The sequence below is a fragment of the Phaenicophaeus curvirostris genome, chromosome 6 (genome assembly GCF_032191515.1).
Source record: "Phaenicophaeus curvirostris isolate KB17595 chromosome 6, BPBGC_Pcur_1.0, whole genome shotgun sequence".
Classification (NCBI taxonomy): Eukaryota; Metazoa; Chordata; class Aves; order Cuculiformes; family Cuculidae; genus Phaenicophaeus; species Phaenicophaeus curvirostris.
In genome coordinates, this window is record NC_091397.1 from 18,092,338 (window position 1) to 18,304,704 (window position 212,367).

General features: G+C 40.0%; 2 protein-coding genes across 3 annotated transcripts; both read right to left on the reverse strand.

Moving 5' to 3' along the window:
* Positions 1-2,345: 2,345 nt before the first annotated feature.
* Positions 2,346-40,611, reverse strand: GAD2 (glutamate decarboxylase 2). 2 transcript variants are annotated; one of them, XM_069859480.1, is made up of 16 exons: positions 40,455-40,611; positions 40,252-40,311; positions 40,013-40,162; positions 38,764-38,997; positions 33,867-33,957; positions 32,930-33,042; positions 28,890-29,005; positions 18,981-19,060; positions 15,617-15,671; positions 14,217-14,333; positions 13,163-13,227; positions 9,230-9,308; positions 7,523-7,672; positions 5,094-5,201; positions 3,327-3,416; positions 2,346-2,656 (listed from the first exon to the last, which is right to left on the reverse strand). In XM_069859480.1, exons 1-16 carry the CDS (start codon positions 40,528-40,530, stop codon positions 2,483-2,485), a joined length of 1,758 nt encoding a protein of 585 aa, XP_069715581.1. In that variant the 5' UTR covers positions 40,531-40,611; the 3' UTR covers positions 2,346-2,482. The 2 variants fall into 2 exon arrangements, with proteins under 2 accessions (XP_069715581.1, XP_069715582.1); XM_069859481.1 differs by lacking the exons at positions 40,013-40,162; positions 40,252-40,311; positions 40,455-40,611 and adding an exon at positions 39,661-39,722.
* Positions 40,612-42,407: 1,796 nt separating this feature from the next.
* MYO3A (myosin IIIA) lies at positions 42,408-162,834 on the reverse strand. Its single transcript, XM_069859509.1, has 36 exons — positions 162,541-162,834; positions 147,520-147,702; positions 143,861-143,995; positions 124,712-124,816; positions 123,843-123,942; positions 109,286-109,362; positions 107,860-108,005; positions 106,113-106,178; positions 105,545-105,700; positions 94,547-94,646; positions 92,169-92,285; positions 90,941-91,045; positions 90,772-90,855; positions 89,841-90,043; positions 87,410-87,508; positions 87,202-87,316; positions 83,769-83,895; positions 82,568-82,778; positions 80,177-80,324; positions 76,454-76,607; positions 75,234-75,322; positions 73,395-73,524; positions 72,067-72,146; positions 71,890-71,931; positions 71,359-71,436; positions 69,114-69,319; positions 67,970-68,081; positions 66,286-66,448; positions 65,549-65,635; positions 62,415-62,538; positions 60,326-61,301; positions 59,657-59,795; positions 49,327-49,436; positions 46,748-46,788; positions 44,881-45,021; positions 42,408-43,078 (listed from the first exon to the last, which is right to left on the reverse strand). Exons 2-36 carry the CDS (start codon positions 147,685-147,687, stop codon positions 42,964-42,966), a joined length of 5,049 nt encoding a protein of 1,682 aa, XP_069715610.1. The 5' UTR covers positions 147,688-147,702; positions 162,541-162,834; the 3' UTR covers positions 42,408-42,963.
* Positions 162,835-212,367: the final 49,533 nt, after the last annotated feature.

A 212,367-nucleotide genomic window follows, 5' to 3' on the forward strand; every position in this document is an offset into this window, starting at 1 on the left:
GAGACACAGAAAGTTACAATTAAACATTCTCTTTATTGGGGCTTTGCTCTGAAATGGCACAAGTGATAAATGCTCAGAGTGCCCACTGGTGCTGCTAATGAAAAGACCCAGGTTCACATTTTACACTTTTATTTGGATTTAGATCAACACCACAGGTAAGATACTTTGGTCAAACACAAGAACAGGTTGCTATGCCGCTCTTTCCTGGCTGCAATAAGTATAGTAATGTGGAAAAAAATGCAGGTTCTCCTGGAACACTGGATGTAAATCTTGGATTGGCACATACAGCTAATAAATACATTGTTTGCACTTAGCACTTTAAAACGGAATTGCACATGCAAGATGTAACCAGGCTACTGATCACCTTCAGCATTGTCCCTGTACTATTTTTACTTTTTAAGCTCTTTGCTTGCCTTTTCCCAGCAAGAAAAAAGAGGATAATTCACTGCTCTACTCAATATTTCAGTGATATGTCTGCTGCTTTTGTCACATTTAGCAAAGATCATATTGAAGTCCTTCCTGATAGAATTGATATCTCCTCTGCAGCTTGACTTGCAACACCATATGCATCGCAGGTAGCAATGGAAACCACCAAAGTGAGGTGAGAGGTCTGCCCAAAAGCTGGCAAGGAGAGGTTAATACCAAGCAAAGATATAGTAGAGGGACTGGCGTGAATGCAGTTCTTACAATATCAAGAGTCGGTACCACTACCACACAAATAAAGACATCTCAATAATATATTGTACAAGCTTATACAGCAACACATGTTGATTTGCAACACTGTACAGTTTAAATCTAAAGTGCACAGCCTCAATCTGAGGTGACAAAACAGTACTATCAATATAATAAAGGCAACACAATTACAGACACAATTTATTTCCTCTTACTTCATGTCCTCATGATAACACATTAAATCAATACCCCATTTATCTGTTTTAGATTAAATTAAAACCACATTGCACTTCTATACTCTTCAAGTACTTTAGAGACAGCAAAATAATATTGCTTTACAAAGAAAAGTTGGCCGTTCAGGCAAAGTTAAAACCAAAACTTTAGCAGGGTTATAAGTAGACAGGCCCGAGCTGCAGAACTCTTACGAACACTTGCAGATATTGAGGGGAAAGAGGCTAAAATTCAGTTTCCATGCCAGAGTCACCTCTAATGTTAAGGAATGATGCACCACATGAATTCTGCAAGAGCTGTGCCCATGGTTTCTAAAAAGGCTCTGAGGCTCCATGTGGGCTGTTTTAGGTAGATCTAGTCTGCAATTTCGAAAGCCACTGCAGACAAGGATGGAGTCCAGCACCGGGAGAAACCTTTGACAACGCTGCTTGTTACTTAGACCCCATCTCTGCCACTCAGATTACAGTCACATTTAATTTAGGCCTCGTCTTGCAGACCTGTTCATCTGTAAGAAGTCTTTACCCTCCTAATGTAGCTGTGAGGTTTCATGCTTTTTCTTTAGAAAGAATTTCAGTCGCTTTTAATCTCAATGTAGTTTTGGATTGCTCATAGCAGAAATGCTTATGAACTAAGAATTTATTCAGACATGGGACTTGTGTTTTGTTTTGATAGACTTTTTTACCACAGAACACAGAAACCATCCAAATACAACCTTATTTCAGTCTTGGTTAGCACTGTATATTGTGCGTCCGCTTAGTTAGGCCAAGTGGGAAACATAATTAGGAATAACAGCATCCTATTGTTGTACTGTAACTGATCTTATTAAGTAGTTTTAAGAGCTGCAGTACTCTTGAGATTTTTCAGTTATCATCCCTGGAGACATACAATCCATGTGACATGGAGAAATGAGGTATTGCTACCTCTTAATAATGTAGTATGTGGGCTCATATTTTAAAATAAGCAGTAGTAAATACTCGAGGCACCTCCATCAAAAGAAAAAGAATCCTAGCTAATTTTAAGCTTCTGTCCTTGCAGTTTTATAACCCATATAAAATAAAAATATATAGTTTACAAAATAGGATTTCTTTTATATATATTTTTTTCCTTTTCTAAAACTATACCTATTTAAATACATTTCAAATGCTATAGGTAACTTAGAAATTCTGTTCTAATACTATGAAAAAGGCAAAATACTTCCACCTTCAAACATACAGCTTGTATACTGTGCTTTTCACCACCCCCTCCCAAATCCCCCAATTTGGTTTTGATATAATTCTGGGCAAATTTAGCATCATTCAGTCTGATTGCCTTTAATTTAAAGTAACTGCTGTGTTAAAGCTGGGGATAAAATTTTAGGTATCTTCTGTTCTTCCTTATTTATTTTTGTGCAGCTAATTATTAAGGAGGTATTCTAAAACTCAGGAAAGGACTTTAAAGGAGCCATTTTCAACTTTACCCTACTCCAAAGCCACAATATAGAAATAGATTTACTTTGGAACATACTACAAATACATTCGCACAGTTTGTGACAACTTAATTGTCTACTTAGAGGTCCAGGAACAGACTTCACACCAGATTATTATAAATCTTGTCCAAGGCGCTCTATTTCATCAATCAGGAAATCAATGTCTTGGTGAGTTGCTGCAGGATTTGAGATGACCATCCGGAAGAAGTTCACTTTGTCTCCTAGGGGCTGGTAGCTCACCATGGTTGTTCCATATTCCATCATTCTGGCTTTTATTACTGGTGCCACCTGCAATGTAACAAAAAGCAGGGAATGACAATGATGATCATTACAATAATTATTTTCATTATTAGCATCATCCTTATTGTTATAATAACAGAACACAAAGTAAGTTTTCTTTTTTTTTTAAAAGAAGGCAGAGCGACAAGAAGCAGTTAAAATGAAATTACGTCCAATATTGACAGAAAAGTTAACTTCATTAAGGAATAAATGGCTCATTGAAAAGTCACTGTTTATTCTGTTTCATTGTCATGCTCTTAAAATCACTGGTGAATCTTCCCCTCCTTCTTTCTCAATATTGTTGACAGACACGCGGTAGCTACTTCTTGTAGCACTCAGAACATATTGTAACTATTACTTTCCATCTTCATTTTGTATATTGGAGTGCCATGGTTTTGTCAAGCTGTTGTACTTGCTGGGTTTAGCTACTGCATTTCATAGTAACTTTGGTAAACACATACAAGAGTTCAAATGAATACTCTAGAGACCAGTCAAACCAGAGAATACCAAGCCTGGAGACCAGAGTAAGGGGGTGCCATCGTCACCTGCAGTAAAATGATCGTGGAAGTATAATTTGCTGGAATATTGTGAGGTGATCTTGCCCTGTGCCACTGTGATGAATGCCTGCCTGCAAGAATTTCACAGTTCACTACATGATGTCCTGGAGGATGATGCTTACCTTCATAAGGCGGCTCATTCTTTCTTCATTGTCTTCCATGCTCCGCAAGCTGGGAGGTATATACCAGAAGCAGACGTTTGTGTGCTGAGGCTGAATACAGAATAATAATGGCTTACAAAGTAAGAAGTGCTCATATCTCAGTTGCAATTAAGTTCATGCCTTTCCCACCTCTCATACATCATACTGTGACAGCAGTCAATGGTTCTCATTATTTTAGGCAATTTATTCCCACAGTGCCAGATGCAGAAACATTATTCAGCTGTGCAAAGATATTTATCCCCTACTGAGAGGCATCTCGAGTTTGTAGGTGCTGTTCCCTCCAGAGGCTGAAGGGATTGAGTGTCTAAGGTAAGAGACTACTACAGATAATTTAAAGGTGAGGATTGTGCCATTTACTTTCACTACATGACCGAACAATAAAAAAACTGGTTCTGTAAACAAGTGTCACAGGTGGTACATAAAACAATGTCTGATTTTCTTACATTTAGTAATATTTATTACTTCTCAGCTTGATTCAGCTAGCTGCTGTATTAATAAGCATGTATCACCGCGTCTTACCTAGTTTAACTTACATGAGAGCACAGAGTAGAAAGGCATAAAGTAAGAAGCAGTTTTCATTTAGTGTATTTTTGCAACTGGGATCCCAACAGCTTAATGCTCCTCTTTCCTCAATGTGAAATGTGTGAGTTACAGCAACTCCTACTGCTTCTGGTTCCTTTACTCATCATCAGACCAAATGGACCAAATTCAGTGATGATGTGTGTGGTGCAGGAAATAAATCACACAGTGGCATGTGGGTATGAGTCTGTGAACTCTGTTTGAAGAAATATGGTGACATTTATCCTTGTGCTGCAGAGCGTTTAGGCACATTCTAAGTGCTCACTAGGCAGGGAGGAATATTCTGAGAGGAAACCTTCCACGGCATGTATGGAGAGCAAAACCCAGGACAAATAGAGGAAAAAAGCTAAACGTGATCTTTTTTTTTTTCTCTTTTACATCAGTTAACTTTGCAACAGAGGTCACTACCACACCCGTCCCCAGCCATCACAGCTGGAGAGGGTTGCCCACAAAGAGCCAGTCAAACATGGGACAGTCTGGTGCTGTCCAGAGGTACAGCCACACAACCCAGGCTGTGCTCCCTTTCCCTGGGTGCTGTGCTCCAGCTGAGCACCTGGCATCCAGGGGTCCCATCTCAGCTGGACTCATTCGATGGAAACAACATGCCTAGAGATATCTGCACCCCACACAGTGGGGTCACCTTTGCCAAATGAGCTCCCAAGCAATACCAGCCCCTGCCCTGCTGTACTGCACCTCATTGCAGCAGGGACTGCAGTGCCAAAGGCCTCCCGGAGTCACCTCAGATCCCCTTGACTGCCTGCCCGAGGATGCTGGTAAAAGTGCTTTGCACAATTGTCCTTTCACAGTTGTGTGGGGCACTGTAGCGCCTCACTTGTAACAGGCCCTGAAATTAGGAAACTGCAATTTTTTTTTATTACTTAAAAGCTGTTTCTTATCACGTGTATGCTGTGTTAGCCTGAGATGCCAGTATTTCATTTCAGTGAAGAGAAACTGTGCAAACTGTAATCTTATGCAGAGCTGCCTCATCTCCTTTGTCCCTGGATCCCATGAGGAAGAAAGATACTGGCACAACAACAGGTTTTGTTACCATGGACGCTGCTCTCTGTCACATTCTATTTGGTAGCATCCCAACAGGTGACTAAGACAAGTGCTGTTGACCAGCTGGGAAAAAGAAGTTGCACTACATACCTTTCCATCAAACACCATTTCATACCCTTCTCTGTTCTTTATTTTATTGTATAGGTATTCTGCAAGTTCCAAGCACTTATCAATTTGTGCTTCAAATCCTGTGGTTCCCTTTAGAGACAGAGGAAGAGAAAAGTTATGTAACTATCTGTTCTGTGAACCAAAACAGCGGAAGGACCATGCATCACTTGCCAAAGCACCAGCACAAGTCACCTCTCAGAAGTCTCTGTGGGACACAATAAGTATCTGATTCTACAAGACAAAGGACACTTCAGTAAGCAGTGCCCATTTGTCTCTAGCTCTTGCCACTAATGCCCTAATAACCACCTCTGCAAAACAGACACTGGTTACTATCTCAGTTCTCAGCAAAATATTGCTAACAACTACGATAAAGGGTGCCCTCGTTGGCAGATTTTGCAGAGAGAAGGAGCACAGTTTTGGACAGTCTAGGCTGGCATAGAGGAGGGTGTCCAGAAGGTTCTGAGTTCCAGACGTGGGGAGTCTCCTGTTATTTTCAGATAGGGGTTTTTAACCTTCCAGAGGTGATGTGCTGAAGGCTTTTCCAAGAATAATTTTTCTTTTTCAGTTAAACACAGAATGGGCAAATGTGCTTTTAGAACCCAGCCTGATGCCTTTGCAAACACATGTTTTGTTTAGATACTGTACTGTGTCTGTTTTTTTCTCTTCTTTACAACTGACACCATATAAACTCAAAAGCTCTGTTTTTAAGAGTTGCAGCAAATCTTGTTTCTTCTTCTCTGGCAGAAGTCATAATCCTCTCTCTGTGACATCATAATTGTTCCTGCAATCACCAGCTGTGATGCCACAAACAAAGGATCCAGCTTTATGAGGCAGGAAGCAGAATAAACAGCTGGCATAGATAAACTGTTTAAGAAATGCACATCCTACTTTGTAATGTTAACATTACAAGTGGGGTGTGAGAAGAGAAAAAGTAGAACAAGGCATGCAGAAAAAAATGGGGTTTAGAAGAAGAAACGTCTCTGAGTAATGGATGCATGTCCCTGTTAAATCTGCTCTGTCAGTGCAGAACTGACTTAAAAGCTGCTGTCATTATTCTGTGTAGAGAGATTTCAAAATAAGGTAGAACTATCAGAACTTCGAGTTAGAGAGACATGTGGCTAAAACTGCCAGCCGCTCTGGAGACTCCACTTAGCTCAGCAGCTACTGGGACCAGAGAAATTTGTATCCTCCTTTACAGACTCCCGCACCTCCAGCTACAGTTGACCATAGAATCATAGAATAACCAGGTTGGAAGAGACCCACAGGATCATTGAGTCCAACCATTCCTATCAAACACTAAACCATGCCCTTTAGCACCTCGTCCACCCAGCCCTTAAACACCTCCAGGAAAGGTGCCAGTGCCCAATGACCCTTTCTGTGAAGAATTTTTTTCCTAATGTCCAGCCTAAATCTCCCCTGGCGGAGCTTGAGGCCATTCCCTCTCATCTTGTCCCCTGTCACTTGGGAGAAGAGGCCAGCACCCTCCTCTCTACAACCTCCTTTCAGGTAGTTATAGAGAGCAATGAGGTCTCCCCTCAGCCTCCTCTTCTCCAGGCTAAACAACCCCAGCTCTCTCAGCTGTTCCTCATAAGGCCTGTTCTCCAGCCCCCTCACCAGCTTTGTTGCTCTTCTCTGGACTCGCTCCAGAGCCTCAACATCCTTCTTGTGGTGAGGGGCCCAGAACTGAACACAGGATTCAAGGAGCAGTCTCACCAGTGATGAGTACAGAGGGAGAATAACCTCCCTGGACCTGCTGGCCATGCCATTTCTGATATCTGTCTCAGAATTGTTTTCAGAGTTTTAATGAAGCACACAAGGATCTCTAAGGCTTTCTGGAAATGAAAACACTGATGTCATCTCCACTGAACACACCTGAGGCAAACTGACATAATTGATTGGATAAATATACGGGAGAACTTCTTAGCAACATTGTACAAATGCAGACGAATTAATCATTAGAGCTGGTGTTTTCAGATTTCCAAAGGAATACATTTTCAGGAGTTTTCCTCTACTCCTTCAAAAGATGACTTCATATCTACTGCAAGCAATGAAACTAGGTATCCCAGTCTTGATCTGACATGTTTAATTTCTGAATTTAATTAAAACATTTCCAGAAATCTTTGTAACTACATTCTTAAGTATATGATTTATGCTATTAGACTGCTACAGTTACACAAAACAAATGCTATGCAAAGCCATGGAGTTCAAGTTCCAAAATCATATGTGCTGCTCTGAAGCTAAATTGTTAAAAGTATATAAAAAAAAAAGAAAATAATAATAATGTTCTTTCTTTCATCTTATATATGGGCAATTCAGGTCAGATATTCTCTAAAATGATGATTATGGAAAAAAACCCCTGTATCTGGTGTCTGTTATTTTAATGCAAATATATATACTGCAGGCAGTCCTACCTTTGCCCTCCACATCAGCCACAGCTTGAAGACATCAACATGCCGTCCACATTGCAAAGCCTTATCTCCTGTGTCATAAGACAGGTCGTAGTGCTTGTCTTGTTGAAAGAGGTAGGAAGCATGCATTTGATTGCAACTCTGCATCAATCCCTTACAGAAACAAAGACACAAAAAAAGTGACATTGGCACAGATGTGACCACTGTTTTGAGGGCTGCTTTGGGTGAAAAATTACAAGTGTCCTAATTCAGTGGAATACGTGTCCAAGTGCAAAAGGAAGATGAAAGAAAGGACAAAACCAGACTTAGTTGCTCAGTGGACTGTTTTTCATATTCTGTTCAGTGCCCAGGACACCTTGGTACCTGAACCAACAACGTGTAGTCTACCCCAGAGCCAAGGCATTTTTTAAAAAAGAGGGACATTGTGCTTCTTAGCATCATTATGCATAAGTTCATTTTTGGATCTTGCTTTTTATTCCTTATTCTGGTTCCTTTTCCTATGCTCCTTGAAAGGCTTTTTTTCTGGTTGAGTCAGACCAAGCCAATTTGATGTAAGTAAGATCACATCACTTTTCTAATTGTTTTGGCCTCTAAAATTCTGATTCTCATTGTGTTCTTTCTTTGTAGGCACAGTTCTCTCCTGCAAAGCTCTCAGCTGCAGACTGGAGGATTAATGGTATAGAAAACTTTGAACAGGCAGAAAAGCATATGGTTTTAAACAGCTAGCTAGGGGTATTTCTGAGTTGCAAGATAATCATTTTGAGAGGTAGCTCTGTGGGAGGATCAGAAGCCAACAAGGCGAAGAAACCTGGCTCATGAAAGCATGAGGTTTTCTTTTTAGTTTTCTAAGAGAAATGCAGAGAGTCATATTCTGACTCTAGTTATGTCCTCAACCAAGTTCAAGTTTAACCTTAGGGCTGTTGCCTAACACTGCAATTTCCAGACCAAGAAGAACCAAAACTTGGCTGTTTATCATCAAGTCTAATCTTTATCTATAACTCAAAACTGAAATAGCAAAACAAGAGGGAATAAAATTGGTTTGCTGTTAATCTGAGCCATCTGTTCTCACTAGAGGTCAAGGATGGTACTGACTTAAACCAAGGAGGATTTGTCTTAGGAAACTGACCCAAAGGGCAAATAAAAGCCAGCTTCTCTTCTCCTAAGTGCAATCACTTTGTGTGCAATCTGCTGTACAACTGTTAGCAAAACAGCAATCAACTTTTTGATAGCTGATCTAGTAAGTGGCAGTTGTATAGCAGCTGTCCCAGTAACTGATGGTTATATGCACGTTACAGGCTTGAAGAGTAATTCAAACTCTAGTACTAAATGAAATGCCTTTTTATCGTAAGCGACTTCCCTTTTTATTTTTATGTGCCCTGGAGTGGATATATGGATCAGAGCTGGGATGAAATCTCCATCATAAAAGTCGAAAAAGTGCAATGATATCTACATTCTGGACAAAATGTCATGCTGCATGTATACCATACCACCCATCCTAAGAGGACACTGCCATTAATTGGATCTATCACTTCTGCTGGACAACTGCTTTAATTCCTTTTGCAGTCACAGTCTGATCATATAATCAGAGGTCTACTTCTCAGTTACTTTTACACATCAACACATTAGCGAATATTAGCTATGGCAGTCAGTAAAGGAAAAAACCAGGATTTTCAGAAGCAGAATGTCAGAAGTGAGTACACTGGGACATACCTCTTCTCTTACTAGCAGGGCTGAACACTGCAGTGGGACGCCCATCATCTTGTGAGGGTTCCAGGTCACTGAATTTGCCCTAGGACAGCAAACCACATGAAACTCAGACACTGTACTATGGAGACACTTAGTAATAATAATAATAATGAACATGTAGTAATGGGCACATTTTTCTTCTTCTGAGCAAGCAAAGCTAAAAACAATCATGACAGATATTATGAAAGTGATGCCTTCATAATGGACCTAATCCACTCTAGTTGGGTTTTGGATGACAATTCTGGCAACTTACCGCAGGACAATTCCCTACCCACTAAACTTAATCACTATTCAATTTTCTAGGGAGTCATCTATACTTCATAAACATAGGGCAAACTTCATAAAACACCCACCTGACCGATGAACTTCCTAAAGTCACCAGCTGACTGAAGATACAGACAGGAAGCTGGAAAGCTACCATATTCCCTCCCATTGATTCCAATGAGATTCTAAATGTCCAAGTGACTTAGCAAACCTGGCCCAAAGTAATTTTTCTCATTGCTCTGTTGATGATAAATTTGATAACTCCTTAAATTTTAGCTTGGCTTTGATAACTCACACAACTAAAGGACTGGGTCCAAAATTATGATAGGAACAAACACAGAACTGTCCGTCTGTCCGTAAAAGTCTGATCCTGCCTCCATTCAAGACACGTGCACTGCCAAAATGATATCAGCACAGATCTTGTGAACTAACAGGGTCCTGTTACAATACAGCTTAGAGAAGAGACATTTGAGACTGTGGAGAGGACTGAATGGAAGATTGTCCATTTATTTATTATTTTAATCTTGTGTTATGCTTGACTGGCTATTTGTTAATTACTATCATTACATGTACTGATTAGCTGCTAGATGTATACATTTGTGTCTTATTTGGCAGGCTGCCAAGGATGCATAGTGCACAGGATTTCACACAGGGCAGTGATTTGAGTTCTGATGGTATAGATCAATCAAATGGGGTATGTAAAAGCTTAAAGGACCCAGGACACACTTGTAGGCAAGATCTATGGGAACAGAGTTGGGCATGTTGGAATCTGGCAATATTTTCCTTTGCAGGATTGGAGACAGCATTGTGGCTTTAAGCATTCCCTTATCAAATTGCTGCCAAATTGAAGCAAAGCAAATTCATCTCACAGAATCACTAGATTGGAAAAGACCCACTGAAATTGCTTTTACTCCTTCAAATCAAGCAACTCCAAAACTTACATGGACACTGGGCACCACTTCTGTGCTTTCTTCTTTGCTATCTAAATGGGACTACGCAAGTGTCTGATGCAAAATCTGCAGGGAACAGTCTTCCACAGGCAACATCTGGCCACTTGGCTTGGGTTTTTGAGTATTTGGCAGCTTTTAATGAGCTCAGAGTCAGTCATCTGATTGCAACACCAAAGCTAATTATTCTGAACACGCATTCAGGTCTATGATTTTCCTTTGATATCACACATTTAAATTTTTATCTATGCCTATGCAGAATCAGGCAGAAATTCTTTAAAAGACTTCCAGATAATAATAGTGGTACAGATTTTCTCAAGCAAAAGTTTTATTTCCTAACCACATCCAGATGTTAATTATCTGCCCAAACCATTTAATTTAGTCTAAGGTTATTTATTTCCCTAATTGCATCCTGATTGCCTACAGCAAAAATTAATTATGTAAAATAAAAATCCACCATTTTTCATTTATTATCAGTTATTCTGGGCTTCATTCATCAGTACGCGCTTGAAGAAATTGCTAACTAAGATAAAAAGTGACAGAAAAATCTATATAGATCCACGTATTTTTTTTAAGGTATCTCGCATTCTCTTCAATAATGAAGCACCAAGCACCTAAGAGATTTTTTGGCTGTGGGTCACAGACAGAAAAAAAAACAAGAGGAGAAGTTTTCCTTTAGAGTTTTCAAACAGATTACATGAGATACTCAGGACTGGCAGAATTTGGTCCTCAGCCATCATCAAAAACAGACCGAGGTGCATCCACTGACCAGATACAGACCTGGGAAGCATGCCCAGACCGTTTATGGGAGCACTCTTTCAGCTGCAAGCATGCTTTTCTCACATAGCTGCCAACTCCCTGCTCAAGCATCTGGGAGAGGACACCAGACTGGAGCTACTGATGGGGGCCAGACCGATCTGCTCCAGACACCAGGCAATGTGCTCCCTTCAGGGTGCCCTGGAGCAGCTTGAAATCTGCTGTGTGTGGATGGTCTTGCAACTCCTCCTGCCTTTGACAGGATAATTTTTGCTGGATTGTCTGTTACCAGAAAGATGAGAGTACTCAGAGCACACATTGCTCCATTTAATGCTCCCTCCTTGTCCCTTTCTCTTCTATAAAACATGAGCAAAAACTTCTGTTCTATCCAGACCTGTAATGACTGGCTTGTACTCTAGTATCTAAAGTGAAAACCGGAATGTTCATGCAAGTTGGGTCTACCAAGTCTCCTCTAAAAGTACAAATATTTGAAATTTGGACAAGCTGGAATGAGTCGCTGTGTCCATCAGGAAGAGGAATTGCATTGGAAATGACAAATTTCATTAATTCATTGCCAAACATATGGAGACATTGCTTATCAAAGCACTAGATAAAATCCACTGGGGATCTGGTCCTAAAGCATATTATTTGGAAAATTCTCCAGTATAGATTCAACATGAACTTCTCATTCCAGTAGAATTTGGACAGCAATCTGGGAGACAGACTCATTTTTTTATACTCTGTCCTCACAAACTGGGTGGATTTTTCTAACTTGCTGGATATTTGGATGTATATCCTTTTAAATGCACAATATTTAAGTTTGGAGTGCTGGAGGCAGTCTTTAACCAAATTGAATTCATAGAACCATTGGCTGCTTTCCAAATTTTGCATGTGAAATATATGAGAAAGGAACCAAATCATCTAGGCACCCTCCTTATCTTCACGAACAGGATGAGGAAGTTGTTTGTAATTTTAATTGGCAGGGAACAGCAATTCAATTTAGAAACAAAAAAGGTGAATTGAAGTAATAATTTACTCCCCAACAGCATAAGCTTCAGAAAATACACATATGTCAGAGTGACTCCATCTAGCCCAGTATACTGTCTCTAGCAAGTGGCCCAAATACACGTCTGGGAAGAATACAAAACAGGGTAAGCATACACAACCTTCCCCCAAATATTTTCTAAGCCTCTAATAATTTGTGGCTCACAGAAGTCCCAAATTGATTTTGTCTTCCTTTGAATATACGCAAATCTTAACATCCTACGGCAAGAAGTTCCACAGCTTAACTGAAAGTTTCTGAATAAGCAGCTGTTTGAAAGTTTAAGTTCAGTCTTTCCAGACTCTGAACTGGACTGGCAGCACTTACATTTATTTGTGTGTATGTGCAATGTTCATGAGCTCATGAGCTCACGACTGCTACCGTGCCTATCCAGGCACAGATTTAGGAAGAAGATGTCATTCACACAGCCTGGAGGTGGATGTTCTCTTCAGAAGTGACAGAGCAGTGGTCAGTGACTGCCAGGACACCTATCCAAACTGCAAATGCATCCACCTTTTATACTCAGGCTTCAGCATGCAAGACCTCCAAGATTCATTTCTTAGATGAATGCAATTGCTAATTCATGTTGGGCACTGAATCAGTGGATGCTGCAGAAACCATGCTGGAGCTGCACATGTGTGCTGGAAGGAATGAAAATGCAAACAAGAAATATCTGCTGTTTGTACTACGAAACGAAGTGCCACATCAGTGTAGTGCTGAGCAAAGACACACAGCAATGGTACTTCAACTGGAAGAACACTTTGCATAATTTCTCTGTGCAGTATCCTGGAGATAATATGTATTTTTATTTATAAACATTGCTATGGTAATCATGTGTTAAAATCTATTTAATAAACTTTATGCTTAATTAACATTAATAAATCATACCTTTCAACACCGTTTAACTTCCATTTGTGTTTTCTTGACATCAGGAGCCCGCCACCCCACGCTCCCTGGAAGGCAAGACAAATTATCTTAATGAGAAGAGAACTCTGCATTTCTCTGTGATGACATCTATGTGTTCACACCAGTCTGGGACTCCTTCTTTCTACTTGCTGATGTGGCATGTTCCAAAATGACCAGGCAGATGTAGCCTGAGGCATTAGTTGAACTAACAGTTTTCTTCCAGAAGCTTGAAAGCAGTGGTTTATAGCTTGTAATCTGAGCGTCAACCCTTACTGTCAGCTAACCCCTCCCTTGCTAACACCCCCTGACAGTGACACATTGGGCTGCCCCACACTGTAATTAATGACTTTGCAGCGCTGCTACTGCATAAGCTGCCTTTTGTCTTTTAGTAACTAAGTGATGATAATAAACCAGTATTTTAAGGTACATACAAACTCTTCCTCTGAATTAGACTGATTTTGGCTGACACAGTAATCCAAAAGCAAAATACCCAGCCCTGTGGAAATATAACTATCAAGCCTTTTTGGAGAAAGGATTTGCAAAAATTACACAAAACCCATTCTAGGGCTGAAAGATGATACTTCAGAAAGATTTATTGGCAAGAGCCCAGACAAAGTTAAGTAGCCAATCTGATAAATTTCTCTAGCATTTACATTAATCCATTCAGCAAATTGCAGTACTTTATTCCAGACAAATCTAGCTTTTTTCTTATGCATTTATTTTGCAGCGGATGCAAAAGCTCAGACAGTGCTCAGGATTGTTCTTATGTATTTCTTGCATCACAGCATTTCAAGATAAAACTGAAAGTCAAAAGCACTCAAACTAGGTCACCTTAAGTGTTCCAGCTGCTAAAAGTACCACATAGTCACAGCTTCTAAAATGTCCCCCTGACCTGAGTCTTTCAGAGGAGTGGCGTGTTAGACTTAATTACAGGAAACAAATACAACAGGTTTTGTACAAGATGACACTGTCCAATATGAGTAAATTAATGCTAATACGCCTTGTAATCCAGCTCCCCATCTAAGATGATACTCACATCCACGTGCATCCAAATTTTGTATTTCTTGCAGATGTCTGCAATAGCTATGAGAGGATCAAACGCCCCGTACACTGTTGTCCCAGCCGTGGCACTCACCAGAAAAGGAACAAATCCCTGCAAGAAAGCACAGAGAAAATATTTGGCAAGGTGAAAGTGCTGCAGTCTCCTCAGACTGAAGCAGCCTCGACTCCTCTTGTGCTGCTTCCACAATAAGCTCACAAGTGTCTCCTAGATAACATCCCTGCCACATTACACTGGTTTTCTTAATTTAAATGCTGGTGATATTATAGTTTTTACCTTAAGGTGGCAGCAAACTTCCAAACCAGCATCCTCCATTTATTAGGATAGATGAAAAAGGTAAGGACTCAGAGCTCTAATTCTACCCCATGTCACCCGCCTGAAAGGAAAAGGTCTGCTCCACATGATGTTGCATAAAACAAACCTCACCCAGGTACCACTGTGCATGAAGTGCATGTGGGGCTCACCTCCAGTCACATTCCTTGTGCAGAGTAGGGAGACAGTAATCTCCATGGAGGCCAGGGACCACCTCTTGGAGTCCCTCTCCCAAATGCTGTGCCTTGCAAAGAAGCACTCACTGTCTGCCACGTGCCATAATTTACACCACCATTTCTTAAAATTAATTTTTAGTTCTCTTGATTTAATGAGCAGTACTGCTCAGAGCAACAAAGGTAAAGAGTGGCTATGTGTTTTGCAGAACTGGGGCACAAGCAATCAAAAATATCTAAACTTCCCTATGCAAAGTGAAATCCATGGTCAGCAGGTTTGGGTGGTACTCTGTTGCCATGCTGCCTTTTATTTTCACCTACTATATTGCTTTTCTTAGACAAAGTAAGCTTTTCATGAAGATTTGTGTTATTAATGACTTTGAATGCTGTGTTTCTTATGATTATTTACACATATGTTGTTGAAGGCACCAAACTAAGTTGATTGTATACTTTAATCTGATGTTTTAAATGTAATGAACATGTACAAAAGCAGTGCATTTTTAGAGACATGGGGAATTTTAGCTTCTCTTTTGTTGTTTTGATGACTAGGAGGAACACTTTCAGCATGTTAAAATATATACAAATTACCCAAATTATTACTCTGTTTTGCCAATATCCAGTGAGGAACTGCATCATAGGCTGGTAATATCAAAAAAGACGATGTTATGCAGAAGAACAGATTTAAAAAGCCAAATAGCTCATGGAGATTATAAACTAACTGTAAACATATCTTCTCAGCAACTCTTGTCTCAGTAATTGCCAGCCTACATTTCTGAGAAGTAAATCAGAAATTAACAGGCAAGTCTATGTTGTTTTATCAAGGAAAGCAGAACTAGCTGTATAATTCTTGGGTTTTTTATGTTTTGGAAGCAGCAATGCTAGTAAACTCACTTTTTGTTTGGCTTCAAGAATTCTTCTTTCAAGGTCTGACGGGATCATTTTCCCTCTGGAGCAAAAGAGAGTTTTATTAGAAATTTGATCATGAAATCAGCTCTTGCTGTTACTTCCTTACTTAATAGGAAACCCAAATAAGGAACAAAATGACTTTTTCCCCCCAAGCCTTACACAGCACTTAAGAGCACAGAAAGATTCTGAACGCCAGTCTGAGTTCTTACCTTAATTATTTTGTCAGTCAATTTGCATCAATATGGTGATGGTAACTGACAGCAGTTATCTCATGGTCACTCTCATTAAAGACTGATGCTGCTGCATGGAGCCTCCTGGTCCTTTTTGACATTACAGCCTGGAAATATCTTCCAGGGACAGGCTCAGCCCAGAGTCCCAAGAAGCTCACTGGATGCTAAATCCCAGGGTTCCCTTTCAGCAGGCACAAAAAATTCTGGTTGAGCTGCATGTCCTTGAACAGTGCAACTCAGTTCTGATGTAAGCAGACATTTCCATGTTTCTATTCAAGTGATGAAGTCATTTCAGGGTGACTATTCCTCATTTTGGTGCTTTATTTGTTTGCATTTGCTTGGAGCAGGACATGAGAAGAAGCTACCAGTCTGGACTATTTAAAAGCGTTTTCAGCACATTTGTATTGACTGTATACTGTGTTTGCAACACATTTAATATGAACCACTCACATGAGATTCAGACTCAGCCATATGAAGCTTGAAGGCTAATCTATGAAATTCTGTAAATGAAATAAATGCAAGGCAAAGCAGTGCTGATCCTGAATAGCGAGGTTAAGTTTTTTCTTTGCTTTACACAAGCAAGATTAGCTAGAAAGCTACTAGCACAAGAAAGAGAGTATGCGCAACAGCAGTAAAAACATAATGACTCCCCACATTACAGGAACAAATTCATCACTAGATTTTAGTGTTGTCCATTTAGATTTTTATGTGTATGTACTTTGAAGGACTTTTCCAGTTTTACATATAGTTGGACACATTTCTTCTACCACTAAAACCCTGTTTTCTGTTGCTATTAAAAAAACCCCAAACCTGCAACCCTTTACTGAAGCATAAAATAGCAGTTTTATGAAAACAAATAAAACCATGAGTTAAGACCCTGAAGTGTTTTCATGACACTAGGATGGATGTGAATTAAAAAAAATATTTCTTGTAATAAAATACTCTTAGTCTTTATAAGTTTTCATTGTTAGACAGTTCACAATATGTCAGTAATTATTTCAGTAGAATTATGTTTGCATTGCTGAGGTTCTCACAAAAATTGGCCTAAAAATTAGCCCCGATTTTTCTCATAGAAGTTCAAAGTGTGAAGTGAAAGTTCAAAGTATTCAAAGTGACTATTCAAGCGATTGTGCATTTCCCCAGTTACGTGACATGTTCAGGGAAAAGCAGTAGCTGTCTCATATTCAAAAACTGTTTCTGGGATCATTAGAAGAATAAAGAAAAAAAAAATACCAGTGGAAGGCAATGCTCCTCCTCCTAACACAGATATTGATCTAAGCTACTGAAAAGGTGCACACATACACACAGAGTTAGGCAGAACCCTTCATTACCGTATTTTTTTAACATGACAACGATTACCCAGCCTTTGGTCATGCTGAATACACCAAGCTTTACCAAGGAACAATCAGCAGGAAAAAGGACACTGATGACAGACTAAGTGTCAGTGTCAAAGTCTTCTTGTATCGCCCACATCTGTACATAATTTTCACTTGCTGCACAGTACGCAGTACTGTTTTGACCCCAAGATGTCTGCATGGTAGTAAAAGAGGCAACAGAAATATATGGTTGTCCAGTCTGGGGTAAGAGCAAGAACATGATTTTCTGCATGTTCTCCTGGTTTGAAATTTACTATATGTTTACATAGTCGCATGATACAGCAAATCAAGGAACACTTGGTGGGTGTGGGTCAGGATGGGGAACAGCCACCAAAAAGTGTCCCTGGTCATGCTGGAAACATCAAAAAGATCTTGTGGTGCTCCTTCACCCTCCCACAGGTCCACATCTCCACAGAGGATCCTCTCCACTGCACAATCCCACATCCTGTGCAAACAGCCTGCTTTGTCCTGCTGGCATCTGTTGGGATTTGGTAAGCACACAGTAATCCTCCTGTATACCTCAGGGTGGGCAGGGCAAGCATTGTGGTCCTCACAGAAAACCATTGCACTGAATTTGCACAAGAAGAAAAGAAGACATGAACGCATTGATCCATGCCTGTGTTCAGTGAATACAAACAACTGGAGTTTTATTTTGATGTGCTGGTTGTGTTGATATTGTCATTAATTCCTCTTCAAGGTGTGCTCAGTCTTTTGTTAACAAGCACATAAGTCAATATGCAGGCACTATGATTAGCACTGTAAATTGCCTAGTTGATACCCTTCTTTTAGTGTAGAAGCAGAGTATTTTGATAGCAGTGAAAATTTCTATTTATGCTAGAGCCATAGATAATTCCGTATCTTATAACAATGATATTTGGGACTCACACTAAGAGCATGTTCTATTGAAAAGCTTCTCAGCAGAATTGGTAAGGACCATTCTGTTAATTTTTGTCCCATAGAAAGCACATCTTCCCTAAAACTGAAAATCTTCATCAGATCATTTTGATTTTGTTAATATTCCTTTGCTTTCTCAAATGAGTTTTCACAGAGGAGCAAAACCTTTAGTTGGATGAGTTAAATAATAAATTATCATCTACCACTGGGTTTGTACTGCTGATGGGACCTGTAGGTGCTTGCTGTGCTGCTCCTTTCCATGGGCCATGCTTCTCCTTGGCCTACACTGCCCACTATGCTGCCACGACCCTCGTCTCCACATCTCATCACAAGGGCGTCCCCAACAAGGGCATTGGGGGAAATGCAGTCCAGCTGAGAAGGACGGTGGGAGCATGAAGTAGTAGAAGTACATTAGCAAATGCGTATCAATATTTTTACTGCTTTAAAAGGCCCACTAACGTTAATTTTAATGGATCAAAATGTGAGTGTCTAAATGCTCCATTTTGACCAAAACAAGCTGCTTCTTCATTTCATGGCATAATGTGCAAAGAATGACTGTTGGTTGTACTTCTTGCTTCACTTCAGGATGACAAAAAAAAGAAATACCAAAAATCCCTGAGGAAGGGAAGTTTTAAGGTTTGTTTTGAGCTTCAAAAACCAACTCATAATGAAGCTACTGGCAGAGCCAGTTCTTCAAGCAGGATAAATGAGTGTAAGATTGCTAAAGATGACAGCACTATAAAGAATCATACCAACTGTTAACTGCATCCTATGTACTCTCTCTAAGCTGGGCACCTCAAGATCTTCCATGTATTGATAAAAAGAGCTCTATTTGTTGTCTTTACTTACCTTTCATCACATCTAATCAGAATCACGCTATCTGTACCAATACCCAAGGCCGCAGCTCCTTTCTTCACAGAAAAGTGACTCTGAGGAAATATATTTATTGTGATTTATTATTATTTATTTATATTCTTATTTTTTAATCCAATTTAACACAAAACACTCTTGCAAACCTTATAGCAAATAGTCCCACATAAGCAGTGATTCTATTCATGAACTTTCTGGAAATCGACCACTGTAATTTAAGGCTTCATACCCAATGAGTACAGTCAATTAGAGAAGCAGCAATCACTCTAATCTGAATTTACTCCTCTAAATGCACTCCTGTACACAACTATGGCTGACGATGGACCCAGATTCTATCCTTTATGCATACTTGCAGCTTCTACTGTTTGTACTGATTCCGCTACAAACTTGATTCACTGAATCAAAAAATTCTCCCCTAGAGAATTCATTTAGTGCATAGCATCCAGACTGATGTACTTCTGCTACACCACTTCTGGCCAAATAATATACTGAGAGAAATTTAGATAGGAAGCCTAATTCTGATCTCATGCCAGTGGAAGCTAGTAATAACTCCCACTAATAAACAGAGCTACTACAGTTTAAAATCCAAACTGGTCTATTAGTAGGACTATTAGCTAACCTGTACGTATAGAATAAAAAGGGGAAATTGCATATTGGAGAGAAAGTTAGCCTAATTTTCTCTGGCTTATATGACTTAACACCTGAACCAGTGTTGGTTTATAATTCCGATTTTAAACCCTAGTGATTATGATAATGAAATAGCATAATACAGTTTTGTATCAAATTATGACACAAAAAATGTGATGTTCATTCACTCAAACATAGTTTTAAAAATCTTGTCCAAAGTAATTTTAACATCAGGTAATTAAACTTCAAAAAATGGAAATTCTTTGCATATAATACAGCACCACTAGCTCAGTATGTAATACGATAGAAGAGATCAAAGAGATAGATTAAAAGCAACAGGGTTTTTTAGGTGTCTGAGATGTTAAAGAAGAAAGGAAGATATACAATCTGCTGGAGTAGAGAAGCAGACCACAAAGCAGCACAGTAATGACTATCGCTTTGTCAAGTGAGTATTTGGCTTCAATGGTAATGAGAGTACTAGAGAGTTATAAGCTAAGAGATGGACGTGATGGTTACACACATTTGCTCCACTGAGAGGCTGTAAAGTCAGTGGGATTTCATTTCATGCTTAAGGGCCTCCTGCATAATAAATGCTTTAAGAAAGGAAAATCAACTTATGAAACAGAGAGGAAGAAGAGCAGAACTGCAACCTGTACTTTCAATTTAGTAAGTAAAAAATCCTCCAGTGTTTAGAAAATCATTCATGGGCTAATTATTGTTAACACTCCTGACTATTGTGGTTAAGGCTGCTTATGAGTTCCCACTCCAAACTCCTTTTTTCATATGTTTGTATCCCACTATTTTGGCTGAAATGTGTCAAGTTTTCATGATGTCCATTTTTTATAATGTTCAGGCATTTTGAATAAGTTCAGATTATTCTTGAGCCATGATTCACTGATGATACATGGACAATTTGAAAATACCGTTCAAGAGAAAGATATTTTTCATAGTGTATTATATATTCTTTTTTTAAAGCAGAGGGTTAGTTTAGCTTTCTCCCACGGGCATGGCTGCAGTATACAAACTGAACAGCCATTGACCACCCTGTCTAGACCTAAAATCAGTTTCTAAGGCCCTAGCAAAATCAACCATACTAGCCCCTGAATGTAGGACTGGATGATGATTGAATGAAATGCATACCCATGTGCTTAGATGAGCAACGATGGATTTGTGCCTGTGCTTCAGCGTTTAGCTGAATTAAACCAGGTTCGTGTTGGCTAGCCAAATCAGGCTTAAGACATCATGCAGGTTCCCTCTGCACTCTGGGAAAGACAGGCATCCTCTCCAGGGAAGGATTAATCCATAGAATCACAGAAAGGTTTTAGTTGGAAGGGACTTTTAAAGGTCATGCAGTCCAACCACCCTGCAGTGAGCAGGGACATCTTCAACTTTATCAGGCTGCTCATGGCTCCGTCCAATCTGACCTCGAATGTTTCCAGGCATGGAGCATCTATCCCTAGTCTGGGCAACCTGTTCCTCATCATAACAAAAATTTCTTCCTCTATTTAGTCTAAATGTACCCTCTTTTCATTTAAAACCACTACCCCATGTCCTGTTGCAACAGGCCCTGCTAAAAAGTCTGTCCTCATCTTTGTTCTTAGACCCTTTTAAGTACTAGAAGGCTGCTATAAGGTCTCCACGGAGCCATCTCTTCTCCACACTTAACAAGCCCTGCTCCCTCAGCCTTTCCTCATAGGAGAGCTGTTCTATCCCTCTAATCATTTTTGTGGCCTTCCTCTGGGTCCTATCCAACAGGTCCATGCCTATCCTGTGCTCAGGGCTCCAGAGCCAGACGCAGTACTCCAGGTGGGGTCTCACAAGAATGGAGCTGAGGGGCAGAATCACCTCCCTCGACCTGCTGCTGTTTTGGAATGGCTGCTGAATGACATCAGGTGAGGAGGTTCCTACCCCTTCCATATGGACCAAGCCCTGCAACATCGGCTGTCGGTGAGAATGGAAAGTGTATAGCACCTGCAGGCACTGGTGGTTTAGAAACTGGGAGAGAGTTGATTTTAACACACTGTGATTGTCTAGCTGCTTAAAATCACTTGTTAGTGACATGCTCAGATTAGATAAGGGGTTTGCCCTGCTGTGTTTCTAGCTGGAGCCCCAAAAGGCTAGGGACACAATTTACACATCGAACATCGTGGGCCTGCTGAGCATCACACTGATAATTTCCATGGCATATTCTTCATTTCATGAAACTGAGTTTTTGAACAAACACACTTCCGTGAGCTTTACCAGCTTCATTAAAATCAGTGGACTTTTCCCACATACATACACACTGCAGATTGAGGCTTGAACTGGGACCCAACAAACCTCTACACGTGGAAGATACAGAAGTCTCTTTGCAGACCTGTAGGTCTCCCTGAGCCTCGTAGTGCAGCAATGCAAGTTCATGAGAGCAGGGAGGAGGAGAGGTCATGAGGAGGCTACTGGCATTGGGAGGCTTATAAAAAAGTTTAGGAAGGTATCTTTGGACTTCGCAAAAATAGAAACATACCTAGCATATTGCCAGCCTCATGTCAGTTCATTGATATGCTATGTGAAGCTAGAATTGCATTTATATACTTTAAAAAAATATCTGGTTTTTATTCATGTATTACACAGACTGACGCGCACATACCAGGTAGTATAATATATAAATACAGGTAGAGATGTAGAGATGTAGAGGGAAGAGTCACAGATACATTTCACTTGGTTTTGAGTCAAATTATTCCATACCAGTTAAAATAGTTTTACTACTGTAATTACTGTAATTTGTTTTTCTACTAGAAAACAGAACTATTCAAAATGCCTTAAACAACAAAATATGGATTTGAACGGTTTACTGTGAGGAAGAAAATTAAGAGCGTGTGCTCAAGAACATCCACTCATTGATAAGTCTCATGGCACTGCTAAAACAACATTGGGGAAAAAATGAATATAGTGCTGATAACTTGGCTGCCTGAAGGCTTGTTACAGACTGAAGGGAATTCAGCAGTCAGGAACCAAAAAAGGTTTAGGGATAAATTGGGAAGAAATACAGAAGTCTGTGCACAGAAGGGCAAATGCAATTGCAATTTCTAAACAAACTCAGAATCTGAAATTGCTCAATCTGTGTATATACCATTACATTTTCTGTATCTCAAGGCAACGTCAGAGGAATTACTCCAGCTGCCTGAGAGGCTCTAAAAGAGCCAAGGTGAAAATGAGAATGGAAAAAAATACAGTTTTAAGAGAAAAGAAAAGAAAATTTCCCTAATGATGATGACTATTAAACTTGGCTTTAATATTCTTGGGACGGTGCTGAAAATTTGGTTGCCTGTGTAATATAAAGGTAAACATAGAGAATTATAAAGGTCAAAGAGAAGGAAAGGCTTGCTGCACTGCAAAAGGGTGCATGGAAGACTACAAATACACCACAATAGAGAGGAATCTCTATTTGCCACTGAAAGGAAATATGGTTAAAATTAAATGGTGAAAGAGAAGATATAGAGTATTAGTCAGTATTAGTGACAAAAGCACATTATTAGTCAGAAGAAAAAAAAAAGATGATCTTGAGGCAGTGGAATCTTCCCTTTGTCTAAAATTTCAAATACTGTTATAAATAAGTCTGTTTGCCTGATAGCCATTTTTTCTTAGTTAGCTTTAGAAAGTAAAAACACCTTTATATTTATCACAGGTGCAATAATAAATAGGGCTTTTGGAAAAAGGAAGAATTAGAATAATTAAAAATGTTATGATACTGAAAAGTATAGCACTGTTTTCTTAAATGAACAGTGCTTCAATGCATGGATAGTTCTATTTTTACAGCTTGCTGAATTAATTGCTTGTAATCTGGCGTGGCTGAAGCTGTCAGGAAGAACCATTCTAATACTGTGAGGCCCAGAGGCCATGGCTGGTTTTTCATGTAACAGTTTTTCCCTGCTCACACCGATCCAGAGTGGCACAAGCTTTGTCGAGGGAGATTGTCAGCAGCAAGCTGCCAAACGCTGAGCTAGCTGAGCCATCCAGCAGCTGAAAACTCTCTGAGGTCTACGGGTTTGGTCACTGTCACCCCAATGTTCTGCAGACCTGGACCTCCAGCCTCACCCCTTCAGCCACACACCAGCAAAGTTGGTTCACTTGCTTTCCTCTCCATCTCCCTTGGGCTTTAAACAACATGGGAATCCTAAATGTGTAGGCTAAGCCACCTCTCTTAATCACGTGAAATGCATATCTGGTCTAGGATTGCTATCTGGGCTCCCTCGATAGCGGGGAAGGAAAGGTACCTTCAGAAAGGCACCTTAACCCCAAGGCTTTGCACCCATTTTAGACTAGGATGTGTTGTCTTCTGTAGATGTCGCTCTCCTTTTATTAGCTATAACAAGTGCATAGACTAACTCAGATTACATGTTTACACTTCAGGTGATTAAAGTTAAGTGATCTGAATCCTATCATTAACATCTCACCGTAAACTATGGCTTCTCCTTCAATTATCTACAAAAAGAGTATACTGCGTCCCACCACATTTTTGAATACACTGTAATGCCATACATGTTTGCTACTGCTTCCTTTAGCTATTGTTATTCAGTTTTAAAAGTTATTTATTAACATCAGGGGAGAAATAAATATATTAATGTTTCTGCATGACACGCTAGTATCCCCATCTTTTGCATTTTTTAAATATATAGCTTCCTTCCCCTTTTCTAATCCACACAATTTGGGGTTTTCAGCAGTTTTACAGCATTATCTGTGGGTAAGAAATGTTGCACTGATTTCAGGAGGATCCTGTGGCAATGTAAAAGTCACGAGATATAATGAAGGATTAGACCTAAAGGATTAATGTCTCCTTTGGGACAGGCAGCCTTACAGCACTGCTTTTCTGGCAAAAGGTTTTGTTTTGATTTGAATGGAGTTACTTGAATTAAATTCCTCCTCAAGCAAGACCAACTTTTCTAGTTACTATGTATCTAGTAGTGCAAAGAAAGAATGTGTGAATCTGTGATTTTTAGTTTCCTTAGCTGGAAACGAAAACACTCTCTACTTACTCTGTGTGCTCAGAAGTGTAACTTATGGCTTCATAATTTAGGCCACCAAACGGAAAGCCTGGTCTCCAGGCTTTTCAAATCTTTCCCTGAAAGTTCCACCACTCAGGGCACTCCTTGGACACCTTCTTGCAGATGCCAGTCCTGGAAACTGCCTGCTAAGCAGCCTGGCTAGGGAGCAATCCTATGGGCCAAGAAGTGGTGGGACTGGAGATCAGCTTTTTGTTCTGCACAGAAACCAAACTAAAATCTTCCATAGGCTGTGTGAAATGGAGGCCTGTCAAGCTGTCTGCTTTGAGTCAGAAGTAACTTTTTTATTTCTTTATGTCTCAGAGCCAAGAACTGCCGTTTTAGACTTCAGAAACTGTTCAGACAAAAACTTTGCCAAAGCCACCCCTCCCACAGCTAATGGTGTAGTTTCCTGTATTCCCCTGCAAGTAACAGGGCTAGTGCACGAGGAGAAATCAGAGTGCAAGAAGCTGAAGCAGTGATTTATTGCAAACTGCCTCCCCTGATCTAACTGATGTGTGGATGCTGTGCATCAAATGGCTGTGAGAGTGCTCCTCTACCACCACAGAGAAGCCACCTCTCACAGATACTCCCAGTGCTCCTCCAGAGAACAAGGCTCCTCTGACTATGTCTGGCTGTCTATAGTGCTGGCACCTTATAACTGAGCTGCCAACAGATCCTCCCTTCACAGTCAGTGGCTGCCAGAACCCTACTCCCCACAAAGCCTCAGGCAGGAGCTGTTTCACCCCAAGAGCAGTGCAGATGCAGGGATGCCGCAGGCAGAGACACCCTCTCTGTCCTCCGCTGGCTCTATAACTGTGTGAACTGCCAGTTCTCACTCTGTAGTTTCTCTTCTGAAACTAACAACAGGAGTTACATTGCTATATCCCTAGTGAGCATCTGACAAGGCGTTCGTCCCTGCACTGGCTGCTAGAGGGGGTGGGAAATGAGGAAAGCTGATTTGGACTACACGAGTACAGTCTTGCTGGGTTGGAGAACAGCAGAAATGAAGAAATCTGTATGTTTTTCCAACTATGCACAGCTTTTTTTCATTCCCTGAACTGTGGATTAAGTCTGTATAGCCCCCAATTAAACGCCAAGTCCATGTAAAATCTACGAGTCTCTTCAGCTGTACAATGTCTGTACTTATCGCCCGCTAGAGGTGATCCCTGCTCAGTGCTATTCCCAGCGACTGCTGGATGCTGTGAAAGAGAGTGCTGGCCAAGTCAAAATTACAACAGGGACTGGGTTAAAATTCAGTAGGACTTGCCTTATAGACAAATGGATCAATGAAAACACCCCGAGGAGGGAGCTTTGTCTTTCAGCCACTTTCTCCACACTGAAAAAGGGATGTGCTCAGCTGAAGACTCACAGCAGCCTAAACCTGATGCACTGGGACATCGGAGGAGGCCTTCACTTTAGATTTTTCACTGCGTTTGAAACAATAAACTAAAATAAGTTTTTATAACTGGCATCCATCACTTTTACCCTCTGAGGCAAGGTCTCCTGCATCATATGCAGTCCAGAACAGCTTCCCTGAAGGACATCATTCTGTTCCTGCACCAGTGTGGATGAAGGAACCACTGATGATGCACCAGTGAACACAGTGGATTGAATTAAGTCCTGAGCAAACGCATCTCAGTGAAATTATACCTGAGCCAAGACAAACCTGAGCAGTTATAGTGTACTTCACCATCAATGGTGAAACATAAACAATTGGAAGCAGAATGAGAGATAAGTCACAGTACTACTGAACAGCTCAGGGAAGATCTGCTTTCTGGGAACATGCATGGTTGGAAGACACATGACCTATTTTAGGCATCTAATGTAGGTTGTGTACGTCAAGATGATCTCTGTGTTAAGTTTAATGCACAGAAGTAGGTGAACCCTTCCCAAAAGTGATTTGGAACATCTAAATTAAGGAATGTTCAGGTTCCTAATTTGGATGCTCCGAGTTTGCCTCCAGAGGTGCCTCCCTTCACTGATTGTGCAGAGAGTGAGGCTCCTAATTGAAGAACATGAAGCACTCCTCAATTAGGAAGTGAATTACTTAGGAGCTGTGATTCACTCCTCCTTTCCCTTCTCTCCTACTGGTAACTAAACGTATCATGGCATCAGACTGAGTCCAGATTCTGATTACAATAATAATTGGTGGCAATTGTGGAGTAACTGTATTCATTTAAAGTAATGGAAGCTCTAGGTCAGTAGAAATGTAAATAGCCTGGTCTGTAATGCTGAAACTCTTGTCTGAGAACTGCTGATATTGGTATCTTTGACTGAAAATTTTGAGACAAAAACCTCCAAGTTATAAACACATACAACAAGTTTAAGATTTATTTACCATCACGCCACTGAGTGCAGAGTATGGGGAAATAAAAGTATCTCATTAATGGACTCTCCACAGCTGTTATCTTACCAGAACATCCAACTGTAGCACAGAGAAACTAGAATCACTAGGGACACTAAAAGTAAATATAAGATCAGCACTACCTACCAAATGAGACAGATGACATTCTTGTATCTTAGTGTATATTCAGGTTCTGCATGACGTTTTCGATCTAAAAAGGCATTTTACTTCTAGGCCTCTGCAATTCCTGCAACAGCTTCTGCTTTTTTGAGGGTATAACCCTGCTCCCATATCCTCTGGGCAATTAAGCATTAATGGGTCCTACCTTCACATAGTGTAGCATCATTCCTTAACTACCATAAAAGATGTGCTATTACACAATTTTCAAAAAACTTGGATTGAGTAAAAGACAAAACTGCAGTTTCAAGATATTTTAAAAATATGTAATGAATTTCAGATTTTGTTCTATGGTTTTGCTAGTATATTTGATTTTGGAATGTTCCCTTTGCTAAGGGAACCGCTTCTTCCCTGGCATGAAAACACAATTATTAAGGCTCACTTCACTGTTTTGAGATCGATAATACAATTTGGTTCATTCTCTAACATTCCTTTGCTATGAATACAATGAAATTCTCTAATGATTAATAGGATTTTTTATTTTAAATAATCATGCTTAACCTTATTTGCAAGACGTATTAGGTCTCTAACTTCCACATGAATAATGCATTTCTAGCTGTACAGCCAACTTTGGAGAGTTGCTACTCATTCGTTGATTATCTTTTTCTCTGAGTGGTTTGGTGCCAATTACTTTGCAATGCAGAGACCACAGCCGTGCATCACATCTCATCCTGTTGCCATAAACGGCATCCTAGGAGGGATTTCCTCAAAGCCAATTCTTATCAGTTTTTAGGACAATTTGCTCTCCACACTTACACAGAATGCAAAAATGTTCTCTGGCAAGTCAAAAAAGGTAGCCAGGAAGACGTTGTCACCTAACATGGGTGGCATCTTGCTGAGCCCTGGCCATGAAAGAGTAATTTCTGACCAAACTCAAATAGCTGAAGAGAAATTTAGAAGGGGACCATGAAACCTGAAGAGAATTCACAATCCCTCCTGACTATAACCCTTTCTTTTCCTCTTCTTCCTGTACATGCATTCCTCTCTATAAGGTGCAAAGAGGTTCAAACGACCATAAACCCAAAACAGCCCCCACATTACAGGCAGAAATGTAACTTCTGCACAGTTGTTCAAAGAGCAAAACACTGTACCTCTCCCATGAGGACCTCTCTGACTTCTCCCACGCCCCCCTCCCCTCCCGTCTTGCACTGTCAGATCCTGCCAGGGCCTGTGATGAACGCTGGTGTGCTGAAGCACTTACTCACAGACAGAAACCCACAGCAAAGCCCAGTTATCCCCTGTACCACTGCTCTCCTGTACGCACACAGAGGTGTCTTCACCTATGTTATCACTAAATAACAGCAGAAGTCATTTCAGCTAGAACCATTTTGATTCACAGAGATTTTCCGTACCCTCAGAGTGACCTAAACAAAAGACACTCCTAGCAGAGAGTGCAGAAGCCAGATGCTAAGCTCCCACTATTTGATGTAGTCCTTGCCATTAACATCAACATTTATACACACACAAGTGAGAGAAAAAAAATAGCAGTGACATGTAGATTCTGCTCTCCCTTGTTTTCAGCCACATAAAAAGCTGTTTCATAGCACAGCTTGTCTTTGTACGTATCAAAAAGCCAGTCTCGTCCCAGTTTTTTTTTATTCCCAGTGAAGAAATAACACAAATGAAGACAGTTAGCTACAAATTCCCATTCACTTTTTTTTTTCGTCATGCAACCATAGAAGCAAAAGTTAACAGATAGGAAAAACCAGAAACACATACATGTTCTGATGTGAAGGCAACCAGTCTGGGAATAGCTGCCATTCCTTTTTCTTTAACTTCTGGGAACATCTTGAAACGTGCAATCAACATAGCATACATGTTAGATATGGCACCACCTGGAGTCCACAGTAATATACTGTTACTTTTTCTATGCATTGTAATATTATTGCAGAACAAATGACAAGTCTTGCTACATTTTTTCTTACAGTTTTTCTAACTCTCCTGTTAATGTTTCTGACTAAGGGCAAACTCTTTTCCCTGATGCTCCTCATGACTGGGTTGTGTAATAACAGAATCTACTACACCTAACTAATAATTTATGCCAAAAGTACTGCTGAAAAACAGATAGGGGTTGCCTTTCATCCTCATTTTTGTTGCATTTTCTCCTTTAGTCCCCCATATTATCTTTCCATTCACCATCAACACATAATCCCCTCTCTGTTTCACCTGCCAAGCCAAAGCCACCACAAGGCAACTTCCTAAGTGGCTTCCAAGTGCAATCTAAACTGTGCTCTCCCCTCCCAAATTAGGGTGACGTTTCATACTCCAGCTCTGAGGAAACCCACATAGCATGTCCCAACAACCTCCTGAATAACTGCAGTGAGGGGAGGGAAGAGAAAGGAAAATGATCATACTAACAAATATTTTTCTTTTTATTTGTCCTCTAATGGGAGCAAGGGGAAAAGGTCAGATGTCCTTAACACTACCCTTAAAACCACTGGCATTCATTGACTTCAAATACCCATTTCAAGATGGGTATTTTATCCACTTCAAGATGAGTATAAAACAACAGTTCTGCAATGTGCAATTCCAATATTTCAATTATCAATGCATAAATTAAAAACAAGCACTTTGTTTTTCTCTGCTGAGATTTTTACCAAATGAGCCTCTGCATCTACAGTTGAACATTTGGTTATACATTAATGCTGCATGAGCACTATGGGAATATAATGCAGAACCTGAGGCAGTCTGAGTACTTTTACATATGTATGCACATAAACACACAGAGACACGTATACAAAAAATCCATCACTTTTATCCTGTATATATACTCTCTCTATATATATACAGATTGAGTGTAAGTTGATTTTTTATGCACATGTATTTATATGAAGCAACGGTCTATATTAATAATGGTTTTAGGCTTTAAAACAAACAGATCAGAGTGCAGCTGAGGTGGAGTTCAGCTAATCCACCTTTAATCCACCTGAAGAGCACAAGACAGATACTTCCAGAAGATGGTTCAGCTTATCCTATGGCAGCTGCTTGTGGTTGGTGGGATGATCTACCCTGCAAGCACATCTACCCCTCTCCCTTGAATATATGGGAGCTGCTGTGACTAGTCCAGGGTAGATACCCAGTGCTTCGACAGCCCAAGTCAGACAAAATAAAACCTACCCTTTAAGGAGATCAAGGTATCTCTGCTGAATGCAGCAACATTACATCATGTTACACCAGCACGGCATCTGTGCTGGTAAATTTAATATAGTTTTGATTTTTGTAAGACTTTTATTTATCCTATGGGAGATGCATATACTGTTCCACAGCACGCAGAAACTGTGCCCTTCATTTATACTCAGTGTCCTAGCTTTGCTCTTCCAGGGAAACTGCTCCTGCTCTGGGCTTTCTCTGACCTCACTGGTTCTCCTGTGAATCCAAGGGAAACTAACGCAGAGGGATGGCATTACTGACAAGGGGCTCAGTGCATATGAGGCTTTTTCTTCCTCTTTCAACTATCTTAAGAGGTATGAACATATTTTTACACCTCTTTTCATAAATGAAAAAACAAGAAATGTAGAGATTAAGAGGAAATGCTTGGGTACCTGTTCCTAAAAAATGTAGATGTCATGTAATGGCTGCTGCTGCTGATTTTGGTGACTGAACTAAGATGGTCAAGTTAAAGAAATTTAGCTTATCTTGTACAAAGCCATTGGCTCAGTGTCAAAGAATCAAGACCGAAACGTTAAGTTTCTTCAATATCAAGCTTTCTTATTAGTATTTATTACGTAGATGCTTAACCCTAATCTTATTAATAAGTCTGCATTCTACCTTTAATTTTGCAGCTGTGTTTATATCCACAGTTAACTGCATGTAACAACACACACCTATGAAATTTGGATAACCTAATCAGGCCTCTACGCTTTGCATATATCGATCCTGTATATTTCATTTCAGTGAATGCAGAGAGCAAGATTTTTTTTTTTCACAACAGTAAGGTCTTCAGCTGAAACCAGGATGGTTTGAAATGAGAAGACAGCACAGAGACTATTTTGATTACTGCTTAAAAGAGCAGAACCCTCATAATGTGTATGGCTGCCTTAAGAGACTGAATTAGAAAGATGCAGTCTGCACAAACCAGAAATTGCAAAGACAGAAAGGATGAGAGGAGGCAGAACTGAAAATGGCCAGCACAGGTAACGTGTATCAAAGAGCCCCGCCTCATGCAGGTTTCAGCTAGATGGAGTGAGCTCCAGCATCTGACACACTAGCAACACCCTGGTCAGGCAGCGAACTCTCACTGACATGGGAGGGAGGGCAATTCCTCCTGAGGCATTCATCTTTCCTGGCTCATACTACCTCAACCACAGTTTGCCACTCTCAGGCAGATCTGGTGCATGCACTGAACCTTTCACCCTACCTGCTGCCCACGTCCAGACTCTGCTCACCAGATCTGGCGGAGCAGCATTGCTATTGCTCTTCTCGTCCCTCTCAGGCCCTGGGCTATTGCAGCTCAAGCCTTCAAGGTGAGGAATTGATGACCAAGTCGTACTGAGTCAGGCCAGGGACTGGATAGCAACCAGTCACTGTCCAGTTTGCAAATCTTCCGCTTCGGTCCTGGGCTCGTGAGATACATTTAGAAGCTGCTACGTGTGACAGAGGTCATGATCTCTAAGCACTGAAGTAAAAGTTGTCTGAGCTTTTGCTCTCAGTGCTTTTAAATAAGAACTCAACAAGAAGTCACGTAAGTTCTTCTCATCTTTTTCTCCACCTCTGTGGGAAGGCCCAGGACAAGACTCCAGCACCACTTCCCCCATGTGCTTTCAGATGTGAGAAGATGAGTCTTGTTTCCATCACTGCACAGCATGAACTTTGCCATTCATGCCCTCCGAGAGCTCAACATCCTAGGCTGTTATCACTGAGGGTTTTCCTTCGTTCAATGGTCCAAAAACTCTTTCCCTCCCCACTAGGTCAATGAACTTTCTTTCCAGAAGGGCTTCCTCCCACCAGCTATCAGTCTATTCTCTTTTGACAGGCCAAAATGCTATGTTCAAAGTAAATTCTTGATCTTTTTGCAATCTGGAGAGATAGATATGCCAAAGTTTCTAGCAATGAAATTCCAGAGTAAGATAGAAGGTGACACAGAACATAAACCAAAAAACTAAGTGGAATGATTAAAAAAAAAAAAAGAAGTCTTAACAACGTGGTGTTTGTCAGAGTCAATGATTTCTCTACAGTTAATCACACTCATTTTTTGCATTATTGACTTGCCCTGAAGGGAGCAGGTTTCTGAGCCTTTAAGCACTCAGATTAACCAGCCACCCAAGTACCCTCCCTGAGCTCAACAGGCCAGCTCGCACAAGGAAAGCTAACTGCATATCGTCATGTTGGCAGGATCATACAGGCTCCCCTGAAATTACTTAAACCCATGCTACATCTTTCCCCTTTTGCTCCAATTTTCCCTGCAGTGATGGAGAGCATTGCTGCATTTCTTCCCTCCATTATTAATACAATAGGCTTTCTATTTAATGTAATCCATAAAAAGTGAGAGCAAAGCAAAACTACAAGGCTCAGTCTCTTCTGATTACGTTTCCCATGTGCCATTACAGCTGCTCATAACGCAGTGCAATTTACACAAACAGACCCTCATAATTATATCCCCAAAATTCATAAATTTGCAATACTTTATCTCAAAGAGGCCACTGGTGGTTATTAGCAAGCATCCTCTTGAACATGCATATTTAATTATGTTTACTCTTTAACTACAGGGGATGTCATACAGTGTAGTCTGAAAAATAAAGAAAGCTTGAAATATCATGTACCAGGTGAAAATATGCCATCGCCACAGCCCCCTGGCCAGCCAACCATCTCTCTCATTTTCCTTAGTGTGACATATTCCAAAAGTACAAACACTGGAGCAATTTCATAGGTGAACCTGAAACGTAGTAATGTCCATATTTAATGCTTTCATCTACAACACTAACACATCTTTTTCCAATATTACATTACGTTATACCACAATATACTCTCTGTCTTGCACTGGGTAGAGTTCTGTTCTACAAAACTTCCGATAATCTTCCCTCTGATTTGATGTCAAATGTCTAGAAAGAGAAATACTGAGAGCACTTGATACTATTCCCACCAATTTTAGTGAAATAAATCTTGCCCACTTTTTCTAGGCACAAGGCTTTGCCCTGTATTCAAGAGCTCCTGGACAGAGCCAGACCTTTGTCTTGCAAAAACCTGTGTGCACGTCTATGAACACGTTAGTTGTCTCATTCTAGATGAGAAGAAACTGGACAAGCTAAGCAAGTGCACAAAAATGCTTCCTAGTCCCAAAGTAAAAAAACCCCACACTTCAAATTCTGCACCTCTTATGGAAAGCAATGGCTCTAACTGCTCTGAGTATGGATTGTACATAACCCCTCTAAATGAATGTAACTGTTCACTTAGCACACCTTTCATTTTACACATTTATGCATGCAAAATGCTAAAATATTTTTTCTGTACATTTTTTGGAGGGGTAGCAAAACCAACATTAGATTAGTATAATGAAATTTTATAAAACAGTCTACAGGACAATGTTGAAAGTCTCTGTGTAAATAGCTGTAGCAACCATTTAAAAAGCAGACAATGCTTTTTTCCAAGAACCTTAATACAGAAGTACTCTTTCTTTCATTCAGCTACAGCAGCTAATATCTTAGAGTATAACTGTAAAATCCTATTAAATATTGTTACAGGAAAAAACCTGCTACTTACATATTAGTATTTGCTGCTGATGTCAGCCAGTCTGCTGCCAATCCAACCATGTCCAATCCAGTTGAAAGTTGATTAAAATATCTAGGGTGCCCTGCATAAGATGGAAAACACATTATCAAAAGGCTGATGATTCTGAATGAAGCTATTCGGTGCTGAACTGTATATTTACCTCCCTATTCCTATAGAGAAGGAAGTGCTTTCAAGGTATGAAACAAAGCAAACGGCAATAAATATATGTCCTGGAAAAGACAAGATTTCTCTTCTGTCTCATTCCAAATTCAGTAAAATCTGAGTAATTACACTGAACACAGAATAATGAATTCCAACATTCCCTATTATTCTCTCTATTATTACGCCTTGAAAATCAGCACATCACTACTTTACAAAAATAGCTGTTTGCTCCCGTTAGGGTGTCACATGTTGTTACTGGATGTGTTTTTGCCTGGCTAGGTTTGAAAGGCACACACAAGACACCATCTGAAGAGCTCGCCGGTACACAGAACATCAGTGATGAATGGCTAATGATTATAATAGACAGGGTGAAATGAGAAAATGGAACATTTTGGTGACTGCTCTGCACATGACTCAAAGGCTGATGATTGTATGAAGATGGCAGGGAAGGCGGCGGTCCTTGTCATTTCTTCCCTGTCAGAGTGCCATTACAAATAGCCTGATGGGTCACAATCGTGATTTTTAAACAAATCCCATGAAAACCAGGACTGCTGCCCCAGCAGAACTATGCATAAGAATATACTCAGTGAGCTGAGAGTCCATTTACCTGGTTAAACCAATTGGCTCCTGATTTTCTCTAAAATCCCGTTAGAGATTTTTCTTAAAAACGTGCCTAGAGCCATTAAAACCAGGAACCATCAAAACTCAGTTTTTACTAGTTGCTCCCTGTTCCCCGCGAGCCCCTGTTAAGTGGCATAATTACCGATACAAATTACAGATGGTTTACAATTACTTAAATGCTGTCGACTCAAAGGACAGCAGTCTCTGCTTGGAAAACACCTGTCCTGACCCACAGATGACGTACTGTTATTGCCATCATAGGAAACAAAGGATAGAGCAAGATGATGGAAGAAATGCAGACCCAGCACCAAGAGAAAGCTTATCTTCTGTCTCCAGAGGTCTCTTATCAGGCAGGGACACACTGCTGGCAGAACAGCACAGGGAACTGCTCCCTAGCTCCCATCTTGCACACACAAAGGCAGAGTAATCAGGCTGTGCAGGCAGACCACGGAGTGTGCGCGTGTGTGTGTCCCCCAAAGCAGGGGATAAGGGGCTGGGGGACACACACATGCAAAATCCAGCTCCCTGCACCCTTAACCTGAGGTGAGCGCCTTGCCACGGCCATCCAGCCTGATCACATGTTGCGACCTCCTCATGAGCTAGGAACCACCACTTTCCCCTGGTCTGCACACTGCCCAAGGCAGGTGGCAAAGCCCCTCTGGCACTGGAGCCACTGCTGAGATCCAGCAGGATCAACAGGATCCGGCCCCAGCTCCACACACTCCAAAGCAGGGTAGGTGGGCCTGGAGCATGCATCCTACCACCACTGCCGAAGCCATGGGGATCCCGTGCAAGAAGTTCTGCCTGCACCTCCCCTGACAATAGGTTTTATGGAGAGATTTCAGTATTTATAGTCTGGGTTCAATCCCACAGCCAGGCTCTGAGTGGGCTCCCAAATTCAGCCAGAAAGCAACAGAAAATTAGGAGCTGAAAGCATCTGGTAAATCTGGGCCACAGGAAGGCTTAAAGAGACCAGATAAATTCCAAGCTGAAAAGCTGGGGAATAGCAGAATACGTATTTGCAGCTGCAGTGTCTCGACGGTTCTCCGTCAGCCCCGTACCCAGCCTCAGGCAACAGCCCTGTTGTCACTGCTTGTTTCTTCAAGGAAACCTCACTGCAGCCTCTTGCTTCGGGAACCACTGTAGGACGGGGCTGGCTGCATGCAGGGGTCATGGCAGCTGTAGAGCCGAGAAGCGAGGTGAGAAAACAATGTTGTGCTTCTACAGGGATCTTAATACAGGGAAAGCAGGGGCTGCTGCTGCTGGCACAGCTGCTGGCAGGGCACCAGAGCACCTGTAACATGGCCTCTTCTACTCAGTGCCCTTCCCTACTGCAACGTGGCTTCAACACACGACTGCGATGGTGACAAATGTAAAGCCCCAGTCTCACCTCAGCCTCAGCTGCAAGGGTTTATCTATGTAAGTGAGCTCTCCCTCACCTAGATGACCATAGAAAACTGTGGTTTTGCTTTAAAACACAGGCTCCACCAGCCACTTAAGAGTTTGCAAGAGATGCTCAAAAATCACTACCCAGGGAGCGTCTGCCTGAAACACACATCCTTTGTCATGGTTGTCACCGAAAAAAGAGGTGACTGGAGAGGAGACTGACAGGGTGCAAAGAAAGGGGAAATAGGAAAATAGATTTCTGCTTTCTGGTTGGTTTAGCAATATACAACATATTTATGCACATTCCAGAGTCAATCAGGAGATGATGGGCAAGAGCCAGGGCTGAGACACTAGGACAGTCGGGGACAGGCTTTCCCTGCTGAGGACATGCCTCCACCCCACACCTCCTCATGAACACACTTCTGCTTGCACTTGGTTTCAGACACAGATATGCCCTAGCATAAACATGCAGCCTTTGCAGCCTCGACAGGGAAGCGAAGACAAGGGCTGGGCAAAGCTGGACAACACAGGTGAAGGTACAGTCAGCACTATGTCTAGCCTTTCTCACAGCCTCAGTGCATGTATGGCCTGCTATCGTCACTGGGGCCTGCCAAGAGCGAGGCTGGACCAGTGCCACCTCCTCGCACCCTTCCTGGGGTTTGCAAGCCATATTTTTTTTCCCCCACCTCACTTCTCACATTTCAATTTTCCCTGTGAGAATTTCACATCTAGCTTTCCTTACATTTGCAAATGCTGCCTTTGATATTCCCAGAGATGAAATTCTCACTGTGGTGGATGCTTGGGGCTGGTAAGAGGGCAGAAAGCAGTATGTGTCTCTGCCCAGCACCCCAGAGAGCTGCAGCACATGGACAGCAGCTGGGAGCATCCCACACCCACCCCTCAGCCATAAAATCAGACATTCAGCTCCTCGAATCCCAATCCGGAATCGGTGCTGGGACTCGGGGATCCAGCTGTGAGGCTAATCTAAGCAATACAATTTATTTTCCAATCTGCCTCTTCGGCCCCTGCAGCCAAACTCAGCCCAGCCCCCCCCGCTCCCCCAGCCATGGAAGGTCCATGTCTGAAGGGCTCCTGAAGCAGGAGCAGAGGCAGACTCCCCCCACCAGAAACCTCACCCCAACATCCTTTCTCTGGGGGTAATTCAAACTTTTTTCTCTGAAATACATACCAAAGGGCTCCTGGTGTAAATCCCACCCGTTTCGTGAGCCCTTCAGGCTGGGGAGGCCTCCTGGGATGCTGAGGAGCAGAGGCAGCCAAGCAAGGCGTCTCTGTAAACCCCCAGCCCTGTGGGTGAACCACACCACGCCACCACATCTCACACAACCCCCCAGCATCAGTCCTTGTATCATTAAAACACGATTTTCATGGAAACAAGTAAGAAATGCCAAGAAGGGAAAGCTTGACATATTTATGGAGATGAAGACAAATGGCAGAATTGTTTTAAAAGGTCTTTTTTGGATGCACAAAATGAAATAGGTCTATTATGTGAAACAAGCTATAAGGAAAAAAACATCAACAATTAAGAAGCCCTATTTTTTGATTTCCTAGATTCGCAGACCCTGTGTTTCACAGCATTCTGTGAAAATCTGTTCCCTATGCCCTTCCCAGACACATCCATGAATCACTGGGCTGATGGACTTTGCTCCTGTAGACATTGTTTATCTGACTATCTATTCCAATATTTTACAGACGTTTTGACAGCACCCGACTCGTGCACTAAAACCATCCAGCCGGCCATTTCCACCTCTAAACGAGGACTATGCAGCTCCCCCACAATCTTTACCGAGATCAGTCCGTTCTGTTCCCAAAAGGAGACAAACCCCGTTTTGTTTCCACCTCTAGCCACGAGCCTTTGTCTTCTTCAGTAATTGCTACGCATTTATTTTTAAGCAATTTCTCAGTAATTTCTCAGTAATTTAGATTTCCACTAATAGCTCCCCGCACTCCACATTATTTCTCAAGCCCAGCCTAACTGCAGCTCCAGTTTTTGTCGGCTCTGCCGTCGATTTAAGGTGCAACCCCCGCCCCCCCCCCAACAAGCTCCCGGGGGGGGGGGGGCGCTGAACAACGGGGTCGTCCCTGTCACCTTGTCCCTATCACCTCATCCCTGCCCCTGCTTGCGACAAACAGCAACGACAAAAGGCTATTAAAACAACTCGGGCTTTGTTTTCACTGCTTGAGCCTGAAGTCGGAAAAAAACAACACAATACTCCCATGGGCAGTTCTGCCAAATTCTGCTGTTTTACGTCCTGCAAGCGAGGGAGGAGGCACGGCAAATAGCAGCTCAGAGTCCAACGTACAGGGCGTTTATTACGATTTTGGGTGTTAAACGGGCTGGTCCCCTCTGCCCCTCTGCGGAGCCGCCCCCCAGGCTGCCCCCCGCGCCCCGAGCGGGGAAGGGAGAGGTGAAAGTCGCGAAGGTGATGAGAAGGCTTTTTAGCGGCACGCTCGGCAACGCCGCCGCAGAGAAGCGCCACTTTTACATGGGAAAGGGCGTGCGATGCTGCTCTGCCAGCGGAGACGCGGCTGCCGGAGTATTTTATCATTTAGAAAAACGGTTCACGTCTCGGCTAGAAATTGCTTGGAACTGACAAAGCACAGCCACTGCTTCAAGCTTTAACGTTTCAAGATAAAACGAAATGACACCTTTAATCAATGGATGAGCCCATACACGGTAGAAAATGAGCATTACTATTACCTGTTTTAATTGCATACTTCAGAGTCGTTCTGCAGTTCAATAAAATTTCTTCCAAGGTCTGTGGCTGCTCTGCCAGTTCCCAGTTATATTCCTGGAGCAACTCATTTGGGTAATGGAAATCAATAACTTTTGTAGATCTATCAAAACTTTTCACCACATACTGAAGTAAAATGTCCACAACGTCTTGTAGGAAAGACATGGTTGTTATTTCCCCGTTGCATGCCGGCAGAAGATCTAGGAATGGAGAAATGAAAAGTTAACTTCGTTTTATGACCTTATACGCAGATTTTGGACAAGGCCTTCTCCCATCTACGTTCAGAAAATCTTTTCATTGTGATCAGTAAGCATAGATTTTGTTTTCATTTAATACACAAAATGGTAAGACTGTATTTTATGGAATGTTGTGTGCTACAGTGACGCTTTTATTTCCCATCTAAACCAGCAAATTTTGCCCACGGTGTATTTCAGATCAATGGTTAAGACAATAAAGGAGAGCAGGGAAACAAGAAAAAATGGTAAACGAATCTCATGAAAGATGAGGAACTAAATGCTACAAGAATCACCCTAAACCTCCCATTTGCCTTGGAATTAGATACCTCCATTGTGACTATAAAATGCAAGTAACTTGTTGATGATTTTATGCCTTTTTCCGCGCGGCGCTGCGCGGTCTCTGAGCGCACACACCGACGTCTTTTGTTTAAACCGGAGCGCGACGGCTCGGGCAGAGCCGAGCTGCAGGAACCCCCTACTCCGGGGTGAGCCGGGAGCGTTCAGACGGGGAGCGGGGGGCTCAGCGCCGCTCGCCCCGCTCCGCCGGGGGCGTTTCTGGGCAGCGCGTTCCTGTTTAGCAGCCGAGCGGCTGCCTCCAAGGTCAGAAAAGATGAGGCGCGTAAATACCTTGAATTAAAAGAAACCAGTAAGCGAGCGGTCTTTCTCCCTCCTCCCCTCCAGCCTTCATCGCATCGAACATTACATCGCAGGGGCTTCGACGAGAAGGTGGCTGCCGTCAGTATTTCTTAGAAAAAGCAACCTGCAGGCTTCAGCACGCCGGCATTTTATCGCTTTTTCCACCGCCGCGGTCTTGTTTTCGTTTGGGGTTTGGGGTTTTACCCGTCGGGGCTGGGAAGAGGGCGGGGGGGCCGGGCTGGGGGCGCGGGGCCCCGCGGAGCCCCCGCACCCGTTCCCGACCGACCCCCCGGGTGTTTTTTCTCTGGTTTTAGGGACGCGGCGCGGCCCGGGAGCGCGTTACCTGTTGAGTGCAGGAAGGCGTAGTTCACCTCCGCTTTCTGGCATCCGCAAGGCTTCTTGTCGCAGGTGCAGGCCGACCGCGGCTCCGCCGCCCCCGGGGCCGCCCTGGCGCCGGGGTCCACGGGCTTCTCGGCGTCTCCGTAGAGCAGGGCTTGAAGGGACACACCGGCCTCAGCATCGCGGCCCCGAACCCGTCCCGCCGCCCCCCCGCCCCGGGGCAGCGGCCGCCCCTGCCCTTACCGCACAGTTTGTTTCCGATCCCTCCCGTGAACTTCTGGGCGACCTGGCACCAGGCTCTGGCTGCGAAGACAAAACGGAGCGGAGGGTCCGTGGGGACGGGCAAGCGCCTCGTCCGACCGCCGGCGCCGCTCCCCGGGAAGCCCCCGCCCGGCCGGAGCCGCCGTCGGTCCCGCCGCCCAGGGGGCTCGGCGCCGCTTCCCTACCTGTGCCGGGGCTCTCGGCGGCCGCCGAGCCCTCCTCGGCCCCGAAGGGCCAGAAGCCGGAGCCGGGGCTGGCCATGGCGGGGCGGGCGCGGAGCGAAGACCTGCAGCCCGGGCGACCGGAGCGAGTGTGCGGGAGTGCGGGACTCTGCAAGTGCGCGTCTGCGCCAGGCGGCGAGGGGGCGGGGGCGCCCGGGGCACGCGTGGGTGGGAGCCGCTCCCGTGGGCGCCCCCGGGGGCGCGGCAGACGAGCCCGGCCGGGGCGGGGCGGGGATCCCGCACCCCGCGCAGAAGGGGCGGTGGGTGTCAGGGAAGACGCGAGACGGAGCGGGTGCCGCGGGGGGGAAAGGCGGGAGAGGAGCCCCGCGCCTCCTCCGCCCCGCGGACGGCAGCCGAGCTCTCTCGCAGCCCCGCGGGGAGCGCCGGGACACCGGCCCCTGGGTCTGGGCGGGGGCTTGGGGGAAGCGTCCCCAGCCCGGCGGGACACACAGCACCGAGAACCCCCCCGCCTGTCGCCCCCAGCCCCGAGGCGGCCCCGCGCCTGGGAAGGGACCAGCCGTCCCGAGCCCCCGCCGCCCCGCGGCCGCCAGCGGGGGCCCCGTCGGACCGGGCCTCTACGGATTCGGCGCGGGGGCCGGAGCGGGGGCGGCGCCCGCTCCTCCTCGCCGGCCCCGGGCTGGGCAGGGGGGTCCCGGCCCTCCCCGCCCCGGCAGCCCCCCTGGCAGCCCCGGGACGGGGAGCCGCGGTCCCAGCCCCGCGGGAGGCTGCGGGTCCCGGAGGCGAAACTGGGAGTAGAGGAAGAAAACCACCTCTCCTTTTCCCTTCCCGTCGTGGCTTTAGAAGGCAACCAAACCCTCCCTTTCCACCCAGTGGGTTCCCCGGTCACCGACACCGCCGTCCCCCACCCCGACATCTCAGAGTAACATCCCGATGGTTTTCAACGCTGCCGTGGTGGCGAGGAAAAGGAAACCAGCCCAGGCACCTCCGAAATAACACATCTCTACCCGTTTCCCGATCGCATCGGCTTTTAAAGAAACGCCGGCGATACCTCGGGCTCCGCACAGCGAGAGGCTGCGGGCGCTGCCCACCCCGCCGCCTCCAGCCCCGGCGCTTCCCTCCCCAGCGCTCTCGGTTCACACACGGGCAACCGCATCGCTGCCTTGCGGGGTCTTTATTTGCTTTGCCATTTTCATAACATGCGAGAAAGCAACTTCAAAACAGATTTCAAAATTTACACAGTTCATCGCAAATTTTGCATCGCAGCAAATTTTAAACTGGCGCGCAGCCTCGTAACTAGTTACAGATCAGGGAGCGATGGTTCCCTGTCTCTGGGGAAAGGGCAAGTGTGCGGGAGAGGGGGGAAACAGACAGAAACCCAGGTCCTGTGGCTCATTGCTGCCACCAATCGTGGTATCTAGGGGAGGGAGCAGGATCAGGCCTTCATACTGGCATCAGGAAATCTGCCTTCCTCTTGCTTTGCAGCTGGGAACACGCAATTACGAATCCTGAAAGGAAGCGCAGCAATTATCTGTGGGGTTTCTGTGAAATAAGGTCTTTTCAACAAGGAATCGGAGGAAAATTTGAACGTGGTAGCTATTGCTTTTATTTCCACTTAATTTCTAGTGGAACTGATTAAGAATGATGATTACCTTTAGTCACCCATCAGCCAGAGAGCCTATTTCTATTCCTTTCTTGGCACCCCAGAAATTAAGATTCTTAAAAATCTAATGCAAAGGAGAACCAAGCAAACACAATTTAAAAATTCATCACTTAGTCACAAAGCTCAGAGGCAGAGGAGGGGGCTGGATACACTTGCCATAAACAGACATCTCCAACACAAAGACTATACACACAGTATTGACCTTTAAAACTGGCTACTAGCTTTACAGTAAAGTCAGTCATGAAATACATTGCCATAGCAGGCTATCTAATTAATCATTCACGTTTGTTTAACTGTTAGTTAGAGAGACACTTGCCACAAACAGTTCATCCCAGAACTTAGGCATTGTAAACCCAAAATAAGCAGAAATTCCCCAATGGTGTTCTGGTATTTTTTTTTCCTGCAGAACAATTAATTAAAAATAATAACTAAGGTTTTCTGAAGGCGCCTGTGGGAATTTGAAAGCTTAACTAGGGAACTATAAACTAAATGATCTATTTTAATTGGATGAGACTGATAAAATGCAAAATAGCAAGAACTATGCATTGAGGAAAGTGAACTAGATTTAAGCTCCTTAATGTCTAATAATTTTAAGATGTAGCAGTGGTATTCAAAAAACCCCTGATTTTTATATTAGTTTTTTAAAAGTACATGATATGTGACTGACAGTGTCCCTTTGAACGGTGTTGGGCTATAAACCACAGTAATTCATATTCACATGAACACACACGTCGTAAACTTGAAACATTGGAGATTTAAAAAAAAACCAAAAAGGAAGCACATGGTATAAAATGATAAAAAAAGATTATGCTAATAAAAGCCAAATGGCAGCAGGAACAGCAGCAGCAGCAGCTAGAACTGCTGGATAAGGCGCCGTCGCTGTGAGGTCTTCCGCAGCAGTCGTCTGTAGTCATAGGGATTATCTTCGGTTTTACTCTCTTCCAGGGGGCTTTCTGCAAGCCTCGACCTAGGGATTAAGCAGAAGTGTTTTAGAAATTAAAGCAAAAACATTTGCTTTGGCAAACACTCTTAATCGACTGCTTAACCTACACCCTTGAGGGAAGAAATAAAAGGAGAAAGAAAAAAAATCAACTGACTTTGCTAGGCCTCTTCCTGTGCCACATAAAGCAGGCACCTCGGAACAAACACATTATATACTAAAAGCAGATGAACACAGAAGAACAACATGTTCTTCTACAAAGAGGACATAATAAGAGGACATATAAATGCAGAGAACATAGGAGTGCTTTGCAGTAGCATTTGCCTGATGGTTATTGAACCAGATTTTCAGTTGGCCTAAATTTGTTTGCTCTGTTTTTAACCAGCCTGTGGAGCTCACTCTAAATGTCCATCTCATTTTATTTTTTTCAGACGGCAAGATATATTTTAGAAGTGACCTTTGACACCTGGCACCAGGTGTTACCTGGAGCAAGATTACAAATAAAACTCAAAATATAAAACTATTTAAATAGTATATTACTCTCAAACAATTACAAACATTTTTCTGCACTCAGGGTGTACCCCACCACTGGTCCAACACCTGTGCTGAAGGTAAACTGCCATGTAAAAAGTACTTAGTGCTTCATTCAGTAGATTTAAATGACTGTGTAGTCTTTAGATCCAGGTGACCCCATGATGAAGTGCAAAAATGTTTATTAATTGCATTCATCTGCCCTCAGAGGTAATAACATAAATTTATAAGTTAGATGGATATTTTTTCACTGTGGCTAACTAGGATGCAACCACAGCAGCACACCAAAAAAAGGTAAGAAATGCCTTTTAGTAAGCTCAGTGGCAAAATTCTCATTCATCTAAACCAGACCTCAGGGTGACAGATTTGGTGTAATTAATTACCCTAGAGATGCAACATTTTCCAAGGGATGTAAACTATATGGTAATTCCCTGAAATGATAATTTTCAATTTCATGCCTTCACAACACCTTTCTAAAACTATTTTAGATCTTACCTGAAAATTCCGCCCCCCCCAAAAAAAAAAACCCCATAAGGATCACAAAATGTTTTCTCTATTAGAATGGATACATTTTGAAATTCAGTGATCATCCTAGACCTAGTGTTTCCACTAAGCCTTTGACCTATCTATTTTCCAAGTTTTCTTACATGGATGAAAACACAAGAAGATACAAATGCACAAAGACACTTAAGTAAATATTTACACCTGCTATGTGTGTGGGTTCGTTGGCAAGAGTGAGAGTATCAGCTTCCTTAGCCCAGCAGAGGTCACCCTCTGTGAAGTCTATGTAGGAACCCCCTTCAGGACTTTTCTCCTGGCTGTCCACCATGGTGGAGTCCACCACAGGCTATAAACACACATGGTGACACAGGACAGCAGGAAAAGTGGGTAGTCAAGCTGGTGTCTCATCTGCAGAAAGCAGGATGAAAATTCTGTGCACATCCACCCTACTTAAAGGCAAACTGAGTCAGAAATACAATTTTAGGTTCTGCTTTAGTGTAATTTGATTTCAGATCAGAGATTTACAGCAGATGTCTGTCCATCTCATCTGGCACTTGGGAAGCCAAAAACTAGCAGGCAGGCTGAACACCCGTCATACTAACATTTGTCCCTGCTGCATAAAGATGGGAAATTCTCAGCTATACGTTAATTTGGTACAAGTTAATTTGGCAAGATTTCATGAATAACAAATCAGATTTATGTCTAAATTGAAAGCATATCTCTCTTTTGTGAATCTTTTAAATATCTCAACAAGGATATGCAACATTCTTTTCATATTATTATTTTGTATGAATTACCGCTCAGTAGCTCTTAAAATTGAAGTCCTGCGCTCAGCTGGGTGTCTCTTCTTTCTGGTGGTAGAACTGCTGTCCTTTGTGGTGGAATCAGTAGATGAAATTTCTTGGTAGTAGATATCTAGATCTAGCACTTTGCTCAGACTGTCAATAAATAAGTACAATTAGTTTACAAAATATCATTATTAAGTGGTGTTCATGAGCTGAGGACCTAAGGAAAAATATATATAAGCACAAGATGTCAGTCTCTGAAATGTGACTTCTGTACAGTTCAGATATTGAGAATTTTGAAATGCTTTTAGATGTTCATAAAATAGACATATATGACTGAAATTGTTTGGGTTTGTCATTATACTCAATGGAGAGATATTTTTATGGTATAATACATCTGACCTATTTTAGATATCTCTTTGAGGAAAAGATGAATAATTTTCTGAAAAGTGAGTGTTTTCTTTTCTCCCGAGTACAAGAAAAGAGTCTAAAGCAACTAGTCCAAAATACTGGTGTCAATAATGCAATAATCTGTTATTTTGTTAAATGAATGGTATCCAGAGTACAGAAAAAAAAATGTACAGAAAAATATACGTACAGGAAAAAAACAAACCCAAAATTCCAGTTTGGAATGGTTGATGAAAAAAGAATATCCTAAAAGCAACCTGAAAAAAAAAGCCCTTTCAGAATTCAAATCTCACATTGGTAGAAACCAGAAATAATTAATTGATTTCAGTTGCTATGTTCTGCTAACACAGAGTCAGTACATGCATGAAAGAAGATGCAGCCATGGAACTGGTTAACTAGATGTAAGATGAGTGAAACCTAACTGAGACCAAATAAGAGAAAACACTAGATTGGGATTTTTTTTTAAATTTTTTTCCTGGATAAGCAGGATACAACAATAGGTGTGAATTTTTTTTCAAGACCTAAATGACTTCAGAAGAAGAGCTGTATCAAAACAGACACAAGGGACATGGGCATTAAGTGAATCCTTCAAGCAGTGGCATAATCAAGTGCAATTTAAACTGCATCTGAATGAAGCTAGATGCTGTAAGCACATATTTTGTGCATATAATGTCATGTAACTTCCTCTAAGATAGATGTTTTAGATGTACAGTTTGTATTCTGCAACCTCAGCCAAGGAGAGTGCTGAACACCCATCCGTACTGCATCTATGACCAGGCTACCAGCCCATATGCTGTAGTGCCAGTGTCACTGGGGTGCAGCAAAAAAGCTTAAATATAGAAACACAGATAAAATAAAGCTATGATGTATATTAGGAGCTGTGAAACAGGTCTACAGCACACGTAAGGATCTAAGATACAGGAAGGCACAATTTATCTATTGCTTCCTTTATTTCTGCAGAGATCCATCAAAATAGGTTAGTTACACCACGAAGAAAAGACTTCTGGTTGAAATTTCAGTAGCTGCTCTTCTTTACCTATTAGTAATAATTTTTGGTTTAATTCTTATGATCTATTTCCAAACAGTCATATTTTTTTAGGAGAGAATTTTAGCAGTCTTTGCATTTTTGCTAACAAAAAAGAACTAGTTGTTCATTGGCTTTAACTGGAATTTTAAGCACCTTCAATTATTTTCTGTGTCAGAACTATCTTTGATGTGGACCTTATCTTAACTTATTATTGTGCTCCTGTTGCCATGGTAAAGGGCCATGCTGTAGTAAAGCTGAATGACTGAATTCTATAATGGATTTTTGTCATTGAAAACTGCATATTTTAACTTTGTATATGACGTCCTCCATGTGAATCTCCAAATTACCATGCTTTTCTAATGCTTTATTCTCCTGGTTGAAGTACAGCTAGGAACTATTTCTAGAGCACTAAAATGACAATAGTGAAATAATGAAAATAATTACCTTTCTTTTCTTGGTTTCCGTTTTTCGTCTTGTATTGATTTCTAAGAAAATACAAAATAAGTTAAAAAATAATAAAAGGAAAGCTTATGCAAAGGTACAATCCACCAGTACATTATGTAGGAGAGTGTTGTATATTTTTCATTAAAGAAAATACAGAGAATCTAATTTGCTGAGCAACTGCCCTCATAAAATATGATTTTGGAATTTTTGAAACTGAGAAACATTGTTACTTCCAAGTTTCAGTTGCCTTACTGTGAAAAAAACCCAAAACTAAAGCAATCACAGTCGGACAAAAAAAGGAGATGTAAAACTTTCAGAAATCTATAGTTGTTTTAATGAAGTTGACAACACTGTCACTGAGGCATATTTGTAATGCCATGAGAATTTCCATGAATACAGGCATGACAGTGGGAGCAGGCATAATCCTCTTCCCATTACTGTCAACACAGTCTTGCCACAGGTTTTAGTAAAATAAAGCAGACATTTAAAAAGCAGTATACCAGATGGCAAAAGCACCTTTAGGATACAAAACATGCAGAAATGCAGAGGGGAGATATTTATAGTGAATGTGAATAATTTCTTACCTCTAACAGATTTCTGTCCCTACAGCCAAAGCAATGCTATGTTGCAGCATCTAAAGCATTACACTTAATATATCTAAAGCAGTATTTTTAAGTGCAGATGGTCTTAATTTTGGTCTTCATTGTGTTTCTTGCAAACAAGTGAAGAATTATTAGAATTAGTGAACTGTACCACTGCACAGTCATTGAGAACCAGAAATCCTGACGGACAGACACTTTTTATGCAGGTGAATGCACAAGACAATTTCAAAATGATAGGCTGATCTAAAGAAATAAACTCCAGAATAAACTTTCAGCACCTTGTATGAATGATGGGCTATTTATGATTCTATTATTTATATTTGTGTACCACTTTAGCTCATTTGATATGCAAGAAGATGAGTGAGCATGGGAGGTGTCTAAATAATATGTGTAACATACTGTGAGAAAAATATCTGGTTTTGCAGAAGACAGAGGAAGTATTTAAAAACATGCACTTAAATCATGTGCCTTCACTTTCAGGTGATATGAGCTTGATAATCATCTGCAAATACCTGCAGGTCACAGAGATTTTTAATAAGGTAGAAGATTCATGATAGCTGGAAAAGCTGGCTACCCTCAAGTTAGAGCTCAATGACTTGCCCAAGGTCTAAGAATGCAAGAATTAGCAGGTCTCCTTTCTAAGCTTTGGTGTATAGATATTTATATCGAACCTTTCCCTCACCAATGTTAGGAAGAAAGGCTTCTTTTTCATGGCCTTTTGAAAAATACAATTAATTGAAGGTAATATTGATTAATACCTTGAACAACTGCTGCTAAAGATTTATTTTAAAATTTCCCAATATTACTGCAGTTTTTGTTTGCACTGATGCGATGGCTGTTTTCTGATACAAAGCTGGTCCTGTAACAAATTAGCTTTCAGAAAATACTATATTCCTGACTGTCTCATCTCGGCTTTCTAAATATGCGTTTACTTCAGAATTACACTTCACTTCAGAAATTTCCTAATACAGAATTCAGTGTCATGCTTTTCATTTCAGTCCTTCACCAATTCCCACCAGTCTTGCTTTCACAAAACAAATCTTATACTTACATGCCAATTTATTTTTAAGAATATAATTTATTTTCAGAATATCACTGTTCTAAAGCTATGCTACTTCAAAGCCCCCATAATAAAACATAGCCCTATTTGTCTTTTTTGGTATGCCAGACACAACTCTCCCTTAAGGCCCTGGTGACACCTTCTGCTGAAAGGAGAAGCAATTGCTACGGTTAGTTTATTAGCTGGGCTCTCACCGGCTGTTAAAATAGGTCCCTAAGATACAGGCACCTTGAGCAAATGAGTTTAATTGCTTTTTTTGTTGGAACTGCTTTCTGAGCTTTTTTTACATTTTTTCTCTTTCTGCCTGCTTACTTTCTTGCCTGTTTTCCTATATTTAAGGGCACTGAAGTCAAGAGTGGAAAGCAGCCCTTGGTATCTGACTTGGACCAAAGCTTATATATAGAGACACTCAAATCCATTAGTCTCCTGAGCTGTTGGTAGTTGCCAATTCCTTCATAATCACAATCTGACACATTTGTAAAGGAAGTTACAGTGTGCATACTAATACAGTCTATTTTAATATTTGCTCTCTCTGCAAGATCAAGCACTAATTTATACACTCAAAATAGCTCTCCAAATGAACATTTTTCTCTCTTGTGACTGACAAAGAAACTACAGAGTCCTGGCACTTAATTTAGGTATCGAAAGTGCAAATTCTGCTTATGAATGTACTGAAGGTAGGTGTGTTTAAGTACCAAACTAAAAATTGGCCTGACCTAGGGACCCAATCAGGGTAACTCTGAACCTTAATAATTTCAAATCTAGTTTGAAATAGAAAGTTTGTGGCCTGCCTCCTTTCAGCAGGGCACAGCTTTTATATTTTATGAGAAAGGAATACAGGGAATCGAGCAATCAGAAAGAAAATTTAGGTGGCAATTATCCTGCAGACTTAGCCCAGAAAAGCTTGATAAACTCACATGTATTAGAGTATAGTAGCTGGAGTCTTCTGGATTATTTAATGTCTTAGGCTTCCGTGGCCTCCTTGGGGGTCTCTGCATTGGCCGAGAGTCTTCGACTTTGGCTGCAACTGTAAAAAAGCAAAAGATAGCAATGTTTATTTCTTCACAGAAAAGTAAGTTTTAACAAAAAGAGGAGAGAATTTCACCAAAAGGAGCAAAAAAAAAAAAAAAAAATCCACATAGCCACTCTCACTGCTTGCAGTAACTCAAGAAAGCAACTGTTTGGGACACTTCCATGACTGGACTGGAAAGGAGAATGGTTTTATCCATTTGAGTCCTGACACATGCCGTGTATTGAACGTCAGGCTGGAACAGCCCAGCAGTCTGCCTGGCACAGGCTTCTCTTTCTGAAAAGGGCTGATGCTCTACATTCAGAAAAAGACTCTGAAGGCTGATAGCCATGGAAGGTTACCATCTTGTAACACGGACTTGGGTGGTAGTGATGTTATTTTTTCCGACTTAAGTCAATCATTAAGGTGCCAAATGAGGGAACTGGCATTAGACCTCTGATTCAGAGGTTAGTCCTCCACATTATCACAGTGTAGATTTCCCCCAAGGTCTCCCACTGAGGCTGTTGTGTTTCAAGCCAAATCACATACCACTGGGCAACAGAGTGTGACCATGTCCATTGCATTCAATGTAATCTAGTTTAGTGCACTCTTGATCTATTTCTACAAAAGCTTCTGCAAACATGCAAACAAATAGTTTTCATTCTAACAGAAACAAGATAAAAATTTTAACACTAAATGGAACTATCCTCTGGCAGTCTTCAAACTTAGACACTGACTTGCAGGTACATTGGCTGGTGCACAGGGAATCATACAAATGTATTGGATATTTGCTTTTAAAAATCTATATGCAACTCTAACAGTGCTAAGATGCAGAGCTGCTAAGGGTTCTCAGGCTCATAGGTTCTGAGACTACAGAACTGACGCTAGGGGCTGAGGAACCACAAATGTACAGCATGGTGAGCATGATCACTTTACATTCACCTTCAGCTACAGGTAAAGTTAATAGGGGGCTATGGCAATTCCATCATGATGAAGGAGCAGGGTGTTACAGGGCAGCAGAACACCTATGATGGAGATGGGTCATAGGGGGACACTGAGAGGACAATGAATGAAGCCACAGCATAAAGTCTAGACACAGTGAACTGTATGTCCAGGTATATTGCATTATCCAGTGAGGTTTTAAATTATCCTTGTCCCATCACAGAAGTATCCAGAGCACAGCCCATGAAAAAAAAAACATCTCCTTACTCATTAATGAATACAGTGTGAGGGTGGAATGAGGATCTACTCCCAATGAATTACTGAAATGTGTTCTGCTGATCTAGTCATCTTTCATGTGAAGTGAGTTTAACTCCATAAGCCCAATGTGCTAAATACATTTGATTGAGTCTTAGAAGGAAGAATGTATTTTGTTCTCTAATGACCATCAGAAACCCTTTAACATGATAAAACCATACATTTTTAATTAAGGAGGTGGTGCAATCATTTAAAATGAGAAACGATCAGTAATACATCAGTGTTGACTCCTGCAAAATTAGCTGTGTAAGTTTTTTGTTATGTGTGATAAATAAAGGCTTGTAAAGGTCATAGATATACAGAGAGGGCAGAATGAATAATGTTGATTTAAATTGTAGTTGCATAATGATTATGCTTATTGTTTTAGTTTCTTGTCTGAAATGCAAACTAGTTCTCATATCACGAATGAGCAAATATCTTTTAACATTTTGCACTTAAGAGAACAATGGTGTTTTTCTAAGTCACAGTACAGATAATTCATGTTAAACAATGAAATTTATATGAAATAAATTAATTTCACTAACCTGTGTTAAATATAAATTACATTCTTTGATTTGAATAGGTATAGGAGGCCTGACTGTGCTCTTACATGGGCTGTTGTTACCCTGCTGAATTTCAAAAGGGCCACCTGGAGTTATCTGACTTTCCATTTGTGACAGAGTAGAGGTATATCTTCCCTATCTTATTTTCAAGTGCAATAGGAGCCTAAACTGGAAGAAATAAGTTTAAAAACCACTTAAAATTCAGTGTAGTTGAATAGAAATGCCTAACCCCTCATCTGTAGGACATATAAAAAAATTGTGTCAAAGGTCATGACTATATGAAAATCTGGAAAAAGAAAATGAAACCACATTTGGAGCTTTAGGAAAATCTCAAGGAAAACACCTAAACATTTTTTTATTGTCCCCTAAGAATTCATCACTATGTATGCTGTTATGTTATTTAATTAATCATTGCCAAACACATAAAGCATTATTGTTTTCTAGATTACAATTATTGCAACTGAAATGACTTCTATACTACCTGCATATGTATTCTGCAAAGAAGACTCCTCTTGCATTCAAAAAACATTACTGCGATAATAAGGTACAAAACAGCTTTTCATCTTGGCTCCTTCATTTTACCTATGTATGAGCTATGAAAAAAAGCTGAGTGGACAGAAATACCATGTTGGGGTAGGCAGCTGTTCCTTTTTAGAATTACACAGAGGGCTAAAAACGCAGTTCTGAGCTTTGGCTCCAAATTACACAGTAAGTAAAAAATAGTTGGATATTCTTTAGCTTTCTTTGTTTCATTAGATAGTGAACCTGTGATTTCCTTCCACACCTTAGATTTGTGTGTTCATTGCTACTGAAATAAAGCTGATGTGGTAGCTGCTTGCATTGGATAACTCACTGCACAAAGTAAAATTTGCTTTTTCATTAGTTTCTGATAATTCCAGAAATTATTTATGTACTAGAGTTAAAGGTGGAAGGCAAATTATATACCAAAGGCTGATAAATAGTGAATTTGATGTGCTTGATTTCCACATGGCCTATGCCTTTTTGCAATAGGCAATGAAGCAGAAAGAAAGAGTAAAATAATTCACTTATTAATAGGCCAATTACGTTGCTTCTAGAGTCCATTACAAAGAAAAGGGTTTTATTGACGCTCAGTCTCTCCATAGTAAAATATCTTAGAGCCTATTTCCCCTTAAGACTTCAGGTATCTATCAAGATCTGGCTGTGTGCTTTTCATGTAAAAGGAAAACATGCTTTCTATCTAACAAACATTTAAATAGATACAACATTGATATGAAAACCATTCACAACATTAGCTGTCAAAGCACTTTGGAAATGGCAGGTTGGCACTATTATCCCTATCCAATAACAGGGTAAATGAGATGTACAAAGCAAGACACGCTGGGACTGGCTTAAGGTTATGTCCCATTCAGTCATTCTCACAGCTAAGGAGATGGACTGAAGGACTGTGTTCTGACTCATGGCTCTGCAGCCAGCCCATGCCCTACGGTTACATCTGCCTGCACAGGTGTTGTCAGTGTTGTGACCATTCCCGCGCCTTAGAAGCAATGCGTAAGAGAAACTGGAAACAAAGACATCTGATGGCACACAAACATTCCTTTTTAAAGGTTTTACCTAAAGGAAGATGAGTTGAATAAGTTAAAAGGGAGAAGGATTTTCCTTGAACTGCTTAAGTGCATGCAGTCAATACTCAATTATTAAAAAGGCTTTGCTTTTGTGACCTGGATGTTTTGCTTTTGAACCTTAACAGCGAACGACAGCCATGATGCAACCTATGCCCAGGTTGTTGTATCTCTCTTCTGCCCAAACCTGAAACATACATTTGATCAAGTGATGATGGAAAGTTTAATAAATATTAAGGACACTCTCCATGAAAATGAATTAATTAGAGTTAGGAGTCAGCAAAGGTGTGCAAACAGTGTGGCTGCCAGGTAACAGTAAAGAAAGTTTAGAAAATTTGTGGAAAATTCCTTATTCTGATCAGTATGTCATCTAGCTTGTTTAACACTACCTCAAAGGTTTCTATTTAAGTTGCACATATATTCTTTAGCTCTACGGTGTTCACTTACAAGGTATTACTACTTAGTCCTCACTGAAAGCTCCAGATATACTGAAAAAATAAGAAAAGGGACAATGAAATTTTGGATGAGCTCATTTAATGTATGTGGACCATGAACACCACCACAAACTACAGAACTTGTGGATAGCCGTATGTGCTTGAAACATTAAAGTATAAGCAAGAAATCCTTGAATAAACATGAGTCAGTATCAACAGCCCTTTAGGTTGAACTGTGTCTGCACATCGTGACATACAGTGATAAGCTTGGGAGACAACAATCTTGAGGAATCAATATCCATGGATGCTAATGTAAATCAACGTATGACTTACAACAGATCTTATACTGAAGACTGGAGAAATAGTGTGGTTACAGCTATGATAAGCGTCTAAGTGATGAAAGGTCTCTATTTATTAGGCCACCCAGAGAAACAGATAAACCCGTCTTCAGGTCATTTAAGTGAAATGTTACATGTTTGACTCAGTGCTGTTCCACATCTTAGTGGGACAGAAAGTATAAAGAAAGGCTCAAAGTAAAGCCGGAAGAAAAACAAGAGTAAGAGCAGTAATTGTACAGGGTTTGTAAAGGGGCTTGGAAGCAATCAGAAAAATGCATGTAGACAGGCACTGCTCTTTAATATTCTGGTTAGTAATTTTTAGGCGTTGTTTATTCATGGGACATCTCCCACAGTCAGATTTGGAAATTACAGTTGATGGGTGCCAATGCTGAGCAGTCTGGAGCAAACAAAGGGATTATTCTGGCACAGACCTATAACTAGGAACTGCAAGAGACTGAGAACTTTCCGATTGCATTCAGCAAGAGTTGAGTGTGTTCGATCTTTTGTGCCTAAGTCCTGCTAGCCCCACTAAGGGAAGTGGTTTCATTCTCTAGCTGACACCAATACTCCCATTTTGAAGAGTCTGGTGACCAGGGACTATTGCTATTTAGGAGAGGTTGTTTGGGCAAAATAGCTGCACTGCACTTCTGTGACCTCCCAACTCTTATGCTCTGCATGGATCTGACAAGATCCCAGCACAGATCTTCTGTGTCTTGGCTACACAGTGTCCAAAGGGCCGCTCCAGTAGCTGAGAACAACCAAACAGAAGTATTTCACTACCTGATTTCCTCCGGTCTCATGCCTCTGTGCTCCCTGACTGGCCACTCACTCACAAAGAAGAAACACCACCCAGTGAATACTGCTCTGCACAGCCCATGCTACATGGACTCCCTTTTCCTTGCAAAAGCTGCCCACAAAACCCATTCAAATAGTGCTGCAGCAGTCTACAGCAGGAGGAATCCTGGATGAAAACCCTGCCCATCTCAGTGTTTGTGTAGCTGAAAAATCCTCAGCTGCACTGGAGATCCTTGTATCATGTGAATTTCATTCTAAATATAGAAAATTATCTTTCTGAGATTTTGTACTTGAACTGTCATTTAGTACTTACAAGGATGGGCACCATTATTCATCTGGAGAAAAAGAGAAAAAAAAAAAATTTGCTTCCATAATGATCAAATTCCCCTCACTTCAGGCTTTGACCTCAAAAAACTTGACAGTGGCTATTTGTCCACCTCTTTTGACACCACCATAGCCCAAGGCTCACCAGCAGTCCAAAGGTCCAGTCCTGGGATGCAGCCATCATGTTTAGCCGAATGCATTTAGCAAACAAACATGACCTACTCAGAAATTCAAGCCACAGGGAATATTGTTTATTCCTGGAACCTTGTTCAGTTTGCTTTATGCATCTTTATAATTACAAATAAATTAATTTAAGAACAACTTAAGCTTGTGGATTTAAGATGCATTTAACCTTTTTGCCCTTATGTTCTTTAAACTGCAGGCTTTGCATTTTTATTAAAATAAATGGTTTTGAAAATTTCAACATTTATCACAGTATGTCATCCAGCTGCCTCACAGTTCCTCCTCTTCTGTGGGTAGCAATGCAAGAAAATACCCTTTTCTTTTATTTTTAGCCAGTAAATTCTCAAACTGAACGACAGCCACCTACCCACAGATGAAGTTGGATAAGGATTCCTATCTTGCATAGAGCTATACAACAGAATTCATGTTATAGCTGTAAAATGATATATAAAACTAATGAAGCTGAGGAAGAAGTGTTAATAAATGTAAATGATCAGAGTAATTACAAACAGGTAAATACTACATGATTTAAAGAACAGCTATAGCTCAACAATCATTACTTTCATAAGGGTAGGACAGCAAAGGTAGCCCCAGAGGGAAACCTGCAGTAAAAGCATATCCTGTAAATGTGTGTGAATAAATTTTACTGTAACACACATAATGCAGGGAAGAAGACAGGAAGGCTCCTGCCTGTTTAATTGACAGTGGATCACTCACCATGTCTACCTGCTTCACTTTAGCATGACAGTCTGCAGTACATTACCTCAAGTCTGGTCTTCGTTTTATGTAGTTATATTGCTATATTGCACACAGGAAGAAAGTATGATACCCAGAATGCTGATAAGTCCTGTCTTGTAGACAGTATAACCCAAATGAACTGAACACAGGCCTCTTTTTACTTAAATATTCTCTACTACTAGTTAGATCAAGCTTGCTATGATAAATATTTACTTAAGTTAAGAAGACATAGCTTTGTGATCGAGCTCTGTATGCTTAGGCTCCAACTGGCTCACAGGCAAGCTTGGGAACTACAGCATCATTTTCTCTTCCTTCAGTACCTTGTGCACTGGTCATGGCTAGAAAGGAAACAGTTTTCCTGTCATGTGAATTATATTTGAATATAGAATATAAAAATAAGGTTTGCATTCTACATCAAGAAAGGTCTTTCAGTGGACTGCTTAGCAGTTATAAATATGACTGTGTGGATGTGAGAAATCAGGGCTTGTGTCCCTGCTGCCATCACTCCATACCCTAGGTGAGCAGTTCAGCCTGGTGCCCACTGTCAAACTGTGTTACAGATAGTGAAACTTCACATAATGGCCAAGAAGGGTGGCAGAATGCAGTGTTTGACTAGAGTGAAGTTGGCCTTCCTTCTTGCTTTTTGAAAGTTCAATGTCTGGCCAAAGTCACCTTTGTTAATTTATCACAAATAGCTACACAAGTTGTGTGAGGCACTTGGGTCAATAACAAAACACAGGAAACACGAGCTATGGCTGCCCAGACCAGACCAACTAGGCAAGAAAGGCCAAGGAGCCTGACCCAGCTTGAAGTGTAATATTGCCTGTTGTGTCAAGAAAGAGTTGGCTACAGAACAACTGCAAATGTTGAGTTCCAATGAGAACTGGATGAGGACTGTTTTTGGGGTGGTTTGACTCACTGGAGTAGAGCATTCAAGTGAGTGACTTGCTGGGCAGCAGTAAACAGGCTGGAAAGGCTAGTTTGGTTTGAGACAGGAAGGGCCAACTCATGCTTTACAGCGTTTAAGAGCTGGAAGGACTAGCACCCACTGTTCTATTTTAAATGCATTCACTTCTGAAAAAAGTAACTTCTTCTGAGCTCCATACTCACCTTGCCTGCATGCCAATTTACATCAATTCAATCAAAACCAAAGCATGTGTCCACTATATTTATTTTAGAAAACTCCAAAATTTTGCATAAGCCATCTTGAAATAAGCACGCTTTGACTACAAAGTATTTTTTAATGTATATAAAAATGAGCATTCAGGACTCCCTTTTTGACGCTTCCTACTATTTGAAAGTTATGTTGTTATTGCCGACTGGCAGTAACTGCCAGTTGAAAGGGCAGTTAGTCAAAATAGCAAACATTCATTTTTTGCGTCCATAAAAGGAAAGAAAGGGGATTTGTAAGTCATCAGAATTTCTGTAAAGATTTTGCCTGAGGCATAAAAGAGCTACGTGCTGTCATGTCACATATACAGACATTTGTTGGGAGAAAACATAAAGAAAATAAATCCTTCTTTTGTTAAGACCACACAACATTAGCATGTAAAAAAATCTTATTTTCATCTGCTTATTAAAATGAGGTCAAAGACTTGGTCTCTTGTGCAACTGAATAACAGTTTCAGTGTTGTCTTAAAAAGCATTTTGACATGGTTCAAAGAAATGTATGACATTTTTCATGTTTTTGTTCAAAAGGATACAAGAGAGCACTTTCACACACTTTACCATTGGAAAAACACTGTATTATGACATGACAGAGGTTTAAAGCAGTGGGACATTTTCAGAGATAAAGGGAAGTGGCTGTCTGGTCACCACTTTAAGTAGGGTCGAGTGCACAGATGACAAACTCTGGTGTCCTTTTGTCTGCTACAGAGCTACTTAAATTTAGAGCAATGACAACTGTATTCTTTACTCTATTTTGCACATGGCATGAACATACTGATATATTTTCACCTGTTTCATTTGTGTAAGTCCTATTATTTATAAAACAGGGGTTTGTGTATTCCCCTTCCCTTTATCTACTTCTCTGGCTTCTGCAGGAAAATACCTAAGAACCAAGGGTTATTTTCCAAAGCATGAATTTTTAATTCCTCATGTTTACATTGTAAAAAACGAGCAATACTTACTAGAAAACTCAGAACAAACCTGTTAATGACAACTACAAGCATTGCTCTGTCTTTAATGAAAGATTATGGCACTTAGTTTTCCATTCGACATCTGTCTTCTCTTGCAGTCTTTGGTACTGGGAAGAGGTTGAACTACATAGATTATCTACTAGCAGACAGTTTACAGTTAGAGGTTTAGATTTTGTAAACATCAAGCCTTCATTTTAGCACTCTGCCCACTTGAAAGGACTACAAAATAGGGGTGAAGTACTCTTAGGATCTCTTTAACATAGCCATGGGAACAGAAGGAAGTCTCAGCATACATGACAAGTGAATACAAAATGTTACAGTGAAAACAGTACAATTAGCTCTGGGCAGTCCTGGATCTGATCAAATCTGTGCAGGGATGAGCAGAGGTCTTCCACAGAGGCAGTGCAGTGGCATGGACTGGCACAAGCACCCCTGTCGAAATGGAGACCTACCCAGTCATCTGCCACATTTGCCCTCATCTTCCTCCTCATCCATGGCCCAAGAGACAGACCAAGGAAATCCCCTGTTCTGCCTATTCCAATCAAAGAGTCCTGAGCAGCTCAGTTGGCTTTCTGTAGATCTCTCCTTAGGGCACAGATCTTATTGATGTGCATGCTCTGAATCGCATGTCTTCCACTTTATTCTCCTAGTACTCCTTCCCGCTGCCACCTAACCTGCCCCAAGCGTGCTTGCATTTTGAGAACCCCTGCTACCTCTGTTTACTGGAATATAAATAACATCAGAGCGTATTTTCACAGCTAATGTCCTCTTCAGTGTATGAGTTAAACAGATGCCAATTATTAATAAAACTTTACTCGTAATTTTAGGACATATCCACCACCGTGGGTGGGAGTTGTTTTGATAGCCTCAGTTGCATTCATAGATAGCTAAAACTTTACTCAGCATAAATGTAACAAACTTTGCTAAACTGTTTGACATAGTACCTAAAAAAATATTTTGTCTTTAAAACATAGTTTCATATAGCACAGACACCAATAGCACAGACAGTTGAGCGACATACGAGTAAAAAAGAACCAACGTGGAATTTTTACCAAATAAAAGTATTTCTAGAAATACTATGTCTAGGTCTCACAATGATTCATTCACCAGCCTTAAGTGGCACTGAGACAAAATACTAGAAAAACAGCAAATACACAAATCATAGAATCATAGAATCACTAGGTTGGAAAGGACCCACTGGATCATCGAGTCCAACCATTCCCATCAATCACTAAACCATGCCTCTGAGCACCTCATCCATCCGTCTTTTAAACACCTCCAGGGATGGTGACTCAACCACCTCCCTGGGCAGCCTGTTCCAGTGTCCGATGACCCTTTCTGTGAAATATTTTTTCCTGATGTCAAGTCTGAACCTCCCCTGGAGTGCTTGAGGCCATTGCCCCTTGTCCTGTCCCCTGTCACTTGGGAGAAGGGGCCAGATCCCTCCTCTCCACAACCTCCTTTCAGGTAGTTATAGAGAGCAATAAGGTCTCCCCTCAGCCTTCTCTTCCCAAGGCTAAACAACCCCAGCTCTCTCAGCCACTCCTCATAAGGCCTGTTCTCCAGCCCCTTCACCAGCTTCGTTACTCTTCTCTGGACTCGCTTCAGAGCCTCAACATCCTTCTTGTGGTGAGAGGCCCAGAACTGAACACAGTATTTGAGGTGCGGTCTCACCAGCGCATCCCAAACAAGTTGGATATTTCATTGGAACCTACGCTCCAGATGTACTAATATGGGGTTCAGTACAAAAATGAAAAGCTTGAATTACATGAGAAGTCAGAGTTAACTCATCCACTAGTTCTCTGGCCTTTAAAAACATGACTAGGAGCTGCTTCTTGACAGTCCTGTGTGCAAATGAAAATTCTGCTGACAGTAAGGTCAACATTACCTGACTGACAAACATGAGAAGGAAGTCGACCATTAGCTTGCTTGTCTTTGGACAGTATCACAGGTCTCAGCTGGTGTGACAAAATCATTTCATTCAATTTTTGCTGCAACGCTAAGTAGTCTTCAGATAATTTTGATATCTGAAAAATATAATATAAGATTTTACTTATATAAATAAGCATCTATGTTCCAATGTAATGAAAGGTAAAATAGTGCACTAGAAAAAGAACTTAAAAGGTATTGCTCCACCTATTGCACTGTAGGCACCTACTACACTTCCATCTCTATCCCCCTAAAAAAAAAAAAAGACACATATGAAACTCCATACTGCAGACCAGTCCTGCAGCTACTTCATGTTGCTTCACAACTATAAGTAGGTTACCTTGCTGTTTTTCAAACAAAAGTAAAGCTTCTGCATTTAACCTAAACCTAAAGGTTAAAAAATACGATAGCATTTTGCCAGTGCTCTAAATTTGTATTTCCCTTCTTTCTTAAAAGGTATTTTGTCTTGCAGCTCAAAATATGAATATTTATAGAACACTCATTGCAAAATCTCAGTCTCAGTTTATAGAGTAAAACTCTGGTGCCACTGAGGCCAGTAAAATAACTTTGATATTCTGACAGTGCTCAGAGTATTACGCTTAACATACGTATCATATAAGCTTCTTACCTGCCGTGAAAAGGCTGCCAAATCACAAGCATCTTTCTCTGAGTCTCCCTTCAGTGTCTTAGGGTCTTCAGCCTCCACACTGGTGCCTCCCCTATCTTTTGTTGCTTGGGGATCATTATTTTGGAGGTGTACTGTTTCTGCTGGCTCCTTTATAGCTTTCTCTTGACTTTTGCAGGGCAGTTTCCCTTCTTTTCTGAGTTGTCCTCTCCTTCTGTAAACCCGGTAACTGCTCTGAATAACCACTGCTGCCTTCTCTTTGTCTTCTGAACCTCGTTTTTCTGCCTCAACTCGCTTCCATGAGCCTTTTAGTGACTCTCTTCTTCTAATTCCTTTACATCCTGTAGGCATCACCACTTCGTGTTTCACGTGGTTTCTTTCCACACCCTTGTCAGACCTGGGCTGGACCGCAGCAGATTCTTGATTTTGCCCTTCTGCACTGAGCATGTCTTGATTGTCTTGCTTTTGCTGGGGATCAGGATCAGCTGTGATTGTGACAGACTTCCTGGACAGCTCTTCCAAAGGGGCCTGTTCTTCACCTTTACCAACACATTTGGCTGCAGGGTTCTGCTTCACAGAAGCTTCCTCTCCTTCGGTAGGTGTTTTCTGTTGCTCCTGTACATTCCCAGTGTCCCTGTACCTACAGCACTCGCTGCCAGTAACAGTATTGGCTTCATCTTGAGTTTCTTCATTTGCTACTTCTTCCAGCGTATCACTTTGAGCTGGCTGTAGTTGTGCTTCAAGGAATTCCACGGCAGATAATTCTTCCTCTGCCATTTTTCTGTCCTGTTCCTTTATTTTTTTACGGACTCTGTAGCCTCTGTAATGGCTCTGAACAATGACAGCTGCTTCTTCTTTTGTTTTAGGAAGGGCACTCTTCACACCAGCTGGACTTTCATCATTATCTTGAAGTTCTTCATCCTTCTCCTTTTCATTAACAGATGCTGCATTTTCAGCATGTTTCTTTCTAAGTGATTCCCTGAATGCAACAGTTTTGGGCAAAAATTATAGCTAAAGGAGATGAAGGATAGTGACAACTTTACAACTACCTTTGGTAGTGTTTGTGTACTAAAAGGCAATTTGATACATTGCTACATGGGAAAGATTTAGTGCATACAGATGGAATTAAAGATGGCAAACCAATCTCTCTCTTTCTGATGATTGTTATTTCTTGAAGTGGAAAGGGACATCCCTGTTAAACTCTTCACAGAAAATTACTAGGGGGGCAATATACGCTTCACGAGAGCTGATAAAACAGTAAAGAATTAACTTAAATGTTAGAAAAAAATAAGGCAGAAACTTTTTAGCACCTCAAATATGTTTAAATACACAAAACCCTAACTATATCCATGAAAGAAACTGCCTCGAGTCACATTAGGAATGAAAGAAGAATGATCCTGGGAATAGATCCAGGTCAAATTTAAAAGACCACGTCCCCAAACTGTCTTTGCTACCATAAATAAAACCTCAGTGTCAGATGATATCTGACAACCTGTTTCTTCCCTCAAAAGACTCTTGGCTTCTTCACACCTGTTTTTCACCTCTCTGGACTAGCCTCCACCTATTTTAATGCTATAATGGAAGAAACAATGGCGATGAGGATAGTGCTAGGAGCTTCATTTCAGAGACTGGGACTATAACCACATTGCAGAATTATCCAGAATGTGATTCACCTCACCTAACATTTAGCTGTTCGATCTGAGCAAGATGTCCATCTTCTTGCTCTCTTCAACTATGTTTATCTCAAACAGTGACTTAAGAGAAGAACAGTTCCTTGCAGATGCCTATTTCTTGAGCAATTTTTATGACAAGCTAGTTCCAAAACGAGACTAATCTACAGATTACATTAACATTACAGGTGAACACAATATTTTTGATCTTTCCCATAAATATATCTTTATTCCCTCAGCTTAAAAACATAAGAAAATTTTCAACTGATGTTAAAAACCTCCACTTAAATGTACATTACCTCTGCATACATATCTAGAATAATCCTGATTTGCTCCACTTTTAGGTTATATTGCTGTTCTTCATCAGTACAGCTACTGAAAAGGGACGCATTTGAGTGACACGAGACAGAAAATAATACTACCTCCTCCTTTTGAAGATCTTCCTCTCCTTATATCCCCTGTAGTGAGACTGAATTGATATTGCTGCTTTGTTTCTCATCTCAGCTAGTTCTTTTCTCTTCTTCCTGAGTAAGTATCCTCTGGCAACTGATATAAATTGTAATATAAAACAACCTTAGTCAACAAGCAATGGGTGTCCCATACATTTCAGAGTCAAATGATAACAACATTAAACAAAATCAATAAAGAAATACAGACGGGGGTGGCTATGATGATTACATTTCCTCTGAAATTACTCTGTCCCACAAAACTTTTCTGAGATTTCAGAAAGCTACGTCCATTCTACATGAGGATATAAACAAGCTCTTTCTTCGCATTTTATAGGACTAAAGAAAATACAGGAAGATGCAGAAAGGAGCAGAAGCATAATGCTATAGAAGAGTCTGCCTAGTTTCGTATACCTGCTTGGCCTGATTCAGGCAATTGATTTGACTCAGTCTTTCATTTCCCTGGGAAACGCTTGATTATCAGGCTATAGAGATTACCAGGCTGTCTTGTGGCACAGGCTTGGAATTAGCTGAACTAGATTAGAGAGAAACGGAAAATTTTATAGCTCAGCAGCTACAGAAGACTTAGCTCATGCTCTTCTTGGAAACACTCATTCAAAATGAAAAAGCTAAGCATGAAAAATGTGTTAAGCTCCACAGTAACCAGGTGCGCTGTGGCAAGGGTACTCACTACTTGTGATTTGTGGGAGGCACCGGTTCAGGTTTCTGCTCTGAACCAGGATGAGTAAGGACTCAAATAGGGTTCTTCCATGAGACATGTAGGTGCTGACTAGTCACTAGGGGCTTCATGCTTGTGCTGGCACATAGTTATGTAGTGTCATCTTGAAGTGCTCCAGGATAGCCAAGGCATCTACAGGGAACTGGCAGAAAGTACAAGACAAAGCAGGACTTTCTGCAGAAAAAAAATACAGCTGGAGGCCAGGCAAGATAACCTATAGCATCTGAAATGATACTAGATACCAATATGGGGGCAAATAAGCTGAGCATTTGGAGGCTTTGAATAAAATGAATTGAACTCTAGGCTCTGCTAACTCTAAGATGAGTTTAGACACTCAGGTCACTTTTAGACATCTACACTGAAGTTTCTTAACCAGAAACCGAATCACACTTAGAATGTTGCTTCACAGATTCCCAAAATTGCAAATAATTTCCTAATGAGAACCAGCACAGACTCCAGAGTGCTATGATTTGGAGAAGTCTGGAGTTCCAGCAATTCTGCACAATTCTGCTAATCCCCGGCAAAATAAAAAGAATGTTTTGTCAAAATACTTCTGTGAACTCTAATTCCAAATGCCATGTGAAGACTATGGAAACAGAGGATTCAGGTGATTCAAATACCCTGAGGAGATGGCAGACATGGGAGCTCTTACTCCAACTCTGCTGTGAGTATTCTGCATCACAGGAATTGGTCAAGCATGTTTAGGAATTGGAAGGGAGCATAAACAGTCTATTCTATCACAGTCATATAACTCGGTGCAACGTTTCATTTGCTTTAGCATTGCTTACTCACAACTTAGACCAACTTGGGCTTGACTAGATCAGTGGTTCAGTGTAAGAAACACTGCATAAAGGAACATAAATTACATCTTAATAATTGGATGTAGGGTAAAGGAACCCAAATACTTATTGGAAGTGGCATAACTGGTTTCTATACTGCAGTCTGATAGGGTCTCAGAAAAGTGCAAATTGTAGAGCACTTGGAATAATTCTAGAGCTTCTTGGACTTCTGAGCCAATCCTTATTCCATTTTCATACAAAAACATCTCATCAGGAGTTATTTTGTAACAAATCCAGTTGTGCTGTCAATGGACATGCCAATATAAGCTAAGTCTGTTCTTTTTAGCCTTATTATGGTTCGCCTTTGAAGTTTCCTGAGAACATTGAGAATGTTGTTATGAGACAGAGCTGTCTAAGCTTTGTTTTCAAACTGGAACAGGAGTTTTGTATTCATTTAGAGATAAATGGGGGTTAAAAATCCGAGAGAGCTAAGTAGAAAAGGACTTCCATTTTGTTCTGGTTACTCATGCACTAAAAAATGTTGAAATGAAACCGCACACAGGACAAAGAAGGTGAACAAGAAGAGACTGGGGAGTTCAACAAACAGAGCAAAGTGGTAAATTCATACTTTTGTATTTATTAAATATCCTAATAAATTATAACTTTCAGAGGTGTAATTATTTTAAATATATAACTGGATTTTATTTTGTTTTACATTGTTTTCTACACTGATGATGTTCTACCAGCTGCAGTGAAATGCTCTTTAGTACATGCTAATGTTGATTCAGTGCAATTAACAGATGCATCCCACCATGATTAAAACTGTGTCAGCACTAGTGTCAGTATATACTCATGAAGGCACATCTAAGGTAGTTTGAATCTAGATAGCCTGCCTAACGGCAGCACTAGCTTTTATTTGGAGTTGCCACCTTTGAAATTACTGAAAGTGCTCTGCAGGTTTGTGCCAACTGTTTTCAGACCTGTGCCTCTCTAGTTTTACTGATGCTGATTTCAGAGCTGCCTTGACTACATCTGGCCTAGGGGCATCTGTGCAAGGACAGGAGAGATAGAAATATAGAGAGGAAAAAAGGATGTCACATAGCATACATCTGGGCCTAAGGTGATAACTGCTGCAGAAGAGAAGGAATATTTTGCTAGGTTGGATTGAATGACAACAAAAAATAATCAGACATGAGTGGAACTACAGGTTGTAGTCCTCTCAAATGTAACTATTGCTGATACGTAACAAAGCCTATTCCTTACAGAACAGAACAGGACACACACATACACACACACGTTATAGGCAGACAGTGTCACATGGGGCATCAACAATACCAGCTGTTATAGTTAAACATATCGGACTAGGAGTGAAAAGCCTTGCATTTACCCCACCCATGTCACAGCTATGGAAAATGCCTCTAAGAAACAGACCTGTTTCAACCACTGTATAGAAATATACAATAGATAAATTATACCTCAGAATGTGTAAATGAGCATAGTCAATCAGTGTAGCTACGTAATAGCAGAGTATTTGGCTAAACATATTGTGTATGGGTAGCATATTAAAAGCCATGAAAGCAAACAATTCTTACTTGCTTGAAGTCTAGTGATATATTCTTCCACTTTTCTATTGCGTTTTGCAGTTGCATATTCTTTACGAGCAACAAAACCTCTGTAAGCTGAAAAAGTTGTCAAAAATTAAATAATCCATTTGGTACACAAAATGCTGTAAGAATACAAAAAGTCTGGAAGGAATTACAGACCTCCATTAAAATATTCATAAATATTTTTCAGGCTTTATCTTTCAAAAAAATGGCAAATAAGCACAAACAGTAAATCTACATAACAACTATGGTTTCCAGTGAGTAAAGTTATTATGAATGCAATGAATAAAAACCACAAGAGAAACAGAATGTAAAATAAGATGTTTGAATGTATGAAAAAATTCAGTTAAAGTCTCCATCAACAGTGCAATTGACCTTATTATCTAGGATGTTTAATACATTTTATTTTCATTATTATTTTATACAACCTTGCCAGAGCATGCCAGAATATTCTTAATAACAGTACCGTCTATGCAACCGCATCCTTCCATTGTTACAATTGTCTTTTAAATTTAACATTGATAAACATAACTTCAGTAAAAAGGTTGTCTTAACTTGGTTAAAAGAAAATTTTCTTCATAAGAACAGATGTCACCAAATATAAGATATTTGTCAAATATAACAGCAGGAAAACAGCAAAATCCACATCCAGCATGCAGATCTATATATCAACTGTACACACGCACTAGCCTTAAGCAAAATGGTAAATGTTTCAAAGCTATTACCTGACTGTATTTTAATAGCACTTTGTTCCCTTTGTTCCTTTATCTTTTTGTATCTCCTTGAAACCAGCCACCCTCTGACACAAGACTGAATCAAAATAATCATGTCAACCGTCTCCTTCCGCATTAAATTTAGCTGCTCCACGTGATAATATTTGAGAAATACCTTAAAAAGAGTAAGCAAAGAAGCAAAAGTTTTAGTTACCCTCCCAGGCTCTGCATTCACTCAGTCCATTTAATATCAACAGGAGTTACAGGTTGGTTTCAAATGATGAACAGACTCTTTAGTTGTAGCACCTAAAGGATCATTCTTGTTAAAAATAGCATTTTGATTGCTTGGGATATTAGTTCACTTTTCTCCCCCCTCCAGCATCTTTTGTTAGTCCCCCCTTATTCATACTTTCATGGGAAGATCTTTTAAAGTCCCAGTATAAAACTTAAGTCTGTAACTATAAATTTGCTTTCAAAACTATGAGGCTAACAGTTCTGCTAACCTCACAAGTCTGATGTATGTTCCATAAACATGATCCAAAACTGGAACCTTCAGCCTCTCTACTTCCCAATTTTAAATGTAAGGCATTGTTTATTTACACAATGGCTTTTATCAAACATGAAGTTCATATAGTCCCTGAAAAACTAGTCCAGCACAGGGGGTACAAACACATTCCTGGTGTATGTTAGGATAAAATTAAATGTGTAGAAAGAGCTTGTGTAATTAAGACAATAATTATGCTTATTTAGCACAATTCCCCCAGTCTTTGATCACTCACTGGTACATATATGGGTTAATCCTAATTAAAGGAAACATAAGCTATAGATCTCACATCTCAAGATACGCTTCCTTTGGCTGCATGTTGTTCATCAACCTCACTAAGACAGCAGAGAGAAATAAAGTTTGAGGAGAAGGTAACTGCATGGCTTCTGTCCCACCTGTCCAAGGAGATGTCTCAGAAGAACAGTTGTTTCTTCTACACTGAGGTGATTTCAAATAGTTTAGGATTCACCTCTCTCTATCCATATCCTTTCCTGGGCACTTCTGTTACCACTAGCAAATAGGGAGATTTAGTGGAACACTTGTCTGATGCTTCTTTTCTCTGTCAGACCGCCTGAGATCTGCCAGTTGGGGGTGGATGGGTGGATGTCCCTCTCTGGCACACTGGGAAGACTAGTGAGCTAGAACCGAAAGCAAGTATATGAACAGACAAGTGTTTCTCTCATAATAAAGTCTTCCCTTCATATCACATATATATGGGATCATCCTGCTATCTCTTCCCCCAGTGCGCAGCAAAGCCTGCCACAGAGCCCTCTGGCTGGAAAGCCAAAACCTTTTCCTGTCCTTTTGTGACTCTGATTGCCTCAGGGAAAAAGTATAACTTGTTTTCCTCAAGAAAACTTGTATTAAGCTCACTGGGATCCTTACTACCACATTTTTTGAATGAAAATGTAAGCAGTGTCATTGCCACATCCTGCCCTGCACTGTGGCCTCACTAAAACTGACCAGAATTTTAACACGTTACAGGCTCGGGATTTCAGCCAGGTATCATGGAACAGTACCCAGCAGAGGGTAGGTTTTTTTAACCAGTAGAGACCAAGAGCTACTCCAACAAAACACGCGAGAAATCAAATTGCTTAAGAAGTTAAAAATAACATGCTACAGTAGTGCAGACACAATATATTAAAAAATTACTTTAGTTTTTCCAAGAACCCAGTTGTCAAGGCGGGCTTTTTCCAAGATGGCAGCACAGGTTTCTGGGCTGACTGGAGGATCATCATTTGTTTTGTAACAGATGAGGTAATACCTAAAGACAAATGTATGATTCTTTATTCCATTAATGGTGAGCAATAGATGCAAAAGCGTTTAAACCATTAATTAAAATAAAACAAACAGTTGCGTGAAAGAAAACATAGAACTGGAAAAAACAAAACAGCATATGAAGGAAAGTACTGTGATTTATATGCAGTACTGAGAAACTCAATCAAAAGTGTATGAGTGACATATTGCACACCCTGGAGGGCTGTTCAATTCTGTAACACCACCAGAAGGCTTTTATAAAGTGTGCAATCCAAGCAGAGTTGTGCACCAGTTCTTTGCTGCCCTGTCTCTGCATTCTGTGATTTCAGTGGTAAAATAAAGATATTTTTACAGCTTTTCTGCCTAAATTAGCTTATTTTGTACCCAAAAATACCATGAAAATTCTCTGTCTTATCTTATGCACTAGACCATCTACCTGTGAGATAATTAACATGACTTGAGATGCATCCCAGCTCTTGGTGTCATATGCAAACTTACTGAGGGAGTATTGATCCCCCAATACAGATCATTGATAAAAATATTACACAGAACCAGCCCCAACACTGAGCCCTAGGGAACACTGCCGGTGGCCAGCTGCCAACTGGATTTAACTCCATTCACCATAACTCCTAGCGCATGGCCATTCAGACAGTTTTTTACCCTGTGAAAAGTATACCTGTCCAAGCCATGAGCAGCCAGATTTTCCAGGAGAATGCTGTGGGAAAAGGTGTCAAAGTCTTTACTAAAGTCTAGGTAGTCTTTGATGAAAACTTGCAGATTATAAGCAAGACAATTTTACCCAAATGCGCAGGGAGCCTGAAATAATCATCCTGAGGTGCATCATCCTCCTCTAGCAATCCAAAATGGGTGACTAATCTTCTTCCTGAACTACTCTTTGTTATCCAGTTTGTAATCATCTTTGTCACAGGAAATGCCTTTGTATTTTTCTTTAAAGACCATACCAAAGACATTGCTGATGCCTAGCAAACACTAGAAAGCAAAGGCAGGACAGAAAAAGGCTTCTTCAAATCAATGTTACCTTTTTATGAAGTTAGCAAACAGTATACGGTGTGAATAACCTTGTCTTCGAATTCTTGCTGTCTCGAGAATTCCTGTGTAACGCAGTTGAACTAACACTTTTTCTTTATCGAACTTGTTTGCCTGTCGGTCATTGTTTGGCTTGATGCACCTGACAAAATGAGGCTGGCCAACGACCATTTTGGACAACAAATCCATCAGAGAATACTGCAAGAAAGTAACAAGATATCTGCCACTGGGATATTTATAAAACTTTTATATAGGTCCAAGTGTAGCTGAAATTTTATTTCATAGGATCAGAATCACGCATGAACCTATTTACATAGCTGGTACTTTAAAGGTAGATGAAGTAAATGACCCAACAGCAATTCTAACTTTGATAAGATCTCTAATTTACTAGCACATACTACCTGAGAGAAACACTGGTTCCAAATGGATGTACCATTTCCACCCAGAAGATTCTCACAAACTGCCATTAATGTTTAACATATAATAGAAATTCCCCTTACACTTCCTTGCTTCTCTTGGAACCCTGTTAGGTAATTACAGCCCACTTTTTCCTCTTGTCACTTGTGTGAAGGTCCTTATTTACCCAGAGTAAATCACCCACCTACACACGGGAAGCGAAAGACCAGCAAACCAGTAAACATTGTCATCCCTTACTTAGACTAGAGGAAACTGAGCCCAGTCCAGAAGAGGACCTGCTTAAACAGGTCCTGGTCATGTCCTGTTCATTGTAAACGCTGATGGTGATACTACAGCTGCTCTACCAGGAGGAAACTTCTGAGGAGGGCAAGACTAGAAGTACACAAAATCACAATTCTAAAATTACACTTCTCCCATCTCACTAGGATATCAGGCTAGCAGATGGGAGGCAGTTTGTTGCTCGCCATGCCAACTGAGGTGAATCTGTCTGCAAATGGTTGCTTGTTGTTAGTTGGTGTTTTGTAAAATTGCTTGATGGGAGGATCTTATTAAAACACAAGTGAAGAGGCTTATTTCTCAGGATTCAACCTGACTCAACAGAACAAGGCAGCCAGGAAGTAATGCAGTTCAGCAGTAGGCTGGATACACGAAACTAGTGTAGGGTGTCAAGAGACATGTGTTTCCTATTAAAATGTGCAATTCCATTCTGGACTGACGCTGCACCATGCAGCAAAGTGCTTAATTAGCTTCATCACCAGTGTGCCAATTGAACACAAACAAGTAGGACACACTAATGAATAATTTTTTTTTCACTCAGTCTGAGATGGCAGATGCTTTTCTAAATCACCCACAGATTTCCGCATATGAGTAAACCAGTGGCACTGAAACTGAATTTTCATTTAAGAGCATTAGCCAGCATGTTCTGAGCAGAGATTTCCACTATAGAAAAAGTGTAAATATAATTAAGTCATTTGCCGCCTCTGTTGCTAGATGTGCTGGTAAGGCACTGAATCACAGATACTAGGTTTGAATGAGATTCAATAAATTTTTCCATACAGAGTTTTAAAACACCATCCAACTTCGAACTTCCTTGGTATCTAGGCTGATATTATTCTCCACAGTCCAGAAAGCTGTGCAATTGTATCTACTAAAGAGAGATCTTGCTCCTTACTGTTCTCTGTCATAGATGTAAATGAACTCTTATAGGTCATGAACGTCACCTCAGCCATCTTTATGTTTTTGCTGGGAGATATTACTAAATAAGAGTTGGAAACTCAGAGCTGAGCCCAAGTGAACTTACTCTGTGCACCACTTTGGAGGAAAGAATGATCTTCACAGCTATTTTCTGTTGCAGGACAAGCAGCACAGCCAGTGCCTGGGAAGGTCAAGAGCACTGCTGAAGGAGTCACAAGGATTGGCTCATGACAGCCTCTGAGCAGTGATCATCAAGATCTTTCTCTGGAGCTCCTGCTCCGAATTAACTTTGCCCTCCTGCTTCTTAAACTCTTACAGAAATGCTATAGCACTAATGTCCAACCACCCTTCATCCCTCGGTGGAAGAACAAGCAAGTGAAAGATTAATACTGATCATCATACATCATCATGACAGAAATGTGGCTTTGTAATCAAGTACAATTAAAGACGAAACATCATAATCTCCTCTAGATATTTGTACTGCACAGACTGCTGCACCCTATAGGCAGCTCACAAACTGTAAATGAATCACTATTGACTCTAAGTTGACAGGCGCATTTCAAAATGTGAAAGAATAAACATTCATTCTACTTTAGAACAAGTTATTAAAAGATCTGATATCTTACTCTAAAATAAGAAGCTACTGTCTGTGTTTTCATGCTGGTTGTCTCTCTTGGATGATGCCCGGTATCTCCTGCTTCATTCTATAAAGATGAAGGAAGAAAATGACATTTTTTATCTCTGTTGAGCCTGCAGTGCCCTTTCCAATGCTGAAACAAAGACCTCTCAGAGAACATTATTAACTTCTTTTTAAAAAAAGGGTTCTAAACAGAAAAAGTTATAGTATGACCACTAGCACAAATCAGTTGCACCAGTACAATACATTACTTTGCTACACAATACACAAACATTCACATACAGAGGACACAATTCAATAACGAAGCATCTAAATAACTGCCACAAATAACCTAACAATGTCTGAGGTCCTGTCTGTTATTTCACTATCACTGTTATTTTGGTAGTTCTCTAAGGAACTTGACTACACACCAATATTTTAATTTCTCCTTTTATTACAATACAGCTAGGAAATAATATATTTTTTACCCTGAAGTTGTTATAAACTATAGCCAGAAAGAAGGGAAATGTTAGGTTTTTACCTCACGGAAGGAATATGAATTGCACAACACAAAGATATCCAGCTAAACAGAAAAGAAAATAGGAGAGGGAAAAAAACCAAGGAAGGGGTTACTTGCTTACTTTTAGTACCAATAACAGTATTGCCTTTCTAGTTTAAATTTGGACTCAATACAAAATCACGAAATCAGTTTTCTTACCTTTGTATGACTGATGGATTTCTGGGGGGTCCACATTTGGTAACTGATTGTAGTTTTACTTTTAGTGTGTGCCAAGTTACCTGTGGGAAGATGAAAGAAAGCAACCCACCAAAATGTTTACATCTCATCTAAGCTAAAAACTATGCTGAACCACCATTATCCATGCTCCCCATAAAATCATATAGTTGACTGTTTCAGAGTATGTCCTCATTTCCCTTTTCACCCTTGGGATGGAACAAGCTCTGAAGAAGGTACAGGAAGATGGAACATGGGTTGAATTTTCCTCCTTCAGCGTTTGTCACCTACTAGAGCAAAAAAAATAAACAAACAGACTGCTGAAGCAGGTAAGAAAGATACATCTTAAAGCATTCATGTGATTTTACCTATTATTGTACTGTTCCAGTTGTAAGGTTACATATACATTAGTTAATAAAAAAAGTGCTAGCACTCTTCTCTGTCCCAAAGGGCAAGTGACATAGCATGACTCAAGTCTTTACAGCTAAGCTGTATGCTTCACTACTTTTTTAACCTCCTGGTAAAAATAAGGTTGTATCTTTCCACAGACCTTGTTGGAAACCATTGTTGGCCTGTGTCTTCTTTTGAGGTATGCTTGGTATTTCTAGGAGACTGCTACCTCACAAGGAACAAAACTCTCTCAGGGAGACATGCTAGGAATTTTTCAGAACGGGCAATCCTATGGGAGTGTTTCAGTTGCTGTTCACTGTTCACTGGCCCTGTTTGGTTTACTAGCATAGACATAGTCTTGAGACTCTAACCTTGGAATTCTTGATCAAGTAATACCTTTATTAGGATGACCCGAAGGACTTGGTGCATTGGAGTGGTTTACAGGGACACTTGTCTTCTAAAGAGATAATGAAAATTCTGCTGAGCTTTTCATCATGTCACTCTATGTTGATAAACCCCAACCACTGCTGCACACTGTGGAGCTCCAACTTTGGCTCTCTACTACTTTAGAGAAAAAATTTACTGAGGCAATACAGGCAATTCATACATGCCCTGCCCAGAAAAGGCCAGTGACTTACCTGATCCTTTCTGTTCAGTCATCAACTCAAGGGATGCACTCCACTCCCTGTCTTGCTCCCCTACCCTGAAGAGAGGACCCTGAAAGAAGCCTCTACCACTTCCTTGGCACTTGACCAGACCAATCCCTCCCCTGCAGCTTGAGATGGCTGGGGCTCCATTCTGTATAGATTCTAGGGTTGGAAAGTTAAGCCACAAAGTGTATAATGTAATATGGTCATATGAAACCTACCAGGGGTCATCATGAAGGCTAAAGAAGAATAAGAAGATTACCACAACAGCAATACCTGTTTTTGTAAGAGGATGGGTTACCAGCTGCCGAGTCAGATTGTTTTCAGATGATCGCAGTAGCAGCACAATATCAGCCGGCAGAGTATCTCTATTTTTGGCTAGGAATCCGCTTGCATTATATAGAACCTGTTTAAAAAGTGCATTTATGCATCTTCTGGGCTTTTGAAAAGTAATTGTAAATTTAAGCTCTCTGGTATGTGGCTTTTAATACATCAAGATACACATACAATTTTTCAGCTCACTCTTGCTTATAATTTTTCTTTTGATGACTGAAAGTTTTAACTTCTCAATACTGAGAACCACTGTGGTGCAGGTCGCTAAAAGCAAACCCATCATTCCAAAGTAGCTTGAGACATTTATTTTCTCTAATGCAGACATGTCAATATTAGTTTTAACCAGTGTGAATTTATCACCAGGACAAGTGCATTGTAGTCCTCTTTTACACCAGTACATGTGTAAATGCACAAATAACAATGCACTTGATTTCAACCATATCACTATATGATTGCACAATCTTTCTGTCCCATTCATATTATGCTGCCTGGGACTCAGGACTTACCACTGTTCCTAGAGATCTCTGTATTAATTGAAGAGGAAGTTTGCAAAATCACAAACTGCATAATGGCAATTGAAATCTCTAAAAATTCCAGGAATGGTGTACCTATATCAAAGTTTATCTCCAGGGCTCTGTCTCAATGTTGCTCTAAAGGATACAAAACAAAATCTGGCCTGTGAAGAAGGACAGAAGACACTGGCATATTTAATTTAGAAAAATGCCTTACAAAACTACCCACTAAGAGTCTTAAATTAAAAAAAAAAAAAATGTTTGTAAAGGAAGAGGAAATAAAATTGTTCCCCTATTCCTCTGCAAACAGGATTAGGAGTACTGAACTTACATCACAGTAATGGAGATGTAAGTTAGACAGTAGGAGAAACTTCCCAGCTTGTTGCTTGTTGCACACTGGAAAGGGCTGATGGGGCACTGCAAGAACCCTCATCTTCAGTGGCTCACATCATTAATGGTAAAAGGAGAGGCTGGCTCTCTGTTCCTTAACAGTGAGATGTGCTATGCTGATGAAGTGTAACTCAGCTAGAGATAAGAGTCAGAGGAGTTACTGCAGGTCTTTTGTAACTGGCTGTCTTATATAAGGACAAATTCTTTTCTGCCAGCTGATGGTCACTGTTGCCTCTTTCCATGCCAGCTGCTCCAGCACTGCACAGACCCAACATAGTTTTCTGTGTGAGACAAGCAATGTCCACTCCATACCCTTTAAATGAGCTCAAAAGGAGGTGGGAGCTGCTGCTTGCACAAGGCATGGTTCAGGTGACCAGTGGCACCTTGCTGCACTGCGTCAACTCCTCCTGAGTTTGAAAGGCATGTGCAGCGAGTCACTTTACACAGGAGGGGAAGATGCTGCTCATCAAATGAAGGGGACAGCAGGGCCTGCACTATTTATCTGGCTGATGACAAAGTACAGAATTAAGTAAGGCTGACGGAGTGTAGGAGGCACTAGAAAGAATGGAAATGGATCCTGCTTTGAAGCAGTAGGTACTGGATTTACTTGTGCATTACATAATGCTTATGGTTTGGTTCTTCTACAATGCAGTCAGTTCATTTACCTGGTGACATTTAAGAAAAATACACTCTTGCTATTGGGGTTTTTTTTTATGAGGGAAAATAACTTTTAAATTTACTTTTGATTTGTAAGGCACTGCTAACATTTCCATGTCAGGCCTGAAGAAATGAAGGCTGAGAACCAATCCATCTGACCTCTTTTATTTCTTTCCGGCCCTACCATTCCACAATCCCCAACCAATATAATTAGGTCTCTTACCTTTCCTGCATAATGATAAATCCCAAAGGTTAGATCTACTCTTTTGGGTCTCCAAAAATATTTAGACTTCAAGTTATCTTCAAATTTTTCTGAAAGGAAGCACATAGCTTATCTTACTGGAGTTACTGTACAATAATTGTCTTCTGAAGCTGTATCCCTCCCAGGATATTGCCTGACTTCTCAGACAATGCAGAGCCACAAAATGGACTCTGGTGTTTTTAAGGACAAATATACCATAATGGTCTTGTAACAAAAGGCACTGGATAGAGAATATGGATGCTCTAGGATCAGTTACTTTGTACAGTTTTTTTCTGTGTGATCTCAGAAAATTGCTTGCCTTTCTAAATTTCTGATCTTCACACATGAAACAATGCAATAGTCTTCCTAAGGATTCCTTAAGGAATTATGAGGAAACATTAACCAATTGATTGAGGGCTTCTGTACTGTAGACTTAAAAACTATGAGGACAGAAAGACGACAAGCTCATAGAATTGCTTTAGCATGGGCGTTGTTACTGGATGTTACTAGGTTTTGTGATTGGGTGTTGGTTAAAACTCATATTCAAAAATCAGTAAAACGAAGATTTATCTGCACAGAAACCCCACTGCAATAACTAAATCAGCAGTCACTGTAACTACTCAGCAGCATTGAAATATTTCGGATCTGAATTACAACATTTTTTAGGTGTTTTAATCTCTGGACAGAAACACCCAGGAAACATAATTTGCTGAAAGATATTGAGGCAAGTTTGCAGCCATTACCCTTAAAAAGTACTAAAATTCTTGTTCAGATACAGCTCATCAAAAGTCTCAGATCTGAACATAATTCCACTTTGAAAACAGTGCTCTTGGCATATGAATGTACTGTTTAAACTCAGTTTGTTCTTTAACTTTCAAGCCCTGCTGCTGATAATTCCTGAAGGCAAAAGAATGGTTGGACTCGATGATCCGGTGGGTCTCTTCCAACCTGGTTATTCTATGATTCTATGATTCTATGAATTCAAAACCTGGATCAACAGCTTAGGTTCATTTGCAGTCTTAGTGTTTTTCTATCAACTTCAGAGACATATCCGTCCCTGCATTCATGCCTCCTTCAGACATACAGTGACCCTGGAACATGGGCTTGCTAGAAACATAGCATATAGCCTAAACTGGACATGCCAAACAGAACTCTAACGAAGGAGACATCCAGCAAAACTATGAAATAAACCATATACTTGCCTACAAGTGTCTGATCTGTTGCTTGTGGGAATCGACTTTCCTCATCCAGCAGCGACAATAAACCCATTGGTTTCTGCAGGAACATATCTAAGAGGGGCCTGTTGTCATCATATTCTATAACTCTTGCATCAACACCTTCATACAGGTATTCATTCTGCAACAAGCAACAGAAGGTGTGTTTTGTCAATGTATACAGAAGTGTTTCAGAAAATAATTCATAAACTCTCAATTGCAGCAAATTAAAACTCCACTGAAAAAGTATGCCCCAAGGGTAAAGAAATCAAGGTTTTGCAGGACCAGATGTCAGCTGGGATATATCACACCATCAGGCTATAGATTTTAAATTGCCTTTGGCTATGTAAGTGCTTCCTTTAGCATATTTGGTAAAATAAGATGCTTTCCAGGAATATGCAAGAATTGAAGAAATGGAGTTGAAGAAGATAACATATAGTGCTTGCAGATGGAGATCTCAGTACCTATTAACTTCCCTGATCTGCGATGTAAAAATATTTCTTAATAATTCAGATCTACATTTATATTCCCAATTCATTGCTCAAATCTATGTGATGTACAGTGGCCAAGATTTACAAAAGTGAGTAGAGATTACAGAGACCTCACTTGTTTGATCCCCCTCCTCAAACATCTGGAAAAGTTCTTATGTGGAGAAATATGGTGTACACACTTTCCAGTAATTGAAGGAAGGTGTTTCTAAAAATTAAATAATTGTCTCAGGTTGGCCTCTAACATTTTCACTTCTTTTAGGGAACTAGGGAATGGTATTCAGCAAGATTAAAAAAAACCAACCAAACAAACAATAGAAAAGCTGGTGGATTTTTTGTTTTCTCCTACAAATTGCAAATATATTTGGATTCCTATCATAATGAGAAAACTCTGAAAATAAATGTGTTCACAGTGTGTTCTGATGGCTTTATTTTGAAAATAACTTAAATTATAGCTGAAGAACATAAGAATTACTTTCTTCAATGCTTCCGCAAGGCAGAGAAAATCCTTAAATTGCCCAAGAGAAAGATGCTCTCGAGATTTCCCCCCCTCCATTATTTTCACCTGCTTTATGTAATGCAATAGCAGGTATCCACTGAACAGTTCAGTCCTGTGCAGGCTGCTCCCCATGCTATGAAACACATACTTAAGCCTTTTGATCTACTTTAAAGTCATCCCTGTTACAAAGGATATGATTTTATAGAAGTGTTGTATTAACGTATGGCATCAACATCACACTTCTGCTACCCTGAATTCATTGTGACAAGAGTGCCATAAACATGAACGATGGCTAATATTAATGAGTTCAAAGACCTCTAACCCTGAAAGACTTCTCCTTATGTGTCACTCACTTGAGTCTGAATGATAGCCAGGAGTGAGAGAAAAATGCAATACATCGAGTACTTTGAAAAGCAGTTAACTGCCATTTACCACAGAAAAGCAAACGTTATTTGACTTCATCTCTAAGCCAGAGAGAAAGAGCAAAATGAATAAAATCAATAACACTTCCTCAAAATACAAGCCCTTATAAATAAATCTTCTGATCCTTTTGAAAGAGAACACAGAATATAAACCTAAACCCTTCCACTGTCCAGCCTGATTCAATTTCCCTGGACACTCTTCACTCTAAGGATAGATTATGGCTCAGTTTATATGCCCATACAAGGGTGTAAGCATTACGAATCTCTCCTACAGCCCCATGAAGGCTCCTCATCTCAGACGTTTAACATTAACTTCACTCACATCTCCCCTCGAGCAGTGGACAGATGGAGTCTTACATTTTATTTTAATCAATAACCTGAGTAGCAACGCAAGACAGGAGAGTAATAAATGTATCACTGATATAGGCAAGAAGCTAATTATATACCTGTAGGAACTAGTGGCAGGAAAGGAATGAGTCCGTATTATCTCCCAAAGATAACACCAGTGTACTGGCAGCTTAACCGAGGGCTGCAGCTGTACTGAGACACAGATGTTACCTTCACGAAACTAGCTCTCACTGCTTAGGAGTACACTTACCAAGGGGGAAAACGAAGAGATTGCTTGGATGAATCTATCAGAGAAGAGTGTTTCATTGACACTCAGACATCTTCAAACAAGCTCTCTCAGACAACCCGTCTAATGATTAACTTTTTCCAACTTCAAATGCTTGCAAGAGAGGCTGCATTAGAGAGCTGATACAAGAATTCTCAAAACTGAAAGGAGGTCTATAATAGCTGCACTACTACATCAAAACCAGCAACAGCTGCTCCCTTCCCTGCCCAGCCAGTGTGCAGGGCTTGACCTCCCAGCCTGGAGCCTGTGTGGCCATTCGGTCCTTTGTGTCTGCACCTCAACAACTGAATGTGTGTCAGTGCAGACGGTTTCAGTAACGCTGATGCCTGCCCAGTATGATATGGAAGGAGTTCACTTCATCACTTCCCTTGGGCTTCTGGAGGTTGGCTGATGACCAAGTCTTCCAGGCACCAGTGTGACAGATGGCTCCGAAATAAGATAACCATATCACATTTCCTTATGCAATGCTTGGTCTTCAACCATATTATTAGGAAACAAATAGCAAGAATAAACGCCTTAACGATGTACATCATAAAACCGTAATGAAATAGATCTTATTTGAATTAATAAGCTGAATCAGCTACAGGATTCTGTAATCCTCCATGATGTTTCATGACAAGAAAGCTCCTAAAAATAGCAGCTGCTCATTGAAATTCTACATCATAATCCACCAGAAATATTCCTATGGATGGGATGTCAAAAGGAATGACTGATTTACACCAATACTTGGGCTCCTAACTTATCTCAGTATTGCATGGTATCTTTTCTGTGATCAGGTAATATTAGCTATGATAATATTAGCTACTAGGTAATATTAGGTTACGCAACCTGGTTTCACTTAATAAATTAGGAAATTGTCTTCACGTATAATCAAAAAAAAAAAAAAGGCATTTTGCTGAGAACATGGTCTGATGACGCTTTGGTTTAAATGGTGTCATGGTTTAGCTAAATTTCAGCAGCTAAAAACCAGGCAGAAAAAAAAGGAGAGGAAAACGAGAGGGAAATGCACTACAAATGCTGCAGAGCAGACACGAGGGAACAACATTGAATAATGAATAAAAGATAGTTAATTTAATTCTCATGATAATATTTACAAATCTGAGATGATATTTTTTGAGGTTTTTCGCTGCTTCTTCTACTTCAGAAACTTTTATAATTAAAATTCTGTTACTTTTTGGTTTTACATCAAATTATTCAGATAAAATCCATCAGCATTTAGCTTAAATGATCTGGTTCCTGAATAAGAACAAAATAATTTCAAGATTTTCAATTTTTAATAATTGAATTTCAGTGTTCATTAAGCTTATTATTAGTAAGCTATTATGAACACTGCACTTTAAAAATTATGCTACCACTCATTTATTTTTTTACTGTAAAATTGTACCTTACATCACCCGTTATTCCTCAAGAAAACAACATTCTATTTGCATCAAACTGATTATCACTGTGTTATGTTGCTTAGATACTGTAAATTTCAAGCTTAATGCATTTTATGTAGGCATTTTACTTGCAAATAGCAAGCACTACTTCACATAATACATACTCAGAAAACATTTGTTATAAACTGCAATTTACAACTTATTAACGAGAAAGAAAAATGTAGTTTATTGAAACAAGGTTTTATACTTCTAGCAACATGAAAGTTTTATGAAAATATTCCACACATACCTGTTCCCAGGCAAAGACATGTTGATTGAAGTAGAACTGAATTTGTTCATTGGCAATGTTGATACAGAGTTGTTCAAAAGAATTTTTTTTGAAATTTTCAAAGCCAAAAATATCAAGAATTCCAATGTTCAAACCATCATCATTTCCACTGCAAAGATTAAATAAACTTTCTATTGTTGTATCTTTATTTTAGTGACTAGGTTCATTAGTATTTCACAGAAGGAAATAATGGGCCAAATCCATGTGCCAGTTAAACTGGATAATTTTTTGCCAAACTAAACATGTCCTAAATTAACAAAAACTTTGTGTTTGAAATACAATAAACGTGCATCAATTCAAAGATGACTGCACTTGCAGATACACTGAATCACATAATTACCAAATCAATTGATAAGCACATACAGGATTTACAATTTTATTTTTAATGTAGTATTTGTTAGGTTTCATTCTGTCATTAAAATCTAAGTATTGTACAGAAACAACATGCAATTCTTTTTCTTTTTCGTGTAGAAAAACAGGCTTTACTTGCTAGTATCTTGAAATTAAAGATTGCTGTCATTTATTTCTTTATATCATTTATTCACAACAATTAAAACGTCTTATTTTAACATGAAAGTCACAAGAATCAATAACCAGAACTTTTATGCATCTAAATGTACTGGAATGTGACATTAATTTAAATTACCGATTAAGTTCCAGAGAAGTAGTACTAGTAAAAACTTCAGTCTGAAATTTTAGCTAAGGCATTCTGAGACGTATGTGGTCATTTCTGCAATTGGGAAAACCCCCTAATATTTGTATTTTTTCGCTGAAACAAAAAATTAAAAGGATACAGTTTTATATCAAACTGAAGTTGACATCAGTGTCCTTTCTTAGCTAAATTAAAAAAAAAAATTGCATTCTACCTATAAAACCCCTTTAAGGTGCTATCTGTAACTTATTTTATTTTATTTTACTTTATTTTATTTTCTAAAACATTTAGGAAATCAGATATGAAGGACCAGCCTCAAGATACTCAAGAACAGCACTTGAACCTCTTTGTTAGGTCCATCTCAAAAACATAAGTGTTTCATTGTGGAGGGATCAAAGGTGCTTGCTGATTTTCACCTGAAACTGGTAACTATTTTATCGGTCCAGAAATCATATTTTGGGTGAATAGACTGCTGAAATTTGTCTTGTTCCATTCCTTCTCAGAGCTAATTACATAAAAGTAGCAAATAAAAATTATTTTACTACCACAAAACCAATGTGGACCTTGGGTTTTTTTTGTCTAGTGAACATTTAAGTTTGAACTTTCTCCCTTTTCACCAGCACAATAAGTATTCAATTTGAAAAGGGGTCTGTAACAGGCACCTGAGAGAGGCACACATACTAGTGTGCTGCCCCATCTATCAGGAATTTATCCTCTCATTTACTGATTAAAGTTCTCTTTATTGCTGCTATGCTGTAACCAAATATTTGAAAGCTTAGACAGATTTTAGGATTACAACTTTGGCTTTCCTCTGATGTTTAAAAAAAAAAAATCCAGAAAAATCAAATTTGCAAATCTGGGATTTGCTACCCCAACTGTCTCTTAAGATAAACAATTTTCGTTTGAAATATAATAAATGATGGGTAGATGAAGTGCTCAGGGATAGGATTTAGTATTGGACAGCTATGATTGGGCTTGATGATCTCAAAGTTCTTTTCCAACCTAATGTTTCTATGATTCTATGACTGTATTTGCAGTCAGATAGCACCCAAAGCATTAGCACCCAAAGCTATTTAGTATTGATATTCACATTCAGGTAGTTATAAGTTTGCCCTTTTTCACTGCTACTACGAGCCATAGAGTCTTCTCATCTATGGTATCTACAATGCAAGCCACATAATTTCTTCTTTGATTACTTTGCAAAATATGTTACATCTCATTCTCACTTATCTATCTTGTTTCTGTATTTAAAATGTCACCTTGCAAGGGTAGGGTGGGCGTTAATTTCAGTAAATGTGTTTGGAAACTACTTTCACACATGTATAAAATCACACTCATAACAACAGCAACAGAAGCAACAGCAACATCTGCAAGTAAGAGCAGATTTTTATCTATGAAATCAACAGATGAATGTCAAAAGTTGACCTTGAAAAGGTATTCCTTTATAGTAGTTAGTATGTAATTTACAAAGGGTTAAATGAGCTAAGGTTAAACAGGAAAGCACCCGACACCTGTGCTATCCAGACATACTGTATTTTCACCACATGCTATGAATAGGATAAAGCCTTCTGTTTTGAACATGGTGGTGTCATAAACAAAAAGGTAGTAGAGAAAAAGCAGACGACAACACTAAATGCTCTAGTGTAGTTGATAGTATTCCCACAGAAAATCTCTCTTTGTTCTGGAAAAGCTTCTTTTACCTTAACTGTTGGTCAGGTTTTAGTAATGTGTTGATGCGATTCACTATCCAGCTAAAGAGGCGCCCATACAGAGCTTTGGCCATGGCATCTCTGACATCAGTGGCTTTTTCCACAGTGTTGGGACGAATAATTGTTTCTCCTCGAGTCACTACACAGTGAGAGGTGAGGGCCTCTTGCAGTTCATCTGCCTGAATACACAGCAAGGATGCACCTAGGAAGGAAGGTAACAGAGCTCAGAGGTAGATTATGGAAGGAAAAATACATATTTTTGCAATCAAAGCTGCAAGTGTGGCCTATAATGAATAAAGGCCAAATCAAAGTCTTGAACTATGACTAATGAGGGTGTTCATGTCAAAAAACTGTCAGTATCTAATTTAGTCACCAGCCTTCCACTGCAGTCAATGACTAAGTGATTCAAAGCAGAGGCCTTTAGGTTCTGAATTGCTTTATCAAGGAGGCTATTTCTCCAAACAGTCTATGGGAAAATGCTAGGGAATCTAGGTGACTATGTCAGGAGTATGTAAGTTGTGAGGTGTGAATATTCCTCTCAGTTATAATCCATCCATATAAGTCACTGCTGTCCTCCATTAGCTCCAAAAAGATGGTATTTCCTTCCCAATCCCATAATATTACAGGAAAATCCCATAATATTACAGGAAAACCTGTAAGAAGATGGCATGAAGATGTCATTATCTCACCACCCATAATTACAGAGAAAGACTAGCAACTTTCTTGAGAATCTTTGCCCCTTTCCCTTCTCTGCCTCCTGGCAGCCGAAAACGTAAAGTATCCCTTCCAAAGAATTAGTGAGCCATATTTCAGCAGGCACATGCGAGGAACAAGTTGTGAGTATCTGAGAAAGAAACTGGGGGAAAAAACCCTATTTGAAGTGTTAATGAGGTTCTCCATCAACTGTTCAAATAACACTGGAAAAATTCTGAAAATTTTCTTTTCAGGCATCTGCAGTATTAGTCATGTTTCCTGAATGCCAGTGAATGGGTTAGTCAAATAAGGTGCCTATCATGGAAAATTTTTCTTTTTGCATTTGAATTCAAGTGGGCATGGAATTAATCTATCTTCAGCATTTAATAATTCTTGCAAGATTTCCATCTGAATACAGTTTTCATTGATAACTCCCTTGCAATAAAATAAATTTGCTATCAAAACACTAAAGGAAAACAAATCAAGAAAAAACACTCACAGTTTTCAAGGGCTACTGGATTGGAAATGTTGCTCTTGTCAATCATATGTTCAGATACCACTGCAGAAAATTCTATGTTACCCACATTTAAAATGGCAGCCAGGACACTATACACACTTCCAAGTTCCTGAAAAGTATATTAAAAGAGACAAAATACTTAATAGCCAGATAGATTTGTCACTTTGGTTTGTGCAATGGGCATGCACATGTGTTGCTCTTAAGCCTGGAACAATCACTGTCTCTCTCGTTTGCCACATGCCCATGACTTTTAGGAATACTTTTCTTGGCACAGTATTTCAAGTGTTGGACATTTAAAGAGGGCAAGACAAACTATAGCTTAGTCTCTCATCTACACTCGTCTACAGGACAGGATTGATATGGAGTAGGGGCATCACAAAACAGTGGTGACCGTAATCCTCTTACGCAGAAAGAATACAGAGGTTACTTTATACTCAGGTTTCACTGTGTCTGCAGGCATAACTGTGTCTGAAAATGTAATACCTAGATCAACAAAAATATAAGAAAAAATCTACATCTATGTTTCTAGGAACGTGGAAACAAAGGTACTCTGAATAATAAGTCTGCAACATCTCCTAAGAACATCATCAGAAAAAGTCACACTGGGAAAAGAATTAAACCTGAAATTTCTGATTTGGCAAAGCACTTTACCCTTCAAAATGTCACTTAGAAACTGTGCACTCACCAAAGAACTTTGGTATGGATTTTACTTAAACATATTTAAATTTCAGATTATTTAGTAGGTTCTGAAGAAGGATTCTGCCTTGAAAAAGGGCTAACATATCTTGAAATAGTAAGTGACTTTAAGTACTTATATATCACAAAATATTTTTTCAGTTAATGAAATAATGCAGGTTTGACCTAGATTTGAACTGTGAATCTTCTTCTGAACTGTGAATGTTTGTCAGTATGCTCAATGATGTCTGAATATTTTGCACTCAGAAATACTGAGATGTTCCTATAAAGCAAGTTTTAAGCTAAGAATCTATGATACAATATATTGAGGCAAGCAATAATAGTATTTTATGTTTTATAAGAAAGGGTTTTGTAAATTTGATTGGTATTTTCTAACAACAGACTTTTCATAATTGCACAGCATTTTGTCTCTACTATTCAAAAGTTTGCTGGTACCATGTGAGGCATCATTTACTCAGATAAAGTCCTTAATTACTCTAGAATATCTGATCTTGTTTTCAACACTTTCAGAAGTTAACTTAGCAGTTAATAAATTAATTATTCTAGTGACAGCAAGACAAACTAGGTAAATTCAATCTAAAAATTATGCTCAGGATAATTGGTGCACAGTTTACCCAGGTTTTAAGCAATCACTTTCATTCTAAGCTTAAGGACACAGACGAAATGCAATGAAATGGATAGCTTCCTTTCTGCTACTATGCTGTACAGGACGTATAGGTGCTGACTTTTTTGTGCCCTTTCCCAGCATGTTTGAAATCTGGCTTGATCTGTTTCATACAGCACGGTTACTGTTCACCTCAGGCAGTTCTTTCCTATTCATTTTGCTGTGCAGTCTGAAATGAGACAGTGTGATTTTAAGACAGGGAGTACTGACAGTAATTACTATTAAAGCCTGCCAGTCAGTTACAAACAAATTTAAAAGAAATAAAGCCTTCTTTAGGTCTCAGTTTTAATTGGAGTGGAGAGGATATTATGTACAAAGTATTCTGCTAACAAAACATGGAACATGCTTATATAGAATCTCCTCTGTGCACTGGGATGAGTGTCAAAGCTTAAGGCTGCATTACTAAAATGTGAGCTTGGGAAAGGAACTCATTGTCTTAACATTGTCTTTTTCTCTCTGAAAATAAATTGTCTTTGCATGTGTATCTTACATCAGAACCTAAGTGAGGGAAGACTTCTCTATTCCTTCACTCGTGCAAACACGGCCTCAGACAGGGTAATTCATCCTGTGGAGAATGTAAGACAGGCCAATGTGCATGGGGCTCACATGTAACCACAGTTAGATTGCCTATGGTACTGAATTTCCCTCTGAAACTGTGGGGGTTCTACAGGTAGAAAATTCTTTATAGATTCAGCTCACAGTGGCTTGCTGAGTTAATCAAGTGAAGATCCATGCTAAAACTGCACAATGCAGCCAGTGACCTAGTTCTAACTGGATCTTCAATATATAAGGAAGGTCTTCTCTTTTGGATAATCAGGATTATTGTTTCCATCCATCAAAGTGAACAAAAGAACTGGGAACAAAAACAGACTTGCTGTTTTTCATGGTATAAATCAGGACTTATCAAGGTCTCTGGTGCAGTGACGAAACTGCTATCAGTGCTGAACAGTGCACGGCCTTCCATGCTGCTTCTGGAAAGGTGGAAGTACGTGTCTGAAAAGATGTGTAACATTACGGGTGTGATAATACTAACTGCAGTTGTGAATAAGCACGTAGAGGAGAAAGAGGCTGTGAACTCTACTGCTCCTGTGGCTAAATGCAAAATGACTATGGTGGAACAGAATAGGTGAATAAATCCGTTCTGCTAGCTATTCAAATATTTACAGGGAAGTCAGAAATATTCAACTGAAGTGAGTAGATTCCCACAAAAAGCCCCTTATATCATGCAGTTTTGTCAAAGAAATTAAAACATACACCCATTCTGCAGCATTAGTGCTATATTTCACAGATACTGTATGGATCATGCTCCAACTATGATTTGTGATAAAGTCAGTGGTAAAATACAGCTGTGATGTACCATTTCTAAGAAGAAAAAACTTGGATGCAGGACAAAGTTTCCTTCCCTTGCATCCTAATTTATAAATCCAAAGGATTGGGTTTTTTATTGTAATTATGCTATAATAACCAAAGAAAGCCTGAGGAGAGGGGTTTAATGGCCAGCAGAGCAATAATAAGAGATCATAAAGAAAGAATGGGTTCAGTTAATGTTCAGTGATGAGATTCACTCTAAAGGAATGTAAAAACTTCATTCAACTTTGCCCCTGGAGTTGTCAAAATGTATTGACTTCATCTAAACTCAGATCAACTCAATGAATTTTTAGAACTCTCAGCATGGACTTGATCTTGGAAGAAATGAGGCTTGTATTCACAGGCCTAAAATTATAGGCTAATAAATAGTTACAGCATCATTTTCTATGCATTTAATTTGCAAAAAACATTTTTTCCCAATTACTCAGCTGTGCAATGTTCACTGATTTCAAAGCCTTGTCGACTAATACCATGTTATTAGTTTATCAATGCCTTGAAACCTTAAAAATTTAAATGTAGTAATATAACAGTAACTTTACCATGCAATATCCTAAACCATAAAGACACTACTGCTGAAGGAAGAAAATAACAAAGGAAATTATTTGAATGCTTTATGTAAGTTTTTTTCTGATAAAGGTACCCATTAAAGTTCACCAAAAAAAACCCCAAATGGTTATCAGCACTCACCTCCAGTGTAAAACCTATGACTTTGAAGCACTGTTCAATTAATTCAAACTGAGACTTATAAAAGCTATTGTTCATGAAATCTTGCACTATTCTGAAATGATCATTTTGCAGATATCTGGAAGAGTTGATGGATATGGAGTTAGAATGTAAATAAGGTGAGAATTCAACAATCTTAGTAATCAATTTATGTAAAAATAAACTGCATTACCTGGGAGGTCTGTATTCTGGCAGTTTATAATGTGCCAGTTTTTTCTTTTCTGCCAGACCAGCATAAATATAATAAAAAATATGGAAATTTTTCTCCCCTCTGAAACAATAGAACAACAAACTGATTTAGTAATGTTACACAAACGGATGACATACGTGCTATTATTAAATGTTATTTTAATAACAGACAAGGCTCATGCAATTTGACAGAGGACTCTGAAAGAAGCTTTATTATACGAGCTTTTGTGAAGTGAACACCCTTTCTGTACCACTGTGTGTTTGTTCTGAAGCTGTCAGAGTGGCTGCGTCGTGCTACAAGCACCTAAATGCTTTGCTTTTGATGCAGTTGGTCGATGCTGTCTGAGATCTTGCACTTTGCTCACCCACCAGCATTAAACAGGCTGCTTAACATCCAGATTCTAAAAAAATCTTCTGACCATGGGAGAGCTGTACAATCCTGATTCACTTAATCCAGTATGTTTTCTGTGTCCTCTAGTCCACAACCAAGAAAGCGCATAAGCAGACATTCAGCAAAGGGTCTTATGACTTGAAATGCTTTGCCTAGAAGTTATGTGCTCACACCCAGGACAGAAGGTTTATTTATACATCCAAGCATCCTGTGCACCTCATGAGGAAGAACTGGACACTTAGGTGGAAATTTCCAACCACCACTGGACCCTGAGGTGGCCATGTCAATCACTGTGAAATGACAAAAATGGAATTGTGTTTGAATCCCTGGTTTCTGCATGAGCTGAGGTATATGTCTCAGGAGCACCATTTCAGCCTTCTGTGAAATGGGATCAGAGCCCAGTGCACTCCTCTCTGCATAGGGGTGCCTAAATCAGAGTTCAGTGCCATCTTAATTTGTGCATTTTACTGTGGACAGTCAGTAGTAGAAAACAAGATCATTTCAAGGAGCAGGAGCAGATCCTTATATCTTCCTCCTCAGTGTCTTAACCACTAGGCTGTATAGCCATGCTTCATATGCCTGCTGAAACCTCTCCATGTCCTGATGGTTTGTGTATTCCCTTGAAAGATAAGGAAACCTGTAGGTTCAGTATCTTTTGGCTTGAAGTTGGTCCAGAACTTGAGTATCCCATTCTCTGGATAGTCAGTCACTGGTTTTCTTCAAAAAGTCATTCCTTGCTCTGTGTGTGTGTTTGGGAGTCATGTTCTACCAGAAGAGCAGAATAGACTGTCCTTGTAATGCAGGTACCTGATTGCCAGTTTTCTGACTTGGTATGGCTGCATGGACCAGCCACAAAAAGATCTCAGTGAAGAGGAGGACACACTTGATACAAGGAGCTTCAGCCACCCTTGGCCTTAAAATTAAACCTCTAGTGGCTCTCACACTAAACAGTTTGGTGGCATTTTCTTGCGAATGCAGACACCTAAATGCTTACCTAAATAGCATTTGAGGCGCGTAAATAGTTTGCTGACTTCCTGTCTCAGCATATGGCTAAATAGAAATACAAACTGACAGCCGCAGAACAAACTCATGAAAAGTTATGAGAAAAAAATTGGAATTTTAAGGAAAAACCTGATTTTCCTCTGGAAAAGCAGTTTCCATGCTTATGTTCAACTGGGGAAATAACCAACATTTCATAGAAATGCCTCTAACTTTAACTGCTTATTGAAACATTCCAAGGAATACTTAGATGTTCTTCATGTCACAAATTTACAGCAGGCAACAAGGTCTGCAGAACAACAAAAAGCGCAAAAATAAGTAAGATATCAACAAGGGGAAAAATTCAAGTCAGTGACAACATTCCTTGTCTCAAACTCTGTTTTCCTGTTGTCATTATGGTAGAAATAGAGTTGCCAAAATATTTTTAATCTGGATGTGCTATATAGTAGGATAGAAGGTACTTGTCAATAATATTAACTAATTGGAATGTAATTTAATTTTTCTGACATTTAATATTATGAGATACATATATGACAGAGATGGATCTATTCTGCATTTGGTTCATAATGCTTTATAACCAAATCCAACTAGATGCACCAGAATGGAAAACGAGTGCTTTGAAAACAAACAAAGCAGAAATACTAGAGGAAATGTAGAGGAATTAAATCCAAGCAATATACTTAAGACATAACTTCCACTTCAAACTTCCACAAAGGAATTTATAACTGAACTATTAGAGAGTTTTAAATTTTCTATACATTCTGATATACTTTATGTCTCACATGTGCATTTTAATGAGATTTGTTTAAATTACCCAGGAAGCAATGGAAAAAAAAAATCAAGAGTAGTTTTCAGCTAGCTCACGGATTTATAAGCTATTCATATGTAATTTATAAGAAAAAAATCCTAGTATCTTATTTACCTTAATGTTTTGATCCAAATTATTTTGCTGCGTTGTAGGCTTTCTCTGTACCCACAAATTATTTTTTTTGTACATTTTGTCAAATGTATTTTTTATACTTACACTGCCTGATGGACAACTCTGGATTTTTCAAGGAGATACTCTGAAATCTGAGCTCCTACTACAGTGCCACCACAAGTGAATTTCATTTCCAAATATTTTCCAAATCTGCTTGAGTTATCATTGATGATAGTTCCTGCATTCCCAAAGGCTTCTACAAGATTATTCACCTGGAGGATCTTCTCCTGTAAAGTCCTGTTATTAGCCTGGATATGAAAAAGATATTTCTTAAAATTATCAGTTATCTTTCAAATACATTCATTCTTCAGTGTTTATTTCCTCTTCTAGTTGTTATGGTGAAGGGTGACATTATCAGGGCAGACATTCCCATGTGAATCATGGGGAAAGAAAGGCATGTATATATCATGAAAACTGTCAGAATATAGCAATCTGCAGAACTAATGGCTGGCTGGAAGAGATAACACACATAATAATAACAGCACCACTAGAACTAATCAATTTCTGTGGTCCGCCACTCTTGAGATGGCTAGCCTGCTTTTTGGATCCTTATTAGCATCTGCTTAGTGCTGTGCTGCACCACACCAGTAAATCAGTTTGCTTGTATCTCACCTGGGACATACAAAAATGGCATTTATTTAGAGGATTATGATGGCCACTTCCAGAATGACCATGTCCCCCTGACAGCAATCTAGTTATAGAAGGAAGAGAAAAGCTAGAAGACTATTCCATGTTTGTGTGATTTGAAGACACTCAGTTAAACAAGGGGTAGAGTCACAGCCCTCACTGCAGTGGGTACTTCCTTGCAGAATATCCAAAATATTGTCAAGTTACCCCAGTTAATGGGGGAGGAAAAGGTACACAGATAATCATAAAGTTCCAGTCTGGCCTTAGAGACCCTACGGTCCTGCCCATAAATTCAGTCAACTAGGCCTAAGGCGGTGAAGTCTTACTGTGGCAACCCTTTGAAACATACCTTGCCCAGGACAGTGAGCTGCTGAACCAGAAGATGAGCACTTTGTGTCTTGCCAGCTCCACTTTCTCCAGAAATAACAATGCACTGCAGAGAACAAAGCACATGACTCTGAGCTCATTACACATGTCCCAGCCTAGCAAAGGATATAATTAAGACATCTCATCTTTACCTGATCTGAGTTGTATGTCACCATGGACTGGTAACCTATGTCAGCAACAGCAAAAATATGAGGAGGGTTGGCAGTCCGTTTGGCTCCAATATACAGTTTAGAATGCTAAGTGTAAGAAAAATGAAAACATTACCAACTTCTTGGACTATCAGAGTTTAGTTTTATTTTCAGACTAGTGTACAGCATGCTGAGGTTACCGGCAGTGATGTTTTCTGAGTAAACTGTTGCTGTACTCACTATACTGCAAATCTGCTTGTTCTTAGTACAATAAATACTGCTAAAAAAGCTGAAGGACAGTTTTGTGTGATGTCACCCCTGGTTATGCTACGAAACTCCAATTATTATAAGAAAATTTAATGTTGCCAGACATACAGGACTGAACTATAATTTCATTTTGTTTGCATTTCACAGCCTCTTAGGATTCCTGCATGATATTCACGTAAAAAACTATGACCTCACTATGCCTGCAGTAACTGATAATAGCAAATTATTGTATGACCAGACATTCATACCTGTACCCTTTTGTTTAACAGGAAGGCAAACTCACAACTGTTAAAATTTTACTCAGTTGCTTTGTGAACTGTCTAATCAATTAAATAGCTACGACTTCCTCAGCTCTCTTGAGAGGAACTTCCCCCAGCTCCTACCACCATTTGCCTCAGTAATGAAGCTCTCCATGGGAAGTGAATGAGAAGGAATGCTCACAAAGCTGCAAAGAGGGCTAAGATTCACCTGAATAAATGCATTTACCTCTACAGATACTACTTCTGAACTAGCTGTGATGGACATACAGTTTCTTTACACTGACTGGTGTTTTAGCCAATAAATTTCATGAGGTTTAGTGCAATTTATCTCATCCTTGTATGACTGTTGAAAGCTGCTAGAATAATGACCTCAAAAATCCTATTTTCATCCATTGATTAAAAGGAGCAACTTGCTCATACATAGCTATCTGCACTTTAAACATGATATAGACATGATCTACACCGTAGACATAAAGATATCAGAGATTAAATTTTTTGAAGTTCCTCATTTCTGTGCTGAAATTCAGTACAAGATAAGGGTTCTTGTCAACATGCACTTGAAGGGACAATTGTATTGGTAATTGGTTTTTCACAGTGAGCTGAAGTAAATGTCAAAAATGGTCTTACTTTATTCCTGACATGAATATTCATATTTTAATGGAAATCAGTGCTAGCTGAAAAAGATCAAGCCTAGATTTTCACACCTGTGAAGAATAAATGTCTAAGTTCCGAAATGGATTGACAGCGATGAGAATGTCCCCAACATATGTGTAAATCTGATCCTTGGCATAACTCTTCTGCAACTGCTCTGTTACTGTATTCTGATGGAGAGAAAAAGAAACACTGAATCACAGAGGGGAAAAAGAATATTGGGAAAATGTATAAAATATTTATACATTTACCATGAGTGAGGAGGAGAGAGAGGGAAAGGTATTAATGTTTAGGAATACAACTGATCTTGAGTAAAAGTAAGTAATACTTTCAAACACACTAGCATTCATAATTTCCTTTGTCCAAACTCACTTTGAACAACTTATACTTGCAGGTCCCTAAGTGGCTGTAGGAAAATGAGTTAATAAGTACTACTGTAATGCAATTAACCAAAAGTTTCCATGAGACAGTCCTATCTTAATTTGTAACACTACACCTTCATGTGACTCATCAAGGAAGAGACATATGCTTGAATTCATAACTGCCATTACAGCTGCTCTAACATTATTCTGCACACAGATGTTCATCTGGTTGAATCCAACTGATAAACAATCAGGCATCTATCTATGTTAACAACCAGTTTCTGCTGTGATTGTTCTTTGCTGCTGCAGAGCCAGTTCTCCCTGAACCAAGAATAAAGAAGGGCTCCTATTGGTATACCCAATTTCTTGGCATCATTTCCCTCTTTTCTTCTGCATACTTTGCTCGGTGTGTAAAGTGCCTGGTTACATTTCCAATCAAAAGAGCACATATTTCTGGATGAAGAAATTCAAACCAGCCTTGAGACTATTCTGAGGTACATGTGAAAATATTTAGGCCCTACTCTCACCGGAACAGAATGACTAGCAGCAGAGAACTACATAGGAATTGCTTTCCTTCCACATCCATCTGTTCACAGTGTTGTACTCCGTATTCAGCTGAAGAGGTTACACTTCCTTCACAAGAAAACATAAGGAGAAACCTTTTGTTTTCCATTGCCTTAATAAACTCTTTCCCTCTGGTTTTGAATGCTACCTTACTTTTGGCCACAACCAGATTCACATTAATAGCATTTTTAGAGGAAGTTCTGCCCTTTTTGAAATTATTTATTGCGCTGGTAAAAGGTCTCCTGTTCTGCTCTTCCGATGGGACTAAAATGGAAGAAAAAAAATTGAATGGAAGAAGGCAGTTCCGAGAAGCTGCCATGCATATTTGGAAGAGGTTTAAAACTGGATTTGATTTAGTAAAATATAACATAGTTAAATGATGCCTTTGGGTGGAGGCATCCTAAGGACTTTCCTGAGAATGCTCCACCTCTGAGAGAAGGGGTACATTTCTGGCTCATCTGTTTTTTTGTGTGTCTTCTGTTTAGCTCAGGTTGTTTAGGTTGTTTATATGCCTCATGGTAAAAGACAAAAACCAGTCTTGCTAGCACATGTCTATTCCCAATATTTAAAAATCATTTAAATCTGTGCTTTGGGTGGTAGACGAAGTTTGGATTAGCTCAAGTAGCATTAACTAAACATTAAGCTACCATAACCAACCTTTTGGATGAAGGAAGATGTTCTGTGGGCTGTTCGCATTATTTAGTTTACCAGCTAAAAAGCCACACTTAGTATTCTGGACCAGCAAAGACATACTACATCAAAAAAATTTGCAGATAAGAGGAAGCGAATTATAGTCTATCCACAGTCTGAAGGAGGGAGAATGACTGTTTGTTTATAATCACTGATGGCCTCCAAGACCTGCAGATAATGTGCTGTGGCCCAATTCTTCTTTTTGGTTTGGAAGCTTAAAACATAAACACAACAGACTTCCCCTCTATCTTATGCATGCTGCCCTGCTTCTACCAGACTAATTTTTAAACTCTCACAAACCAGTGAGATTTGTATCAGTAATTTTGTCAAAAGTTGACCAGAAGGCATGGACAGGTGAGACCCTCAGCTGACGTGCACTGATCTCAATGCATTTCCACACCAAAGTATGTCCATGAGAACTTGGCCTAAGAGAGAATGGTAAGCTGGTTTGAAACAACACTAGATTTCGAAGTAACAGGGGAGAAGGTGCTTATGACTGATTTCAGGTTAACACATCATTACAAATTAGGTATTTAGCTGTAATAAAATCCAGCAATATAAATCTGGTTAAGCAAATGATGCTATAATACTGCTCATTCTAAGACTGTCACTGCAGAGGAGGGTGTTTTAGCTTTGAGTTGGAACCATTCCTGACACAGCGTATCTCATCTAAAATATTTGTGATAAACTGGTAAAATGCTATTCTACATTTAAAGAATTGAAATGTGATAATATAGTTGAACTTGACAATCAACAGCACACTTTTGTGTGATGATAACCCCTCCTCAGGAAAACATGAAAAAGGAGGTTCTTACCTCATCCAGTACCTCCAAGGTTGCTAAATCATCTACTTCTTCCTGGTTTGAAACTAATGACTTACTGTAGTTCCCTTTCTTTGTATGAATACGTTCAAATCTAGAAAAGAAAGACATGCAATTTCCTGATATAAGGAAACAGAGAGCAGATCTTACATCTGTAACCATCTTAAAGGAAATTCATTCCAACCTTCCAGCTTTCCATTGCTCTGAATTCAAACACACACGTTTGAATAACAGGACAGGATATAACTTTTTAGTGCAGCAAACCTGTACTTGACAATTCAAAATCTATGGTTCAATCCCACAACTGATACCATAAAGAACTTTTGCACCACACAGATCCCTGCTTGATCACTCCCCTACATCAGCTGCAAGACTGGAGCCATGCAGTAAAGGGGAAAAAAAGGACATATTTATATAGTCTGTAACAGTCCAACTCCAGCACCTTCCTACAAAAAGAAAAATGACCCAGATAAAAATTATGGTTAAGACAAAACCAGGAGTGTATGATGACATAGCATGGTAAGGATGATGCAGACAAAGCATTTGGGATGGAAACATTTCTAGATTAGTAATGACAATGCTGCAAAGCATAGCTGGAATGCCACACTGTAGAACAAAGTGCTACAGAACCACTGGGGTATGTGAAATCCATCCTGACCAAGAAGAATTTTCTTGGACTGTACAGGAAAAAATAGTACAAAATAAGGAAACAAAATTTCAATTCTTTTTCTTATCAGAGTTAAGTTTGTCTTAAAGTGAAATTTCTTTTCTCTTCTAATCAAACCAAAGCAAATGTTATGCAGTCATATAGAAATTAGCAAGAAAATTCAAGACACTCAGACCATTCTCTGTCCAAGAGTAAAGGCATTGCTGAACAAAGCAAAAGCAGCAGAAAATGCAAGGTTTACAATTCACATTATTATACTTGCTTTATGAGATAAGGGGAAACCAGGAAAAGGGAAATTGGATAAGTAACAGCAGAGTTCACCAACTAAATCAAGTTCAGATGTGCAATACGACACAGGCATAGAAAGACTACCAAATAAATCTGATCTCCTGATATGACCTTATTCCCCTTCACATACCACAGGTATGAAGGAACCTCTCAAACACATGGAACATATACCTCAGAAAACTGAGAGAGTAGGGAAACTGTATTGTGTGAAACACACTTGCTTTTTACCTTGATTCCAGATAAGACCAGGGAAATCTTTTAATTTTGACATTTGGATATGTGGCATGGGTAAAAGCAGACTGGTGTCTACCCAGGCAAGAACTGTAATATATAGAGGACAGGAAAAAGAGGGCAGCAACATTAGTATGAATGAACATTGCACAGATAAGGCAAGCTAAGAGAGTTCTGAACTCCCACAGCAAGACTTATTGCAGAGTTTAGGCTGTACCCGTTCCACACAAATCTCCTACTTCATGAGTGCTACTTTAGATCACACAGGCAGTGCAATGATATGGGATGCAGGTGCAGAAAGCCAAACAGCCACTCATTTGCCATCAGTTAATGATTGCCAGGACTGAAAAGGGGCTGGAAGAAATGGGCAAATGATGGCCTCCCAAATTGTGAATGCAATCAAGATCTGAATCATCGAAGTGCAGGCATGAGAGCACTTCGTATAGTGCTTCTTTCAATTTCTTGTCTCTAGCTATTGTTCCCTGAAGGTGACAGAATGGCCTGTCCTTACCCAGGTGCCAATAATGGAGCAGTTTCTTCCTCCCTTAGGCAGGTGCCAGCTGCCACTGGCATCTTTCCCTTGTCCAGAGGGCAAAGGGAGGTGTTTGACGACACCCATAGCTCACTAATTCTGAAACCTTAATATCAAGACACAAACATGTAAGATTTCATTGCAAGAGTCAGCATAGTTTCATGGTCTCTGTGTCGATATCACAGCCTAGTTCCCAGTGTGGAGGCTAAGCGACTAGGAAGCACAATGAGCAATTTGAATCAACAGAATCTACATTGACCTGATGGAAGTGAAGGACGAAGTCTTGCCAGTTTTACCTCCAGACATTTTTCAGAGTATTCTCAAACTACTGTTAGGACCCTGGAGCTGCACAGGAAAGCACAGGAAAGTTTTCTTTCTTTCAATATTTACTACAGACCAAAAAAGACCTCTGTAGACACAGTTGAAAGGATGATGGTGAGGCTGAATTACACGGAGGAGAAAAGCAATGGGAAGACTACCCAGTGTAGTACAAGAGCCCTATTAATGCCATGCAAGACAGAACATACAACACGTGGGCCTATTTCAACATGAGCAGTGCGAACAGACAAAAAGAGATGCAGGAGGAGAGCATGTTTGCGTGTGGGGAACAAAGGTCCCTTTTGCTGCAATAAATCTATAATTGGACTGTAATGTGTCTAAATATGTTGAAGCACAAAATACTCAGGAACACTGGCAGGCAGTATCAAAAGGGATGGGTCTGCTGTAAAGCAATCACATCTCTCCTAGGTCTGATCTCTTCTTCCCTTTCCTTTGAAACCCCTTTATACTACAAGAGCTGTCCTGGTAGTACTGCCCTTTCAACAATGCTGTGAGACAGTTTTTGGTTGTGTATACCCCCAGGTTGTAATAAAAAGGATGCAATATTAAGATTACAGCCTTGAGTCGTCTGCTGCTGCTTGATTTGCATTTACCAGCTAAAGGATATTAACGCGTTCAAAGCCAGAGATGCAGGCAAAACCCTACCCCTTCAATAGAAATCTGTCCCGTCTATAACCCATGTTCCTATTTATACTCCTTTTTAACAGTTTCAGTTGAAAATACAAATTTGGACAGGTTAAACAATTTCTCCTTTGTTCCTGCATGAAGGTCATTTTGTGTCCAGAGGACGCATCTAACATCAACAGGGCTTTCAGAAAGACCTATCAATAGACACAAAAGGACAAGATACAGAAATTGCAGAACTATGTCAAGCTTTGCTGTTCTATTTTTTCCATTGCTGAAGGACAACCCAAAACAAGACATTTGTCAAGTTATGCTTTCCATTTCTAGTGGGATAGTTACACACTAAATAAATTTTTTTTTTTTTTTTACTGTTAGTGCATATCAGTGAGAGAGTGATATTTCCTAAGATTTGTTTCAATTACCATTTTTCATTTAAGGCAAGAAATTAACAAGTGCCTTGCAGTAATAGAGGGGAATGCTCCAGCCATGGAGACTTCTCTATTTTTTTTTCTTTTAAGGAAATGATTTCTATTTATGCCACAGAAGTTTAATGACATAAGATTGATTCTCCTGTAATCCTCTTCAGCTGACTTTATGAGAACACTAGTGCTTATTAAACCACATTACGTTCTCCATTCAGAAGAGCACAGCAGAGTGGCAGATCTGCAGAACACAATATTTTTCTGCTTTGCTGTCAAAGGCCACAGACCCCTCAAGGGCAGTTATACTGCTTCACTTGCTCAAACTCCAGCCACTTAAAAAACCCACATCAGTGCTGTTGACATCAATGCTGAAATTTCATTATCATCATGCACATAGACATTGTGAACTGAAATAACCATGTTTCTCTGTTCTGTTCAGAAATTATTGGTTGGAGGCATTTGATCTCACAGCCATGCTCAACAAGCAATTCAAGCAGCTAAGGGCCAGAAACATCAACCCAGTATGGATAAGAAAATGAGTCAAGGCAGCATTGTTTCTGTACATTTTCCATTACACACTAACCCCCCCCAACCCCACCCCCGCTTACCTTTCAAGATTCAGTTAAATCAAAATGAGACAACTGCAGCTTTTTCTTTTTTCAAATTGTCAAAATGTATTTAAAAGATTTCTGATAGTTCCAAAAATACCATGAAAAGGGAAGTGTGACTCATGATGCCGTGTTGAACTCTGCCTAAACTGGTTGGAGAATCATCCACAGACTAAGAAGTGACAGGAAAAGGGCTGGCCTTAGCCTGAGTGTAAAAAAGAGGTGTAAGGTGAAGGTGGGAACAGCTGTACACCTCGCAGCAGTTACAAATTGCATTACAAGTGACAAATGGAAAAGAAGCAACACAGAGTAAACTGTGCAGAACCTGTCATTGCTGGTGATCCTATTTCTTTGGAGGCTGCACAGAACATTAATAATTCACACTTAAAAGAATTATTTTTCTTCAGCACATGTATCTCGAGAAATACGCTTAAATAAAACTATAGCCTTGCATCTACGCAAACTCTGTACCTGAATTTAGAAAAGTGTATTCTTTGCTGTGTCTCCAGACTCCAGCTGTGTCTGCACAATGCTATGCTGACAAACCTCTACTAAACCTCTGCTATGCTGTGCTCCCTCTACGTTAAAATGATTGTACAGCACCTGCTGCAGTCTCAGAGCGCTGCTCAAGCTTAAGCAATGTTGCTGACAGCACAGTGCTGCCCAGAAGAGCTATGGGGCTTTTGGTTCAGAGGTGCCCCGTGCCCACTCAGTTTAGTTACGTCCCAGTCTGCATAATCTGTTTGCCAAAGTCTGACTGGTTTACCATGCCCTGCAGAAATGCAAATTATTAGACATTTCTGCAGTCAAGAAGTGACTGCACCCTGACAAATTTCAGGGAAAAATACGTGTTCTTAAGTGAACAAACACGACATCTCTAAAAGAACTCTTTGGCATTAGTTCTTTATTGCCCTCACGAATCAGGCCCATGCTCTACAGCCAGAACAATACTGAGAAAACAAAGGGGAAGCTCCAAAAGTGAGCAATACCTTGTTAGGTAACCCACCTCCAGGAGAAAAGAACTGCTGAGCAAGCAGACTGACATAATAGTAAAATAGCACTTGCAGAGCATTAATCTCAGGGAGTCCTAAATGCAGGAGGAACTCCTCTCTCCTGTTTTGCCTCAGGAGGTAAACTGTTTTCCATTCAGGCATTGCTGCTGCCCATTGTATTGTTTGGAAGGACACTGCAGCCACATCCTTACTCTGAGCATTAGCTACAAGCACATGAGACTGTAGATCTGTTTATTATAATACCTGTATTGCCAGAAACTATTGCTTCTACATGCAGAGAGCAGTTTGCAGCATAGCCATCCTACACAAGAGCGTCCTCAATATAAGAATATACACTCCTTGTTGGTACAACAAAGTCCACACTGAGCTACAGGAGAGGAAGAAGTAGCCTGAAGTGCTTAAAGATTAGTCTGGAATTCCAAAGCCTCACGATTAAGCCCCTGATCTGACACAGATTTCGTCTGGAGACCCTGACCAAGGCAGTACTGAATGCTGTCTGAGCTATCTTATGTTGCTTTTCATATTTCCTTTGTCAAGCTAGTGTGATGAACTACTCTCCACTATATCCTGTACTGCAGAGCTGAGCTTGAAGGATTGCTATCAGCTGCTTTCAACTGGCAGGATGAGTCAGAGGGAGAAAGAGAGAATACCCAGAAAATAAGTGACACAATTCTGGGCAAACACGGTAAAGTAATGGAAGAAAACTATACAGTATTCCCTGCTTGTAATGCTGATGAATAAATTAACAACCACCTTTGTGCATGTTGTACATGAACTTCCATGAACCTACCTCCCCAAAGTTCCCAAATAGTTAAATAGAGCAACCATTTAGCACACTGTCACTGGATCTCAGTGTTATCCCTACACGGCCAATACAGAAGGACAAACTCAGATAATTTACCCACCCAAAAGCCCTTGCTCTGAATCACTTTGCAGCAGAATGGGACTCCTTCCCACAATTATTTAGAGGGCGTATGAAGGAGAGGCTTTTAACCTGGGGAACAGAGTCAGTTGCTGAAATCTAGGTGCAATAAATATCCCTCTCATATGTAGCTCACTCTAGAATGAGTCATAATTCTCAGGAAATACATGTTGTCCTAATCATTGCCTATTTCTGAAGAGATTATTGTAAAAGCAGGCAAGATTAAGACAGTCAAACAATTCAAGATAAAAGTATTAGAAGCCTGACTGTCAGGTGTAGATGCGACAGTTCTGAAGGCCATTTCAAAGACAGCTATTTCTGTTGCAAAGTAAAACTACAATGCAGTTTTCCTCCCTCATTGGGCCTAGCAAAAAGTGCATTTTTTAGAACAGTTTTTGGATATATACTGCAGCACTCATTTCTAATAATTATTTTCACCACTAATTATAAATTTTAACAGCTATAACGAGACTGATGAGAATGTAATTATTGTGATTGAGTGACTGGCTAACAACCAGGGGAAACTTAAGCAGTGCCCAGAGGTGAATGATCAGCTTCAAATAAGGTAATTGTTACTTCATTAGAGGACTTGTCTCATTTTCATTAAAGATTGTGCAACACAACAAAGAATTGAAATGCTGCATTTAAAGAGCGAAGTGGTCCTAAGGACTGGAGTAACAGATACAGGATGAAGTTTATTGTATAAAACCTTGAGCCCATACTACTAGGATGTAACAGAATGATTACTGCTAGTTCTAAGTTCATCAGTTTGAAAGTACTGAAGGAAAAGAAGTATCAAGATAATTATGAGTAATAAAACTCTCTGAAAAGAGGCACATACCACCTTAAGAAGTCATACAATGAAAGTCTTTTCTTGCTGCAGCCATGATAAAGGCAACTCCTGCAGAAGCCCAAGATCCTTGCCCTGAAAGTGACCCTGGAATCACCAGGAATACACAGTTCAGCAAGAATCCAAATGATAAACAACAAAGCCACAAATTAAATATACTTAGTATGCAACCTGGCCTGCTTTACCTCTTCCTTAACATAAATTTATCTGCCACAGCTTAGTTTGCCGTTCCAAAAAGCAGATTTTAGAGACTTTGCAGTCAAGATGCCATGGGAAAATATTAATCCATCAAGGGACATTTTCACATGCTCTTCCCATCTTCATTTCTCCAATGTGAGATCTGAACTAGGAAAGTTTAAGTTGCAAACTGGATTTTTTAGCACACCAAAGTGATGAGACTAAAGAAAGATGTATTGCAGTTGCTCAAAGCCAAAGAGTGGAATCTAATGAAGCTCAAGGCTAGGATTCATGATTTCTAAAGCCTTGAATAAGACAAGACATGCTTGTAAGCTTGAGTAAGCTTGAGTACGACGAGACTCCCCTCAGAGGCTACTGCAAAACAAGTACAATCTTTCAGCATCTTCATTAAGTCTGGAGCAGATCTATGGCATATTGCTCTTTAAAGCTCTGCCAGCATGAGCTGAGATTTCTCTGTTTACTTGGGAGGTTGGTGGACTCTGTTTCTTTTGCTAGTTGTTTGGAAAGGATGCAGCACAATGACCTAAAGCAAGGTTCTTCTTCACTAGAATAGCAATAATGAGAAGGTTCAGAGCTCAGTGCAATGCTCTAATGACTCAGTGACTCATAAGTCAAATGTTAGAAAATACCTCTGGAGCGATGGTGCTAATGAGAGTGACTGTATGGTGGCTCCACTCTGTGACCAGAAATCACATAACCTTCCAGAGCAGACATGGTACACAAATATTAGATCTGAGAACCTGGCCTTCTGCAAATACCTGTGAGAATGTGACATGAGAGAACATGACCTCTTCTTTCTTAACATTATCAACTGTACACTTGGCAAACAAGATGACAAGATCACAACTAGAACAAGATGACTCCCACTGCAGAAGGCTGCCAGAGCCAAATTACAACTCACCACAGTGGACAAAGAGGGGGATTTGATATGGAGTTAACACAAGAACAATGCACACAGGAAGACCCAGTGGCCAGATCTCAGCTATTAACTTTCAGACATTTTACTTTTTTCTTTTGAAATACAAAGTATTTATTTATAACTTGAAGCGGAATGGAAACATATACTGAGAAAATAACTGGATTCCTTACTTTCAGCTTTAAGTCATTACCAAATTTCTTCAGTCCATATGACATGCTCATTTATGCAACACGACACAGGCAGCATGATTCCTTTTCTCAGTGGAAGGAATGGTTCTTTAGTCCCTTAAACTACCTGCATCCCAGTGTCAGCAAACAGGGAAACTATGCCTTCAAATTATGGACATGAGAATATGAGAATATGAGCTGCAGATAAGGAGGGAGCTTTACAAGGAAAGTTACCAGCAGTTGGTGAGAATTCAGGAATTCCACAGCAGAGCCCTAACACACCGACGTAAAAACAGTCCCAGAACAGGATAATCAAGAAAAGAAATCCAGGAGATTTTAAGATGATACTCCTCCAGATGACTTGGCACTACACAGCCTATGCCTTGACTCTGTAGCAGATTTACATGGTACTTCCATACAGAATTCCTCATCTAAAAAAGGGCCGCAGGGAGGACCCAGGAAACTACAGGCCTGTCAGTCTGACCTCAGTGCCAGGGAAAGTCATGGAGCAGGTGATCTTGAGTGCTATCAAGAAGCACATGCAAGAGAACCGGGTGATCAGGCCCAGTCAACATGGGTTCACAAAAGGCAGGTCTTGCCAGACTAACCTGATCGCCTTCTATGACAAAGTGACTCGGCTGCTGGATGAGGGAAAGGCTGTGGATGTGGTCTTCCTGGACTTCAGCAAAGCCTTTGACACAGTTTCTCACAGCATTCTGCTTCGGAAACTGTCAGCCTCTGGTCTGGACAGGCGCACACTCTCCTGGGTGGAAAACTGGTTGGATGGCCGGGCCCAGAGAGTGGTGGTAAATGGTGTGAAATCCAGCTGGAGGCCAGTGACAAGTGGGGTTCCCCAGGGCTCAGTGCTGGGTCCAGCCCTGTTCAATGTCTTTATCAATGACCTGGATGAAGGCATCGAGTGCACCCTGAGCAAGTTTGCGGACGACACTAAGCTGGGTGGAAGTGTCGATCTGCTGGAGGGTCGGGAGGCTCTGCAAAGGGATCTGAACAGACTGGACCGCTGGGCAGAGTCCAATGGCATGAGGTTTAACAAGGCCAAATGCCGGGTCCTGCACTTGGGGCACAACAACCCTATGCAGTGCTACAGACTAGGAGAAGCCTGTCTAGAAAGCTGCCTGGAGGAGAGGGACCTGGGGGTGTTGGTTGACAACCGACTGAACATGAGCCAGCAGTGTGCCCAGGTGGCCAAGAAGGCCAATGGCATCTTGGCTTGTATCAGAAACGGCGTGACCAGCAGGTCCAGGGAGGTTATCCTCCCTCTGTACTCGACACTGGTGAGACCGCTCCTCGAATACTGTGTTCAGTTCTGGGCCCCTCACCATAAGAAGGATGTTGAGGCTCTGGAACGAGTCCAGAGAAGAGCAACAAAGCTGGTGAGGGGGCTGGAGAACAGGCCTTATGCGGAACGGCTGAGAGAGCTGGGGTTGTTTAGCCTGGAGAAGAGGAGGCTGAGGGGAGACCTCATTGCTCTCTACAACTACCTGAAAGGAGGTTGTAGAGAGGAGGGTGCTGGCCTCTTCTCCCAAGTGACAGGGGACAGGACAAGAGGGAATGGCCTCAAGCTCCGCCAGGGGAGGTTTAGGCTAGACGTTAGGAAAAAATTCTTTACAGAAAGGGTCATTGGGCACTGGAACAGGCTGCCCAGGGAGGTGGTTGAGTCACCTTCCCTGGAGGTGTTTAAGGCACGGGTGGATGAGGTGCTGAGGGATATGGTTTAGTGTTTGATGGGAACGGTTGGACTCGATGATCCGGTGGGTCTCTTCCAACCTGGTTATTCTGTGATTCTGTGATTCTATGATTCTGTAATTCTGTTGACACCATTTGTTTTGTGCAGATTGAAGGTCAGAAGATACATATCATTAATATTTACAGACTTTAAAAAAACAACTATGAGTACTGAATTCAAAGATCTTTGTATAATCTGTTCATCATTCAACAGAAGAAAAAACAAAGGCTATTCTGTAGTAATGTCCTTTACAGGTCTGGAATTCTATTTTCTTCTGAAGTTAATGATGTACATACTTTACTACGATTTCAGCTACTGGAAAATAATGTCTGCCTTTCTTGCTTGTACGCAGATAGCAATAGATATTAATATGGGTATTCTTACTGTTTCTAGGAGGCGGCTAATCTTTTTATGCATTCACTTCTGTGAAACACAATCTTCCAGCAAATATAGTCAATAAATGTGTTAAAGCTGAAGTGATTATATTTACAGTGTCTGTAAAATGTGTTTTTTACTTGCAGTCTTTCATATGAGTTTAACTGATCACAGGTAGGAAAAAACTTGGTTACATCAATTCAAATGAGATTTAAACTAGTATCAACCTACTTGTTAGTATTTTTGACTGACAAACTGAAATATGGACACTACACACCAAATTACTAGATTAACCATGCCATTTAAATGACACCCTTAGTTAAATAAGTAATTTTTTTGGCATAGATTCAGATAATAAGTTATTATTTTAAGAGACAAAATACCATGTTCCTTTGGGAAAATTTATGTAGAAATTATACTTGATCAACTGTAAAAGCATAGGTAACTTCATCACATAGTAATACATTCCTTTAAGCTACTGTTCATATGAATAGTGATCAGTTAATAAAACACGGTCTAAACAGAATGGAAAGAGTGCCAAAGATAATCCTGTTCTTGTGCCATATGACTGCTCTGTGCACATGCAAATAGGGCCACTTTCTTTGTGTCTGTATTGTAGAGGAAAAGAGAGTTCATGTGATTTCCTTTATGTTTGTACTTTACAGGAAAAAATGAAAGGATTTTGAAAAACATAATAAGACTTACTAGAGAACAAGCACAAATTCTATAAAATGGGTTAAAATCCTCGTGATACTCAATTTACTCAGAAAATGAATTTTCAAAAGTTATTTAGGCTTTGAAAGTACTAGTGTCACAAGTGTTAGCAGAATTTATAGTAATATAATTTAGTGGTTTGGACTTATTTTATACATAGAAAGGGGAGAACTTCTAAAGAATGTTTCACCCCACAAATGAATCATGACGCTTCTCTCTTTCCACTGGCTCTATAGGAAACCCCAAATATTAAGCTTTCTGGTTTTTTGACCAGCTAGAGTTATGAGAGGTGAACCTTTCTCTTAGTGCTAGCCATTATGAAACAGTGAAGGTATCAAAAAATGTCCCAACTGATCTACTTTTTAGGTACTTTTACCTTGCTTTTTCAGTGATTCCCATTTGTTGGTGAACATCAATAAATTCCATGAGTTGCCTTTGTAGCACGTTTTCTTTTCCTTCAATTTGCTTAATAAAATCATGCTGCAAAAGACTAGATACCGTTGGGCGCTTCTCATAATCTTTGGTCAAGCACCTGTGCAGGCAGAAAAAGCATATGATCATTGAGGAATAGCTGTTAAGTTTTGAAATGCTTGTCTGTAGTTCATTCATACCTCCATAATAAATATATACATACATCTTAATCACAAAAGCTCTGCACTGAGAAATGTTAAGATTTCACAGAACTGATGAGTCCAAGAAGTTAAATTACTGCATTTAAAAATGAAATATTCTTTCAACTAAGAAAAACATACACATCAAGTGTGTTAAAATGTTATTATTTCATGTTTTAAATCTGGAGTGTCACTTGGAAGTCAAACTGGATTTACAAACTAGGTTTTTAAGGAAAAGTAGTGACAGATTTCCACAGAGAATACAAAGATATTTTACACATGACATTTACCCATGTTCCAAATTCAGCTACAGTGGTCTCAGTTGTTACTCACTTGTTAATGAAGTCATTGAATTCAGGTGACCACAGTTCAGGCTGCTGCAGTGTTGGAGGAGGATTCCTGCAAAAGTCAGTGTGATGATAAGTTAATAAACTACACACTTGACAAAAACAATGTGTGAAGGCAGGCTGAGTAATGAGCTTTAGAAGGCCACTGAAAAAAAATATTGATTTCCACAGGTAAAAGGAGCCTGGATAGATGATAAAATGCCTCACTGCTTATCCTGCTTTACATAACTAACAAGGAGAAATAGCATGGAGATGATCTGCCAAGAGTAGCTAAGACTTGCTATATTTTTTTCAATCAAATCAATAAACGGAAATGAAACTAACAACCCATTAATCACTATTCACTTGTAATGGCAAGTTTCTCCTTTCAGGCCCGAGACAATATACTTTCTTAAGAGAATTTTTTAGAAGAAATTCAATTTTAGGTTTTGCCAGAACAACTGAATTAATGAACTTGATGAACAAAGTGTCAGAAGGAACTAGCTCTTTTTTAACTGTTTCTCATTCATCAGAAGATAATCACAAGTCAAGTGAAGGACTAAATACAGACCTATTGTAAATAAATACTACTATTTTCTTTTCTGTTGTTAAAGCTGTTCATTCTAGGTGTTAATTTGGTTCAAATTATTTTAACAGTTTTCTTCCATTCAAACAAAAGTGCTATTTCACTGACTGTGGTCATGGATGACCTACTGATGAGGTTATTTTTCTGTCTATTTTCAATCAAACATCATCACTGCTTTTCTTTAAGTGCTGGTTAAGGTTTATTCTTTTGCTTTAAAGTTTTACTTAATGGAATGAAAGGGTATTGACCTTATATTTGTCCAAAGCAGAAAGGTGTCCAGTAATCGTAAGGATATAAGCCATACGTTTTTTTGAAGGCCTAGTGAAATGGCCACAGCACTTCGTAACTGCTGCTCCCACGGCAAGTAAAGGTGAGAAGAGCACTCGTGCTCTGCTTCAGTGCCAAGTCAGCCAAGTTTTCTAAAATTTGAAGGTAATTTACAGTAATTTGGGCGACTTGATTGAAAAGGACATGAAGCACTCATATATTCTATGTGATCTCAACTATTGTGGTACTACTCCAGCTGTTAAGAGTGATATCCACAAACTGCTCTATGATCATTCCCTACAGTCTTTGAGACTGATGTTCTCTGAAACACTCTAAGTGGCACTTTGGTACTTTTATCTCCAACTTCAAAGAAAACACAAAAGAAGTTGCTATTTGTGCTGCCTCAGGACATCGACACTGGAACTGCCAGGAGCAGCACAAAGGTAATGAAAAGCAGCAGCCTAAATGTATATGAGTGGTGGAACAATATTTTTCTTCAAAGAACATGAGACAACTCTTTAGGGTAGGTATGATGCCTGTTTGCCACAGTGGCATACTCAGACTCCGTATTTCTATCATAAGTCATTCTTTGTAACAGAATATATGGGAGTCAGCTTAGTTCTGCACTCATGGATATTGGGCAGCAGTCCACCCAGGAGAACTTATAGCTTTTTCTCAAATGTAGCCACAGTCAGCTCTGAACTTCTCAATGTGTGCACATGGTTGAAGCAGTGCCTGCAGAAAACAGAGCTGGACAGTGCCTTTCTAACAGCCCCTTAGTATAAATAATATGAAGAAACTCCACATACTTATAAAGTTGAAGCTGTATACTTGAAGAAAGTAACAGTGAAGGGAAAAGTTCAGTCTAACTCAGCAACAAAGAAACATATCAAGATACTACCTTGGTATTTTGAAGAGTGCCCTCATAGGGTGCAAATCAGCAAGGGGTGGATCTCCATCTCCCAGCTCTATTGCAGTAATACCCAGTGACCATGCATCACATCTGGCATCATAGGAGCTATCTAGCTGCTGCTCACAGGCAATCACCTGTTGGAGTAAGAGACTGGGATAGTTACTGGATGGTCAAATGTCTAGACTTAAGAGGATAGTGACAGTTAGGGGAATCTCTCATGGGATGTAGACACTGGCTTGCACACATTTAGCAAGATAAAGCATCCTGTAACTGAAAAAAAATTATGCTTAAACTAGAGAAAGCAGGTGTCCGCGAACACCAGGTACTCTGCCCACATGTTCCCTGATGTGACAAAAGGGTGCAAATCCTTGGCTTTTTCAGGTGAAGGTGGTAACCTGCATTCCATGGCTGAGGAAAGTAGCAGGAAAATCAGCAACTCTAAATATCTTTTCTGTAGATTATTCCTGCAAAATAACTGGAGCTGTACTGCTCTCTCTAAGTGAAACAAACAGAAAAGCAAGATGTTTAATTCACTGTCCTCTACTGGTTCCTTATCAACCAAATCAACCAATTTCAGTATCAAGGTATTTTCTCAACAATGTGTTTGCCACCGGAATACAGTAAATGCATTTAATTTCATAAATGTTTCAGCTCATCCACAATGCCAGATGAATCTACAATTTTTCATCCCATTAGCTACAGGTCTAACGCAACATGTCTTCTGCTAGTTACATGGCTAGACCAATGCATATGAACAGAGAATGTTTATAACATACATGTGTATAAACAGAGTAGTTTAATGTCCTATAAATAGATGTATATGCATGTTTTTGTGTGCACGCAGATAGTGTGAGTACACAGACTTAATTACAACAAAATATTTTTCCTGCACCAGCTTATAGTGTAGCTTTATACACTGCAATTTCACTCTGAAAAATCTTGAAAGATACATAGTATATTTCATTTATTCATAATAACCTCTTCCATTTCTTGTTGTCTGCTAGGGCTATATAGTATTAAAAATTTCCCAGGCATAGAAATCAAAAAATAAAAGTTATAATGGATCACAATACCACCCTGGGCTCCTTCCATGGGTGGGGAGATTTACCTATAGTTTCAGAGCTTGGAAGGCTGGAAAGGATGAATGGTAGTACTCTCTCCTCTTTAGCATTTTAATAAGAAACTCAACATCTTGCTCTCTAGCTCAAACCTTGTAATTTCAAAAACAAACCCTAATTTAACATAATCTTTGCAAACATGTAAGAAAAAAGGTTTTAAACACTTTTTTAAAGCACACTGCCATTTCATTTAGTGAAAAGTCCAGTGGTCAGGAAGAAAGAAAAAGAAAAAGCAGTAAAGCAGAACACAGCAGCTTGAATACCACTAACAAAATGTTTTGAAAGACAAATCTAACCTCTGGAGCCATCCAGAATGGGGTGCCCACGGAGGTGTTTCGACGGAGACGAGTGCTGGTCAGCTGAGCAGACACACCTGGAAGAATGAAGGGAAGCTATAATCAGAGCAACTGCTATTTCCATCCAAGACAGTCATTCTGAATGGTGCCATCTCTGTCTTGCCATGCTATGACTTCCTCTGCAGGTGAACCTCACATACATCTTTCCAGTTCTCTGGAAAGTGAGGCCCAGTCTTCAAAGATACTCAGCACTTCAGCTGAGGTTCTCTGCATCCTTCGTTTCCAGTGTCTTCAGCAGGACCAGGATTTAGTTCAAAATGAGCGTTTCATTAGTAATCTGACTCCATATATTTTGACTAGCTACCTACAATTTTTCTATATCCTGCCTTAGGAGAGCAGTAAAGCACTTCAGGGGGAGAAGAAAAAAAAAAAGTACTGTACTTTCCACGAATTCTTTTTTTCTTTTAATGCTCACTGCTGACACTAGATCTCTGTTTCAATATTTATCTCTTGCAGGTTGAATACTATAGAAGATACCTAACCTCGTCTCTTAGCTGTTCTACCATAAAAACAAAACAACAGAATAGTGAAACCTCAAAAATTCTTACAAAACCAGAAGTCTCTCCATGCTCAAAGCACATTCTCAAAGCAACATCAAATGCCTGCAAATCAGCTTTGTAACAGGAGTTGTAGTTTAAGGAATTAACTATTTCAGGCCAAGAGCTGGAAAGCGAACTGTGAAGTCTAAAGATTCCTTATGGTTTTAAATTAAGAGACACCGAAATATTAGGAATTTGAGTGCGCTGCAGCGTACCTCTAGCCACTCTGCCACCAATTTCCTGCCTTTCAAGAGTGTATCGATTGGGAATATCTCCAGTGTGTGCAAAGGGGAAGAGTACAACACATGGAGAAAAAAAGCCAGTATGTCCTCAACTATTATGGATATATGACTCATAATCAACTGTGAGGTCCACATGCGGAGAAAAACAGCCTTTCTGCTAGCAAGTCCTGAACTATTATGGATTTATGAATCTTGGCAAACTGAGAGGTCCACAAGAGGCATATTCTGAAGTGCAGATATCACAGACGGCAAGAAAGGTGCTGTGCTCTACTCCTGTTCCAACCCTAGTGTATGAGTGACACTGAAGCTCATTTATTTTGCCTTCATACACACGTCTGCTTTCTCTTTAAAAAAGTAAAAAGCCTCAGTTTCACTCTCTGAGTGTCATTTCATTATTCTGAAATATACGAAGCTGCAGTGAGCACCACTGACAAGTTTCAACTCTACCGTTTTGTTTGAACACAATTAACCTTACAATCTCCCTAAAAACCTCGCAGATGGTTCATAACAGGAACAATTCACATTAACTGCCCAGTGGAAACATTAACTACAGCTTTGCACAGATTGAATTTGATAATTTTGGTTTTGTCAGTAGAGGTAAAGAAACCATACATGGCTCAATCTGTTGGTTTTTTTTTTACTCTACAGCTGATTCAACTCTAATTCACAAAACATCTTCATTTGTCCATCACAGAAATGTATATAACTTCTGAAAATCAGCAGCAAGAAAGATCCTGCCTGTTTCTTTGAGACAAGCACAACCACTGCTTTTGTAGCTGCCCTCTTCTAGTCTACTCCAGGCTTGAGAAAGCTGAATCTCTTTCTCTCTCTGTGCCTGTAGAAAGTTCAGTGCACAGCGTTTGCATCATGGAACTAGGACAATGTGAGTCTTAGCACAAAGTCCATCAATCCTGCTTCAGCTCAGCTAAGCAGAGGCTTTGTTTTTGCCACTTCGAAGAGTTGTCTGAGGTCCAGCTTCCGGCTCATGGAGTCTGTGGCTGTTCTGAGCCCTTAGCAAAACACGTCACTCAGAAAGCAAGGAGTAAGCACATGTGACCACAGGTCTGTCACTGTTGCAGCGGTATTAACGGACATCATAATGTGATCCTTTCTATGTGTTGTCAGAGTCCCCTGTGCTATGCTCTTTTTTGCAGTCTTGGATGAGGAAACAGGATACAGATTTGCAGGGCAAAGAAAGGCACTAACTAAATTTTTATGATTTCAATGTTAGATTTTATAAATAATCATAACTTTCTGTAGAGATAAGGAACAAAATATAAAAGGAACATTAATGTACACAATCTGCTCTGTCTATGAACTCTTGGTTTTTTTCTCCTTGAACTGTAATTATTAAATAAACTGCAGGATGCAAAACTCCTCACTCTTTTTTTACTTAAGTAAAAAGCTGATTTAATTTGAATTGCTCACTACTGCTTCCTTTAGGCTCTTGGGGGTTTTGTGTGCTTTTTGTTTGTTTGTTTTTTCATCCCTTTGCTCTTAGCAGTAAAGTGGCATTTCAGATTATGGACTGTAGGTCTTATGACAAATGATATTTCCTTGGGCTTTTTCTGTGTGTAGAGGAAAGATGATGTAATTCCACACTTAGTAACATTTCTTCTAGCATTTCAGTAACCAGTCAAGCATACAGCTGGCCAGATTTTTTTAACTTGTATATTTTCTAACAAAAACATCTTGATCCTTCCCCTTCACTTTTACTACTGTGTTGTTGAAAGATGAGTCAAATATTCTCCCAAGGAATCTAAAAACAAGTCATAAAACGGTGTTTTATTACATCCAAACTGTAAATCTTACAAAAGCAAAGAGCTTAATCATAAGTGCATTAATAATACCAATGCACACCGTACCCAAAGGAAAATGTTGTGCATATAGTTGGAAAATAGTTTTCTTTTTTTTTCAGGTATTAGTTTACTATTAAATCTTACAATGTGAGTATTATTCAAGCTTTTCATTGCAAAAATGGGCATATTGGAATAACATTGAAAGTAAAGCCACCTACTTTTGACCTCAGCACTCAATAAAAACAAAATAGTGCAAAAATAAGCTCCCTGTTATTAGGAAAGATTTGTCTCACAGTAGCACTCAATCTGAGCAGACACTGCTCTGTTCTAAATTGGGAAGCTGTACAACATCATTTCATGATTCTGTCCTGTGACAGAACTATGCACATTCTACTGGTTGATGCTAATGGGGGAATGGTGAGTCCTAGCAAATTCTACTACATTCACATTTGCCGCATAGCAAGGAGACTATTCCCATCATGCTAGCCACTGTATTCATATATAAAAACACAGACCCTACCCACACTGTTAACCTTGCAGATCTAAACAGGATTAAATGCTTTGAATTATTTCCCAACATTTCTTTAATCTCCTAGAGAAACAGATGTGAAACAGTATTCCCTTTAGTCCCAGTGGCAGATACGTTTTGGCATTCCTGTTCCATGCTGTTTGCTGCAGAAAGAGGTCTCTCCTTCCTTGCCTCTCTATCCGATGGTGTCAAGGTAGTCCCTCATAAATCACTCAATTCCACTTTTTTACTAGATCTGGAGACAACAGATCCTAACAGTTTGAGGTTTTCCTTTAGCACCCTAAGTTTCATTTTTTGAGAAGAGGCCACCGTTCTTATCAAGATACAGACAGGGAAGTAGCTGTGTCCTATGCAACAATGGTGGGGTCATAACTCAACTTCTCTGTAATTGCTGTTATCTTTGACATGTCTCATTTTATTTGTTTCCTTCCTTCAGGTTTGTCATGGATTTGCCCCATCTGGCCAAATTTTGGCAGCTAAAACTAAGCACTTGAGCTTCCAACATCCCTTCCCCCCACAGCCCGCAGGGAAAGGGGAGAGGGAAATGAGAGGAAAAAGAACTTACAGGTTGGAAATCAAAACTACATCTTTAATGAAAGGATAACAGTAATAATAATAAAGAAAATAATTAGAAAATAATGAAATACATACAAATATATGAGATCATGCCCCTGCCCCACTGCTTGATGACTATACATCACCACAAATGCTGCAGAGCAGACATGAGGGAATGGGTCCATAGCTAGGGGGAACTGGACTTAGATACTGGATTCAGGAATGCATGCATCTGGGATCAGAAGCAATCAGGCAGATGAGGTCCTCACTGGATGTCGGCCATCGCAGAAGAGAGTGAGACCCTCATGATTTCTCAATTTACACTGAGTATGACATAATATGGGATGGAATACTCTGTTGGTCAGTTTAGGGTCACCTGCCCTATTCACCCCGTCTCACAGGTGTACCTCATTTTTCACCAACTTGAGGATGGCCTTGGTTACATATAAGCATTGGTCTTTTTGCTTACCAATGCCCTGCAGTATCACTTTAGAGAAGAACAGTGTCTCAAAAACATGCAGTTAGTTTTCAGAGAATGAAGTTACTTACAGCAACTGAGTTAGTGACAGAACTGACTCTAATATACCTCAAACTAAAACAAAGTTGAATTTGTGTCATGGTACATATCCAGAGAGGATAATTTCAGACAGATGAGCTGAAGTGCATACAAAATGCTAAAAAAATATTTTACAAAATTACTTCATACTCCATAATGACAAAAGACAACAGGGAAAGAGCAAGATTAAAACAAAACAATTCTGATAGTCCAAACGGCAAACATCATAATACACCAGGTTTGTAACCACATGCAACTGTATTGCAAGCACGGATGTATCCCCACTGAGGCAGTAAAGAGAGATCAGAGAGCTTCTCCCAAGTTTAATTTCACAGCATGAATACAAAGCATAATGATACTTAACAGAATATGTTACTAATAGGCCATAAGGACACAAGTGATTGGTTTGATTACTTCACATGAAATGCTTCAGAACCTCTTTGAAACAATGCAAATACTCAGAATTCTTCACAAACTATCAAGTGAACTCAAAAGCAGATTTTTAAACGAAAAGAGCAGAGGCAATATTGTTTCCTTGGGTGAGCTGTTGACAGAAAAGCATGCTTGACAACTTCTGCTCAGTGATAAACACTCAAATTAAATCTAGAACTAAAATTGGGTTCTGACCAAGAAGATGGAAATAAAGAAGTGCAAATCAAAAATGAAACAAGGAGCCAAACCCCTCAAATTTTCAGCAGCATTTTATATTGAAAGGCATCACATTATGTTACGATGAATCATGACTTCCTTTTCATAAACTCATGCTGCCTATTCCCAATCACCTTTTTGTCCTTCATATGTTTGAAAATTATTTCCAGGATTATTTGCTCCATCATCTTCCCAGGGTGGGACTGAGCAGGCTGTAGATCTCTGAATCCTTCTTGCCCTTCTGGAACACAGGAGTGCTATTAGCTTTCTTCCTGGAACCTCCCCAAGTCTCCAAGACCTTTCAAAAATTATCAACAGTGGCCTTGCAATTACATTGGCCAGCGCCCTCATCACTCTAGGGTGCAGCCCATCAGGCCTCATGGACTTGGGTATGTCCAATTGATTTAAATGCTCCCTAATCTGATCCTCCTCTGCCAAGGGTAAGTTTTCCTTACTCCAGACTTTCCCGCTGGTCTCACGGATCTGAGATTCCTGAAGGCCAGTTCTACAGGTAAAGACTGTGGCAAAGACATTGAGTGCCTCAGCCTTTTCCACATTCTTTGCTGCCACGTTCCCTGTCATTATTTTAATGTATATAGTGTTTTAATGATGGAAACTAGAGTTTTCCAAACACTCAGGAAAACACACATTGTGGATGCAAATTTTCAGCTGAAATAGGGCATATCCAACAGATAACCCAATAGCTCTTCATAGTTCCTGAAAGATCAAAAGCTTAGTATCTGAGAACACTATGTGTTTAAAATGCCTGGGAGATGAAAAATCCACAATATTTACTACAAAATCAAAATCTTAAGTCAGATAGAGAATCATTACAAGCTACATACTGATAATAAAATAGCAAACAGTGACTTAAAAAAAATCAGAACTTTCACTACATGCACAAAATAGATAATATTTTTTAAGCTAAAGTTTTTAATACAGCTTCTTTTATGAATAAATCCAAGAACTTCTGTATTACAGGAGATTGGGCAGGATAGTGTGCCAGTGTAGTCTAGCTTCCCTTGGTTTGTGACTCTGACTGCACCGTTTCTCCATGGCCCCCAGTAAAGCAGGCAACAACAGGCTGCCCTCCACTGCTCCCGACAGTTCAGTGCGGCATGAGGCCACTGATTCTACTCAAATCTCATGCTTCAGGGCTTCAGCTGCTTTCCTGGAAGGGATGCACAGGAACATTCGTTTTTCTGATGCACAATTGGCCAGATGTATTTAGATAGGAGAGCTAGTCTCCTCTGGAGCCTCAGGGATTTGTGTAGCGATACACAATCTGGTGCAGTATGCTGGTGGTGAAAGTCTTCCCTCTTAGATGCTTCTTTACTCACATATTAGATTTCCAACTGACTACCACGTTTGAGATCCAAAAAGGATTTTTTTCCCTGTATGACTGGGAAATACCTGGAGATTTTTCTCCTTGTCACATCACATGGTTTTCCTGTTAAGATTATCTGAGTTAGAGGCAACATTCATGCTGATTCTATAGAATATTTAAAATACCTAAGGACTGGAATACTTCAGTACAAATAAGTTATTGGGTTAAATTTTCAGGTAAAAATGAATGGGGTTTAGTTTAGACAGGTGAGACCAGAGGGTTTCTAATAACCTCAAGAGATGACTGTTTTGTGACCCATGAGAAAACCATGAAAAGCAGGCTGACCAGAAAGGGCTTTTTTATTGCTTTGTGTGTCTCTGGCATACGACACAAATTTTTTGTGTCAAGCTTCTTTAATGTTTAAGCCATCAGTGACATCTTTATGTGAATTAGTAGAACTAAATACTTAAAAGACCAAGTGAACAGCTTATCCTGGATACAGCATTTGGCCACATGATTGTTTTTTGTTGTTACTGGACAGCACAAAGGATTTCATTCACATGTGGCCCATAAAATAAGTTTTTAAGGACTAAGACTGCAACAAAGAACGTAACATTCAACAATGAAAATGCTCCACAGCTCAAGTCAATGCAATCCATCTTATCCTTACTAACCCTTATTTGAAAAATTTGGAATTATTACTTTGATTGGGTTCAAGGCAGTTTGACAAGCTGCTCATGAAGAAAGCTTTCTTCAAAGTCTTTTACTTTTATTGCCTTCTGCCATAGTTCTCTAGTAAATGCTTTTTAGAAGCAACATGTGAATGTCATGCTATACGGTATGCAGAAATGACAACACAATAAAAGTCTGAGTTTGATCTGAACCAGTGAAGCAGACAGCTTTATTATGGATGTATGGTAGAATGACTAAGGCAAATACAAGTCTTGCTATGATTCATTGCTTAAAGTAAGCTAAGGGCAGAAAGAATTATTTTATTTTTGAATAATTTCAAATTAAATTATTTTAATTAATTGTTTCATTTTTGCAGAACGAATAAGACAGCATTTATAGCTAATGTAGGGCAAGAAGAAAGAGACGCAATAGGATACTCTGACTACTCCAGAATAAGTAATCTACTAAAGCTTGGAAAACTACTCAAGGTCATGCTTAGCCCCTCCTCAATGTCAGCAGGACATGCAAGGCAGGGAACCATGATATATATTGAAAGGGACAGAGATTAAAGTGTCCTTTCCCAAAATGCTCAGACTTGGATCACTCACAACTGACTTCCCAACTCATGCACTGAGCACAAGGTGGCTCTAAACTCACAGTCCATTGCAGCCCAACCTATATTGTGTGCATTTTCAGCACAGTGCTGTGAGCCTTCTCTCCCTCTGCAGTGCCATGTGTCACACAAGGCTTGCTAGACTAGTCTGTGATCAGCCAACAAACTGCGCCTATCAAGGCTGTTCATGGTAGGGAGAAGCTACAGCACTGCGTCACAGCAAAGGAACATGAGAGTTGGTGAGGTGTCACAACGGAAGGATGAAGCTCTATGTTGTGGTTCCCTCCCCTATCTCTGACTCAAGATTTCAGATGCTTTTTCTACAAGACCAGCAGAAAGCTCCTTTATGCATCAGAAAACCAGGCAAGGTGAACAATTAAGCAGATGGAACTAGTAAGATGGAGTCTTACCATAGGCTCATTAATTACTTTGAGATTGTCCCTATTATTTTGGACATGCTGTAAAGTGTAACTGATTTTACTACTCTTGTTCTGTCATTACAGAAGCTGCTGGCTCATCTACTCTTCAGAACCTCAACTGGTTAAGTATACTCACAGAACTTTAAATATTTTGGCTTGTATTTCTTTATCGGAAGAGGCACAGACATCATGCAAGAAAGCACAACAAAAACACCTATGCATTCTAACTTAGACTGATCACTTGTTACTGATCATTAGTAGTGGTAAAACATTACTAACAGTCCATAATTTATAAGGAAGAACTAGCACACCGCTACTGCGTCACAATAGAGAACACTGGCAGAATTATTACACAATCTTTCTAGGGAAACATCCCAAGAAATTTATTTCATGAACTCAACTGAATGATGAAATTAACTCAATACTTTCATGCAGTATCGCTTAAATGAAATTATGTATGCATTTTAAAGTAAAAGTAGAGTTAAGAAAAAAATACACTACCAAAACTAGTGGCTTACAATTGGCTTGTTTCATCAAACTGCAATTCTGAATAATACAAAGGCCATCCAGAAATGCCAGCATTAAGATATTCTTGCCTTTTAACTTTGGATGACTTCAAATAGCTTTAAAAGGAAAAAGATCATTCTCTGTAATAAAATAACAACCCTGTTACATTCCAAATGCAAAAGCTGACCTCTGTCTACCTGCAGTTTTTAAACTACATGGAAAAAATAGTTCAAGTATTAAACAAAGTAATGTCAGTTTTCAGTATGTCTAAATAAAGCAATACAGTACTCCCTCCCCCAGTCTGCTTTTTCCCTAGTAAGGTTAAATCTCTAGTTGAGTCAAGCCTGGTCCAGCACAGAACATTTCTCATTAGACTGTTTGAGAACTTATGACAAAGAGCAAGTCCCCTTCTGTGAGTAGGATACATGATAAAACTGCGCTAGTTACATGCAAACTAAGACATCTAAAACTGCAGTTGTAATGCCAGGACAACATTCAGCCACAACGGTTAAATCCAACACTTCCAACATTTGAAACAAAAACAGGAAAATGCAAACTAAGTATGTTTGAAGTACAGAAATCACCTTACCTTCACTATATATTCCATTAATGTTACAATACGTTTTAATTATGCTATCTCTTTACCCACGGTACTAGAGGAACCCTTGAAGTCACTATTCTATTAACTGCATGCAAAATAGCTTGTAATTTTCCACCATCTGCTAGCAGTAGTGAGATTGCATTACCTTCTTTCCACGTCTTCCACTGGAACCTATTTTTTACCCATAAAAAAACCTTAGATCTTTCCTATGTATTGTTTGTCCAGAGACTCTAACGATGGAGTTTTAGATGCCATTAATGAAATGTCTAAGAAGAAACTGAAAATGGGCAGTGTCAATTCCTTCCAGTAACCTCATTCCCACAGTGACAGTACTAGGCAAAGTGGGGGATGGAGAGGGGGAAAATCATGGGATCACTTGGAGTTAGAAATAGGCTTGAATTCCAAAGATTTAATGAGTCCTACATTTTATTTTCATTATGGGAATGTGAATATTTCTAATATCCACCTATACGTCTGACTCCTGTTTTCTTCCCCAATAACCTTTCATGGTAACAATGTTAACAGTCTAATTACATTTGGTATGAAAGTATTTTTTCATTTGATGCACAGAAGAACAAGGCTTTCAGCAAGGAACAGTGCTCCTGGAAAACTATGCAATTTCTTAAGTGGCAGAATACAATTTTTACTTACATTTTTTCTGGACATTTCCAAGGCAACAGCTGCCCAATCTGAGATATTTCTAGTCTGTGACAGCAGGCTTCTGCAGTCCCAGAGAACTATGGGCTACCTGCACTCTTGTTCAATACTATCAGCCTACAAGGTCACACTAAAAAACACAGCTGAAGAGGAATTTTCCATCAACATTACACTCTCCACATTTTACCTAAAATAATCACCTGCCACATGACTATATATGTTTCAAAAGTTTTAGTCTGAAAATGGTTCTTTCTTCCATGACACTCCACAACCCAGCAACCTCTCTAGTTTGTTGATAGGGAGTTGTGTCCTCTGGGATCCTCTTCCTTCAATACCACGTAAGCATGAAAAGTTCTGGCTTTCAAGCACCCAGACTCACCAAAATAGCAAGGGATTTCAGAATCACATAAAACCTTTCAAAATGAAGCGTCACTTGGACTTTTTCAGACCAAAGTTAAAATAATAACAATAATATATAGCTAAGTTTCTTTTCTCCCGTTTTGGAACAGCACATATTTGACATCTCACCATTTCCAAACAGAAATTACATCTTAGACTAATATTATTTAATACATAAAAGGCCCTATGCAGCATCCCAATTTGAAGAACAGAAATCTAAACGAGAAGGACTATTCAAAGAAGTATTTGTCAGCATAAGCAGATGTTATACACTTAAGCTCCTTATGAAATCAGTTATATGTTGTAAGATGCATATGAATATATGAATTTTTATTACGGATGAGGTGTGCTATGTGAGCAAGTGACTTCAGGCCAGTTTTTTAACTGACGAAACAAGGTCAGACACTGAAAGATACTTATGCAGTAAAATTTGCAGATGTATTTCTTACAAGACTTTCAAAATATATCTAACATTAAGTTAATCTGCATTTACATGCTAGAAGTTTTTTAAAATTTTATTAGGTGCTTTTCTGCATCTTTAGTGGCTAAAATTTCTTTCAAAATCTGGCTCTTTAACTTCAATCCACTGCATAGAATCAGAAATCTAAGAAACAGATATAAAATATCTCCTTCCCAAAGCACTAGTAAGCAACTATGAATATAATTAAGGATATTTGTAAAGGAAATTTGGTTCACACCCCGCTTACCTCCAACTCTTTTTATATAATATACCACATAGCTGTCACCCTTTAAAGTGTTGCAGGGCATTTACCTCAATGTAAATGCATATTTTTCTATGAAATTTCTGTCCTATGCTGAAAACATTGCAGTTACACTTGAAAATAGTTCAGCTATTTATTATTTGCATTGATGCAGCAGAGCTCCTTGCTTAGAGCGTAATTGCTACGGTTCTCAGGCGTAACATCCCTCCCCAAAGGTCTTCCACCAGAACAGTTTAACTGCTAATTCCCACAAATGTTGAGGTAGCGAAACTGCCTTTAGTCAATATTCTTCACTACAAGGAAAATATGGACTTTGTAATGTATCTAGAAGTTTAATGAACTCAGGGACTCCATCTGACATCATGGGATGTGCACAAAGTAGATCCCCTTGGCACTCCTCATTATCTGTAGTAAAAAAAGAACAATTTTGTTTATCTCTGTTGATCTAAATTATCATCTTGGATGACTGCAAGGAGAGAATGCTTCCCTGGGGACAGTATTTCAAACTTCTCATGGCTTAAACAGTTTAAACTAAAGCTTCTATCTGGCAGGTCCTTGATAAGCGATTGAGTTCCGGAAGCATTGGTGTGGAGATGCTATAACCTCATTTACTTCACCTGATCATTAATCTATCAACTGGGATTGGGACTACTTAGACATGAGAATATTATTGGGGTGATTAAGAAATATTAAAGCACAATTTTTAGGGAAAGCAAAAATTTCAGTCTTCAAAGCAGTCTTGGTGAGACACTGTCATGGTAGTCTTACAGTCTTTCTCATCTCTTTAACTATCAATACCTCTATGAATGGCAAAAAGTTCTAATTGCTAGCATGGATTTTGGGAGGGCTTTTCCAAAGACTTCTTGTCACCTCAAGCAACTTAGTCTCTGGTCCCCCCCTGTTAATTGGGAATTACAGTAATTTACTACCTATGAAAGCATTGTGAAGGTCATCCATTACAGAGCATGCAGCGTTCAGAAAGCATAGTCACAGCATATATAAGAGCCAATGACACAACAACCATGAGGCAATGTGTACAAATTGTGTCACAAATGAAGCTTCTGGAAAATCACTACTGTTGTCCAAGAAAGGGCTTACCGTGGTGGTACACTACACACCAAGTTCAGCGTACAAAAAGAACAAAGGAAAGAAAAATCCTTCTCAAAGGTAATTTATTTCACTGAGGGTAAACTGTTCTTTCACCTATGACTCTCATAAACTTCCTGAATACACTTTTATTTCAAAAAAAAAAAAGACACAAGTTCAAGTTATGTGACCACACAACACATCTAGACTGAGAATCCATCCTTTTCTAGTATTGTGTTCTACAGGGCACTTCACAGCTCCATCTTTCAGACACAGGTTTTATGCACCTGTTAAAATGAAAACCACCATACAGAGTATCAGGGAAGGAGAGCAAAGTGTTCTTCAAGAACATGTCACCACCAAACAGCATGCAAGAAAATGGTACAGACAGCATTATCTTGGGAAGCACTTCCTTCCTTTGTCAAATGTGTTCAGTGGGAGAAGGAGCCCTTGATCCACTGTTTCTGCTCCCCTCTCCACAACAGAAAAGCTGTGTGCATTCTAGAAAGGGCTGTGTGACTCTTTGGGTTGGTTTTGTTTGTTTGTCTGGTTTGTTTGGTTCAATCTAAATGAGAAATCTTGCTTCCACTGAATATATACTGGAAAAAAGGAGACTTTGCCTGTGTGTCTATGTGATTCCGTGGCTTGCAGATTCACATCTTATATAGTAAAAAGATGGCTATGAGTTTCAGTCCCTGATCCAATAAATGTTTCTGTTCAACAGTCTGTAGCACCGTCAACATGAGAGATTTTGATCAACTCACATTCCTGGCTAAAACATACTCCTGGAATCTGATTAACGTATGTTTAAATCCTCTTAAGTAGAAGACACAAACCTCCCAAAGCCCAGCTGAATACCTTAAACATCAGCCTGAAAGGTGAATGGTATGTCTTCCAGGATGATTTTGTGAAGACTGTAAAAATTTTTCCCATTTGAAACTACTCATTATTGGCTTCAGATTGGTTTGAGGCAGGAGGAGAAGGAAAAAAAAAAAAAAAACACCAAGAGAAAATTTCTATATATTCCCAAGTTAAGGCGCAGTTCTTATAATCCTTTGAGAGGAAGGACTGTAGATATTCTAAGCCCCTCTTCAAACCACATAAACATCTGTGTATGTACGTTTGTTTCTTGCACACGTTCTCATCTGTGCTTTGGCATCACAATTTTTCCCACAAGATTTTATGATTATTTTTCAATTACAGCCATAGCAGTACACTGCAGTAACTGGGGAATAAAGAATTCAGGTCCTTATGCCTACAGTTTGTATGTTTTGACATCTGCATAAGTGAACCAATTTTCAGAAGCATCAATCCTCCACAGCTCTAATTGCCTTCAGCACCTTAAAAAAATTAGTATCTGTAACACATTAAATATTCTGTAGGCAAAAATATTGATTTTGCCTCACATTAAACTTCCAGACTATTAGAAAGTACTAGTAATTTAGGAAGTCTGAAGACTTTTCAACTAAAGATTTTATCTGAGGAATAAAATATTCAATAAAAACACATGAATTTTCAGAAGAATTAGTAACCCTAATAGTTGTGGGGTTTTCATGTGTGAAGCAATGAGAGTTGCATAAATACAATCTACTGTCAGGAAGACACTACACTAATGGGATTTAAAATCCCACGATTTGTTTAAACAATTGTTATGTATCAATTGAATAAATCTCATCAACAAAATAGGAAGGTAAAGGAAAAATTATGATTTTCTATCTGCAGAATGGAATAATGATATTTAAAATCGGCTGCTATGTTGTAAGTAGTGACTTATAACTTGAAATTAAAGATTGGGAGACAGTATACTGCCAGATAACATTAGTTCATTATAACAATCATTGCAAATTTTCATACCCACCTTAAATAAAACAACTGTCAATATGCTTTTAAGGCAAATCACTGTGGGATGGCTGATAAATAACAGGTTGAATGTACTTACCTGTGTTTCTGCTTTTGCCTTCTGGTGGTAAAACCAGTGACTACATTCAACAGTCACTTTAAGCCTAACAGGCTTGAACAGACCGTTTTCATTAAATGAAATCTAAGACTTGCCAGAAAGTGGGGATTACCTCTGTAACATGTCCGCTCTACTGCCTTCAGGTAGTATTTATTGTTTTGCTTCAAATCAAATGATTGTATATACATGACTGAGGTGGAGCTCTCCCATTCTCAACAATATCTAGTAACTTCTAAGTCCTCTCATATAAAACATCAAGCTTTTGCTGATAAGCTCATAATTGCACTGAACCAGCGCGTGGTCTTGGAGGAACTAAATACCAACCTTATGCTAAACCTATTAACTTGCTTTGCCACTTCACTTACTGCATCTGCCCCAAAGCATTTGGCACTTATACCATATTATAACTTCTACTTGTTAGCCATACTATCTAAAGAGCAGTAGCAAAAATGGATGGAAAACTCATAGGTGTAAAAAACACCCGGGTCTGAATATTTTACTTCTATAAAGCTAAAATGTAACTTTGCTTATCCAAGAGATTTTTCTAATGAAAAATTCAAAATCTTAATAAGTTAATGAAATTAATATTTTCTGACTTACTTCCTCTAAATGATTTTCCATGCATCAGATGTACAACACAAATTATATATGTCAGTAAATAGAACATACCAAAATCCACAAGCTTGACTCCTCCTTCAGTGGTCAAAAGGATATTGTTTCCCTTAATATCACGATGGATAGTTTTGTTTTCATGCAAATGCTGAAGTCCCTAGAAGGTGACATGTAAATATGAATTTTTGACTAACGGTTCTGTTCTCTGTATTACTTTTGCAGAAACAAAAAGGTAGCAGAAAGTATGAAAAAACTTAAAACAGATTATTTTTTTTTAATCCAAAACAACACAGATGTCAGTCTTACTGGAAAAACTCACTTGTCACACCAGAAGGAATAGATATTTTTTAATTTTCCCACTTCATGTCAAAAAGATAAAAGCAGAAAAAAGCACTATTAATTTACATTATATAATACATCTTTAGAGTATAAACTCAAAGAAAACTGCAAAGGCATAAATTCCATGATAGAAAGTAAAATTTGAGTTGAAACAAAATTAAGAACAAAACCACTTGATACTTATCAGCAAAAGAAAATTTTCTTTTAGCAGTGTTTTAATGCACTAGATATGTAGATCATTTTGCTACAAAAATATCTTGGATCCAGAAAAGAATTTGAACGGTATTTTGGGTATATTTCTGCCATTTCTCAAAAGAAAAGTTATTTTGATGCAAAACTGTACTTACTAAGGAAAGGAATCAATGGTCAGAAATCAATTTTCATTCTCTTAATAATGAAACAAACAGATGAATTTTCTTCATCTTGCTTGTTCAAAATGAACTGTCTGAATTAGCCATTACCTTTATTTCATTAAACACCTCTATAATATAAGATAGTATGTTGTATTAGTGGGGATATGATCTTCATTTGTTTAAAGAAAAAATTATGAGCTGAATATTGATTATTTCACTGAAAGCTTAACTTACCATCAGAGCTTCATGCAAAATGTAAGCAATTATAAGTTCATTCATCCTTTCTCCTCTCTTCAGGAATCCTTTCACAAGATCAGTCACAGATCCACCATTACACAGCTGCAAAATATCAGGGGGATATAAAAAGGAATTAAGAAGTGCTGGAGCAGCCACCCAGTTTTAGTTTTCCGCAGTTTACATATTTGTAGCTAAATAAGCTTCTATTAAACCGGCAAACCACAAATTTGTCCTTATGTCTACCATTTATACCAAACAACACAACACCTTTGCCCATTTTTTCATTACTTTCTGCATTTAATTCTTCTTGCCTAACCACATGTACAGCAGTCTATCTCTTTGTTTTCCTGTATACACAACTGCTTTTCACTAAAACAGAGGTAGCTTACAGCGCAATAAATTTGCTGTGAAGGCATGTTCTGCAGGGCATGCTAATTGCTTCTTATATTCATCATGTGGAAGTCACCAGCAATGCAGATTATTACAGCATCAATTCTCAGGTACAAAAGCTACATACAACATAAATTGGATTTAAGGCATCAGAAGACAGGCAGCAGAGAAATTCCCCGAACAACAAAATCTTCCAAGAAGAAAACTGCTCTCTTTGCCGTCCCCACTGAAACAAGGTGGAACACAAGTGTAAGAATAATTACAGGCCTTAGATTCTTGTTTGAGACACAGACCCACAATCTACTCTGGACAATCCTTTCTCCAGTCATACTCCACCAAACCCCTGTCCTGTCTCTGTGGGAAACAGAGGTTTTGGCTTTGCTCCCTGAAAAGACTAGTCAGCACAAATTAACAGATTTTAAGTTTAGACCTGCCATGTTTCATATATTCATTTTTATTACTTACTATTTTGCCACAGGAAGAAGCAACAATGCAACTTTAGCGACTCACTGTAGCAGTTACAGACCCCCAAAGGTGAAATTAGCACTTGAGCCCTTAAACCATCCATAATGTACCTAACAATACTCATTGATTGAAGAGCCATTGCCTCTCTCAAGGAGCAGCTGCTTCCAATAAAACAGTGAAACCAATTGTAAGTTTTATACTGCATCATCCAGTAGTTTTTCATATGAAAATAACCAATTTAAGACATTTTACCAATGTAGCACATAGCAGTAATTCCTTTTGACTACAGATTTTTGAAGTCTATTCAAATCAAAGACATAATTTATCAATAAAAACTTTCAACTGCAGAACTCCAGACATCAGATACTTTTGTACATGATTTTTTTAATCTGTTCTTCTATAACTTTACATTTTTTCTGTGCTGCAGTTACAAAAAGACTTGCACTTTACAGTATAAAACATTTGATAGCCCTTTGTACCCAAACATAACAATACTTTTCTGACTACCTTTGGAACCCCTGGGTTGCACTGAAGGTGCACTGTATGAATGCCTACACAAATACAATTTGATACGTAAGTTTTGTTGCAAGATGAGTCCCCCATCAGGTCAATGAAGGCTTTGGTCTGAGCTCTATGGCAACAATCTTGGAACTCGCTTAATCTCACCCTTACTTCAGCGCGACAATATGCATGTTTACAGAGGGAAGAACTCGCATGCTTAAACGATGAGATTAAGTGCTTTGCTGGATCAGGGTCAGAGTCCCTAGCAGGATTTTATTTACTGTCTTTAGCCATGCTGGCCTGCCTTCCCCATCAACTTTTTCTAGTTACTTGGTTGTTTGTTTCTTTTATAATAACATTATCTTTCCAGGGTCTCTATTGTTTTAACTTTGCCAAATCACCATCATGTTTCATCAGACCAAATGGATTATAACAATTTTGGTTAATTTACTGTAGTTGCATTTCAGGACACTGAAACTGTCTGACATGTGATAAACCATTTGTGAATTAGATTACAAATATTATTTTCTTCAAATTATTTTTCTTCATTATCTAGTATTAAAATTTTGCTTCTTATAGAAGGATCTTCTTCTGGTTTTGTTACAAAGTTGGATGTCTGTTAGTCTTTCTGTTTAATGGAAAGAAAACTAACCCAGAAAGGAACATGTTCTTTTTGTAGCTGGGAGAAGTAATAAACTATACACCTCAGAAATCACCACCTTCAATGTTTAGGCATTAGAGCCAAGACTGAATTTATTTGCCTGATTCGGCAATGTTAATTTTTACTTTCTTAAACATACTGCTTTAACAAATTTTTCTATCCCTCTCATAAGATATAAATCACTATTACAAGATAAATATCAGTATTATAAGATAAAACTTATCTAAAATATCAGCAAATGTAAGACTCTAAAACTGGTTTAGACCAAACCAAAACTGAATCTGGGTGTATATATAATAAAAGGTCAGCTGAGCAGGTCTTTTCTTGAAGAAAAAATAAGAAGTCACCCACACCAACACAGAAATCCCCTCCTGACTCTCAGGGTAGGGCAGCTGCTTTTGCAGGTATTAGCTGAGAGTCTCATAGACAAAGGTCTTGCATGCACAGGTCAACTCTTCTTTTGCTACTTCTATTTCAGTGAGTTGTACTTTTATTTACATCAGACAATTTGTGTTTTTCTGAGACCACCAGCATAAGTGGAAGAGGAGAAAAAAGGCTAGGTATTAGGATGCAAGCAGCTATAAGGAGTAAAAGGGATTACTGGAATACAACTACAATTAGAAAAGGAGATTATGGCAGGCACTGTGTACGGGCAGGGGGAAGGAAGGATGACGACAATGATGACACAGGTTGGTATTAACCTTGTTCTATTTTTCTACAGGCCAAACAAGTTCTCATGGGTAAAACGTTGCATCCAATCTCATTTCATACTTCTACTCTGTATTTTTTGCTGGTGAAGTTGCCACAAGTCCCTGTAACCATGCACATAACTAAAGTTCAAATGGTGATTCTTTCCCACAACTCAGGCCATCAAATTGCATGTGTGTTCAATGCATGTTTATTATAAATACATCAATAAGTCCCTCTCATAATGTGTCAGACTCTTACATCTCAAAAGGAGAAGCTAGCGAACACAACACTACTCCTGCTTGATGGAATGGACCATGCTTACTTGGCAGTCTGAGTAGACAGGGAGCTGAATTATGCTTGGGAATGTTGACTAGGTTCTAGTACATGACATAAAAACTTGAAGGGTAAAAACCCCATAACAATAAATACACCCCCACCCCCCCTTCCCATAAATTATACAGTCCTTCAATAAGAGATTATGAGATAAACATTATTTAACACTTCTGCTGGACTGGAAGTTTCCTGGTGTGTTGTTAAATATTGCAGTCTGTAAGTATGATCTCTGCTGTTTCTTAGTAGCATGCTGTCCACATTAAAACCTGTGCAGCCTTTTACCAAAGTTGTTGTGTTTGAGTTCAGCTAACCACAGTGCTTGAATGACAATAAAACCTGACGGCAACAGAGAGAATTTAAAAAAAAAGATATTTCTAGTGTCCAGTGAAGCATTTAGAGAAGTGAGATGCTGGTAGCTATTATTTCATTACAGGCATTGTGAAACCACATGGTCAAACAGTTAATTATTCTGTGTTGTGACTCCATATCAGTTGCCAAAATCTCCTCAGAATACCTTGATGAGGGGCACTATAAGCAGAAAAGAAAACGTGCATAGAGAGCTCAGGAAACAGACATACAGTAGAAGCTACTTGTCTATCTGAGCTGTGCCACAGGGCTTTGTCTTACCTAAAGGTCAAACTAACTCACCAAACACAAATGTCCTGTCAGGAGGTCAGGAGGCATAGGCTCTTTGGGAAGAGAGAGTAATAATTCTAATTCTCTCTTCTACATTCTCAAAACCATACATATGCACTCATTCTTTCTTGCACACAGACACATTTCTTGTGGTTCATATCAGTTTTGTAATACTTACCTTAATCAACCAGTAATCCCACGAGGAAAATTTGGTATAGGAGAAGTGGGGGTGGCATCTGTAAACTCAGGTTTGGCAGCACAGATAGTAGGAAAATGTAAACTGAAAGGATTTTCTCAGTTTGGTTGTCAGATACCACCTACTCTGGTATGTGAAATGCATGCAAAAGCAAATCTCTTCAGTCTGAAATGTTTTTTAAGAAGTCTCCAAAGGCTTTATTTTCCCAAGAAAGGACAGAAGTCCTCTTTTAAGCTTCGAATAAACTTAATTTGAAGAGAGAGGCTCTTATAAGCGTCCAGCCTATGAGACACGGTAAGGGAAGACTTTAATGATCCTCCCACGAGGATGTTATTTAGAAATGCCATCTTGGTAACTTTGTACATGATCATTTTTCAAATGCAAGTAACTAAAAAGTGGTAAACAGAACCCTTTGGGCTATCTCAAATGGGGTGGAAAAGACAGACAGATGCTTCCCAGATGCACAGAGGATGAGAGGCAAGAATTCCCAGCTGCAAGATAGTAGATTCCTACTGGATATAAATGAAAAATTTTCCCACCAAGAGTAGTTAAGCACTGGGGCAGATTACTTAGCAAATCTGTATCATCTCTGTCCATGGACTGTAGCTCTGATGGCCATACATAGCTGTATCAGAAGAGGTGCTTATAACTCTTGTAGAGTGGTAGCAAAGGGCTCCTCCCTTGTGATTTTCTGGCACGCAAAAGGCAAAGACTTATACAGTAATGGCATACAGTCCCCCACCCATCCATCTACCACAATCCTGTGCTACTGTAATTGAGCTATTAGTATGCAAACTTACCTTCAGCAATAGATTTATAAAATAGCATGATCCTAACACATGAAATGTCAGTTAAAATTGCCATCACAGCACAGTCATGCAGGTGTTCTCTGCAGGCTTTACTCACTCTTCATCTGACCCACCTGATACACTTCCATTCGCTCAGCTCTTCTCAGTTATGATGCCCATTGAATAAGGATTCAGTATCAGCTTCACTTTTAAGAAAACTATCAGTTGCAATTTTATTAGGGCTATTACAGCCTTTAATCAACCAACTGCTCCTGATTTATGCATCAGATGGCATTTGCTAAGCTGTCAGGTGATATTTGCTTGCATTGTGCAGTTGTCAAGGTGCTTTCATCTTATTTCAGTAGCTTAGACACAAATAGCAGGGCAACTACAATTACTACCTTTCCTGTCCTTACAGGCTGCACAGATGCAAATGACTGGGTAGCATATCACATAGACACAACTCTTGACATGCATGAACGAGAGTTATCAAAAAGTTGCATAGTCCAGACTTGCTTTAATGTTATCACATAAAAGAATGCTAAAAGCATCTCAAGCACTAATCTATTTTTTTTCTGGTTTTAGAACATATCAATACCTTCACTGTTCCACTGAGCATGCAGTACAGCAGCAATGCCAGCCTCTGAGCTGACTGTACCTTCCTGTAATATCAACTGTTGTAAGAACAAAAGATTCCCATTTGTTGCTCTTTGGTTGTCATAAAACTACAGAAACATAGCAGTAAAAGGGACCTCAACAAATAATTTAGTCCACTGCATTTGCACTGTGCAGAGATCTGGTACTTTCAGTTTGTCCTTGACAGATATTCGTCTAAAATAAAAATTGCTCCTAAAAATTCCCCCTGAGGGAGACTCCAGTCTTTCTAAACAGCCTGCTTCTCTGTTTCAGGAGCCTAATAGAGCAGTTTTCCTACTATCCAACCTGAATCTTATTGGCTTCCAATAAAATTGCTTTCTTTCCTTCCAGTAGTCTTTGAAAATATATGATCATTATTTTCTATTTAACATCATCTCTGTCTGCCTACTGTCATAATACATCATTTTTCTCTCTTCTACACTGTACAAAGTCAGTTGCTGTAACCTTTTGAAATCATCCATGTTTTCTAAATTTAGACTGCCTTCCATTTGCCACTGATGTTCATGACACATTTTGCCCCAAACTGAATACAGAATTCCACTTGGAAGTCTTGTCTTAGCTGGGGAAATATGAACAGAAGAGAATAATATTCACTTTTCAGACAATCCTTTTCTTCAGTCCCATTGCCTAGTCAGCTATTTCTTCTTCCTAAGGACAGTAGTTCTTTGCATGTGCCTAGTGAATTCTTTTCCTGTGATTCAAAAAAATCCCTCCAGTATTCAGCACTGTGGATCCAGTGCCATTCTCCAACATGCCAGTAATTAAACTAGGCATCCACTCCAGACTTTTTATGTGGACTTACTTTCATCACCTAAGTTATTAATGAACAGAAAGAGACCAAAAGCAGATGCCCACTTGAGGTTCTTCCAGCTCCAAAGTGAATCGATGATCACTATTCTTTGAGTCCAGCTTTATGAAAATGAGGTAATCTGCTTTGTGATGTGAAATGTCTGCATTTCTACACTTTTCTCACAAAAGCATCATATGGAACCATAATGATATCTGTACTAAAGACACAATCACATCTATTGCTTTCCCCTTCCTAGAACAGTTATCCTGTTAAAATAAGATATTTTTATTAATAAGACATGTTCTTGCACAATCAAAGTTGACCACTTTCATCACATTCCTGGGTTCTGAGTACTTCTAAACTGGTTTGTATTAATTTGTTCTAGAATCATTGCGGGTATCAAAATTAAACAGACTGGTCTGTATTTCACTAGGTCATTATTTTTTCTCAGTTTGTAAAGACATATATTCAACATTCTTCTACCTAATTTATCTCTCTTCTTAGTAATGTAATCCTGTCTTCACTGCTCTACAACAGGATTTCTGAGCTTATCCTTAAAAGCCTGTGTTTTTGTTCCTGCTCTTTGAAGGCATTCTGAAACATTAGAAGCAAACACTGATGCATTGTTACTCCTCTCTTACTGTGATTTATCTTTTCCCTGCACCAGTTGATTTGCTATTGTGTGTTTAATGTCTTTCAATAATTGCCAGCTATCCTGCTTTCCTTAATTTTTACACTATTTTTCCTAAGCGCAGTTATCTACCTGTTCCCCAAGCTGAGCGAAACATAGTCTCCTAAGGCTCCTTACCCTGCTGCTCCACTGTCCTCCCTTTCCTCAGGAAAGTGAACACAAATATTTTGGGGCCTTTTTCGCTCAAATTTTGTTACATCTTCAACTTTTCAAAACCAATCTTCTCTATTAGAACCAACCCGATAGAGCCATTTCCAGAGCCCCTTCCTTTGCCTTCTGTCTCCAAGACAGAACTTGATGGGCTGTCTCATAGTCCTGCCTGCAGTGTGCCATGTCTTCAAAACTATTTCTGTCGAAGAGCACATTCCACTGACAGCACCTAGAGCTGACCTCAAATACTTCAAGGTCCTTGTGAAGACCTAAAGGGAATTAAATAAGTTTCTTCAATGCGCCAAGTGGTTCTGTATTGTGTAGTTTTAATTTCCTCAAATGGAAGAAAGTTGTACATGGTGATTCCTATTTTTCCTAACAACTGTACAAGAAAACCCATAACCAAGAGAAACCATAACAAAGCTCTACACTTTTAGGTAAAGTTGATTGCTTCCAATTTAGCATGAATGAATCTATCACTGAAACAGATATCTTTCCTGAGTTATTTAGCTTCAGTGATCACAAAGCATGTGATACTTATAATTTTGTGCTCTGACATCATCTAGCACCTCCAGGGCTGTGTTAGTCACAGCCTCGTGGGTGTCTGTTTGTTGCTTCTGATTTCTTCACATTCAGTTTGGCTGTTAACTACTTATTTGCTTTGTCATGTACATGCACTGACAACATGTCCAGCCAGAGGTAAAATTTGCCCATCCATTTTATGTGATGCTGGCCTTCCCAGGCTCTTATCTTTCTCAATCAGGACACAGATACCTCTACCTCAGATTGTGTCCAAAATGGAAAAGGCCACATCCATGCCAATGTAACATTTTTCTAAATTTCTTATTTCAAACTCAGCGTAATTGAATGAGGCGACCAGGCTTTACGTACACAAGAAGACAAGAAGTAATCCCCTCAAAGGAGGGATTTTTTTCTGTTCTAAAACATCTTTACTATCATTTTGTCTCTAACAGAATGAAAAAAGCAAGTAGGTGACAGTCCTGTACAAAGGTTTACTGGGCACAGCCCAGCTGAATTCCCCTGCTAGTTCTTCCTGACGCAAACGTCATAAGGCATCATCCCAGAATTCACTTTCTTTATGTTATGATGTAATACATTTACATCCCCCTGAAGTTGCTAATGAATAAATTAATGCATCACTTGACCACATCTCCTCTGCAAAAGAGTATATGGATGAAGTGGTATCAAGCTATGATTTGGAATACTGCTGAACAAAGCAACAGAGATCTAAATCACTGGATAATATACTTACAACAGGAATTCTGAAGGAGCTTCAATTATAGCTTCATAGCCTGGCAACAGCATAACACAGCTGTAATTTTTTAAAAGTCAAAAAAACCAGAAGGATCATTTTGCAAAATCAGAGCTAAACTAACTACAAAACCAAAAGGCACTGGTCAGTAAAGAGCTCAGGACTTCCTGAGCAAACGATCAAGACAGAACATTTTGATATAGAAAACTTAGTGCAATTCATCATTTTATTATACACAAGGAACAGTGTTAAAAATAATACTTAGAGTGCAACGCCATTCACTTATAGAGGGAGAAAAAGTGGGGCCTAAGCTTGAGATCAGTAATGTTAACAGAAGAATTTCTACTGAATTCTGCAAACTTAGCTGAAGTTCTGGAAAACACACAAAATCTTGTAAGCAAATAGGGCAGCCTGCAGTAACAGTAAACACTCCACAGCTTTTATTGCCTACTCAGAACTACGTTGCTTTTGTTCATCCTTCACCAAATGGAAAATGTTTCAAAGCATCTTCCTCTTTTGTAGCATCATTTCTATACAATACAGGATTCAGACAGTAGTTCCAAGTAATACCATGTCCACAATACACATAATTCATTTTATGCCTGTGTTCCTACACGAAGACAATAATTAAGTATAATTCACTGTAATCTAAATGACTACAATAGAAATCTTCCCTATTGAGTTTGAAAGTATGGCTAAAGAAGCAAAGATCCAAACAACGGGACTTTTCTAAAGGCTCCTTTTACAAGATGAGCAAAGCTGGAACAGACTGAGCTACAAGGCAATTCCTCTCCTTTCAGAAGTGTGCAGGATATGTCAGCTTAAGTGCTCTAGGAGTTGCCTGTTTCTCTCTGGTGACTACAAAAGAAGTTATGGCCAGTCGGTAACTGTCATGGAATGTTAAAGCAACAAGAACATCCTGAAGGACATACCAAGACATTCTTGTAGACAATTCTGTAAGAACCGAAAGGACGCTAAACTCAAAATACCCTTTCTACAACTTTTTTTTTCTTCTTTAAATAAACTACTGGAATAATTAACTCAGAGAGACCAGATCAGACAGAACTGAAATCAAAGTGTTCTGTAAACCAGTTTCTCCCTGCCCATTGTGTCTGTCACAAGGCAGTTCCTTGCTTCTAGAATCTCGTTTCAGCAATGTCAGCAGCTTTCTGAACTGCAACAAACACTGATATCCTTTCTGGAGCCCAGGAAACTTTTCTTTTTGTCAAAATTGACACCTGGTTGTCTGCTTTCTGCATGTTCCAGCTCCTTGATATAGTACTCTTCTCTCATAGCCAGCAGCCTTCACAGCCCTCTCTGTCCCATAAAGAGCAAGGACAAGGAGACTTCTCTCCCTACAGACAAGTCCATTTGTTCCAGTCACTCCCTTTATAAAGGAACCCAACATATAAATTGAAAACAAACACAGCAAAACAATATTGTCTATCCCACATGAATCACAGAATTTAACCCTCAGGTGTCTACAGCAAAAGGAGACAAGCTTTAGTTCAAACATGCTTACAATGACTGATGCCATCCCCCAATAAAACTAAAGGAGGCCTGGTAATGTGAGAGTTAAACACAAGCTATACAAATATGGGGTTTGGTTTTTGTTGTGTTTTTTTTTTCTTTTTTAATAATGTCACAGCTTTAGTAAAGATGTGATCAAATCCAAAAATGTACAGAAAGCAAAGTCATGTTAAATATTAGAATGCAAGAAGCATAGTATTAATATGCTATTTAATTACACGGTGGAATGGCAAAACTCTGGGTTTGGGTTTTTTTCTGGGCTTTTGCTTTACTCCATGGTGGCAAAAATTGTTAGAGGTTATTCAGAACAAGCTTTTTGTATGTGCAGTATTCTCCAGCAAGGTGGGCCATAACATATGCTCACCAGCCGTTTAAAAGATGTGGACTGTGCAATGTAAGAATGTAATATGAAATACTCAGAGAAGATATGCAGAGAAATCACAAGTAATAACTAAAACTTCTAAGCATCAAATGATAGCTGTAGCCATACATCTTTGATCTTGAAAAATAGGACATAATTCAAGAGAGAAAAATTGCTATAATTGGGAATCGAAGAGGGGCACATAAGAAATGGAGAAATTGAGGCTGATTCAGACATTTAATGGATCGAATTATTCAGTGTTTATCTGAATGGAGCAATTACAACCAAAGACATTACTGAAAAATGACCCATGCTGAGAAATATGGAAAAGCAATTGTCAGTTGTTTCATTTTTCTTATATATATGTCATCTGGAAACATCTGATACTATTTAGACAAATTACAGTCCGTCTGACCCGTTCCCCCCACCCCTCCCCCCAAAAAACCCCAAAATTCAAATGAACTAGCTATTTTCCACTATGCTAACATCCTGAAATTCAAATAGAGTTCAACAATTGAAGTCCCAAAAGCTTTAATGACACAAAATTGCCTTCTAGACATTATATACAGTAATCTAAGTTACTCCCACTGTGAAACATCCCAAAAGGAGATCGCATGATCAACATCTCCTCAGGCTCTGAGCCTTTCTGCAGGCTGTGGCCTTCGTAGTAAGGAGGGGGTTGATTACTTCTCCCAAGTGACAGGCGATAGGATGAAGGGAAATGGCCTCAAGTTGCACCGGGGGGGTTCAGATTAGACATTGGGAAGAATTTCTTCACCAAAAGGGTTATCAAGCACTGGAACAGGCTGCCCAAGGCAGTGGTTGAGTCACTATCCCTGGAGGTACCTAAAAGATGGGTAGATGAAGTGCTCAGGGACATGGTTTAGTAGTGGATGGGTACAGCTGGACTCGATGAACTCAAAGGTCTTTTCCAACCAAATGATTCTATGATTCTATGATTTTTTCAGCCAAATGTCTTTCTGCATCAATAGCAAGCATTAGCTGCTTTGCAACACTGACAACAGCTCCTTTCCCCCTCTTCCAAACACAGAGAAGTGCCATGAAGAGTGACAACGTCATTAGTCGAAGAAGGAAAGAGATTAAACTAATGGAGAGAAAAATGCTTTACTGTCGGCCATCAGGACTCTTACAAGGTGCTGGAAAGCTCAGCAAAAGACAAGGACAGGACCACCCACCTTGCTCTGAGGTTTCCTTTTCCATGCCTGACCTGCTTTGGCACAAACAGCACTTGGAAACAATAGCCTATGCATGGATGCAGAAGAACAGGAAGGAAGGTTAACAGATTTTTTAAAATGTTATTTACCTAGTACACAGAACTTATCAGTCTCCCTACAGAGCTCATAAAATCAAAACCAATGAGACAGAAGTAAACATATTGTCACTGACTGCAAAACTTGAGATGAGCATAAGAGCATAAGGTTTTTTTGTGGGGAGGGGCCATTTGAGTTGGTTGGTTTTGGGTTTTTTTACAATTTCTTGTCTCTCTTCATGTTTTACATCACCTGGTACCCAGTTCTCAAATAGCTGCAGCCCACCCATGTTAAGGTACACAACTGCAGCAGAACTATTTGGATTATGTTATCTCTGCCTTTGTGTGTGTGTAGGCAGGAAAGGGACCTGAATATCATAGAATCATAGAATAACCAGGTTGGAAGAGACCCACTGGATCATGGAGTCCAACCTTTCCTATCAAACACTAAACCATGCCCCTTAGCACCTCAACCATGCCCGTTAGCACCTCAACATAACGCATTGTTCTGGTTGTCCTGATCCTAGAAATTCATATTATGCTTCTGGCTATTTTAGACTCAATTTTTAAAAAATACCAGTACCTACATCTTACTTTGGACAGTGCTTGTTCCTCTTTTCTAGCCAAGCAGACTGCAACCTCAAATTAGCTGCCCTCATGAAAAAAAAAAATCTACCTTCCCCAAAACAACTGGACCTGCTGAAACTGATAGTTCTTGTAGATGCATAGCTATACTTCACAGCACATTATATTTCTCCTATTTAAAAAAAACCATATTTCTCCTATTTAAAAAAAAACAAAACAAAAAAAAAACAAAAAAGGACTCACTTCAGTGAGTTTCACCATATACAAGAATTACATGTGATATCAAAAAGGCAACATGATCAGAAACTCTTCCATGTATAGCCAGCCAGTGAGGGATCCAAAACTATTAGCCACACAAGATTTGGGCACTAATTACACTCATTTATCTCTATCTGACACATATGTAAATTGTGCTATCACTGTTCATTTATACATCTGTGAGGAAAATTTATACCTATTTCATGAATTCTAAGGCTCTCTTTGTGACCATGGCTATCATCTGCAAACATCTGTAAGCATCTGATTTGCTAAACTTCTGTCTTCAAACAACAGATACAACAGTGCAACAGCACAGCAGACTCACTCCAGACCAGATGCAGCAGTACTGATATATTGCTCAGCATTCTTCATTTTACCCAGCAGTTACTGCAACAATTTCTTCTCTCGGCCTATCCCTAACCAGCCACATCTGACTATGCCATTCATCTCCTAAGCCCTCATGCTGGTTGCCCCTTCTCAATCACATCAAACTGTCAGGATCTGTAGCAGTTGTAATAACTTTGTTTAGGTAGTAACAGATCTACTCCCATCCTTGATCAACTCACAGTGCTGCCATCTGTCACTACGTAACTGTATGCATGACATGTTTTCCTTTCTGCTTTGAAGGAGCAGCCAAAACAAACAGAAAACCACTACTCTCTTTCAAATCCTCCTTAATAACTCTCCTGTGCTGCAATGCTGACAAATGCTTGCAGCTGCTCAAGCTTACAATTGCTTGAGATCACAACTGACTTCTATCATCCTCTTGGTTCTCCATTTCCAAATTCATTTGTTCTATTTAGCTTAAAGCTTTGATGCAAGCTCATTTTTAGGGTTGGAAAATAGAGAGTAATTGATGTGCTACACATTGGGTTGGGCTCTCAGTCTCTGGACAAATTCAAGAATGGTTATTTTTCTAAAGGATCTGCACAAAATCAGAAAGGACTTGTACCAGGGGACCTCAGCTTGTTATATACTCAGTAAGTGGCTGACTAGATAACTACTAATGATCTTATAATTGGTAACCAAGTAGGGACAACACTGGTTTGCTACTTCATGCTTATCACGCAGCAACAGTCTGTCAGACAGGTTCTTTCACAGTTCTTAACCATTACAAGTATTTTGGTTAGATGTGCAAGCTTTCCCAGGCCAGGCAAGCCACTAAAACAATCTAGTCATGATCAACTGCCATTATTACAGTACAGCAGGTTGGCAGCTTGGTATATTGGCACTTTATTCTTTTTTCCATACAGGACTACAGTGTCCTCACTCAGATTAAACAGAACCCACACCATGGCTCTGTACTTTGCCTATGCTTGCAAAAAGAGGGCCAGGTAAACTGAAGCACTACAGTTTCCCTGTGCTCTAGTTTAATTCAAATTCTTGAGTGCTTTAATTTACTGGGTTTAACAGCTTTCTTCTTTCTGAAAAAAATCAACACAAGTAGAAGTGTCCCAAGGATTTAAAAAGATAATTTAGATATTGTACACGTAATTTTTTTCCTCTTGATGTTAACTTTAAAAGATCAATCTTTAGTAACAAATAAGAATCACTTCAGGCAAATTTTAAATTAGGAAACATAGCTGCCAACCGGACCACAATAATCCCTCATGATAATCTTTCTATAAGACTTTTGCATTACCAGTGTCTGGTTATAAGGTTTAATTAACAACAAGAAACATTCTGAAGATTGAACTCAAAGTATAACACTTTGCCTGCAACAATGTAGAACAATACAAGTTACCAATTTATTTAATGCATTTCTTTTCCCACCTTATAAGGCTGAGGGAATGGAAAAGGCTAACACACCACTTCTCTAGAGAAGGAGGTTCCAAGCACAAGCTATTCTACCCCTTCCCATAATTTCTCTGATGAAAATTACACTTGAAAAAGAAAATGGTCTACATGAGAGTGAAGGTGAATCAGGTTCATCTCAGTCTGGACTGTGCATTACCAGCACCTGTAAAAACTGCACTAGCTACTCAAACATTGTTTGTAAATGCAGCACCTGGTCAGAAAACAGAGCTTGCCGTCCACTGGAAATTGTAACACATTCCTTTTTTTTTTTCAAATTAACAGGAATCTTAATTTCTTAGCACACATTGGAAAATATTTTAATTTGGAAATGTTTTCATAGTGTTGAAAATATATTCTAGTGCATGGAATATTATATGTAGCAATAAGCATATAATAAGTACACAAAAATTAAAATTGCCTCTCTAAGAGGAGACTATATAGCTTGACAGTAACACCATCAGGTTTACTGTTTCCATAAACAAAATAAATAAAATAGTCTGAGACATCCTTAATACAACAACCACGGCTGCTGGAGAGCGTTGAAGAATACTAATTGCTTTAGTCTGAAATATAATCAGTCCAACCTCCACAGTCAATTGCTTAGCATTAGGCCGTAAACATGAACTATAGATGAAGCCTCTCAAAACTACAAAGGAGGACACAGCAGGACTTGCTTAGCTTATTAGCTGAATCTGTGAAGTTTTATGTTATAAGATGTGAACTTTATACCTATATGATGAACTTATGCTGCGCTTTTACTGAGTTACACAAAAGAAGCCCCAGAGATGGTTCAAAATAGAAGATAAAGAAGCTACAATCAGCTGCAGACCTTGAAGATAAGAAAAGAGACAGCCTGCCTAGAAACAAGGACAGAACTCAACAAAGAATGAAAAGACTCCAGCCCCTAAAACACTACCGCATCGTGGGTAGGAATTTGGATTGGAAGAGTATAATTGCCCATAGATTTCTTTGCTTGGAGTGCCTCTTCAGAGGCACACAGCTCAAGCCATCATCTGATGCTGCACCAACAATAAATTGGCCTGAAGTATTTAGTGTCCGAGACATTGCCTCAGGAACAGCAGGGTCAAGCCAACTGGAGAAAACGACAGAGTGTGAGTGGATAAGATAATCAGAAGGGGCACCTAGCTAGAGTCATCTGCTGTGTATGGACCTTGGTCCTAGCACCTGAAGTCTCAGTTGGAGTGACTGCAACTCTCAGTGTGTGTATGCTCTGGAGAGATTTTTTTTCCTGTAACAAGAACATGAGGGAAATGGACTGCAAAAACCAGATGGACTCTTCCTAAATAGCATCTGCTAGCACCACCACAGGAGACAGAATGCTGTGCTACATGGACCACTTGTCTACCTCAGCAAGGCACTGTAAATGTTCTTTAAATGTTCATATACGCATTAGGAGAACCAAAACACCTGAAAAGAATGCTTTTACAGTTTTCTTGGTACTCAGCATAAAGGGATTTATTTCTCTAACTTGCTGGTGTTTCCCTGAGCCTCTCCGGAAATGGACACACACCCCTCCAGAAATTAAGAGGTATCTACAAAATGCTTTGATATTTCAAAACTGTATTTTTATGTATGTAGTTGCTCCATCCAAACTTTTTTTCCCTATCATGAAAACAAAATGTTTAATTTACTGTAAAAATATTGGAAGTTTCTTCTATTTCCCACGCGTAAGAATATATTAAGAATGGTAAAATAAATTAGCTTACTTAAGTGACTCTCAAACCCAAACCCATCTAAAATAAGACAAGTATAACCATGTGTCTTTTGAAAATGGACTGATGCTTCATAAAATTCTACTTGATCTGTGTAGGAAATGAACCATTGAGATATGGTGCATTCTTTGCCTCTGGCTTACAGTAACAAGTAAAATCTGGGTAAGACTTTCCATTTACCTTCCAGTGGTATTTTCAGCCTTCACTCAGTCTTGACTAGGTTGTTCTCTGCACCAGATCTCAGACAAGAGCTGTGCCACTTGTTCTCCCCACCTGCCCTTGACCTACATGCTCATCTGTAGGGCCTGATACATTTTTCCTCCCTGATCCACCTTCCATCAGCTGATTTCCAAATAACTTGGATCTATTCCCCTCTGAAATAACATTCAGAGCAGAAAGAAATGGGCTATAGCAAACTCTGACTTAGCAGTGTCATCATGCTGATGTGCTGACATGAAACTGTTAAGCTGATTCATTCCAAGTATAATACTCAAGTGGATTCTTTTTAACACAGGGTCAATTAAGCCAATTTCTTCTGCCTGCACCTCTGGACACATCTGACAAGACTTAATACAGCTGGCAAGAATCCTCTCTCCATCAACATTCTTTATTATAAACTTGATTAGAACAGCATCCACACAGGGGCAGATCTTCATCTTATCCAAATGCAGCCAACAGAAAGAAGTGTGTTTCTGAACTGAGAGTCAAGAGTACTGCTATTCCATACAGATGTATTCTTCTTTCACATTAATTCCTATAAGTGCTTTCCTTAAAAACGCTGAACTGCAAAAGTTAGGTTACTTTATTACCAAAACCTACTAGCAATTCTAAAAGCTCTCGTACTATTAGTTTTCCTGTAGTTTTTAGTTATTTGTTAAAACCCATATTCTGTACTAGTCTCAGACTTAGTTCATTATGTGCTAAGATGAAGACAGTAGAGTAACTTTATGCTTCTCCTATAAATACTGTGCTAGTGTCATATGCAGAAGCGTGTTATGCAGAAAGGTTGTTTATTTTTCCAAGTAGTCCTTATGCACATTTCTTTAACTGATTAAATATATACTGAGAGGTTAAATCAAAGTACAAGATTGTCTACAATCAGTACTTTATTGCAGAAAAAATGTATTTATTTATTTTAACAGAGAAAAAAATTGAATGGGCAACAGCTCCTGCTCTCTCAGAAGCAAATCTCCAGCTCACAACAGTGCAACTTCAAAATGCTTTACAAGATAGGCTAGGTAATGTGCACATTAGCACAGAAACAAAGAAATACGACAAAGAAAAAAGAAATCCAAATGTTCAGGAGGAATTTCCCTACAAATTAGAAAGATTTTTTATGAAGGCACATGCTATTAGGTAACTAATACGTAGGGAGATTTTGAAAAAATGTCACGTTTGCCCAAAATTATTCTGTACCAGATAATTTCCATCATTCTGAAGCAACTGGTTTGGGCTTCTGTAGACACAGGAACTATCAGGTGACACACACAATAGGCTAGCTCCAAATTCCATTCGGTTGTGATAGATATTTCCTGATAGTCATCTGGTTTAATGATTTCCAGTCAGAGGACAATACCTTTAAGGTGGATTGTGAACATGCAGTGCCTCACTTGCCATATACCTTAGAGTGAACAGCAAATAAAATGCCAGTTCTAGTTAAAAATGGAATGTTCAACTATCTTATCCAAGAATTTGAGAGTACAAATCACATAAGAACAGATTTGTTTTGGAAAGTGGAGATGGAAGGTGGAACGGAATATTTCACATCAAGACTGCATTATCTCATCATAAACCCACCTAAGTCTTTTCCAGTCTTCAGAGTGGGTGATAACTTATGAGGCCTGACAATTTTATGACAATTCAAGTAAAGAATTCAGAATTGAGATGATGGAGATACCTTCATTCTTATATACTGTAGGACACCTAAATTGTTTCCATGAAAAACAAATAGCCCTGTAAAGCTGCATGCACACTGAAGGGAAGGTAACACTTCAACAGAAGAATCTGTTTCACAACAGTCTTCTTTCACAGATCCTTTCAATAAAAGGATAGTTTCACCAAAGTCACCTCTGGAACTAATTTTTCTGTTTCTGCATACCTGTGCATACACACTCCAACTCCAATCCACTGCGTTCATGGATCTACATGTGCAGTGACAGAAAGCATCCAGGACTATTCCACACACTCCATAGTAATAGTTGCACATGTACAGCTTGACATGCAAAAAGTAAATAAAAAACATTCTCCAGATGTAGGTTTGTGGTTTTCACATTAAGAAGATAAATCCATGTGAAACATAAAAGTTAAAATATAAACAATCGACTGTTTCCTCACAGTCTGTTCCATCCTGGCTCGTTGTCATCCATCCTTTACAGGCCAGCAGTTTCACAGATGGGAGTTTTAAATGCCCAGCAGACACAATAGAAGCTAGATTTTCAAAGATGCTCACTGCACAAAGAGCTGACATCTTTTGATGTCAGTCTAACCTAATCATTTATTATGATTTCCAATGTAAACTATTATTGAAAACATCTTCCCAATGCGAGTCAGAAGAATTTGGAAAAGCTTTTAGAACTTAAAGCATTTTTTAGAGCCCATTTCCAGGATTAAATACGACTGTATCATTGAGATATTTGGCATGAGATTTGTATTCACTTATCTGACTAATAATAAAATATAACCGATTCTTCAATCTCAGCCTTATCAAACAGGGATCCAACATTGGCAAGAGACCTGATTGCTATCAGAGGCACACTATTCCTGCCAGAGACATTCTTCTTCATTTTCCTCTGGGGAGAAGAGGAAGTTTTTGCAGAACAGGCTACAGTGAATCTATGAGAATAGTGACAATCAAGCTCTTGGCTCCTAGATTAGTCAAAACTAAAGACTGAAACACACAAATTACAGACCTTACCTTGCTCTGACTCCATTTAGGGAAATCCCGCTTATTTGGGCAGTAGCCTGTTTTTATTTACTTGCACAAAAAAAGCAATTAAATTTATTAATTCCTATAATTTATTTTTTAAAAAATTCTCACAGCGTTTTCTTTAACTGCTATGCCATATCTTAGTCATATTTAAGGAAAGGCTACCCATGATTCCCATGACAAGCCTTCCACCAAAGAAAGATTTTAGGCAGCAAATCCTTTAAGTCTTATCAGAATTCACATCCTAATTCTGAAAGGCATAGCACTATCAGTATAATATCAAAATAAGAATGGTGAACTCAGAGCAGACCACTAATGCTGAATGCTGAAAAGACTACACAACAGCATTTAACACTTCACATACAACTACTGTAACATCAAATGACTTGCATCTAACTCACTGAGTTTAAATTCAACTTAGGAGTCCCAACTGAAAGAAAAGTCTTATTTTTCCAAATTATTTACCTCAAGTACTAGCCAAAGCTGGTCTCCATTCTTCACATCTTTCTTATAGTACATGCCGTAGAATTTGACTACATTGGGATGATCGGAGAGAGCTTTCAAAATGTTGTACTCAGCTTCAATTTCTTCATCAATATCCTAGTGTCACAAATGAGAAATACACAGCAGTTAAGAAATAGAAAACCCACCACAGCATTTTCTATCTATTCAAATGCAGTTCGCAATAATGCAAAGAAAAAAAACCAAAGAGAACAGGAATGTACCACTTGCAGGGCTACAAAGCTTGGTTCTGTTTACTCAATGTAAAACAATCATCTGGTTTTTTACTTGGTTTTTATCAATTTCAACCAATGAACACCCAGATATGACAAAGCAGCCCTCAGAAGAATGGAGAAGGAGCATTTGAAGGTAAAGCCAGTGCAATCCACAAGTGGGTAGGTATGCTGAATTCTTGTGCTGCGAAGGTATTGGGAAGTCTCATGATACTTCTCTAGCCTCAAGAGCTAGAGATGGTGTATCTGGAATTACCTCTCTACCCCAAGAAATGGTAGGCACTGGATGACTCACGTAACCCCTCCAACCGATGGGCTGCTATTACTCATTGAGGGACACTATCAGACTGTGTTTCAGTTACATTGAGAAAATATTCAATCCACCCTGGCCACAGGTAAAGTCAGAATAGTTACAGTCATTTTCCCACATTCTTTAGATTTAAAAAAAATTAATATTCTTGCTATACATTTTGAAGACAATTTGCTATTTACAAACCAAATTATTTGAAAAATCAGTTCTAGAGGAAGGCTACCTATGAATTCAACTATCCATATGAACAGATTTCATATCAATGAAAAGCACCCACCCAGTGCTGAAAACCTGTCTCACCACTACCAAACAGAAGTGACCATGGCAGAGAAAATGGATGCTTTGTATTCCCAGTGAAGGGAAAGGAAAGAATGTAAGACAAGAAATGATGGAGAGAGACAATGCATCCAGCAAAAACAAAAGGACATATTATAAAGCAGAACAAAAACACAAAACCCAAAAAAACCAGAGTTGAAAGCCAAAAAATACAGACAAAACACACAATAGCCATGGTTGCCCTAGGGAAACTGGAAGAGAATTAGCCCAATGTCCTACTGTGATTTAATAGAGGTTTCTGCCTCCTGAGGGACACTCAGATTTGATGAGATTTTTACTATTATAAGGAGAAATGAAAAGAGAATTAAATGACTAGAATATTCATTCTGTGCATATTAAAAAGAAAAAAAATTCTTCCTATGCATTTTATGAAGGAAGAAAACTTAAAATATTTGGTTAAATTTAACATATATACCTAGATAAGAGTAACTCTTTTAGAAACAGTAGAAGGAATATTTTTATGTAAACTTAGACATAGGATAATTTGGTTAAGAGCCCTAAAATACAATGGTATTTACTTATTGTCCTGAGGACAAGACTAAAAGCTTTGCCAGTTCCATCTTCATATATTGTCATTTCAACACCATCATCTCCTGTTTCAGTTTCAAAAAGCTGAGCTGTTAATTCAACACAAAGAATCTGAGATCTCTAAAGGTTTAAACACAAAATGCTTATTTTAGTTTCACGTTACCCATGATAACATAGTTTCCCAGTTTAATTTGGAAACATCATTTAAACGAAGTGATATAAAACCATACGACTACTGCTTGTTTTTCTAGTCCACCTCTTGACTGCCACAATTCTGAAAACATCTTTAAACAAAAAAATATTGTAAAATTTAAAGAAAATACAGAAAATATCTTTTTCTTCATTCCAATGGCTCCCTCTGCAGCCATTAATAATACTTTCAGTTTAACCAAAAAAGAAATAGTTTATTATTTTTACCCTGTTTCTAATAAAGGACTGCCATTCTAACACTAACGTAGAGGTACAGCAGCTACTCCAGACAAACTGCAAACAGGAGGGGGAAAAGAAAAGTATTTTTAGAATAAAAAGGAGAATATATTCAGTTAAAAGATTCAAATCTTGAAGTGTGATGTTACCTCTGTTACTGTCTTCCATTTTGCCATTAAGATAAGGAATCTGTTTCCATCAGTTATAGCTTTTCCCCTCTTCAATTTCTTACGCTGCATCTTTTTACACTGTGTTTTTTTCTGCCTTCTTTACATTCTACTCCCTTATCTCCTACTTAATTTATTTCTCTTTCCTCTAGCATCAGCTTTACTACTTCTCTCTTCCGGTCACCGTCACTTATCCTTTTCCTACAACTTCCAAAGCAAACACAACATTGAAAGCTTCCCTGATGCCTTCAGTAATCCCTGCCATAGACAGTTGCCACTTAAGAATCATTACTGAACACCAGTGAAACAGGTGAAAGCAGAAGCTTTTCCTGATATGCAGAAATTCAGGTGAACACCCACTGCAATAAAGTCCTACCTATTCACCATAAGCACAAGAATCTTGTTTACAGAAAGCAACAGAGTTAGAATTAGAGTTTCCAACGCATTTGAATTCATCAAGATCCTAATCGCTTGGCTGCGAATCAGGTTTATTTGGGAAGAGGTATGTGATATTGAATTGAGATGAGCCTCCTTTTGTTGCTTTGAAAGCAGATCAACAAGAAACACAGCAGACATAATGCAAGACGCTCTGTTTTCACAAGCACATTTCATAGGCTTATGGGCCATGCGACTACAACCTGACACAGTGATATGCTGAGGTAGACAAAGCTCTGTGTGGCCATGCAGTTCCAGACCTGAAGCATTTCACACAACTTGGTGTGCTCTTCCCTTCCCACCCAGAGGTCATGCAATGGAACCACATGCCTCACAACCCTGTACTGGAACGGCAAAAGATGAGCTCAAAGGGGCCACATGAAACAGGAACAGCTCTTTGTTCATATTTGCAGGTTACTGTCCTCAGGAAAAATCCCAAGTCACATGCAGCACCGCTGAAGTCAATGGGGTCTGTCTTTACAAACCAGACTTACATTTTTCCTCATTCTTTAAGCATTCATCAGCCACTCAATAAATGTCAGTTATTGAGAATAAAAATACACTCTACAACACAGTAACTCCACCTCTCAGTCACCTGGTGCTTTGTGTGGAGGCACTAATGCCTTTGAATTTTCCATTTGAAAAGATGGATCCCTCTGTGATATCTATGTACTTCGGCATGTTCTGAAAATGCAGAACCAATAATAACAACAAAAATAGGCTATGATATTTTATTTTTAAAGTATCAGTCGTAGTGTGTAACTCAGCTAAAAGCATGTGCTTAAAATAGATGCTTGAAAAAACACTTGGAAGTATGTAACTTGCTTACTGGCCAGCATGTAAAAAAACCCCAAAATGGAACAACAGTAAAAATAGAAGCAACTAGGACTCCTGGCACTGAAAAAGAACATTATCAGATCTGCTTGTGAAAGTAAGAGACAAACAAGGGAGAATCAAAAGTAAAACTAACAAAGTTTAGGTATATTTCTGACTTCTACCATGTGCAACCATTTCCAAGATCACTTATGATACAAAAAAATGCACTGACAGCTAGCCCGATACTCAGCAGTTTAAAGCAGTTCATTTCACTATCACTTCTAACACAAATAATCTACCAAGTTTAAAAGAAAAAAAGACTACATAACTCACATTTAAACAAACACAAACCAAGTAATTTAAACAGCTTACGTGAACAGGATCCAAAATTTTGACTGCTGCTTTGCTGCCATTTTTCTTATTTAACACCTTGAAAACTTTTCCATATGTTCCTTTGCCAATAGTCTCAATTATTTCCCAGGTATCTGAAGGATCAGGAAAGCTATCAAATATTATTGTTTTCCCAGTCAATGGAAGCATCTCAAATGATGGCTCCTAGGAAAAAGATATTTCAATACTCACTCAACAAATGGTTAACAGCAATTGGCTTTCTACAAATGCAAAGAGAAATACACATTCCAGTCTCAAACACCAGAAATATTTTTGCGTGTAGTGTGCACATATTAAAAGCATAATGAGCAAGAAATGCTGCCCTTGATACAGGTATGTGTATTCAACACAATATCAAATGAAGGGAAACTCAAATAATAATTTGAACTAATTTCAGGCTTGAGTGAAGTCAGTAGAAGCTTTCCCAAACACTTCTATAAAACTGTAATGTCTCTCTGGGATTTTTTAAGGGGCAGGAGAATGAGAATCAAGTTAAGAAAATATAAAAGAAATTGAAGCCACTACCAAGAATCAGGCAAGAAGGAAAAAAAAACCAAAACAAACCCAAAATCTACAAAACAAAACATACTAAGTAGTAACCTTAAATTCATTCAAACTTTTACAGCAAATGGTCAGTTTTATAACCCTGCTCTTACCAGCTGAATTTTTATATAGATCTCATAAGGGCAAGCAGACCAAAGCCGCAGATCTTTTCACAATATTATGGCCTTCCAACAGCAACGCATTCACAGTCATGGAAAATGTGTTTACTGATGTACATTCATTAACAACTGTTTTACATTGGGTAAAGGAAACACCTTTTGCAATGACGGAATTGTATCCATCAATGACAGGGTTTCACCTATACCCTGGCCAATGACGGATATAATTCACTTATATATGACTTTATAGTCACTAACTATCCAGCAGCTACAGTGAAAAAAAACAAGGCACAGATACCTGCATACAGCAAAAAACAGAAATCCCACCTTTACCCATTGGTAAGAACAGCCAAAAATTCAGTAAAAATGTGTTAAAAATTACATTCTCATATTCTTAATTTTAGAGCCAAGACTGAAAAAGAGAAGGGGCAGGGAAAAGGACAGACTCAAGCCCTTACTAAGTAAGTAGGCAATAAGTAAGTGAGCCAGCTACTGAGTGCTTAGTTCTTCCTGAGCACAATACGCAGTAAACGAGCCAGGTCTGGGCCCTTTTTTTAATTTTTTACATAAAGATTTATAAACAGGCTACAATGTAATTATTCTTGGATTGGTTTTATGTCAACAGAACAAAACTACATACATCAAATATTTTATATGATATTACTCCAGTGACAGAAATTGCACCATGATACCATATGACTGGTTTTGATAATGAAGAGAATGGCTTCAATTTCAGTTTCATCCCTGGCTTCCAGTATACTAGCCATGCTTTCTTTATTCATCTGCACATTCATATAACCATGTATACTGCACTACACACACAGTGTTTATATCCGCCATATGTACAGTATGTATACCAACCAGAAGCAACCAAAATGGACTGCTATTCAAATATAAGTTGTACCAACTCTTTTAATTATCTGATACGCATACTGGCATGTCACACATATTCAGACTAATTTTCTACTGGATAACACAAACTTGCCTGGGGAACAAAAAGCTCAGGATTCTTCCCATCATTATGTTCTTGGCTTATTAACTCACTGATGAGTGAGAAGATTGGGTTTTCCCCTCTCTCTTCCACACCACACCTTTTTTAAAATATATAGATGACTGTTACCAACTTCTCTACCTGCTCATGCAGCCAAGGGTTGAAATATCCTCTTAACACGAGGAATCCAGCAGCAGTCTGTTGCGTACTGAGGACTGCAACCAGTACTGGCCTAGCACCTTCATTTCAAGGGCTCTGGGACTCAATTTTACCTGCTATGATTAAATCTCCCTTAACACAAATACAGCTTATAATCAAAGTAAAGATAGATCAAGATCTGGAGACATGTAGCTGTAATATGAAAATCCTCAAATTTTCATTCTAGATTCAAAATTTGCTTTTCCTTCTGTGCAGCCCTCCCCCGGCACAATTTTATAGGCACAATTCAGCCAGTACATTGACTGCAGTCTCTTCCTAAGGCATTACCTCATGCCTTAGTAATTATCCATGCCTTGAGAGCTTCACCACTTCCAGACAAAGCCATCTCTTCCCCAGAAAATGAACATATAAGTTACAAGATTTTTTTTGGAACTTCCTTTTTCTTTTGCCTACAAAATAGCACTCAAATGCAGTTCTTTTCAGTTTTGGGGGTTTTGGTGTTTGTTTGGGTTTTTTTAATGATTTCATATGTACATACAAATGCTTTGTAATTAGCTCATAATTGGAACTACACAAAATAACAACCAAACTGGGGGTGATAAAAGGATTAGGATTCATAATCCCAAACACTTGTTTTGAGGGATTCAATGATGATGTAATTCTATTTCTCTATCTGACCTTCGGTCTTTAGAAATTAGATCAACTATTTGTTTAAAGTTCTACTGGATACTGAACCCATAACTAGCCAATTTGGGGGAGAAAAGAAAAAAAAGAAAGAGCTATCAACGGGCACCTTCCTTAGAAATGAGATGACGAAATCATACTGTAGCCTGCCTACATATAAATTATTTTCTAAAGAATATGTGGTTTTCCATCAAAATCTAGGGCCTGCTATGACCCACATTACAAAAATACACAGTAAGAGCCTCTGACGCAGGCAGCTTACAGGAGGAGCTATGCAGAAGTTGAAGACGACTAATTTCCTCCCCTTCAAAAATAAGTACTTAAAAGGCAAGAATGCAAAGACCAGCCTCACATATTTAGCCTATGCCAAAGCCAAGCAGGAACTCTGATACCTTGAATCTCCAAATATACCCTTAAGCAAAGGCCCACCTCTCTGTGCAGAGATCTTACAACAAGTAGAACATTCTAAGAAAAAATACGATAGTGAAAACTGCAGCTTCAGACAGCTTCCCAGGTTTCATTGAGTTCCTATACATTAACAGAATGCAGCTGGAATTAATTGACTCCCAGTATCAATTGCTTATTTGTCTGCAGAGACTGGAACAAGGAGAAGTGTTAAAAGGCTGCAGAAACATGATCCTGCAGGTGCTATTTGGCTACCAGAGGAGAGTGCTGGAGACATACGCTTGTATTTCCTCTGCAAATCACACCAGTTGCACACCATCTTGTCTTAAGAAAAGTCACCACATACTTAGCAATAATATATTCAATAGCTGTCATACTTAGTTCAATAATTTGAGTGCTGTTCCAGGAAGAATTATTCACCCTAATGCTTTGTCTTTTGATTTACAGCCTCAAAATCATAACTTGAATAAGTTATATTGCACTTCATATTTCCTCACTTCCACTATGTTTAAGAATCAGCCCCTACAGATAAATTGTTTAGCTTCCACTTCTATTATTAAAAATATATTAAATAGAATGATTTCAAGTGTTCTGCTCTGGGTGATGAATAATATTTTATTGCATCTCAGAGAAGCTGAGAAAGCTGATAATGATTTAACCTCATATTTCAGCAATAAATTGGACTGTCTCTGGAATATGTCTGGATGCCCAAACGGGGTAATTTATCATAACTCTTACCATTAAATATTTGCTTTAAAAAACACAACTTACAACTTGATCCAAACTTCTGAGCTAGGAATGTACCCTTGGACCTCTATAAAAACCCTTTAAAGTACTTCTGGTGTGCTCAGCATGACAGGTCACTCAACTTCTCAAAAGATTTTGGCTAACCTGTCTCTGCTAAGGCCTGATGTATGCCGGCAGCAGTCAGGTCAAAGAAGAGCACCATGGAGGCAGGACAGGTAGCCAGAAAGATCCAAAGGGCCATTACATTCCACTATCATCAGCAAAACACCATCTCTTGCAGCCAGTATATTTTGTCCAGCAGTCTCCTCAGAATCTGCTAACCTTTCCAGGCCAAACCTCCAGGCTTGAAGGTATCAAACATCAGCTTACCCAAAAAGCTTTTGAAGCAGATCCAACAGGAGCTGGCCTGCTGAAGCTTTCCTGCTTCCCAGTGTGATAGAGGGGATGCTTGCACCATTACTGAGGAGGAAGGATGGAAGGACTCTCACCCCAGGATAGGTAACTAAGTCTTTTTTTTTTTTTTTTCTGATATGAATGGTGAATATGTGTATTCGATAGACTAGTCAGGGCAAAAGGGGATTGATCCCCTGTTTGTTTGTTGTATTTCTTAATTAGGTCATGAAATAAAGTTTATATCACAGAGTATATTGTCCTGTAAATTTGAGAGATCCAAAGGGACTGTGATATGTACAGTGATTAAATCTGGGTTATTCAGGGCAGGAAAAAATAGTTTTGGAGTTACAAGATAACAAAGCAATGTGGTTGTGTTTCTTGGATTGCATTCTTTTAACTTCAAGAGTGGAATCTGGCTGTCAGTGATGTGGCTCTCACAGTTAGGAGAATAAATTGAGTGAAAATTCTTCCGAGCCAGCCCTATATGACCTTTCACTTCCTAGGTCACATCAAATATACCCACTCTACATGCAGGAGAACTCAGGTTATACATTAAAGATATCCAGAGATGACCTGTTAAGCGTTAATGCTGTCAGATCATTGCATTCTCCATAATTTTCATTATCTAGCTAGTTTGCAAAGGGAAGGGGTAGCCTTATGAAGAACACGGTGTTACTCCTGTGGACTATCTGATTGCTGCAAAGGCAATTCAATGAAGCCCATTTATCACACCCAAAACTTAATACACATACGAATTGCACTGTCAAGGGCTTTATATTCAAGGCTACAGAGCATCACAGACTCACTCAAGCAAGGACAGCTTTTGCTTCTGTGGGCTAGGTTACAAGCACAATGGAGCCCGTATTTCACATAGAAAATTACATGTTAATCAAATATTTTTACTAGTGTTTCATATCACCTAAGTTTGCAAATTCTTTCTAAATCTTCCCCTCCCTCCCCCCTGCAGCAGTTTCTGAATGGAATTCCACCTCATTTGAATTCTAGAATCATAGAATCACCAGATTGGAAAAGACCCACCGGATCATCGAGTCCAACCATTCCCATCAATCACTAAACCATGTCCCTCAGCACCTCGTCTACTCGTCCCTTAACCTCCTCCAGGGAAGGTGACTCAACCACCTCCCTGGGCAGCCTGTACCAGTGCCCAGTGACCCTTTCCGTGAAATATTTTTTCCTGATGTCCAGTCTGAACCTTTCCTGGCAGAGCTTGAGGCCATTCCCTCTTGTCCTGTCCCCTCTCACTTGGGAGAAGAGGCCAGCTCCCTGCTCTCCACAATGTCTTTTCAGGTAGTTGTAGAGAGCAATGAGGTCTCCCCTCAGCCTCCTCTTCTCAAGGCTAAACAACTCCAGCTCTCTCAGCCGCTCCTCATAATACTTGTTCTCCAGCTTGGATGAAAGCATAACCATTTCCTCCATAAGGAGATGATAAAACAGGCACCTTGCCTCATGTCATCCATCCTTCTCCATAAAGGAGGTAAGTCTACACGATTAGCAAAGCAGATACCTACTCACGTATTACTAAAATGAATCCAGCCTTTAGGTTCCCATCAGCATCTTGTCTCATGGCTAATACCATCTTCTGGTCTTGAAAATTAGAACTAGAACCTCTTTGATTCAGTTTGAAACACACCTACTGAGGTCTTCTTTGATCTCTCTTGATTTACTTGTCCACATCAGTCCCCTCTTCCCATTGCAAATACTACCTATGTTTAACCAGAATCACAAAATGTTTGGGTTTGGAAGAGATCTTGGGAGATCATCTAGTGCAAACCCCCTGCTAATGCAGTTTCACCACAGCAGGTTCCACAGGAATGCATCCAGGCAGGTTTTTAATATCTCTGGAGAAGGAGCCTCCACAACCTCCCTGGGCAGCCTCTTCCTGTGCTCTGTCACCCTTAAAATAAAGTTTTCCCTCATGTTCAGGTGGAACTGCCCATGTTCCAGTTTGTGCCTGTTGCCCCTTGTGTTGTAGCTGGGCACCACTGAGAAGTGTCTGGCTTCATCCTCCTGACACCCACCCTTCAGATATTTATAAGCATTGATAAGATCCCCTCTCAGTCTTCTCTTCTCCAGGCAAAACAGACCCAGGTCTTTGTAAGAGAGATGCTCCAGTCCCCTAATCATCTTTGTGAAGAACTCCTGCATATGTCCTATCCTGTAATTTGCCACACACGTTCACCTGTAACATGGCAGGCGGATGTCAAGAGCCAGCAACACTAGCTTACGTTGCCTATTGGTTACCTCTGTGGAGACGACACTTGCATTCCTTCAAATACTGAAACTTAAAGCTCTTGTCTAATGGATGCAAGAAAAATAATCACCTTTAAAAAAAAGAGGGAAAGAAATAAAAAGACACTACAGGCAATGTTCATGTAGAGGCTGCTGAGGCTTGCTATATCCAAGAAAAAAACCCTTCTCATCTCATCTTTTCACCACCTGATGCCTTTATCCAATATCTAATTTATACTGATCACAAGGCACAGTGGGCCTTGAAATACTTAATGCAATAGCACAATAAAATCCCACAATACATTTCCTGTATTTCATGAGTTTATGCCACACTGACAAGTACTTAACAAGAAAATTAAAGGCTGCTGCATGGAGTTCTTAAGACAAGCCAGGAGTACAAGGCTACGATACACCATTCATCATACTAAAATCTAGCACCTTCTGGACAAATGCCCAAATAATTTGATTGTTCAACCATGAACACGGATTGCAACTCAAATCCTGAGCTAGTATAAATGTAGCTGCAATGAGCCATCTATGCAGCATACCATCTCATCCATCGCTCAAAGAATAAGTTTTGCCCTGGAAATTCCAATATTACCTCCACTTAATTCTGGGAGGTATCTGGCCTCTGATTTTGGTGATGATACAACCTACATCTGAATGGGAACTACAGTCAAATCTAAGCTCAGCAAATTATATAGCATGGCAATTAGAAAAAATCAAGCATTTAGAAGGTAACTTTTTTTTTGACTCTCATTGTCAAAAGCTGAATCCACTTAAAATTATAATTTCACTCAGAACCAACAAAAACTAATTTTGTATATCACATAATTGTTATACTATCCATATGTCTATCTGAATTATCTTCTCTGATTGTACATCAGTTTGTCAACTAGCTTCCACCCTATACAACCCAAAACTTTTTCCCAAAACTGAACAATTGTCTTTCCCATCTGCAAGAAACTTGTCAGAGGAAAAAAAAAGCTCTTCAGCCCCAGCTATGGTAGATGAAGAATAAAACTCAACAACCTTCTCTAACAGTGAGTTTACTTCTTTCACTGTGCTGTGCTGTGCTTGCACTAGCAAGGCACAACAGCTGGGATTCACCTAACTTGATATGTGTAGAGTACACCTGTTGAAACCAAAGCTAGATATTATAATCCCATTTTAGTCTGTCAAAGCGATAAAAAAATTGATTTACCTGACCTGGTTAGCATCTACCTTTGCATAACAGGACTTGTTCTCCAGGCACTTTGGCTAGCTAAGTTTCCATTGACAACAACAGAAACCTAGTTATACAGCTTCAGATGAAGATATGTTTAGGTGAAACAAATCCTATCTTACTTAGCTGCTGGAAACAAAGAATTACAGCTTGACAACTGAAAAAATGAGTATCAGTTCATGCTACAGTCAGAGGAACTGGACTCACAGAATCATAGAATCATTGAATAACCAGGTTGGAAGAGAACCACAGGATCATCGAGTCCAACCATACCCATCAATTACTAAACCATATCCCTCAGCACCTCATCCACCCATGCCTTAAACACCTCCAGGAAAGGTGAATCAACCACCTCCCTGGGTAGCCTGTTCCAGCGCCCAATGACCCTTTCTGTGAAAAATTTTTTCCTGATGTCCAGTCTGAACCTCCCCTGGTGGAGCTTGAGGCCATTCCCTCTTGTCCTGTCCCCTGGAACTTGGGAGAAGAGGCCAGCACCCTCCTCTCTACAACCTCCTTTCAGGTAGTTGTAGAGAGCAATAAGGTCTCCCCTCAGCCTCCTCTTCTCCAGGCTAAACAACCCCAGCTCTTTCAGCCATTCCTCATAAGGCCTGTTCTCCAGCCCCCTCACCAGCTTTGTTGCTCTTCTCTGGACTCGCTCCAGAGCCTCAACATCCTTCTTGTGGTGAGGGGCCCAGAACTGAACACAGGATTCGAGGAGCGGTCTCACCAGTGCCGAGTACAGAGGGAGAATAACCTCCCTGGACCTGCTGGTCACGCCGTTTCTGATACAAGCCAAGATGCCATTGGCCTTCTTGGCCACCTGGGCACACTGCTGGCTCATGTTCAGTCGCTGTCAACCAACACCCCCAGGTCCCTCTCCTCCAGGCAGCTTTCTAGACAGACTTCTCCTAGTCTGTAGCACTGCATAGGGTTGTTGGAAGACAACCACATCTCATCATTTGAAAGTTGGTAGGCAACTTGGACACTGATGATGCACAGAGAAGGCAAGAACCATGCAATGACACTGCCAAGCAAACTTTGACTCCCACAACCAAACCCTACACTAATGTAAAAGCAGAAATAGTTACTTCAAAGCATTCAGAGGCAAGGAGGGGTGATAAACTTAACTTAATCTCAGACAATGTACTTCCTGGGTGCAATTTAAAATAGGTAGGCTAATTTTAGAGTTTCTCAAGGAAAAGAAGTGATTAATATTTGACAGCATTTATTAGTGTTCACTCTCTGAAGAGTTGGGTAAGTGCTTCTTCTGTTTCTAAAAACACTTCCACTTTGCTGACTGTTATTCAGCAACAACTTTCACAACAAAACAAGACAGGTTTCAGAGAAACTTGATGCGCCTGGACTCCTTGACCTTTGTAAAACTTCTATACTCAGTAGAGAAACAAGTACTGTCTGGTATCACTACCTGATCTCCTTCTATTGATAAATGCATATTGGGTGTCCACAGTGACATTTCATCTGCTGATTATTATTCAGCTGATCTTGACATTTCGACTTGCTGCAGGCTGAACTGGCCAGCCCTGCGCACGGGAGCCTCTACCTCTTCACTCTCTAAATGTTCTCAGAGGGCACTGCTGGAAGAGATCTACATCAGTATCAGGCTCCACTTTGGGTTTCTTCCATTCTCTCCCCATGCCCTGCAACAGTGAAAGTCCTACTGTATGCTGAGGTTTACAGTTTTCAGGAAACTCCATCGGAGGAGAGTTTTTTTTAAGCAACAGGTTAAAGAATTAGCAAGGGCTGTTAAGCATTCAATCTAACCTCACGTGGGAGCTGCCCACTGAATGACAGTCCTTCAGACCTCAAACATATCAGTACAGAATCCCCAATATTTTTTAAGTAAACCTTTAATTACAGGAAGAGCGAAAAGAACATGGATACAAAATGCTGCATTTAATTACTGTAGTCAATTCTAAAAGCTCTGATACTTTGAAAACAAATGAGAGCTAAAGATTTTTGCAGAAACTGTCATCAACCAGAAAATATTTATGCAGGGGCATTAAAATAATAATAACAAGATTAATAACAGAAAGGGGAATGGTGTCATTATCAAATTGTATTTGGACCTTGTGGCACCAGAAGCAATGAACTGACATTAGCAATCCATGATCTGAATCATATCCAGCTCATTTTGTGGCTCCCAGAAGAGACATATTGCAAGTGATGAGAATAATTTTTCAATGACTACACACTAGATCAATATATTAGCAAAGAACTTAGCTTGCAAAGCTAAAGCATCACTTAATTTCCGTATTTTAAACCAGTAAAACTTTATAAGGTCACAAAATTAACGTGGTGCAATCTCAGTCCCTGTTTCTCAGGACTTCTAAGAGCAGTGAAGTGGCAACTCAAAACTAGCTCAGCAGCTTTGGCAAGCCCTAAAGTTAAGGCGATACAGTCACAGAATAGTTTGGGTTAGAAGGGACCTTAACGACCATCCAGCTCTAAGCCCCAGGTCACCAACAGGAATACCTTCCAACAGGTCCCGTTGCTCAAAGCCTCTTGAACACCTCCACGGATAGAGTATCCAAGACTTTTCTGGGCAACCTGTTCCACTGCCTCGCCACCCTCAGTAAAAAATTTCTTCCCAATATCTTACCAAAATCTCCCCTCTTTCCACTCCAAATCGTTATTCCTTGTCCTATCAATGCACCCCCTGATAAAGAGTCTCTCCCCAGCTTTCCTGTAGGCTCCCTTTAAGTACTAGAAGGCTTTTGGTAGCAAGATAAGGGAAGGTATTAGAGGCAAGAAGCAAATCCGGCGGCTCTTAACATCAGTGGGAAGCGGCTGCGGGGAATCGGGGGGGCGCGGACACCGCGGGCACACGCAGTGAGAGCCTCTGCCCCGGGCAGCTTGCAGGAGGAGACGTGAAGTCGAAGAAAAGAAGACCGCTTTCCTGCTCTTCCAAGAGGAGAACTTCGAACGCAAGCATCCAGCATCCAGCCCGTGCCAGAGCCGAGCCCGGGGGACTCGGAGCTCCCGCCGCTCCCGGCAGCTACACGCGGCCCTGTCCCAGGAGCCCATCCACGGAAAAAAAGCACCTCGGTGGAAACAACCACGCCCGATTCACGCCGAACGCCGGAGCCCGCACCCCCCGGAGCCCCTCGGCCGGGCCGCCCCCCCGCCCCCCCGCCGGGCTTTACCCGCAGCGCCCCCGCCGTTCCCGCAGCGCCTCCGCTCGCCCTCCGCGCGGCCCGGGCCGAGGAGCGCTCGGCCCCGCTAATCCCCCGCAAAGCCGCCGCCGCTCGGCCCGCCCCGGGCGGCCTCCGCAGCTCCACAGAACGGGGCGCAGCGGGGTGGGCGCCGGGGTCTTCTGCCGGGTAGCGGGCGACAGGGCGAGGGGAAACGGCCTCAAGTTGCACCGGGGAAGGTTTCGACGGGATATTGGGAAAAATTTCTTTATTGAAAGAGTGGAGAAACGTTGGAACAGGCTGCTCGAGGAAGTGGTGGAGTTGCCATCCCTGGAGGTGTTAAAAAAACCGAGTCAGTGTGACATGGTTTGCTGGGCAAGGTGGTGGTGGGTTGGGTGATCTTAGAGGTCATAGAATCACCAGGTTGGAAAGGACCCACTGGATCATCGAGTCCAACCATTCCTATCAAACATTAAACCATGCCCCTTAGCACCTCGTCCACCCATGCCTTAAATACCTCCAGGGAAGGTGACTCAACCGCCTCCCTGGGAGGCCTGTGCCAGTGCCCAATGACCCTTTCTGTGAAAAATTTTTTCCAGATGTCCAGCCTGAACCTCCCCTGGCAGAGCTTGAGGCCATTCCGCCTTGCCCTGTCCCCTGTCACTTGGGAGAAGAGGCCAGCACCCTCCTCTCTACAACCTCCTTTCAGGTAGTTGTAGAGAGCAATGAGGTCTCCCCTCAGCCTCCTCTTCTCCAGGCTAAACAACCCCAGCTCCCTCAGCTGCTCCTCATACGGCCTGTTCTCCAGCCCCCTCACCAGTAAGGTCTTTTCCAACCTTAACGATTCTATGATTCTCCAGGCCTGGATCCACCCAACAAGGGATTACGCTGCACTCCTCAGCCACCAAGCAGCCAGGGTGATAAACAGGCATTTGATATAGGGGAGAAGTTAGAAAGAATGTAGAGAAGGGCTTAGCTCACTAGAATTTGCAGTGTTTGCTAGTAAAGACCTTGAAGACCCTGGGTGTTGATACACTGACATTCACTGATAAGAGAAAGCTGGAATGTAAGCAACAGCAGAAAGCTGGCTGCATCCTGCTCTGTGGTTCTGGAGCTCAACCAGTACGAGACTGCGCCTGCACACAGATTTAGTTCAGGGACGATTCATGAGGAAGGTGAAGGCTCCTTCATCCCTGAGATCCTTGGCCACAACCACCAGAAGGCACTGCACAAGCACAAGACTGGAAAGATCCTTCTAGAACTGATTAGAATACAAAGCGAGGAAGGTCATGAATATGTAGAAGATGTTTATGAATAGGCATGTCTTTACACTATAACTATCTGCTTGTTAGACCATACGGTGTGCAAGTTAGGAGGATTACCCCCTTGCACCCACCAGTGAATAAACACATACTTACTTTATAACCCTTAACTGAGTTAGAGTTTGATTCCGCAAAACAACGAGGGCTGTGGACTTCATATGGAGAACTACAAATCACAGCCCCGGGGCTGCTGATGCCTACACTGCCCTGCAGAAACTTAACAGACTTACCTGATCCACTAGAAGTAATTGGGATCTGCGCGTTATTACCCACTGCAGAGCGGTCACTACACAGCAGCAGCACAACATCAGTGTAATACATGACAGCGATGTTAAGTTGCAAGACAAAGTACTCAAAAGCTGGGAAATGGATGAATTTTATCAGTAGAGCTCCAATGAGATATATGAACCAGTCTGTAATTATGCTTCTTAGGTTTTCTTTGGAGGACCTCTGCCACATCCACTGCAAAGAAGCAGCCAAACTTAATCAGCACCAGGGAATGTGTGCTGACTGAGAGAAGGCTTCTGCTGTCATGTTGAGTTTGCCTCCTTCCATTTTTCTAGTAACATTTGAACCTGGTTTTTGTTTTCAGACAGGTCGGATAGTAGGGAAGTTGTTTCAGAGCCATCTATGTTCTTTCATAAAAGCAGAGCAGAGACCAAGTAGAGACCAGGCCTTTCCATGTGAATATATCCACGGTGGGAAAGATTGATTAACCCATCCCAGACATCAAAGAAATTACATAGACATGAAGCCTTATAAAATTCCACACTGTGGGAAAATCATCAGTGGAAACTGCTGTGTTCTTAAACCCCAGGGCTAAACAGATTTGTAAGGACAACAGGCATCCTTAATTCCCTTTATCAAAGCACTACTTTACTATATAAAAATCGTTAAGATTTTTAGGCTCTGTGCAGAATTATGCACAAAGGAATTTATGAGGGAACATTTAAGGTTCCATATAGCCTTTATTAACCGCTTTCATTGCTGGCTGCTCTGTCCTTATATACGCTTTCCTCCCTCCTTGTTGAGACCCTATAAAAATACAAAAGGAGCTTCTGAGTTTTATAATCCCATTTTACAAATTAGGGTTGGAAGTGCTGGCAGAACAGGGCCTCAGTTGCAAAAACATCCATATCTTTTAGGTTTGAATCAGCATACAAACATCATTTCTAATAGCTTCCCCCTCCTTGAGCAAAAATCTCATTGATTTTAGTTGTGCTTATGAGTACCTGGGACCCACTGCCGTAAGCCTGTGTGTCTGGCAAGTCATGTGCAAAAGTGTAACAGTCTAATCCTCCAATCATGCAGAAGCTTGACCAGAGTGCACCATGAAAAAAAGGTTAAAAACCTCTCAATGGAGACCCAGGTTCAAAAAGGAGATGGTGCACATTCAGACTTCTCCTCCCAGAGCCAGCGTGCATCCGAGGTCTGGAGCAAGTTGCTGAGAAGTACTTAGGAGCCAGAAAAGAGAATAACTTCAGTAATCAGTTCATATGTCCCCTTCCACTCCTAGCACTGCTATCTGAAAATAAAACCACTGCTACCCAACTTGCCTGCTTCTCAATATCTATTGTTCCAAAGTCATTGTCCCTTACCTGTGAAGACCTGAGATTCCCCTTGAGCACTCCCTCTTCTGTCAAAGGGGCCTCAAAGGCAAAAATCCATGATGGGACTGAGCATTGTACACATTTTAATCTTCTGCAATAGTTAGTCATTCAGATGAACTGGTCCATGAAATTCCCCAAAACTAGTATCTGTTTCATTTAGATGATCCTGAATGATGTGTAAGCAATGATAGCCCATTGCTGCAGGAAGAATCCTAGTTTAAACCAGGGAAAAATCACAACCAACCTCTGAAGCCTCTAAAAGTAAGTGCTGTTGAAAGGAACAGGGAGCTTCATCCCTTACTGAATGACAATTTATGTGTCAAATAGACACTGTGCTGGAAAACTGAGGCATGAGGGGATGAAATGACATGCAGTGTTATGCAGGCTAGCCTTTATGTTCTTTCTCCATCTCAACATACCTTGGCTTTTGCCTCTCTTTTCCCCAAACATTTATGGCTTTGCTTTTCTCTAGGAAGCCTTCCAATGAGATTTCAAAGTTCCTGAGTGAATGTGGGTATATGCTCCCTCTCCCACAAAATAAATTTAAAGTAATTAAAGATAAGTAATACATATCCAACTATTGTCAACACATAATAAAAGATAAATTAGGTGTGATCATGTCCAGCTGTACCTTGTAAGAGGTTAAGCTGTGTTTAATGCCATGAGACAGCATCTGTACGACGATATATTTTTAACAGATTGTGATTAGATTGGTTTCAGGCCCTCTCCTTGACTTTCAATATAGATTTAAACTTCATTAGGTATTATGAGTGTTAAGTCTGAAAACTATTTCTACCTTACTATGTGAGAAACGTGAAAGCAGTATGAACAGGCATCTTTTCAGAGCATCTTCTACATTAGGTCACACTGTATGATTTCTTATAGAATAAGTCATCTTATTCATTGTAATAGAATGGAACAGAAGCATATATAAGTAGAATGGACTTCTGTTAATTCAGAACTGATAAACTCAAGACTTCTATGTTCCTAGAAGTTTCTAATGACAAAAAGAAAAAAGACGCACTTGTGATTAAGGCAACAAGTTAAGAGTATAATTCATCTGACAAAATATTTCCTGTATTGAGAAAGTCCTTGCTACATTCAAATAAAATCAGGATCCTACTGTGCTGGGCACTGTGAACCCCCTGTAAGAGGAGGTCCTCCTGCTGTTGGGCAGAGCTCAGCCCATGGGCTACCTCTTTTCATCTATTTTCTTCTATTTATAATTGGGCTCTTAATACTATTCTACCCATGAGGAGATGTTTTGATAGCTAATTATGTACATATGCAAATAATAAGTGATACACAGAAAGATCAGCAGATACATAAATGATAACATAAGAGAACAAACAAGTATTTTTAAATAGAAGAAAGACTACCGTGATAAGAATTAAAGGACTTACCTCTCTGGAGAACTGCTTTTTAACCTCTCTAGCTGCTCAACTGAGCACAGCCTGGAGCAAATATGAGGAACTCCTCCCCTTCTGGTGTTTATTACAGAGAAACAATACTTCCTGTGACACCTGAGTAAATATCCTCTAGGAAAACCACTACATAATTTGTCTACAGCTAGCTTGTTATTCCTTTGATCATAAATACTATCCACCATAATGAATTACTAAGCATGCCCAAAAACATGAGCTGGTTACTGAATCCATAGATTTTTCTGAAGCAACCCTGAGCTTTACAAGATATTTTGTTGAGGTAATCAAAAGAGCTCTGTAACTCCTTTTGAAGGTCTTACATGCGTGATCCTTGTAATCACATTTAAGGGGCTGGTTATCTCAGGAGATTGTTAATAGGATACAAAACCTTTCACATCCAACCCAGATCAGCACAGATGAAAAGTTGTGACAGCTTTAACAGCTCTTTTATGTCCGTTGACCTAACACAATGCCTGTAGGAGAAATGTTTGTATGGCCTTGAATGTACAGAACTTCATTTCCAGGCTTTTTAAACTGTATGTATAATACAGAACATTTGGCAAACAGGCAAATAATTAAAAAGCACAGAGATAATTAATGCATCCAATTAAAACTGCAGTCAGAAGAATTTTGAAAATTCCTGCTTCAAGAATATCTCCACAATCTCAACAAACCCATAAACACAGGTGAGGGTTATAGTAATCAAAAACCAGGAATTGCTGGAAAGTAGAAGTGATTTGGAAAACTGACAGTTCTTCACTATATCATTTCCCTGTATCAGCTCCTGTCATTAGACCCAGGAGCTGCGCATCTACCACAGAAGTATTGCCTTTGAGTGATGATAGGCTAAATCACACTGGTTTCATATCCAGTAAGGGAAAGAACAATACAAGCAAACATATGCAAGGCATTATGTTGAAATTCCACAGCTGTTTCTACTTGACAGGGTTTGAGGCATCAAAGTTTTAGGCTCTTGCAGGTATTGTTTTCCATCTAAGAAAGTTTTAAATCCAATCCAGTTGGAACTCATGTCCCAAACTCAATTTTAAAAAACAAACAAACAAACAAAAAACCTCTTACTTTTTTAATAAAATACGAGAAAAAGAGGTATTGGAAAATTTGGAATATAAAACCTTCCACAGTTCTTATTAAAAATCACAGGAGGGAAGATCAGGGACCAAATGACAACTGCAGAGAAGATTTGTGCTACAAAATGGCGTCTAGTTTCAGCAGTTACTTAAAGAGTACACTTATCTCTTCCTTGGAACACACTGATGACCAAAATAACTTTAAAGGATTTTGCTTACGTGCAGTGATGTGAACTACTAAGAAGGGGTGGGACATCTGGGGATTGCTGCTTTCTGCGTGGCTGGGTATAACATGAAGTGCCAATGTTGAAAACATGCAGGTAAAGATTTGGGGTTGTAGTTCTCCATTTCCAAGTGTGCACAACAGATCCCTCAGAGTCATGATGTTGGCTTGAAAATTATGTGTTAAAAAAACTGAACTAAACAATAAACACCAGTCATGTTGTCATATTGGTTGTGTGGGTCATGTTGCTAATACAGCAATTCCCCTACTAGCTGCTTAGAGATTTCAAGTTCAGCGCTCTATTTTTTTTTAAAAATATTTTTGAATCAGTTGTACAGAGGGTCTCATTTATATCCTGGAGCAGCAATGCCTATGTTGTACACAATCCAAGTGAAGAAAAATATATAATATGTAAACTATGTTGTTCTTTAGAGCTGTTTCTCCATAACCCCTGAAGGTTTAGGTAATATGTAGTCTAGCAGTAAGTAAAATACCCATTAAACAAATACCACCATTAACATCGCTAGACATAAATGTACTTTGTTATATAAATAAAACTGTGAACTAATGAAGTATAAGCATCAAGATATTGATAATTCAAGTAGTTATATTGATGTTTGGTACGTACATCTAATTATCATCTGTGCTGTTCAGGCGTGTACTTACAGGAGAGTTGAAAAGACCTTTAATTAAAAAAAATACCCAGTAAAGTATTTCTATAAGATTATTTATACTTTTTTTTTTCTACCCTGAATTAAAATAATACCTAAAAACCAGAAGTTGTTCAGTATAGAAGCTTCTACATAATATATACCTGTACAACATCCAGTCTCCGAGTTCATTGTGCTCCAAGTGCTGCCATTTAACCATGTTTATTAATGTGGCAAATAGAGGGCTTTTTAGATCAGGTGATAAAAGAAGGCTCAGTGTTGAGCAAGTATGTCTTTTCTTCTTCCTCTAAAGGGGTCATAGTGCACAAATGGAAGTGTCAGCCAGGAATAATAGATGGCATTGTGTATGAGTGAAAAGGAGAGGGAAGAAGTTTTGTTTAGTAGCCAGAGCACATAACATTTCTGTACTGAAAGTGGCATCTGGGATCTGCCTGATCAGTTGGTCTCCAAATCACTTGCTAACATTTTCAGTCATCTTTGGCTAGTGACAAAAAATTCTCCACATTCACAGTTCCCACAAACACCCATCACAATTATACAAAGTTGAATTTCGGGCACTAAAAACATTACGGTTTACCTAAGACCAACTTCTCTCAAGACTGAATCAATTCCAGTATCCCTGGCAAGAGTCACAGGGTACCAGCTCCTTAGTCTGTGGATTAATTGGATGTTGAAGTTACCATTTGGAAAAATTAAGGTTCTAATCTTTGTGATGTGTAAGGAACTGTAAAATTTAATGTAAATATTCAGGAACAAGATGGAAAAGAACAATTAACCTAAGAAGTGTTATTAGTTTTATTTTACTATGCCTTCTTTTTTAATACTTTATTTTTTAAAGTTGTTACCATAGTTTTGATATGACTTCTAAAGTTTGCAAATTTGAGGCTGGAAGTACTCAAATTACTATTCTTGGACAATTTCAAGTGTGGCATATCACATAATATGGAGAATAACTCAGGCGTTCTTTGTTCTGCTCATCTTTTTTTCCTATTTTACACTGTTTCAGACATACCAGGAGCTTGCTGTCAGGCTAAATCTTCCTCCTCTTAAAGCCAGAGGTAGCAAGCACGTTGCTGGACTTCACACACTTCACAAATCCACACTTCACTAATCCCAAACAGTTGCAAAATAACAAACAAATAGAGTTTATTTATAAACCCTAGAAGATTATCTTTTTCTTTCAGGCACAATAAAAAAGAGACAGGTTATTAGTATTACACTAACCCCAAATTAAGAATGACAACATAATCTGAGAATAACTTGAGAAGTTGAAGGTTTTCTCCATAATTCTGCTGGTACTATTATGAATTCCTCAGCCTCCTAATCCAGAGGCACTCCACAAATGAGTCTGATAAACAGTTTCCTATTTGTGAGCCTGTCATTAATCTCTGAGGATGTTCCAAAGATAGCCCTCAGAGGATTTGGATTTGTCATCTTCTTTTTCTTTTAATCCAGTTAGGGAGTATAGCAAACAGTGACACAAACAGGATTTATGTTTTGAAGGGTCCCATGCTTGGTTATGTGAGCAGCACACAGGCACGCTTGGCCCTATTTTCCTGCCCTGCACTTTGATGTCTTCCCAACTACTCCTCCTCCTCTTTGCTGTTTGATTGTAAACATGTTTGAAAAAAAACCAAAACTTATTTATTTCTGAAAAACTGCAGATTTAAAAAAAACCCAAGAAGGAAGGAAGGAACGAATGAATGAACAAACGAACCCAACATGATTCAATATGATCTATAAGTCACAACAACATGGCAATGTAAGTTGTCTAGAGTAAAGAAAATTATTGAATAAACTCTGATGGTTTCAGTAAACAAGGTTTAAATTAAATCAAAAAGCTAACTTTCAAAATCCCAAAGCTAGCAGTCAAAGAAGCTTATTTTCTCCATGACGTTGTTTAGATAGCAAAGAAGACTGTGCTGTGTGTGTTTATTAAATAATATACCTCTGCAAAGCTGAGGTAAGCTTATCTGGCTGTTCTTTAAAACATTTAAGTTGCAATTAGTGTAATGGTCTGGAAGGTACTGTGGCTAGCTGCTCTTCAGTGCCAGAATTAGATCTTTAGTTTGCCTCTTAAAATTGCTTTTTAGAAAGGATTGACAAGCAAAACTGCAGAGGAGTCATAATGGATCTAACTATGTAGAAGTTTCCAGTCCTGGAGATGAAAATGGTCTTTATGAAGGTGCTCTAAGGTACAGGTTGAGTGGCATAAACTTTGCTTCTCAAACTCAGCAGCCTTCGCATCTGCTAATGCTGAACCATCTCAGAGGAATAGATCATACAAAGTAAAACTGCAGTCCACCTTAAATTATGAGCATCATATAGGTGACAAGTTTTCCCTTACAGGGTCCTGTGCAAATTGGACTTTGACTTAGTTTTCACATCAGAGCACAGCATCTCAAGGGATAAGAGAAAGGAGGTGACAGTGTGTTGAAGTAGAAGTAGGGCTGTTTCACCCACTGCTGTCAAGCTACACACTGAGAGTTGATTTTCCCAAGATGTGATCTGGCCTCACTCCTGGGCAATCTTAAGCACAGTCTGTCTAATGACTGTTCTTACTTGGCAATCATAATAAAGTTCTCTTCATCTAAGCTGTATGTACCAAATATAATCATACATAACATTTTTTACCTCCCTTACCTGTCCTTAAACAATTGTGAGCCTGCAAACACACTGTTTGGAAAGACCAGAGGGATTCTCATTTCAGATGTCAAGCCAGTCCCAAATTGAGAATTATGATGAAGTAATTTATATGGGGTTGGCTTATCCCACCCTTGCCTGCTGCAGTGCTTCCTGTACCTTTCTTTGTTAGAGCTGAAATTGCTCACTGCTGGAGACCCAACGCTGGACTGGGATAGCCCACAGGTTTGAGTCACAGCTGTGGAAATCTGGTGTTCCCATGGCAGCCACTTAGCCTCAGGATTACGGTGTTTTCCTACATTGTTATTGTTGCCTGCCATGATCACCTGTGGAGAACATCCTCAGCGCAAACCAAGACTGTGTCCTTTTGCCCTTTTTGCTAAAACAGACTAGTTAATCACTGCTTTCAGACACAGTCGAAGCAACAATGCAATTTTTGATTGTTTTCGAAGCCACATGGAAGTCAGGGCTGCTGCTGCTATCCTGTGAGCACTGCCATCCTCATTAGACTGTCTAGTTCAGAAAAGGTTGTTTTTTCCTGCAGATGGCTTTGTGTCCTGAGGTTCTAGCTTTGATTGTGGCAACTGTCTTACTTAGCAAGCACCACAGGACATAGTGGGAAAGAGAAATGAGAACAGCGGGGGAGGCTGGCACTCACTGAAGAGGCACAGCAAAGAGCAGGCCCACCTACTGCCTCCCCTGCTTGCATCTGACAACTGAGCTCAGATTTCTATCTTCAGTTCTGCTTGAATCCAGAGAAAGGAATTGTGCGTAGCAAGCAGAAAATTGCCTACAAACTTTCCATAAATACATACAAATTATTTTTTTTACTGGAGGGACTGCAGTTTAGGAAAGAGTCAACATCTTATCCCTGTATCTTGCTGTGCAATGCAAACCTCCTGACTGCTCCATTTGTGAATGCTCAGAGGACAGTGAGTGTGACTCAAGAAGGAACTTCCAAAGCCATTATGTGAAAGCTTTTTCATCCGGCTTTAATGTTCAGAGCACTAATGCATGCAAGTAACAAACAGTTAATTACTGTATTTATATGAGGCAGTTCGATGTGGCACTATTTTCTAGTTGATGAGCAGATGTGGGTTTCTGATTACCAGATTAACCTATTAAGATTTACATTGCTAACTCTGATCTCATTCAAGGTAACAGTAAAACTTGGAATGGGCTGAGCACTCACACTTGGCAAGCGATATTTTTAAATGAAATTTGGTTACTTCCCTTTCTACCTGTGTAGATACATGACAACAATAAGCAGCAATACTTTACATTTTTAATGTAATGCCACTTTTAATTCCTAGGATTCCTGAATGTGCCACAGTCTACATGCACATCACCAGCCCATTGACAACCATATTGCAGTAAGCAGTGGAAATCTCCATGCTCATAGGCAGCAGGCAAGATTTCAGTTTTGGAATCTGATACGGGAGACTTGCTGCATAGAAAGCAACAGGGCACTTCACATAGCTGTCTCAGAAGGAGCAAGGCACAGGATATGATGTATTTTGCACCTGTTATGCAACAGAGAACATTTTGCCAATTAATTCAGGTAGTGTTAGAGAGAAGAGATAACATGTCTTGGATTTCCTGCTCTTAATTTATTGAACAGCTGGGCCCTTGGGACTAATAAGAACTATTTCATCAGCCTGCAGGAGGTCTACAGTTTCTGATATAATAGAAAAATACCATCTTTCAGAATGGTAAAGTATCATTAACTGATGCAGACCTTGCATAAAGAGCATCTCTGATGGACTATCGAATAGATGTTCCACCTTACCTTTAAACTGGACTCCCTGATGGGCAAAGTGATAAACAGCAAGGTACATGGGGTGAGTATTTACACATTTCTTAGCCCTCTGTTTCTATACAGTGACCGGGCATGAGAAAAAAAGGTAGGAAAAAACCCTTCCATCACTTTCTCCTGGCACATAGATGGCAGGAGACTTTCAGTTCCTAGGCACGTCTTGCATGGGTCTCAGGACCTACGTGGCAACCTCAAGTGACTTAGTCCCTACTGAGGGAATATGAATGTGGAGGAATTAATGTGTTTATTTAGGAAATAACTGAGGAAATAACTCATAGAAGACTAACTCAGTTGTTAGTTTCTTTCTCTCTGCAGCTTCATTAATACAAATTGGAAGAACAGGTAATACAATAGAAAGTCTTTGGGCTTGACAGCAAATTCCCAGAATCTTCTCACTTTCAAACTAATAAATAAATCAAATGTTCTTTATTCATGAAGATGGCAGTACCATCTTACAATGCTTGCTCTGATGCCAGATGCAGTTTAACTAAGACAGAGGGTCTTATTTTTTTTTCACTTAGAGGAAGATGACTTATTGAGGTACCAGCTAGTCTAAAAGTTATAACATCTTTTCTGCAAAAGGGCATTTCAAAATTAATCAATGCTAAGTTAATACTCTTCAAAGTACTGTTTCTGTAATTAGTTCTAGTTTATACCATATTTATTGAGCCTGTCAGCTGCAAAGCCTGTACCTAAGCTCAGGTGATTATATCTTTCCTGATTTGTAGTCTTCTTGTACGGGTATGTTAAAATGGATTTATCAAGGAACCAGTGGAGTTATGATCAGTTACAACAATAAACCACTGTCCTGCCTCTTCTTAGTAGATACATTATTTCTTTTCCTCTCTTTTCAAAATAGGCAGCTTTGTCTTCACAAGTTTAGGGACACATCCCGAGTCTGTAAATATTTTTTCACAATGTGCTGAACTTCCATCTGAGTTTTATCATGACATTCACAACCTAAAGCTTCAAATCAAACTGCAGAATGGTTATCTGTTTTCTAATTGAAGTAGTTGTGCTTTTTTCTACAGACTGGAGGTTTTATCCTCTGAAACGAGAGATGTGTAATTCATACTGCAGAACAATAAGAACTAAGCAACACCTGTTTACTTTGCTAAGTGGAGGATCATAGAATCATAGAATAACCAGGTTGGAAGAGACACGCTGAATCATCGAGTCCAACCATTCCTATCAACCACTAAACCATGCCCCTTAGCACCTCATCAGGTAGTTGTAGAGAGCAATGAGGTCTCCCCTCAGCCTCCTCTTCTCCAGGCTAAACAACCCCAGCTCTTTCAGCCATTTCTCATAAGGCCTGTTCTCCAGCCCCTTCACCAGCTTCGTTGCTCTTCTCTGGACTCGCTCCAGAGCCTCAACATCCTTCTTGTGGTGAGGGGCCCAGAACTGAACACAGGATTCGAGGAGCGGTCTCACCAGTGCCGAGTACAGAGGGAGAATAACCTCCCTGGACCTGCTGGTCACGCTGTTTCTGATCCAAGCCAAGATGCCATTGGCCTTCTTGGCCACCTGGGCACGCTGCTGGCTCATCTTCAGTCGGCTGTCAACCAACACCCCCAGGTCCCTCTCCTCCAGGCAGCTTTCTAGACAGACTTCTCCTAGTCTGTAGCACTGCATAGGGTTGTTGTGCCCCAAGTGCAGGACCCGGCACTTGGCCTTGTTAAACCTCATGCCATTGGACTCAGCCCAGAGGTCCAGCCTGTTCAGATCCCTTTGCAGAGGCTCCCTACCCTCCAGCAGATCGACACTTCCACCTAGCTTAGTGTCCTCTGCAAACTTGCTAAGGGAATGTGGCAGTCTTTAAAAACATTTGATGCTGAAGCACCCAGTGGTGAAGCCTTCCAACACAGACTGAAGTGCTTACAGTCAAAGACGCATTCACAAATTATGTGCAACCTCCCACCTTCAAATATCTTCTGGGAAGTCAACACAATTCACGTGGCTTTCAAGCAAACCTCCCTAGCAGTAGCTTTCTTAAGATTCTGGCTGCAGCTCCTTGAAACATGAACTCCAGCTTGTGTTAGTCTTCCCTGAGTCTCCTTCATGTTTGTCATCCATGGTCAAAGTCTCAGGTTTGTTGCAATCTAGGTTGGTTGCTTTGGATTTCCTTGCCAGTACCTCATAGACTGCTAGAAGGATCACGGCCCGTGCTTTTGTTCTCTTCTCATGTATGTAATGGAGCATTTTTATTTACTATTATATGTCTAGTTACTATTTACTAATTCTCTGTATTTACTATTTTTCCTATCTATTTTTTCCTATCTATTTATACTATTTTTACTATCTCTGAGTTGAGGTTCTTTTTTTTGCTTTAGCACCAGTAGAATGAAGACAAAAATGTGGAAGACAAAGATCAAGGCTCATTATTTTAGGAAGCCCTCCTCAATGCCAAGATTGCTTCATTCTCAGTTCTTCAAGAGAGTGACTTGAATTTTATTCATTTTACACAGGTCTGCAGACGATGTAAAGCTGCCTCTGGTGCAGAATTAGGCCTGCATCACTATTGAATGACCTGGCTCAGAGCTGTCAAGAGATTTTTGCAAGTAGCTCCTATTAATGCTAATCGGAATGTGACAAATTAATCTCTCACGTACAGATGAGAGAACAAATCCATTCAGTTGCAGAATAAAAATACTGCCAGTTTTTGAGGAACTTCAGAAATCTAAACCATATAAGAACAACAGCAGTCACCAACAGAACACTTTTATTTTGTTTGTACCGTGCAGTCTAAAATCAGTACAGATACAAAGATAATGCAGTGCGCTTTCCTTTCTTCCACCCCTGCTGGGACTTTTGTATCTTTGTTGTATTATATTGGTAAATTGCAACAACATTATTCCATCTTCTAAGAAGATCTGGAAGAGAGTAACCTAAATATTTAGCCTGAAATCCACACTGAGTAGATCTGAAAAGAAGACAATATTAAGCAAAAACCCCAACCAAACAAAAAAAAAATCAAGGAATATGCTGCAAGGATAGAAGAGATTCTGAGTCATGGAATCTTAAAAGTTTCTTATCTGCCCTTAAGAGGCAAAAGGTTTATTGATCTGTTTTGCCACTTGTATATTCATGAGTAAATTACCAGATTACGAGAATATGTCTGGTGCGTGATGTGAGCCAACACAAACCTGTCTGAGATGCAGCATGTGCAGTGATGCTGGATGGCTTCAGGAAGGTCATCCTCTCTTGGATGTTTCTGCGCACTGAAGGGGAGCAGGATGCCCTGCCAGGAGTGTCGCAGGCAATGCCTTCCTGTTTACAGATGGGATGGGGGGTTGAACAGACTCTCAGAGGCGCTAGACTTGCTGAAGGCACTGCAAGGACCAGCTGCTGTTCAGGTTTCTCCCTACCAGTGCAGTGGGAGAGCTTTTAAGACATCTCAGAGGCAGCCCTGCTGCCTAGAGAGCAGGAATTGGGAATGCCCCCTAAGGGCCCTGTTTGGGTTACTCTGACAGGACAGCCTCCCTGAAGCCAGAGGTGGCCTCCCAGTGGACAGGCAACATGGCCTGATTGACAGACTGGCAACACTTCTTTGAAATGGGGAGTTAACCAACTGCACTGATTTTGCTGCATACATTTAAATGTCAAAAATAGTGTTGATGCAGCAGCATTTGCTAAATATATGAATGACTTAGTGCTTTAGCCTAATTCAAAGCCAAACAAAAAGACACTACAAAAGACAGAAAGACACCAGCTAGGAAAAACCCTCCTGTGGTGCACTGAAATAAAAGTCATTCCTGTGGATATCACTGGGTGCCTTGGTGGTCTGCTTTGATGCTGATGTGCTGTTGAGTCATGAAGTACATCTAAACAGTTCTGTGCTGCTGTCTGAACTGAGAATGATGCAAGGTGAAGATAAAAGAGGCTCCTCCATGTTTGAGGACCTACCTCACACAGCATGTGGATGCCTTGGAAGTGTTTCAAAATGCTGAGGGTACCAGAGAGGAAAGTTAAGGCATTTCTTGAGGACATGAAAGCAGAGATGATGCAGAAAGGAAGAGCTGACCAACTGCACTTGAAGAAGCTCTTTAGTCACTAGAATAAGCTAGCAATCATCTATCTCTTGTCACTGCCACATCTGCATGAAATTTATTTCTTCTTAAATGTTTTAACAAGCAAATCCCCAAAAGTCTGGTCTGGCCTTATAGAAGGAACTGGAAACACTTTTGAACTCTTTACAATAAAATAGTTTCAAAATGACAGTTCATCTGTCAGCTTACCTACATCCAGGTTAATTGCTGTAGTTTTCAAATCTGTAAAATATGTTTTTCTTGTGATTTATACTGAAATTTTTGTCTGGCTCCAGTTTGACTCCTCCAGTTTGTCTTCAGACTGGCAATTCAAGCAGCATCTACCATGCAGTTCTTTTGCGAGACCCTAATCTTTCTCTTTCTGGGAAGGTAAAATCTCAGGACTCTGAGACTTTTATGGTTTATTGTAATCCCACTGCACTTGCCCATTCTAGAGACAAGAGCAGGGCATCTTCTGGGACTAAATTCATAGACTTCATGGTTTGAAAGTTCCAAAATGTCCTAATGGTACCCATGAACTACCATCTGTCTTTCTGGAGCTGATGTGATGTTCCACAGTGATTTTTTTCACTAAAAGCATGACAGGTCATGCACATGGATTCAACACTATGTCTATGGGTTAGCTGCATTAGTCTGATTTGCCTTACTAACTTTTCTTATAAAAGTCTTATTTAATTTCTTGTGTAGAAGATATACAGGCACTTGCAGCTAGCTACAGGCTGTTCCTAGGTGCTTCATCTGTGGCTTTGGATTTCCTTGCCAACACCTCACAGACTACTAGCAGGATCCAGGCCCATGCTTTTGGAAGAAGGAAGGAGACTGCTGCTAGGTACTTCATCTATCACTCAAACTTGAAGTCCAGTAATTTATTTTCTTCCCCTTTAATCTATGTCTCATAGAATAAAGTCTAGAATTTAAGAACAACCTTGGTAAGAAATTTCAGTTTCTCACTGCTGCCTCAGAGCTGCACTCTGACGGTATGAGCTGCTAAAATAATTTCTTTCAAGCTGCAGAAACTGGAAAATGACTTTGTAATTACCTCACATCTATTTTATCACATTAGCCTTGAGCATAAACTTGCATGTGAGACCAACCTACGATTTATACTGCTGCCCCAGTTTTGGCACTCTGTCTTGAGTATGAAGTGAGCCAAGGAAGTCAAGAAACAGCAAAGCATGGGAGGAAACTCTTGGTTGAAGTTCAGGCCCTATCATGACAGGCATCATGGGCATAACAACCTTCAAAAATGTCCTGTGGAAAGCTCTATTCAACACTCGACTAAAAAGAAATAGCAACTTACCACTTAAGAATAGCAAAAGGAAATGAATGGAAATGGTGATATTCTAGGTGAAAAATGTTGTATTTGGAAGTCACAGAATCACCAGGTTGGAAAAGACCCACAGGATCATCGAGTCCAACCATTCCCATCAATCACTAAACCATACCCCTCAGCACCTCATCCACCCATCTCTGAAGTACCTCCAGGGAAAGTGACTCAACCACCTCCCTGGGCAGCCTGTTCCAGTGCCCAATGACCCTTTCCATGAAAAAGTTTTTTCTGATGTCAAGCCTGAACCTCCCCTAGTAGAGCTTGAGGCCATTCCCTCTTATCCTGTCCCCTGTCACTTGGGAGAAGAGGCCAGCTCCTTCCACTCCACAACCTCCTTTCAGGTAGTTGTAGAGAGCAATAAGGTCTCCCCTCAGCCTCCTCTTCTCAAGGCTAAACAACCCCAAGGCAGTGCAGCATTGCAGCCAATGGGCCTGGCCCAGGGGATGAATATGGAACATTCATGGTGTATCTGTCACCAAATAAAAAACATAACTACTTGAGATGGAGATTTCATGAATGAAATCCAGAGGAAATACAGAAGGCAAAGTGTATAAGAATTGTCCGAGCATACCTACATTTCTGTTTGAATTACCAGAAACTTCTCTTGACTAGAGACTAACTAATTACACAGGTCTAGATAGTTGCACACCACAGAAGAGCAGTGCTGCGATGGAGCTTGAAATGCAGTGTCCTTACTCAGCATGCCTTTCCAGATCAATGAAACACGCATAATGGCAGTGGGTCCTCATTAATACAGTTTCCTTTGCTACATCAGCTGAAGATATGTATCTACGCCTACCCATGTGCAGTCGAACAGGACTGAAGAAGGTCAAGACCAAAGCAGTAAAGTGTATTTGACAACCAGGGCAGACCGATAGGAGAGATCCATATATGGAGAGATCCATATATGGAGAGATCCATATATTGAGCAATGTCAGAAGTACATAAGACAATTTTTAATGGAAATCATCACAGACAAAGTTCCAAACTGCCACATGATTTTTGGGTAAGAGACAATGGGCCCTGAGGTAATTAAAAAGAGCCATGATATGTCAGCAACTGAGACAGCAAAGACTGCTATGAGACCGCCAAACTGACATCCCACTGCAAATAGGGAAGAAAATTGGGCTGTGGAGACAAAACGGAGAGCTGCACCAAGGCTACAAACAGGAGAGACTGCTGGACCTTCAGGAGAAACAGAAAACAGCTGCTCATTCCTAACTGGCAGTGCTTGTACCCTAACAAGAACAGTGCAGACTCACCCAGCTAGTCTACAGCTGTGAAATAGCCACTGGAGTAACAGTCTTTGTGTGGCAGCACAAGCTCTTTGGTCTTCCTGGGTTTTGAATAAAAGTAAGCATTTAAATTTGAACTTGAGGCCAGGTGTTAGTACCTAATGTGCTCAGTGTCCCTACCCTTAATATGCAAAGTGTCACCTCTTTACTTTGTGCTGTTGGATTCTGGGATGATTGAATTTACTGATTTTCAGGCAATTTACTTTTATCAAATTTTAAAACTTTTAATGAGCTGTGTTAATGAGTCACAAGTCAATGAGTGGCCAGGCTACTAATGAACATGCAATAAAAATACATAACAGTCTCTCACCTATTAAGAAAGTCAACTATCTATGGTCTCCATTCACATCCCTCCAGCTACTTAGCTAGCAAACAATATTTGGGGGGTTCAGCAGCACTTGTGTGCAAATTGTGCTTTCTCTGCAGGAAGCATTCCAAATTTATTTATTTTAGCATCCGAAGTCTAGCAATACAGGGTTTTTCTTAGCCAAACTTCACCTTTCAATTCACATGTGTGTACACATAATGCAGGTGCTAGAAAGAGGTTTATAACTCTGGATGGCATGAACCAAAGTTGTAGCTTCTATTCAGGAAAAATCATACTGGTGGACCATAAGTAGAAATAGTCCAGAGCAACAGAGTATCACAGAGTGCTTTGTGCAAGCCAATGCCCTCTGGGATACCAAAGGACAGAAAAGCCAAATATGACCACTGCTAACATGTCTTTATATCCATGAGGAACCACAACAGTTATTATCTCATTCTTTTCTTGCCGAATCATCTTTTTTTCTGCCTACATTAAATATTCACTGAGCTAATCTAAGCCTTCTCTAGATGTCTCTCTAGCTTAAAAGAAAGGGGTTTTCTATATTAGTTCTGGCTGCATTTTTATGAACCAAGATAAATGTGAGTTGTTAATACACTCATAAAGCACTTATTCTGGTTTCCAAGCTTGAAGAATCAAACTGAGTAAGAAGTCTGCATGCAGTACACACAGCATCTGTACCACTGCATCCTAATTCCTCCACTCTGGGATTAAATTCCCAATGAACCTTGTCCTGCAAGTCTTGCAGAAAGTAATTCATGAAGAAAGGCTGTGTGAAAGAGTATCTTAATTTGGCATAAGGATGACAGATCACGTTTTTTCTTTTAGCAAACAGCTACACCATTGTTTCAGTCCTCTTAAACCCCATCCTTGGAAACAAAACTCTACAGCTCTAAGTGACTTTGTTAGTTCATCAAAACTTCTTTTTAACTACTGCTTATAAATAAAATGATAATTCTCTCATGAGTAAGACATGCAGTTTTTCAAATTATATCTGCATATATAGATGTTTTCTGATTTGTACGCAGGTTGGCCTTCAAAATCAAAACAGTCACTACATTGGTTTGGACATTTTTTGGCTACTCTGTATTTCTCTATTTCATATCTGGGACAGTGTACACACTTGTTCAGGAATTAATTTCTCCCTTTTAAGTCTCAACTTGAAATTCCAATCAGTAATAAAATAAAGCAGAACTACAAACACTCTGATCAACTGTATCAGGTTACCCACTGCACAAACATTTGATGAGAGTATCCCAAGGGACTTAAATATGAAGCTCTATGCAGTAAATCGCTCCTGTAAACTGCTCTGCATTAGGGACAGGTTACAACTAACACCTGGCAAATTATGCAAAACAGACTGAGAAACTACAATGATCATATCGTTTTTCTGGGTTTTCCTGTCTCCTCCAGGTATATAGAGAGGGTCCAGATACCCCTCACTGTTTTATAGAACTAAAGGGCAGTAACGTAAAGTTCCTAAACCATTCTGAGGTGCCACATTAGGCAGACAGGGAAGGAAGAATGCGATCTGCTGCCTCTCTGTGTGATCCAGATGTCCTTCATTCAGTCAATAACCTAGCCTGCCCATATTTACGTTAGAACTGTTACAGTCACAGCCTATGCAGGCAGGTCTGGAGATCCAGCATGCACAGCACAGCTGATGCCACAGCTTGTAAATAATACTATTTTTTAGAAAGTCTCTGAAGGAGCCTTTCTTTATGTACACTTTAGCAAAAAGTGGCTATGAACATGTAGGTTTTATGGCCACTAGGGGCTAGTTACGTCCCGCAATGTTCACCCAGAGTGAAAGGAAAGAAGGGAGTTTAAGTATCCAGGACAGAAATTATCAGCCTAAATACCTGAGCCATTAAACTGAACTCATCAAACATCACTTAGCTTAATTCCCCACCTAGGAGGAAGATCTCTTAACCCCAGACGTGTGGGCAGCAGTAAGCACAGAAGCGCTAGGTCTGACACACAGCATCTCACTATCCTTCTAACACCCTTTCAGTGGTCTCCCGTTGTGCAAATGCCACACAAACCCTTTAGTGTCTGAATCCTACTTTTCTCAATAGTCAACTTACTTGAAGGGCTTGTGCATTCTCCCCAGCCTTTAAGTCCCTGTGCCCTGCCTTTCAGATTCTTCATCCCCTAAGCTGGCTGCATGGCTCCAAGGAATGGCACTGTCTCCTCTTGCCCAGGCAGTTTCCTTGGACCAGGAGGGGTTCCATCAGGAAGAGGCTGAAGGGCATCTTTCCACCGTGCTGCCCTGCCTCCTACACCCTTTTGCAGGCGTATACTAATACACAATAACCAAGGAAGCATTTTACATGGTCGTGTCACCCATTCTCCTATTTAAGCTGCAGTTTCTAGATGGAGGTCCACCCTGGCTGGTGTGAGGTGCACTGAAAAGGCTGTGATGACAGGTGAGTACTAGAAGACTTTATTGGCGGTATCAGTAGCATTTACAGACCCATTAGACAAGGGTGCAGTCTCAACCTGCAGCTTCTAAATGAAGAGAACAAAACTTCACAGGGGGCACAGAAGGCTGCAAAGTGACTGGGCTTCCTCTGTATCTATATATTCCTCTCTGCTTTTTTGTCAATAACTGGGAGAGAGAAAAGCCAAGACCTATAGAGCCTTTCCTACAGAGAAACGCAGTCCTGCTTTAGAAATCCCTGCATTAGGAAGCAGTCTTCAGACAGGGACTATCAAGACAAGGAGGGAGACCAGTAGTGGGGAGAGAGCAGTGATTTTATCGGCTCCTTGGTGCCTGCCCTGCCTGCAGCAGGGTGATGGGAATCCAGCCTGCCCTGGCCCAGCAGAGGGCAATCCCAGCAAATAGCTCAGGAAATCACTACTGGTGTTCGGGTTTAATTCTCCTGCAAAAAGGAAAGGTTTAAAAAGTAATAGAGCCACAGCCGCTAGGCTACTTGCACCTCCCCATGATCCCTGCTGCATGCACCAGCTCTGTGGGTGAGTGTGGGATGGGAGATGGGAGCAAGCAATGTGGGAGAATGGCCCTCTTTTGACCTGTTTTGGGTCAGTTTGTGACCTCAGGAGCTCTGCCCTCTTCAAAGGTTTGTAGAGGTTGTGAAGGCTGATGAGATCAAGCCTTGCTGGAAAGAAGGGTCCTGGAAACCTGCCAGATTCTGCAGACATGGGGATATGAAAACTCATCCTGGGAGTACAGTAAGTTGGACTTCTTTAATGTCTCTCTTTTTTGCATGCCTCATTTGTATAGCTTCAAATCTTTTCTAGGCCTGCCTAGAAGAATCTTTGCAAGTGAAAGAAAATCTGAGCAGCTTAGTAGTCAGACAATTGCTGGGTGCTTATTTCCTCTCTCAAATGGAGTGACTCACTTCTAAGCTTCCAAATGTACATTTCCTATGCACTCATGTAACCGTAAACATTTTTACCATGAAGCATATTAGTTAGTCATAAACTCTTTTTGTCTATAATTCAATGGAATATGTGCAAATTCCTGCTCATCTATATAGGTATTTTCCTGTTTGCTCTTTTAGGCAGTTGATTAGCACTGAAAGGCAGACATATAACAGACATTATGCAATACCAAATTGCACTATATCAATTTTCTATATAGAAGGAAAACTGATTGTTCTTAGCAGTATAAATATACATAACAAAAGCATTGAAAACAAGCCTACCTATTTGAGGTAATCTTGCAAGAAGACGTTTGATGTTCCCTCCATCAGCAGCACTGCTCAGTGAACAACTTAAAACAGTTGAACTACAGTAGACAAACCTGGCGGAGACAGAGTCATGGATGAATGCTGTAAGGTCTGCAGTCTCTTGACCAGCCAAAGGTGATTAACGGCAACACAGCCTTGTGTACTGCTCTTTAAAAGCTGCTACAAAAAGGCAGGCTGAACAGAGCCAGGGAACGCCATTAAGTGGAGATCTATAGCAGTAGGACAGGGCTCCCTTCTAGTGACATCCCTTGTCTGATATGGAAAGCAAGAAATTACCTGCAATGCCTTCTCACATAGGCCATCACTTATTCCACAGCTTCAATGGGTTCAGAATGGAACATTCAATTTTTTTTGAGGTACATCTGATATTTCAACTCTGACCTACAGTGACAAGATAAGATCCATGAGAGCCCTCAGGGAAGGAGGGCAAATTGCTAAACTCTTCTTTCCATCTCATATTAGAAATAAATCTGCTCTAATGCAAGTTTTCAAGTAATGATTCACACCAACCTTCCTACAAATATGTATGTGTCTGTCTATCTTTTTGTCTGTCTGTCAATGAATGTATGTGTTGTATACCCTAAGCATCCTGGAGCACTATGTCATACCTATGTTCATCAGTGCATGGTCATTTTAAATGTTAATGACATTAAGAGCAATTTAAAACTGAGTTCATGATTAAGTACTTCACTGGCTCATTCAGCAATACTCCCTCATTTCACACTGAGCCTAAAGTGAGGTAGAAAATCATATCTGATCATCAAGCCCATCTCATAAACCCTACAAAGAAGGAAATAATCACTACAGAACCTATTTGATATCAGTTGGCTATTGAATTAATTAGTAGATCAAGAAAGAGGAACATCGAATTTCAGCGGAAATCACTAATACCACTAATACATTAATAATGTCCAGGAAGCTTGGTTCTATAAACACCATGATTTTTATTGCAAGATTTGATGATTTCTTTTTGCTTCATGTCACAGTGTGTCACTACATAGCTTTCTCTTAGAAAAAGAAAATCAAAGAAAAGTTGTATTGTTGTCAATGATACAATGACTACATAATACAGAAATATGAATGTAATACAAACATGCCGTTTAAAACCATTTGTAGTTATGCACTGCATATGCATTTTGCTGTGTGCAGTGACTCTTGCTGAAGGCTTTGGGCTGTAGCAAGAAAATATTTTGGTCACATATATAGTCACAGAAATATATATATATATTTTGTTACTTTCTATCATGCACTACTGAAAGAACAAATTAAGAAAATATCATTTTCTCATTGAAAGGAAAGGGATGAAAAGTCTAGTTCAGAAGCAGATAGATTATTGGAAATGCCATAATGGGAGGATTCACAGGGAACTACAGAGGTGGATTATTTCTACAGTTAGAGTTGCAGTTACAAATAAGATATTAAAATTATAGTTGTGCAAATAAATGTTGTTGTTCTGATACCACTGCAAAAGTGAAGAACTGGAAAAAGAGTTTTGGGTAAATCTGGGATGGTGTTTTTTGTGATGAAGTTTGTTTTCCAAAGAAATTTCTAACTGTTCTGGGTTGAATCCAGCCATTAAGTACTCACAGAACTGGAGACTAGCATCTGCATGTGCACTTGTATGCAGGATTGTCCTATCCTCAGGCCAATGTTCACAGTGCTCTTGTTTTCTGATACGTTCTTAGCTCCTTTATATTAATCACAATGGGGCATGTAGCCGTGGCTCTTATCATACCAGGCCAGTAGAAACTCCTTGTCCTCATGTCACGTGTACCTTCTGTAATACACAAGTCTGGTGGATGTGCTGAGTCTTTGATTTGAGCTGTGTCTGGTGCTGCGTCAGCTGCTTTAATACAGATGGACTTCTGGGGTTGAGGGGTTGGCCCTAAAATGCTTCATATTACAGAATCACAAGATTGCAGAATCACTAGGTTGGAAAAGACCCACTGGATCATCGAGTCCAACCATTCCCATCAATCACTAAACCATGCCCCTCAGCACCTCATCCACCTGTGCCTTAAACACCTCCAGGGAAGGAGACTCAACCACCTCCCTGGGCAGCCTGTTCCAGTGCCCAATGACCCTTTCCATGAAAATTTATTTCCTGATGTCTATCTGAACCTTCTCTTGCAGAGAATAGTTAGTGCAATATTATTGCACTAAATACTCTTTAGAAGAAAAAATGTTTGCATCTGCATTTATGCCAGCCTTTGCTTTCTCAGCTTGCCATTCTGTACTTCCTTTTTCCAGACCAGCCAGGATAAGGCTGTGAGCCATGCAGTACGGATGAACAGACTGGCCTTGTGGCAAATATGGTCTGAAGCAATAGCCCACTCTGTTGACCAAGTGTGTAAGATGTGGTGGATTGCGAAGTATAAAGTTAGTTTCTGGACCGTGGCAGCAATCCGCTTAGTTCTCTGAGAGTGTCTTCTCATGATGTTTGTAATTCAAACATATCCTGGCTTCTAAGGGCCTTTCTTTTGACACACTGGGGTGTCCTCTCTTTCCACAAGATTTGGACATTATCCTCTGTCTTGTCCTTTTCCTCTGAAGTGTCAAATTGCCTCGAAATAAAGAAACATCTCTGATGTAAAGAAACATCTCAAAAGTCCCTCAAGAGGATTCAGCCACTCATACCCAGGGCAGAACATATCAGTCCCAGCACCTCCATCATCCTCTGTGGTCTTACTGTGGTCCATCTTAAAGCCTTGCCCCCAAGGGGTGTCTGTGGGGGTATTTACTGGTGATCATTACACTTTATTTCTAAGTATAAGTTCCTCTGGTAGATGAATCTCCTCAAAACCCAGGCAATCAAGTCTTCTGCCCCAGTTCAGCTGGAATTGCATCCAATTTGGTGTGTGAACACCTCCTCTACATGCGCTATGTCTGCCTTTAGGGCAGTCACCAGACAAGCATTAGATTCATACTACAGTTCTGGGTAAACTGTGTTGAGGCATATGTAACTGACATAAGAGAGAAAAGGTCCAAACCTCCCACCTGAGGCTGGGCTGTATAATGCCTGTTCAGAAGGAATGTGGACAACCAGAAATGGTGAGCTTGGACCATTGTAGGGAGAACAGTGAGGCAAAAAAGGTAAGTGAAACGGCATGAGTGAAAACACTGCCTTTCATTTGTAGTGTGGAAATGTACTGTCTGATCCAGATAAAACATAGAAACAATAATAATAATAAAAAAAGGCAGTGTGGGTAACTTTGGGTAGAGTAACTGCAAATCAGGTGATGACGTCACTTTTGTTATGAACATATCTTTTCATTAGAAGAAAACACAGAGGGTATTTTATAGTTCCACAAAGCCTGAGAACAGTTATTGCAGCACACCAGAACAAGCACAGAAACATTCTGGCAGAAACCTCAGCTTTATACAGTCAGATACTTAAAGTCTCTTCTAGAAGCTAGTTGACTCCCTATTCTCCACATGGAGCCTATCCAGAAGCAGCGAGTCGAGCTCAGTGTGTTGAAGTTGCATTCTACCTTTGAGCTTGGTAATTTTCTCCTCTCCTAATCTCCTTTTCTATAGGAGCTGGCAGCCTGCCTGGCTTTAAGCAGGAGCGATGACAATGATTTTGTATTTTTGGCTTTTGAAGAGGTTTTGTATAATTTTTCAGATTTTTAGGGCGCTGTTCAATCTTAAATTTCAGATCTCTATCTAATATTCATCTGCAATAATAGAAACAGAGAAGAAACAAGTTACAATCAATCCAATCTGTCTCACAACATGGGAAGTCGTAATTCCTTAAAGCCCTATAAATCACAAGATTTCCCTGATTGGCACTTGGCAAGAACAACAGTGACAGCTCTATACCCCAGCTGGCTATTGTGATGTATAAATCATAGAATCATAGAATAACCAGGTTGGAAGAGACAATGATCAGATATTTCCAAGTACCACAGCTGATCTCTGGGGACATCGTATAGAAGATTCAAGGTATCTGTCCGCTGACTAGATATCACTCTCTGCCTTCTCTGCGTAGACATGACAGTTACAGTAGTCAATCTGCCTGTGTCAGTTTACTTTCAGGTCAGATACTTTCAACTCACATTTGGGCTTTCTGTCCTTCAAGTTCTTTCTAAATGTTATTACTTAAGTTTTTTGGCTGACAAGTTTAAAATTGCATATTTTGATACATAAGCGAAAATCTAGAACATCTGAGAGTCAAATCAGCATTACAATCCTCCCTCATGAAGCCACAGCTGTTTGAACACTAAAACTGTGGCCTTTATTATGGAAGTTCATTTCTTTCCCCTTACCCATATGGACTCCGAATACTTTCCCCAAAGTATAAAAAAATAAAAAACAAGAGAGCGAAAGAATAATTTTATCATTCTTCCAGTGTGGCTTGTGAAGGGCTTTGGCACATTTCCCCTTGGTGAAATCTGTCTCTGCTTCCTGAGACACATCCTGACACTGATGAGGTTCCTAACTCCTTACATCCAGTAAGATATTTGATTCGTTTTCTAAGCAGTGCAGGGCAGGATTTTTTTTGGAAGAAAAACACCTGCGTTAAGTGCATTCTTACCAGAAATACTGTGAATGAAAATAGCATTGACAGTATGATGACAACAGTGCTTTTGACCTTGAGATTTACTTCCCTATTCTTTAATGTTCCTGTTCCTTTAAAGTGGTAAAGATTAAACAAAATCTTTCATTGTTTTATTTGTTCCATTTATTTTAAACTGAATCAGCCACATCTCAGCCTCAAAGAAACTGGAATATCAGCCTCATGTCCTCTTTTACTATCGACTCCTCATTTTAAGAGGTATTAATCAACAGCTTGGGGCTCAGGAGAGTATAGCAGAGAGCTATTGAAATTGCTCAGCAAGAATTTGGTTGAATCCACAAGGTCTGTTAGATGTGACTATGCTCAGCCTGTGCCAGATAGGGCCTGATTGTGTGAAAAAAAGCCCAACCCCGGCTGTTGAACGATGCTGACATTGATGTAACATTATCACAAACATCTATGTGCATCATAAAATATGAAGAATGGTGAATAAAGAAAGCCAAAGTAAAAGTCTATGAGACTCATTAATCAACAATAAGGAACAGAAAGATGGATATAAGACAAATCAAAATCACAGAATAGTGACACTTTATCACATAAGACTGGTATATCATTAAACACAAAAAAGGACAGAAAAGGATATTAGCACAGTTGGTTCCCTCTGTCATAAACAGTGAGGAGTGAACAAGGACTTTTCCTTATTCAACTGTCTGCATGAGCAGCAGTGGAAAACTCTCAGCACACACAGGTTGCATCAGTAGTGTAATATTCTCAACAGAATGTGGTATAGAAATCCATAATCATAACTATTGTTCTATATTTTCCATAGCGTAATCATTGCCAACCTAGAGATCAAACTGAAATTATGTGTGACTCAGAAGATTAGTGTTTCAAGAAAAAGTATTAGTCAAGGCTTTGTTAAGTTGTGTAAGGGAACTAAAATGAATGAAAGGTGTGCCTCAGAATCCCCAGACATCTGTGAAGGAGTCTCCGACAAACTGATATTTCTGTCTAAATGGCAGATTGCTAATAGAATTACATGTTTCAAAGGCAGAAAGAGACCATTATCTTCCTGTGGTTATGACTTCCTGCATAGCATAGCTGCAAGCTTTCAACCAGAAGCTTTTTAGAAAAATATGCAGTCTTAAGACTTCAAATAGTAGAGAAATCACTACCTTCCAAAGGCATGAATTTGATGTATTAATGCCACATACCATGAAGGACACAAACCTTATCAAGCTGATACCCTTCAGTTTTAATTTCTTGCTCTTAGATTATATTGCTCCACTCTAAACACTCTGTCTCTCTAGAAGCACCAACCACAGAAAATGATTTAATTGTATTATATAGGAGGAATCTATACCAACCTCCTCTGCCTGCGCTGTCTCACACAGAGCACAGATGCACCCCTGTCACGCCTTCAAATAGACTTGCCCTGCCATCACATCTTCCCACTGGTACCTGATGCTGAAACATCCCTTCCTTCACAGCCAGCATCAGCCTTCTCCTTCACACTTTCTCACCCACCTCCCTGTCCCTGGCACCAACAGCCAGCCCCAGCCCCAGTTCCTCCCCCTGTCACCCCTCAGCACAGGCTATTTCTAGGCCGCTGGCTATTCAAATCTCTCTTAAAAGTTCTGTTTCTGCAATCAAAGAGGAGTCTGGTTGCTTAATAATACATACATACAAACATAAATAATTAATATAATACATTTTTCCTATTCATATTGTCTTAATTCTGTTTGTAAAATACCTAGAATAATTAGAAAAGAAAACTTGCCATTGTTATGGCCTTAGCTGACAAGACTACCCTTCTGTGCATCCTCAAGGGTAGAAGGCAGTTCCATAAGGGGGGTCTCAGACAGATCCTGGCCTTCAGATAGGAATTACCTTGAAACACTGAAGACCAAACGGATTTCTTTAGAGACAGTCTTAGATTGAATCTCGAAAGACCTAAGGAAAATCTTTCAGAAAGCATATGAGAAACTAAATGCCTGCATTTGGATTACAAGTAACAAATGAGGTTTATTCCTCAGAGTGATTTAATTGCTTTGTTACTAGGAAAGACCCAATCGCACAAATGCCATAAAGCAGCTCTTTACAGGAGGAAGAAGTAACTATGATCACACAGCTGAACTTCTCCATTTGCTGCTGGATGCCCAGAAACTAGAAAAGAGAACAAAGACTATGTGACCCACAAGCCCCTTTCACTGAAGGAAAGCCCTTGTTTATGTAAATACCCATTTCCAGCAATTTACAAGCAGCTGCTAACCACAAGTGTTTTAATTGCCAGTGAACTATTTCAATTACTAATCCCTGCTTTGTTCCTACCTCTCTACGGACATGCTGTAAATTATTATAATTTGTTATGATGGACAGCGTTAGAATGGCATCTATTAGCACTTCTATTGTTGAGAGACCCTCATAATGTCTATTAGCAACCCTTGCAGGTGATGGCAATGATGGAGGGGAGAAGCACAATCATATATGTACTGTGAGTGAAAATTCAGGCAACTAAGGAGGGTTGGGTTTTTTTTTTCTTTCCTGGTCCATTCCCTGCCCCCTTGTCCCCTTTTTCTTTGTCTTTCTTCCAGACATAAATATTAATATATGTAAGTGAAGTCAATCATGCTAAAATCCCTATGACAAGATCCTGCAATATTTTACTACATTCAAAACTATGTAAAACCCCAGCACTTCACGGACAATGAGTTCCTTATAAGCTTAGTTCTGTTTTCAGGCACTTTGTTTCAAATATTGAAAGTAAGTATTGTAAGTTAGCAATTTAAAAGGTAGCAGGAGGCTTATTATACAGTGGGTGTCAATGCAGAGTAGGCTAAGGAAAGAGACTGCTTCTCTGTAACCTTGCTGACCCCTGCAAGCTGTAAAAATCAATAGGAGAATCAAACCAATTAAGGGCTACCAAGAAGTTTACAGAGGCTGAAAATGGAACTAAGGGACACAGTCATTGATTTATTGTCATGGAGTGATCTCAAATAATAGATTTATAATTCTATTGTTTGCCATTGGATTAGTATTCATCTTTAAAGCAATCAAATATGAGGCCTTCTTCTGATGCGGGTGTGTTAGGTAATTACCCTTGTGAAAGGTGCTTTGGTCGTTTGTGCTCTTTAAAATACTTGAAGACCCACAGAGACAAAAATCAAATGGCTGAAAATGGTTTATGGCTGAGTAGGTGAGAGCATCATTTTCACTCAATTTCTGTGTGGATGGCACGAAATGTAAATGTTAAAAAAATCTACAAGAAATGTGCTTCCTGCTATCACTCCTTCCCAAGTGATGAATACCTTAAAGAGCAGCCTCCTGAGAGATGTCTCGGTCTTGATTCCATGCAAAGGAGAGCGCCATATCTTGCTAACCAGCGCTGCATGTCTCTTCTCCTAGCTACCCAGCAAGATGTCACACATCTGTCTTCAACTGCTCTCTTCTGCTGTCCCTTCTCAAGCCTCCTTTTATCTTGTATGTATCCAAACCACATGATTTCACTCTGAACCAAAAGAAATATTTAGCAGTAAACCAGATGCCAGATTTTCAGGAGTCTCTAGTTACAAATGTACACAGACAAACACTTAGTGAAGGTGCACTGGTCCAGGTCACTGCCTGTCTGATGTTTAGTTCAATAGCACTCATGCAGGGTGGTCCCCTTCTCTCCATGTTTGAACTGGCTTCACACAACAAAAAACTAATCTCTTGAATTTTATTGTTAAATAGTTGCACCCTGGAGAGAAAAGGTCCTTCCCTTGGCTTCAGAGCTAGCTATGCAGGAGTGATAGCTGCGTACATTCAAGGTATCACAGCTGTTATGTAGGGCAGCTGCCTCGATTTGCTTTGAAATGCCTCCAGATTCTGGAGAAATTTTCCCGAATTATTTCATGTTTCACCCTCTCTGGCATCCCTCCTGGCTAATGTGCTGGCTGCTCTTTCTCATTTCTTGAACAATTGGACACTCTAGCACAGTGCAGGTCCCCTCCTTGGATGAGAGTAGCTCATAGGTAGTCTTCCTTGGACCTCCAAACTTGGAACTGCTGTGGGATACAGCTGAGCAATTCCAGAGCTCTTCAGGAACTGAATGGCTCCTTCCTTTGCAAAAAGACCTTTCATCACATCAAAGTACATTAAAAATGTATAGTTCTACCAAAGAAGTAGGACACAAATATGTGATCCACTGTCCTCATTGCTCCAGTGTATGATGGGGGCACACTCTACTGGAGTCCTACACCAAAATGCAATTCTTGTCTGAACTTTTTCTGTACTCCATTCCTGCTGCTGCTCTGCCAGTGTCCTTTTTCTTCCTGAATGAGATATATTTGTGGTGTGGAATTCCTCTGTTTTGTTAACAGAAACAGAGAGCATGTATGGAATAAAATACAGCACAGCTGACAATCACAGTACAAACAAATTTGATTATCAAATCCCCCTCTAAAGGAGAGGAGCTAGTGGAGGTGTGGGAGAAGCAGCTGAACTAGGATGGAGGTATGGCTAGGTCTGAGAACGAGGAAAGAGGAACAGTGAAATGTCATTAAATATAATTGTTCTGCTGCTGTGGTATGTGAAAGAGGGTAGTAGGTGCTTTTGGGAAAATGCATCAAAACTCTTTCAAAATTACTTTCTTCTCTACCAATCTTCACCTCTTCCTTCCTTCATGCTACCAGTTACCAGGCTGGGTCCTGGGGCTCGGCATGGGCAGAGCAGGGATCAATCAGGGCCATGGCTGGCTGACAATCTCACAGGGACTCTGGCAACTACTCACCTCGACTTTGCGGGTTCTGAAAGTTACTCTTAAGGACAGAAATATTTCACAAGATCAAACTGGAACTTGTGTGTACAGAGAAATTCCTCATATTGATACTTTTTTTCTTCTAAAGATCTGTCTGAGCTGCTTACAGAGACTCTGAAATCTTGCCAAAATACATGAAAGTTCTGCCTTGAAGGTCTGGAAAACATTTTCAATGGCTTTGGCTGTGTGTGATGGGAAGTTCTGTAGATTATCTAGTTAATCTTTGTAAGCACTTTAAAGAGAAAAAGTGGCAATTATATGTTACTTGTAGGTGTAGTTTACTCCTATGTTGTTCTCTTTAGTAGAGAAAGAGGTACTTCCATTAACACTGAGAAAGAGAAGGGAAGTAAGCACTGACATGGTTTGCTATTGATTGCACAGCCGGACATCATCACAATAAAATTCTGATTATTGCCCTTGACAAACTTTCTCCACAAATAACTTCTTTACTATTTACTAAAATACAGCCATTCATAAAGTGACAATTCGTCCATCCAAATGACACTGTGCAGCTTCAGCCTTGCTACCAGCTAAGTGGCACTAATGTCATAGTGAATTTGGGAAGCAGCTTTTTTGCATAGAAAAGCATCATTGCTCAGCTGTATTCTGTAGACTGTGGAAATTACGCAGTAGTTACTGGGCATGAAGGCCTGTGCATTTTGCAAAGCATTCACTCTGAATGTACTACGACAATACAAGAACTAAATTAGATGCCACATTCCAGGTGGTTTCACAGGTCCCTTGTCCAGTAATTGGCATCATCTTGTTTGTAGAAAGAGAACTATACTTGTTTTTTTGCAATGTACAAATAAACGAAAGAAAGCAAAATATCCCACATTCTCCCAAATGCACAAAAAGGATTAAAACTGCCTCTTGAAAATAAATCCCCTACAAAAATAAGGTTATGGCTAGTTAAAATAGTTCAGAGTTACAACTTCCTTTAGGGGTATTATACAAAATTAAGAGGGATAGCATATTCCTGGTGATGAACTACATAGTTTCCTGCTAGTAATTCCTACAAATAATGGCATGTGTTTTCTTCTAATTAAAATGATAATATCTATGACTTTAAAGCTGTCTTAAGATGACTGATGCAATTTTGTATCGGCTAATAATATTCCTCCATTTGTTTCTCACCCATTTATATAGTAGCACTTAGTGTTAGTGAAGCATGACACTGCCAGATGTGCCTGCAGAACTGAAACAAGGGCACACAAGCAGTGAAAGCCTTGCAAGCCCTTCAGCTTATCAACAGTATTGTGTGTCCAGGAGGATGGAGAGGGAACAGCAGAACAGTAGTGTGGTTTAGTGTGAATTTTTAAAAGATTTGAGTTCTTTATTGACGTGAGGATTTTTATCTTTATTATTGTTATATGTTTTAATAAAATCCATGTAATTGGATTCTAATGGTGAGATTGGATGAGATTATAAAATTTCAGCTTCTCTGAATGCAAATCTTTGAAACAGAGGGCATAAGAAAGAGACTCTCCTCCCGTCACGGTCCCCCACCTCATCCAAAGGCCACCTTATAGGAGAAAATGCAAAATAAGTTTTCTAAAGCCAGTGTGACACACAAATGGTTAACTTCTTGTGTTTTCTTTGTTTGGTTGGGTTTGTTTCCTAAATGCACAACTGGCATCTGCTTTACCTTAGAAATATATGTAGGCACTGATGCTGAAGACCTGAGGGGTTTTTCATGTTCGGTAGCAGCTTCTCACACAGGCAGCCCCCAGATCCAGGGGTGAGAGATGGGTCTGCATCTACACTCCTGTTTCAGAGCATGATGGCAGTACCTAGAAAACCACTTTATCAACTGCATGCATTGATTTGCTCTGGACACCTTACTGGAAAACCAGCCAGAAAACCATGTAGCCACCTGGAGAGAATGCACTGTTTTTGTTCTTGCAGTGGTGCTAAGGGAAAGGAGCTTACTCTTCAAAATACTTCATTCCTCCCCAAAACCTGTTGTGTTGCATGTGGCAGGGATGGTGAGGGCTGGGAGTGCTGCGATGACCTGTGGGTGAGCTGTGCAGGGGTGACTGGAAGCTGTGAAGAGGAGCTGGATGCCTTCGCAGAGGCAGCCCTGCAGCAGTCCTGCACTAACTGGATGCTGTGGGTATACAAAGGTGAGTTTCTGGAGCTCAGCAAGCGGAACAGATTTGAAATTAGGTATTTTTTTTAAATAGGGAGAGTAATAAGCCATGGGAACAAATAATTGCAGATTGAATGTGCTTGCTGCCACCACTTGAAAATATAAACAAATCTTAGGTTTCCTTTTCAAAATATCTGCCCTGCTTCCTTCAGCTGTTGCAGGTGTTATGACTGGGTAGTACAGATATTAATGATGGGAATATCTTTCTCCTTCGCAATATCCACAGTCATACAACAGTGAGCACAGCAGCCTCTTTCTGCCCTTCCAATAGACTGATCTGTCAGCTCCACGGCACCCATCAGTTACCAGTCACATCTCCAACAGACCTGTCTGTTGCTCATCTAACATCATTTTTCCTGACATGAGGAATGAATGAATAACCGCTGTCTGTGTTGGCAGGAAGAGTCAGAGCAGCAGCAGAGCTGATGAGCAAGACAAGCAGCGTTGAGGGCCAGATGTCCACGCTGGTCACAGCTGGGGTTTGCTTTGGGCCACCCCAAACACCCAGGGATGACTAGGTCATGACTTAAGGCACACCTGAGATGTGCCTAAAGAGCACAGCTTCTGTTCATCTTCACCTCAAAGGTGAAACACTTTGCATACTCTCAGATTGCTTCACAATAAGTGGTGATGGTTTGCATAAACAGAGCTCTCCTGGTCAGAATCACAGTGTTGATGTGGACAGAAAACTACTAAGACAGCACAGCAATGTCCTGGTCAAGGAGAAGCCCTGCCTATGACAATTATCACCTCTGCATCATCAAGAAGCAGGAAAAATCACATGCAATGATCCCCAAGGCCAAAGGTTTAAGACTTAAATACAGAGTTGGGTTTAACCAGCCTTGACATGGTAGCAGGATCCTGTCTCAGTGAGGGAAATGTGTCTTTTTGCATGTCTAGGACACATGGTTTAAGTCAGTTATGTAAAAAGAAAAATATTTAGCAAAACTAGAAAAGCTGAAACATATAGAATCATAGAATCATAGAATCATAGAATAAGCAGGTTGGAAGAGACCCACCGGATCATCGAGTCCAACCATTCCTATCAAACACTAAACCATGCCCCTCAGCACCTCATCCACCCGTGCCTTAAACACCTCCAGGGAAGGTGACTCAACCACCTTCCTGGGCAGCCTGTTCCAGTGCCCCATGACCCTTAATATGGAACATTATTTCTAACAACTTGAGGGAAAATGTTCCCTAATAGCAGTTCTTGTCTTCTCTTCAGCAAGGCTAATCTTAGTCTTCATTTATTTTTGAAATGACATTATTATTCAGTAAATAGACCACGAAGCCAAGGAATAGGAATTGCTCAGTTCCTGGCAAACTTTCTTCTCCTCTTGCTCAATAATCGTGATCATAATGATTTTATTCATAAGTCACATTAAGTTCTTCCCTATGGTAAAATTAAATACAATGGGAAGTGAATGATCTATTCCCTAAATACATCTTTCTCCTATAAAACAACTGTATTTATGCCTCAGATAGCAAGCATCTGAATCCAGAATAACCATTCTGATGAACCCTGGCATTCAACTCTTCCTTTTGCTCTTGTTTAATAGCAGAGCAAAATGTTGGGCTAATAAATTAAAGCATCAAGATCTCTATCTATGGAAACCCCAGTATGTCAGAAAGATTGATACTAAATAGCTGGATGCAGAGTAATCAATGTCATCTGAGAGATCAGGATCCAAGAGTCAAGCATGACACTGAATGGATGGATTTGTGCTGTCTGGCTGTAAAACAAGTGCTATCAACTCTTTAAATTCCTACCAGACTGAAGGGAACCAGCTTTAGGACTAAAAAAAAAGATACTTCGGTGTGAACATTTTGCTAAATTGAGGTATCCCATAAAAGTAGAGGCCATATGTAATTTGCTGAGATTTTGTTTTAGTAGAAAATAAGTTCTTACGATAGGAGGCAATACTCTGAAAACCAGACACCCAAGGGAATTGCCTGGAATCTGAAATTAGCAAGCAAAATGTAAAAAGAAATGTACACACTCAGTTCACTGTGGGCTAGTGAAGGCACCAGGACATCTTCTGAGCAGGGTAGCAGGATAACAATACCAAAGCTAAATAATCTTTTACCTTTGAAAGTGAACCAGATGACTTTTGGAGGAGGAGGGCAAGCAGCAGAACACTCACTTGGGCCATGACACAATCCTGAATCTGACAAAGAACACAGAGAACACGAAGTAAGAAAGTCTGCAATGACTCAGATCAAAAACTTGCAGCCTTGGGAGGTGAGTGACTGACGGGCTGAGAGACGAGTGACTGATGTGATTGTAAAAGGCACTGGAATTGTTTTATATTTGCTTGGCATTTGTGGAGGATCAGTATTCTGGGCTTATACCTGTCACTGACAGCAGGCTGAGGAGATTTGAGGGAAGAAAACTTAATAATAAATCTGCTAAGACTGCATGAGTACAAAAGGTTCTGTATTAACAGTGGGAGCATTTACCTGAGATGTCTGCACTATTTTGGAGAAACATTCATGTAGAATTTATGGTTGTGTTGTTCAGCAATTTGCCAAACCTAAAACATGTTTGATTATGCTTGAATTATGTATATTGCTTTAACCAAGGTTATGGCATGCCCATGACACAGCTCTTGGACAATGAATTTCCCCAACAGTATTCTGAAGGCAAAATTAATTAAATACATGGACTCATTAAGCATAAAGAGGACATGTAGCCCTATTTAGGTTACCATAATACAATAATAAAAGGAGTCTGTTGGAAAGCAAAGCAATGCAGCTAGGCATGCTACATTGTCTCTGTCTCACTAAGCAGATTTTCTGTAGTATGCTGGATTTTCCTGAAGTTTTGCCAGTCAGGTAATTTTTAGGATTACATTCTGTTAGCTTGGAAAAATTGATGATAATTCCTTAGGGTAGTGAAAGACAGGGAGACTTATGACGGCAACGTGGGAGCATACCACCATATCATGCCACCCTCCTATTAGTGAATACAGTGGACAAAAGCAGTTCTAATAAGGTAGATGTAGGCTAGTCTGATCTGAAGCTCATGGGGCTAGGAAGCCCTGCTTAGCTCCCAAGAGCTGAAATGCCTTAGGCAGGCAGAAAGAGATTAGAAACTGAAATGATCAAAACCCTGCTCGGCCCTGAGCATCACTTCAATAATGGTCGCTTGGCTTGCTTAGGACTCTCTGCCTTGAGAATAAACATAAGTAATTAATGAAATCTATTTCTTTATTCATTTCTCTAACTTGTTTCCAGTGGACTAGGTGTCAGAAATCTGTGTCTGTCTGGTTTATGCTGGATTATTTTGTTTTTATTGGCAGTGGTCAAAGGAAAATGTGATTGATGTTGAAGCCACATTCCCCCAAATAACAGAATCATAGAATGATTTGAGTTGGAGGGGACCTTAAAGATCATCTTGTTCCAACCCTTCAGCCAGGGGCACCTTCCATGAGACCAGGCTGCTCAAAGCTGCATCCAGCCTGGCCTTGAACATCCCCAGGATTGATGTGGGATAATGGACTTGCCCGGATGTCAAAGCCAATTTTCAAGAGAGGGACTTGCTCAGACTCATGGGTGTCAAATACCAAAGTCCCTGTGAGTTTGCAAAACGAAGCAGTTTGACTTGAGCAACTTTATCTTGTAAGACAGGTGGGTTGGGTGGTCTAACACTCAAATCTGTTGAGTGACACCTGGGGTGAGGCAGAGGCCTCACAGCCTGATGTTGCTTCAGTTAATAACAGAAAGACCCCAAAAGCACATACAGAGGTCCCTGCTCTGAGGGTGTTACAAAACACCAAGGCTCACTTCTGACGACTCAGCAGGCCTTGCCAAGACCAAGTCAACACATACTGATTGACTTCGTCCCACTTTGCCAAGAGGTGCCAAAGAGTTTCCAAAAAATATAAAATTGGAACCTGAAAACTCTTTTTTCAGAGGAAGAGTCAAATGACCACCTTACCCAACAGACGGGTTGACGGGCCTGAGCCTTTCTTAATGCCCAGAAAGGGACACCTTTTTGGTAAGAGTCATACATCTGACTTTGTTGGGTATTCCCTGGAAAAATAACTGTTAACTCAAGTTCAATTGTTACATCTTCATATATATAATATATGACCAGTGTTAACTGGATGTAATCATCTAGCGTTAATGCAGAAACTGAACTTATCCACAGCAATGCTGAACCTGTTTTATCTGCCACTTCAAATAAACTACTTATTGTTTCTGCATTGCAAAATTGTCTCAGTGAGAACCCCAGTAAGGGCTCTGACAGGCACTATGAAATTCTTTAACTGCTTCAGTGAGAGCCCATGAGGTGCTCTGGCAGCACATATTAACCTGCTGTGAAAAGCCTGCAAAGGGGTCCTGACAGGAAGACCTGTGGGTGACAGTCCGTGAGGGGACTCTCATTGGTACTACCAAGTCTGACTGGTGGCTAACATCTTCACCTAATACCCTCCTAAAGAGGAAGCAGGGAGAATCACATAATCCTTTAGACATAAATCATTGACTAAATTTGAGACTAAGGTCGGATCCAGGCACACCTAGGCTCCCCTCTGGGGAGGAACTTAGAAAACAAGGAGGTCTGTCCTGGACTGGAGACCTTCCTTCAGCCACATATCAGAGCCATACCTATTTATATGACAGATGGGGCATCCACAGCTTCTCTGGGCAACCTGTTCCAGTGCCTCACCACTCTCGTAGTAAAGAATTTCTTTCTTATATTTAAAGTAAATCTACTCTTTTTCAGTTTAAAGCCACTACCCCTTGTTCTTTCACTACATCCCCTTGTAAAAAGTAAAACAAAAATATTATTGTAGTAAATAAAGGAGTTAATCACCTAGGTCAACATAGAGCACCATGGAAGTTGCATGCATAAAAGAAAAAAGATTTTGAATAACTTACTACCATGTATGCATATGTGTGCACAGTACATGTAAGAGCTCATATTTATTTATACCTGTTATGCCTGTGAAGTACCACATATTTCCTTGAAGGAAACAATATGTCTGGGTTTTTTTGTGCCATGAATTTACATCTTGAACTACACATGGAAGAATATTAAGATTTACATAGCCTTTATAACTGACAGATTAAATTTCATGGGGATATTAATTTCATGGGGATTTTAATTGATAATCATAAAGGTAGTGCAGTAAAGGTCATCTTGCAACTATATTTGGAAATTGCTTTCGTAATATCACTTAATTCCTCTAGAAGCTATCCTTAATCAAAGAAACTCTTTGCTGATAGTATTACATACGTTTTATCTGAAAGCGACCTTATCTTGTCTTGCTGTGACCTTATCTTGAGCTCGATCCAGCAAGAATGGGAACTCATTTACTTCCCACAGATCCTGTTACTTCATATTATCTTGCCTAGATTTTTTATCCCCAAACAGACTAACCCAAGTGTATAACTGCTTGCTACGATGTACTGAAATTCCAGTTGAAAAAATGTCTGGCTCATAATACTGTCCTCAAGCAGCTGACTATAAAATGCTACAGATCTGTGACAGAAAGCTGTGCTTTTTCCTCCTGGTTTTGGAAAATTAAGATTTTGGTGGGGGAGGAGGGTGTTGAGAGAAAACCAAAATGGCATTGTAATGTTGCTTACTACATGTAGTATAGAATTACATTCATCATTAAAAATAGAAGAAAATAAAGATTATAGTTTCTGTCTTGTGACACCGAGTCACATCTTTCCCTCGCCACACGTGAACAGCCCACATTCCTCCATCAGTGGCATACTTTACCTCTCCTCGCACTATTGGATATCTGCAACCTGAGTGATGGTATTTTTAGAAACAGCAACTTAAAAATCTCCCACGTCTGTATAAAAGCATCACCATTTCAGGAAAACATAACATCTTGGAAGACAATTTGACTAGTAGCTTTAGCATTTCAGTCTGTGGTTTCCCTCCTCCTCTATGAAAACGCACCAGCTGTGCAGGGCTGTGGGGAGGGCAGGAGAATGTGAAGGCTGTAGGGTTGGCTCTAAGGCTGACTGTGTGAGCACCAGGGAAGTCACGGGGAGTCCATTTCCAGCAGGACAAAGAGGGGATCCTGCAGTTTGCCTTCATTGTGGCTGCTATTATCACAAGGCTCCTGCTCGGATGCACCGCACTGAAGAGCAGTGAGCAATAAACGCAGGAGTCCAGCACCCTCTCATAACCCTCTGCTGAAGAGGGGGCAGAGAGGAAGACACCTAGGGGTCTGAGAAGTGCAATGAGCAGCAAATTCAACCAGGAGAGAGACTCGCAATCTGCAGCCCAGCTCCATGGGAGGTACGTGATGGTGTCCCAGCAGCTGGTGGAGTTAAGCCTGCTCTGTCTCAGCTGGAGCCAGAAAAATACCACTGATGTGCTCTTAGCAATGCACTGCTAACCTTCACTTTGGCAGTCATGGCTTTTGAATTTTTTTTTATCCCACCAATATTCTGTCAAACTAATTTGGTTGTGTGGGCAATCAGCAGATATACCACATTACTGGACAATTTTCTATACTGTTCTAAGGAGAAGAAACTGTTGATAGGAATGGTTGGACTCAATGATCCGGTGGGTCTCTTCCAACCTGGTTATTCTATGATTCTATGATTCTGTGATTCTATGATTCTATTTTCCTCTCAGTATTGGGGTTTTTTTGTCTTTCAACATTACAGTTACTCTGTTCATGAAATATTACATCAAATTCTTAACAAAGAACAAGTATGTGTGAGGGAGTGTATCCATATTGTGCATGAAAGGACAAGTGTTAGTACTACTTTCTGAAGTAAGGTGTAAAATGAGATGTCCAGTGCTGTGTTCCATACAGCCTGCACTCCAGGTGCCAATTATCAACTGTCAGACTGTACTAGAGACATTTAGTACCAAATATAATACAACAGAGTGCCATGGAGAAAACAAGATAAAGAATGTAAGATACAGAATCAATATATGTCACTGTTAGATAACAAGCTTGTCAGAATAAATGTTGCTTTCTGATTCATTGAAGAGGAATTTAAATTGGCTTCTGTGCAGGAAAAACCTCACCAGAGGATCTGTCCAAACCAAAGGCTCGGTCAAAGAATTGCACCAAACCGGAGGAGTTATTAGGAAACTAAGCAAAAACATCAGAGAAGAGGGTTGTGCCTCTGCATAATTGCATAATGTATTTATGTCTTGACTTGTATATGTAGTTCTGGTCCTCAGAACTCAGCCCACGTGGGACATACTGGAACCAAAAACTTCAGAGAATGGGAATAGGATGTTTAAATACATTAGGATGCTTTTACTTGAAGCAGCAACAAATGAAAATGCTAGTCTATAAAAGCATGAGAGGCCTGGACAGGGTGAATGTAACAGTGAGGAAAGAGCAGATGGACTTCACCTGAAAAACTTCAGAGGCTCAAAGCAAATAAAATGAGATTGCTTTACCCATGTTGTACAAAAAACTGTACAGCTCCATGCTGCAGAATTGGGGCTTTTAAGTGTTGTTTCCATATGATCAAGGAGACAAATTACAGGAAAATAGTCCTCTGACAGATAGTTATTTCTGTCTCAAGAAGTGTCTGAAGTCCAAATTCTCAGAGGCTGGAATGGTAAAGCCAGGACACCTCATTGAATGCTTACACTATGGTTTCATTGCTCTCTAGCTACTAGACCCTGCTCATGGCAGCGTACTGAGCTGCCCATGGTTGTGATCTGGTCACTACAACCACCCCTCTGAGAAAAAATATCAAACAATAAATAGACTTTTCTTAATTTTACTACAACTGTTTAAATACAAAGAAAATAATTGAAAAAGTGGCAAACTGACCAATGTCTTAGTGCAGTAATGGATGCCGTGGTAGTTGCTGTCCTGCTAGTGACTATCTACATGACACATTTTTATACAGTCCTGCATGTTTTCTCCACATATGTTAGGCTTGAACATTTTTTGCAGTGATCTGACTGAAAAACCGGGGACATTCTGTGAGGTAAAGCAGCAACATTCAGACCAGCGAATGAATTAAAACTGATACTTTATGACTGACATGGTTCCACTACTCTTGTCTGCTGGTACAGAATTGATCAGAGGCCAGAGGACCCCTGTGCTCAGATGCAACTAGGATAAATGAAAAAATGTTGCTTATGTAAGATTACCAAATTAAATCATTGCTGGCCTTATGCTGCTGTTTGCAGAAAGTATGCTGGGGCTTCATAATTCTTCTGTTATTTCTTAGGACGATTCAGATTAATCAGAAAGCTTCTGAAACCTTTACATAGTATTAGAGAGATTATGCCAGTTCATCAGCATCTTTAGTCCAAGGTTTTCGACTGCATAACAAGTATATATGCTCTCCCTTTCCCTTTTGGGAACTGTGCTTTCAGTGAATTAAACACATGGAGATCAAAAAGTTCAGAAAAGTAGGGATGTATTAAGGGAAAAAAAGAAAACAAACAAAAATGAGTACCTGCTAAGTGACTTTAGAAGCATATAACCTCCCTTTGGTCCCTGGTTGAAGGCCAGACAGCCCTGGTGACAACACATCTGACTTGAAAGAGGAACTGCACACTGAGCAAAATCTGTTTTAAGGAAAGAGAGAAGGTATTGCAACACACCTTCTGTGGGAATAAAAAAAGTGTGTTTTTTTACATAGGCAGAAACGTGTGTTGTCCTAAGGCTGATATTCTTACTCATCTTTTGGCGCCAGACACCATGTGATATTGTTGTAGTTTAACCCCAGCCAGCAACATCCAGCTGCTTGCCCACTCCCCTCTGGCAGGACTGGAGGGAGTATAAGTGAGATAACTTGTAGATTGAGATGACAGTTTATTAGGTAAACCAAAAGCCACCCATGCAAGCAAAGCAAAACAAGGAATTCATTCATCAGTTTACGTCAGCAGGCAGTTGTTCAGCAAGGCTCCACCGCATATAATGTTTACCTGGGAAAACAAATGCCATCACTCTGCACATCTCCACTTCCTTCCTTTTTCCCCAGCTATATATACTGAGCATGACATCATATGGCATGGGATATCCCTTTGGAAGCCAGCTGTCCCAGCTGTGTTCCCTCCTAGCACATTGTGCACTTCCAGCCTACCAGCTGGTGGGGTGGTATGAGAAGGAGAAAGGGCCTTGGCTCTGTGTAAGCACTGCTCAGCAGTGACTCGATTATCAACACTATTTCCAGCACAAATCGAAAACATAGCCCCGTACCAGCTACTATAAAGAAAATAAACTCTACCGCAGCCAGAACCAACACAGATATACTTAGCATGTATCTTAACTCACAACAAAGGTTGTGGATTCAAAACCCCTACAGAAACACATCCTACTAAATTCTGAAGAGTTTTTCCATAAAATAAATATCTTCCTTTCCCTCTTTTTTTCTTTGAATGTATCTTCTTTAAAGGTTTGCGTTTTACCAAAGCTTTCCTTTTAAAACCCAGGTATTGAACAAACAGCACTGCCAAAAACTCCCAATCAAGATTTAGAAGAGTCTGTTGCTATAGAAATAGATGTGGCATTCCATGTTCAATATGACTACTGCTGAATCAAAAAGCAGGCTGAAAAAGACAGAAAACTCTGGCCTGAGCAAAATAAATCAATAGACTAAATTGATCAAATGAATTATGCTGATGACACATTAATGGTGAAAATTTAGCCTTTATTAATAATGCTTTCATTGGCACTTTTTACCGGCAGGCAGAGGGAGATTACAGCTGAGAGAGGAATTACTTGCACCCAAGTACCTGAAAGGATTGCTGTTTCACTGAGAATGTTTAGTTGGGGCGGTCGTATCACTCTCTCAGTAGTGCCAACACCAAGGACTGAGAAATCAATCTCTTGGGGTGCTCATTGATGAGGAGCTTGACAAGAGCCAGCAGTGTGTGCTTGCAGCCCAGAAGGCCAACTGTATCCTGGGCTGCATCAACAGAAGCATGGCCAGCAGGTCCAGGGAGGTGGTTCTCCCTCTCTGCTCCACGCTTGTGAGACCCCACCTGGACTAATGTAATGAGTTCAGGGGAGTTGGAACAGGGTGATTTTTAAGGTCCTTTCCAATTCAAACCGTTCTATGATTCTATGACTTAACTCAACAAAACCTAGGAAGTTTTTGGAAAGTGAAGGCACACTGCTCCAGGGGGAGGGAGGGGGTAGGGGTGAGGGTGGGGAGTGGTGTGCTGCAGTTAGGTTTGCTGATTATTCTCATGAACTGGCAGCTCCACAGATCTCAGCTCCACAGCAAGCCCAGGGCAGTTTATTCTATATCCCAAATTAATCCATCCGGGCATCATTTCTACACCATCAAATTCCAAGACACAGTAACTTGCATCTCTAGACTTCCCATCTGACAAGCCCCCTGCACTGGTTTTGTCCTTTCAGCTCTCCCACATCCCAACCCTTTAAATTTTGGCCTTCCAACATTCAACTGCTATGCCACTTGAATTGTACCAAAAGCATAAAGTTGCACTGGAAAATATTGACCACAGTTCAGAAGTAACAAGGTCTAATCCTAACCCTGTCAAAGCATCAGTTCTTGAGACTATAATTGCCCTCCTTTGGTTTCATTTGTTTCCTAGTTAGAAGACCATTGAAGTTGAAGTTCTACATAGTCATTTGTGTCTGGAAAGACAGTGGCCTTAGAAGTGAATCAGCCCCTCCCTCTGGTTCTGGCTCAGGATGTTTTCCATTTCAGATAGATATCGCCACTTTGGCAATGCTCAAGAATGTGAAGTCAATTTAAAGATGAAAGCTCAGGTTGTGGAACAAGGGCTGAGTGGCTCCTGCCAAGCAAGTTGAGTAGATGTCCACCCATTTGGGGGTTGTTTATAGACATACGGAGATTATGAATACAAAGGTAACCGAGTTCTTTATAAAGTGGCCTTATAGAACTTCCAAGATCGCCCTGTGCAGGTATAGTTCAACTGTATGTACTGTGCAAACATTGTTTTTCTGGATACCCTGCACCTGTTTTTAGGTCTGGGCAGTCATCTGATGAGACTTTGCTTTAAAGCCTTCCTGCAAAACTGTATGCTTTTGGAGAAGGATGCAGTATTTGATGTACAACATGGAAAAGCCCATCTTATACATGATGCCTAAACATAGTCTTAGCAGATGGATCTTGAATATCTTTGGCCTGTGTGCTATGAATCCAGGCCTTAACGGCAAGCTGATCCAATGCAGCTCTTGGTAAGCCATCTCATGCCAGTGACGACAGCAGTGAAACTAGTTTAAAAAACTGGAACAAAATTGTCTAGTAATCTCAGTTGGAATTCTGCACCTTTTAATTTAACCTGATATGGCTTCAGGAGAGGAAATAAACCCAGGGAGAGTTAAGTCCAATGTTGCTAGAAGGACATGCTCTAAAAGCCTGATTATCCAGATGGAACAGATAAATCTGTTACTCTTTCTCTAAATATCAACATTGCATAATTAGCAGCTGCTAAAATAATGGGAGCCAATTGAAGAAAAACATCATATGCTCTACATTCATTTATTAAATACCTTCTGTTTCCAAACAGAGCTTTCCATATTTGCCGCAAAACTATGTAGCTTCATGCTCTACACAACCAGGCAAAGATGACAGCACTGAAATGAGCTATTACTATTTTCATCAGGCAGATATGGGGAACTAGTTTGTATCTTTGAGACAAAAATATATATTCATCAAATTGAAAGCTTTAAAAAGCAGCACTATCTAAGATATCAGCATCCCGTCTCCCTTGGAGACAGCTAAACCCTACATTTATCTAAATTATCTTGGTAATATGACAGAGTGATTGCTCACTAATGGTCAGTAACAGTTTTCTTTGTCATTTTCCTAGTCATTACCTCCTCAGAATGAACTCCAGAATAAACTGCTGATGCGTCATGACTAGAATACAAAGCACACCTTTACAACGGAGACCATTTCCATTAAACTCACAAAGCCGTACATTGGACTTCTGACATTTTCATTTATGAAAAATAATACCCCTCTATTACAAACCCTGATGATTTTAGAGATATTTTATGCTTAAAAGAGATCTAAAGCAATATTTATGCCTTCTATTTTCTTCCTTTTCTCCCCACAGCTACTTGTACACAGGAGATGCATTCTCTGCAAAGCAGAACACTAGTGGCTCGAAGAAGGCTATTTTGGTAGATGCTGTATTTCATGGCCCATTCAGCTGCATTTTTTTAATTTGGGTGTTTAAGTCTATTTGCCCTTTTTCAGGAGCTGGAGAGAATCACTGATCATACAGTCTGCCTGAATCTCTTTTCCCCTGCTGAGTCTGAGGAAAGCCCTCACAGAAGGCTCATGCTTGTGGCAGCTGCTTATTGACTCCTTCTTCTCCTCTTGAGGAAGGGGAATTTTCTGTGCTGTGATCCATTGTTTTTATTTCAAATTGAATGGAGCTGATCTGTTCAGCTACAAAGATAGAGTAAACAACAAACTTGAGCAGAAGGAGTAAAGGAGCCAAAGTGTTGCCATGTGAAGCTCCGTGGTTTTGTAATACTGAATCAGCCTAGAAAAATAATGCTTGGGTAAACTTAAAGGAGGATCATATCTTCCCAAGAGTCACACCAAACAGATGCATACTGATCCTTCAGGGAGTCCTTTTGGCCTTTAGGCCAAAGAGCTGGGAAAATGCTGTGGAGCTTCTACACTGCATCTTCTGACCCGCTTTTCTACAGTAGAATATCCTGCCTGCTTGCTGTGAAAATAGGCATTAACAGCATGGGCAGCCATAGAGAAACAGTGGTACTTCATCCTGTCAGCTCTCAGATGCTGTTCCAGCCCTGCAAAAAATACATGCATAAATTAGCTATACATACGAAAACTTATTAATACTGGGGGTTTAGCCTTTGTTGTAATTAGGACAGAGGGGAAGATCACAGCACACTAACTGCAGAGAAAGAGGGTCTCACCTGAAAAGGTAGATATTTCTAAATCATTGGGACACAAGGACTCAAAGAGTTAGATGAAATTTCTCTTTGTCTTAATGCAGGCCATGAAAGCACGAAATTTCTCTTGTTTTACAGAAAATGCCATGTATCCTTGCTAGTCTAACTTGACCATGGAGTGCAGGTCAGGACCATGGAGGAGTTCAGGTCAGTTTGACCATGGAGTTCATGACCATGGAGTTCAGGTCAGGTCCTCAATTTAGCTAATCCATAGTTTCACGGCTTACAAAAGAAAAACAAGGCATAGGTTATGTAATGGAGCGCAGAGCTTCCTGAGTTGCCTTTCACAGCTGACCTCCAAGAATAGGTAATGGTATTTAAATGCATTCAAGTTTTGTGAAAAAGTGGCACCTGGCAGCATCAGGAACCCCTTTACAACCAGACCACCAGAGCAGTGAGCCCAGGCGGAAGCACCCCCAATCTGGGCTTCTGCGCTAAGCCACATCCCAGGGTTGTGCAATGCTAGAATTGCCAAGGCTTTGGCTTACCTGTGGCTGACCATAAGACTTTTTGAGTCTATGCTGCCTCATTCCTTCTGCCTTCCCTGAAACACAGTGTTGAAGACTTGCATGTATTTGTGTATATGCAAAGAGCAGCTCTCCTTGGCAGGCAATGTGTTCACCTGAGAGGACAATAAAGGACTGGCACAGAAATGAAGCATTTTTTCCCTGCCAAAATGTTGGTGCATCATGCCTTGTTCGAATTCTTGTTTTCTTGTTTTCAAAAATCCATCTACCATCTGAATGTGATCGGTCTTCTTCAGGGTTAAGAAACAAAAGTGTGTATCTGTTCCAGGTGTTGAATGGGCCATGAGGCTAGGATTGGGAAGTCAGCCTGAACTGTACGAGTCCTGCCCAATGGGGTTGAGGGAGTTATGCCTTCAGTGCATACAGTAAGAATTCCCACTACATCCATGGATTAGCACGGACTTACTTGTTATCTAATATTCTGAAACTAGATGAATTTCTAAATTTTCTAGATGTAGGGTAAGAAATACAACCAGAACCTGAAAGTGTATGACCCAACAGGCTGAGTTGGACAAAAACTCAGTTGAGCTCATTATTGTATCGCCAGTGCCCGGCATTGTACGGGTATCCACATTTGGCATTTTGTGGCAGCAGCTGAGTTCCATAGTTTAGTTACATGTTCTCTGCCAAGTTTCTTTATTTTTTGAGGCTTGCTGAAAATATGTTTTAATGCTTTTTAATTGCTACTTGTGAGAAACAGTCACTAATTTTCTACCTTCTCTGTACTTCTCTATCTTCTCTCTCCCAAGTCAAGTTTCTTTAATCTGATCTTGTATGGAACACATTCCTATAGACAAGATTTGAACGTTAAATGGCTGATTTGCAAATCAAATAACTCAGTGAAATGTTTTTAAATAAAGCTAATATGCCTAAGAAGAATATTTGAAGATAGAGATAGTTTAAATAGTGCTGAGATGGGTAAGATTATTTACACTGCTTAGTCCACTGCTCTTGGAACAATTTCAAGCATGCAGAATTTGAAAATACGTGTATTGCAATAAAGAAACTGTAAAGTATCAACAGAAACCCCATGAGTATTTGTGGGTGAAGTGAGAAGAGACAGGAGGAAAGGGAGAGGGAGCTTAAGCTAGCATAGAAAATTCCCTCCCCAAAATAATTTGAATGCAACAAGAAATTAATCTACTCTAAAGAGTTCCCACTATGATGAGTTATTTTTACCACAGGCTGCCAGCAAATTCTGCTGACAAAGACCCCAAACTTTGCATCATGCTCTTACACAAACTAAAAATCTGCACTTGAAAGTAACAGAGAGTTAGGAAGAGATATTGTAAAATGTTGCTAAAATTATGGACTAGAAAAGCGCCATGCCTAATTTATAAAATAATTTTATTCTCCAAGGTGACTTCGTCTCTCTGCCTTTTATCAGTGTCTAAGAGCTTAGGAAGCTGTATAAGTGCAATAGCTCTTTTCAAAATGCACATTAGATCTGCAGTCAGATGTTTTGACCCTTAAGGAGAGTTTAAACCTTGTTTGTGCAACCCTGAACCCAAGCTTCCCAGCGGTGTTGCCTGAAGAGGGAAATGAGGTAAAAAGAAAGCGACACTACAAAGGCGCACACCTCTATCACAGCTCTGCAAAAGTCTAGTAAGAAATCAGCCACACGCCCGGGTGTGCCCCACTGCTGTGAGACCAGAGTGCCAAAGGGAACTTTACAGCCAGGACCCAAAGGCTAGGGGTACTTCAGGACATCCCTTTGGAAGTGACACTCAGAGTAATCATGCTGATAGCATAGCGGGTGCTTCCCTTACCAGGCTGGTCTCTGAAGTGGACAAAACAGATCATAAATTTCAGCATTACACATACTGGAATATTTGCAGGGAAAAGGAATATTTAGGAAATAAGTTCTGGTATTTTGAAAATGAGCAGGAGGCCTTCTTGACCTTAAATGACCTGCACAACTCTCTAATCCTCTCAGAAGCAACCATGTCACACCTCACAAAACAATTCACAGGAACTCCAGGCCACTCTAAAATCAGGGGGCATATGATTAGCATTAAACCGAAAAGCATTTTAATCCTACTGCAAGATTAAAAGGGTGCTGAAAAACAAAGTGGTGTTCCTGTCTCCCTCTGAATTATTTCATTCAATGGAGAAAGGAAGCTCTAGGGAAGAACTGCCTGCACATTGAATTGGATTGGAGTGTAGCTGGAGGGGTTTTTAGCTTTTATACATCCAGTTATCAAATACAGAGAGTCAAATCTGCATTGACTACAGACTCCACATCTGCATCAATGTCACTGAGAGCAGACTCTGGTCTCCAGTCCTCAGACCTTGCACAGTTCAGGAATGGCTTATCTGGAGCTCCCTGATAGAGAAGCTTACAAATAAGTGGCTCAGCTTGATAAAAGCCACTTTATAGGTTGCCTGCTACAATACAAAGCTTCCTTTTTTAAAAAAGGTACTAGATTTATAGGAAGACAGCAGTGGTCGGCCTTCCCATCAGTTAATGAGAGCATGCTACTTTATCAGAGCACAGAAGCTAATAAAAATGAATAGGTTGAGTTAGAAGTACTTTGATGGAGCTGAAAGTATGATTTTAGATATTTGCAGATGATGATCTACATCCTAGACCCAGAGACACAAATTAAGCACTTCTACAAATCTCTCCATACTTACAAACTGTGAACATGGGGCTGAAGTTATCCTATTTAATCACGGCAGCTGGCTGGCCGTTGGTGGCCTGAGCTTTCTCTTGGAGCAATGGGATCAAAAGTACTCTGAGAGTGACTGTTTCCTTAAGCAGGACTGAGATATCCTGGGCGATGAGGCTTCTAATTTTTGCAAATTGGAAAGGTACTTGAAGTTCCTGAACCCAGGACTTACGCTGAAAATATAAGGACTGCCATCCTGCTATTCCTTCATTATTTTATCTGTTTAATTGGGTCTTGAACCAAGACTGGACAGGGATTTACCCTTACTATCTGTTTGTGCAGTATGTGTAATACATGTGATTATAAGAAACAAAATGCTGAGTGCTGTGCTAAGACGGAGTACCTACATTTATCCACACATCCATGTTCCATAGTTCATGGCAAATTTCTGTTCCAGCTAATGGAAATTACAGTATATTTATGAAAGATGATAATTCAGCATCATGTGACAGAGGAGTCAGAAAAATCAAAGGGAAACCTAGAGATTCAGCATCCTTATTACAATATAATTCTAGCAAGGTACATGTTCTCTTTTAAAGACTTTTTATTAACACATTACTTGCTTTCAATTCTTGCATGTATGAAAAAAAAACTTAACTAGCACTTGATGGGAAATGTGCCACAAGAGGAGCCCTGATGCTATGGTAACAGGGCTGCATTCCTCCGTGAGCCACGCTGACGTGACAGCCATGAAACACGAGCTTTGCTTCCATCATGTTCAGTGGGAAAAGCCTCTGTAATTTCAAATGACATGAAATCATTCCCTTTGTTTCTGCACTGATACAGGATAGTGTTTCTCCAGATAACTAACATTACAGGTAAAATTTTTAAGGTAGCATGTATGCAAATTATATATGTTAAATTGACTTCTTTCAAAAGACCTCATTTATTCAGAACTGAGCACCCAAATACCTAATTTTGCTTCAGCTGCCTCTTAGCTTTACTCATGTAGATATTACCTTACTTTGCAAATAGTCCATGAAATGTAAGTCCAAGTAAGTATACACACCAAAGATTTGAAAACGCCATACACACCTTGCCCTGCATTTACCATGTGACCAGCAGCCTCCTGAGACTGCATTTTCAAATTCTGTTTTCAGCTACCATAATAGGTGTGTACAGGCAATTGCTTAATATCAAGCTTCAATGATCACTAGTCATTTCTGAAAATGTAACTGCTAACTGCATGCATGGAAGTGCTAGTGGGATCAGGGTCTGGTGGTGACTGACAACAAATATCTTCTGAACAGCCCTCAGTCCTTAAGTAGATTGGCTGACTTGGACTATAAATCTCTTCAATTATTTCTCAGTCTGCAGGTACTTTCAGACCCTGAGATAGTTCTACTGAAAACAAACAAACAAATTGAAGTTGCTAATTTTAAATTGATCGTAAATGTAGCAGTTAAGGTAACGAAGCTTAATGTCATAACTTGTTAAATGGGTCATGGCAGAGAAGGGGAAGCATATCTGGCAGCTCAGCATTTCTAGGGTGAGTTTGAGATAGACTTAGCTTTTACTTTAGGAATTCAATTCCAATGCTGCATCCCAGAATTTCAGGGGAGATACTGCCAACTATTCCTAACTTCTGTATACTCATGGAGAAAGGTGCTGTAGGTAGAGACCCAGTGCACCTCATGTAGGAGCCTTGGTCCCTGCACTGACTGTTTGGTAAGGTCTGAATTACTGCAGGTGTCCTCTAGGCCATTGCAGTGGGGTAAGTGCTCCTTCCACTGACATAAATAGCCAAAGGGTTATGGTAAGTGCCATAAGCCCCTGTGGGCTTGATCCGCCTGGCCTTCTTGTGAAGGCTGTACACTAGTTAGGGCAGTTCTCCAGGGCTGCAGGACCTGCTTAGCTCAGGTGGGATCAAATTCTGTCTCCCATGTTTTAGAAGAGCATTAAACCCACCGGAACAAGAGGTGCACTGAAGAAATTACACCTTTTTTGAGTGTGATTCCCTGCATAGAAACGAGTCAGCCACGAAGCCCAATGAAGCCCACAGAGGAGGGCACCTTATTGAGGACGTCTACTGCCTGAGGCAGGACATTGGAGCCCTGTTCCCAGCCTGGTTTGCTTTCATTCATTCACAGTCCCATACAGTCTGAGAAACTGAAACCAGAGTCCCAGCAGAGGTGAGCACGGGATTAAGCATAATTTTATCTCTGCTTTAACACAAGTTGTTAAAGAGAACCTTACATCCTCATGATTTAAAAACTGCTCTAGAGCAGGTCTTCTTTCATCTTTTGCCAGACAAGATAAGGACTGTGGTGCTCATTTTTCCTCCTTAAAATAAGAAGCCAAATGGAGACTGTGTATATAACATGATAGACTTTTTAAAAATGAAGACATGAATATTGGACATACATTTCATTAAAGACCTCCAAGTACCTGAAAGCCAGCCTCAGCATACCATAGGAGACAGTAAAGAAACAGGATTAATCTTCAGAGAAGTTCTTTGAAAGAAATTAACCTCCTTTTGCTTGTAAATTGATCCTTGGGAAGTTGTGGTTAGGTCTGTCTGCAGCAGCAGAGCTCAGGAAATCACAGCAGTGTTTTCCTCAGAAGTAAAACATAGTTTGAATGCTAGTGTTTACACATAAAATACACAGCACAGCAAGTATCAATGCAGAGATGCAAGATAGTAATAGGATGTTGCTCGTGCAACTTCCTCGAAGTGTTTTTGCATGTTAGTAGAGAACAAAATTCGAGCTCCAAGACCCTGGTGGGACTCCTCATTTGCTAAACATTGAGCAAGTGCAAGGAGTGTGGCAAGAATTGGGCCCATGTCAAGATAAGAATATTACAGGGTATCTCGAACGCTATTAGTGGTAACCCTACCCATGTTTATGATTAGTTGCACCTCTCTTGTTTCCTCCTGCAGTGTTCAGGCAGAAATCCCACTCCTGCCACTCAGGAGTGAGAAGCCTGGACCAAGCATTGTGGAGAGGAGTACTGAGCTACTTCAAAAAGTCACTTAGAGAAGGAGCAGCTGACAGCAAGTTCCCATCGCTCAAATGTGTGTCTGATGTACTGATCTAAAAATAAACCCATGCAGTCTGCGAGATACAACAGTTCATTTACAGCCTCCAACTTGCCTTTGCTTGCTGCATCCTCGCAAGTTATGGAGCAGAAGAGCTTCAGAGGATCACCTGAACTGATCAGAGTAAGCCTGCCTATGCCTCGATGAGTAAAACAAGTAGCCATTGAAATATAAAGGTGGGTCTTTGTGTGTGATGGTTCAATGCAAATAGCTGTCTAGACAGCAGCCTAAGACAAATCAATACCAGTAATAAGGCTCATCATGCTCCAATGACTGCTGCAATCTGCATAGAAAGACTCGCGCTGGACAAAGAGGAAATGTGCTCCTGAGGGAGAGGGCACTTAAGAATAAATTCTCATTAAGCGAAAATTATTTGCAGATGAAAGATTAAGCCAGTTGGCAACTGGACAAAGATGGGTGTATGGCAGGGAAAGAGCACATAATGTTTCCTAATAGATGCAGCTGAGTTTGTATTGTCATTGTTCAATATCAGCAGCAGAAAATACTGCAGTTTTGCTCCTTTCCTGACAAGCACAGCAACTATTTAATTCGTTTTTAAGAGTTTGCCCACTATTCCCACAGAAGAAATGAAAGACAGATCTATTGGAAAATAACTGGAAAGATTATTTTTAATCTTTAATTAAATGTTATAAAGAAGTACATTTCTGAGAGAAAAATATGCTCATATTACAGTGGGGTTTTTTCCTCAAATCTGTGGTTAGGCTATTAGAGATAAGAGCACTGATGATTTTCTATATAGATCTGATGGAATAGCTTTTTCATTTACATTTCAAAGGAGGAATTGGACATGTGAATCATACAAGAAAATAAGATAAGACAGAAGAAAAAGAAAGAAACCAAAGAACAGCATCGTACAGCTACAAATGCCTCCTAGATTTACCCTGGAAAGCAGACTATTTACAGTTCACTGCAGCTTCATGCCTGACAAATGGCAATTAAAATGCAACAAATTTTCACCACTCCACTTCAGGAACAAAAGCATGGAAGGGTTTGAAATGCTTCAGTTGATAAATTTGGGCTTCACACTGTTGGCTAATACTTCTTTACATGCAGCCCTGGCAAACAACTCTTCCTTTGATAAACCCAGCGACTGGTAGACCCATGCCAGATGGAGTCTGATTCCCATTCATGTCTGTGAGTCCTTGGGAAGATGGACCTGATGTCCCCTTGGACCTTGCAGAGCTGATCACCTCTGGCACCGTGCTCCCACATCCAGTGAGACTCTGTGCTGTGATTGTTTGGGATGCTGGCGCAGAGGAAAGGTTTTCATTCCCACTGCTTGCTCTTGCCACAACAAAATAACTGAAACCCACAGTGGAGGGGATGTCTGTCTCTGATGCTCTGCCTCCTGTCACCTGATCTCCCAGCCACTCGCTCTGCTTTCCAGCCTGCAGCAGGTGAAAGCCAGCAAGCCCCAGCCAGAAAGGGAACTGTACGGGCAAGACAGAGCGAGTACAATGATTTGAATGGAGAAAGGCTGACAGTTGTCAATGGAAAGGAAATGAGTTGGAATCTAAATCTAACTAAAAGAAGCTACACAGATTACCGACACTGTAAATTGGATTAAAATTAAGTCCTACGAGAAAATCAATGGAAAGCAATAAGGAAGTAAGTCAAAACAACGGCAGAATGAGATGGACACTCTCTGAGAGCTTATTCAAGAGAACAGGTCAGAAGGAAAAAAGAAAATTTAACTGAGCCAATCTATACCTAAATTATAAAAAAATAAAGGGAAATATGAAGTGATTAGGAAGAAGGCCCAAGGAAAATATGTTTGAGGAGATTATAAATCAGTATGCAAAACAGAAAATGGGGAAAAAATAAAAGAAAAGAAGAGGCACTCTTTATTATGTTTTAGAGCAAGTGAAATTAAGTGCCTGGGAATCATTTTTTATATTATGCTTTTTTATCTAGAAGGAGACTTTGATTGACATGCAGATGTTGCTTTTCAGGAAAATCTCTGATTTTTTTTATTTTTTTTTCCCTGTGTGTGCAGCAATAAAGCATCTGAAATGCTTGCGTTCTCAC

What these genes read in the sequence shown, in the direction of transcription:
- GAD2 (XM_069859480.1), bottom strand. Translation starts at nt 40,530, where the DNA reads ATGGCCAGCCCCGGCTCCGGCTTCTGGCCCTTCGGGGCCGAGGAGGGC. An exon ending in CCCTGCTAGTAAGAGAAGAG is followed by an intron (nt 7,673 to 9,229) that starts GTATGTCCCAGT and finishes TGTTTCTGTAAG; the next exon opens with GGATTGATGCAGAGTTGCAA. An exon ending in GGCTGATGTGGAGGGCAAAG is followed by an intron (nt 5,202 to 7,522) that starts GTAGGACTGCCT and finishes CTGTCTCTAAAG; the next exon opens with GGAACCACAGGATTTGAAGC.
- MYO3A (XM_069859509.1), bottom strand. Translation starts at nt 147,687, where the DNA reads ATGCTTCCATTGACTGGGAAAACAATAATATTTGATAGCTTTCCTGAT. An exon ending in ATTCATATTCCTTCCGTGAG is followed by an intron (nt 71,437 to 71,889) that starts GTAAAAACCTAA and finishes TCATCTTTATAG; the next exon opens with AATGAAGCAGGAGATACCGG. An exon ending in CAGTAGCTTCTTATTTTAGA is followed by an intron (nt 69,320 to 71,358) that starts GTAAGATATCAG and finishes ACTTTCTTGCAG; the next exon opens with TATTCTCTGATGGATTTGTT.